This window comes from Labeo rohita, chromosome 19 (assembly GCF_022985175.1).
Source record: "Labeo rohita strain BAU-BD-2019 chromosome 19, IGBB_LRoh.1.0, whole genome shotgun sequence".
Lineage (NCBI taxonomy): Eukaryota > Metazoa > Chordata > Actinopteri > Cypriniformes > Cyprinidae > Labeo > Labeo rohita.
The window spans coordinates 6,108,697-6,355,902 of record NC_066887.1 but is presented as its reverse complement, the minus strand read 5'-3'; the positions used below and the strand labels follow the sequence as shown (position 1 = coordinate 6,355,902).

General features: G+C 36.8%; 7 protein-coding genes, 1 long non-coding RNA gene and 2 other non-coding genes across 12 annotated transcripts; 6 read left to right on the top strand and 4 right to left on the bottom strand.

The window, feature by feature from the left end:
- Positions 1–17,621: 17,621 nt before the first annotated feature.
- Positions 17,622–52,720, bottom strand: LOC127181627 (NACHT, LRR and PYD domains-containing protein 3). Of its 2 annotated transcripts, XM_051136442.1 has the most exons (12): positions 52,467–52,720; positions 46,973–47,048; positions 44,142–44,249; positions 43,698–43,805; positions 33,872–33,979; positions 33,326–33,395; positions 30,993–31,194; positions 28,604–30,365; positions 26,286–26,314; positions 18,511–18,655; positions 18,100–18,273; positions 17,622–17,799 (listed from the first exon to the last, which is right to left on the bottom strand). In XM_051136442.1, exons 1-12 carry the CDS (start codon positions 52,585–52,587, stop codon positions 17,622–17,624), a joined length of 3,081 nt encoding a protein of 1,026 aa, XP_050992399.1. In that variant the 5' UTR covers positions 52,588–52,720. The 2 variants fall into 2 exon arrangements, with proteins under 2 accessions (XP_050992399.1, XP_050992400.1); XM_051136443.1 differs by lacking the exons at positions 17,622–17,799; positions 18,100–18,273; positions 18,511–18,655 and adding an exon at positions 26,955–27,128 and having other exon boundaries at positions 26,186–26,314; positions 52,467–52,719.
- A 1,803-nt stretch (positions 52,721–54,523) lies between these two features.
- LOC127181640 (uncharacterized) lies at positions 54,524–56,017 on the top strand. Its single transcript, XR_007829790.1, has 3 exons — positions 54,524–54,669; positions 55,333–55,453; positions 55,797–56,017. It is a non-coding gene; the product is annotated as an uncharacterized LOC127181640 (long non-coding RNA).
- LOC127182444 (small nucleolar RNA SNORA9) lies at positions 55,110–55,242 on the top strand. The gene has a single exon (XR_007829912.1). It is a non-coding gene; the product is annotated as a small nucleolar RNA SNORA9 (small nucleolar RNA).
- LOC127182445 (small nucleolar RNA SNORA9) lies at positions 55,545–55,677 on the top strand. Its single transcript, XR_007829913.1, has one exon. It is a non-coding gene; the product is annotated as a small nucleolar RNA SNORA9 (small nucleolar RNA).
- A 20,472-nt stretch (positions 56,018–76,489) lies between the features above and the next one.
- si:dkey-154b15.1 (uncharacterized) lies at positions 76,490–186,843 on the top strand. Its single transcript, XM_051136448.1, has 5 exons — positions 76,490–76,563; positions 77,329–77,519; positions 77,628–77,713; positions 78,443–82,252; positions 186,819–186,843. Exons 2-4 carry the CDS (start codon positions 77,336–77,338, stop codon positions 79,847–79,849), a joined length of 1,677 nt encoding a protein of 558 aa, XP_050992405.1. The 5' UTR covers positions 76,490–76,563; positions 77,329–77,335; the 3' UTR covers positions 79,850–82,252; positions 186,819–186,843.
- On the top strand, positions 83,343–149,069 carry myo1g (myosin IG). Of its 2 annotated transcripts, XM_051136444.1 has the most exons (22): positions 83,343–83,535; positions 85,043–85,251; positions 86,475–86,568; positions 86,898–87,063; positions 87,770–87,823; positions 87,942–88,040; positions 88,259–88,375; positions 91,219–91,425; positions 92,183–92,328; positions 92,452–92,566; positions 92,657–92,827; positions 93,114–93,184; positions 101,700–101,774; positions 106,324–106,456; positions 109,136–109,302; positions 109,799–110,006; positions 113,137–113,360; positions 113,448–113,592; positions 119,133–119,237; positions 121,124–121,237; positions 129,694–129,851; positions 148,035–149,069. In XM_051136444.1, the coding sequence occupies exons 1-22, from the start codon at positions 83,441–83,443 to the stop codon at positions 148,195–148,197; spliced, it is 3,036 nt and encodes a 1,011-aa protein (XP_050992401.1). In that variant the 5' UTR covers positions 83,343–83,440; the 3' UTR covers positions 148,198–149,069. The 2 variants fall into 2 exon arrangements, with proteins under 2 accessions (XP_050992401.1, XP_050992402.1); XM_051136445.1 differs by lacking the exon at positions 119,133–119,237.
- Positions 166,440–177,499, bottom strand: si:dkeyp-92c9.2 (uncharacterized protein LOC571482 homolog). The gene is made up of 2 exons (XM_051136453.1): positions 177,019–177,499; positions 166,440–174,038 (listed from the first exon to the last, which is right to left on the bottom strand). Exon 2 carries the CDS (start codon positions 173,910–173,912, stop codon positions 172,953–172,955), a length of 960 nt encoding a protein of 319 aa, XP_050992410.1. The 5' UTR covers positions 173,913–174,038; positions 177,019–177,499; the 3' UTR covers positions 166,440–172,952.
- On the bottom strand, positions 182,836–200,527 carry thbs3b (thrombospondin 3b). Its single transcript, XM_051136446.1, has 23 exons — positions 200,050–200,527; positions 197,652–197,858; positions 197,307–197,560; positions 195,695–195,797; positions 194,491–194,520; positions 194,306–194,388; positions 194,133–194,184; positions 193,868–194,016; positions 191,243–191,380; positions 191,082–191,156; positions 190,802–190,954; positions 190,604–190,714; positions 190,154–190,261; positions 189,840–189,999; positions 189,637–189,755; positions 188,158–188,210; positions 187,758–187,951; positions 187,232–187,410; positions 186,129–186,177; positions 185,847–186,043; positions 183,658–183,830; positions 183,395–183,534; positions 182,836–183,295 (listed from the first exon to the last, which is right to left on the bottom strand). Exons 1-23 carry the CDS (start codon positions 200,129–200,131, stop codon positions 183,240–183,242), a joined length of 2,865 nt encoding a protein of 954 aa, XP_050992403.1. The 5' UTR covers positions 200,132–200,527; the 3' UTR covers positions 182,836–183,239.
- Positions 200,528–204,488: 3,961 nt separating this feature from the next.
- mtx1b (metaxin 1b) lies at positions 204,489–228,165 on the bottom strand. Its single transcript, XM_051136454.1, has 8 exons — positions 228,034–228,165; positions 220,804–220,873; positions 220,402–220,481; positions 215,109–215,201; positions 210,931–211,113; positions 207,973–208,049; positions 207,727–207,884; positions 204,489–205,732 (listed from the first exon to the last, which is right to left on the bottom strand). Exons 1-8 carry the CDS (start codon positions 228,112–228,114, stop codon positions 205,521–205,523), a joined length of 954 nt encoding a protein of 317 aa, XP_050992411.1. The 5' UTR covers positions 228,115–228,165; the 3' UTR covers positions 204,489–205,520.
- A 3,764-nt stretch (positions 228,166–231,929) lies between these two features.
- txnipa (thioredoxin interacting protein a) lies at positions 231,930–235,340 on the top strand. The gene is made up of 6 exons (XM_051136452.1): positions 231,930–232,428; positions 232,730–232,805; positions 232,892–233,039; positions 233,168–233,527; positions 233,614–233,928; positions 234,020–235,340. Exons 1-6 carry the CDS (start codon positions 232,173–232,175, stop codon positions 234,065–234,067), a joined length of 1,203 nt encoding a protein of 400 aa, XP_050992409.1. The 5' UTR covers positions 231,930–232,172; the 3' UTR covers positions 234,068–235,340.
- Positions 235,341–247,206: the final 11,866 nt, after the last annotated feature.

The window sequence follows — 247,206 nt, the reverse complement described above, 5'->3', positions numbered from 1 at the left end:
CTTGTGCTGTATAACAAAGACTATAGGGACTTTGCTGTATAATGACGACCTTCTCAGCTGCTCAAGCAACGGACCCAACCTGAAAAAAACCATCGGCATGGATCAACTATCGGTGCCGATTAATCTTTAAAAACGATACATCAGTCGACCTCTACTGCATCATTGAGTTAAACTGACTCATTCAAAATGCAGATTAATTCAGTAAAACAGTAAAAACAGTTCTGTGTGTGGTTTCACAGGGAAATCTTCGTTAGCAAATAAAGCAAAAACAGACAATAATTGTGACTAAAATATCACAGTGTTGGTTTATTGTTTACTGACATCATTAAAACAATAATTACAATATTATGGTGCACGATACAAATCACACACCTCTATACCAGATCGCATAATCTCAGTAAATCCTTTCACATACTATTCCTCACCCATATCTGGTAAAGCACGTAACTTTACGTAAACAAGACGTAACAACATCAAATTGAACACACTGATGCATGACCATCCTTCCGTTCTTCATATGTGGATTATATTCAGTAATTCACATTGAGTGCAACAATACAAGACAGTGGGGCAAAAAACATAGTGGCATTTCAACACCGACCAGTGTAGTAAATGCGTGATATTGCACATGAATTGACCACATAACCCTGATGAAAATTAACCATGGTGTTTTGGCGTATTGATTGCCATTTGTATAACCACGGCTGTATTACACATACCATGGTTAAACAATGGTTAGTGTAGCACAACCATGGTTAATTTTTGTAAGGGAATAATAAACACTGTACATGTAAACATTTGTTGTGTAGCAGTAATAAATGGTGCAAAACTAATTTTTGCTATTTCGAACATTTCGATCATTTTCAATGAATGTGTGTGATGTGAGTTCAATGAGTGAACGTGATGCGGATGGGTGGCGGGAGATGCTTTCCTCAGGTTTCTCAGGAAGCAGACATCTGCTGGACATTCTTTGTAATGGAGCTGGTGCTGAGAGACCAGGTAAGGTTCTCCGCTTGGCGAACACCAAGAAACTTGGTTTTCTTCTTCTCCAAAAGGAAACGCTATGCATTAAGAGCCAGGGAGCGAAAGCTTTTAAACACGATGAAGATGTCCATTTAGTACTATATTCTATTTAGTACTGCCCTTTGGAAGCAACAGAAGATACTTGTTTCTCAGAAGCCAAATTAAGTACAATTTACCTTGATCTTCAAATTCAAAAATTTTCACCCCACAGCTCTTAATGCATCATGTTTCCTTCTGGGGCATCAGTGAATGTTTGAACCCTTTTTAATAGTCACTTTTTTATTATTATTATTTTAATTGACTCCCTCAATTGTCCCCAGTGTGACAAGATGGATCTCAAATCCAAACAGTCACTGCTGGAAAGTGTTCAAATATGCAAAAGATGTTGGAAAACGGAAGAATCTGCAGGACCTGGAGGATTTTTCTGAAGAACAGTGCTCAGTTTAACAGCCCAGGTGAAAAAAAAAAAGTGCACTAAAATATATTTTAAGTACACTTAGTGCACTTCCCTAATGTACTTATTGTGCTCTATTTTCACGCACTAATTTTGTACTTAATATACTAAAAGTTGTTCTTTATTACTTCTTAAGATAAACTTAAGATAATTTAAGTGTACTCAACTATGCTATTTTGAGACACCATGAAGATGAACTAAAATGTGCTATTAGCATACTATCTCAGCAATATTTTAAAAAATGTATTTAGTTATAAAATACACGTATTAATCATATAAAATATACAAATAAAATATAATAAATATATACAAAGCGTATTTATAATGTATTGTCCACATATTTTTATAGATTAAATAATTCATTTCAAACATATTACAACTACGCTAATATTACCTTTATAAGACACTTAATTATGTTAACTGTGTCTTATGTTAATAGTAGTCAAGTACACTATTACTGTAATTAGTAGCACTTTCTTCCCCAATCAAGTACTTTATGCTAAAAGTATACTTACTGTTAAAATTGGTACAACACATTATAAAATTACACCTCACTTCATAAGGCTGTTGCTTTCCATCATTAATAAATGAACTACATAAAAGTGAAATTGAAAATTGAAAGTTAGACATAATAAATGTATGTCCTGAAAAACAAAGTGCAGAAGTGCTTAGCTGTGTGTGCAAAGAATGAAGATGATAAAGTTCAAGAAAAAAAAGAATAGGGAGGAGTGGAGGGGGTTTTGAAGGTGGACAAGGAGATGGCGTAGGGCTGGTGAGAGGCAAAAATGGGGGGATGATGGCAGGATGTGGCAAAGGCATGGTGATGGGAGGATGACGATGATGCCCTGGTGGCCTAGTTGGTGTTTGGCACATGGCACAGACCCAGAGCATCCCAGTGCTGATAAAATACAGCGAAATCGAGGAGCCAAGATGTAGACGGTGTGGCTGCCGACATCTGGGGGCCGCCCAATGGAGACAGAGCTGGCGGATCCGAAGGTGCAGACGAAGGGCTGATGGAGCAGAGCGTCGTCACAGGTTCCAGAGACCTGGGCACAGCCACAGCCACGACCATCGTTGGTGGAGCCCGAGTACCCAAGGACTGGGCGAAGTCGGTGAGACCGAGGACCGCAGTGTATCCGATGGGGAAACAGGAACCCACTGCACCCAAAGAGGTGGAGGGCTGGAGTGCAGCAGAAAGCCTGCAAGTCTGTGGCAGAAGTAGAGTGACGACTGACCAAGGGGAGCTGGTGGGACGTGGTCACTTCTTTGATGCAGCTAAGTCAAAGTAAGTAATATAAGTTTACTTTCTATAAATTGAGCTAAAGTCACATGGTGGTCCAAAACATCACTGTTAACCTTTCCTGCTCAGCTTCCAGATCATTGTCTCAGTGGAGTATAGGCTGTAATGTCTGATTGAAATACAAAGTATTAAATTATTATCATTATTTTGTGTTTTAGGTCGTGTGGAAAGACTGGAGATCTACAGCAGATAAGCATGGCAATTCAGGTGTGGAACTTTGGTTATTATTGATATTATTATTATTATTATTATTATTATTATTATTATTATTATTGTTAAATCTGTAATCAGCATAGACAAGTTTTTTCATGCCATATGATAATACAACAAATTCTGTATTTTCTTTTCATGCAGCTGTTTGTTTGTTTCTTTTTAAAATGGTTCTTTGTGTGTAATTTTCAGTTTCTATGTGGTAAGGGGTGAATAAATTAACCATCAGTGTAATTAAAATCTGTGTAAAACGGCTGTATGAAAAGATGTCTGTGAATTTTATTGTTTGACAATCATTGTCATTTTATGCAGAAGCAAAAGTTTATAGTTAAACCGTAGTGCTTTGTTTCATTACTTGGATCCGTATGGGTTACCTTTATGCTTTCTACATTACATTTTTCAATAATCAGAATGTTGGTATATCCACTTAGATGCATTTTATGCCTCAACAGATCTTGGACTCCAAAAGTGATTTGCAGAAGACATCTTGGAATGCATGGGGGTGAGTAAAATAAGATCATTTTCAACTTTGGGTAGGGCTGGGTATTGTTTTTTGATACTTTTTAGGCACTCACCAAATTGCCTCAAAACTATTGAGTATCAAAAAATGTCTTGTTGTTTGAAGTATTAAAGGTCAGAATGCTTTATGTGTCCAAATCAAGTGCTGGTCATTGGCTGTGGCGAGGCATCAAGGGCTTTAAAATTCAGGAACCAGTATTGAAATCAAGGTATTGTTATTGATATTGAACATTTTTGAATGTTTACATTAATTTTTGGATTAACTAGGACCATTAAAACATGTCATTTGGGCCTAGAGTTAAAAATAATTGGGTTTGTCATTCAGAAACATGGCTTTTCATATTACTGCTATTGTAGTGACACACATCTCTCCCTTTCATTCCAGCTGGATTTTCTGACGGTTACTGCTCGCATCTCTGCCTCCTGAACAGAAATGCCTTGCTGAATGTTAAATGACCATCAACTCAACCTTGTCAAGACAGAACTGCTCATGTTTTCAGCCATCCCAACCTTGGTGTTACAGTGGACACATATGAACTTCACTGACCACATTGCAGTGGCCCGATCCTGCAGATTTGCCCTTATGGGGCATGCAACAGAACTCCTTGTCCAAGCTCTTATTCTCTCTAAACGGGACTACTGTACTGCTCTCTTAGCAGACCTTCCAGCATGTCCTACCAAGCCTCTGCAACTAATCCAGCAACTGAGTGGAGTCTTTAATGAGTTGAAGAGAGTGCATGTCACACAAATCGTCACTTTGCACTGGTTGCCAGTAGCCATTCACATCACATCCCAAAGGGGTACAAATTCACTTTCACAGACGTTTACTTTGACTGTTTGTTGCTGTTGTTATAAACTGCCTAACTCTGTTTTATACACAGAAACTATCCCTTTAATACTAACACTTTCTGTTTATTAAAAAACTGCTATGTCTACTGTGTTAGACTAACTGGGACTTTGTATGTTGCTTTGGATAAAATGTCATTTTAAATGTATACAGGTATACAGCAGTTGTCTCTTATATGTAGGTATTTTTTCATGTTCTAATTTATGTAGTAAACGTGTTTCCTATAATTTTATTATTCATTTAACTTGACATACAATGCTTCTGTACAGTGATTAATACTGTGACTGTAGAATAAGTTGTTAATTTTACAGAAATTGGCTGAAAATGTTGCTGTTGTTTTTATGTATTTCTAAGTACTGTGCTGTTTTCTCTACTGTCCAAACATTTTAAACAGTAATATTTCTGGAAAATGAATGATTAAAATGTATATCTACAGACATTGTCTTTGTATTACGAATTTACAACATTTTTATGCAACATTTTTTGATTAGTGTAGTTGTTAATATCTGTATTTTAACAAAATGATTCCAGGTAGACATAAAATAACTTCTAAATACCTTTTAATTTTTCTGTAAAAGAAGGATTAATCCTTTAAAAATATGTGCTTACTGTGTTTTTATATATTTATTTCTTAGTTATTGTACATGGAAAAACTGTAGTTAAAAAAGTAAATTACTGTAGATGGACAGATCAGTTCTAAAATAACTAATTAAAACCTTAAATTTATGGCAATTAACCTGAAAATTGGTTGTTTTCTATGTAATTTAACATATTTTTGTATATCATCAACGATAATATACTGTAATTTAATGAGTTTTGACCATAAAGTCTATTCTGTATTTTTACAGTTTTTGCTTGTAATTTTGAGAAATGGTGATTTTCTGTAATGTGTAGTATTTTGCAGAAATGTGTCTGTTGTGGTAATGCTAACATGCACTTGTCACAGACTCACACACACATACACAATGCAGGATGAGACGAGAGATGAGTAACAGTTCAATCCAGTCGTTTATTAAAACGATCTTCACAGAATAACACAATGGTATGAAAAACATGAAGCCTTAACTGTCGTGTGTGAGTCAGATCAAAGTCCATACGAGAGCCACGCCACAGCGAAGAGTAAGCACATGAGCACATGTAGCAAACACAGGATCCAGGAGAGAACACACAGCGTGTGAACGGTAGACCAGACAAAGTGTGTGTGCGCAAGGTCCTTAAATAGGGCGTGGCTCAATGAGGGTGCAGATGAAGACAATCAGTGCTCCGGTGAAGGTGAACGTGTGGGTGGTGCTTGAGGAGGTGTGTCAGATGGAGGTGGCTGTGGTGAATGCCTGACACCACCCCCCCCTCCACGGGCGGCTCCCGACACCCGAACACGACGCCGAGGGCGACCTCGACCGCGAGGGGCAGGACGATCCGGGTGTTCTCGATGGAAGTCCGTCAATAGCGATGGATCTAAGATGTCATCCCGAGCTACCCAAGATCGTTCTTCGGGTCCATACCCCTCCCAGTCGACCAGATATTCCAGGTGTCCCCCTCGACACTGTGAACTGTGTAGATGGAAGGAGTGTCCAGGACTTCAGGAGGAGGGGGTTCCACTTCAGCTCCCGGGTGTTCTGTGGCAGAGGGATGAAAAGGTTTCAATAAAGAGACATGGAAAGTGGGGTGAATGCGGTACCTTGGAGGGAGCTGAAGCTGGACGGTGACATCGTTGATCCACCTCAGGATCGTGAACGGACCAGTGTAGCGGGGACTCAGCTTGCGGCATGGGAGACGGAGTCGGAGATCTCGTGTCGACAACCAGACCTGCTCCCCGGGTTGGTAATTGGGCGCAGGTCTTCTCCGGATGTCCGCGAAGTGCTTGTGTTGTCGCACGGCCCGCTGTAGATGGTGATGAGCGATGGTGATAAACTCTCTCGCTCTCCCGAAACCAGTAGTCCACAGCTGGAACATTGGATGGTTCCTCCGTCCAGGGGAACAGCTGTGGCTGGTAACCGAGTACGCACTGGAAAGGTGTCATGCCGGTGGTATCTTGGCGGAGGGAGTTTTGTGCGTACTCGGCCCACAGGAGGAACCTGTCCCAGCTGTGCTGAACTTCGTGGCAGTATGACCGGAGGTAACGTCCGAGCTCCTGGATCTTTCTCTCTGTCTGGCCATTGGTCTGTGGATGGTAACCGGAAGACAGATTAACGGACACACCAAGAAGTTTGAAGAAGGCCTTCCATACATGTGAGATGAATTGAGGTCCCCGGTCTGACACGATCTCCTCAGGCAGGCCGAAGTGCCGGAACAGATGTTGGAATAGGAGTTCAGCCGTCTCCATCGCCGTAGGCAAACCCTTTAAGGGAACAAATTTGCACATCTTAGAGAAGCGATCCACAGCAACAAGAATGCAGGTGTTACCTTCGGCCGCCGGGAGATCGGTCACAAAATCCACCCCTAGATGGGACCAGGGCCTCTGTGGGATTGGTAGGGGTACCAGTTTGCCTGTGGGTAACTGTCGGGGTGAGGTAGACATAGCCCAGACAGAGCAGCTCTGAACGTACCTGATGGTATCCCGGCGCATACTGGGCCACCAGTAACAGGATTGAAGGAGCGAGAGGGTCCGTTGACTGCCGGGGTGTCCAGAGCCCAGAGATTTGTGAGCTGTACCCAGAAGGCTGAACCATAGGTGTTGAGAAACGTAGATCTTGCCTTCTGGGCAGTCCGGCGGAGCGGGCTCCTGGAGGGTGGCGTTCTGGATGTCGAGGTCCAGTTCCCATTGGATGGGACTGACAATCAGGTCAGAGGGGAGAATGGTTTCTGGTTCCGTGGGTAAATCCGGAGAGTATTGTCTGGATTGTGCGTCAGCGACAGTGTTCTTGGACCCTGGTCAGTAGGTGATGGTGAAGTTGAAGCGGGTGAAGAACAGAGCCCACCTGGCCTGTCGAGGATTGAGCCTCCTGGCTTCACGAAGGTATTGCAGGTTTTTATGGTCGGTGATGATAGTGAATGGATGGGTAGACCCCTCTAACCAATGATGCCACTCCTCCAGTGCCAACTTGATGGCCAGGAGTTCTCGATTACAGACGTCATAGTTTTGCTCCGCCGGAGACAGCTTACGGGAGTAATAGGCACAGGGATGGAGGAGAGAAGACTCACCGACTGCTTGAGACAGCACCGCACCCACTCCAGTCGTGGATGCATCCACCTCCACGGCGAATGGTCGCTGGGGATCTGGATGGTGTAGCAAGGGTGCGGTGCTGAAAATCTTCTTGAGTTGTTGGAAGGCTTCGTGGGCAGCGGGGTTCCAGGTGATGGTTTTAGGTTTACCCCTGAGGAGGGAGGTCAGAGGTGCAGTGATGGAACTGTAGTTCTGAATGAAACGACGGTAGAAGTTCGAGAATCCTAGGAAGCGTTGCAGTTCCTTGATGGTGGTGGGTTGTGGCCAGTTTTGTATAGCTGACACCTTCCCCCTGTCCATCTGCATGCCCTCGGCCGAGATGACATATCCGAGGAATTGGACTGATGGGAGGTGAAACTCACATTTCTCCAACTTGAGGTAGAGACGCTGTTGACAGAGCTTCTGGAGGACCTGCTGGACGTGCTGGCGATGTTCGGCCAGGTTCCGGGAGTTTATCAGGATGTCAGGAGAAACTCCCGGAACACCTCGTTCATGAACGTTTGAAAGATGGAGGGACTGATGGATAATCCGTAGGGCATGACCCGGTATTCATAATGGCCGTTGAGTGTCACGAAGGCTGTCTTCCACTCATCTCCCTCACGAACACGAACGAGGTTGTATGCACTCCGCAGGTCCAGCTTCATGAAGACTTGTGCTCCACGAAGCTCTTCGAGGGCGGCAGGAACCAGAGGGAGCGGGTATGGTTGTTGGATGATTTGTGAGTTCAGTTGCCAGTAGTCAATACAGGGGCGGAGACCTCCATCCTTCTTACCCACGAACAAGAAGCTAGAAGCAGCCAGTGAGGTTGAGGGTTGGATGAATCCTTGTTGTAAAGCCTCCTTGATGTATTCCTCCATCGCCTGGCGCTCTGGGATGGACAGAGGGTAAACTCGCCCCTTGGGGAGCTGGGCCCCCGGCAGCAGATCGATGGTGCAATCCCATGGCCGATGAGGTGGTAGTTGGGTGGCTGCTTGCTTGCTGAATACATCCTGGAACGACATGTACTCAGCTGGGATTTCCGGGGTGGAAGCAGGCTCGGGGCTCTCAATCCGGGTAGATGAGAGGAATACAGGTGCGATGGTGGAGGTTGGTAGGTTGACCAGGCAGTTGGTATGGCAGTGTTTACCCCAGCGGATGATGTCACACGGATCCCAGCTGAGTTCAGGGTGATGTAACTGGAGCCAAGGTCATCCCAGGATGACGCTGACAGTGGAGCCCTCCAGTACCAGAAACCTTAACTCTTCTGTGTGAAATAATCCAACTTGTAGTGTGATGACTGGTGATGAAAACTTGATCCTCCCACGCCCCAGTGGTTTTCCCTGAATTGTCTTGATAGCGAGAGTATGTTTATGTAGACATCGTTGTAACTGAAGTTTCTCTAGACAGGCTTGTGAGATGAAGTTTCCAGATGATCCCGAATCTACCAAAGCAGAAACACAAAGTGACGTTTTAGAAGTATGCAAAGTTACAGGTATTAGGGACAGTGAAGCAGTCTCAACTTCGGTTGAAAGGGTACTCACCACAGGGCGAAGGGGGTCGAATGGGACAGGTGCGCAGTAAGTGTCCAGAATTCCCACAGTATAGACAGAGTCCATTCATCATACAGCGATTCCTCTCGGAACGAGAGAGACGAGACGAATCCACTTGCACGGGTTCTGGTACTGAGGTGCAAGCAACCACTGAGGCTGGCTGAGGAGCGGGAGCGGTTATTGTGGGCTGGCAGGCAGCTAGACGCTGAAACACGCGGGCGGTCCATTGGAGAAAGGTCTCTAACCCAATGCTGTCGTCGTACAACGCCATAGCAGAGCGAATTTGTGGGTTGAGGCCTTGTCGGTAAGTGCCGAGCAGCGCGGTCTCGTTCCATTCGCTAGCCGCAGCCAGCGTGCGGAAATGGAGGGTGTATTAATGGATCGTGGAATTCCCTTGTTGTAATCTGAAGAATTGATCGGCGGTAGACAGGTGATCTGTGGTTGTGGAAAACACTTCGGAGAAATGACTGGTAAATTGTTCATAAGAATGAATGATTGGATTGTCAGAATTCCAGATAGCTTTCGCCCATTGTAGAGCCTTACCCATTAACAGGGAGATGAGAAAAGCGACCTTTGCATTTTCCAGATCAAAGTCCATACGAGAGCCACACCACAGCGAAGAGTAAGCACATGAGCACATGTAGCAAACACAGGATCCAGGAGAGAACACACAGCGTGTGAACGGTAGACCAGACCAAGTGTGTGTGTGCGCAAGGTCCTTAAATAGGGCGTGGCTCAACGAGGTGCAGGTGAAGACAATCAGTACTCCGGTGAAGGTGAACGTGTGGGTGGTGCTTGAGGAGGTGTGTCAGATGGAGGTGGCTGTGGTGAATGCCTGACAGCACTTTCTTTACCTCTGTTGCGAAGGTAATAAATAAATAAATAAAAATTAGAAGTAGTCCTAGTAGTCCTCGCATACAATATTTTGCACAAGTGCCTTGCTGCTTTACAAAAAATAAATAAACAACAGATTTTTACATGAATGACTGAAAGGGAGCACAAATTAGCCACCCGGAATCACATTGCTAACGTTTTTCTTCCAAGACTGAGTGAATCACCCTCCATTAGATTGACTGAAAAAAATCTCTATAACAGAGGTGATGCAACATTAAAATCTACTTACTATTCCTTTGCTCGTCTCTGCACTTAGATTTCAATTTGTCTTCTATAGCTGATCTGAAAAACAACAAATGTTAATATTACACACACACGATTTTTCGAAGATCATTAACCTCATTAAATGAAGCCAAATTGTTCAGGAATTTAGAAATAAATACAGAAGTTAATTTTGCAAATTAAATAATGTTAATGTTGTACATGTTATAATGTCTAGATAATTTTTTTTTCTGCCAATGCATGTGTCAAAAACACGACTGGCACAAATCTTACCTGAAGTCACAGTGAGGTTCCAAAAGCCCGACGCCATACATGCTTGCAGAAGCTGGCAGAAATGAGAGCATACTGCTATATGATTTAATTAATTTCATTCTTTCACCCAAAACAATTTGAATTGTGTATTCACTCACCCTTTCCTGGCGTAAAAACCAGTTTAAGCTGGTCAAGCTGGTTTGAGATGGTCTCCCAGCCTGGTCATAGCTGGTTTATCAAGCTGGTTTTATAGAGGTTTGGACCACTTTTTTTAGCTGGTCAGCCAGGCTGGTCTTAGCTGGTTTAGCTGGTCAGACAGGCTGGTCTTAGCTGGTTTAAGCTGGTCAGGCTGGTCTTGGCTGGTTTTAGCTGGTCAGCCAGGCTGGTCTTAGCTGGTTTTAGCCGGTCAGCCAGGCTGGTCTTAGCTGGTTTAAGCTGGTCTTAGTTGGTCAAAATGTTTCTTTGATCAATCGATTGATTGATTGATTACATAGTGTCTGCCCCAAATTTACTGTCAAGGGGTGTTGCGACAAATAAGTAGTACTTATAATAATCTGCAGGACCACAAGGAACCATTAAGACAATTTTTATCTTAATGGATCTTACAGCCCCTTTAAAAAATTATATTCTAACAAATATTTACAAAATATTTACAAAATAACTGGAATGATTACAATTCTAAAACTATATTAAAGGGGTCATCGGATGCTAAGTTCACTTTTACATACTGTTTGAACATTAATGTGTGTTGGCAGTGTATGTACAAATCTACCCTACAGTGATAAAAATCCATGCAGTGGTTTTTAATTAATCTGTAAAAATAATATCCCCTTTTTTATTTTTCATGTCTTACCTCAGATCAGTTGTAACAGTCCAAACTCCATGTTTTGATGCCAGAGCAGGGATGTAAGTTAGACAAGAATTGAGCGATTGAGGTGTTGTGTTGCTGGATGTAATGAGGAATGTAGTGGTGGTCGTCATTTACACCCGACATCTGAGCCGCTGAAGATGCAGTATATTACATTTGTTTGTGAAGGGAATTCGCCTCCCGATCTACATATATCCGTCTATGTTCGCGCAAATCATTCATGATCCAGCTTCACTTACAGCAGAAGTGAGTATAAGGGGTTTTTATGAATCTTTGCGATCGTCTTTCCTAATAATGTGCTAGTTAGCAAGTTTAGTGGCTAAATGCAGCTATATGCGGCTAAAGTAAACATGCTCGTCAATCCACAGAGAGAAGAGAGGGGCAGGGTGAGCAGAGCTCATTTGCATTTAATGCAGCCTCGACCAGAATGGGATGATTTTTGCAGAGCTGATTCTGGCAAGGTAAAAAGGGTGATGTTTTACACAACCATTGAGAATTTTTAACCAAAGTATACTATAGACTTTTCATTAAGGCCCTAAAGAATCATATCGACTTGTGGAAAATGGGCATCCGATGACCCCTTTAACAATTAATGGTGAAGATGAACAATAACAGAATTGGGATAATAAACTGAAACTCTTCCTCATGTTTCAGATTCAAAACACTGGAGCATTTTGCTGCTGTCATTAACACGCACTGTTGAAGGGTACGTTTGCATAACCATTTGTAAAACGAGTGGACAAACAGTGACAGTCGGTGTGTACAGAGACAGACGGCACAGATTTCTCCTGGCCACCTCCTCTGTTGGCAATACTGGGGCTGACCAGATTGAATATTAGCCCAGTGGTTTTGGTTTCATGTCTTTACTCACTCCCTTGTGCTAACTGGGATGTTACTTGGACATATCAGCCAACTCTGTGAGACAGAGATATATATAGTGTATTAATATTACATTTGGGCTCTTCGGTAAAGAAATAAACTCCAAGTCCCTCCCAGACGGACTACTAAGAGTTTAGTTAGACTATATTATATTATATATATATATCTTTTATGGGTTTAAAAAAATGTAAATGCTAAACTACAAATAACTACCATGCAGTGAAGTCGTCAGCATGATTAACAGTATGATGCTGCTCTTTAGTGGAAGAAAGCATTACATCACCTATGGTTTAGCTCCACACATGCATAGAGGTGTCCTCTTCAATAGGGAATAATTTTAAGGACACACAGCTCTCTGATATGAAAATGTGCAACATTTGTTTTTAGGTGTAAGATATACTTCACCACCTCCCTTTAATATTAAATAGCTTTTTGTCCTTTTTGACCTTTAGTTCCATAGAAGAACAATTTTTAATTCCACAAAGAACCTTTCAGTAAACAGTTTCAAAAAGACCTTTTTTTTTTTTAAACTGAAAAACATTTTAATAATCAAAAGAACCTTTTATGGAATGGAAAGGCTCCATAGATGTTAAAAGTTCTTCAAGTAACCATTAATGCTAATACAAAATCTTTATTTTTAAGAGTGTATATATAATGTATATATTCCAGCGATTAATACAAATATTATTAGAATGCACATTTCAGATTGATAGATAGATAGATAGATAGATAGATAGATTGACTGTAACAATGTGGCTGCAGGTAACTTTGGAGAACACTACTACAGTAAGATCAGTTCAAAACTCCTTTTGGGAATTAGGAATGATTTTGCAATTAATTGTCTATTACAGTATACACCAGTGCAGATACAATGAAATTCAACAACAATAAAAACTTAAAGAGCAGGTTTATGTTTATAACACTACTATAAAAACATCTTGTAGTAAATTAAAAGAAAAACAAAAACATTAAAAAAAAGTTCAAGCACCAAAGTATTGAATATGAATAAAATAGAAAAAAAAAAAAAACCATTTCTTAATTTTATGACAAAAGATTTTCAATACCTCCCCTAAAAACACAGTACATAACTTGGCTACAAATCAATTTGACAAATATGAGTTTGAGGGTGGGTGTAGAATATGTGTTACAATATTAAGTGTACACAGAACATTGAAAGAAATCTCAAAGTAGTGCTACTGCCTACTGTAATTATATTATGTGTAATCATTATAAAAACCCCTGAAGTTGACCCTGTAGGCCAGCATCCCACAAGAACATGGTCAAAATAAATTGCTGTATATTTCATCAGGAACAAATATCCTTTTAAAAACTGTAATTGTATGCCTAACATGTTAAAAATTGCTCCATTAATTTTGTCTCTTCATATTTAATAACAAAATATATTACATGAAATAATTCACATAAATGATATATTTCAATTCAAAATGGCAAAATTTTGACAAATTTCCATCACTAGATATTACTGTCTTCATTTAACATTTCCACTGTAAAACATTTTTTCAAATGTGAAATGTTAGCTACACGTCTAATGGAGTGCTATGCTAATTTTTTTGAAAAACTTACTTTTTCAAAATTAACCTTTTTTTTGTTTGTTTGTCTGATTTTCATAAAAGTTGGCCAGGAGCGTTTTCAGACCATGCTTACAAAAAGTTATTAAAACTTTTTGATAAACTAAACTTCTCATAAAATGCATCAATGAATTTGACAGCAAACATGGCGAAGTGTATCTCATCAATGCTTTGGCATATTGAGAGTTGGCATATCCTGAGAGTATAAAAGCAGTTTCAGCACAGCGCCAAGTGGTACCAAATACTGGAAAATTTCTATTTTTAATTTTCCCGGGAGAAAAAAAGGGGAAAAAGGGGAAAAAGAGGAAAATGGCCAACAAATATAACAAAAATGGATACATGTGAACATGAATAAGCTTAATACATTTTAGGGAAAAAAATGCTACAGTAAGCAATTTTAGGTTATAATTAATATTTAAGCAACTATATGTGATAACCCAAGAATTCAGAAAATTTTCTTTTAAGTTCAGTCTGGCATACTGATATGAAACACCATGTGTCATTATAATGCTGACAACGTTGTTTCAATTTCATTACAGGAATGATATGTTCAATCTGCATTTTTCAGGTTAGTGTGCTTGGCCCCAATAATTTTTGGTACATTTTATTTTCCATTCATTTTTTTTTATATATTTTTTATTGTACAGATAGTACAGACAGTTTTGTATTGTAATTTAGTTGTAGAAACTGTATGCATAGTGCAATCACACACCTTTTAGTGCCTGTACAATAACAACTGATGTAGCCACTGTTTATGAAATTGATGTTTTCAAGACAGGTTCTTCGTTCTTCTCCTGTACCACAATTTTACCAAACCATGAGCCCAAAACCAAGGTATGTCCTGAACAGTTCAAGTTGTGCATGTTACTCTGGAAATGTAATTAAATTACTTATTACTGATTACTCCTTAAAAAAGTAATCAAGTTACTGTTCTGATTACTTTACTTCAAAGTAATTAGTTACATTACTAGTTATATAACTTTTTGTACATCCATGAAATTTACATGAAATAGTAAGAACATCTCAGTTCATCACATTCTAGCAAAGCTCTGCCTATGCTTGTGCCTGTTAATCATTTTTATTTTATATTAGTTGTTCTTGTTGCTTTTGTGCAATAGATGAATAAATAATTTATATGTTTTTAGATATTTTATGTTTAGACTTTGCTATTTTGTTGGAGTCCTGCAAATCATTTTGTTCTCCCGTCCTGCACACACACAAGTCTCTACCTGCCCACACTTACCCATCAACTCTTGTCACGTGCCTTTCGGTAATAATATATCACAGTGGTAATGTATAGACTTTGGCTTGGAACTATACTCTAATTACTATTTCGGAAATTGTAATGTGTTAACCCTTTGAGCGGTACGGTCCCACATATGGGATTCTATTTTCTGTGCCCCTGGGAGTACGGTCCCACATATGGGATTTAGAACGTTCGGTGACGTCACGCAACTGCCAAATTCAAACTGCGTTTTCGCGCGTTGGCTGGCGCTGAGCCAGAGAGAGACAATTGCTGCGCTTGTCATATAATCACAATTGAGCTGTGTTTTCAACGACTTAACGTTTATTTTAGGTTTCAGGAATTTAAATACACATAATTACTAGTAAAACAATACATTTACAGTTTGTAAAGTACACACGGATGTCTATGGAAGCAGCAATAACAATCCATTCTAGTATAATTTGCCGACGTGTTTGATTTATATCAGATACACATAATGTAAGTAATGAAATAATTTACTCCATTCCTTTCCCACTTCACCAGCTACTTACTTGCATGTATTTCGGGAGAAACTGGTGAATTTACGTGCTGTAAAGCCGGCTGACAGGAGTCTCTGAACTGCAGCGTGAACAAACATGGCGGCGCCCATCTCACGTTATAGATCACGATCCAGATCATTTATAAAGGTTTTAAAACGGCAAAATACACTCACTTACACGTATTCGTGAATCGGAATATCAGATAGTTGAAGACATGGTAAGCAAGTGTGTGAATATTTTTAATAAAAAAGGAAAAACGAAATAAAAGCGATATGTCTGTCATACAGCACTATAGTGGCTGCGGTGTCAATCATGACGCGTCGCCATGGAAACAATAAAGTGAACGTTCTAAAATAACGGTCGCCTAAAAAAAACTCACTCTGGGGGGTCAGATAGAATATTTTAAACTCACCAGTGAAAGGGTTAAATTACTCTGTACTAAGTAATGCGTTACTGCCTAACACTGGTCCTGAACCATGATTTTGTTTACCATTGTAGATCTAATTAAAATCATAACATAACAAAGACAGGCTCTGTGCAATTTAGAGAGTTCAAGAGTTCAAAGCACTTCTTCCATGGTGAGCCTGCTTTAGCTCTCTGTCTTAAGCGTAAAGTACATTTTGATTTTTATGCTTGGGCAGGCTTACAATATGATGCAAATTTTATCATGAGCACAATAGTCTGATTTTCAGTCTGCACATACAATGTTTACAACGTCACTGTAATTTATTATAATATTATTAGAATTTAATTTTTCAGTACATCTTAATGGATGCGCAGCGTACCTGTATTTAAGGAACCATAAACTCTAGTGTGAAGACACACGACTTTTGCTTTGTCTCACACACGCAAAGAAAGATATAGAGCAAGAGTCTTATATACCAGGCAGAATATTCTTTGTTGTATTTTCCTGTCAAAATAACAAAATTCCTTTGGAATTCTTCAGCTTTTAAGAACTGCCAGTTTCTCCATAGGTGGAACTAATGCATAAACGGCAAACTCATTGGCTGGCACTCACCTATTATCGTCCCTGTTTTGATTTCAGCAAATTGGATAAAGCGAACGCAGACAATGTGATTAATATTCATGAACCCAGCAGCTCATTAATCCTCATTAATCAATGTTTTATATTGTTATTAGTAGTAGAATTTGTAGCTGTTTTATTATCTTATCAGAATTATTTGTAGTTTTTCCCCACTTTTTATATAGAAACACTAAATTACAAACAATATCTTAAGCACCACCACAAGTTCAAGTTCAATCAACATGACAAATATGCTTTCATACATGGTTATTCTAATTACTGAAAGTTCTAATTACTAAAGTTTCATGTTATATTATTGTAATGTCATATTATAATGCTAGACTGTCTGATGCTAAATTTACTTTCAGATATTTAAAAAAAGCTGTGCCATTAAGCTGTGAGAAGTAACTAGAAACTGTAATTATACTTATAATTGGATGTGAGTTAAGGTGTTTCTGCTTGTGTGCGGTTCAAAATGCATAATTCGGCTCTTCTGGGTCGGTGCTGGTGTTTGATTTTTGGAGAATTTAGAGGTCCCAGTTGATTATCAACACTGTAAAATACAAGAGCAGAAGTCATAAAGAAGTCATAAAGATTTCTGATACCTCTACCTCTGATACCTCTAAGTTCTAACTTTACCATTAAAATGCTATTATGAAGCTACTTTAATTAATAGATGTACATTTTTCAGAATTAAATCCATAACTCACTTTAGTATATTTAATTTACAGTGCGGATCCTCCAGTACATCATAGAGCAGCTGCACTCCTGATTTTCCTAGTTTATTACAGCCCAGATTCAGTTCCCTCAGGTGTAATGGGTTTAATCTCAGAGCAGAAAAAAGAGCAGCACAACCTTCCTCTCCAATGCTGCAGTTATTCATCCTGAAGAGAGAATGAAAAAACTCTTACACAGAAATATCAGCAATTATTGTTGTTGTTCATGAATCTGGTTCTGGGTCAGTGTCAGAAATGTATTTTTCTTTTCAGTTTTTGTTTAGTCTTTACCTTTGGTCAAGGTAAGCTTTTTAGGGAGAAGAATGGGATTGGAATAATTTTGATATCACATAATTAAAAAAAAATACTCACTGTAGTTTCTCCAGTTTACAGTGTTGATCCTGCAGTTGATCAGAGAGCAGTTTCACTCCTGAGTCTCCTAGTTTATTATAGTTCAGATCCAGTTCTCTCAGGTTTGAGGGATTTGATCTCAGACCTGAAGCCAGAGCGGCACAGCCTTTCTCTCCAATGCTGCAGTTACACAGCCTGGAGAAATATGAAAAACAAACCTCACACTTACAGCTAAACAGGTTTATTATTGAGAGAACAAAACAGAATACTGTGGCCACAAAGAGATGCAAATGGTTAGCAACAATACTCAGGTAGCCTGAGGCATTTATTGTTACTGTATGTAACAAAATATATTAGTATTAGTATATCTGCTATTCTGAAAGGTGTTTTGCCCATAGAATTGCTTGCTGAGTTTTTTTTTTTTGTTGTTGTTGTTGTTGTTGTTGACTCATAAACTCTGAAGACTGTTGTGAATGAAAATCTATAATTTCTTACTGTAATATTTTTAGTTTACAGTGCTGATCTTTCAGTCCTATACAGAGCAGCTCCACTCCTGAATCCTGTAGACTGCTGTAACTCAGGTTCAGCTTTATCAGACTTGAGGAGGTTGAGCTGAGAACTGAGGCCAGAGATGGACAGCTTCTCTCTGTGAGATTACAGCGACTCACACTGGAAATGATAATATAAAAAATGCAAATACGTTTTAATAAGAACTAACCTCAATATATATATGAACATACTGTAATACTATTTTAAAAAGGAATCACTTTTCTTGCAGTTAAAATGTAAAGTTACTGGAATATTCCTAACACTTACAAATTTTTATGTTTCGGATAGATTACAGTTGACATGACAAGAGTAAATGGAGAATTTTATACTTATGATTCAAAACATAATAACACTCACTGTAGTGCTTCCAGTTTACAGTTTGGATCCTGCAGTAGATCAGAGAGCAGCTTCACTCCTGTGTCTCCTAGTTCATTATAATTCAGATTCAGCTCTCTCAGGTGGGAAGGATTGGATTTCAAAGCTGAAACCAGAGTAGCACAAGCTTTCTTGCCAATACTGCAGTGGAGAAACAAATGTCACACATACAGATCAAAATGTTTCAAGTAAAATGAATATATATGCTGAAATAATAATAATGATAACAATAATAATAATAATAATAAAGGCATTCCATATTAAATAAATAAATAACAATAATAATTATTATATGGGTTATCTATAAAATTGGTTCAGTCAGAGTTGGAAAAATCTTTAAAAATGTCTTTATAAACAAAAATGTATGCAAATTATAGTATCCAATGTACACATTTTTAGTAATTGTGCAGATGATTCTCACATTGCATTCTCAGAAAGTTTTGGAATATTTTTCCTCACCCCAAATTTGTTACTACTAAAACACAGTAATATATAATTTAATAAGAAGGGTTAAATTGATCTATTAAGATTTTGTTTACATCTAGCTTGTCAGCTTTACATCTAGGGTGACATATAATTCTTGTTTTTGCTATTTTATTAAAATGCTTTTAGATGTAAATCAACAACAATTATAATTTTGACAGTATTTCAGATGTGATTTATGACATTTGTTCTATTTTGAATCGATTCTTTCTTTGTAAAAGTTTATCATACTAATTTAAAAGTTAAGGATTAATTAGTTTAAATATCAGAACTGTGGTTACCTAACACAGTTCTGAATAGTTGTACACATATAAAAACTATTTTTTATGGAATAACACCCAAAAAGGTGTGCTTAATTGTAGAAAAAAAGTTGTTTGTTGAAAAGTGACGTCCCTTAAAATTACACACACATTTTCAGATTTTTGAACACATTTATGTTAAATGATGGGGCCAAACTACTTACACATTGTAGCTGGGTCAATATCACTGTAAGGTGCCTTTTGGTGTCCTGTGCATAAATAACTCATTTGCCATGATAGCGTGAAAAAAGACTATGGAAGGGTGTGTTATGTTAGCCTAAGTTTTTATATTCATAACAAAAGCATTACTTGGCTCTTTAGATACATTTTCTAGATTTTTTTATACGTTTAGTGTAGGAGGTTGCATGTTATTTTGCTCTGTCCCATGCACTGCTCATTAAATTTGAATGAGTAGAATAAAGGCCAAATCATAAAATAAAAAAAGTTGGCCTCCTACTAATATTTTGTTAAACAGGAGATTACTTAATTTGAGTGTTTTTTTGTTTGTTTGTTTTTTTTTTGATTGTTTTGAATGTTTCATTGTCATATTTTGTCATGCTTTGTGTTCTGCTTTATGACCACTCTGTCATGTGCTGGTCCATCCTGTCATTTTGATATTTTAAAATATATATTTTATTATTAATAATTCAATCATATCTATATAATCCAGTGTGTTTGACAGCTAGGTGTGGGGGCAATAACATGCAAACAAAAAACTGCATCCGAATATCACAGTTTTCTCCAAATAAGAAAAAAAAATACATGTGTGAATTGTACAAGGTTCTTTAGAAACACATGGTTTGAATAAAATCTTTTATGTATTTATAATTTGAAAGCAAACAAATAACTGTCATAATCACCAAACGGGATTCAGTAGGCGAGTGCAAATAACAGTTTATTGAAGAAACCAATAAACAGAACAAGACGTGAGACGGGAGGATGATCAGGACATCGGGTAGCACAGGGACACGAATGGGCAGCCACACTTCCGAGAAATATCCAGGAGAAAATGAAGTCAACCCAAACAGCTTCCAGGCAGAGAATCCGGGAGCAGAGAAACTGGAAACATACACCTTGACGCCCAAACGGAAACAACGATCTGACAACACAGGACGGAAACACAGGTGTTAAATAGCTGAGCCAAACGAGCTACAGCTGGCGCAATCACACTAACAATCAAGCGCCACACCCACACTACCAGCACACACACACAGAGCGAGAATGAGTCAGTGAACCCATGAACCGTGACAGTACCCCTCCTCCTAGGAGCGTCTCCTGGCGCTCCCAGGCGAGCCTACCCGTTGATTGTAATCATCAATAAGGGAGTGATCCAGAATGTCCCTGGTCGGAACCCAACTTCTCTCCTCCGGACCGTAACCTTCCCAGTCCACCAAGTACTGGAATCCACGTCCCCTCCGCCTAGAGTCCAGAATACAATTTACCGAATAGGTGGGTTCCCCGTCTACGAGACGCGGCGGTGGGGGAACCGGAGCCGGCGGATTAATGGGTGAGTGAAAAACAGGCTTCAATTTGGAAACATGGAAAACGGGATGAATTCTCCTGTACGCTGGAGGAAGTTTGAGGCGGACTGCCACTGGGCTAAGGATCTTAGTGACAGTAAACGGGCCAATGAATTTGGGTGCTAACTTGTTGGAAACGGAGCGGAGAGGAATATCCTTGGAAGAAAGCCACACTTTTTGACCCACGACGTAGACAGGAGGCTTAGACCGGTGGCGATCAGCCTGAGCCTTAGTGCGCGCTCCCACCCGGAGGAGAGTCTCTTGAGCTCTTCTCCAGGTGTGACGGCACCTCTGGACGAAGGCGTGAGCGGAGGGGACCGTGACTTCGGATTCCAGACTAGGAAAAATAGGTGGCTGGTAACCTAAACTACATTCAAAAGGGGAAAGGCCCGTAGCCGATGCTGGTAACGAGTTGTGTGCGTACTCCACCCATGGGAGTTGCTGGCTCCAAGAGGACGGATTCTGAATAACCAAACATCGCAACACCCTCTCGAGGTCTTGATTGGCCCGCTCGGTTTGTCCGTTGCTCTGTGGATGGAACCCAGAGGATAGACTAACGCTCGCCCCCAGTAATCTACAAAACTCTCTCCAAAATTTGGAAATGAATTGGGGCCCCCTGTCGGAAACTACGTCATTCGGGAGGCCATGAATACGAAAGACGTGATCAACTACAGTAACCGCTGTTTCCTTGGCAGATGGTAATTTGGGCAAGGGAATGAAATGAGCCGCCTTCGAGAACTGGTCCACTACGGTTAAAACAACCATATTGCCCTGAGAGGGTGGGAGGGCCGTAACGAAATCGAGCGCGATGTGGGACCAGGGTCTCGAAGGGACTGACAGCGGTTGAAGTAGCCCCTCTGGGGGTCGATTGGAAGTCTTACCACTCGCACAAGCCGAACAAGCCAAAACAAAATCCCTGATGTCACGAGCCATAGAACGCCACCAGAACCGTTGCTTAACCAGAAAACTAGTACGACTGACTCCTGGATGGCAAGCTACATTGGAACAGTGACCCCACCGGATAACGTCGGACCGTAATCCCTCCGGCACGAATAGTCGGCCTGGTGGGCACCCAGGACAGGGGCATTACCCCTTCTAAGGCCGTGCGGACCCTTGACTCGATCTCCCAAGACAGTATAGAGTCTCCCAGGTATAATGCTCAGAATGATCAAAAATACGGGATAACGCATCAGGCTTGATGTTCTTAGAACCTGGACGGTAGGAAATGGAAAAATCAAAGCGACTGAAAAAAAGTGCCCACCGAGCCTGCCTGGAGTTGAGTCGTTTGGCGGATCTTATGTACTCTAAGTTCTTGTGATCGGTCCAAACGATAAAGGGTACCCCCGAACCCTCTAGCCAGTGACGCCACTCCTCCAACGCCAACTTGACTGCCAGCAACTCCCTGTTACCAATATCGTAATTACGTTCAGCGGGTGATAAGCGACGAGAGAGAAAAGCGCAGGGGTGCATCTTGTCGTCCAAGGCAGAGCGCTGGGAAAGAACCGCACCTACCCCCACCTCCGACGCGTCGACCTCCACCACAAACTGACGTGTGGGATCAGGGGCTACGAGGATGGGAGCCGAAACAAAGCGGCTCTTGAGGTTGGTAAAGGCAGAATCGGCTGTGCTAGACCACCTGAATGTCGTTTTGGCGGAGATCAAGGCGGTCAGAGGTGAGGCTAGTTGGCTGAAGTTGCGAATAAAACGCCGGTAGAAATTGGCGAACCCCAGAAACCTCTGCAGGGCCTTGCGAGAATCTGGAGTTGGCCAATCCACCACAGCCTTAACCTTGTCGGGATCCATGCGCACCCCCTCGGACGAGATGATGTACCCCAGAAACAGAACCAACTGTGCATGGAAGACGCACTTCTCCGCCTTGACAAAAAGCCCATTCTCTAGCAGCCTCTGGAGCACCTGCCTGACGTGCTGAACATGTTCATGGAGAGAAGAAGAAAATATCAATGTGTCGTCCAGACATATATGAATTGATCGACCATATCTCTCAGCACATCATTAACGAGTGCCTGAAAAACCGCGGGGGGAGTTGGACAGCCCGAAGGGCATGACCTGATATTCAAAGTGCCCCCTGGGGGTATTAAACGCAGTTTTCCATTCATCCCCCTTCCTAATGCGGACCAAATGGTAAGCATTGCGTAAATTCAATTTGGTGAAAATGGAGGCTCCTTGCAACCGCTCGAAGGCTGAAGACATCAACGGCAAAGGATGAGTATTCTTTACCGTGATGTTGTTCAGCCCTCGGTAGTCAATACATAGTCGCAGGGACCCATCCTTCTTACCCACGAAAAAAACCCTGGGATTGTGGTGGACCAGCCAAGGATGTCCAAGGACAACCGGGGCCAGTGGGGATGAAATGAGCAAAAGGGTAATCCTATCTGAGTGGTTACCTGATGTGCTGAGGGTAATCTGGCCGGTGGTGTGAGTAATGTCGGGAAGTGTCTCTACGTTAAGTGCATTGACCGAAATCTTGTGCGTGAGGGGAACAATGGGGATGTGAAGGTGAAGAGGCAGATCAAAGTCCATGAAGTTACCCTCAGCTCCTGAATCCACCAAGCCCAGGCAGTTGTGCGAAGTGGCTGCCCACTGCAGTCTCACGGGGAGGAGAGTTGTAGATGAGGATCTTTCTAGTGATAATCCGCCCGACAGTAACCCCAACCCTACTGCCGGGCTGGTCCTTTTACCGGACAGTCCACCAGAAAGTGACCGGCAGCACCACAATAAAGGCAAAGTTCCTTCGCTCTCCGACGCTCTCTTTCCTCCTGGGAAAGCCAAGCTCGACCCACCTGCATGGGTTCTTGGTCGAATGCGGGGCTGACCGCATTCGTGGAAGCCGTGACTGATTGTGCAGGAAACTCAGACACCAGAGTGTGGGAACAAAGTTGATCACGCCGCTGTAATTACGCATCCACACAAAGCGCCAAATCAATGAGTCCATCCAGGTAATTCCAAGGTGAAAATCTCCTTCTGAATGCGATCAGCCAACCCATGCAGGAAGACGTCCCACTGCGCCTCCTTGTTCCATTTGCACTCTGCAGCCAACGTGCGAAACTCAATGGAGTAATCCGACACGGTCTTGCTTCCTTGACGAAGATCGGCCAGCATTCGCGCCGCCTCACGGCCCACAACCGCGCGATCGAAGACCCGCTTCATTTCTTCTGAGAGTGCTTGGAACGAGGAACAGCAAGGATGTTGATTCTCCCACACTGACGTCCCCCAAAGCGCCACGCGTCCGGACAACAAAGTCAACACCAACGCCACCTTAGACGACTCAGTAGCAAAAGTTCTGGGTTGCAACGAGAAAAACATTGAGCATTTAGTTAAAAACGCTCTACAAAGTTTAGGCTCACCAGCATAAGATTCAGGCGTGGGTAGACGTGGCTCCGGCAGATATTCAGCGTTCGTGGGCTGGGGAGAGACTGCCGGCGGGGTGGCGCAGCGGGCGATCTTAGTTGTTGCAGCTGAGAGGTGAGCTCGGACACCTGTGCTACCAGCGCCTGCACGGCACGCCCCATATTCAACAGATGCTCCTCTTGTTGATCCATGCGTGTGTTGTTGAGAGAGATAAACTCCTGCAGACCAGGTGCACTCGCAGAATCCATAGTGTGGTCAGATCGTTCTGTCATAATCACCAAACGGGATTCAGTAGGCGAGTGCAAATAACAGTTTATTGAACAAACCAATAAACAGAACAAGACGTGAGATGGGAGGATGATTAGGACGCCGGGTAGCACAGGGACGCGAATGGGCAGCCACACTTCCGAGAAATATCCAGGAGAAAACGAAGTCAACCCGAACAGCTTCCAGGCAGAGAATCCGGGAGCAGAGAAACTGGAAACATACACCTTGACGCCCAAACGGAAACAACGATCTGACAACACAGGACGGAAACACAGGTGTTAAATAGCTGAGCCAAACGAGCTACAGCTGGCGCAATCACACTAACAATCAAGCGCCACACCCACACTCCCAGCACACACACACAGAGCGAGAATGAGTCAGTGAACCCATGAACCATGACAATAACCCTGTTTAGGAAAGAGACATTATACCTTTTAGAAAATGTAATTTGCATCTTAATATTGCAATGAACATTTATTTAACAGTAAAATATATGTCCATGACAGAGTGGACATATCTTATGGTTTATGCTTTGAATAATGGCCCATAATTATCTAAAAAAAGGTGTGGAAGCTCAGCTAATATGTTTATATAGTACTTGAGTGTTTACTATTTATGACATGACATAAAGTGAATGGGATATTAAAACCAGAATTTTTGATGATTGTGAGAGTTGAAAGGCACTCCATGGTGATATTGATACAGCTATGAGACACAGTGACACAATATTTCCTGATCATAAATGTAGGGGTGTAGTTAAAATCAGTTCAAAATCATTGTTTTTTGTTTTGTTTTAAATACATTTTCATGATATACCAACAAAATATAAAATAAATATGTTTTGTTTTACTTATTTTTTTTTAAATAATAGTTAAAAGAAATGCACATTTCTTTTCAATATTGTTTTCAGAAGTTGAAATTTACCCAATAAATGATTTTACATATATTAAGCTTACTGATATTTTAAATATTATTGTGGGTTTTAATAGAGAAGAGAAGGATCAAATTACATGGTTGTCTATGTGTCACTTCTATTTGATAAACATTTTATTCAGCAGTGTGCATAAGATCCTAAAATTATTATGTCCCTATTCTTACTATTATATGTCATATCATGTTAATTGCCATAATACACACAGTAGTTTCTCCAGCTAACAGTGTGGATCCTGCAGCAGATCAGAGAGCCTCTTCATTCCTAATGCTCCTGGTTCATTACAGCCCAGATTAAGCTCTCTCAGGTGTGAGGGGTTTGATTTCAGAGCTAATGCCAGAACAGAACAACCTTCCTCTCCAAAACTGCAATTAGGTAGTCTGCAGAGAGAAGGAAAATGTCACACACAGAGATCAAAACATTACAGGTAAAATAGAGTTTTGTGTAATAATAATAATAATAATAATAATAATAATAATAATAATAATAACAACAACAACAACAATATAGTAAAATACAATTTCTTCAATATTACATACATTATTATTATTATTATTATTATTATTATATCATTTTGACAAAAATGATCTTTAACAATGTTTGAGAAATTATATGGTTGCCAATGTGTCACTTCTGTATGATAAGCATTTTTCTCAGTTGCACATATTTGTAAGATACTGAAGTTATTAAGTTCCTATTTTTACTATTACATGTCAAATCATGTTATTTCATTAACATAATACACACAGTAGTGTCTCCAGTTGACAGCATGGATCCTGCAGTAGATCAGCAGCTTCACTCCTGAGTCTCCTAGTTTATTACAGCCCAGATTAAGTTCTCTCAGGTGTGAGGGGTTTAATCTCAGAGCTGATGCCAAAGCAGAACAACCTTTCTCTCCAATACTGCAGTTATACAACCTACAGAGGGAAACAGCGGTATAAAATAATTGAACAATTGTACTTCATTACTATAAATTGTTATTATTTGTATTATTATTATTCACTTTACTCAATAATTAAAATAAATATTTGCAAAAAGAAAAAACAAAACAAAACAGGTAATGTACTTTAAACAGGAAGGGAAGGTAACTGGGAGGTTACATAGCTTTTGTAAAGCATCTTATGTCTGCTGTAATGTTGTCTTTTTAGGGAGGAGCTACAGTAGGTCATCAGCCAAAAACATGAAAAACAGAAAAGGTTTTTGAGGGGTAGTCCAATTGTATAAATTCTGCCAGGGTTTTATCAACTTAGGTGAATGGCTGAGTTTGCAAACTCAGCTATAGTCTGGACAAAACTGTGATCACACAAGTTGATTTATAAAGTGTGAGTAACAAAGTTATTTAATGAGTCTGCTCATTATATCAGTGTTTTTTGAAAGTTAAAGAAATATAAGGTATTGTTTTCTTTTTAAATACTTGCTCCTTATTTTTTCTGAATTCCAGGAGAAATGTAACATGGGCATGTTTTTACCATCAATCACCCTACACCCCACCCGCCCCAACTCCCCTCCCATAAAATCCTGTGTCATTTAGTCAACAAGTTCCAAAGAGTTTCTTACTGTAATGTCTTAAGATTACAGTCAGGATCCTTCAGTCCAGTAGATAGTTACTTTACTCCTGAATCCTGCAGTTTATTGTCACTCATGTTCAGATCTGTCAGACTTGAGGAGTTTGAACTGAGAACTGAAGCCAGAGCTGAACAGCTTTCTGCTGTGAGATTACAGCCATTCACACTGGGAATGATAGCATAAACATGTATTAGTCTCAAATAAAGGTAAACAAAATAGGTAACTGGATTTTCCATTTCTATATCATATGTGATCCTGGACAACAAAACCAGTCCTTAGTAGCATGGGTATATTTGTAGCAATAGCCAGAAATACATTGTAAAAATTATCAATTTTTCTTTTATGCCAAAAAAGCTTTAGGATATTAAGTAAAGATCATGTTGCATGAAGATATTTTGTACATTTCCTACTGTAAATATTTCAAAACCTAATGTTTGATTAGTAATATGGCTTGCTAAGAACTTCATTTGGACAAGTTCACAGGCAATTTTCTCAGTATTTTGATTTTTTTGCACCCTCAGATTCTTGTTTTTCAATAAGTTGTATCTCAACCAAATATTGGCCTATTATAACAAATACATCCATGGAAAGCTTATTTATTCAGCTTTCATATGATGTATAAATCTCAATTTAAAAATGACCCTTACGACTGGTTTTGTGATCCAGGGTGACATATAATTCTATAAATTAAACTGAAATTTGAACCTGTATGTACACAATCTATCTATCTATCTATCTATCTATCTATCTATCTTTCTGTTGCATTACTTTTTGCCATCACCTGCTTGCACAAGGTTGGTGGTAAGGCTAACTAAGATCCTCCATTTCTTGAAAGTGCAATATTAAATATCCAGTTGAATCTAAATTACTGAATTTTATGATTTAAAAAAAGCAAAAAGAAATGAAAGTAGACCACTGTTAATGCAATAGGTTCTGTGTGTGTGTATAAAGTATAGTAAAGTATAGTATGCACTCACATGAAATACATTTTTTATACATGCTGCAGGACACTTCGACTAGTAAGAAGCACCCATGATGTCTCTCAATAACAATTCAACTGTTTTTCTATTTTATTGTCTTGTCTAATAATAAAAAGGCAAATGTTTAATAGTAACACTTTCTACCTAATTCTTATATTTTTAGATTATTGGTATTTTTAGATTTCTGTCTGTGCAGTGTTAACCATCTCATGATTTACTCACCCTCAAGTCATCCTAGGTATATATGACTCTCCTTTCAGCCAAATACAATTGCAGTTAAATTAAAAAAATGTCCTAGCTTTTCCAAGCATTAAAATGCAAGTAAATAGTGGTCAAGATTTTGAAGTAAAATAAAGTGCATAAATCCATCATAAAAAGTAATCCACATGGTTCCAGGGGGTTAATGAAGACCTTCTGAGCACTGGAAGAGCCTGGAAGAGCCAGGACAACTCTAATTGTATATGTCTGAAAGAAGAAAGTCATATACACCTAGGAAGGCTTGATGGTGAGTAAATCATGTTCCTTTTTGTGTGAATTATCTCTTTATGATAGTGACATCAGCCAATAAAGAAAACAAAGAAAAAAAAAAACACTGCTCTGTTGTCCACCTTTAACAATGCAATACAACATTTCACAATTCACACTGTAAAAAATACTCACTCTGCTTTTGTAGATGCTTTTATCACTGGGAGCAACCTCAGAAGACATTCCTCTGATTTCTGATATTTACTTAGTTTAAACTCATCCAGCTTCTCTTCTGAGTTCAGCAGCACAAACACCAGAGCTGACCACTGAGAAGGAGAGAGTTTGACTGTTGAAAGACAACTGGTACCTGTGCTGCTCAGGTATGTTTGGACTTCCTGCACTAGAGAGTCATCATTCAGTTCATTCAAACAGTGGAACATATTAATGGATTTCTCTGAAGAGGAGTTCTCCCTGATCTTCATCTTAATGTACTCAACTATTTCTTGTTTGTTATGAGGTCTGTTTCTTGTCTTTTTCAGAAGACTTCGTAGGAGAGTGTGATTGGACTCCAGGGAGAGACCCAGCAGGAATCTGAGGAAAAGATCACGGTGACCATTCTCACTCTTCAAGGCCTTGTCCACTTCACTCTTTAGTAAATCAGTCAATGTTGATCTGAACATGTTAGCAGGTCCTGTTTGTCTGAAAAAGCAAAGAAACACATATAAAGCCGCAATAAACTCCTGAATGGTCAGATGAACAAAGCTGTACACCTTCTCCAGGTACAGCCCAAACTCCTCTCTGAAGATTTGGGTACAAACTCCTGAATACACTGATGCATCTCTGACATCAATGCCACACTCTCTCAGGTCCTCCTCGTAAAAGATCAGGTTCCCTTTTTCCAGCTGTTGATAAGCCAGATTTCCCAGTGACATGATACTATTTCTAGCCTGTTTACGATCTACATCACATTTTCCATCATATTTCATGGATTTTAGTTTGGTCTGAAAGATCAGGAAGTGTATGAACATTTGAGTGAGGGTCTTGGGGATCTCTGCACTCTCTGCTTCACCCATCATTTCCTCTAGAACAGTGGCTGAAATCCAGCAGAAGACCGGGATGTGACACATGATATACAGGCTTCTTGATGATCTGATGTGTGCAATGATTCTACTGGCCAAACTTAGATCATTTACCTTCTTCCAAAAATATTCATCCTTTTGAGGATCATTGAACCCTCGTACATCTGTAACCAGGTCAACACACTCAGAAGGAATCTGACTGACTGCTGCTGGTCGAGAGGTGATCCAGAGGAGAGCAGAAGGAAGCAGATTCCCCTTGATGAGGTTTGTCAGCAGCACATCCATGGAGGCTGAATGTGTTACATCAGACAAGCTTGGATTGTTTAGAAAATCAAGAGGAAGTCGACACTCATCCAGGCCATCAAAGATAAACAGGACTTTAAAGTCATTAACATCTGTTGATGTCAGTTCATTTGTATGTGTGAAAAAATGACGAAGAATCTCCATCAAAGTGAGGTTTCTGTGCTTTATCAAATTCAGTTCTCTGAAAGGAAGGGGAAATATGAAGTGGAGATCCTGATTTGCTTTTCCTTCAGCCCAATCCAAAATGAACTTTTGCACCGAAACTGTTTTTCCAATTCCAGCAACTCCTTTAGTCAGCACAGTTCTAATAGGTTTGCTTTGTCCAGGTGAAGGTCTGAATATGTCATTGCATTTGATTGATGTCCCCTGTCTTTCTGGTCTTCTGCATGCTGTCTCAATCGGTCTCAGCTCATGTTCATTATTGACCTCTCCACTCCCTCCTTCTGTGATGTATAACTCTGTGTAGATCTCGTGCAGAGATATAGAGCTTCCTTGATTTGATATTCCTTCATTCATTTTCTGAAATTTCTCATTTAGGCTGCGTTTGTGTTGTTTCAAATACAAAGGGGCAAGTCCTATGGAGCAGAAAGGTAGAAATGGGAATGAAAAATCTAGTTCTGTTATAAAACTCTAGATGATGCAGGCTGATAGGTCTTTAATACCAATCACTAGCTATCAAATCATTGACTACATGGCACAAGTTGATTGGTCTCTGTTGCATTTGCAGCCAATGTGTTTGGTTTATTGTTTGGTGTAAGTCTTGCAATGTTCCTTTTAGTTCCTCTGAAATTCAAACTCTTAACTCTGAATGATCTTTTTATTATTCCAAATCACTAAAAAATGCTGCACAGTCTGGATTCATCAATTGTAAAAGAAGCAAACACATTTTTAAAATCATGTTTGATGAACAAATAGCACATGATGCAAGGAATGAAACAATTAAGCTTATAAGCGAGTTAGCAACAGAATATGCATTCTGCATTCAATAACATCTGCAGCAAGAGACTGTTGTTACTTGTGAAGAAACTGCTATCAGTGAGCTACTGGGGTCTGAAGTCTGATGACAAAAACTTTAAAAATGATTTCAAAACTATTAGACAAGACTTTGTCAAGCCACCATCCTTTTGTGTATAATGTTTATATATCTAGTTATTATTTAAAGTGAGTGTGTTTTCACAAAGCAAGTGACTTGTAGCTCTTACTCGTCTGTAGTGTGTTAGCAAGGTCTGTCTGCTTCATCTCCTTCAGGACAGTCAGTGTGATCTTCAGAAGCCCTTCTCTGACTTTTCTCTGACCTTCATCTTCCTCTTCTCTCTCAGACCATGATGGGTAATCTAGGCTCAGAACTCTTTTAAACATCTGCAGCTCTTTCTTCATCAGAGGGATGATTTGGTGATTGAGATTCTAAAATTAGTAAATATTCAAACAATGACCATCCATTGAGCAAATGATGGATCAGTTTACAACTGGCAGGACTATATTCATGCATTCATTCATTCATATATTTATTCATTTAAGCCTCAAACAGTGAACACATAAAAATGTTATTACTGCAGGTTTCTACACACCAATGTTATTACTGCAGGTTTCTGATATGTGAGGAAAAAAGTAAATAAATAAAAAAATTGAATCCAAGTATTTTCCCACCTTTAATGTAATATTGAAACAAAATTCACACAACAAACATTTCAGTGAACAATACTGTGTTTGCAATTAACCAATCACAATCACATCAACACAACTCTTAATGAAATGTAACTATAAGCCTCTGATCATCATTTAAGTAATGTTAATCAACCATGAATAGATATATAGCAAATATATCCAGTAATTATAAATTAAACTCAAAATATCAAAGATAACAAAATATCCTATAACAATATCATGTATTCTTCATATTTCTGGGCTACAGGGTAAGGCAGCCCGGCAGAAGACATTATTTAAAAAAAAAATCAGGATAAAATCCAAAAAATAATACCTTAACCTACAAGCAGTGACAGAAATAACTTTTCCATTAAGGGATGATATTTGATTTCCTTAAGATGGGCAACTCCTCTAACTTTTCTGAATGTATGCATTTACACAGCAGTTATAATTGCATAAGCATACCATAACCATAACATTAATTTCATAGAGCTCCCTTCCCGGTTCACTCAAACTAATGAACTAAAGCACTAATTATGTGTACCATGGTCAACAACAGTATGACCACTAATTGTCACATGCTATGAGGCTAGCCAATCATAACAGAGATCATTTAGGTATAGACCTCTTAAAAGTACTTAGACAAAAACAGCCTGTTCAGAGAAAGGGTGGAAAACAGGCAGAAGTAAAATTCTGTATGTCACACTTTCTTGAATGTCAAGAAAGTACTGTAATGTATAATTGGAGACACACACACACACACACACACACACACACACACATACACAGAAGGACATTCCTTAGAAGTAATGGTTTTCATACTGTCCAAACTGTATTTTCTGTCTCCTTAGCCTAAACCTTAAAGGGGTCATCTGATGCCCATTTTCCACAAGTTGATATGATTCTTTAGGGTCTTTATGAAAAGTCTCTAATATACTTTGATTAAAAATTCTCAGTGCTTTTTGTAAAACAACACCCTTTTTACATTGCCAAAATCAGCTCTGCAAAAATCATCTCATTCTAAGGGGTTGTTCCTTTAAATGCAAATGAGCTCTGCTCGCCCTGCCCCTCTCTTCTCTCTGTGGATTGACGAGCCTGTTTACTTCAGCTGCATTTAGCCGCGTTTAGCCGCTAAACTTCCTAACTACCACGTTATAAGGAAAGGTGATTGCAAAGATTCATAAAAAAAGCTTATACACACTTCTGCTGTAAGTGAAGCTGGATCATGAATGATTCGCCCGAACATAGTCGGATATATGTAGATCGGGAGGTGCATTCCATTCACAAAAAAATGTAATCTACTGCATCTTCAGCTGCTCAGATGTCGGGAGTAAATGACGACCACTATGTTCATTATTACATCCAGCAACACAACACCTCATTTGCTTAATCAGAGATATTCTTGTCTAACTTACATCCCTGCTTTGGCATCGAAACAAGGAAAGTTACTGGACTGTGACAGCTGGTCTGAGGTAAGAGCTCATGTCAATCAACTATCGTGGGAGCGGCCTCTGTCGGTGTGCTGCACACCGACAGGCATCTGAGAACGGCTCGATTTGAAAAAGGGGATATTATTTTTACAAATTAATTAAAAAACACTACATGGATTTTTATCATCATAGGGTAGATTTGTACATACACTGCCAACACACATTCATGTTCAAACAACATGAAAAAGTGAACTTAGCATCCGATGACCCCTTTAACCTACCTATCACACGTGCATTTTTCAATTTTTTTTATTTTTTTATTTTTTTATTTTTTATTTTGTACTTAATTCTGTATGATTTATAAGATATTTTCTTCATGGAGACCAAATGGTAATACTTTACTTGTGGTCCTTTTGGTCTCCATAATGCAGGGAATACCAGGTAGACACACACACACTTACCTTAAAGATGGAGTCCAACTGCTTCTTTTCAGTAGAGTTTGATTCTGACTTTGATTTATCTGTTTTGTTTCTGTAATTTGTAAGAGCATTTCTAGTTTAGACCAATTTAATAAATGTAATCCATGTACAGTATGTACACTTCTCATTATTTTTGGTGAAAAAAGGTTTTCGTGCATTAAAACGTTTATGCTAATGAACAAATAATTTTAAGTATTTTCACTGTATCGGAACAGCACAAAAAGTGGGTGGAAACTTAGTTACTGTTCACTCCTCAGTACCATAGACTCTTCCAACTCAGAGAATACTAATGAACTTATTTAATCTTATAAACCAGGGGCCACCAACTAAATCTCCTGGAGGGCCGGACAGAGTTTAGCTGCAACCCTAATTAAACACACCAGAAGCCAGTTAATCAAGGTCTTACTAGCTATACTTGAAACTTTCAGGCAGGTGTGTTGAGGTAAGTTGGAACTACACTGTGCAGGACACCAGCCCACCTGGACCAAGTTCAGTGACCCCTGCTGTAAACCATGATACTGTCCTTACCTTACATTAGCAGGAGAGTCTGTCTCAATACAGAGCGGTGGACGATTCATTGACTGCTCACTTTTCATAGACACACAGCTGGGTTCAGGAGATTTTCTCTGAATCAGACTAACACAACAACAATAATTTAACACAACATTTCTCATGTGTCACATTCTGGGGAGCATTCTGCCTAAGATTTTTAAATTGCCTAAACCAGGTGTTGGCTGTTTGCGCTGTGCAGATCGACTGTTGTATGACATGTAATTACCATGAGAGCTATAAAGAGCAGAGCAGACGGCCCCTTATGCTTTTGAATCACTCTCACGTTTCTTTGATGTCATACAACGATCAATCTGTGCAGCGCAAACAGCCAATACCATGTTTTTTTTAAGGCAATTTCAAAATCCTGGGCAGAACATGTCCCCGGTAAGTGGCATGTCTGGTCACCTTATCATACGCGTCCCCACCGGAGACAATGAGGACCTCGGCACAGACTGGGCTCCGGAGGAGCCAGCTCATTGCCAACTTGGCGAATGGTTTCTGCAGCTGGGCACCACCACAGAGCACCCTGTTAGAGACTTGCCCTGTTCTTCCCTGGGAGTTCACAACAAACGTACTAGGTTATGGCATGCTCCTTCTCGGCCTGCGTCTTGGCTGCCCTTACTTCTATAACAGCATCGAGCAGATGGGGTATGAGAAGTTCCTTCCCTCAAAGAGAAAGTTACCATGCATCTTTGTATCCCATGGCCCTGAGATGGACTGCCAAGGCTATCCTCCCTTCTGAGCCCTGCAGAGCTACATTGGCCATAGTGGCCTGAGCCTATTCTACTGCTGGTGAAGCTGGTTCAAGCTCTCTATATGGTAGCAGCTATCCAGGTTTTCTAGGCCAAAGTTCTCTACACCATCAACTATCAGCTCTGCATGCTACCTAGCAGTGTTGCGCAGTAACGCATTACTTTGTAACACGTTACTGTAATTTGATTATTTTTTTAATAACGGAGTAATTTAACGCATTATAATTTCTGTTACGTTTGCTGGTGCTGGATGGAAGACAGGATACAACGTACGGAACAAATCTTATTTTAATTACTTTCAAGAGGAACAGGTAGGAACACAGAGCGATATCCACACACACAGAAACTCAATTCAACAATAAAGACCGACAGGGAACTCATGACAAAGACAGATTTATAAAGGCTAACTAATAATGACAGACAGGTGAACCAGTTAACGCTAACAGGGACTAAACCAAAGTAGACAGATCGACGGGGGGAGACAATGGGAGAAACTAAGAATACAAACAGACAGAACTGTGACATTACGCCCCCCTCCAAATAGGCACGTCCTCGCGCCGTAGAAAACAAAAAACAAAACAGACAAGAGGGGCGAAAAACAGCAGAAAAACAGAGTCCATGTGGGAGGAGGCTTCGGCGGAGGACGGAACCCCGGGAGGGGGACAAAAAACAGAGTGATAAGGACAAAAAACAAAGTCCAAGGCGGTGACGATGGTGGGAGGAGCCAGGAAGGAAACAGGAGGGACCCGGAGAAGGAGGAACCTAGCAGGACGCAGAACACAGCCATGATGACCCACGGTGGAGCCGATGGAGGGAAGAGCCATGGTGGAAGAAGGGCTGACGACTCCATGGGGCCGACCGACAGAGGCAGAGCAGCTGGTGAAGGAGCCCGAGGCGGAGATGAAGAGCCGAAGATCCAGGGCGACACCGAGGATCCGGAGGGCCAAGGCGGAGCCCTAGGCTCTGGCGACCAAGGCGTAGGCGGAGATCCGGAGGTCCGCGGCGGAGCCGGAGCGACAGAGGATGGAGGCTGTGCCGGAGGGAGGGAGGAGTCCTTAGGAGCCGGTGGGACGGAGTGACGAGGCGCAGACACCAGGAACAGAGTCCTGAGGTGACGGAGGGACGACGACCGACCAGGGCGGAGCCGAAGAGACGAGGGAGCCCGGTGGAGCTGGTGGACCGATGGGCGACGATGGAGACGAGGGCGCTGAGAGCCGTGGTGGAGCCGCAGGGTCGGAGGGCCGAGGCGGAGTTCTGGACTCTGAGGCTGGAGGCAGAGATGAGGGATCCTCCAGCCCTGACGCCGATGGAAGCTGGCAGACCCGCGGCGAGCCCACTGCACAGGTGGAAGACTGAGGGTGAGCAGAGGGGCTGTCAGGGGACAGCGGTGAGCAGACAGACGTTGACGTAGGCAGAAGAGGGAGGGTGGATGGGGATTCCATACAGGCCGGCATAACGTGACAGGTAGATATTTCTGTAAAGAAGTCTATTAAATCCCCAGAGTTAATTTTTAGAACTTCCGTAGAAAAATCAATTAAGTCCCCAGAGTTATCTTCCAGCTCACCCCCAGCAGTGGTGCAGTGGGCAGGGCTCTCCATAGCCCTCACTTGCTCCATGTTGCACTCCCCTGTCACGGTAGCTGTAGCCGGCTCTCGCACCTGATCGGACGTGTAAGGCTCAGGCTCTGTGGCGATCTTTAGCTCTGTCGCTCGTGGCTCTGGCTCGTCATCCGCTGTGGGCTCGGGCTCAAACTCCGCATGTCGGGGTGCTGGTTGGCTGGGCTCTGGGTCTAGAGTGGGGATGACGTCCTCCTCGATGATGTCGATGGTCCACGACGATCCACAGGACGCCAGCACCCACTCGATGTACTCCGGCAGGCTCTCTTGAGGACCCTCCCCAGATAGCAGCGCCTTGGTGGTGGTGTTAAGTCCAGCGTAGTAGAACTTGGAACTGGAAAGTGGGAGTGTTCTGCCAGGAAGATGTAATCACGGGTGTGGTCCTCGAGAGAGCGTTCCCCCTGCTTCAGGAGAATGAGGAGAATGGTAGGATCCATAATAATAATCAAAAAACAAAAACACTGAGGGAAAAAACGGAAAAATAGACGCAGGGGAAGATGCCGGAAAAAACTGTTTTGGTCGGTCTTTCTGTTACGTTTGCTGGTGCTGGATGGAAGACAGGATACAACGTACGAAACAAATCTTATTTTAATTACTTTGAAGAGGAACAGGTAGGAACACAGAGCGATATCCACACACACAGAAACTCAATTCAACAATAAAGACAGACAGGGAACTCATGACAAAGACAGATTTATAAAGGCTAACTAATAATGACAGACAGGTGAACCAGATAACGCTAACAGGGACTAAACCAAAGTAGACAGATCGATGGGGGGAGACAATGGGAGAAACTAAGAATACAAACAGACAGAATTGTGACAATTTCCAAATTGATGCAACAGAGAATGCTTTGAGAATGATTTGCGGGACTCCCACAAAATAGAAATATCTAAACATAAAATATCTCAAACAAATGAATTGCTATTCGTGTATTGCACAAAAGCAACAAGAACAACTAATATAAGTTTCTATTTATAAGTGTCTATTTTCTATGTTTCTATAAGTTTCTATTTATAACACGTGTTTGCAACGTTGAACAATGTTGATTTCTAGAATCTACAATGTTGTATTCAGAGAATACACTCACCATTCGAAATGCTGTGCATTCTGCAACCACGCATGCAGCAGCCTACAGCTTTTAGTGAAGATAACAGTGGTTTGTGAATGTTGATGCTTTAATAACACATTTTTTTGGGAGCGTTTATGCTGGGATGTTAGGCAACACACAAACTTACTGTTTCACGTAAATTTTGTGGATATACAGAAAAAAAGTACTGTAACTAGTAATGTAACTAATTACTTTTGAAATAAGGTAATCAGAACAGTAATTTGATTACTTTTAAAAGGAGTAATCAGTAATTTTTAATTATATTTTCAGAGTAACTTGCCCAACACTGCTACCTAGTCATTGACCCAAGCGATAGGTCCACTCTAGTGGCTCTTGAGCTACTTTCTTCCCGAGCAGCAGGGTCCCTATCCAGGATAATGCTGAACCCTGAATCACAGCCGAAGCACTCCTTATGCATAAGGGTTGAGGTTGAAGAAAGGAAGGTTGAGTCCCAATCCAGATCAGATGTTGGAGTGTTGTGTTACTGTCAGTGCTGAAGTTGCTCCATTACATTTGCACACCCACAAAACCCATTGCTGTTATAGAAGAGAGTAATTCTCCTTGTTGCTGCAGCACAAGTGTCAGGCCCCTCTCTGTCAGGCCTCAGGCTTGGGAAGCCATATTAGGTCAATAGACGTGAGAAGGTGGGTGGTGCCGGGGTCTTCCACGAGGGCGAGGGGCCGGCCTATCCGGAATAGGCCAAGTAAAATTCAGTGGTCAGAGTGGGGTCCAGAATGTCCTTGGCATTGACCCAAGACCTCTCCTCTGGACCGTACCCCTCCCAGTCCACGAGATATTAAAAGACTCCACCCCGATAGAGTCAAGAACCTCTTGAACCCAATAAGCCTCCTCACCATCTGTGATCAGCGGAGGGGGACTCTGAATCCGGGCCTCATCTAGGTCATCCACCCCTCTCAGAGCACCAGCGGCCTTAAGCAGAGAAACATGAAAAGTGGGTGAGATACGATATTGAGGGGGTAGAGCCAAATAATAGGAAACAGGAGTTATTTGTTTCACGACTTTGAATGGACCCACGTACCTGGGACTGAGTTTGCGGCAGGGGAGTCTGAGTCAAACTTCTCTGGCGGAGAGCCAAACCCATGATCCAGGGACAAACTCAGAGTTGGGACGGTGATGGCAATCACCCAGTTCCTTTTGCCTCCTGATTGCGTGTTGTAGATGAGTATGGGCTGTATTTCAAGTGGCTTCACTTCTTAACCAGTCATTGACAGCAGGCAGATCAGATGGCTCCCCAGACCAAGGGACATTTGAAGAAGGTGGTCCAAACATGGGAGGTGAACTGAGATCCTCGGTCAGATACAACATCATCAGGGAGTCCATAAAAGCAGAATACAAATTCACAAAGAGCCTCAGCTGTCTCCAGGGCAGTGGGTAATCAATGACTGTCAAGATGGTGGTATAGCCAATGGAGAGGGGTAAACCAGTGACGAAGTCTATGGCTATGTGTGACCAGGGTCTTTGAGGAATGGGCAGAGGCTGGAGCAGCCCGGCAGGTAGTTGTTTGGAGAATTTGGAGATATTTCAGGTCTCACAGTTCTTTACAAAGGCAATGGTGTCAAAACGGAGTGAAGGCCACCAGAACCTGTTGGTGAGGAGATGAATAGTGGCTGAGATCCCAGAGTGTCCAGAGCTCGGAATGTCATGAACCAGTTGAATAACATGATTTCTCAGGGGAGGAGGAACAAATGTCCTGTTGGGAGGGCATTCAGGAGGTGATGGATCTGTGCCTTGCGTCTCAGCAATCTCTGTCATGACATCCCACTGAACGGGCGCTACAGTAAGAGTTGATGGTAGGATGGGATTAGGTGGGAGAGGTTGGTAGGTAGATTCAAACTGACGTGAGAGAGCATCTGCTTTAGTGTGTTTTGACCCAGGGTGGTAAGTTAAGGTGAATTGGAAACGAGTAAAGAATAAGGCCCACCTGGCCTGCCTGTGGTTGAGTCTTTTTTCTGATCGTAGATATTCCAGATTACGATGATCATTGAGGACTGTGAAGGGAAGTTTGGCTCATTCAAGCCAGTGTCGCCACTCCTCAAAGGCTGCTTTCATGGGGAGTACCTCACGGTTGCCTACGTCGTAGTTCTGTTCAGCCTGATTTAGCTTGCGGGAATAGTAGGCACATGGGAAGAGTTTAGGTGGGCTGCCATGACGTTGTGAAAGGACTGGCCCTACACAGTACTGGAGGCATCAATCTGGACAATAAACTCAGGCTCAGGGTGGTGTAGAATGGGGGCTGTGGAAAAACATTCTTTGAGGAGGTTGAAGGCGCAGTCAGCTGCCAACGACCAAGACAAGTGATTTCTCCCCCCCCCTTGGTCATAGAAGTTAAAGGAGCTGCTATGGAGCTGAAACGTCTGTAAAAATGAACAAATCCAAGGAACCTCTGCAATTCTTTGATGGTTGTTGGCCGGGGCCAATTCAAGACTGCTTGAACCTTGCGATCATCCATAGCCACTCCCTCAGGACTTACCACATAATCCTGGAATGTGGTTGAGGTCTGGTGAAACTCGCATTTCTCAGCTTTGGCGTACAGTCGGTGGGAGATCAGATGTGGCAGCACAGCTCTGACATGCGTGATGTGAGTTTCTAAGGAATCTGAGTAAACGAGAATGTCGTCCATGTAAACAATAACACATCTGCCAAGCATGTCCCAAAAAACGTTGTTAATGAAGGCTTGAAACACAGAAGGACTGTTGACTAGCCCGAAGGGCATGACCCAGTACTCATAGTGGCCAGAAGTGGTGGAAAAGGCTGTCTTCCACTCGTCACCCTCTCTGATGCAAATCAAATTATACGCATTGCGTAGATCGAGCTTGGTAAGGTATTTAGCTGAGTGGAGTTGTTCTAAAGCTGGTGGAACTAGGGGCAAAGGATATCGGTACTTGACAGTTATTTCATTTCTTTTAAGCCTCTGTAGTCGATGCAAGGCCGGAGACTGCCATCTTTCTTCTTAACAAAGAAGAATCAAGCTGATGCAGGAGAGGTGGAAGGAACAATAAAGCCTTTGGCCAGTTCTTCTTCTATGTAAGCTTTCATGGACTCAGTTTTGGGCTGAAAAAAGGGAAAAAATTCTGCCCCTGGGTGGAGTGGTTCCTGGGAGCAACTCAATGGCACAGTCGCTGGGTCGAAGTGGAGGTAGTTGGGTAGCCTTGCTCTTGCTAAAAGCCTCAGCTAGGTCGTAATATTCAGGAAGAACTTTAGCTGTGTTTGAGGAGTCCAACTTGACTGTGGCTGCTTCCAGTAACATTGGTTTGGGAGTCTGAAGACTTTGTGTTAAACATTTGTCTGATCATTGAGCTATTTGACCCTCAGTCCAAAAATCTGAGGATCATGAGGCTGACACCAGGGGAGCCAGAGTATGACAGGATTTTATTGGGTGCTTGGATTATGAAGAAATGGATGATTTCAGTATGTAGAGTGCCGGTGGTCAGACGGATGTCGCAAGTGGTGTTTTGAACTCGGCCGGAGGTCTCCCATCTAGTGCTGCCACTGCCAAAGGAGATTTACAGGGCATGAGAGGTAGACCATGACTTTCAGCGAAGTCAACATCAATAAAGTTTCCTGCTCCTCCAGAATCTACTAGAGCCGTAGTGTTAATCTGTTCATCAGAAAAAAATAAATAAATACTGACAGGGACCTTAACAGATTTAGACGTGTGAGGAGACTGACTCACCGCAGTGGAAGTGTGCTGTTTGGGTCAGGAAGGACATGAGGCTTTCATGTGGCCAGATTCACCACAATATAGGCAGAGATTCAGTTGGTAACGAAGATTTCTCTCCTCAGGAGTAAGTCGTGTGTGTCCCACTTGCATAGCTTCTTGTTCGGGAACTAACGGAGGGCTCAGCAAATAGAACGTCGAGCTCCTGTTCGGTCTCCTTGAGTGATCAGTTCATCCAAAGTTTTTCCCTCGTCCCGACAAGTGAGCTCAGCTTGTAGTTCATGACTCAAGCCCTTCCGAAAGTGCAGTTTTAATGGATCATCCGGCCAGCCAGTTTGTGCAGAGAGCATACAGAAGGCCAGAGCAAATTCCACTGCGATATTTTTCCCTTGGTGCAATGTGAGAATCTGTTCCCCCACGCTGTCTCCTCCCTCGGGGGAAATCAAACACTTCTTTAAAGCGTTTAAAGTTTCAAACGAGGGAAAGGCAGGTCAATTCAAATTTCAAACAACGGTGACTGTAAGCGACTGTAAAGTCTTTACCAATTCTTTCGTGAGAGTCGTGAGGCGTGTGAGCTGTTGCTGATGAGCTGCAAGAATGCTGGCTTGGGCTAAGATTTCCGTTGATAATCTGTAAACCGCTGCTGGATCGATGTTTGGCAAAGTCTTCTGTAATGATGGGTCAGCAGAGTTAGGATCCATTTGCAGCATTTATTGCAAAAATCACAGTGATACAGGCGGGGTCAATACACAGAAAAACAGGCTTATCAGAGATGAGACAGAGGCAGAGTCGTTTAGACGGGTTTGTGGTCAGGGCAGGCAGAGCAAACAATAGTCCATAAACAATGCAGAGGGTCAATAGGCAGGTAGAATAGCATCAAACAACAAGAAATACAGTCCAGGGTCAAAAACACAGTAATCCAATAGAGTAATCAACAACGCTCAGAAATGTCAGCCGGGGCAAAAGAAGACTTCGCAATGTGTGTGCGAAACCCGGAAGTGTATATAGGGAAGGAAAAGGAAATGGTTGTCTGTGGGTTATGGAGTGTCTGTGGCAGAATCAACATACGGGAGATAGCAACCTCTGGTGAGGATTGAGGGGGGGGGAACCACAGAGGTCGGATTCTTTACAATATATACATTTCATAAATAAAATTTCTTAATATATACATCATTTTATTTAAAAAGGACAAGGAAAATCAAGTCAGTTGAATCCAAAAATCTCTAAACAAATTTATAAATTGTTATGTGACAAACAAGTTAGCATTACTTAACTGAAAGCATGCTCCTGTAGACCATTTAAAAATGTTAAATACACAAATAAAATATTAAAGTCACAGCTGGCCAATTGCAAAAGGCTGGAGACAAATTTGCTTTCTTCACTTTTTTCAGTCAAAAAAAACTACAGCACAAAAGTCAATAACAGCACAAAACGTGTATGTAAACGTAGCTATCATGATTATAGTGATCAAATGATCACGGTTATCAGTATTATCATGGTACTGATAAAATGTACTGGAAATGTTCAAAAAGTACGAACACAAAAGTTTTACATTTAAAATTAACAAACAACAAATAGAATGATTTTTATTCATTCATTTAAATGACAACATGACTGACAACAGTTTAACTAATGGCATGCTAAAAATATCTAATATAAATTTTCAAATAAAGCTGTGGAAAAAGTTTCATGAAAAAAGAAAAACCTCACATTTCAGCCTTTAAATAAAGAAAAGGGTTAAGTCAAAATGATAATTTTTAATAAATTATTGTATGCATCTTATCTGTTCCATAAATAATCTAGATAACTAGTCTGAATTAAGCTTGTTTTTCATCAACCGGTCAAAATTTTAGCTACAGCAGGGCATGCAAATTCTGTCTGTTTTTTGGCCAGACAAAAACTGCACACAAGCTGCAAATACATTAGTTACCAAATAATACACACATTCTTTCTATGAGGGTTGCGCTTCACTAAATAAAATTATTGAATAAATACCTGTTTATAATAAGCACTTATTCGTGCGTATACATGACAATGTTTGAGGGCGCATAATATACATACGTAATATCTGATCATATGGGAGAGGAAGCCAGCTGCAAGCCAAAAGGATTCGTGCTGGCACCCTGTCATACACTAATGACATTTAAATGGCTTTAAATAAACTATGAAAACAAGAATAAAGTCGTAAAACCTGCAATGCATTTCTTATTGCTTAAAATGAACGGAGACTATCTTGTGTTTTTCTGTGGGTGCTCGATTATTTCCGTGGGGATTGGCACCTATGCCCTGCAGTCTTTTAAAACATCCCAGCTTTTCTGTCGTCTTTTCACACAAAACGAAACTACTAACACTAACAAACAACAACAATTTAACACAACAATTCTCACAGCTGTCCTTATTTCCTCATTGTCACTCATGCATCTCTTTATCTTTCTGTTGGAGTCTCTGATTCTCTTTTTCTTCAGTTTAAATGTTGATCAATAATAAAAATCCATGTATATACACTTTTCAGTACTATAAACTATAGAGTACAGTTAAATATCTGCACATTACTGTTCTCTCCAAAGAATCACACACTCTTCCAGTTCAGAGAATACAGTCAAATGAGCTGATTTAATCCTGTAAACCATTATACTGTCCTTACCTCACATTAGCAGGAGAGTCTGTCTCACTGAACCAAGGTAGATCCTTCATTGACCAGTCACTCTTTATAGACACACAGCTGGGTTTAGGAGATTCTGTCTGAAACACACTAACACAAGAATGACATTAATGCTTTATTCAACATCACAACTCTCATAACAACAACAATTTAACACAACAATTCTCACAGCTGTCCTCATTTCCTCATTGTCACTCATGCATCTCTTTATCTTTCTGTTGGAGTCTCTGATTCTCTTTTTCTTCAGTTTAAATGTTGATCAATAATAAAAATCCATGTATATACACTTTTCATTACTATAAACTATAGAGTACAGTTAAATATCTGCACATTACTGTTCTCTCCAAAGAATCACACACTCTTCCAGTTCAGAGAATACAGTCAAATGAGCTGATTTAATCCTGTAAACCATTATACTGTCCTTACCTCACATTAGCAGGAGAGTCTGTCTCACTGAACCAAGGTAGATCCTTCATTGACCAGTCACTCTTTATAGACACACAGCTGGGTTCAGGAGATTCTGTCTGAAACACACTAACACAACAACAACAAAAATTTGACACAACATTTGTCACAGCACTATTAATTTTCACAAATGTGAAAATTTCTAAATTGCCTAAAATAACCAGGTGTTTCCACAAATGTCACTCACACATCTTCTCTTTCCATTGCAAAGTCTTTTATTCAGTGCAGAGATCAGTCAATATCAAAAGAAAAATAACACTGTCAACAGTAAGATAAAATTCCACATTCTAACCTAATGACTAATAACTGAAGCTGACATTTATTTCAAGCATTAACATGCACACCAAAACTTTAACTCCAAATATCATCTTTTTAAAAATAATATTGTACCGGTTTACATGCAATCCTGCAGCACAACAAAACTCTGTTTATAAGAGTTTATTTAAAAAAAAACAAAAAAAAAAAAAAAACAAAAAAAAACAAACAAACAAACAAACAAAAAGTAATTCTCTGATACCGACGTCAAAACATAATCATTAATTTCTCTGAATTTGAGTATTCAATTTGTTATGAGAGTTGTGATGTTGAATAAAGCATTAATGTCATTAAAAATATTCCAAAATGTCAGTGGGAAACTTGTACGCACTCTTAATTTTCTCTCATGCAGTTATGGAAGCAGAATTTTGAATGCATCACTTTTACTTTGGCTGCATGAGATGAGAACAGAGATTTATCATTTCACCACCTTGGAATTATAAGGTTCTATCTGCATTCTAAGCAAATTTGAGATACTGAGCTTCAAAGTTTTTGCGTTTCATAGACTGTAGATAGAACTGTTTGTGTTTTCAAAAAAAAAAAAAAAAGTCCAAAATGTACACAGCTTATATGTCACAGTCGTGTGGATGGTGCATGAAGACAAAGCTGGAGCCGCTGGGTTGGAGGACCAAGGTGGAGTCCGGGACTCTGAGGCTGGAGACGGAGACGAGGTATCCTCCAGCCATGACGTTGATGGAGACTGGCAGACCCACAGCGAGCCCACCGCACAGATGGTGGGCTAAGGTGAGCAGAGGTGCTGCCAGGAGGCAGCGGTAGCAGAGCTGAGGCAGCAGCGCTGATAGGAGGAGATAGCTGAGGGAGGGAGGGTCGGTGGGAAATTCAAGTAGTTCGACAGATCAAGGCAGGCAGATTGTTCACGGCAGGCAGGGAGTTCCAGGCAGGCAGGTAGTTCAGGGCAGACAGGTAGTTCAGAGGATGGTGGAAGAAGAGGGGGCATGTCTTCATATACACCCCCTGCTGTCACATCCCTCAGTGAAATCAATCAAATTTTGTTCCACTGTGAACACAGATCCGCTTGTCCACAGTGCGAAGTTGATGTAGCTATGCAGGGTCCAGCAGGGATCTCTGTGGGGCATGATGAAGCAGCGATCATTGTCCAGTCCACACAAAAATCTCTCTATCAGGCAGACGTCATTGCAGCTCGTACGGTGGCAGGTGCTGACAAACTCCTCCACATATTCTTCCAGACATTGGCCGTTCTGAAAGATGAATATTATGGCTCCATCCAGGATTGTGCTGCCCCTCCTTGGGGCAACGTTGATGGACGCAATGTCCATAAAAGTAAAAGAAAAACTGATAAAAAACAAAAAACAAAACGCAGGGAAACATGCCGCTTAACTGTTTTTGGTCTGATCTTCTGTCACAGTCGTGTGGAAGGAGGCGCACAAAGACGAAATATAATAACAAGTCTTTTAATAACATCCACAATCAGTAAATCCATATATGAAGGGCAGGAAAACACACACGTACATAACCTTAAGAACAGACAAAACCACACTGAACTGAAAACAACTTATATAGGCAGGTGATACAATGAACTAACTAGACACAGGTGATACAGGGCAACTAATAATGACTAAACAAGGACAGGAAACAGGAACAACCAAATATGGGCAAGAGAGGGAGAAACCAACACAAACAGTCCAAGAGGTGTGACATTATAAAAGAAACATCACATAATGTAAATACGTTGTTACAGAATAAGAATATGTGAATAACTTAATTTTGACAAAAATGTCAGATAGAACCTTATAATTCCATGCTGATGATTTATTTTTTGCAGTATTTATTTATTTTTATTATTATTATTTTTTTTTACAGGAAAACATGCACACTTTAAAGAGCTGAAAAAATCTGGCTGTTTACATGTGAGGCAAAATGGAAGAAATGGAAAAAATCTAGGTGGGTCAATTGGTTTAGGCTTAAGTTGTGACTATACTCTGCTAAAGAAAAATGTGTTTACAATAGGCTACCACAGTGTTTCCAGTCCGCATGCTCCACCGCACCACCGTCCTCCTCCCCCCCATGCATATTTTGCACGTGTCTCTTACTTAACCCAACTGATGAGCTACGTGCATGAACTGGGTCATGGTTGATATGATCCCTACACAGTGTTCATTGCTTGTTACTCCCTGAGCAGGGGAAATCCGTTTAAGTTTACTTCACTTTGGAACATTCATTCATGGATTTGCGCTGCACCGCTGCATATACACTTGTTTCAAACTGGAATCATGGCGGAATATCCTGTGTCGTTCACTTCACAGGGCACTCAGAGTCTAACAGAACAAACGTTGTACCTGATAAGAGATACATACGAAATATGCAGAGTGGGGGTACAAGGACTGGAGTTGGGAAACGCTGGGCTACTACATGCATTGTCGGCTTATTAATCGCAAAAGAGACTCAGCACACTGGTGTTCATTTACTGCTTTGACAATATATAAAATTGATCTCACCTCTTTGGTGTCTTTGTTTCATTTACCCCAGACAGATTATTTTCAGAGGCCATGGCGCCAAATGTTGATTTTGTACCTGCAAAAACATGATCTGCGTCAGATTCCATGGGTGGTGTAGGGGTGTTTTCTGGGCACTTCTCCAGGCACACAAAACCAAAGTCTTTTAGGTTTTTAAAATAACTTCAGATTAATTTCTCATTAAATAATTGTATTGTGTTTTATAGTATTTATTCAATGTTTATCTGGTATAACTATATTTTAAAATATTACTTTATTACATATTACTTTTATTACATTTTCTCTACTAAATAATTAATTATTATTATTTTATTTAATCTCTTACTTTGTGTGTGGCCAGCTGGGAGTCCAGGGCATAGGTGAGAGAGGAGCTAAAACAGAGAGATGTATATACATTGAAAGTTTGTGAACCCTTTAGATTTTACTATATTTCTGTAAAGTCCTGAAAGTAGACAAAGAGAACCCAATTAAACAAATGAAACAAAAATATTTTCTTTGTCATTTATGAAAAAAAGAAAAATGATCCAGTGTTACATAGAATCAGCAATTAATGTGTAGGTGAAATTAGGTTCCATCTGTTCAGAGGTGTTTTTATATAGTTTTATATGTTTTAAATAACTATCAGGTGTCAGTGCATGGCCTGTTTTTTAGAGAATAGATCTAACAAAGATCTAGAGAATGAAGGGCCTTTTAATGCCTGATCATGTTTGTGGAAGTGTATCATGACACAAACAAAGGAGATCTCTGAGGACCTCAAAAAGAGTTGTTGTTGCTCATCAGGAAAGGAAAAGGATAAAAAAAAAAACCATCTCAAAAGAGTTTGGACTCCACAAATCCACAGTCAGACAGACTGTGTACAAATGGTATAAATTCCAGACCACTGTTACCCTCCCCACTAGTGGTCCACCAACAAAGATCACTCCAAACGCAAGACTTGTAATTGTCCATGAGGTCGCAAAGGACCCCAGGGTAACGATGAAGAACCATCCACTCTGTGTGCCCTGTCTCAAAGCACTAAAAAGGGCCTTCCAGAAGACATGAGCATAAAATGTCCCAGCTACCTGGCAGGGAGTGAAAATAACCCTCTTCACCCCAAAGGGGAAAGAGTGGATAGTTAAACAGAGAGAACCCGCGCTTGAAGGGCGGGGACATCCAAGTTATAGAATCTAGCAAAGGTAGACAGCGACGACCAGCCGGCGGCCACACAAATCTCATCAATAGAAATCCCGCTAGACCACACCCAGGAGGAGGCCATCCCTCTTGTGGAGTGGGCCTATAGAGCATTGCAAGCCTACTGTGGCAAAAGCCAAGGCTATAGTATCAACTATCCATAATGTCGTTGCTTTGAGACCGGCAACCCTTTTTGGCGGCCTCCAAAGCAAACAAGAGCTGCTCTGATTGTCGAAACAGATTAGAGCACTCCAGATATATTCTCAGTTAGGTCCCTGCTCAACTTCCGCAACGGGGAGCGCCAAAGGGGTAATTACCTGAGCTTTGAACAGATTCGAGACACCTTAGGGACATAGCCATGTCTTGGTTTCAGGACGACCTTGCAGGCGTTTGGCCCAAACTCACTTGCTTAACCAATATCAACGCTAAGAGGAGGGTCGTTTTAAGTGAAAAAGGCCAAAGGTTGGCCGAAGTGAGCGGCTCAAAGGGAGGGCCCTTTAGGGCTCTCAGGACTGTTGACAAGTCTCGGGAGGATTTTGTCTGAGGGTGAGGAGGATTGAGCCTCTGAGCCTCTGATCAAGCTCCCGTCGAGGCACCAAACATGAAGGCTCCACAACTCCGGTCGGGGATGCCAAATCATGCCCTTGGCCTGAGAGAGGAGATCCCTCTTCAGTGGAATGGGCCATGGCTCTTCTACTGAGAGCTGCATCAGCTCTGGAAACCAAGTCTGGTTCCTCCAGAGGGGGGCCACTAGAAGGAGTTTGCATCCGGTCTCCTTGATCCTTGATCCCGATGATCTGAGGAATTAGGGCTGTCGGGGGAAAGGCGTAAAGGCAAGCACTGGGCCAATCATGGTCCAGAGCATCTCGCTGCATTGAAAAGTAAGTTGGGCAGTGAGAGTTGTCTTCTGAAACGAAAAAGTCGACTTCTGCCTTCCTGTAGATCTCCCAAGTTTTCTGGACCATATTAGGATGTAGCACCCATTTGCCAGGGGCTACCTTGCCTCTGGACAGCATGGCCGCGCCAAGGTTCAATCTGGCTGGCACATGAAACCATGAAAGGTGTTTCATTCTGTGCCCAAAGAAAGAGACGACAAGCCAACCTGTAAAGGGGGGGGGGGTGACTTGAGACCGCCTTGATGGTTGATGTAGGCTACCACAGACATGCTGTCCAACCAGACCAAGAAGTGGTGTCCCCTCAAGGCTGTGAGGAAGTTCTTGAGGGCTAAGAAAACTGACAACATTTCCAGGCAGTTGATATGCAGGCATTGCTCTGGGACTGACCAGGAGCCAAATGCTGGATTGCCCTACAACAGAGCTTCCCTACCCAGGTTGGAGGTGTCATTATAGCTACCTTCCCTCGAGAGGTCAGACCCAGACACCTGTCTGGAACAGCCGAGAGGTCTTCAAATGGGACACGGCCTTGACACAGCAGTGGTCCACCTTGACAGAAAGTCATCCCAGACGCCAGGCGTGGGACAGGACACTCCTGGTATGGCTGCCCAAGCCTTGAGCCGAGAGGCGAGAGGGTCTATTTTGGTGAATGAAAGCTCACCTCGCATTGTTGGGAGTCTTCGATGCATGGGCCTTCAACCCCAGGGCAGATGGCGGGCACAGATGAGCAGCTACCGCCTCTTCCAGCGGGGGGAGTTTGCTGTATCCCTTCTTGTCAGCGCCGTCAACAGTGCTGAGAGCTGCTGCTATAGAGGGATTAGGGACCGTTCACATATCGCGTCTTTTGTGCACTCAAGTTTGTTATTTCAAATGTAGACGCGCAGCAGCCGCGCTCATAATGGAAGCGACACGGTTGCGACGCACACATGGTGCATCGCGCTCGTTTTTTTCAGGCACGTCTGCGCCGCATTGAGATGAAAACATCTCAACTTTTCAGAATACCGCAAGCACACCGCGGGTCATGTGACAAGAACCAACCAATTAGCTTCATTCTTTTCCGTAACAACACTGAAAGCTGAGCCAAGATGGAGAAACAGCTGATCATAGATGTACAGGGATAGCCATTTTTAAACAAATTTAGTAGCAGAGCTACAGCAAGTGATTTTTAGTGCTGGAAATCCATTTGTCTTTTGATGAAACTTCTGCGTCTTCATTGAGAGTGCAGGTCATGGTTGCTTAGCAATGGCAGACGCCACGGGAGTGCAAGCTACAGAGCGCTTTGGAAAGAAGGAGAAATCGGCGCGCCTAGCGTTTTCCACGCGTTTTTAGGTGCAATATGTGAACGGCCCCTTAGCCCATGCCGAATGGGGGCGTGCCAGGTCTTGGTGAGTTCGTCATGAACTGCAGGCAAGAACGGGGTGGGGCGTTGGTGAGATGATTGCTGACGGCTTGCCAGTAGGTACCCCTCATCCAAAAGGCCGTGGGCAGGCTCTTCCGGAGCCTACCACTCAAGGCCCAGATCGTCCACCGCCTTAGACAGGACACAGATGAGCTCGGTTGAGAAGAGGGAAGGGCTTTGGGCTCTCCGCTGGAACCTCCCCATTCTTCTGCATCAGACTCCTCCAAATACATAGAGTCATTAGCCGTAACGTCCTCAATGATAACGTCATCCTCCGAATGAGACCAGGCCGCTCGCAGCAGAAGAGGGGCGCTGGTCATCCTGTGTGAAGCACACCGGCAAAACAGGAGAGCAGGGCACGTGGGCGCTGGGCCGATGTGACACCGCTAGAGCCCACAGAAAGAGACCCGCTACTTTGCTGTTTCTTTTCTCTTATGCTTCTTCTTCAGCTTCTTCGTCAGCGAAGAGATGACCTCGTCACTTCAGTCAAATGATCTTATGAATGGCGCTGCAAGCCGACTTATATAGAGGTCGGCTCCGCCCTTTCTGACGGGCTAAAGCGTCATTGATTTGTGCAGCTACAAAAAACAAATCAGGCTTCACTACAGAGTAAAAACAGGAGTTTTCCCCACATGCGTTCTACACAATGGGAGAGACCGTTTGAAAGGGAACACTGCATTCCAGCATAACTACCCTATCCCATCTGTGAAACATGGTGGTGGTGGTATCATGGTTTACACCCATTTTACCACATCTGGGGCCAGGACAGCTTGCCATCAAAGTAATTTTACCAAAGAGTAGTTAAATAAGAACAGAGTTCATGTTTTGCTTCAGAACCACTGACCACTATCATCGTTATCCACATAAATTTGATTGTGATCTCGATATGATATGGTTTATTACCCGGTGCTAATTCAGGCCATTCAAAGAATGTGCTTGGTGGGTGATTCAGAAACTACGCAGGCTACCAGGTTTTTGCAGGCACCATGCTGGAAACCACAGGTACATGATAATTTGATTCTTGTGTTGTAAAGTAAAAGAGATTTCCAATAAAAGTTCCTAGGACTTATGTGTAATTTGAGGGTTGTGTATATAATGCAACTCAGGTGCTGTGCTAAGCTACTCTGTTAACATGATCTAAACAAGTGCCCCATGCAAAGCCTGCAGCAGAGACATTGATTAATCTTCTTATAATTTACAGTACAGTTCTGAGATTTGTACAGCTAACAACCATCCAACTAACGCTCTCTTTTAACAGCTCTGGAAAAACTTGTTAATGTTTGCTTTCTGACTAGAATATTACAAACTTGATACTTACAAATAACACACAATTTCTCCTTTTTTGTTGTTTTGACTTTTGAGTGAATGCAGCACAAACTGTGGTAATGTATTTCTTACTGACTTTTTAAATCAATCCTGATTAAGATGGATTCTAGTTTCACTTTTACAAGTTAAGGTCTTTACAAATTTTCGCACTTTAAAAAATAAATAAGACCTCGCGTTGTATCAGTCACATTTACACACTGCCTCCGAAATTTTCGGGGGAAAAAATCGGATCAGGTTAAATTTTCTGCGTTTTCACATCCGTAACAAGCAGAAAGGATGACGAATACGGAAAAAAAGAAAAGAAAAAAACGCATACGAAAATTTCGGAGTCAGTATGCAATGACCTTTACTGTCGTGTTTATTCCTAATAAACACAATAAATAGCCTAGTCGGGACACCGCTCAGTGCCGCAGACAGAACTTAAAACGGCTCCGCTTTGAGGTGTGTTTGCAGTTGTACTCATTTTTTCTTCTTCTTTGCCACATGGGCAATAAAATAATCAAAATGCAAGCTTTGTTTTCGAGTGCTCGAAGTAAGGACACTACAACATTCCACATATATACATATATACATATATATATAAAACAACTTAAATGCGTCCAGTGTGTAAATATGATTTACGCATTAAATCCAACAGTAACTCCAGTACAGTCTGAATATTTTAAATTCTCAAAAGGGATTTCATCACCTGAATCAAAACTGTTTGCTGTCGCACGTCGTTTTCCACTCCTTATTTGCAGAAATACAACGTATACCGTGATTTTTCGCTCTCGGTCGCTCTCAACGATTTCTTCTGTCCGCAATCCCATAAATCACCTCTCGAGGGTTAAATTTGTCATCTTGTATAAATGAACTGAAAACGCCCAATCTGCTTCGCAGTAGACCATTACATCAACTTTGGAACAAAAAGTTTTCCGTCTCATTTTAGCTGTGTTGGCAGAAACTCTGCCTCATATTTGATTCAAAAACACTGTCATTAACACACATAGCCTACATTTTCACTTTTGCATTTCTGTTTACAGCCCCTTGCAAATATATACTGAATATGCATACAAGCCGAGTCACTTTTTATTATACACTCTCAGAAAAAAAGGTACAAAAGCTGTCACTGTTGTGGTAGCCTTTGTTGAGGTTTAGCTAACTGTTCTGAAGGAAAAGTATGTTTATTGTTTTGCGATCTGCTTATTTATGTAGTTTTTATTTTTATTTTTTTTATCTTTTATTCATCTATTTATATATATATTTTTTTCTTTTAATTCTTTTTAATTGTAATATTATTGCTATGTATTGTTTGCCCATTTTTGAACCCCTGGCTCTTTTCCTTGGCATCAGTTTTCTGACATTTGTATTTTCTAAGCAAGTGTTTAATAATAAACGACATATTTAGCTAATATGTAGGTACCCTTTATGTTACCAATATGGATTAGTGATGGGTTGTTCTTGAACGATTCGTTCATTTTGAACGAATCTTTAATGTGACTCGGGAAGAACGAGTCGTCTCGGGGAGTGATTCGTTCAGTCGCGCATGCGCAACATCCTATTAGGGTTCTGTACTGGAATTAGGTCACCCTGTGTCGAGTGTTCGGATTTTTCGAGTCGTTCGTTCATCTTATAGGGCTGTCACGAAATGACTTAAACCCGAAAATTTGTCAGATAAGAGGTGAGGTGAGCTAATCATAGACTAAAGATTTAAAGTAACATTTTAATTATATTTTGCTAAAATGAACGAAATGACTCGAAAAAAGATTCGTTCGTTTTGCTGAATGAGATTCAAAGATCCGAGTCGGTAAAATGATCCGAACTTCCCATCACTAATATGGACTTTTACTGCCCTCTAGTGTAAGGTTTGGAAATGGCAGGGTTCTCCATTACACAATTCAATAATAAAATAATAATAATAATAATAATTATTTATATTTGTAATGTTGTCGAACAATCTAGGCTAAGGATTAAAATATTTAATCAGTCAAAATATACTTCATTTGAAACTGAATTAAATGACAATATTATGTAAATATAACGCATAGCTTATAGTCAAACGTTTATCTACTCTTTTTCAAAAGATATTATATAATAGGCTATATGCGATAATGCTACTCAACTGTAATATGGTGCAAAATGGTTTTAAAATCTTATGAAAAACATCAAAAGTTGACCAAAGATTAAACTAAGGTTGGCATGATTAATCCACTTGTCATTATTATTAGCGACCAAATGGAGCCAGGTTATCACTCTGTAAAAATGGCTGTGTAAACAAATATCGTCTGTTAATTATTTGAAAGTCAAATTAATATGAGCAAGTTTCATAAACAAGCTTGAAATGTCTAAGTAATACAAGTGAACGAAAAAATAAATAAATAAAAAACTTCAAGCTAGTTCACTAATCAAATCAGCATAATTTAGAACTAAGGCACCTATATGAAAATGTAAGCACTGAACTTCAGGATTAAGAAAAAAAAAAAAAAAACAAGCGTCCAGAATGATACATGCTATATTATTAAATTATTTAAGCAACGGGTTTGTGTAACAGAATATGTGACTAATATTTTATTTTTCAGTGCTTATCTCTGTCCAGTTGGCAGTAACGCGCCAAAAAAAAAAAACAAAAAAAAAAAAAAAAAAAAAAACACGTATTTCGAGCTGCATTAAAACCTCAGAAGAAAAGAGTATTAACTGTCTCCACACTGGACTGTATGGGAGAATTTAATCTCTAGGTGAAGTTCTTCAAATAGACTGAGGAGGGCAGCAATCCGTCGTTGGCGTAGTCTGCCGAAAATTTTAGAAGAAGAAGAAAAGAAGGAGAATAGTATTAACTAACGTGTTTTCCGGTTCTTTCTTTCGCTTGAGGATCGCTATGAAAGCGGGAGCTTGTTCTTCGTCTCTCTTTTAAGGTGCGGTTTTAATATCATTATGTATATATGACATCAGATTGTTTATTGTTAATTCTAATGTGATGCATAAAACGTTATGCAGTAGGCGTACAATGTTGTAAAGGGAGGTTGTAATAGTAAGGTAACTATTCTTGTCTGTTAGTAACTTTAACAAAAAAAAAAAAAAAAATCTAGATTTGTATTGTAATACGCTTGTACATGTCGTCTTAATTTGGTTGGTAACGTTAGTTTTAATTAAGTTTTAAAAGCACGTGGTCACAAGCGTCCACGTGTGATACCGGCTCAGATACTGGTGTTCGTTAAATGCAACTCTTTGTACTTTTATCTACATTCAGAAATAATTGTGCATTTTTAAATTGTCAGTGTTGGTTTTGGCAATTTTGTTTAGTAATTAAAACTTAAAATGAAGCATGTAGTATGTAGGAATGTAGTGCGACGTCTTGCAGGCCGACCAGCAAGGTTGAGTCTGAAGTGACTCTGTCCTTTCCTGTTGTGTCTGCTAGATGGACATGGGGTGGTTTGAGGCCGTGCTGTTTACTTTGTACAGCATGGTTATAGAAACCTCAGACAAATAAAATATCAAACATGTGTTTGAGGCTCTGAATTTTTGCACAAAGCGATCCTTTGCTTGTGGAGTGTACTCAAGTCATCTTTCTCTTGCAGTGGAATGGAATCTCCTTGAAGCCTTCAGAGAACATTCATCTGGCCACCTTAATGTTATTGATTGGTCATGAGTTTGATGGCGTCTTTGCGATGAGTTTCTATCTCACATCTGCTACGAAAAGTAAGTTTGGTAAACATAATTCATACCCATTTTCAAAGCAACACTTTATTACACGATTATGGTTCAACTTTTTCTAAAACAGAAGTAGTTGTTGCAGGCTTACCAGCAAGGTCGAGTCATTGTGACTCTTGCCTTTCCTGTAGTGTCTGCTAGAGAGATTTTGAGGTGGTTTGAGGCCTGCTGAGGTGTACTTCTCAGCTTGGTTATGTAATCTTCAAACATTTTCAACTAGCTGTTCGTAATCTTATGGGAAGATGTAAATTATTAATTTTTTTTTTTTTTTTTTTTTTTCCCCCTCCTCTTCACATGAAATGTAATTGTTTTTTTTTTCTGTCCTTTACAGGGAGAAAGCCCAACTTTGCTGTGGTGCTGGATCAGCAAGTGTTCATTTTGAGTAAGGCAATATTTTAGGATAGTATTGAATATTACATTGGGTGATACTGATATTTAACGTTTTTAGTGCATTTGTTGTTTGTTCAAAAGTAGTGTTATAACCAAGGGGCTTTTGACTTGGTTTACTGTTTTTGGATGAATTAATGTTCTGCTAAAAATAAAGAGCAAAGAACATCTCTTAAACATGTCTGTCTTTTTTTTTTTTTTTTTTTTTTTGCCTGCATTGTTTCTTACAACCCTGTAGGTGGCATGAAAAGAATTGTCAAACATAGTGCTGTGTATAACAACTAGCTGGCTGCTTGTTATTTGATTCTTTGACTCATTAGTAATTGGACATTGATTTAAGTTAATTTTAACTTGCTTGTAATAAACTCGGAGCTTCTGCTAATTAAAACAGTATTTAACAAATGGCTTGATGAACAAACTAGATCAAACATAAGGACTGGGTAATGTACAGTCATCCCATGTTTTTCACCAAACAAATAATTGTAGTTTTAATTATTTTACATGTTATCTTAAAGCATGCTGCTAAGGGGGAAAAAAAATGTACAAGACAATTGACCCCACACCAAGATGAACACAACAGCAGGGGTTTGTGAATGGCGGTGAAGCAATGCAACTGATGCTGACAGATCACATGACATTGACAATGTTGTGAATGTAGTATGTTCAGATTACATTCATTCTCCATGTTCATATCTAGAACTCTTAAAATGGACAGGAGGGCTGGGTGAGAGTTTAAAGGATTAAAATAGCTTGCTATTTTCTTTGGCAGAAATGTGAAAACCAGGTGGAGTCAGTTTACATTATATAAAATATACACACATTTTATACATACACATACATACATACATACACACACACACACACACACATAAATGTACATATACATGAATAAAAAGTTCACAAGTGTTTTTTTTTTTTTTTTTTAATTTACATTCAAAAAATTGCTTTATATAATTTACACAAACATAGAACGATGTACATGGAGCACGTCAAATATGTGAAACGGCAGCTCAAATGTGCCTGTATGACAAGCCTTTGGTTAAAATGCTGAAATTCAATTTTCATATGTTTTTTTTTTTTTTTTTTTTTTAATACTTTCAGGTGGGTTTATATGGGCTCTACAAAGTCTAATTTTTTTTTTTCACATTTTGGGGCATTTTTTTTCTTTCAAGTGGGTTTATTTCTGCTGGTGTTCTTGTTTGGTTTTTCATTTGTAGGTAGTTGTCACTGGTGATGCTCAATGCAGTACAGAAAAACTGGGGAAAAAGATCCAATATTAAGTTACACATTATGATCAGTATTAAACTTTTTTTTTTTTTTTTTTTTTTTTTTTAATATATGCATCCTTTTCTATTCATATGATAAATTTTAAATGAGTCACTTTAATTTTATTGTTAATGATAATTAAGCAATTTCACCCATACAATCATAGCTTTTCTGATCTTTAGATGGTTGTGGGTGATGCTGTTGTTATACAAAACTTCATTAAACAATGAAAGTAATTCCAAATAAAGTGTGAAGTGAAGAAATCTCAGGACTTAAGTACAACTACTACTATTTTCCTAGATCTAAAAGTTGTAGTGTCTCTGACTGCATGTGTGTTTTCCTCAGGTCTTTTGCTGCTTTTTCCTACTATCCCTTGACAAACTCCTAACCACATATCACTAATTTAATCAACAATGACTACTTTGCTTCCCTGTCAGAAGTGGCGTGAGTGGAAGATGACACATTTAACGGTATAGTGGACCCAAGAATAAAAAAAAAAATATATATATATATATATAATTTTTTTTTTTTTTTTTGTAAACCTATCCCTTCAAAATGCTAAGCAGAAAGGATATCTTGGGATGCTCATACCTCCCACCTCAGTGTACCTACTGTGAGTGCTTTGCTTTGAGCTCATTCCTAGTTATCAGTTTTTCTTTCATTGTTAGTAAACTGAAAACTACTGAAATGGACCAGAACTAACTGTTGCAAACATTATCATATTAAAAGAGTAATAACTTACTGTAGTTTCTCCAGTTTATAGCATGGCTCCCATACTAGCTTAGAGAAAAGTTTCATTTCTGAAACGCTTGGTTTATTACAGTTCAGATTCAGTTCTCTGAGGTATGAGGGGTTTGATCTCAGAGCTGATGTCAGACGGGCACAACCCTTCTCTTTAATGCGGCAGTTATACAGCCTGCAGAGGGAAGAAAAAAAGCTGCTATTTGGGACATAGATATTGTAAAATAACGTGTGTTCAGGACCAAGTAAAATTTGTGTAAAGTATTAAAGGAGAAGTCCACTTCCAGAACAAAGATTTACAGATAATGTACTCAATTTAATTTTTTTTCATCTCAAACACTCGTCTTGCCTTTTTCTCCCTAAACTGTGTATTCTGCCTCAAGACATTTAGGGTATGCCGAAAAACTTTAATCGTATTTTCTCCCTTAACTTCAAAAATCATTTAAAAAGCATCCTACATTGCTGCAGAAGTACAGACCCAGTCTTTACAAAGTGAACATGCAAAGAAGATCAAACACCCTTAACAAAAAGGGTAAAACAGCGATATAGGATGATTTGACATACCAACACAGTCCAGGCAGAGTAAGACAAGATGAGCGTTTGATATTAAAAAGTATATAAATTGTATTATATTTATGAAAATAACCCATTGTTTCACTAGATAAGAAACTCCTTCCTTGGCTGGGATTGTTTACAACTGCATTTGGGATCGTTTGAAGCCACATTTAAACTGCATTTTAGAAGTTCAAAATCGGGGCACCATATCAGTCCATTATATAGAGAAAAATCCTGAAATGTTTTCCTCAAAAAAAAAAAAAAAACCTATTTCTTTAAGACTGAAGAAAGAAAGACATGGATGACAAGGGGGTGAGTACATTATTTATATTTTTTTTTTTGTTCTGGAAGTGGACTTCTCCTTTAAAGATAAAAGAATCCAAGTTTAATTCAAATTCAATCATATATATATATATAATCATTCAAACACAAAGACATTCTATTGGTTGAAAAGTCAAATTGGGTTAAGAAAAAAAAAAAAAGAATAGAAATAATACTCACTCCAATATTTCTAGTTTACATTTTGGATCCTGCAGTAGATGAGAGAGTGGTTTTACTCCTGAGTCTCCTAAATTATTACCCAAATCCAGTTCTCTCAGATGTGAGGGGTTTAATTTCAGAGCTGAAGTCAAAGCTGCACAACCGTCTTTTCCAGTACTGCTATTTTCCAACCTGCAGAGAGGAATACCAAAAACCTTAACACCTAAATTCAGATGCAAATTTGACAGTTAAAACTGACTTGTTCCATGTTTCAGGAGAAAGGTACAAAAAAAGGTCTGACTGGGGCAGTACTTTTTTTAAAGGTACACCTTTGTATCCTAAAGGGTATATATATATATATATATATATATATATATATATATATATACCCTTTAGGATACAAAGGTTGACCTTTATATGAGTCAAAATGATCAGTTCTTTTTATGCCAAAAATCATTTCATGAAGATATTTTGTAAGATCCCTAACGTAAATATATATCAAAACTTAATTTTTGATTAGTAATATGCATTGCTATAAACTTCATTTTCTCAGTATTTTGATTTTTTTGCACCCTCAGATTGAAATGATCATGTCTCAGCCAAAAATTGTCTAAAACTAAACTATCCTAACAAACATACATCGGTGTAAAACTTATCTATTCAGCTTTCAGATTATATAGAAATCTGAATTTCAAAAAATTGACCCCTATAGCTATATTATATTATATTAGGTTATAGCTCTGGTGTCAGCTTTTGTACCTTTTTTGTATATTGTAGCAATTATAAAGGTAAGTGTCAAGTTAGTGCAGATTTGGTCATTTTATCTTTAAATATAAAACACTGATAAATACTAAACTATTGTTTTTACTGTTGTATTTTTGTCCATATGAAACATCAATAACTTAATAACATTTAATAATTATATACCACACTTCTGCCAATTCCACAGTGATTTGTGGACCGGCAAGCTTTGTTTATTACTGGCACATTACTGGTTTCTCCTGTTTCCCATGTTGTTGTGACTGTTAGTGTTGTTTTATGTGGATTTAAATGAGTTTATTATGCATATGTAATCACTATACATATCTGTTTGTAACAGAATTTTGTGGCAGATTTAAACTCCTCTGACTGGACTTTAAAAGGTCATTTAATAATGGTGTTGCATGATCTGTCTGTAATACATAATGTCATTTGGAATAAAAAACTGGTGGTCTGTGGGGTGAATCACAACATTACAAACTTCTATTTAAAGGGGTCATCAGATGCTAAGTTCACTTTTCCGTGTTGTTTGAACATGAATGTGTGTTGGCAGTGTATGTACACATCTAACCTATAATGATAAAAATGCAGTGGTTTTTAATTAATCTGTAAAAATAATATTCCTTTTTTCAAATCGAGCCATTCTCAGATGCCTGTTGTTGTTGTGTCACACACACAGAGGCCGCTCTCACGATAGTTGATCGACATCAGCCTCTTACCTCAGTTCAATTGTAACAGTCCAACCTCCATGTTTTGATGCCGGAGCAGGGATGTAAGTTAGACAAGAACTGAGCGATTGAGGTGTTGTGTTGCTGGATGTAATAATGAACATAGTGGTCGTCATTTACTCCCGAAATCTGAATGCGCCTCCCAATCTACACATATCCATCTATGTTTGCATGAATCATTCGTGATCCAGCTTCACTTACAGCAGAAGTGAGTATAAGGGTTTTTTATGAGTCTTTGCAATTGCTTTTCCTAATAATATGCGAGTTAGCAAGTTCAGCAGCTAAAGTAAGCACTTCTCTCCACAGAGAGAAGAGAGAGGAGGGACGAGCAGAGTGCATTTGCATTTAAAGCAGCCTCGACCAGAACAGGATGATTTTTGCAGAGCTGATTTTGGCAAGGTGAAAAGGGTGTTGTTTTACACTACCATTAAGAATTTTTGCTTTGTGCTGCATGGTTCAAATGGTAGTTATGTTTCATTACACTTTTAGAGAATTTGCCATTTAATGTTTTTGACAAGCCATAAAAATGACAAAAAAAAACAAAAAAAAAAAAAAAACAAAAAAAAAAACTTTGTGTTGAGATAACACTCACAGTAATTTTTTCAGTTTACACTGTGGATCCTGCAGTAGATCAGAGCTTCACTCCTGAATCTCCTAGTTTATTACAGCCCAGATCAAGTTCTTTGATGTGTGAGAGGGTTTGATCTCAGAGCTGAAGCCAGAGAAGAACAACCTTCCTCTCCAATACAGCAGTTATACAGCCTGTAAAGAGAATGTATGTGGATGCCTTGTCTATGTAATAATGATTAACTGAGCACTTCAGCTCACAAAGAAATTACAGTGTTCAAATGACAAATCTATATCTTCCATTCTATCTATCTATCTATCTATATATATATATAAATCCATTTTTATCTGTGTATTTTTGTGTGTCCTTTATAAGCGCTGTTTTTAAAGAGTGAGCATGTGCATAAATGCCGAAGGGAACCCTGGAGGATGACATAAGAGGGAATTCACAACAAATCAAAAATCAAATAAAGCAACATGACATGAAACAAAAAACAGTAAACTAGTCATCAATTGCCATGTTTAACACAGCAGCATCTTAGAGATGTGCAAGCAATTGAATAGCAGAATTATTCCACCACATGCATGTGACGTCATTAACAATGGCCCTTTATTGTTGAACTAATGTGGTTTAAACGACGGAGATGCAAACATGTTCGGGAAACAGGCATGCCTGGCTAGTTCGTTTTTACAATAATGTATCGTACTATGGTGGTTAAAAGAGAACTCCATTCCAGAACAACAATTTACAAATAATTTACTCACCCCCTTGTCATCCACGATATTCATGTCTTTCTTTCTTCAGTCATAAAGAAATTATGTTTTTTAAGAAAAACATTTCAGCATTTTTCCCCATATAATGGACTGCCATGGTGCCCCGATTTTGAACTTCCAAAAGGCAGTTTAAATGCGGCTTCAAACGATCCCAAATGCAGCTGTAAACTATCCCAGCCGAGGAAGAAGGGTCTTATCTAGGGGTTATTTGCATTAAAAAATACAATTTAAATACTTTTTATTCTCAAATTCTCGTCTTGCCTTGCAGTCCTTGAACTCTGTGTATTCTGGCTCAAGACAGTTAGGGTATGTCGAGAAACTCAGACCGTATTTTCTCCCTCAACTTCAAAAATCACTTTAAAATCATCCTACATCATTGCAGAAGTTCCGACCCAGTCTTTGCAAAGTGAACATGCGAAGAAGATCAAACACCCTTAACAAAAAAAGTAAAACAGGGATATAGGACGATTTTGAAGTTGAGGAATAACATGAGATGGGAGTTTTTCGACATACCCTAACTGTCATGAACAGGAACAAAAACAGTCCAGGCAGAGTAAGACAAGACAAGCATTTGGCATTAAAAAGTATATAAATTGTATTATTTTTATTAAAATAACCATTTGTTACAGAAGAGAAGACCTATCTTCCTCGGCTGGGATAGTTTACAACTGCATTTGGTATCGTTTGAAGCCGCATTTAAACTGCTTTTTGGAAGTTCAAAATCGGGGCACCAGAGCAGCCCATTATATGGGGAAAATTGCTGAAATGTTTTCCTCAAAAAACATAATTTCTTTATGACTGAAGAAAGAAAGACATGAATATCGTGGATGACAAGAAGGTGAGTAAATTATTTGTAAATTGTTGTTCTGGAAGAGGAGTTCTCCTTTAATTAGCGAGTACTTCAGTGTATGGGAAACGCACCACTGGATGTCAAACTGCAAGGCCAAAATCAAGCTTTGTTTCCACTATCAAACCAGCACTACTCTAAAACCAGCCCTTAACATGCCTCCCTGAAGCAAACATCACACAACCCCACCATTACACCATTGAGGGGAATATGAATGAAAACGAAATGCAAAAGAAACTTAACAGAAGCAGATGTTTGGTCCTTACATAAAGACATATGAAAGACTAATTTTATTCATTTGTATTAGCAGTGCACATCAGTGACGATGAATCAAACTGATATTTATCATTGTTTCACATAAAAATAGAACACACTTGTTCAGCTGATCAATTTATTTGTGATGACACCACACTCACTGGTGTCTGAAAACGAGTCCATTAAAATCACTTTAAATGTCCTATATGTTGATGTTAGCTGGTAACTTGATATGAAAATGTGGGAAATGAGCAGCAGTACCGACCGTCTCCTAACACGGATCAAGCCCTGGAGGTGACAGTGGAAATGTGACTGGCCCTGGCATATACTAGAATTCTATATTTAATAGACAAAACTAGAATGCGGAGAGAAAGGATACCTAGATTAAAAAATATGCCAAAATAACTCACTGTAACATCTCCAGCTGACAGTGTGGATCCTGCAGTAGATCTGAGAGCAGCTTCATTCCTGAGTCTCCTAATTCATTATAGCTTAGATCCAATTCTCTCAGGTGTGAGGGATTTGTTTTTAGAGCTGAAGTCAGAGCAGCACAACCTTCCTCTCCAATACTACAGTTATACATGCTGACGAAAGAATTAAAAAACTCAGCAGAGGACAAGCACATTAGGGTAGGGTGGCACTTGGTAGGTCTTGAGTGCCAGTTTTGCATATTGTGTGGCAAAAAGAAAGAGAACAGTATGGCCCTTTTTAGTATGGTATTCTTCAAAAACAAGTAGAGTGTAGTTAGGCCTTCTTTAAAATTGTATTAGAAAAAAAAACATGACAATGAAGCTTAAGATGTTAACTTTTATTGTAATCAGTATTACTCACCCTAGTTTCTTTAGCTGACAGTGTGGATCCTGCAGTAGATCAGAAAGCAGCTTCATTCCTGCTTGTCCTGGATAATTATCATTCAATTCTAGCTCTCTCAGGTGTGATGGGTTTGATCTCAGGGCTAAAGCCAGAGTAGAACAACCTTCCTCTCCAATACTGCAGTTAGACAGCCTGTAGTGGGAAAGAGAAAAAAAAAAAACTCATGTATTTGTTATTTTGTTAAAAACAGTAATTGTTGTATGGTGGTATTTGTGTGTGTTTCAATATTAAAAAAAAAATAAATGTATGTATATATGTATTTTATTAAAACATTACTATGTAATTTTAAACCTCCTCTTAGAACTAGACTGAATGGACCAATGCTGCCGCAGGATGAACTTTTATTGGCTAATAAATATAAAAGGAGCCATCACTGAACAGGTGAACAGATATTACATTCACTCATAGGACACAGTTCATATCCAATGTACATGTTTAAATTAATCCTGGGCAAACTAGAATAATTCCAGTAATGATCATTTTGAGTGACACTGTTTTAAATGACGGCGCTATTTAAAACTGATAATAATAATAATAATAATAATAATAATCTATATAATTTACATTGGGTGCTTCTTTGACATTAATGCACAGCTAGATGTGGATTATCTTGCTTATACCATGATCACTTACCAGCATGGACACGTTAAAGCTGTTATGTTTATTTTTTGTTTGTTCTTATTATTTTTATCATTTGTTATTATTATGGTCACTTTGTCCGAGAAACGCTGGGGTTGCGAAAAAAACATTAAACAGTCTTTAATGAAAAAACACAGAAGATAATCCACAACATAGACTTGAGTAGACCCAACAAATGAAGACAGTATAAACAGGAACTTAAATACACAGGATAATTAGGGAACACAGGTGCATGGGATAATCAATTAAACTAAACAAGGACAGGAACAAGACCAAGAAAGAGTAAAATAGGAAATGACAATGGCAACACATGAGAGACAGGTCCAGAGTCCTGACAAGTTTCCCCCTCCCCGTAAGGTGCGTCCCTGTGCTGTAAACAACAACAGAGGGAGGCATGGAAGGAAATTTGGGATGAGGCTCGGGAGGAGGACAACGATTCCTGGGTGGAGACAACGGAGGGAGGAGCCAGGGAGACAACAGGAGAGACCAAAGCAGACCAGATAGAGGGAGGAGGGACTTGGAGCAGGAGGAGCCAGGTGGGACCCAAGCAACAGCCACAATGGTGACCCACGGAGGAGCCAACAGAGGGAGGAGCCATGAAGGAGGAAGGGCTGACGACTCGAGGTGGAGACAGAGAGCTGATGGGTGGGCCAAGGTGGAACATATGGCTCCAGTGACTGATACAGAGGTGTGGATCTGGGAGGCCAGGGTGAAGCCGAAGGGATGGAGGAGGCTGACGAAGCTGGAGGGATGGAGGAATGAGGTGAGGCTGGAGAAATAGAGTCCAAAGGCATAGATGACGACGACAGCCCATGGTGGAGCCGGAGGGCCAAGGGAGCCCATTGGAGCCAGTGAACTGCCGGGCCATGGCTGAGAGGAGGGAGCTAGGAGCCATGGTGGAATCCTGGACTCTGAGCCTGGAGGCGGAGTCAAAGGATCCTCCAGCCATATTGCGAATGGAGATTGGCAGCCCAACGGCGAACCCACCGCACACAGATGGAGGATTGAGGGTGAGCAAAGGGGCGAGGAACAGTGGAGGAGGAGGCATAAGCAGGTGGGAGGGTGGGCATTTGTAAGCCTCCTCACGGCTGAGCTCAGGCAAGGCAGTTTCAGTCAATTCCAAGAAGGTGGGAGGACAGGGGGTAGGTCAGCATAAATGTCCCAGTCTAATACGCCTCAGTCTCAAACCAGCTCACCCTCAGCTAGTTGCAATGGGTGAAGCTCCCTTCCGCAATATCACTTGCCAAAGCTTTCTCTCTCACGGCGGGAGTTGTTTCTAAGGCTTGCATTGTAGGACGAGCAGAGCGCATCGTGTGATTAGCTAAAGGTAGGAACAGTCTGGTGTGGTCACTGAGAGATCAGTCAACAATGGAAACAAAAACACTGTGTGAACATGAGAAACAAAAACGAAGGAGAAACTCGGAGGTAACTGTAGTCAGTCAGGTCTTCTGTCACGTTACGCTGTCTCAGAAACATGCTGGAGATGCGGAGAAACGTTAAACAGTCTTTAATGAACAAACAAAGGGTATAAAAAAAATCCACTTACATTATTCTGCTTTCTTAAGGTGTGTGTATTTTTCCTACAGGTTATCTTAAGGTTTTTTTTCTCATCGTTTTGCTGCAGTTGCTTCAAACAATGGTCTAAAACTATTCAAAACATAATTTGATGTAAATTTTGGTAATTGTAACTAATAATCGCAATTAGAATTTCAAGGGAATAATCAACAATTATTATTTTTGTCATAATTGTGCAGCCCTAGATTAGATGTAGGTCAGATGTCCAGATATCAGAGATTTTTCTGAATTAAAGCCACATTTGTAAGTGGCTTAGAATAGACAATACTAGTGCTGATTTTTTTGTGTTTACAGGTATGCAGCAATATGTGATCTGTGTCAGATTTGAGTAAAAAAAAAAAAATCTGATTTTGTGTGAGTGTAAGCATAGTACTACTTGGATGCCAAAGTGGTTTCACTGGTTGAATACACTTTTAGTGTTTAGTGCCTCTTCAAAAATCCTAAAATTCACTAAAATATTAATACTCACAGCATTTTTTCCAGTTTACAATGTGGATCCTGCAGTAGATCAGTAAGTAGCTTCACTCCTGAGTCTCCTATCTTATTATAGTTCAGATTCAGTTCTTTCAGGTGTGAGGGGATTGATCTTAGAGCTGATGCCAGAGCGGAACAACCTTCTTCTCCAATATTGCAGTATTCCAACCTGCACAAATGAGAGAAAAAACTCTTTATACTAATGTAACCAGGTAGCTTGCATCTTCAAATGGCAAAATGTAATTCTCTGTAATGATTAAGCACACTAATGCACAGACAGACAGTCTTTAGCTTCAACCAGCTCCAACACACTTGCCTGGAAGTTTCTAGTCAGTCTGAGGACCATGATTAATGTCAGATGTTTTTAGTTAGAAATGTAGCTAAATTCTGCAGGTCAGTGGACCTTGGGGAAGAGATCTGCATTTACATTTGGCATTAACATGCAATCACTGTGATCCGTTCAAGCAGATCAAGCTGACTTCTCTGTCTTGATAACCCACCTGATCTAAGTGGTGGGTTTTCTTTTGAAAACCATTTTCAGTCAGACATTCAGACAGACATTTTACAAATTAGAGATATAAGTGTATGAATCTAACTAGTGCTCTACAGCCTGGTGTTCTCCATCTTTCTTCTGACAGTTTGGGAGAGAGGTGGGCAAGGTTTTGTGTCATGTCGACCTGCGAATGCAGACATGATGGCTTGATTGCGTTTACATTTCACTAAGATCTGATCACAATGGGTCCTTGACTGTCTCTGGACCAGGACACACTGATTGGAACATTTAGAAGCGAGATCAGATAACGATCATAAGCGTATTTACACTTTTGTCTTTTTAATGTGGACAACATCTGAATACAGGTCACATGTTAACATGTAAACACGGCCACTGATTTAAATCATTCAGTGAGATTTGACGCTTGCAGATGGTGGAAGAAAGAAATATGGATATGTGAGGTTGAAAACATTCTTTTCATAATAATGCTTGCATTGTTTTTGCATAGTTTTTAACTGATAATCAAATACACAGATGTTTCAGATATTTCATGTAGCAACAGAAACACTGTTCATTTAACAATTTATGTACTGCTTGCTATGTATGACATGTATTAGCCAGCAATAGTACAGGTACATCCAATACAGTGAACACTGATTATATTCTCTTTTAAAATTGTCTTATTATTTCTTACTGTAATGTCTTCAGTTTACACTGAGGAATCATTAGTCCAGATGAGCTTCACTCCTGAATCCGACAAATTATTGTAACTCAGGTTCAGCTCATTCAGATTTGAGCTATTTGACCTGAGAACTGAGGCCAGAGCGGAACAGCTTTTCTCCATGAGATTACAGTGTCTCAGACTGAAAATGATAACATAAGAAGCACCTTTCAAAGACATATAAATGTAGACAATATAAAGTTTTAGTCTTAAAATTTTTAAGTGTATATTTTTCTTATATTTTTCTTTTTCTTATATTTTTCTTATACACTTCCATTTGTGCAAAGATTGCACAAATGGAAATGTATAAGATAAATTGGACAATTGTGAAAGTAATTAGCATGCAAGTAGCACTATAACAATATAAAAAGTTAAAGAAGTAAATTTGAATAACAAAAAAAATAAATAAAAAAAAACTCATGCACAAAGTCTGAACAGCTGTCCATGTTTTCTATTAGGGTTATTGTTACAGCTCACACAATTTAACATTTATGTTTTTGGTAATGTGTCTTGGCCACTGGGTCTTAAAGGAAGGGTCCACTTCCAGAACAAAAATTTACAGATAATGTACTCACCTCCTTGTCATCCAAGATGTTCATGTCTTTCCTTCTTCAGTCGTAAAGAAATTATATTTTTTGAGAAAAACATTTCTGCATTTTTCACCATATAATGGACTGCTATGGTGCCCAGAGTTTGAACTTCCAAAATGCAGTTTAAATGTGGCTTCAAACAATCCCAAATGCAGTTGTAAACAATCCCAGCCGAGGTATAAGGGTCTTATATAGCGAAACAATTGGTTATTTTCATATTAAAAAAACAAAAAAACAATTTAAATACTTTTTAAATCTCAAATGCTCATCTTATCTTGCTCTGCCTGAACTCTAGTGTATTCTAGTTCAAGACAGTTAGGGTATTTTGAAAAACTCCAATCGTATTTTCTCCCTCAACTTCAAAAATAATTTCAAAATCATACATAGCTGCAGAAGTACCAACCCAGTCTATGCAAAGTGAAAATGCAAAGATCAAACACCCTTAACAAAAAAAGGCAAAATAGGGATATAGGGTGATTTTGAAATTGAGGGAGAACATGAGATGGGAGTTTTTCAACATACCCTAATACAACCCCCATACATCTGTAACCAGATCCACACACTCAGGAGGGATCTGACTGGCTGCTGCTGGTCGAGAGGTGATCCAGAGGAGAGAAGAAGGAAGCAGATTCCCCTTGATGAGGTTTGTCAGCAGCACATTCACTGAGGCTGATTCTGTTACATCAGACAAGCTTGGATTGTTTAGGAAATCAAGAGGAAGGCGACACTCATCCAGGCCATCAAAGATGAACAGGACTGTGAAGTCATCAATGTTTGTTGATCTCAATTTATTTGTATATGTGAAAAAATGATGAATCAGGTTCATCAAACTGAGATTCCTCTCCTTTATTAAATTCAGCTCTCTAAAAGGAAGTGGAAATATGAAGTGGAGATCCTGATTTGCTTTTCCTTCAGTCCAGTCTAGAATAAACTTCTGCACTGAAACTGTTTTTCCAATTCCAGCAACCCCTTTAGTCAGCACAGTTCTGATGGGTTTATTTTGTCCAGGTAAAGGCTTAAATATGTCATTGCATTTGATTGACGTTTCCTGTGTCTCTAGTCTCCTAGATTGTGTCTCAATCTGTCTCACCTCATGTTCATTATTGACCTCTCCACTCCCCCCTTCTGTGATATACAGCTCTGTGTAGATCTCATGCAGAGATGTGGAGCTACCCTGATTTGATATTCCTTCATGTATACTCTGACATTTCTCCTTTAGTCTGGATTTGTGTTGTTTCACATAAAAAGGGGCAAGTTCTAAGGGGCAGAGGAAAATGGAAATCAAAAAGAAAGGTTTAATTTTCCTAATTTCAATGTAATATATAAATAGTCCGTGGATTGGTCTAGTCAGCATTAAAAATATGGTCATACTTAAACAATCCTTCTAAGTGTCTAAAAAAGGTATTAAAATGCCTGATTTTATTGTTTTAGACTCTCATCAACTGCTATGTATAAATAGCTGCTAAATCTCATTATTATTCTTTAAATCCTAAAATTTCCTAAATTAATTGTACATTTATGTCATGGAAAAATGACTCTGAGCTCTTACTGGTCTGTAGTATGTTTTGTCTTGTTCATCTTCCTCAGGACATTCAGGGTGATCTGCAGAAGCCCCTGTCTGATTCTGCTTTCACCTTCATCCACCTCCTCCTCCTCCTCTCTCAGAGCATTCTGAGTAATCTGGGCTCAGAACTCCCTTGATCCTCTTCAGCTCCCCCTTTATCAGAGAGATGATTTTGTGTTCAAGCTCCTGAAATTGGTTTTAAATAACACAGACATTAAAACAAGGTACCTAATGAATCATAAAAAACACTTCTGTAAAGCCTCAAACATCAGCATCTACAGTTCTAACATGTTGGAGGCAAAAAGATCTCAATAAGGTGCTTCAAATCCTTTTTTGCATCCTCAAGGCACATATTTGACCACAGGTGTCACACACAAACAGACTAGATGTTGTTAAAGGAGAAGTCCACTTTCAAAACAATCATGTCATCCAAGATGTTCATGTCTTTCTTTTTAAGCCACGTTTAAACTGCATTTTGAAAGTTCAAAATCGGGGCACCATATCAGTCCATCATATGGAGAAAAATCCTGAAATGTTTTCCTCAAAAAACATAATTTCTTTACGACTGAAGAAAGAAAGACATGAACATCTTGGATGACAAGGGAGTGAGTAAATTATTTGTAATTTGTTGTTCTGGAAGTGAACTTCTCCTTTAAACCAATACTCTGTCTAATAGGGAAATCAAGAACCATAAAAACCCAAAAGTTCCATGTAAAGAAAATTACAGAAAGTAGTTTTAGTGAACGCAACAATCCAAAGTGCTTTTGAGACTCAATTCAGTTCGGGGAAGTGAATTAACAGCACTCTCTTTCACCCTCAATACTAGGGATGGGACGATAAATTGATTCGTCGACTGATTCTGAGGTCTTCCGAATGCATTGTGATTCTCATTGGAATCGATTCTGAGCTTAGATTTTAATACTCTAATCTAGTTTTTATCTGCACACTCAAACGCTCATGAGGAAGAGTTTCTAGACTGTTTCTAAAGCAAGCTGTGCCATCTGCTGTTCAAAACTCAATCTCAGAATCGATGCTAAATTATTTCTCAATTCGGGTTTCAACGATTTATTTACATCCCTACTTAATACTACAATTGAGGTGTCCTTGAGCAAGGCACACCCCCGAACCCCCGATTGCTCCACAGGTGCCGCAGATGCCCACTGCTCCGGCTATGTGTTCACTACTGTGTATATGCTCTTCAATGGATTAAACGCAGAGCACAAAACGCATTGCTTTTTTATCTCCAGATTCAGGGGTGTCCAAACTCAGTCATGGAGGGCCACTGTCCTGTGGAGTTTAGTTCCATCACGCCTGCCTGGAAGTTTCAATCCTATGCCTAGTAAGACCTTGTTCAGGTGTGTTTAACTGGGGTTAGAGCTAAACTCTGCAGGACAGTGGCCATCCAGGAGCAGGATTGAACACTCCTGAACAGATTAGTGTTTTAGGTCAGTGGCTCAAACATATTCCTCAAGACCCCCAAAACTACACATTTTGCATGTCTCCTTAATCAAACACACCTGCTTCAAGTCATTGGCTCATTAATCGAGACTCCAAGACCTGAAATGGGTGTGTCAGACAAAGGTGACATGCAAAATGTGCAGTGCTGGTGGGCTATCCACCTTTTTCTTCCCGTAAGAGTGGGCACAGCCATCTGTACATTTTATGGGTCTGGAATACATTCTCATCTGTGTCCAGCTATTTTTTAGCTGTACAAAACAGCTAGTTTTGCTCCTTGATATTGCAAATTGGTGTCTCTTACCATACAACTTTAACGTATTATTTCTTGATTATGAACACACTGGTTTGTAGTGCAAACAGTTTTACTGTTTACTGCACGTTGTTATTCTTCTCCTTATTTTCCTATAGAGGATAATAAACTGGAAGTCTCACTCATAGGCTTATTTACGCATGTGAGAAAAAGGTGGATAGAAACATGGTTAAGAACCACTATAATGTTCAGTTAGATAGACATACAAAAAAAAAAAAAAAAAACACTCCAACCTTAAATATCAAGTCCAAATGCTTCTGTCCAGTGGAGTTTGATTCTGACAGTGATTCATTCTTGTTTCTGTTGGTCGTCGAAACATTGAAATAAATGAAAACATTTCACAACCTGCCTGGATTTTTAGTAATTTAGATAATTAGTTGGTTCAGGTGTATTTAATTACATATACACATTTGGCAGATGCTTTTATCTGTAGTGATTTACTTTGCATTCTACACATTTTATCAGTTCATGTATTCCCTATAGGAATCCCTGGGACTCATGTTAGCTTTGCTAGCACCATGCTTAACTCTTTGAACTACTGAAGTGCTATTAGGGGTGAAACTAAATTCTGCAGAAAGGTGGACCCCTAGGAGCAGGCTTGGACCAACATGCTCTAAAATGTCCTCACCTCTGATTAACAGAAGAGTCTGTCTCATTTATGTCAGGTGGGTCACCCACTGATGCTTCACTCTTCATAGATAAACAGCTGTGTTCAGGAGGTCTTCCTTGAATCAGACTAATACACAAACACAATTTAAAAATGTTTTTTAATCTGTTTAACAGGTAAAGGGGAAAAAAAAGACCATAATGACATTATTTAGATATAATAATCATTGTAACTTACATTAGTACTGAACTATATGCTATGTAAGATCATATTCAATATTAAAATGATATTCAATATTACTTAGCAGTATACTTGCAGTAGATATGTTTGTATGTATGTATATGCTGTATATGTAAAAAAAAAAAAAAATAATAATAATAATTGTCTGGATTTAAATAAGCAAATACCTAACATTTTAAAACTGAATCATTATTGCAGTGATGTACTTTTCTTGCATGTTGTATGTTTGGCAACACTTAATGATGCTGTGTATGTTGCGTTTAGCTTCTCAAACAACCATGTTGGAAAATGTACATATGAACGTATTCAAGGATGGCATTACTAAAATTCATCAAGCTCAATTTGTGAAAGATTAGCCACAACAAAGTCCTGACCTTAAACCCATTGAAAGTCTTTGGGATATGCTGGAGCTGACTTTACACTGCCTGTCATTGCACACTCTAATACTTTTTGACTTAAAGCTTTTTTATATTTTGCATTCATTCTGGCATTGTTTCAACAACATTATGTAACATCACAATAATTATTTCCATCAAGAGCATTAATAAAACAGCATTAATTTCCATGCATTCATTTTTGTATTGTCAATAGGGGGAGTTAAACCACTCCAGCACAGTAAAGCAACTCTAGCACATTCCAAAGACTGAGTTAAGCTCAGGACTCTGTGGTGGCCAGTTCATACATGAAAATATTCCTCATGCTCACTAAACCACTATTTCAAAATTGAGCATGGTGTATCTTGGCATTGTCATCCTATAATATGCATGGCTTTGTCTTCCAACATGGCTGCTTAAAAAATGAAAAGCAAGGCACTGCATCAGTTAGGGTAACACAAAAAAAACAACAGCAACAACAAAAACATAGTTACCAAAGATACAACATACCAAAAACCTGTTAATCAGTGTAATAATGATTCAATCCTAAATTCTTCAGTATTTGCCAGGGAGTGTCTGTCTGTCTGTCTGTCTATATATATCTGTTATATGTATGTATGTGTGTGTGTGTGACCACAAAACCAGTCTTAAGTGTCAATTTTTGATTTATATATCATATGAAAGGTTAATAAATATAATAAATAATCTTTCCACTGATGTTTTGTTAGGATAGGACAATATTTATTCAAGATACAACTATCTGAAAATCTGGAATCTGAGGGTGCAAAAAATCTGTTTTGCAAAACTGTTTTGCAATACAATATGACCACATTAAGTACATTGTACTTATTTTTTGATGTAAGTGCACAGTAGTTAAGAACACTTATTATAAAGTGTGACCATATTGAGAATATCGCCTTTAAAGTTGTCCAAATGAAGTTCTTAGGAATGTATATTACTAATCAAAATTTTTGCAAGTTTTGATATATTTACAGTAGGAAATTTACAAAATATCTTCATGGAACATGATCTTTACTTAATATCCTAATGATTTTTGGCATAAAACAAAAATCTATAATTTTGACCCATTCAGTGTATTTTTAGCTATTGCTACAAATGAAGAGTTCAGATGCAAAACCAGCTAAAAGCCATCTCGGTCAAAAATGAGATAATGATACTGAGTGAATGCTCTTGACACATATCATACGTCCACCAAATACTTTTACTTCAAACTAACTAAATTCCAGCCTCAGTCCAATCAGAAGTACCAGTACTTACATAGAAACCTATACAAAGTAGCCTGAAAGAAATGCTCATTTTAGAGAAATACGTCAGATGGATTTAGAGGCTTTTGCATCAGAACTCTTCAAATATACCTTTGCTACTTATGACTGGTTTTGGGGTCCAGGGTCACACACACACACGTGTTCTCACCTTACATCAACCAGAGAGTCTGTTTCATTTATTTCTGGTGGTTCACCCATTGATGCTTCCCTGTATGTATGTGTACTATATATATATATGTATGTGTGTGTGTGTGTGTGTGTGTGTTGTTACACTCCAGATTAGGTGATAAAATCTGATTAACATATTTAATCCACAGCTGTTCTGAGAGTCTGTTTCATTTATTTCAGGTGGTTCACCCATTGATGCTTCCCTCTTCAAACAGCTAGGTTCAGGAGATTCTCCTTGAGTGAGACTAACACACAAACATGGTTTAAAAAAGTTAATCACTAAATCTTTTTTCTTTCTTTACAAGTTTCCCACAAGCCCCCGTTTTTTCTTCCTAAGAATAAGTATTTTTTCAATTCAGCCAATCACTGTAATTTAACATTACATAATATGACGTTCAGCTGATATTTATATCATATATATTTTCAGGTATATGTGATTATATCTTAATTGATTTTATCCTCCAAACCAGGGGTAGCCAACTTTGGTCTTGGAGTGCAAACTTTGGTCCAGCAGAGTTTTGCTCCACCCTGATTACAGCTCACCTGCCTGTAGCTTTCTAGACATCTTTACACCTTGATTAGCTTGTTCAGGTGTGTTTGATTAGGGTTGGAGCTGAACTCGACACTGGCCACCCTAGCTCTAAACTGTACTCACCTTACATCAGCAAGACAGTCTTTGGTTCTCAACAGAGGTGGGTCAGACATTGTTGCAGTGCTCTTCAGAGACATGCGTCTCAACTCAGGAGATTCACTAAATCACTTCCTTCCACCTAAACCTTCTTCTATGGTAGCCGACAGAGCTCAACGTGCTATAAATGAAAAAAAAAAAAGCAAATACAAAAAACAACAGCAAATGAAGAAAACATAACACTTTCATCAGTTTGACGAAATATATAGTTAAACCACTGGTTATATAAATAGTGTAAAAAAGCGTTGTGACTATTTTCAGCACGCTTCTGTATTGCGAGTATTTGCAGCGTGTTTCTGCAGTTGGTTGTGTTGTGAGCAGTCTTCCTTATGATTCCCTGTGCCTTTTACGTCATTTAAGATCATAAAATCACATGAAGCATCATACTTAGTAGCAGAACTCACATAACCCAACCCCAAATAATACATTAACCAAAGGTTTAAAGAGGGTGTGATCAGAAAAGTTTGAGAACCACTGCTTTATTGTAACACCATCTAGTGTTGGATGAATGTGTGTCTGTCTCACATTTTACAACCAAGTTTTGAGTCTCTGTGATTTATGGTCACACATACACTTGTAAGTCAGAAAAAAGAGAAGAAAATCAAAATAAACACAATAGGGGTCCAGCGCCCCTATTCTGACCCCTATACAATATAAAAGCAGCTGACAACAAGATTAGTGTGGGATTACAAATTTAAGAATCTGTTTAAAATATGCTGATCCTATGCATATTTGTTATAGGTTCCAATATAACAACATGAACTGAAAAAGTTATGTATATTGTGACAGTCTAAGAGCAGGCAGCCCAGGCCCTGAGACAGTAACCTTTTGTCTTTATGCAGTTCCTGAACATCTGGCAGGTTTTCCCAAGTTAAGTGTGAATTCTAAGATCAAGGTACAACTGTGCCTTTTGTTTAAGCACCTATGCATTTGAATGACACTTGTATTCTAAATACATCAAGGCTGGGAAAAATCTTTAACTGAGCTGTTTTCCTGTACCACATTTGCATGCTTTGTTTAGATTGATTCCACTTCTATGTACTCCTCCCCCTTCAAACCTATATACTCTGCTGTGCTGAGATTTTGTCAGACGACTTTTGATGACTGCAGCGCCACGCAGCGAGTATCTGAATAAAGAGAAACTTCTGCTTCAAGACATCCAAAACGTCTCCTGGTTTCTAAGAAAAAAATTTACAACACTAGGAAGGAGTATTTAATACATATAAGACTGACACATACTACATGTGGCTACCCAGTGATAGCCTACACCGAGGACACAATAAAAAACATTATCTACAAATCTGCACATTATCTAATCTTCCCATGTGAATGTCCAATGTCCAGCCACAGATTTTTTATGACACTGTAAAAAATCACCTTAAATAGCTATTCTTTGTTGTACTGATTGATAATGCTTGTTTGTGTTTTTTGAATTGTGGACTTTTCGTGATTTTCCCATGTGTTTTTATTTTATGTAGCTATGTTCTGCATAAATACTTATTATAGATCATTTAAGGGAGATACTCTTAATGTTTCTTCAAGTGCAGGCGGACACGCCCCCTTGTTTCCGCAGAAACATGCGAACACTGCTCAGTTTCACTTTCACTTAAGAACGAAGGACGGACGAGTCTCTGTGCTACAGTACCTCATCCTGGCGAACGCATTTATATAAACAACAGGTACGTGTTTGTAAGTTTTCAAGTGTGAAATACCTCAACAATTGCTGTACTTTTATCGTTGAATTGCACTGCACTTCCTGTTCCTTATGGTATTGGAAAGCACGTTTTCTATGTTTGGTGCTCCACTGAGACAGCTACAAGATATCCAGCAACTCTCTGTTTTAGTTACCACAAACTGTATTTTGCGATTTATGGTTAATTTGCATAACAAAATACCGATTCTTAACCGCTTAAGCAAGTCTGCACTGTCGCTAGTGCAGTACTGCTGTTGGTTCTGACATGTTGGCTTGCATTATAAAAAAAAAAAAAAAAAAAAAAAAAAAAAAAAAAAAAAAAAAGGCACTAAATTTGAATATATTAAATGAATAGTATGGAATAAATCTGTTTTATTTTGTTTATTTTACTTAAATTAATTTACACCTTTTTATTAATTTTTATACAAATGTAATTTACATGTATTTATATTTTAATTTAATTGTCTGTGTACATTTTAGTTTTTTTTTTTTTTCGTTTCCTTGTTTTTCACCTGATATGATAAGAAGGAGGTGTGGCTTTCACATTCAAGCATATGATTCAAGCACCTTTTTCAACATTTTTTCCCCATTAGTCCTCCAGGTGTAGACAGAGCGTCATTCCACCAAACATTTTTTTTTGTGTGTGTGACAGTGTTCGACAGACATACTGGCACTAAAAAGAAACATGTTGCTTCATTTTGTGTTGTACTAACTTATCATTTATATCTTCCCCAACTATTTATTGTTTTAGTGTTAAGATGGACGTGAAGGGAATGGTTATTGAGGTAAATGGACTTCCAGACGTCTACCTCAGTGATAAAATGATTGACAAATTAACCATGCACTTTCTGAAGCCCAGTAACTATGGCGGAGAAGTTTTAATAGTGATTTATCCCACTTCCGAAAAAGGCCAGGCTTATGTTGTTTTTGAATCAGAAGAAGGTATGAGACTATGCCTTAATATTTTGTTCTTTATATCTAACTTTAACATCATGTTCCATTACTAACATTTCTTTCTTTTGTTTTTATTTCTTAAATTCAATATCTTAGTACCAGGAGTCTTGGAACATAATCATGTTTTGGAACTGGATAGTCGGTTTTACCCACTGAATGTTAAAAAGATGCATCAGCCTAAGGTAAAACACTTTTATTGGTGAACCTCACTGATTCACACAGAATTATGTGATTTATAACTTTAGTATGCAACATTCCTTCCATAATCCAGTCACTGCAAATTTTAAGTAAATGCCATTGAATATTTATCTTCTGAGGGCCCCAGAGAAATAAATCTAAATTTTGGTTCCCAGCTAAATAAATGTTCTCTGAAAGTACTGCTCTGGCACCATCTAGCGGTCAGAAAACTATAACACACAGTTGAAATGATTTTATGAAATGCTTGATTTTTTTGATGCACTGATAGTATTAATGCACTGAATGCATTTTGAAATAATGATTTATTATTTGTCAAGACTTAAGACTAATATGACTAAAATAGGAATAACAATTGGATTCTTCTTGTTCTTTTGCTTCACATTCTTGGCACCTTTTCTTTAATTTTTCTGCTCCAGACAGATAGCTTTGTTTGGATGCCATAGCCATATGTCAACATGCATGTAATTTTCTGCCGCATGCACCACAGAAATCAGAAACATTTAAATGCATATAAATTGTTAAGTATTACAAATGTCCACATGATTCCGGTTGAATCTGCATACAGTCATGTTTACACTGTATAGTGATATGCTATTTAAATAATCTTTGAGAGAAAGAGGGCTCCTTGATGCCCCAACGCAACTTGAGTTCTTTGCACTTTGCACATGTTAAAAAGGTTCCTTAACATGCTTATGTTCATATTATTTTCTCAGTTGGACATGCCAGCCGAAGCAGTCCTCGATGTAAGGATGTTCTCTAGTCAGAAAAGAGTCCGAAAGATTCTTCATAACCATGGCTTTCAGGTGACAGAGATCAGCCCAGGACAGCTGCGTTTGGAGGGAACCTTTCTTAACCTAAAACGCATCCGTCCTCAACTCATGAAACTTCTGGTTCTGAGTCTTCAAGAAACCCACCAGCAGAGAACACCTACATATTACACTAATGGCTACTCCTCAGACTCTGTCTTGAGAACTAGTGACTATGAATCTAGATCTCACTCTTCATCGAGGCACAGTCACAACAATGGCCAGTCAAAGTATGCTGTGGGTGGAAGACCACCTTCTGGAATAAACTCAAGATCCCCAGAGTCCTCAAACAGGCAGTCACTCATGCAGGTTGCCTTTCCACTGGATGTTAGTTTAAGTGCAGATAGTTCCTTTAGCAGTCCCAGCAGGAGCTATGAGGATTCCAGCACAAGCACTCGACGGCGGAATCCCTCGTCTCCCAGGAAAACTGAGGATTCTTTCCCTGTGGACCCATATATGTGGGAATATATAATGCACTTCAAGAAAGATTTTGTTGAAAAAATAGAATCTGATCACCACACTCATATTAACCATGCAGATGATTCAGGGGTTGTTATGGTTAAACTTTGGGGAGGATCCTTTAAAGAAGCAGGTAAAGAATTGCGTGAATTCGTGCAGAAGATCTCCTCATCTCTACGCACACAAGAAATAGACCTGAATAAACATGACATCAGTCAAAGAAGACTTATTGCTAAGAATGCTTCCTCATTCCAAAAAATCTATAATGTTTTGATTAGGCAGGAAGATAACATTATTAAAGTGGTGGGGTCATCAAAAGACAGTTACGAAGCGAAGGAAAAGCTTCTTGGACAGGAGGTTGGCAATGCTCTGCCAAGACACTTTACAATGAACATTCTGCGACGCAGCAAGTCTTTGCCAAGACAAAAAACAAGAACAAGAGAAGAGAACCTGGACTTTGTAGGAAACCCTGATGTTTTGCCAAGCCAAAAAACAAAGACCACAGACAAGAACCCAGACTTAGGACAAAGTCCTGATGCCCTGTACGCTACTACTGTTAGTAGCTCCTCTGCCTCACATTCCCGAACAGATTCTCAGTTGCAGCGAGAGGTAGAACAGGAAAGAGGCCGCACGGCCACTAAATCCACTGCACAACGTGGCAGGGCACAGAGCACTTCTCAATTACAGAACAAAAATAAAAACAAAGTTAAACAAGAGCTGCCAACTTATGATCAGCAGGATTTGCCATCCTCTCATGAAGTTCAGACATCTAAACAAAAGCCTAAAATAAAAGCTTCTCTTACACCTGTTAATAATTTTCTTCACAAAATCAAATCTTCACCCTTTTCGAAATGACTGAATCTAGTACATCATTAATTTATCTCATGGCTTAAATAAGTAATTACTTCGCCACCACAAATGAATATGTTCTGTACATGAGTGTGTGTAGTATGAATAGAATACGGACGTACTACATTCACCATGTTGTCATTATCACGTGACTTTCCAGTGTCAGTTGCATCGCAGCAGTGTCCATCATATGCACACTTCAGAATAACACCAGCAGTAGGGCATCCAGGTACTTTTTGCCTACATTTTTATGACTATTGTGGCTTCAGGCGTACTTCACAGAGTATCTGTGCAATCAAGTTAACGATATAGCTGGAAATTAAGTGGTGAATGGCGTTAGTTTGATTGTTCCAAAATGGTGGTCTCATCTAAGTGCTTGGAGCGGTCGAATGGGGCATCTATACATATCTATGCTTGTGATTACCTTTACTTTAAGAAAGGGATGAGACTCTATGCCAGGGGTAGCGAACTCCGGTCTTGGAGAGCCGCAGCCCTGTAGAGTTCAGCTCCAACCCTGATATAACTCACCTGTAGCTTCCTCATAACCCTTCAGACCTTGATTAGCTTGTTCAGATGTGTTTGATTAGGGTTGAAGTTGAACTCTGCAGGACTGCGGCTCTCCAGGAACGACATTTCGCCGCCCCGCTCTATACTGACAGTGCTATTTGGCTAAACCAGGGGTGTCCAGACCTGCTCCTGAAGTGCCAACATTATACACAGTATAGCTCCAACAAGTGAGTCCAAACACCTCGAATATCTGGTTCAGTTGTTTCATTGGGGTTGGAGCTAAACTCTGCAGGACAGTGGCGCTTTAGGAACAGGTTTGGATTCTCCTGGAGAGGGTGCTCGCTGCAGAGCCAGATGGGAGGAGCTGGAGCTCCAGCTCCCCCTCGCTGGAGGTAATGGGTGGAGATAGATACCTAACCACACTCTAACCCTACCCCTTACCCTATCCTAACCCTAACTCCACCCATTAGTTCACACAGAGGTGGAGCTGGACATCCAGAGAGGGGGAGCTGGAGGCCATTCGGCTCTGCAGTGAGCAGCACTTGTTCTCCTGGCCTAATCACATCTATAATATTTAAATTGTACTTACTCTTGAGCACTTTGCAACAATCACTGTGAATGCTCTGTAATTAATGCTTGCTTCAAATATACGTCAAAGAAAATCAGTTTATCTGAATATCTTATATTCAGTGTCGTTTACCTGTGTAGTAATTTTTCAGTATTTGTGCTTCACACTATGTTCAGTCCTTTCCTGCATTGCTGAATTGTCAAGACACTCGTTCATTACCATGGAGACACAAGGAGGAAGTGTCTTTTTCTGCATTCTACAGGAAGTGAGGCAGGCCCTGTGGTTGATTTAGGGGCTGAGCACCTCCCTGTCAAAAAAAAAAAAAAGTACTCAGGCTTTTGTGTTAAACAGGATAGCATGTGAGAAATACACTAATGTGCAGAGTGCTTTTGTTTTTCCTTGATTTTCATGATTTTTGATTGAACATTGTATTAATTGAGAATGTCTCTCTATCAGTATTTCTATCAGATACAGATCTCTGTCATATACTAAAATTCCCGTTATTTTTTTATTTACTTTTGGTTTGCTATTTAAGAATTTCCACAGTGGTCATTATGATTAATTGGCTTTTTTTTTTTAGGTATATGAATGATTCTTTTTAGGCATTTGAATTATTATAGGCATTCATGTGGACACATGTAACTGTGAAGTTTGTATTAGTTGTACATTAAGCACTGTGACTACTGACTCATATCAGTTTATTTTTACTGTATATATTTGTTTAATGTGTAAAAGTGGAATAGTCTTAAAGGAGAAGTCCCACTTCCAGAACAAAGGTTTACAGATAATATACTCACCACCTTGTCGTCCAAGATGTTCATGTCTTTCTTTCTTCAGATGTAAAGAAATTATGGCATTTGAGGAAAACATTTTTCTCCATATAATGGACTGATATGGTGCCCCAAGTTTGAACTTCCAAAATGCAGTTTGAATGCGGCTTCAAACGATCCCAAATGCGGTTGTAAACGATCTCAGCCGAGGAAGAAGGGTCATATCTAGCGAAACGATTGGTTATTTTCATAAAAATAATACAACTGAAATACTCTTTTATCTCAAACGCTCATCTTGTCTTGCTCTGCCTGAACTCTGTGTATTCTGACTCAAGACAGTTAGAGTATGTCGAAAAACGTCAATTGTATTTTCTCCCTCAACTTCAAAAATGATTTCTAAATCATCCTACATTGCTGCAGAAGTACCGACCTAGTCTTTGCAAAGTGAACATGCAAAGAAGATCAAAGACCCTTAACAAAAAAAGGTGTAAAACAGCGATATGGGGCGAACATGAGATGGGAGTTTTTCAACATACCCTAACTGACATGAACCGGAAAAAAAAAGTTCAGGGCGAGCAAGACAAGACAAGCATTTGACATTAAAAAGTATATAAATTGTATTACATTTATGAAAATAACCGATAGTTTTGCTAAATAAGACCCTTCTTTTTCATCTGCGATCATTTACAACTGCTCAAAGACATGAACATCTTGGATGACAAGGGAGTGAGTAAATTACCTGTAAATATTTGTTCTGGAAGTGGACTTCTCCTTTAAGTCAGCACACAAAATGACATAACATTTTGACTTTACAGCAATAAACTAAGTTTTGAACCTGAACTGCACTCAAGTGTCTTTAACTTTAAACTTCAAATTCTGACTGGCAATCATACACTACCATATTAAATGAACAGAATTTGTAGTCTTACATGTAGTAAATAGAACACAATTTGTAAAGCTGTGCTTAACATAAAACAACATGTTAATTTGGATTGCTCCATAGTATTTATCTGATAGTATCACTGCTGTGCGTCCTTTCCTGTCTGTCTGTATCTCGTTTGGTCCTGTTGTTTATGGTTGTGAGTAGGTTTTGCAAGAACGGAACAGATCCTAGATTAGTGCGTGTGGGCAGTGAAACTCAGTCTATGTGAAAGATCTAGTTCTTGACAGCAGTCTATGATCCACACTCCCCCATGATTGCAGGACCAGAGGAAGTGGCTGGGCTTTCGGAAATGCCATTCATAATCACTTATAGTTTATTTGATTGAATACACAATTTCAGTTTAACTAAACCATAATGTACATTTAAAAAGCCAAACTATGTGTTTTGGCTTTAGAATTCATAGAAAGGTTATGAATGGCGAAGGACTGAGTAAAAACAAGGTTAGTTAGCAGGACGGAGGTTTTGTTAAGGCTGTGGCTGCTTACAGGGTCTGTGGTAGCTTAGGAAGGTGTGAAATAGTCTTGTGTGTAAAGATAGTTCCTTCTACCACATGTGTACAGAAATACACGCATACATATGCAGATGTTCTCTAGAACAGGATGACATGCTGGAGCCTGCAGACCGCAGTCATCACTGACTTCACTCAGCTCAGCCTCAGATCATGCAACGACAAAGATGTAGGCCACACCCACTCCACATTCGTCTCCTCTACCGGCTTAGAGAGGACGACAGTCAGTGCTGGGTTCCTGTGCCTTTCTTGTCACCTTCCACTTTTCTCTCCATCCAATCGTCCTTCGGATCCTGCAGGGATGGCGGAGCTGGAGGGCTTGGAGTTTGGAAAGTCAGACTTTGTGCTTCTAGACGAGGTGACCATGGAGCAGTTTATGGAGAACTTGAAGTTAAGGTAAGAGCATTTTACATGAAGTGTATGAAGATTCAATGGACATTATGTACCTGACAAGACGGCAGTGAACGTGGCCTTCAGAAAGATTACTTGGTGTTGATATTGAGTGATATTTAAGGTATTTAAACTTAGTTTGAGAGCTTTGATAAATTATTTTTATCTGCAGAACTGAACTTGTGAATTCTGTTTCACTTTCAAAGTGAGTATTTAAAGTCTCATTTTAAGTTTTTTAGTGCCTACTTGATTTTGACCACTCCCTTCTTGGTAGACAATGCCGTGACGACAAAATGACACATATTTAGAAGAAAAAAGTGGAGGGGAAACAATGTGTCATTTCGCTTTTGACTTTCCCGCTCAATGCTGAAATATTAATTTAAATGGCTGACATCAACCGCTTAAGAGACAAAGAATTACATCTTATCATGTCTTACAACAGCTGATCATGGCCAGCCAGTAGAATCTTAGCAGCTCTGATGATGAAATCACAGGTTTCTAGTTCTTCTTTCCTTTAACATACAGCATTTGCACCCAAGTCCCACATCTGTGATGTCATTGGTTAAACCCGGTTGAATCAGATGACCTTTTCACAAGACACTTTATGAGTGTGATGTCAGAAAGTTTTCAAAGTTCCACTGCACACTTGTTCTGTCTGTTGCTTACCCCTCTGAAACCTCAAGAAAAAATGATTTCATTTCTGGTCCATTCTGCGTGTTTTATCAGCTGACGTATGACCAGGCCTCATGTGATTGTACCACACGTCAAAACACTACTAAGTTCATAATTTGCTGTGGGAAGGCATCCTACAAATTGAATCCTTAAATCTTACTACTGCTATGTCTTATTGTTTGAATTATATGTAGATGTTAATGTGGAAGTGCTTGTTTTGAAAGAGCATAAAAAATGTATCGTCTCCAATGAGTACTGCATTTTAACTTCGGACAGATGTATTTTAGCTGTACGGCAGGAAGAGATAGCGTGTTCGTGGATATGCTTAACCAAGATTACACTATATTTTATGTTGACTAAAATTCAAAAAAGTGAGTCATCTTGAGCCCTATTACACTTCCTGTTCTCACTTCCCAGCGCCGTATCACTTCCTGCTGAATACGGGTGTGTGACATTGAGAAACGTACTGTGGCACTTAATACCTAGATTAATGTCAAGTTATGTCACTTGTTTCCTTTTGTTTAAATTTAAATTATAGTAATCTCTTGCATTATGATATTTGATAGAAGGATGTGGTTTATGATGTTTTATTATTATAACATTACCTCAAATTTAGGATGTGTTTCTAACTGTAACTTCATCTTAAACCTCTGATCAACTGAATCCCACCACACCTTACAGTAATACTGTACTGCATCCATCATTTGTTCTTTGTGTCTGTTTATTCACCAGGAACTAAACCAAACCAGCAGATGAGATGAAAACAATGAGTCTTATTAAGGATGTTTCTGCTGTTCAGCTTGACATGCGTATTGTTCACAGTATTGTTTGTTGTGTTCAGGTTTGAGAAAGGCCGTATCTACACTTTCATTGGAGAAGTAGTGGTGTCAGTCAATCCGTACAAACATTTGGATATTTATGGGAAGGAGGTCATTGAGGACTACAGAGGCAGAGAACTGTATGAGAATCCACCTCACCTGTATGCTGTCGCAGACGCTGCTTATAAAGCCATGAAGAGGCGAGCCAAAGACACATGCATCGTCATTTCAGGTACAGCAGCTATTAAACACAGTCACCGCTGAATAAACAAACAACATTGCACAATGATCAACAATACAAACATCAAACTGGATAACCAGAAGTAAAATGCACAAATGCAAATATCTCATATTTAAGCCTGATATATTTATAATAGTCAGAAAAAAAGAAAGTCAGAAAAGTCTTTAGCATTTAAATGCTTATATTAATAAAGCTCTGTAGTTTTTATTATGAAGGGCAAAATATATAATGCAATGCAATGCAATGCAATGCAAAAAAAAATGTGATTGAGAGATCCTCAAAAGTCTGATGGATTGTATTTGATGCATGATTTAAAGTAGAAGTCTACTTCCAGAACAGCAATTTACAGATAATGTACTCACCCCCTTATCATCTAAGATGTTCATGTCTTTCTGTCTTCAGTCGTAAAGAAATTGTGTTTCTTGAACTTTCAAAATGCAGTTTAAATGCGGCTTCAAACGATCCCAAATGCGGTTGTAAACAATCCCCGCCGAGGAAAAAGGGTCTTATCTAGCGAAAAAAAAAGCAGTTATTTTCATTAAAAAATAGAATTTAAATACTTTTTAATCTCAAATGCTGGTCTTGTCTTGCTTATTTTTACAGATGCATGGATTTTTATCATTATAGGGTAGATTTGTAAATACACTGCCAACACACATTAATGTTCAAACAGCATGTAAAAGTGAACTTCCAGGGCATCCAATGAGCCCTTTAACAAAAAAGGTAAACAGTTATATAGGACGATTTTGAAGTTGAGGGAGAAAATATGGTCTGAGTTTTTCGACATAGTCTACGCAATATAAAAATGCAAATATCAAACACCCTTAACAAAAAAGGTGTAAAACAGCGATATAGGACGATTTTGAAGGGAGAACATGAGATGGGAGTTTTTCGACATACCCTAACTGTCATGAACCAGAACAAAAACAGAGTTCAGGGAGACTAAGACAAGACGAGCCTTTGACCAAAACCTATATATAAAAACGAGTGCCTATATAAAATCTTATTTTTGCTTTCATTTCTTCCATACTTCTACCATACTGATTTAAGTGCATCTGTAAAACTGTTAGGAGCAGCGGTTCCATTAAACTCTGTGATAAACCTTGTACAGTGAGTTTGTCCACTGTGCCTCTGATTAGGAAAGAATAAAATTGCTAAACAAAGACTTTACTGTATGGATTAAACAGTTTCAAACAAATCTCTTTGTGTTTCAGGTGAGAGTGGAGCTGGCAAGACTGAGGCAAGCAAGTACATTATGCAGTATATTGCAGCAATCACCAACCCTAGCCAGAGGGCAGAGGTCGAGAGGTCAGTTTCCTGGAGATACCTACAGCTCTGGACTTTCAGGGCTAATCATTTTTTGTATTTAATTGTGTAAAAGCATTTTCTTTATTTTATTGCTAAACAGAATAGTAAAAACAGATTTGTACAACAGATTATTTGAAAATAAAATGCCAAATGTTCATGTTTAACTGATTATTTTGTAAAGTTTATTTGGGGAAGAAGGCTGAACGTCTGTCATTAGATGGTAGTATGACGCTGAGTTTCTTATGGTGCTCTATTTACTTGTACCCTGAAAAACACGTGTTTGTTTATACATTATTTTTCCTTAATACTATACTTGCATCCTACCACAGTGTGAAAAACGTTCTCCTGAAATCCAACTGTGTGTTAGAGGCCTTTGGAAATGCGAAGACCAACCGCAATGATAACTCCAGCCGCTTCGGGAAATACATGGACATCAACTTCAACTTTAATGGAGACCCCACAGGAGGACACATCAATAACTACCTGCTGGAGAAGGTGAGATTTTCAGTGTCGTATCTGTACAAATTAAAATGCATCATGAACATGACATTTGAATATGAAAGTTGACATTGGTTCGTAAAATAACAATTGTTAGTTTTGGATGTGGCGATCGCAATTTCATAAATATACCCTATATTTTTCAGCTAGGTCTTGTAAATAGTGTTTTACTGAATGAAGAGGGCTTTGTTGTCATGTGTAGGTTATTTATTACCTTTGCCTGGTTTGTTAAAGTTTAAAGTTTGCCCGCGTGAACCAAATATGGCGCCCAAAGAATTATTATTTATTGTTGTTGTTGTTGTTGTTGTTGTTGTTTTTTATTTTATTTTTTAAAGGGGACAGTTTTGTGATATGCTTGTTATTGTTAAGTCTGTCTACTTATTTCAGAATGTGTAAAAAACATTCATATAACAAAGAAATAACATTTTGAACGTTCCTAGCACAGTTTTTTTGCTAGCTGAGATATAAAAACTGAAACAACTGTACAAACATTCCTTAAATAATATTTTAAAATAAAAATGCTTAGTTTTGTGCTGTTTATGTGAATTGTATATGCTTTGTGTAACACAAGTTAGGCCTGCCCTGCTGCCTGTCTGGCTTTGTTTTGTTTTTTTCTATTTTATTAGGGAGGACAGAGATTCATATCAATAGGTCTGCTGTTTAATATCGAAATGATAACTCAAATACTTTGTTGTATTTACAGTCAAGAGTTGTCCAGCAGCATGAGGGAGAGCGAAATTTCCACTCATTTTATCAGGTGAGATCTTCATGGTGAATGAGATTATGATATTAGTTACTTTAGGAGTGCCAAATGCATATTAAAACTTTAATAAGCAATTCACATAAATCAGCATTTATATGTTCTGTTTATGCAGGTGTTAAGGGGAGGATCTGATGACTTGCTGAAGTCCTTGTGTCTGCAAAGAGATCCTGCAGAATATGCCTACACCAGCCAAGGAGCCGCCGTCACACTTGTATGTACTTGTCCTATGAGAATATTAGTTTATGAACACACAGCCTTTCACAGACTAACCATTGGAGACTGAATGGATAGCATTCTGCTCTCCTATACAGTTTGTACAGAACTACTGTACTGTATACCTATGAATAATATTACAATGCGAAATGTACCATACAGTGTTTTTACTTTTCTCAGTCTCTTTCTTTTTCTTTTTCCAAATCATCTTCACAGGCGTCCAATAATGACTCCTTATGTCACAAAGCTGTGATGGCAGCGCTGAAAGTGATTGGCTTTACTGCTGAAGAGATCAGCTCCATCTACAAGATCCTCAGTACCATCCTACACCTGGTCAGTCCCACACTGTGTGCTCTGAACATCGTTTTCTACTGTTTTTCTGTTAGTTTGTCGTCAGTGCTGAGCAAAATAGATGTTTAAAGCAGTGGCTCACTTCTTTTTTTCAAGGCCCTATGTGAATGCCCAATATAGTAAAATAAATCAAATAACTGAATGCTCTTAATGGTTTGCACATTTTTATAGCTGTAGAACATACATTACTTTTTTAATAAAATTTGGTAACACTTTACAATAAGGTTCCATTGGTTAACATGAGTTAAAGTCCCCCTGTAGACAAAATTTTTATCCCTTAAAACTGATCTCTGATCATTAAAATTACATATTTAAATGTTTTTTCTTGTGAAAATAATTTTCTCATGCCTTACAGCTTGAATGTAACTCCCCCCCCCTTGTCTCATTTACTATAAGCGGATCTATGAATATGCAAATTAGCCACTAATTAATACTCCGTGTGCTCTATTAAATGCTCTACTGTTTAATATTTGGTTTTGTGCTAATAATCCTATTGGTATATTTTGCATGCTAATGATAGGAATCTATCCTTTGACGTGATTGGTTACTGAAGTTTGAGACGTAGCAAAAACAGGCTGTTTCAAACCGCATTTCTGGGACAGCCTTTGGGGGTTTTAAGAAGAAAAATACTCAGCAATGGTGTTGATTAATGGGCTGGCACATGGTTTGTCTAAAAGCATATTAAAAACACCACATAGACAAATAAATAACATAAAAATCTTACTTTTCACTGCAGGGGGACTTTAACTACATTAGAACATAAGCTAGCAATGAAAAATACTTCTAAAGTATTATTAATCATAGTTAATGTTGATTCCAGCATTTACTAATACTTATTAAAATGAGAAGTTGATCACGTAATGTTTGTTAATGGACCTGAGCTGACTAACAATGAACAGTTGTATTTTTTATTAACGAACTTTAACAAAGATTAGTAAATACTGTACAAATGTATTGCTTATTGTTAGTTAATACATTAACCCTGGTTTCACAGACAAGGCTTAAGCCTAGTCCTAGACTAAAATGGAAGTCTGAGCTGTTTCAACTGAAAGAAACTTGCACTGACTGATCTTAAAATATATCAGTGCCTTTGTCTCAAGATGCACACCAGTAATGTTTTTTTTCTAAACATGTTTATATTGAATTATGGCCTAATCCTGGTTTAGTCTAAGCCCTGTCTGTGAAACTGGGCCTACATATAGTTAACAAATGAAACTTTATTGTAAAGTGTTACCTAAAATTCACATAGATGTATGCATATATCCTATATCATTTATTTTAAAAATGTATATATATATTAATATGTATATTTCAATTTTGACATTTCAAGGTCTAGAAAGCACACTTTCAAAATTCCATCATACAGCATATCCAGGATCTTACATAAAAAGGCAATTGTTAAAATAATTAAGAAATATAACTCCAGCTTGCATCTTTGTATTCAGCAGTTTTAGCTTAGTTTAAAACTTGCTTTATCTTATATTTAATAATTCTTTTGATCCCCTAGCTGAGAACCACTGCCCTCACGAAAAAGAGTTAATTCAAGTGTGCTATTAGTATACTTCTCTTAAATTAAAAATAGGAAAGTATACTTTCAGTCTACTTGTTATGTACTTCTCAGAAATGTGCTTTATGTACTTATCAGAAATATACTTAAAATAACATTAGAAAAAATCTAAATATATTTGAGCTATACTTGTGCTCTGAGAATCTGTGTTTTCATTGTTATACATGAGAGATGCTATTACACATCTTCTGTACAGAATTTTCAAAACACAAGTGAAGAAGAAACCGAAACAGATGCTTCCACACTGTAAAAAATGCAAATACATATTTTCCAATTTTACAAAACATTTTGAGTCTCAAATACTAAAAAATGCTATTTTCTTTAAACTAGATACAAACCCTTGTCAGACCAACAAAATTACCGCAAATGTTGTCCCAACTACTCAAACACAATTGTCTGAACAAAGAATTTTATATTGTTGAAATTAAGGCTTTGTAAGTTCCCAGCATGCATTGCAGCATGAATAAATTATCCAGTTACTCCTATAGGATTATTGTTTTGCTGTTTGCTGACTTCATTATTGTTAGTTATTTGTTGTACTGTGACGTAAAGATCTCTTCTTTTTAATATTTGCTGATTGCCACTGTTCTTGAGGGTTGTGTATCTATTTTGAGGCCTAGATGCTTTTTAACCACTTATATCCATTCCCTGGATATGTTAATATTGTAAAATGCTTTACAAACAAAGACAATGTTGTTATTCATAGTTATTCATAATGTTTTGTATGTTCAGATATTCATGTAACAAAATATATATAAATTAATACGTAAATAGGGACATAGTAGTATACTAAAAGTATGATTTAAAGTTCACTTAAAAAAAAGGAAAAAAAAATGAGTATACTTGTAGTATAAAACTACTAAACTATTAGTTTACTGAGACTATACTTCAAAGTATACTAAAAATGCATAAAAAAGTATTTAATTAGTAAACTATCAGTATACTTGTAAGTTCACTTTTAGTATACTTGCAGTACAAACTGAAAACATAGATGTAAACTAGTTGTGTACTCAAAGTTTACTACTGTTATACTTAAACTATACTTAAAAGTATACTTTTATATACTAGAAAGTGGGCCAATTTAACACTTTTACACTTACAAGTATACTACTAGTACACTGATATTTGTATACTTACTACATAAAGGATACTTAAAAATATACTTGAACTTTACTTAAGTATACTTAATTAAATAAACTTAAAGAATACTTCTTTTTGGTAAGGGTAATTTAAATGCATTGCAATGATATTGTTTCAGGGTAACCTTCAGTTTACCAGTGATGGTGAACATGTCATACTTGTCGGTGAAGACACAGTAAAGCATATTTCTGAGCTGACATCCACAGAGCCTGAGAATACCAGAAAAGCACTGCTGTACCGTACAGTGGCTACTGGAGGTGGTGAGGTCATTGAAAAGGGACACAACGAGCAGGAAGCTAGCTATGGAAGAGACGCTTTTGCCAAGGTATTGTATACTTTCCTGCAAAAAATTCTTCCTTGTTTTTTTTCCTCATCCATTACCTAGTTATTCTAATTACACAAAGATTTTAAAGGAACACTCCACTTTTTTTTTGGAAAATAGGCTCATTTTCCAGCTCCCTTAGTGTTAAACAGTTAATCATCTCGCTCAAAAATGACCAACTCTGCCGGCTGCAGTTCTGCATCTACACAAACTTTCAGGCGCTGCGTAATATCATTGCTCCTGCTGCACCCATGGCACGCAGCAAAGTTCCTTGATTATTTTGCAAAATAATTTTAGAAAATCACAACTTTTCATTTTCCGTCAGTCTTAGTACACGATGTAACTACAGAAGTGTCAAGTTTTAAATAGGAAAAATATTGTCATTGTATATGGTCATTTTTGAGCGAGATGCTATCGGTCTAATGATTCAATGATCTATGCTAAGCTACCGCCAGACCCGGAGATCGGCTGGATGGATTCGAAAATGGTAAAACTCAACTGTTTAACATTAGGGGAGTTGGACAATGAGCCTATTTTCAAAAAAAGTGGAGTGTTCCTTTAAGAGGTATCATATGAAACATCTAATTCAGTATCATGGGGAGTGTGCAAAAAACTTGGTGCAAAAAACTTTATAAGCAAACTTCAGGGAAGAAATAAAATGATAAATGTTGGAATGACAACTAAATATATGTCTTTAGTGTATTATATGTTCATATAATATGTTCAGTTGTTATCATTCTGGCATGGCTTTCATTTTTAGGCTTTATATGAGAGATTGTTTGGGTGGATAGTGGGTCGTATCAATAGTGTGATTGAGGTGAAGGACTACAATCCTGCTCTGCATGGCAAAAACACTGTTATAGGTGTGCTGGACATCTATGGATTTGAGATCTTTGACAACAACAGGTCAGTGTCATTTATGCATTGTGTAGTTATTAATATTGCTTGCCGTTACACTTCTTCAAATGCATGGGGCTTTTTTGGGAGGTTTCAGTGGTTGTTTTTTTTTTATCCATTTCGTGTCTGCAGCTTTGAGCAGTTTTGCATTAACTACTGCAATGAGAAGCTACAGCAGCTCTTCATTGAGCTTATTCTGCGACAGGAGCAGGACGAGTACCAGAGAGAGGGTATCACATGGCAACATGTGAGTGTATAACACACAAAAATAACCCATACTGAACCTAAAATATAATCCATGCACCTTTTCTCTAAACTGGACTTTTCTTTCTTTTAGATTGAATACTTTAACAATCAGATCATTGTGGATTTAGTGGAGCAGCCTCATAAGGGCATCATCTCCATCCTGGATGAAGCTTGTCTCACTGCAGGGAAAGTCACAGATACTGTCTGTCTGGACAGCATGAACAAAAAGCTGGGCCAGCACCCTCACTACACCTCCCGGAAAGTAAGCGCTCAGAAGAGTTTCCGTTCTTTCTGGTCTCAGCAGTCCTCTGATTACATCACATACGTGTACATTTTTAGGCCTGCCATGAATTATGGAACTAAACTGCAACCTCATTTAACCATACTTGTAGTTGCCCAACTTGAACTGCGCTTCTGCAATTTGGCAGCAGGGTCAGAAGGGGGCAGTATTATTTCACATTACATGCACATAGAAACAGAAACATGCAGTCTGATACCTGTTGATGCCTTGGCCACTGAAACTCAGACAAATTTTTTTTTTCTTTCAGCTTTGTCCCGCTGACAAGACAATGGAGTTCAATCGAGATTTCCGTATCCGACACTACGCGGGAGATGTTACGTGAGTGTTTTAAAGTCCTTCGTTTGCAGGTGATGCAAACATGCTGATGGGGAGAGCTTGAAATGCTTAGTCTTTCATTTTAGCAGCTGTGACAACAGCTTTTCTCATGAAATGGCAACAGACAAGAAAAAAATAAATAATTTCAGAATTCTTTCTGAAACAAGTGTAGCTGAATCTGAAATGTTCGTATGTTATCAAGGACATATGACAAGATATTGACCTCACTGAACCACTCATTGTGCCATTTAGTCCTTATAAACAAAATGACACATATAAAACCACAACAACAAAAATAACTTTCATAATGTGACACATACAGAATATTCAGCTGTAAATAATTAAGTGCTTGATTTTGATTGGGATCATAAAAGATGCGGGATATGATTTTCTTGGTTATTCTCACCCACCCAAAATTACAGACATAAACAGAGAAGAAAAAATATTTTCTTTAGAATAAAATGCATTGATAAATCCTTCACAATAATGCTAGATTCATGTTGTTTTAGGGCCCTATGAAATCCGTTTTGTTTTTTTTCCAAATTCCATTGTTTCCATTTTAATTTTTCTGGATTCTGTTTTTTAATGGTTACAATTAATTTTAGTAATTAAAAAAGCATGTCTCATCATGAAACGTACACATTTAACAGCAATTTATGAAAAGTTTAACAAAAAAATACAGTAGTTTTATTTTTACCAAATTCTGTTTTCTATTAATTTTCCGAATTCCATTTTAATGGTTTCATTAAATTTTAATAATCAGAAACATATCTAAATAATTAATTGTATAAAAAAACAAAAAACTATTTTATATATAATACTTTGTATTTACAGTTTTTTGGTAAATAAATTATTAAATAATTTTTTGGTGAATATTCCTTAAAAATAATGTTTTAATATTCATTTTATTTTTAGTAGTAGTAGTACTATCATTACATGAAGTAAATTTTTCTGTCACAGTTTCTTCAAGTTAAACCAGACTTTTATTTTGACGTGTTGCTGTGAACCTTCAAGTTTCTATTTGTAAATGATATGACCGCAGTTTTGTTTTTTCTCACTTGAAACAGTAAAATGTTCATGAATTGACTCTCAGAGAAGTTTTAGAGATGTTTATATGTTCATGTACTCATATTTTGAGGCAGCAGAGGGTGAAAACACCACAAGCATCATGCGCACTTCAGTATGTGTTTAGTAAACGAAACAGCGCATCTGCACCATTCATTCACACACGCAGAACATGCAGGATTCATATTTAAATATTTTTTTGTGGCTTAATATTCACAGACACTAATCCATATCACAATTTGATAAAGTGTAATAACCTACTTTTGATTTATTCATCCAACATTTGGCAAAATATGTGACATTATACAATAAATTACATTTTTGTGACTGGATTCTGTGATTCCATCCGCGTTCTCCACATCTCAGAAATCAGAGGGTCCTGTGAATAAGTTGAAATTTTATTAAGCTTTTTCACAAATTGCTATTAGCACTAGCTCTCTAAACAGTGGAAATGCTATCACTGAGGACTTATCTGGGAAAATTACTTGGGCTTTATTTATAAAATGTGTGTACGATCGAATTTGATTCTAATACATTTCATGCATTTTACACTTTAAAAAAATTAGAGTTGTATCAACTCAACTTTGGGTCAATTATTGGGTTATTATTACGTTTTTTTAAATAATTTTTTTAACGCAAAGTTGCGTTAGTCTATAGTTAACCCAAATGTGAAATGAAACATTTTTTAGAGTGTGTCTTATGTTAAAAGTAAGGAACAAACTGAAGTTCTTATGCTTATACCAACTGAAGAGAATGTGTACAAAATTATTTGCAATTATATACCAGTAAGTTTTAACCTGTTTTTGCAAATATTAAGATTAATCACAAAATGCATTAATATTATGCACAAAAACATAATTAATGCACAAACAAGCAACTTTAAACTCCTTTGTGATAATTGCATCACTGAATTTAAATTAATGTTAATGATTTCCTAAAAATAATAATATATATATACATACACGCATGTTGTATAGAAACTGCATCATCTCTGCCACACTTGCGTTTTCTAGCATGCTTGGATTTCCTTGCCCAATTATGTCATTGTACTGAACCATAAAGAGATATTTATGGGTCTTCTGAAGGTGAAGCTGATGCACTTGTACAGACTGGGCTTAAATTTAAATTGAAGTGAACTCCCTTTATAAAGAGGGATGCATTTAGAAACATTTTTATGTTATTTATACATGAGGTTCTCATCTGGTCCCCCAGCAGAGATACTTGAAAGTTAACAGGTATTATAGAGAGCAATAAAAAAAATTTCTCATCCCCATAAAAAGTCTGAAACCTAAAATGTATTTCATATATGCTATATGTGCCTAATTAGCCCCTAAAAAAGATGTAGGACTGAGATTCAAACACTCTCCGTTGTAAATTGGCCCTCAAAAACTTTGATTGGTCATTACATTTCAAAGTTCTAAGTCCAAGAAAAAATGTGTAAAATGTCTAAATGCACATATACAGTGCATATGAAATTGTACACACTTAATGTACATATAAAAATGCTGCTTTATATATCAGTTTTTGTTCCAGTTAGCTCCTGGGCTTATATAATGATAATTATCTTTCTGTTAAAGTCTGTATAACCAAAATAAATTGACCATGACACACAGGAAGCTTCAGTGGTTAAACTAAGTGAAGTAAAAATAGAAACTGGTGGCTTTGCAATACCAGTGCATTGGTGTAATCACTCCAGAATAAATAGGACAATTAAAAATAATTAAGCATCCAACTTTACAGTTTTTGGACCACTCGAGATAGACATTAACCACTAAACATGGATACGACATTGGAAACTTTTATTTATTTATTTTAATTATTATTATTTTTATTTTTTGCCATTATGAGCATTTCTTTAAGAACAAATCCAAAGATGTGACCAGTTCAATACAACCTCTTGTTGTCATCTTGTAATTCTGTTAATTTCAATATTAAAAGGCCCGTGACGTAAGACCTTCGACATTAGAGAACTAGGATGAGTTTCATGTTGACATTATGCGTTGATCTGAAGGTGAAGTTCCCTTAAAGGTTGGAGGATGCAATTTTATAAATACGTAAAGTTGCTGCTGGTGCAGATGTCTGCAGTTTGCTGTACCTCAGCAAAGGCTGTGTCCTCATTTAGAAAATAGCAAGACCTTTTCTCATTGAGGAAAGAGGAGCAAGAGAGAAGCTACTGGAGGGCTTAGCTCTGAAAATAGATGACACATTTTTCACTTCGGTTTCCTTTTCGCTCCTTAATGAGCATGTGCTTAAGTATAACTGCGGAAGTAACTGATTAAAGCTAAATTAGTCTTGAAATAAAGTTTCACAGTGCATTTCCGCAATTTCCTTTTATGTTGAAACTCTTCTCAGTTCTGTTCTTCACAAGAGTAAACCGTGAAAGTCGGTAGGAGAAGCCAAGGAGAGAATGGTAAATTTAACATTACTTGGGCGACTGGTCCGAGAAATGGGATGAACTGTGTCGGCAGCCACATGTCACATGCTTGATAATTGGGTCAAGAGTGTAGAGCGCTCAGTCCGTAGCACTGAATGACACTATTATGACAACCCTGCAGTTAAAGCACCGAGCGTGCTCACAATTCTGTGACAATCACTTTGAATCTGTCTGAGAATGCATGGGCCATTCAGATCTGCTAGATGGATGCCTGTCTCACTCTCACCCAGACAGACTCACACACACACACACACTAGGAAGTTCCCTCAGGATGAAGACTGTCAGAACTGGCATGTCAAGCCCTCAGTCACACTTGCAAAATAAAATCTGTGAGATCCCTCAGGCTCAGCTGTGTCAGTGATGGAGGAAGGTCTCGCTAAATATACACCCTGACCAGGCCCTTATCCGACCCCCCCAAACCATGACCTATTTCCCTCACTCTCTGTCGCTTGCTTCCCCTCTCACTTTCTTATTTTATTTATTTCTTTTTTTCCACTTACGTTGTGTATCTCCTTTTATGTAGTCTACTTTTTGGCTATGTTCAGAATAGGATGCCATACTGTACTAGTCTTACTATTTCTGCAGCACAGTGCAGTGTTTTTGTTTTTTTTTCTATGAAGCACAAAAGATAACAAAACAGTGCTTTGGGGCCGTGATTCAACTAAAACTAAGGGAACTAATTAGTGTAACATGGCCACAATTTAACTATTTTAGGGAACTAATTTGTGCAAGGACAACTGAACCAAAATAAGTGAACAAATCAATTCAATGTGTCTATGATTGAACTAAATCGAGGGAAGTAATTTGTGCAACATGGCAACGATTAAACTAAAACTAGGAAACTAATTAGTGCAGCCTTGGACACAATTTCAGTAAATTAGGGAGCAATTAGTGCAACATGGCCACAATGAAACCAAAACTAAGGGAACTAATTAGTGCAACATGTTTACAACTAAACTAAAGTAAGTGAACGAATCAATTCAACGTGTCTACGATTGAACTAAATTGAGCAAAGTAATTTGTGCAGCATGGCCGTGATTCAACTAAAACTGAGGGAACTAATTAGTGCTATGTGGCCATGATTTAAAGGAGAAGTCCGCTTTCAGAACAACAATACACAAATAATTTACTCACCCCCTTGTCATCCAAGATGTTCATGTGTTTCGGTCTTCAGTCGTAAAGAAATTATGTTTTTTGAGGATAGCATTTCAGGATTTTTCTTCATATAATGGACTTCAATTGTGCCCCCGATTTTGAACTTCCAAAATGTAGTTTAAATGCAGCCTCAAAGGGCTCTAAATGATCCCAGCCGAGGAAAAAGGGTCTTATCTAGCGAAACAATCTGTCATTTTTTTCAGAAAATAAATTTTTGTATTCTTTTTAAGCACAAAAGCTTGTGTAGCACAGGTTCTGGCATACTATTGAATTAGGTCGAAAGGTCACGCCAAACGTAGGCGGAACTACAGACCCAGTGTTTACAAAGCGAACTCGCAAAGACTAAGAAAGTGCAAGTAAGTCAAACGCTATTTACAAACAAAAAGGTACAACGATGTCAGATGATTCTGAAGTTGTAGGAGAAAATAAGATGGAGTTTTTCGACATACTCTACCTTTTTTACTCGGAGTACACAGACAATGAACTTAGACGTGATTCATAGTAGTGATGGGAAGTTCAGATCATTTTACCGACTCGGACTTTTGAGTCTCGTTCAGCAAAATGAACAAATCTTTTTTCGAGTCATTTCGTTTATTTTAGCATGATTAGCATTACATGACTGCCCCATAAGATGAACGAACGACTCGAAAAACCTGAAGACTTGAAACAGGTGAACTAATTCCAGTACAGAACCTAATAGACGACTCGTAAAAACTGAGTGAACTAATTAGTGCAATGTGGCCACAACTGAACTAAAACTACGGCAACTAATTAGTGCAATATAGTCACAATTTAACTAAAATGAGGGTACAGATTTGTGCGACTTAGCCACAACTGGACTAAAACTAAGTGACCTAATAAGTGCAAAATAGCTATAATTGCACTAAAACGAGGAAACAAATGTGTGCAATGTGGCCACAAGTTAAGTAAAACTAAGGGAACAAATTAATGCAATATGGCCACAATTGAACTAAAAATAAGGGAACTAATTAATATGTTGAAAATCAGTTTTCAACATAGTATTTCAACATAGAGTGTATAAAGATGCTAGCGCGGTAACTAACATTTGTAAACATTAGTTGCTGAAATGACGATCTGTTGCGTAAGATCATGTGAGGCGCTCCCTCCGTCATGATAATCTTAATAATATCTTGTAGTGTGTGATGTGCCACAATTTTCAAATCTTGTAGTGTGTGCATGTTTAAGATTTAAGGGAAGATAATCTGCAAAGATGTGTGTGCTGCAACCAGATTTCATAATCGGTTAGGATTTTAAAAATCCTGTAGTGTGAGCCCGGCTTAAGGTAACTAATTAGTGCAACATGACCACAATTAAACTTGAGGAAACAAATTTGTGTAACGTGCTCATAATTTAACTAAAACAAGGGAACTAATTAGTGCTACATGGCCACAACTGAACTAAAACTAAGGGAACTAATTAGTGCAACATGGCTACAATTAAACTTAAACAAGGAAACAAATTTGTGCAATGTGGCCATGAGGTAACTAAAACAAAGGAACTAATTAATGCAACATGGCCACAACTGAACTAATATGGCTACAATTTAACTGAAACAAGAGAATGAATTAGTACAACATGGCCAAGACTTAACTAAAATGAGGGAATAAATTAGTGCAACGTGGCCATTTGAAATAAGAAAATATCAAACTAACTGGCATCTGAAAACAAAAGATCTGTGTCTTAATTGACCCTTCACAAACAGCTTGATTGACAGGCAATCTGACCAATCATAACGCCAAATGCACCATTTTGTCAGACAAACAAATAATGCTGCGTTCACGCCATATCATAATTACCGTAATTTCGAGATGACAACATGTGACATTCTACTCAGAGCTGTTCACGTCCTCAGACTCTGAATTATGTTTTTGTATGACAACACAATCAACCCTAAACAGAGCCTACGTTGGTCAGGCGGTAAAGCGGTCATGTGGTACAAGTCATAGCTCTCAGAAGACTCCCAGTTCACAAGTTGTAATTACAAGATCTACGAGGACGTGAACGCTTTTTACAAGTTGGAATCTAGTAATTATGGGAATTCCGATATGGTGTGAATGCACCTTAAGAGCTTGGAAAAACTGTGTATTGATGTTTTTCCATGGCTAAAATAAAATGCGTTCTGATGTTTATTCATGTTTTTTTTTTTTGTGGGCTATAAGTAAATAAGAGAAGACGATCAGTTCACATGTCGATAGATCTTATAAGGCAACACAGTGATCTGTCAGAACACATTAAAGAGCCACAAAAGGGTATTTATTGTTTGAATTTCCTAAAAAATGACAACATTTTAAAGCTGAGACCTTGCGGTGTGTTGTCAGTTTCCTCTTTGCTCCGCAATGTATTTTTCAATGCGTGAGAACATGATTTGTAGTGTGAGAGCAGCACATATGTGCAACATGATGAGCTCATGTAAAAACAATATAGCATACCACATTACTGTCTGAGACATGCAGTGTTGCCAAAAATGGAAGTAGTGACCTTTTTTTCCTTCCACATTGTGCTGTACATCTGAGTGTAACCTAAAAAGCCTAGGATGGGGACTTGGTTCTATGCATTGTTTATTGGTTGCTTTTTGAGATGTGGGCGTTGCACTCAAAAGTGGACTTAGATGAATGCAAAAAAAAAAAGGTAAATTTCCATTTTAACTATAACAGAAATTCAGTTGTATTTAGCATGTACTGTGCTAGAACACACTTCCTTCCTCTCTGATTTATCATATGACCATTTCACACTCCATAATAAGCAACATCATACCTCACCATACAGGCGCTAAAAAAAATGAAGCAGATGCATTTGTAAACCTGTATTTTTAGCTGCCATCAAATTATCTTCCTCTATACAGCTGTGACTTTGAGAATTCTCACTCTGAGGCTTGGCTTGTATGTTATACGCACAGATTTCTCCCACAGAAACCCTCAGGCTTGCTGTTTTTCCCCGACTCTCACCCTGTTTTCAGGAATTCGCCCGGCCTACCGTGTAAAAGCCACGGGGCAGCATCTGTCCTCTCAGAACTGCTTTAACCCGGTGATATTGCTATTCCACAGCCATGTGGCTGTGCACATGTTTGACAGTGAGTGTGAATAAATCTGTGTGTGTTTGGAAATGTGTAAGCAAATAATGTGCACTTGCATGTATTATGCACTGTTGTTTTCTACTTGACTGAATGAACACGTGTCTATGTGCGTGGGTCTGACTGTTGGTGTGGCACATCTGCGTTTGCTAATCCGATCCACAGAACTGTAAGAACTCAAGGCTGCTTTGGTTTTGTACCTGGCCAGCACACGCAATACATTCTCTCAAGCTTTTTACCTTTACGTAATCAACAAATCGCGGTGAATAGCTGTTTATTGTTTCTGTTTTCTTGGCACCGTTTCTTGGTATGGTATTCTTGGTATTTATGGTCTAGTTTGTTGAAGGTAACAGAACTGAAATCTGTATTAAATCCAGGATGCGGTTTGTTCATTTTGTTTTATTTATTGCATTTGAATGCGTTTGGCATAAACGTGGAGTCACATCATGTCCCACTCAACCCTCTCCACCACATTTCCTGTCCTGTGTCTATGAATATGGCAAAAAGGCCAAAGCAGAATGTGTCTAATTATCTTTTAAAGACCTTTCTTTCTGAAGTAGCCATCTGAAGCATTTTGTTCATGTCATGCTGTTCAGATAATGGTGCAGGTGTAGGTTTACCTGCATACTGTGTGAGTCATCTGTACTTATGTGAGTTGAGTCATGTATGAAAGACTGTTCGCTGAGTGCTTTAACCACTGAGTCAGTCAATTAATGTAATTTCCCTTTCTATGTCAAGCCTTCTGCTGATTTCTCCTTTTACTTTCCTCTCAGGTACTCAGTTGAGGGTTTTCTTGATAAGAACAAGGACCCGCTTTTCCAGGATTTCAAGAGGCTGATGTACAACAGGTAGTATTTTGGAGACTTCCACGTTTCAACAAAAAAATAATATTCTATCCTAATTTTCTCATCCTCATGTCTTTTAAAACCTCATGTCTTTTTTTGTGGACAAAAATGCACCATGAAATAGTCTGTATTATGACTTGTGTAGTATATTTCAAGTTAATGATGTCTCTTACTAAACATATAGAGTAGAAAACCCATGAAAGATTTCCGTTATTTAAAAAATCCACATCGTTGTATGCATATTTTGGACTATGGGGGGCGCAGTTATTTTGATGACATGAAATGGTTGCGCTGGATAAGCTACTGGCTGTTTTTATCGCAACACAACTCTAAAAATAATTACTGATACAATGACCACAGCTACTGAAAGAGCCTACAGGTGACAACGGATATAAGTATAGGCTTAAACAAATAGCATATTATCCCCACAAGGAGTCTAAAAGCCCCCATATGTCAGTAGGGGTGTGCGATGTTGACAAAAAATAATATCTCTATATTTTCTGGGATTTTATTGATAACAATAATTGGTGGTATTATTTTACTGGTATCTTAAAGGGGAAGTCCACTTCCAGAACAAAAATGTACAGATAATGTACTCACCCTGTCTTTCTTTCTTCAATCATAAAGAAATTCTATTTTTTGAGGAAAAAAATTCAGGATTTTTCTCCATATAATGGACTTCTATGGTGCCCCGAGTTTGAACTTCCAAAGTGTGGTTTAAATGCGGTTGTAAACAATCTCAGCCGAGGAAGAAGGGTCTGATCTAGCGAAACAATTGGTTATTTTTATTTAAAAAATACAATTTAAATACTTTTTAATCTTAAATACTCGTCTTGTCTCGCTCTTCCTGAACTCTGTGTATTCTGCCTCAAGACAGTTAGGGTATGTCGAAAAACTCAGATCGTATTTTCTCCCTCAGCTTCAAAAATCATTTCAAAATCACAGCAGAAGTACTGACCCAGTTTATGCAAAGTAAACATGCAAAGAAAATCAAACACCCTTAACAAAAAAGGTAAAACAGTGATATAAGACCATTTTGAAGTTGAGGAAGAACATGAGATGGGAGTTTTTCAACATACACTAACTGTCATGAACCGGAACAAAAACAGTTCAGGCAGAACAAGACAAGACGAGCGTTTGAGATAAAAAGAATACAATTTCTATGATTTTTTAATGAAAATAACCAATCGTTTCACTAGATAAGAACCTTCTTCCTTGGCTGAGATTGTTTACAACCGCATTTGGGATCGTTTGAAGCCACATTTAAACTGCATTTTGGAAGTTCAAACTCGGGGCACCATATCAGTCCATTATATGGGGAAAAATGCTGAAATGTTTTCCTCAAAAAAAAAAAAAAAATGTCTTTATGGCTGAAGAAAGAAAGACATGAACATCTTGGATGACAAGGGGTAAGTACATTATTTGTCAATTTTTGTTCTGGAAGTGGACTTCTCCTTTAAATGTGGAATTAAAACCGCCAGTAGGTGGCAGCAAGTCACAGTTAATAATTGAGTCATTGCAAACCGTATCATTTAACGGCTGAATCATTCAGGAACAAAACACTGTCATGTTGCTCAGAGACGCAAAACAGTGCTGTGGCTGTGTTGGGAATGATTTTTGTTGGCATAATAGAGCAAAAACAGGTGTCTGAAGTGTAAGTCTGTTAGTTCTTGTCTATTGAACTGTTGTAAAAAAAAAATCAATATCACATTTGTAATCATGGCAATTTTTGGAGAAGAAAACGGCACTCTTCATGTGATATTTTTAAACTAAATGAAGTGGAATAAATCTATACATTTTCTGTCACCATGTCTTGAATTTGTGATCATTCTAAATGTATTTTAATAGACTGAATCATGCAGTGAAAGAGTGCTCTGTTAATGCATAAGCACACTAGTTTAGACTTTACGTGATGGTGTTTTGAATGTTTTTTGCAAAATACTCGATAATGTCAAATTGAACATTGTTAAAACAACAATTACGATTAGCGCAGACAATATATATCGGACACACCTAGTGTCTTGACAAGTGTCGGCATCTAGAAACGCTGTTTGTAGGTCTTTCAGTAGCTGTGATCTAGTAAAAGCCTCAGAGGCATCAGGGCTGAAGTGGAGAGAACAAAGACGCGGGTCTTTAGGAACTTTTATTCATCCACAGGCATCTTCCCATTCTTTGGTTTTTTTATTACATCGTTGTATGCATATTTTGGACTATGGGGGGCGCAGTTATTTTGATGACATGAAATGGTTGCGCTGGATAAGCTACTGGCTGTTTTTATCGCAACACAACTCTAAAAATAATTACTGATACAATGACCACAGCTACTGAAAGAGCCTACAGGTGACAACGGATATAAGTATAGGCTTAAACAAATAGCATATTATCCCCACAAGGAGTCTAAAAGCCCCCATATGTCAGTAGGGGTGTGCGATGTTGACAAAAAATAATATCTCTATATTTTCTGGGATTTTATTGATAACAATAATTAGTGGTGGTATTATTTTACTGGTATCTTAAAGGGGAAGTCCACTTCCAGAACAAAAATGTACAGATAATGTACTCACCCTGTCTTTCTTTCTTCAATCATAAAGAAATTCTATTTTTTGAGGAAAAAAATTCAGGATTTTTCTCCATATAATGGACTTCTATGGTGCCCCGAGTTTGAACTTCCAAAGTGTGGTTTAAATGCGGTTGTAAACAATCTCAGCCGAGGAAGAAGGGTCTGATCTAGCGAAACAATTGGTTATTTTTATTTTAAAAAATACAATTTAAATACTTTTTAATCTTAAATACTCGTCTTGTCTCGCTCTTCCTGAACTCTGTGTATTCTGCCTCAAGACAGTTAGGGTATGTCGAAAAACTCAGATCGTATTTTCTCCCTCAGCTTCAAAAATCATTTCAAAATCACAGCAGAAGTACTGACCCAGTTTATGCAAAGTAAACATGCAAAGAAAATCAAACACCCTTAACAAAAAAGGTAAAACAGTGATATAAGACCATTTTGAAGTTGAGGAAGAACATGAGATGGGAGTTTTTCAACATACACTAACTGTCATGAACCGGAACAAAAACAGTTCAGGCAGAACAAGACAAGACGAGCGTTTGAGATAAAAAGAATACAATTTCTATGATTTTTTAATGAAAATAACCAATCGTTTCACTAGATAAGAACCTTCTTCCTTGGCTGAGATTGTTTACAACCGCATTTGGGATCGTTTGAAGCCACATTTAAACTGCATTTTGGAAGTTCAAACTCGGGGCACCATATCAGTCCATTATATGGGGAAAAATGCTGAAATGTTTTCCTCAAAAAAAAAAAAAAAAAAAAAATGTCTTTATGGCTGAAGAAAGAAAGACATGAACATCTTGGATGACAAGGGGTAAGTACATTATTTGTCAATTTTTGTTCTGGAAGTGGACTTCTCCTTTAAATGTGGAATTAAAACCGCCAGTAGGTGGCAGCAAGTCACAGTTAATAATTGAGTCATTGCAAACCGTATCATTTAACGGCTGAATCATTCAGGAACAAAACACTGTCATGTTGCTCAGAGACGCAAAACAGTGCTGTGGCTGTGTTGGGAATGATTTTTGTTGGCATAATAGAGCAAAAACAGGTGTCTGAAGTGTAAGTCTGTTAGTTCTTGTCTATTGAACTGTTGTAAAAAAAAAATCAATATCACATTTGTAATCATGGCAATTTTTGGAGAAGAAAACGGCACTCTTCATGTGATATTTTTAAACTAAATGAAGTGGAATAAATCTATACATTTTCTGTCACCATGTCTTGAATTTGTGATCATTCTAAATGTATTTTAATAGACTGAATCATGCAGTGAAAGAGTGCTCTGTTAATGCATAAGCACACTAGTTTAGACTTTACGTGATGGTGTTTTGAATGTTTTTTGCAAAATACTCGATAATGTCAAATTGAACATTGTTAAAACAACAATTACGATTAGCGCAGACAATATATATCGGACACACCTAGTGTCTTGACAAGTGTCGGCATCTAGAAACGCTGTTTGTAGGTCTTTTAGTAGCTGTGATCTAGTAAAAGCCTCAGAGGCATCAGGGCTGAAGTGGAGAGAACAAAGACGCGGGTCTTTAGGAACTTTTATTCATCCACAGGCATCTTCCCATTCTTTGGTTTTTTTATTATTGCTAGGAAAGAAGTGAAGACTTGCATTGCTTTTCTTTTAAAAATAATGGCACCCCCCATAGTCCAAAATATGTATAAAGCGATGTGGATTTTTTAAATAACATAAGCCTTTCGTGGATTTTCTACTACATATTTCAGTAAGGGACATAATTTACGTTATATTAAGTACAAGTCTAAATACCCGGGGTTCCCTTTAAAATAATGCATTAAGACTTTGTACTGTATGTTCAAGGACTTGTTAAAGTAGGGCACTTGTACTTAATATTTCTCTTTATATTCCTGTTCTGCTCTGTTTTGTTCTAATTTCTTCTTCACTAGCATGTTCTTACTTCTTTTTCCACTTTATATTTTTGTCAAGTGTTTATCACTCTATTTTCTAAACTTTTCTTGTAGTTCTGACCCTGTTCTCAAAGAAATGTGGCCTGATGGGAAAATGAGTATTACAGAGGTGACCAAACGGCCTCTAACTGCAGCTACACTCTTCAAAAACTCTATTATTGCTCTAGTGGACAAACTGGCCTGTAAGGTAAGAAATGTTGACATTAAATGTCATACAGTGACCCCAAAAAGCATTCAGACACTTAAGTCACATTTAAATATGTATTAATGTCATTGCATTAAATAAAATGTCAAACCAGATGGCAACTTGTCTCCAGACTAATGTCAGAGTATTTTTAGTGGATGTATGGAGTTCAGAAAGGTGTCTTTCTTTTATACAAATGTTAACTTTTTTTGAGAATCACTGTTATTTAGATTCCACTTAACCCCTTCATTCTTCTTTTTTTATCATAATCCATGTTAATTATTTTTTATGCACATTCTTATTTTATGATTTTGGTAAGTTTATACAAAATTTCAAATTTTTTACAAAATTTAAAAAAACTGGTGTAGATGGAGTCCATTGTGGTACATAATGTCTGCAAGAGCATATGCGTAGAATTAAGCATGAATTTAATCTGTGCTTAATCTACACAACTACCCCTTTAATACTCTTTGCTGAAAAGATGAAATAGGGGGTCTCTCAGAATAGCTCAGGTAATCTCTTATGTAGACGTGCTGAAAAATGTAATCTCCCTAATGGAGGTTGTCTGTATTTGATAAAGCAGTTAACAGCAGAGGAACACCTGCTAAATCCTGCTTTAGTGTGGAGTCATGGGCGGCTCTCCTCTTTTCTCCTCTCGTCTCCTTTCCTCTCCTATTAAAGAATCTGTGACATTTGGTGCTGTTATTTTGGGATGACCCAATGCATCTATGATAGTTTCTGTGTCTGCCGGGCTGCACGTGTGTGTGCGCACACGTGTGTTTGTGTGGTAAAGTGGGGCTGCATTGGGGGCAGCTTCTGCTTTTTTAGGTCACAGTAAAGGACTGGCTGCCCTCCCTCTAGTCCTGTGGGGACACCTGTACCTCATCTGACCGCTCACCCCGTCCATCCTGACTTCACATGCTCTCTACACTGTAAAAAAAGAATATGTGTGGTTGTTACCTCAAAGAGCTTCTACCTGATATGAACCACAAAATGACTTTTGTTCTCATAGCAGACAGATTGATTTAGTAATATAACAAGTTAATTTAGGTGAAACACATTTTAGGTTATCTACGGCAACATATCTTTGAATCACTTGAAAAATGGAGACTGGATGGATGGATGCATTTTGGATAGATCAGTGGATGGATGATGGACATACAGACATATAAACAGATACAACAGATGGATGGATGGATGGATGGACAGTGAAAATATAGACGGATATGGGTGGATTTTGGATGGATGGATGAAAGGATAGATATATTTTGGATAGATGGATGGATGGATGAATAATGAAAATACAGACAGTTACAGATTGATGGATACATTCTGAATAGATGAGTGGATGGATGATGGACAGATAGATATAGTTGATGGATGGATACATTAATAGATGGAGTTTGGATAAATGAATAGATGGATTTTGGATGGATGGAATAATGATAGACAGATACAGTTGGATGAGTGATGGATGAGTGTTGAATAGATGGATTTTAGATAGATAGATAGATAGATATATGGATGGGTGGATGGATGAATTTTGGATAGATAGATGGATGAACGGACGGATGGACAGATAGATGTTGGATGGATGGATGGATGGATGGATGAATTTTGGATAGATAGATAGATGGATGGACAGACGGATAGATGGATGGATGGATGGATGGATGGATGGATAGATAAATGGATGGATGGATGAATTTTGGATAGATGTATGGACGGACAGATGGACAGATAGATAGATGTTGGACGGATGGATGGCTGGATGGATGGATGGATAAATTTTGGATAGCTAGATAGATAGATAGACAGATAGATGGATGAATTTTGGATAGATCAATATCTAGATGATAGATAGATGGACGGATAGACAGACAGATAGATAGATAGATAGATAGATAGATAGATAGATAGATGGATGGATGGATAGATGGATGAATTTTGGATAGATATATGGATGGATGGATGGATGGATAGATAGATAGATAGATAGATAGATAGATAGATAGATAGATAGATAGATAGATAGATAGATAGATAGATGGATTTTGGATAGACAGATGGATGGACGGACGGATGGACAGATAGATAGATGTTGGATGGATGGATGGCTGGATGGATGGATGGATGAATTTTGGATAGATAGATAGATAGATAGATGGATGAATTTTGGATAGATCAATATCTAGATGATAGACAGATGGACGGATAGACAGACAGACAGACAGACAGATAGATAGATAGATAGATAGATAGATAGATAGATAGATAGATAGATGACATGAGGCAGCTGTTATTTGGAAGTTGAGTTAAGTAGAGTAAGGGAACGGTGAGCTCTTAATTCATGTGGAAAACTCATGTGGAGAGTTCTAGGAATTGGCATAATCAGTGTAACACTGTGCAGCCTTGATGAAGTGAGCTTTACGCTTCCAGGAAAGATCAGGGGAACATAATGATAATTCTATTATTGCAGCAGTTGGCTTTCTGTTATTATTAGTACACCTAACAGCTTTGAACCATAACCATATACTTAATTATTGCCTTCATAAAATCTCTATTATTGGCCATTAAGCTAACTTGGTCAGCTGCATTTCACTAGCGTACCTTTTGAGACCTTTGGTAAATGCTTATATTAACGATTTCTACAAATTATATAATATCACATTTTTCATACAGGAGCCATACTATGTGCGTTGTATAAAGCCAAATGAAGTGAAGTCTCCCCTGCTGTTTGATGACGGACGCTGCCAACACCAAGTGGCGTACCTGGGACTGCTGGAGAATGTTCGGGTGCGTCGAGCTGGATTTGCCTACAGACAGCCATATGCACGCTTTCTCCAGAGGTGAGAAATCACATATGATGCTTTTCTACAGACTGAAATTCACCAGTTTATATTAGTGGTTCTTAACCTTTTTGATTTCAAGGGTGTTCAACCTGATAAATTATTTTACATCTTTATGTTACTAGAAAAATGTATGTTCATTCTAGAAATATCCATGATTTCTTAATGTTTTAATTACCTTCCATGACTCCAAGTCAACTATTTTAAAATTCCCTCATCCCTCCAGGTTTTCCAAAAATGTGGGAACCTTTGGTTTAGCTACGTAGCTCATACTGGTTATAGTTGATTTAGTGCTGGTAGCTAGTGATTTCAAAATAAAATGTATTATTGTATTAAATTAGTACTTCTATTAAAGATTCACTAAACAGTGGTGCCACATAGCATGTGCTATTTCAGTAAAAACAAAATGCATTTTATTCACTAAGCACCTGGAATAAAAAGCATCTGACAAATGCATGAATTGTAAGTAAATTCTGACTGCTATCTTCATGCTCAGGTACAAGATGACCTGTGAGTACACCTGGCCTAATCACCTGATGAGCTCTGACCAGGAGGCTGTGGAGGCCATCGTGAACCAGCATGGCTTTGAAGATGATGTCGCGTACGGCCACACCAAGCTATTCGTGCGAACCCCTCGTACGCTCTTCACGCTGGAGCAAGAGAGAGCCGCGCTCATCCCCATACTAGTGCTGTTCTTACAGAAGGTGACAGACACTCTCATTTCACTTTTCCCTCTCTATCCGTCAGTTTCCTGGGGCGTTTTAGGTCTCTGTCTATCAACATTGTTTATTGTCATCCCTGAGACTGTACCACTGCTGCTCCTCCTCTTTCATTTCAATGTTTTCTTGCTCTCTGTAGCTGTCTCACTTAATCATTCTTGACTTCCTCACTTTTTTAATGTGTTCAGAGGTGACATGACAGTGGAGTGGGATCATAACACCTAGACAGCAGCTCCCTCTGCATCCCCACCTCAGTCGGCCTTTATAACCTCATACATTTGATCTTGCAGAGCAGAAATCTATATTTACATCCTTGTCTACATGTTTTATTGTTTAAAGGAACCCATTCCTTTTCAAAGGCAATATAAATATACCTGTATATATGTTTATTTGCACTTATGAACATTGTAAACCAATATTTATTTGAATAGGATGTACATGTTAATTCAAATCTGCTTTGAACGGTTATAGTGGGCTCATATGTGAGGATATTGATGTAAATATAGATCTGCTCATTATTTCTAGGTTTTCCCACTCATTCATCCGGCGTGTAGGCTGTGTGTGACTCTAATAACAGTGATTGTGATAATGATTATGATTGGTGGATTATTCTTGTTGCATTTAATTATTCATCCGCAGTGTGACTTGCCCTGATTTCACTTCTGTCCCACTTAATGCTGCCTGACTTAAACTAAAGGACAACTTAGTCAAAACTCAGCAGGGAAACTCAATCCTGTACGGTAGATGAGACGAACCATCAGGTGCCGTGTTTCTGTCCACCTGATCGCCTCACTCACTCACTCACTCACTCACTCACTCACTAACTCACTCATTTATTCACTGAATCATTCATTCACTCAATCGCTCTTTCACTCTCTTTTTCACTAAATCGTTCAAACATTCACTCATCTAATTTATTAACTGAATCATTCATCACTCCTTCATTCACTCAATCATTCAATCATTCACTCATTTATTAACTGAATCATTTTATCATTTATTTAATCACTCACTCTTTTATTCACTGTATCATTCACTCACTCACTCACTCATTAACTGAACCATTTCATGATTCATTCACTCACTCGCTCTTTCACTCATTCACTGAATTGTTCAAACATTCACTCAACTAATTTATAAACTGAATCATTCATCACTCACTCATTCACTCAATCATTCAGTCATTCACTCACTGAATCATTCACTCACTCATTTATTCACTGAATCATTTCATAATTCACTCACTCTTTCACTCAGTTATTCACTGAATCATTCAAACATTCCCTCAACTAATTTATTAACGGAATAATTTATCACTCACTCATTTACACAATCATTCACTCATTTATTAACTGAATCATTTCATCATTTACTCACTCAATCACTCATTTATTAACTGAATCATTCAGCCATTCAGTCACTCATTTATTAACTTATTTTCATAATTTACTCACTCTCTTATTCACTGAATCATTCACTCACTCATTAACTGAATCATTTCATCATTAACTCTCATTCACTGACTCATTCAATCATTAACTCACTTATTTATTCACTGAATCATTTGACCACTCACTCATTTACTCACTGAATCATTTAATCATGTACTCACTAATTTATGTACTGAATCATTTGATCTCTCACTCATTTACTCACTAATTATTTGATCCTTCACTCATGCACTCACTCAACTATTCAGTAAATAATTTGATAATTCAGTAACTCAGTAATTTATTCATTGAATCATCTGATCATTCATTCACTCATTTATTTATAAAATCAAGTAATTCACTCATTTATTCACTGAATCTTTTAATCATTTACTCACTCGCTTGATTGTTCACTGAATAATTTGATCACTCACTCAGTTCAGTTGTTTATTCACTAAATCATTTGATCATTCACTCATTTATTCGCTGAATCATTCGATCACTCATTTATTTACTGATTCATTCAATCCTTCACTCACTCACTCACATTTATTCACTGAATCATTCACTCATTTGTTCACAGAGTCATTCAATCACTCACATATTTATGCACTGAGTCATTCAATCATTCACTTATTTGTTCACAAAGTCATTTGATAATTCACTCATTCAGTGAATAATTTAATCAGTCACTCTCTCATTTATTAAATTAATCATTTGATCATTCACTCATTTATTCACCAAATCATAATTTATTAACTCATTCATTCGCTCACTCAAAACTACATTCTGTCGTTCACTCATTATACTCATGTATTCATTAAACTGTGAATAAGTCTTTATCTCTCTCACTCTACCATATATCTCATTGCACCTTGCGAATTTAACTCCGTCAGCTGCCATATCTTTAAAAGTTGTTCATTTCAGCTACTGTACATTTCTCACACTTCAATACTCCCAAACCCAATTTGCATTCTTTTTTTCCCTTTATTTTCGTTACGAATGCTAAACAGTTCATTAGATATAATAACACAGTTCGCAACAATATGGAGCTGCCTCTGTGCCCACTGCCTGCATTATACTATCCAAAATGGAATTTGGTGATGCAGATCACACAGTACTTTCAAATTCTGAATAAAACATGTGTATTTTATATTTACATATAAATTACACTTTTAAATTGTATATTTAATATAACATAATGTTTGGGGTCAGTAAAGTTTTTTTTTTTTTTTTTTTCATATTTGTTTAATCCAGCAAAGACACATTAAATTGATCAAAAGTGACAGTAAAGGCTTAACATTTCTTTTTGTCAAAGAATCCTGAAATATGTCACTATTTCCACAAAAATATTAAGCACAACTGTTTTCCACTTTAATAATAAGAAGAAATAATTCTTGAGCAGCAAATCAGCATATTAGAATGATTTCAGAAGGATCATGTGACACTGAAGTAATGATGCTGAAAATCCAGCTTTTCTATCATAGAAATAAATTACATTTTAAAATATATTACATTATAGAACCGTTATTTTAAAATGCATAAATACTTCACACTGTTACTGTTTTTACTATACTTTTGGACAGTTTAGATTTTGCTACAGAACATGTGTCACCAGCCCCATCACATTTGGTGTGTTAAGAGTGTTTCCCTCATTGATTCAACCTGTATTTGTTTTTCTGCAGGTTTGGAGAGGTGCATTAGCACGAATGCGATGTAGGAAAATAAGGGCGATCTATACCATAATGGCACATTATAAATGCTATAAGGTGAAGGCTCACTTCTGGGAAGTGGAGAGACGTTTCACCAACGTTCGAAACATGGCCGACTATGGGAAGAGTGTGGAGTGGCCGACACCACCTGCGGCCCTAGCGCAGTTCCACAGAATCACACAACACCTCTACCGCCGGTATTGCCATGATTTACATCTTCATGACTTTTTATGTCTTTTTTATCATTTGGCCTTCCTCTTATGCCTTCACTGCCTCTCTTTTAGGTGGTGGGCCCGGCAGCTAATTAAAAACATCCCCCCGTCTGACATGGCGGAGGTGAGGGCAAAAGTAGCTGCTCTGTCAGCTCTGAGCGGGGAGAGAGTGGACTGGGGCTACAGCCGTGCCTGGGAGAGAGACTACTTGGCCAATGTGAGTTTTTCATTAGGTTGCTCATTTAGATCTTTCACTTGGCATAGTATGCAGGATTTGTACATTGATTAAGCTTATTAAAGTTTTCAGTTTAATAAAGCCTTAAGCCCAGTGGTATATGGAGGAATATTTTTGGCGGTCTTAAAGGAACAATTCACCCAAAAATAAAAGTAGTTGATATGCCATCATATCAAACCATATTGCGTTTTTTTTTCTTTTGCGGAACACAGAAGATGTTTAGATGAATGTTCTGCTGTTTTCCGTATAACAAAAGTGAGCTGTCAAGCTCTAAAAATGATGTAAAGCATGATAAAAATTGATAAAATTCATGAATTCATGTTTATGTTTATTCAGACATGAACAAAATCTGTTCCATTGTTCCAATCCATTCAACAAAATTTATTCATGTAATTTGTAAATTAGTTGCAAATTATTTAAAGTACATATTATGGCCATGAAAACATTCGTTTCCACGATTTAGTAATTCATGGTCATGTTTTATGAATTAGTTTCCTTGTTTTAATTAAGTCATGGTCATGTTGATTTGGCAATTGTGGCAATGAGACTACAGTTTACCTAAAATAAGGAAACAAATTGAGCCATGAGCAAAACAATCTTAATTTGTGTCCATGATATCTTGTTTTTATTTTTCCCTGCATGTCTCTGCAGTATATACAGTTATCATGGGAATTTCACTAAAAGCCTTCAAGAGCATCTTGACATCAAAACATTAAGCCTATTATCATTAAGTCCCACTTTGTGGTTCAGTCAACATTTTGTCCAAACCAGACTCTTTTTTTTGTTGTGTAAACAAACAGCGTTGACAGTTTAAACTGTTGACACCATGTGCATGACTACTGGTGACTCAAAAACAGGTTAGCAGATCTCATCTAATGCTTGTTTGTGGGATAATCAAATATTAGCCTATACTGACCCTCATGGATCCCACCCATGTGTTTGTTTTCAGCCTCATTCTTTTAAATTGCTGTTACACAAATCAATCTGTTTGATTGATGGAGTCTCATATTTGTCTTTGGCACATGGTCGCCACATGTGAAGGTGTTAAATTTAGCTGATTTTTGGATGAGAGACATCTCATGCTATAACTGAGGAGGTAACAGCCATCCTCGTGCTCTGATTTCACTGCTGAAAACTGCCTTAGATCAGATGCTAGTCCTGGCATATTTATGCTGATAATGGTGGTTTGATGCTGCTCGACTAACTGTCTAGTGAATAATAATCCAGTTAAATAGATAGTTCTCCAAAAAAAAAAAAATACTCATGCTCATGTTGTTCCAAAGCTTTTTTTCTTCTGGAGAGCACATTACTATGGTACTATTATTTTATTTTATTTTATTTTTTTTTGTTTTGTTAAAGAAGCTTAACTTTTCTCAAGATCTTCACTAAATCACTACATCATTTAATCATTCGCTCACTCATTTATTGAATCTTCTAATCATTCACTTAACTTGTTTATTCACTGAATCATCTAATCATCCATTCACTCACTCATGTATTCACTGAATCATTTGATCATTCATCACTAATTTATTCAATGAATCATTTGATCACTCATTTATTAATTGAATCAGTTGATAATTCACTCATTCATTACTCACTCCCTCATTTATTCACTGAATAATTTGATCACTCAGTCACTCATTTATTAATTGAATCAGTTAATTCACTCATTTATTCATTATTCACTCACTCACTGAATCATTGAATCGCTCACTCATTTATTCATTGAATCAATTGATAATTCACTAATTTATTTATTATTAACTCACTCACTGAATCATTTAATCACTTATTCGTTTATTTACTGAATCAGTTGATAATTCAATCATTCATTATTCACTCACTCATTCACTGAATCATTTTAATCACTCACTCATTTATTCGCTGAAACATTTGATCATTCACTCATTCATTGAATTAGTTGTTAATTCACTTATGTATTCATTATTCACTCACTGAATCATTTGATCACTCATTTATTAATTGAATCAGTTGATAATTCAATTATTTGTTATTCACTCACTCATTCACTGAATCATTTAATCACTCACTCATTTATTCAGTGAATTAGTTGATAATTCAATTATTTGTTATTCACTCACTCATTCACTAAATCATTTAATCACTCACTCATTTATTCACTGAATCATTCGATCCTTCACTCACTCATTTATTCATTGAATCAGTTTTTAACTCATTATTCAATCACTAACTCACTGAATCATTAAATCACTCATTTATTTAATGAATCATTTGATCATTTTATCTCTTATTTATTCATTGAATCAGCTGATAATTCACTCATTTATTCCTTATTCACTCACTTATTCACTGAATCATTAAACACTCACTTATTTATTCACTGAATCATTTGATCTTTTACTCTAGGGATTGGCGGTATCTTATCGTTTGCGATATACCGGTAAATTTTTTCCCCACAAGAAAAATTAGTCTTCCCGCGATAATAACGATAAAGTCTAGTCATTGACATACTTCTGTGTGCGACAGTACAGAGTGACATGCTGAAGGCGGACGTGAAACTAGTACATTGCAAAATGAGGAGCTTCAATCTGGAACTGGTTTGGTCAAAACTGCTGTGCGACAAAAATCGGTCTGAGCCTTGAATAACATTAAACGTACTAGTAGCACGTGTGTGATGCAGTTTTGCATGTCTAGGAGCCTGTTTACAAACCCGTTGTCCAACAAAAATATCATTTATTGACATGCTTTTTCTCCAAATTAACTGCATAACATAGTAAAGTTTTTAAAATATCCTTTTGCTATCAGACGTGGCTTCATATCACAGAATAATGCTGAAATCATACTATTTTATAGTATTATAAAGGCTATGTCGATTAGCATTGCATTATACATATACGTTGCCCTTATAAAAATACCTAAGATTGCTTGAAGAACACAGACAAACCATATATTGTAGTCTTATATATATTGTTTATTGTCTTCAAGTTTCCTCAGTTAATATTTCTCTAACTGCATTAGAGATTCCTGGAGTGTCGTCAGTGCTATTATGCTATAAAGCATATGTGGAGTTTCTGCGCAAGGGCGCCCTCCGGCTTCCGAATTCCGAATCAGAATCAGAAAGAGCTTTATTGCCACGTGTGTTTACACACAATGAATTCATCTTGGTGTTAAGAGCTTCTAGTACAAAAATGTAATTCACATTTCAGTGAATTAAACAGTCATTACGTGTGTACTCAATTATGGTCACAACACTATTTTGGGTAAAAATAGGAAAGATAATACTTTTAATTATCACAATAAATACCAGAAATTATCAATTTTTATTAACCCTTTCACGTGTACGATCAACGTCCAGCGTGTCACGTGATCAACTGCTGAATTCAAATCAGCTATCAAATCAACACACAACTATTCCGTGTTTTCAACCATGTAATGCTTATTTTAGGTTCCAGACATTTGAATACACATACGTCCTAGTAAAACGATGCATGTATAGGTAGCAAAATACACTCCGATGTCTATGGAAGCGGCAGTGATCCTTACAAATGTTATCTGACGACATGTTTTATTGATATCATATACACATTGTGTAGGTAACTATAAAGTTTACTCTGCTCTTCTCCAGGCTCACCAGAGACTTACTTTAATGTCCCACAGCTCGGATTCAGCGCAAAGTAACATGGCGGCACCCATCACTCGGCATAGATCAACTAACACGCTCATTATAAAAGTGTTTAAACCTCCAAATACATTTACTTGCACATATTTCAGAATTGGAATATCAGATATTTCATAATACAGTGAGCACGTTTGTGAATATTAATAATAGAAAGGGAAAAACTATATAAAAGTGATACATGTGTCATACAGCGCTATTGTGGCTGTGTTGTGTCACGTGACAAACACGACGTATCGTCATGGAAACAATAAGGCGATACGTTCTAAATAACGTTCGCCTAAAAAAACTCACCCTGGGGGCTCAGCTAGAATATTTTAAACTCACGTGTGAAAGGGTTAATTAATTATTAATTTTTAAGCCCATATCGCCCATATACTTTACTCACTCACTCATTTGTTCATTGAATCAGTTAATTCACTCATTTATTCACTATTCACTTACTGAATCATTTAATCACTCACTCACTCATTCAGTGAATCATTTGATCATTCACTCACTCATTAATTCATTGAATCAGATGATAATTTATTAATTTATTATTCACTCATTCATTCACTGAATCATTAAATCACTCACTCATTTATTCACTGAATCATTTGATCATTTCATAACTCATTGATTCATTGTATCAGTTGATAATTTACTCATTTATTCACCGAATCACTCACTCATTCACTAAATCATTCAATCATTCACTCTCTCATTTATTCACTGAATCATTCGATCCTTCACTCACTCATTTATTGAATCATTTGTTAATTCACTCATTTAATTATTCACCCACTCACTGAATTATTTAATCACACACTCACTCACTCACTCACTCACTCACTCACTTATTCAGTAATTCGTTGTCATTCACTCATTAAACTCAAATAATCAGTCATCTGTGAATAAGCAGATCTTTAGCTCTCTCACTCTACCACATATATCATTGCACCTTGTAAACTTCACTCTGTCACTTCGTCTTATCTTTCACAGTTATTAATTTGAGTTACTGTACATTTGTCACACTTCAATACTTCCAATCCAGTGTGCATTCTTTTTTCCCTTTATTTTCCTTATGAATAGTAAACCAACTAAACTGGTTAAGTGTCTAGTGAATAAAGGGCTTTTTCTGTTTAAATAGTTCACCACTTTCTTCTGGAGAGCACATTATTTTATTTTTTATTTTATTTTATTTTTTACTGTGTGTAAAAGAAACAACTTTTCTGAAGACCTTACATGTCTTGTGTGTTTTTTTTCCACTATGATTTTTTTACAAGCCTTTTTTTTCTTTGACATTTTCAAGGACAAGCAAAAAAAAAAACTCTCTTGAACTAAAGTCAGGAGCCCTGTGGCTCCAACTAATTCTCACTCCAGTGGTGTGAAATGAGGTGCGAATCCATGTGCTCTATACAGTGTTCGAAGAAGAGCTTACGTTTCATTCTAAGAATTCTGTAGAATGTTTCCTCAGCAGCATGAGATTTATTGTGATTTCTGTATTTCACATGTTTTTAGAGCTTACAAGATGCAAGATGAATGCTCAGTTCTGTCGTCACAGTTTATATCGGCTGTAACAGATGAGCTTTCAAAGACCTTTGAAGTTTTCAGATCATCTTAATGAGTCAAAAGCTTATTCATGAAGCGCTGTTGATAATCTGTTGTTGCAGATAAGGTGTCATGTCTGTTTGACGCATTAGTGGAGTGGGTTGGTGACGATGATGACAGTGTTTTTAAATCCGTCATGCATTGATTTGAATTGATATCAAGGAAACCGCGAAAACATAAGTGAGCTTGTTGTTTGCGTTGCTTGTGTGACTAAGCTTCTCAGAATTGAGTGTCATAAATCCAGTAACGTGTCTTCTTTCCACTGCAGGCAAAAGACTCTCCTTTGACGAGCTCCAACTTTGTGCGCATCACTAAAGAGCTGAAGAACAAAGACCAGTACAGCCAGGTCCTCTTTTCATGCTCTGTCAGGATGGTATGCTTTTTACATTTCAATTTCACTGTTATTAAATGACAAAAACTGTGTGTTTGCATTGTCAAAGCATTTGAAAGTTAAATTAAGAAATAATAGTAACAATCTCTGTTGTTGTATTGTATTGGCAAGCCAGAATGTGCATCCATCAACAGAAACATACATTACCCAAACTCTTTATTTACACACAGAAAGTTTTTTGTAGCTTAATTACATTAATATAACATTGAATATTGAACAACTAATGTAACATGGACTAGGGCTGAAACGATTCCTCGAGAAAGTCAAATACAAGAAATCGAGGGAAATTATTTGCCTTGAGGCTTCGTTTAGTCCATTTACTGTTTCCCCATGAACCATTATTACTGACACACAAACTGATAAACGCTGCACATATTTAAGACCGTAAATTAATGGTGGTTAGTTATGATGTCCCTAAGTTAGCTATGTTTTGTGAAAGACTAAGTGCCATTTATGTTGATTGTCTCATTGTCTCTCTGATGCACAAAAAGTTAGTGAATATCAAACGAAGAGTGCCTCAGCATAATTACAAATGTGATACTGATTTTATGCAACAGTTCATCAATAAACAAGAAGTTAATATTAAGAGACTTACGTTTTAGACAGCACATTGCCTGTTTTTGCTCTAATTCGCCAACAAATAATCATTACACACACAGCCACAGCACTGTTTTGCGTCTTTGAGCTACATGAAGGTGTTTCGTTCTTGAATGAATCACTCGTTAAATGATTCCGTTCAATCACAATGACTCACTTACTTAACAGTGACTTGCTGCCACCTACTGGCGGTATTGATTTCACATTTAAAGTACCTTCATTTTAAAAATACATATACATATCAGTATTCAGTGTTTTGTTTAAAATAACAAAATATTATTTATGCATTTGTAACTGCAAGTTAAATGCATTCATGTCCCTTTGAGCAAAAAAATGCATTGAATGGGTTTAGTTTTCATGGTTATAAATGTATGCAATTTCAGCAATAAAAATATTACTTTTTCTAAAAAGGAAGCAAATTAGTTGTTTATTTTAAGAAGCCTATCTTATTTTCTCTTGTATATTTAGTATTGCTTTTTAATTAAGAAAAATGACTTCTTATCCGGTTACTCGATTAATCGATAGAGTAATCAGTAGAATACTCGATTACTAAAATAATCGATAGCTACAGCCCTAACATGGACTATTTTAGTTGTCCTTACTACCTTTCTGGGCGTTGAATGTGGTAGTTGCTTTGCTGCCTATGCAGGGAAAGAAAACTCTCGGATTTCATCAAAAATATCTTAATTTGTGTGCTAAATATGAATATGATATGAAAGGTCTTACAGGTTTGGAATGACATGAGGGTAATGAGTAATTAATGACAGAATTTTAAATAAAAATGCACAATAAAATACGATTACATAATGTAAATCTCTCTCTTTTTCACACACTCACTCTTTCACCAAATTCCAAGTCACAAAGTCTCATTGACTTTATCATCTTCTCACTCATGAGCCCCTTTTTGACCGTAGCCAACGTGGAGATCACAAGCACAGCCGAGTGCTCAGTGTTTGACTGCCTTGAGCAAAGACTGTAAAACACACTCTGTATCATACCACTGCACCACTGCTACCATTGGTCCACTTTATCTTCCCTTCCCAGCGAGACTCAACCACACCACCAACCCAATTTTACAAGCTATTTTTAAAGGCAGGAACATAGGGGAGCAGCACATAAACATACCAACAGTGCTGATGCAAACGTTGCTCATGAATTTCAAAAAGCCCCAAATATCGTTGTTACTTAATATTGTGGTGAAGCTCAGACAAAGGATGACACAGTTTACCTAATTTCTGCATTTTGTCTCTCCTGATCTCTCTTTTCTCCAGCTTAACTGGTTCAACAACACAAAGGACAGAGCTCTACTCATCACAGACAAACATATCTACAGGATGGAGCCCAAAAAACACTTTAAAGTGCAAAAACGAATAGCGCTTGATTCTGTAAGTATTTAATGCACATTATAACCAACAGAACCTTTCACCAATTCTTAAAGGAATGGTTCACTCAAAAATGTATCTTTTCTGAAAATGTACTCACTCTCAGGACATTCAAGATGTAGATGAGTTTGTTTCTTCATCGGAACAGATTTAAAGAAATTTAGCATTACTTGCTCACCAATGCATCCTCTGCAGTGAATGGGTGCCGTCAGAATGAGAGTCCAAACAGCTGATAAAAACATCACAATAAACCACAAGTAATCCACACCGCTCCAGTCCATCAAATAACATTTTGTGAAGTGAAAAGGTGCATGTTTGTTGGAAAACAAATCCATCATTAAGACGTTTTTACCTTCAACCTATTGTTTCTGCTATTGGTAATATTGCTTTATGTAGTAAAACACTTGCTTTTTGAATCAGGAGAGAAATCTGCACAAAATCAAAATCAAATGTTTACAAAGCAAAAACAGTTCTAAACAAATATGTGTGTGGATTTTGATGTGAGAGGACAAAAGAACATGGACTTTTTTACTGGAGGAAGCATTATTTTGGATTATGGACTAGCATTTTGGCTATAAATGGCAGATTTAGGTTTAAACGCCTGGATGGATTTGTTTACAAGTAACTTTTCACTTCACAAGACGTTAATTGACCATATGGACGGAGCGTTCTTTAGAACTTCCGCATAATGATAAGCCAGCTCGTAAACTTCCGGTGTAGCTCATTTTATGTGTGCTACATATAAGTGGAGACTCTTGAGACTCCTTTCCTGAGAAAAATAATTACTGCAACATCGTAAATAATGATAGCGGCATGAACGTTCAGTTTCATGTTATTTAACAACATATAAAGAGTCTGGTAATCCCAGGAGAGTACCTAGACATATAGTTGTATATTTAAATGTTGACAGCTAAACACTACACCTTAATAGTATTCTTGGTAATCAATAACTTTCCTTCACAGTCATAAACACATTTTTAAAATCTTGTAATATTTTAAAGCCTTTATTATTTTTCAACTCTACAGCTGTGCAGTAAAATTCACTTCAAAGATTCACTTTTCATTCATAAGGACGAAATGTCTTTTCATGGAAAATGACTTTTTAAGATGAAAATGATATGAAATTACCTTTATAATCAGAAGATGGCAGTAGAGGATTGCATTGGCTGCAGCTGCCAACTCCCTAGTTTTTTCAGTCCTGCTTTTCGATTTATTATAAAATTACTAGTATAACAAATTTTAGTACTTTTACCACGCTTAGGTATATTGTACAGCAAGTGCAGAAATTCAGTAAAATAAATAAATAAATAAGCTCAAACACAAACAGACTATAAGGGTGAATTATTTAAATACTTATATATAGTTCACTACAAATTAAATGAGTTAAATATTAATGGTATAAGAATTAAATAATGCATTCAATATGACTCAATATACATTTGAAATATTTTATATTTAATTTAATGACTGCATCTTTTAACTTTATCTTAAACTATAAAAGCTATTAAATAGCCTATATTCAACCAACACAAACTTGTTACTACTGTAGTTTTGTTACTCTGAATTTAGTCTGAATCATTTAATGCACAGCTCTATTTTTGATATCGGCTTGTCAGATGTTTCCTTCGGTTATTACTGTCAGTCATAGCAATGATTTGCGCATATTTAGCAGATTTACTCACATAATTTTTTCGCACAGTTTTTTCATTTGTCATTCTTGAAACGGTATACATGGACGTTTGGTCCTCTTGGACAAACAGAACTTTTCTTCGAATTGTGAATGGATTATGTAAAGAAAATGAGCAAAGGACACTCTTATTACAGCACCATACAGTTGACTGGAAATGACTGAGCCTTTTAATACAAGGAAGTAATCCATGCATATGGTCAGTTGATGGACTGGAGTTGTGTGAACTTACTATAATGTTTTTATCAGCTCTCATTCTGACATTCACTGCAGAAGAATCCATTTGCTCAGGTGATGTAATGCTAAATTTCTTCAAATCTTCTCCCATGAAGAAACAAATTTACATTTTGGATAGCCTGGGGGTGAATACATTTTCAGCAGATTTTCATTTTTGTATGAACTGTTCCTTTAAAAGTACAATTTGTTTAATGTGAATAACATTTTAAAGATCTAAAGCAGACATAAACAGGGATCCGCTATAAAGAACCTATTGAACAGGTTTTTTGGATGTTAAAAGTTTTTGATGAAACATCAATGCCGGTTAAAAACTTTTATTCTAAAGAGTGAAATGAGTGAAGAGTGAAGAGTGAAATGAAGCCTCAAAAACAAAGCAGACGCGTCTTGGTATCTGTCATTGTCTGGGTTTGTTTTTGTTTTATGTAACCGTGCAATGTGGGTCAATGCATCTGTCTGCTGCAGTCTCGCTGTCTCCCGGCTCTTTTGGACTTGCCATCCGTAGCTTGTGTCCCTTGTCTTTAGCTTATGGATTTTTGTCTGCAGCTGGTCTCTCTTATTAGATGACAGCACTAATACTCCATATGACCAGCCACGTCAGATGGTTTAACAGGGTCATTCACAAACTTCTGGCTGTGTCGGAGTGAATTCAGTGACCAGAACAGTCTGTGTGTGAGGTGTCTGACCTACATTCTGTCTACGTTCTCAGATGCGATACAGTGAGAGAGGGATTTGGACACACACTGCAGCACTGCAGTCTGAGCTTCCCATCACAATCACATACACACACACGTTAAATCTGCAATTTTATCCATATCTGTATGTTTCACACGTCTTTAGCGGAAACAGGACCAGACGTCTCAGAGAGAGAAATGGAGATAAGCGATTGGGCAGTTCAGCAAGAGCTGCAGAACAAACTGCACTATATAGCACTGCACTATATAGCACTATATATTCATGCCAATTATGCACACATACACTTTAACACATCATTTCCATGCTTCAGCTGCCAGATTTGAATATTCAAAAGATATCAGAATAGCACAAGAAAAAATAGTGAGGCAAAAAAAGTGATTTGTATACCGCTAAGTCAATCTCACGAAAATATAAATCATATTTCACCCCATATTATAAAAAAGATACTGGATAAAAAAAATGCACAATAAAAAGTTCATTATTTTAATGACAATGTGCTTAACATTTGTCCTCCTAATTCTCATTACTGTAATGCATTGGACATTTCACCTTTTTAATATTTTTTTTATTCCCATCATTATTTTATTTTATTTTTATTTTTTTATTTTTTATTTTGTGTTAAAGAAGCTTAATTTTTCTGAAGATCTTTTTTAAAGATTTTATTTCAAAGCCAGAGTAAATAAAGGCAGCACAATAAATACTATTAAAATTATTGCACTATAATTTATAATAAAATGTACTATACATTATGAACTATTAATAGTTTTTAATAATATTTTAAATTGTATTTAAATTGTAATTTTATTGTATATTTTCTGTTTTCATTTTAGTATTTTTGTTGCGTTTTTGTCAGTTTTTGTAAAATATGTCTACATAGTTTTTAAGTTTTTAGTTTTAGTTTATTTATTTTTTCTTATTTTAGTACTCTAGCTGAAACTAAATAAAAATAAATACTATTTAAATTGCTGCACTGTAATTTATAATATGTACTATAATTTATGAACTGTTATAGTTTTTTACAAATATTTTAAATTAGATTATATTTAAATAGTATTTTTTATATTTTCTGTTTTTATTTTAATTTTTTATATTAAATTTAGTATTTTTGTCAGGGTTTTTGTTTAAATATATCTATATAGTTTTTTTAAGTGTTCAGTTTTAGTTTATTTAATTTTTGTTATTTTAGTGCTTGAGCTGAAACTAGACAAAATATGATATTTTAACATTATTTATTAATATATTAGATTTTTCAATTAGTGTTTATTTTATATACAGAAATTACGTTTGGTAACACTTTACAATAAGGTTTCATTAGTTAACATGAGTTAACTATTCTAGTTAACAAACAAAGAATGAACTCTACTTCTACAGCATTTATTAATCTTAGTATTTACTCATTTACTAATGCATTATTAAAATGAAAAGTTGTGTTTGTTATCATTAGTTAATGCACTGTTAACTAACATGAACTAACAATGAACTGTATTTTTATTAAATTTTAACAAAGATTAATAAATACTGTAATGAATGTATTGTTACAAGTATTCATTGTTTGTTCATGTTAGTTAATACATTAACCAATGTTAACAAATGTCACCGTATTGTAAAGTTTTACCGACATTTTTTTATGGTTTTAGTTTTAGTTAAGTATAAAAGCCTTAGTACAAGATGTACAGTATAAATTCTTTACAATTTAAATAATGAGGAGGGGAGTGTGCTTCATTGTCATGAAAATAATGTCACAATGCAAACCACATCTAAAAAGTTTTTTTAAAACAAAATATCTTATTTATTTCAATTTTGGATGGCAATATGATTGGAACATGTCCTGGCAGATATTACGAGATTTTCTCTATAATAATCTCACAGCTTTGCCAGCAGCCCTGCACCTAATGGGTCAGCATCCAAGAGCATATTATGAACTTTCACAAGCCTCTCCAGTCAAGCCAGACCACACTGGATGGGTTCAGGCAGTCCCAGACAAGGATATTGTTTTGTGACAGCCCAGTACATTGTGGTTTTAATCTCATTTCACCACAGACTGACGCATTACAGCTCTGTGTGGCACAGGGTCTGATCGAGTCAGCTGATATTCTAGAGCAGCAGACATAAACAGGGAAATCCTACAGCCCATTCACAATTATTATAATTACTTTAACCATAACTATATTAGCGTTTACTGTACACCCACAAACCACAATGTTCTGTTTATTGTTGTTATTGTGTGCATGCAGCTAAATGCTCTTGTAATTTAATTTAATTTATTTCATTTTATTTTCAGGGGGAGGCACAGCTATTCGTTCCATACCTATTTTATAATTTATCACAGTTATTAAGTGTTACATCCTTGAAATGCACAGCATTTCTTACTGTTTGAAAGTCATTGCACAAATGCTGTTTAGATCTTTGTGTACTCAGGCATGTGTGTGTCTGTTTGAATAAAACACAGTGCCGTGTTTCCCGGCCCACTCTCATTTCTCAAAATCTCAGACAGCAAGGTCAGCCGCATGTACCGCAGGGCGCGGAGCGATTAACCTGCGCCTGTGTGTTTGTGTATGCGCACATGTTTGTGTGTGCTAATGTGTGTCCATCCAAGTGGCAGTAAAGAGGCTTAACGCTGCCTGATCACTCTCTTTCTTTCAGGCACAGCGGTGACGCACCTACTGCTGTTCATAATGTACACTCAAAACAACACACTGGTCTTTAATAAACCTCAAAGACTCTTGAAATTTATTAAGGCAGGACATACTGAAGGCTTGTTTTTTAAATAGCCCAAAAGTTTTAGTTTTGCCACAGCCACACAGTGCACAATATGCATAAATGAGTGCTGTATCCTGCACTCAAATTGATGTTGTGAGTTAACAAGAAATAATATGTTTTATTATTTTTAGAATATTTTCCTGACTAATGCGATTGGGCTGCCAAATATCAAGACATTTTACATATAATATGATAAAAATTAATTTATAGTGGAATAATACCTACTGTTTCACATACTGTTTAAAAAAAAGCAGTATACTGTGCATAAACTAGCATTCATTTGTTACTTGCAGTGATGTTATTGTTAACTAAAATTACAACTATTAAAAATATTTTTGGTAATAAAAAAAAAAAAAAAAAATATCAATGTTTGGTGAAACCTGAACTTACAGTGCCTTGCGAAAGTATTCATACCCCTTCATGTTTTTCTTTTTTTGTTATGATGCTGTTTAATATATAAATTTGTTTAAATTACTTTTTTAGAAAGAAAAAAAGAATTATCAAGCTACACTCCATCGTAATGACAAAGCACAAAACAGGTTTGTAACAACTTTGCAAATTTATTAGAAATAAAAAAAAAAATAAAAAATGATTCCATAAGTATTCATACCCTTTTCTGGGACACTTGAAATTTAGCTCAGGAGCGTTCATATCTCTTGTAGATGTTACTACAGTTCGATTGGAAAGGCACACACCTGTAAATAAAAGTTCTAACAGCTGAAAATGCATATCAGAGCAAAAACCAAACCCTGAGGTCAAAAGAACTGCCTGTAGAGCTCAGAGACAGGATTGCGTCAAGGAACAGATCTGGGGAAGAGTTTAGACAAAAATTCTGCTGCATTGAAGGTTCACAGAAGCATGTAGCCTTCATTGTCCGTAATGGAAGATGTTTTGAACAACTAGAGCTGGCCTCCTGGCCAAACTGAGCAATTAATGGAGAAGAGCCTTGGTTATACTGGTGACCAAGAAGCAGATGGTCACTCTAGTTAAGCTCCATGATCATATATGCAGATGCGAAAAACGTACAGAAGGACAAACATCACTGCAACACTCCACCGATTTGGGCTTTATGGCGGTGTGGCAAGACTCAATCCTTTCCTCAGTGAAGACACATGAAAACATTTGGAATTTGCAACAAAGCATCTAAAGAACTCTCAGATTGTGAGAAATAAGATTCTGTGGTCTAATAAATGTCAATTACAAGCATCATGTATGAAGGAAACCAGGCACTGCTCATCACCTGTAGAATACCATCCCAAAAGTAAAGTGTGCTGGTAGTAGCCTCATGTTGTGGAGCTGTTTTTTCAGCGGCAGGGACTGAGGGACACATTAGAGAAGAAGAAAAGCTCAGAATATTGAGATTTATGAATATCCAATCCAGAGCATTTAGAAGCTCAGACTGGGCAGAAGGTTCACCTTCCAACAGGACAATAACCCTAAACACGCAGCAAGAGGGGCTTATAGAAAACAGCCTGGACTTGAACTAAATCAAATATTTCTGGAGAAACATGAAAATGTGCGTCTGCTCCCATCCAAGCTAACAGAGCTTGAGAGGTGAAGAGAAGAATGGCAGATAATTGCTGAATGCAGATGTGCAAAACTTGTCGCATCATACCCAGAAAGAGGCTGTAAAGGTGCTTCAACGGAGTACTGAGCTAAGGGTATGAATACTTATGCAATGTTTTATTTTGAATAAATTTGCAAAGTTGTTAAAAACCTGTTTTGTGCTTTGTCGTTATGGTGTATGGAGTGTAGATTGATGTGGATAAAAAGATATTTAAAGCAGTTTAACATAAGGCTGCAACAACAAAACGTGAACAATGAAGGGGTATGAATACTTTCGCAAAGCACTGTAAAAAATAAAAATTGGAAAATGAAAATTAGAAATGTTAAAATAAATCTGAAATAAAAAGTTGAAGTTGAATTGCTAAAATATAATAGAAATATAAAATCAAGCTATTTGGAAATATTTAAAATGTTAATAAAATGACAACAACATAAAAAATTACTAAACAAAAAAATAATTTGCAGTATTAATAAATAATATACAGTGGTGAGGAAAAAATATGTGAACCCATTGGAATTGGATGGTTTTCTGCATTAATTGGTCACAAAATGTCATGCTGTCATTTTTGTAAAAGGTTCAGATATGCATAATATGCTGGAAAACCAAAGAATATGCAGGACCTCAATGATGTTTTTTCGGAAGAATAGAGACAAACAAGGGACTCGTGAGCAAATTATGTTTTGGATCATTCATGTAATGACAAATAGGTAAAGTTGACTTACTTTTTCCACAGTACTTTAAATGTTTAATCAGATGTGTTCACTAAAGACAAAATATTTTCAATTGTTTATGTTTGTCTATACATTTTGATTTTGATGACATTTTATGACTAATTAATGCAGAAAACAAGCCAATTCCAATGGTTTCACATACTTTCTCTCCTTTCTGTAAATATTAAAATAACTCGCAAGTTGGCTGCTGCTTATATTAGGTGAATATTAGCTTTTTTAGGGAGCATTTCATTGGACAAAAATATGTGCAGTGCAGGATGAGTCACCAATATTTTTGTCCTAGAAGAGACTGCATACTTAAAATGTTTAGGGCATGATTGCATGTGATTTTAAAGCGTACGTACACAGATACACACATATTAACAAAGAAAAACGCACATGGCCGTGCATGCTCATGCAAGCAGCATCCATTTCTAATCTCAGAGTCATGCGTACCAGCCAGGCACGCACACATTTTACTGACGCACAATGTCGATTGGTCACACTGTTTGAGTAATTGCAACAATCAAGTCATTCATTCACGATTATTTCCAGCATATTACTCATTCTCAAGGTTACTGAGTCAATCATGTGCGGAAGTGCAGGAAGTGATTGTGCTGTGAATGAGCTTTTACTCTAATTGCAAAGGCAGAGATTGACTGAATGCCAGAGGTTGGTGCAAAAATGGATGTGTTGGACTCAGGAAAGATGGATTTATTGGACTCAAATGCTTTGAATTCATTGTTCAGCAACAACACGTTATGCAACATGTTAACGTGTTTGTACGCTCTCTTCACACCCACAGGTGGTTAGTGTGAGCGTAACAAGTGGCAGTGACCAGATGGTGGCGCTACATACTGCCTCTCAGGATGACCTTCTAGTGCACCTACAGAGGGGTCAGCTCAACCCAAATCAGGACCGTGTTGGAGAGTTGGTGGGCAGCATCACAGACCACTTTACACGGTAAGAGTCCACACCAATAACCTCCAGCTTGCACATTTTGCAAGCACTGTGCAAGCATCACTATTACTATTGTTCATTCTCTATGTTGGGGTTTTAAACAGTCCTGTAGCCCTTAGTATTAAAATCAGTTACATAAAGCTGGTCATTTGTCCATATCTGATAACTACATTAAACAAAACTACGTTACAAAATTACAAGAACTACATTAATTTAGCTCAAGTCTGTTCAGTTCCATAACAGTGTGAAGTTCATCACTTTGAAGCGAGGTGAGTTTAGCTGAAAGTTCTACAAAAGGCAGTAATATAGTTATATAGTTCCAGTCAGTTTAGTGTTGATTCAGTTCACTCCAGTACCATAGTGGTAAAAAGTGGTGGTGATGAAAATCTCTCTCAAAATGAATTATCATACAAGTCATCGAGAAGAAACCGTATCGTACATGTGTATTCAAGGTGTAATGAATATATATTATTTGATGGTTACACTTTAAATTCAGTATTTGCTAATAATGCTATAAAAGTTTAAAAACCATATAAAACCAACATAAATACAAAGTGTACTAATTTCTAAGAACTTGGCACATTTTCTGGTTGGTTCGGCTTGTTGTTGCAGTCAAAAGTTTTTGAACTAAGATTTTCACTGTTTTAATGTTTAAAAAAAAGTCAAATATTTTTATTTAAAATAACTGTTTCTGTATGAATATGTTTTAAAATGTAATTTATTTCTGTGATTTCAAAGCTGAATTTTAAACATCATTACTCCAGTCTCCAGTGTCACATGATCCTTTAGAAATCATTCTAATATGCTGATTTGCTGGTCAAAAAAAGTTTTTATTATTATAATTATGTTGAAAACAGCTTAGTAGAATTTTTTCAGGTTTCTTTGATGAATAGAAAGTTCAGAAGAAAAGCATTTGTCTGAAATAGAAATCTTTTGTAACATTATAAATGTCTTTATCATGACTTTTGATCAACTGAAAGCATCCTTGCTAAATGTAAGTATTAATTTCTATAATTTTCCAAAAGAATAAAATAAATAAATTATACCGACTTATACCGAGCTTTTGAATGGTATCGTGTATAATGTTACAAAAGCTTTTCATTTCAGATAAATGCTAATGTTTGGATCTTTCTATTCATCAAAGAGTCTTGAAAAAAATGTACTCAATTGTTTTAAATATTGATAATAATAATAATAAATGTTTCTTGAGCAGCAATAGCGTGTTAGAATGATTTCTTAAGTATCATGTTACACTAAAGACTGGAGTAATGATGCTAAAAATGTAGCTTTGATCACAGGAATAAATTACATTTTAAAATATATTCAAATTTTTGTATATTCAAAGTTTTTTTTAAATGGTAAAAATGTTTTAAAAATGTACCTGTTTTTGCTGTACTTTGGATCAAATAAATGGAGGCTTGGTGAGCAGAAAAGACTTATTTAAAAATATTAAAAATCGTACTGTTCAAAAACTTTTGACTGGTTGTGTATACGTGATCAAATTAATGGATTAGCTTTTTTAAAAAACATTGTATTACAAAAAAAAATATTTCAGTTCAAAAAGATTATAGTTAGAGCCCAGGAAATGTGTTGCTTTATGAAAACAGTCAGGCTGATGAGATACAGTGCCTGCCAAAAATTTGTGGTCTGTTATTTATTTATTTTTATTTATTTATTTATATTTTTTAAATAGATTGTAGGGCTCTATGAAATCCATTTTATTTTTTTCCCAAATTCTGTTAATTTTTTTTCATATTCCATTTATTTCTGTTTAAATTTTTCTGAATTAATTTTTTTCCATTTTAATTTTTCTAGACCATTTTATTGATTAAATTAAAAATATATATATGAATCAAATGGAATATCAAATTCACTGAAATCGAAAAACGTACACAATTTAACATCAATTTATTAAAAGTTTAACAAAAATCACATTTTAATGCCCAGGGAAATATGTTTTTTTCCCCTTCAAATTCAGGTTTATTTTTGATCAAATTATGTGTTTTCCATTAATTTCGTTTCTGGATTTCATTTGAATGGTTTCATTAAATTTTAATAATTAAAAGCATATCTAATTAATTGATTTATAAATAAAATAATAAAAATATATAATATATATTATATAATAAAATAATATATAATGTATAATAAAATATATATTATTTCATTTATTTATTATTTCTTGTGTATTTACATTTTTCTGGTAAATACATTCTGGTAAATAAAACCTCCGTAAATATTCCTTAAAAAATAATGTTTTAATAATAATTTTATTATTAGTAGTGGTACTATCATTACATTAAGTAATATTTTTCTGTCACAGTTTTTTCAAGTTAAACTGAAGTATTATTTTGACGGGATTACTGTGAAGACAATAGTTTTTCTCAAAAGAATCCAAGTAACCGTGCCATTCCACATTATACAGTAAATTCCATTTTTATAACTAGATTCTGCGATTCCATCCACGTTTTCCCCTAAATTAATACTCTTAATTCATCAAGAATCTATTGAATTGATTAAACGTGACAGTAAAGACACGTATAATGTTACAGTTTCTTCAGCATATTAGAATGATTTCATGTCTGCAGAGACATTTAAAAAGTCTTACTGTTCCCAAACTTAGTGTACAAAGTATCTCCGACACACGTCATTTGGACACAAGTATTTACATCATGATTTGATTTTAAAGATACCCACTTATCCCATCATCACATGTTGCAGCCTGGAGGACTGTTCTGTTACACACATTCTCGCATACACACATATGCATCCATGTTGTGAGATGCTCATTCATGCGATGGCATTTCTAGGATCCTCACAGAACCGGCCCCGAGGGAGGTAATATTAGGTCCTGCGGCCCGGTTGTGTATACATTGTTTGTGTGTGTGTGGCAGGTGTGGGGTGTGTGTCAGTCAGTGGGTGTCTGTAATCACTGCTCCTGCACGTCTGCTTTAAAGCCATTGTGCTGCCATCTGCGAGTCAATGCGTGGGGTCATGCCCCCTTTACGACATCATCAAAAGGAGACGTCAGAGCGGCCTGAGGAAGTGTGGAGGAAGGCAAATAGTGTGTGAGCATGTGTGGGGGGGTGGGCGGGAGAACAGATGACAAAGCACACACGTGCAGAGACACAGCACCACATTCATTGATTTAAAAACTATATAGTTTTTCCTTTTTTCATAAAGACCATAATGATAAGGAGAATGTTAAGCACAAAATTTAAGACAACATGGACTGTTTTAAAGCATATGTGAGGTATTTCAGTTAAACAGATGTAAAAATAAGCTCTCGCCAACTCTAAACAGAAGGTGACCGTACTTTGCCAAGTAGGGCATGTTCCTGGATCAGAACGTCTTGTTGGTCCTGAAACAACATTCTTCTGAACTAACAAAGTCTTAACCCAATATCTAACCAGATTTCCCCCCAAATCAAGTTTGCAGGTTCTGTTTGTGAATAATTTTGCAAAAGAATGTTATGCAGATAATTAGTGGTGAATTGTGCATCTTTGTGAAAGAAATAAAGATATAGTTCACCCCAAAATAAAACATTACCCCATGATTTACTCACCCTCAAAGCAGGTGCAAATGTCTTTCTTCTTTCAGATGAATACAATCAGAGTTATATTAAAAAATGTTCTGGTTCTTTCAAGCTTTATAATGGCAGTGAATGGCTGTTGAGATTTTAAAGACTAATAAAGTGCATCCATCCATTATAAAAAATACTCCACGCAGCTCTGAGAATCAATGCATTTGTGTAAGAAAAATATCCATATTTAAAAGGTTACACTTCAAAAAATGCTTTTCTTACTTAGATTTTTTGTCTTGTTTCCAGCCAAAATATCTAAAAATTCTTAAATCAAGAAGAATTTTCTAGACAAGTGAAAATGATTGTCTTGTTTTCAGAAAAAAAACTAGTCAAAATTTTGTGAGTTTTTGCTTAGAACAAGCTAAATAATCTGCCAATGGGGTAAGCTAAATAATCTTATTTTCTGCTTGAAATAAGATTATTTTGCTTACTCTATTGGCAGATTATTTTGCTTGTTCTAAGCAAAAATTCACTTAAATTTGTTGTCTTTTTTCTGAAAATAAGACAATAATTTTGCTTGTCTAGAAAATTCTTCTTGATTTAAGAATTGTTAGATATTTTGGCTGGAAACAAGACAAAAAATTTAAGTAAGAAAAGCATTTTTTTGCAGTGTATAAACTGTAATCTCTGGCTTCTGCTAACTGTCATATGTGACCCTGGACCACAAAACCAGTCACCAGTCAAAATTGAGATTTATATATCAATTTGAACTCTTTCCATTGATGTATGGTTTGTTAGGATAGGACAATATTTGGCCGAGATACAACTATTTGAAAATCTGGAATCTGAGGGTGCAAAAAAAATCAAACATTGAGAAAATCTCGTTTAAAGTTGTCCAACTTAAGTTCTTAATAATGCATATTACTAATCAAAAATTAAGTTTTGATATATTTACAGTAGGAATTTTACAAAATATCTTTATGGAACATGATCTTTACTTACTTTCCTAATGATTTTTGGCATAAAAGAAAAATTTTGACCCATACAATGTATTTTTGGCTATTGGTACAAATATACCCCAGCGACTTAAGACTGATTTTGTGGTCCAGGGTCACATATTGGGATTCACAAGAGAGTGGCGTTTCAGTGGATGAATTAGAAGTACAAAACAAGGATTTCGAAAAATTTTGTAAAGAAGTATGTTGGAGGATTTCGATATAAGCCAAATTAAACTGGTGTTCTATTGCTGTAAACAAAACTTGGTTCTCACGACATTAGTATATTCTCACCGGTATACACAATCGCATCGATTTGCTTCAGAAGGCCTTTTTTAACCCCCTGGAATCATGTGGAGTACTTTTTATGATGGATGGATGCACTTTATTGGACTTCAACATCTCAACACCCATTCACTGGCATTATAAAGGTTGGAAGAGCCAGGACATTTATTAATATGACTCCTATTATGTTTGTATGAAAGAACAAAGTCGTATACACATAGGATGGCTTGAGGGTTAGTAAATCATGGGGTAATTTTCATTTTTGGGTGAACTATCCCTTTCAAATACTTATAGCCACCATACAAGAAATCCAGAACAGAAATCCACATGATGAATATCCATAAACATTCACTAAATAACAGAAAATGTAACACTAAAAACTCTAATGTACATTACTGATAACAAAAATAAGAACAAATCTATTTTAAAATTGCAGAGGCTACTGCAAATGTTTTTCACCATAAATTAAATGATAATTCATAGTTTTTTATTTCCAAAAAAAAAACAAAAAACAAAAAAAAAACATACATTTGACAGTATTTTAGAGTAATATTACATATAATGCACATCACCATTTATAATTTTTCACCATATGGTAAGGAAACTTACCATATGCATTTTCTTTTTCTGTAAAATTAAAAACAAGTGAAATTTTATAATGATTTTATTATTTCACAGCATTTCAGATCAACATGTATACTGTGGCTGTGGTTTTAGGTACTTAATTCTGTTATACATTTGAAACATTTATGAAACTGACAAATAAACAAATAAGCTTTGTACAGTGGTAATGCACACTGAGTAACATAATTTATGTAATAACATAGACATCTCATGACCAGCTAAAGTTCATGTTAGTGTAATCATTACGTGAAATGAGATTCAACTCACGCTCCAGATCTTCCCCCAGACTACTCAAAAAATGATTATACAATACTTAATGTATTATTGAAATGTATAAAAATGGAGGTTTAGTTGGAGTGTTGGAGAAATCCTGGATAATTGGTCACAAGAGTTTCTCGTGATCTTTAATCTTTCACTCAGTTTAAAGAGAACAGACAGATTTGTGATGACCTGAAGGAGTTATATAGATGAATTGGTACATAAAATATGTATGAACTGTAGCAAAGCTTCTAAGCAGCTGGTCTCAGGGTGATTTTTAGTGGATGTATGAAGTCAAGTTCACACAGATGTGTTCTAGCAGAGGAACCACAGATGTAAAGAATCACTTTAACTATCAGCATAATCCACTAAATGTTGACAACCACAAAGTGTTAATGCTGTTTAGCGTTTCTTTAATGTATTATTTAAAATAACAAATTCCTTTTAATTGAATGTTTTGCTTGAAAAGTGTGCTTATATGTTATTCAGACACATTACGTTATTATTCTCATTATTACAATATGATCAAACCACTCTTATGATTGGGGATATAGTTTTGTAAATATTTAATGACTTTACATTCCACATTCTCTTTTGAATGCATGCTGAGAGCTCTTGTTGATCTGAAATGTCTGTATCTCAATTCACAAAGTGATTCATTACTGTTATCATGCCTGTCTTTAAACCCAGTGACCTTTCCCGTGGGTCATTCAGCCTCACCTGACTCATGCAGACATTTTGACTGTGTCATGTGTGTTTGTTTGTGGAACGGCAGTGCCAGTCTGCTTGTGTGTGTGTTGGGTAGTTTAAACCCCTCTTTGGCCATCTGTTGAGACAGCTGGGTGTGTGTGTGTGTGGGTGTGTGTGTGTGTGTGTGTGTTGGGGATGGTTTGCCTAAAGGCAGTGTTGGAGTTGATCTTAGGATCTTTTTGTAGTTCTAGTGTGTTGGACTGTGAGAGCTTCTAGAGCCAAAGGGTTAGCAGAGCTTGTTTGAATTAACAATTCTTTAGAAATGACCAGTTGTGAATTTTCTTTCTAAATCTAAATAGATGAACATTACCAAGCAATGTAGAAGAGTTACAGAAATTGAAGTATTAGTATGATGAGGCATAGTCTCTGCTAGAGGAACATCATAAATATTATTAATGTAAATGTATAATATAAAATATATGGCTTTATTTAATACAAATGTTTAAAAAAGCAGAGTGGCCAATTGCCATTATGTTGCTTATATACATACAGTAATTCAGTTTAATTTAAGAAAAGTAATCACTTCTTCAAAATACACATTCAAATCAACTGCACATTGTCATGAATCATTTTACCATAGTAATAATTGGCTTACATTATAATAATGGCCTTGTTGTTCCTTTACATTTCTGAGTGTGTACTGTAATAAGGTATAACCATTATTATGTATGCATTATAATATCAGTAGTTGGCTTTTGTTGGCCTGTTTACTCTGTCTTTACAGAATTGTTGTTTAAAGGCGATAAAGGCTTAAAAGCTTATCTCAGGTTTAATAAATCCAGTCTAGTGCAAATTATGAATTCTGATTTGCAAGGTAATCATTAATGCAGTTAAACATTATTTCTTATCAGTATTTTGTGTAACACTTTCTATGAAGCCCATATTTATAATACATTATAAGGGTATTCTTAAGGCATTATAATGAATGCATAATGCATTATAAAGACCTTATAATGTGTTATATCATCTTATGAATATTCATAAGAACAGTTTTAATGTATTATAATATTTACTTATTTGTGGTTATAGCTTTTAAGAGTTTGATGATTTATAACACGCAGTGAACACATTGCATCCATTTAAGTTATAATGGATTATATTTGCCATAGTTATGTTTTATATGCTACTTTACTTTAAAGAAATCAAAGACCACTTATAAGTATAGTAATAATAATTTTTTTTTTTTCTTAAACAGCTATAAGATCAGATATTAGATCAGATTTTTTTTTGTAATATCAGTTTGATTATTTTAATGGTACCCTTTAAACAGCTGTTGATTAGTATAGGAATACATTACATATTATGATATCTTAAAAATAACGCCTAAATATCAAATATACCTAAATAACACATCATGTCTAAAAATAACACTTTTGAACTGTTTTATGTATTAAGACATTGTAAAATGTAATTTATTCTTGTGATGCAAAGCAGAATATTCAGCATCATTACTCCAGTCTTCAGTGTCACATGATCGTACAGAAATCATTCTGATATGCTAATTTGCTTCTCATGAAACAATTCTTCTTATTAGAAATGTTGCAAACAGTTGTGCTGCTTTATACTTTTTGTGGAAACCTTGGGATGCAGCATTGATTAAAAAAAGTATGAATCATACTTTTTTTAATCAATGTTGCATCCTTGAAGTACAAATTAAAAAAAAAAAATTAATGGTAGTCTAGATGTTTTGCTAGATGAACTGTCTTCTAAACACAGTTTGTTGTATCTGTTGGTGTGCTTGTGTATGTTAAGCAGCACTGTGTATGTACGTGTGTATATGTGTCACTCTGGGTTAACCGAGTTTGTTTGTGCTTGTGTCATCTGCAGACATTATGACCAGAATAATCAGCTCTATTGTTGCCATGTGTGACATCATCCCTGTTGTGTGTGTGTGTGTGTGTGTGTGTGTGTGTGTGTTGTCCTCCCATAGGAAGGAAGAGCTTCTTGCGTAATCCTACACTGGTGTGATGCTGTCTATCAATAAGGGAACTATCTTCTCAGGCTCAGTTGATGAGCAGCTTATCTCGTACTACCTTCCCAAGTTGTACATGTAGTGTCACTAAGGATTAACCAAGATAAAATTAATCTATGTAACGAACTGTGTGATTATATAACTGTTACACAAGGTGTTACCGTCTTCATCAAGCCCCTCAGCCACTAAAATTTATTGAATCATTAAATTCTATCCTCAAGTTTAGTCAGTAGATTTCAAAATTCAAGTTCCTCATAGTAATAAAGCATTGCACTTAATGCTGATGGGAAAGTCTGCAGGGAAGCAATAGCTTGAATGGAATATAGTGGGCAGTGAAAGTGGTCATTATTAATTCTCCCTTTTGTCGCTCTGTATGACGTCCTTTTGATGAATGTTAGTGCTGCTTTTTCCCGTACAGTGAAGCATACAGTGAAGTTGTTAAACTTTTAAAAAGTACCAAAAGGGAAGTCTATGGAAGCCCATTTCCACCAAAGAACAGAAAAATAATAAAGATAAATTCTGACGTTTTATCTTACAATTCAGACATTTTGTGAGATAAGTCACAATTACCTTTTTTATTCTGTGGTGAAAACAAACAAACAAACAAAAAAAAAAAAAAAAAAAAAAACAACTGTGAGATAGAAAATCAGTATTGCAAGATATAAACTTAGAATTGCAAGATGTAAACTCAGAATAACAGATATAAACTCTGAATTGTGAGAGATAAACTCAGCATTAAGATATTAACTCAGAATTGAGATATTAACTCAGAATTGAGATATTAACTCAGAATTATGAGATATAAACTCAGAATTTAGATATAAACACTGAATTGTGAAATATAAACTCAGAATTGAGGTAAACTCAAAATTATGAGATTCTTCATATTATCAATGAATTGAGAAACTCAGAATTATGAGATAAACTTAGAATTGAGGTAAACTTAGAATTATGAGATTCAAACTCAGAATTTGGATATACAGTAAACTCAAAATTGTGAGATAAGCTCAGAATTATGAGATTCTTCATATTATCAATGAGATAAACTCATAATTATGAGAAATAAACTCAGAATTGAGATATTAACTCAGAATTATGAGATATAAACTCAGAATTAAGATAAAATCAGAATTATGTGATATAAACTCAGAACTGATATAAACTCAGAATTATAAGATTCTTCATTTTATCAATGAACTGACATAAATTCAGAATTGTGAGATATAAACTCAGAATTTAGATAAACTTAGAATTATGAGATATAAACTCAGAATTTAAATTATCTCAGAATGATAATAATATACACAGAATTGTGAAATATAGGCTCACAATTGAGATAAACTCAGAATTGTGAGATATACATTTAGAATTATGAGATATAAACTCAGAATTTGGGTATAAACTCATAATTGTGATATATAATCTCAGAATGATGATATATACACTCAGAATTGTGAGATATACATTTAGAATTGTGAGATGTAAACTCAAAATTGTAAGATATACACTCAAAATGAAGATGAACTTAATTTAGATATACACTCAGAATTGTGAGATATACTCTCAGAATTGAGGTATCAACTCAGAACAGATATAATCTCAAGATTATGAGATATAGAGTCAGAATTATGAGATAAAAAGTTGCAAAACTTTTTTATATTCAGTGGCATAAACAAAAAAAAAACAGAATTGCAAGATATAAATTCAAAATTGAAAGATATGAACATGAAATTGCGAAGAAAAAAAGTCTGAGTTGTAAGATTCTCTGCTGGAACTCAATTTTCATTCTCATTTATGCATATTCAAATTCTCAAGATGTTTTCCACCATGTTTGACGTCAGTGACACCAAATGAATGTCTCATAATGCAACAACTATGAATATGCAAAAGTGCATATGAAATGTGCAAAAGTGCACTGAATTATAATTTATATTAAGTCTGCTACTCGCAAAGTCAAGTGATTTTCACAGTTTTTATTATTTCATGAGCTATTTCTTTAATTCTTTGTTAGTGTTGCTGAAGTTGTCACTTGTCACATCAAATAGAGGATCAGCATGTGGTTTGCCCCACCAGTTTACTCTGATTTCTCCCCCTACTCACACTCAGTGTAACAGCCTGTTCCCCCACACCTCTGTGGGACGCAGATGCTGCTGTTGCCCCGACGATAGTTGCCAAGCAGCTGAGGAAGTGCTAATTAGGATTGCAGGAGAGATGATGGGGAGTAGTGGAGGTGGAGGAGTGTGTGTACATGTGTGTGTGATTGTGTATGTGGCAGAGTGTGTTTTAAATGGGCTTCAATCTGTAGACTCTTAATGGTCCCTCCTGGTGTCTTATGACTGCTGTGGGTTGTTTTTGGGCCCAGAAGGCTTTTAGTCTGTCTATAAAGAGCTGTATTATAGAGAAAAATACAAGCCTGTTTATAGGACTGTTCGGTATTCTCTCCCTATAAGAATTATGTTTACAGAGTAGGTTATTGCGCTCAATTTTTGCATAATAAGTAGAATTGTATGAAGTGGACAAGTAACTATCCAAGTGTTTTCGTATATATACACAATTTTTTAGATTTCAGTTTGTATTTGACTTGGACAGTTAACTAAATTGAATTTCCTGTAATGATCAATTAATATAGTGTATACTACTGTTTAAATTAATACTTCTATTCAACAAAGATGCATTAAACAGACAAAAACTGACAGTAAAGACTACAAAAAATCCCTTAAAAAAATCTGTGTGTCAATGTTTCCACAAAAAAGTGACACTGAAGACTGGAGTAATGATGCTAAAAATTCAGCTTTGCATCACGGAATAAATTACATTTTAAAATATATTAGATTAAAATATACACCGACCAAAATTATTAATGCAACACTTTGGTTTTTGCCCCATTTTTTATGAGCTGAACTTAAAAATGTAAGACTTTTTCTAAGGCCTATTTCTCTCAAATATTGTTCACAAATCTGTCTAAATCTGTGTTAATGAGCACTTCTCCTTTGCTGAGATAATCCAGGGGGGTCCGAAAACCAGTCAGTATCTGGTGTGACCACCATTTGCCACACGCAGTGCAACACATCTTCTTCGCATAGAGTTGATCAGGTTGTTGATTGTGGCCTGTGGAATGTTGGTCCACTCCTCTTCAATGGCTGTGTGAAGTTGCTGGATATTGGCAGGAACTGGAACACGCTGTCGTATACGCCGATCCAGAGCATCCCAAACATGCTCAATGGGTGACATGTCCGGTGAGTATGCTGGCCATGCAATAACTGAGATGTTTTCAGCTTCCAGGAATTGTGTACAGATCCTTGGGGCATGCATTATCATGCTGCAACATGAGGTGATGGTCGTGGATGAACGACACAACAATGGGTCACGGGTATCTCTGTGCATTCAAAATGCCATCAATAAAATGCACCTGTGTTCGTTGTCCATAACATACACCTGCCCATACCATAACCCCACCGCCACCATGGGCCACTCGATCCACAACGTTAACATCAGCAAACCGCTCACCCACACGACGCCATACACGCTGTCTGCCATCTGCCCTGTACAGTGAAAACCGGGATTCATCCATGAAGAGAACACCTCTCCAAAGTGCCAGACGCCATCAAATGTGAGCATTTGCCCACTCAAGTCGGTTACGATGTCGAACTGCAGTCAGGTCGAGACCCCGATGAGGACGACGAGCATGCAGATGAGCTTCCCTGAGATGGTTTCTGACAGTTTGTGCACAAATTCTTTGGTTATGCAAACCGATTGTAACAGCAGCTGTCCGGGTGGTTGGTCTCAGATGATCTTGGAGGTGAAGATGCTGGATGTGGAGGTCCTGGGCTGGTGTGGTTATACATGGTCTGCGGTTGTGAGGCCGGTTGGATGTACTGCCAAATTCTCTGGAACACCTTCGGAGACGGCTTATGGTAGAGAAAATGAACATTCAATTCACGGGCAACAGCTCTGGTGAACATTCCTGCAGTCAGCATGCCTTAAAACTTGCGACATCTGTGGCATTGTGCTATGTGATAAAACTGCACATTTTAGAGTGGCCTTTTATTGTGTCCAGCCTAAGGCACACCTGTGCAATAATCATGCTGTCTAATCAACATCTTGATATGCCACACCTGTGAGGTGGATGGATTATCTCAGCAAAGGAGAAGTGCTCACTAACACAGATTTAGACAGATTTGTGAACAATATTTGAGAGAAATGGGCCTTTTGTGTACATAGAAAAAGCAATGTACATGTAGCTAAAGAATGTGATTTTTAAGACTTTGGCTGAAAGTAATCTTACATTTTCCTTCTTTTCAAAGGGATGTGTCACTGCTATTAAAGAAACATTCATTTTTGCACTTTCTGTCAGCTGTAATTATTTCCTGCCCTTTCATTCTTTCTCTATCAATCTCATATCGTCTCCTGCAGTGTTTTTGTATCCCTGCTTCCACCTTTTGTCTCTCTGAGAGAGTTTGTCACTTCTGTCTGGTTGTTGACAGATGTGCATTCTCAGCTCCTGTCCTGAGAGCCTTTCCCTTCGGGGAAACAGCTGACAGTTTTAGAGAGGGCGAAAGAAGTGATGTTGTGTGAGAGTTATGGATGAATGCCTGAGGTGAGAATGATTTTAAAAGCAGCAGAGATGCAGAAGTCTGTTTAGTTTAGGATGAAACTGAGTGAAAGTGGCAGAGGGAAAGGTGGTAGAGAGTTTCCACTGACCTCAGATGACTATGTTATTAATAATCTGTAAGAGTGATAGTAGTAGTACCTTAAACTGCTGAACAAAAATAAGCTTACAAATTTACAAAGTCAGCTGTAAGCCTAGCAGTAAAACGCTTTAGGTCATTATTTTTATTTTATTTAATTTGATAAAATTTTATAACAGTTAATTTGAAAGTTTTTTTACTCAGACATTGCTAGGAAATTTCACAAATTATTACAAATAAATAACATTGAATTAAGCAAATAGTAAACATTTCAAGTAGAATTTTCTTGTAAAATGTTTTATTTACAACTTTGAAAAAAATATTTTTTTGCAGTGTAAAAGAGACTGAGATGAGCACTTGTATCTCATATATAATGCTGATAGTTTTGCTTAATAATTTCATCATTGTGAGGACACAAAGATTTTTAATAAAGCAATGCAACATTTAACATTGTATCTTCATTGGGACATTGCTAGAAGAAGTGCTCTCGCCTCTTTAGCTGGTGATGTACTCAACAGGCCATTAGGAGGAGACTGCAAACAAACACACGCAGCCCACAGGGGCCTAAACTCAGGGTGTGATGGTAAACAAAAAGTATGCGCAGTGACAGCCAGGACCCCGGGGACACAGACTGCCATGTTTGCGTGTGTTTTCTTCAGTCGTTTTCCATTCTTAGGGATGTGCTTGCAGGAATAGCGGATCTGGAATATGTAACGAAGTGTGTTTTTCAGGCATGGCCCAAAACAGAGTCGTCAGTGATTCATTGTAATGGACATGGAGATGTATAGTGTGATTATAGCAGCCAAATAAAAACACTGAATGAATGAAAGAAGATTCATTCTCTGAGGCACGCAAGAACGGTACGAAGTTGCTGCTGCGTCCCAGTTCTGTCGTATGGTTTCCATGGCAATAAATAATGCAGCCCGACTGCAGCCTGTTCTCATTGGTTGAGGCACCATGTCCCTAGAAAAAAACGGGTCAACTCAACTGCAAACCTGCACCACTGAGGAAGCGCACAACTGCTTAAGTTCTTAGAGGAGTTGTGAAAACCACTGCGCCCAACTGATCTACTGAATCAACAAAATTTAAACTGTGTCATCATTTACGCAACCTCATCTCACACAACTCTGTATGTTTTTTTGTCTGTGGAACACAAAAGTAGAATTTTTGGAAACTCATTGTACAGCATTTTGCATGCAAAGAGTTTGAAAGAATGACAACACCATTTTTATTTTTTTGGGGTCAACTATTTCTTTAACCTTAAATCTTAACCAGGAGCAGTTAAAGTCCTCCAGTGTCAGGTTTCTCTGGCCTTCTTCTGGTGAGTTGGTGAATCAGAAGAAGGTCAGTGGGTTGGTGGCTTTGAGCCCTGATGGGAACAGCTGAGTGGAAAGGGAACAGGAGAACCGAGGAGTTGCGTGACCCGCAGTAGGCTTTTTTCATGGCGGGTTGCCGCCCACCTGTTAGAGGGCTTATGAGGAAAGCGTGAGTGCTTCACTGCTGGTTTGGAGTGGGATGGAAAAAAAAAAAACTAACAGAAGGAAAAAGACCAGCCAGTTTTACTATAGTTGCTGCAACCTAGGAATATGTATCTGGTTTCTCCCAAGGTTATGTTCTCCATTTCTGTCACTGATGGATTTTTGGTTCCATGCCACTTTCGTCTTTGGCTTGCTTAGTTGGGGAGGTTAAATTTCTGTCAGTATTGTTGGCTTGATTGCACAGACACTTATTGGAAGAGAGCTGAACTGGGTGATGACATTACTGAATCAACAATGAACTGACTTTAACTGCAAAATCAACTGTTATTGTCTTCTTGCATTATTGGCAGTCCTGTTTCACACTGTAAAGCGGCTTTGACACAATCTGTATTGTATAAAGAGCTATAAAAGACAATAAAGAAAAAAACAGAAGACTGAACTGACACTGAAGACTGGAGTAATGATGCTGAAAATTCAGCTTTGCATCAAAAGAATGAAGTCATAATGTGCCGCAGATATGTGCATTGTAAATAAGGAGTTATCCAAGCATTAATGGCATGTTCTGATGCCCGTCAACCACTGTCCCAGCTATGGGCACCTAGCCCCACTGCTTTGTGGTAAGTCTATTGAGACAAGGCTAGACACCCTGACAGAAAAGCAATGTGCTGGAGATGCGCAATAGACGGGCCTTAACAAACAAAGGATCCGGCAGTCTCCTGCAGCCAAGATGGGGGACCGGTTGTTGTGGGACTACCCTTGCACCCAATTTGGAACTTTGATACTTTCCTTGCGCAGGCCGGTCAGAAGTGACAATATCTGGACCTTACAAATGGTTGTCAGATGGCAATGGCATTGGGAGCAGGTATGAACAGACTGGGAGCTCCTAGTTAGAACCTTGCACAGCAGCGGCACAGGGTATTTGAGTGGCAGTTTTCTCAGCAGACCCCTCTGCGACTGAGCAGCCCTGTTTAGGGACCGCACTGCTCACCTCAATTGGGGAAGTGCCTAGAAAAGGTGGCCTAAAAATTGCCCATTCAGTTACTCACCTGGATAGGTTACCATGCCTATCGGATTATTCCATTACTGCAGTCGAAATAAGAAAAAATAATAGGAATGGCAAGGAAAGCCCTTTATACTTCAGAGGAACACCTAACCCTTGATTCTGATTGGTTGAGTCACGTTCAAAGCTGCTGTAAATTACTCTACAAATAAATTACTCTCTTTGTTTACATCTGTGTATAGCTCTGCAACCACTTTGTTGCAAGCACAATGGTTTCTGAGGAACTACATTGTTTGGCGGAAGAATAATGTTTGGATTAATATCATTACACTTTATTTGATCTGTTTTATTTCTTCTCCTACCTTATAGATTAATAAAACAACTTGGCAGAAAAATTCAGGAAATTGAACAACATTTCAAAGTAAACCATTACACAAAGGTTTAGAAGTAATTTACTCAAGGAATGGGTGCAAAAAAAACAGGACATTATAAGTGGTCTTGGAAAATAAGTAGAAATTTTAAACTTTTAAATATAGCCCCCTTAAAAATGTACAATGCTAAATCGATGTTCATTCATGTAGAATTCATATTTGTTTCATTCTAAGTGAAAGCGACTGTGTGCCATGGTTGTCCTTTCACTGAGAGTTGGTGATCATGTTAAATACTCGGAGGATGCGAGAGGAACAGGGAAGTGTTTAGGGAACAGGGACAGGATCAGACAGCAGAGGTGTCCCTTCTCATCTGTTCTGTCCTACATAGAACATTATTTTTGACTCCATCAAATGGGACTTTTTGAGCCCCACTTTACCGTCTCTGGACCACTTATATAATAGGCTGAAAAATCCTGAATGTGCTTTAAACAGCATTTTGGGTATAAATGGATACTATACAGACACTTTAGCCTTATTTTTGATCGCATACATAATTTGGTCAGTTTTGTGGAAAAATAATTAGCTCTACAGTGAAAAAACAACCAGCTTGATTTAAAGAGTAAATTTAAAGGAGAAGTCCACTTCCAGAACAACAATACACAAATAATTTACTCACCCCTTTGTCATCCAAAATGTTCATGTCATTTCTGTCTTCAGTCATAAAGAAATTATGTTTTTTGAGGAAAGCATTTCAGGATTTTTCTCCATATAATGGACTTCATTGGTGCCCCGATTTTGACCTTCCAAAATGCAGTTTAAATGCAGCTTCAAAGGACTCTAAACGATCCCAGCTGAAGAAGAAGGGTCTTATCTAGCGAAATGATTGTTTTTTCGGAAAATAAAAATTTGTATACTTTTTAAGCACAAAAGCTTGTGTAGCACAGGCTCTGGGATGCGCGTCCACAACGCTACGTACTATTGAATCACGTCGGAAGGTCACGCGGAACGGAGGCGGATCTACAGACCCAGTGTTTACAAAGCGAACGTGCAAAGACTAAGGAAGTGCAAGTAAGTCAAATGCTGTTTACAAACAAAAAGGTACAATGATGTCGGACAATTCTGAAGTTGGAGGAGAAAATGAGATGGGAGTTTTTTGCCATACTCTACCTTTTTGAGCCGGAGTACATAGACGATGAACTTAGACGTGATTCGTAGCATCGTGGACGTGCATCCCAGAGCCTGTGCTACACAAGCTTTTGTACTTAAAAGTATACAATTTTTTATTTTTCTAAAAAAATGACCAATCGTTTCGCTAGATAAGACCCTTCTTCCTCGGCTGTGATTGTTAAGAGCCCTTCAAAGCTGCATTTGAACTGCATTTTGGAAGTTCAAAATCAAGGCACCAATGAAGTCCATTATATGGAGAAAAATCCTGAAATATTTTCCTTAAAAACCATGATTTCTTTACGACTGAAGACAGAAAGACATGAACATCTTGGATGACAAGGGGGTGAATAAATTATTTGTAAATTGTTGTTCTGGAAGTGGACTTCTCCTTTAAATACAAACTATTATTACGATATATAGCTATAAAGATTTCTGTTTTAAATAAATACTGTTCTTTTGAACATTCTATTCATCAAATAATCCTGAAACTGTTTTCAACAGTGATAATAATAAATGTTTCTTGAGCAGCAAATCAGCATATTAGAATGATTTCTGAAGGATCAGGTGACACTTAAGACTGGAGTAATGATGCCGAAAATTACATTTTGATCACAGAAATACATTACACTTAAAATATATTCTCATAGAAAACAGCTATATGAATGTTAATAATATTTGAAAATATTGCAGTTTTACTGTATTTTTGCAAAAATAAATAAACAAATAAAAGCACCTACTTTTTGAACTGTAGTGTGCATAGTGAAATTTAATACTTTTTAGTCTTAAGAAATACTACAGAAGCCATTTTATAAAGGCGTCTGGAGTGATGAGTTGGTTTTTCATTTGATGTGGCAGAGCTGAGTCACCATCTTAGTGCAGCTGTTTATCAGGACATGTGTCTCCTACATTGGATTTTCATCATGAACCACTAAAAACAGCAAAAACACAGTTGAGTGCACAGCTTTGACTGCTTTTTATAGGCCGCAGAGAGCTGAAAGAGCTGTCACATGCTATTTCTGGGATGTATTCAGCGTTGGCAAGAATCTGGAGTAATTATGTCATGTGTTTATTCCAGAGTGAAGAACACTCCACTGCCGGTCAAAGTGTGCTCTACATCGCTCCAGGTACACATGAGCGGAAAACCTAAGAGTATCACCGTCGAGACCAAACCCGGCCAGACCGTCGCAGACTTCAAGAAGAGTCGAACGGGATTCACCTTACTGCTGCCCCATCAGTAAAGCCAAGACCTCACAGGACATGACATAAAAGAGTATTTAGTTAGAAATGGGACCATATTTTCCAAAGATTTCTCTTTATATTAAACAGGATTGGATATGTCAGTACACAAGATTTTCTCAATCTTAAACAATGCACTTTGTTGTCATTAAATAGAGTGCTGAAGTGATGATGTGTTTTTGTAGGCCAGCCCAGAAGTTAGTATAACCCTGGTTTCCTTGATAAGAAACCCAATAGGATTTTTCCTTTTTTTTTTTTTTTTTTTTTTTGTAGATTATTGCTGAAAATAGGCTCTGTGACAACAACAGTTCATGACCTTGACTTCAGGACGCTGGAAGCAGATGAGCCAAAATGCAACTAATTTGCATGTTTTGGCCTATAAAAATAAATCATCTCTTCAGTACTTTATAGTCCTCTGTTTTAAACAGAAGAAACATTTTTGGTGTTAGCTTCATCATGTGCCTGAAAAGAAGATATGCAGCATTAGGGGGTGGGCGATATGACCAAAATATCACAATATGAGTAATTTTATTTGACAGTAATAATATATATCACAATATAGTTATTTTTTGCTTTAAACAAAGTCTTTATGATACCAAATTGTTTGATACTATATAAATTTCATAATTCTTGTCACTAGTGTCAATTCTGTCATTTATTACTCGCCCTCATATCGTTCCAAAACCGTAAGATCTTGACCGTGGTAGGACCCTTGCTGTCTACAGAGGATCAGGAAGTTCTCTGATTTCATAAAAAATATCTTAATTTTTGTTCCAAAGATGAATGAACATTTTACAGGTTTGGATCGATATGAGGGTGAGTCATTAATGATAGAATTTTGATAGAATGATAGAAGCAACAGAACAAAAAACAACAGTAGATTTAAAAAAAAAAAATAAAATAGTGCTGGGCAACGATTAATTGAAAAAAGAATTCATTTTGGATGCAATTAATCGCAAATATTAAAAAAATAAATAAATACTACATAAATTCTGTAAAGTAATACAATGCATAAAAGCCCTGTATATCAGGGTTACCAGGGGGTCCCCTGGTAAAATGGTTGCATTCCAGGGGGTAAAATTCATGTTTTTTGGTGGGATTACCCTGGTAAAATTACCATTCCAGGTGCTAAATATCACGTTACACGTTATTGAGGTTGCTTCAACCCACTGACATGAAAACCCGCGGCAACAGTGTTAAAGTAGCCCAATTCCACTGGAAAACCGTGGACTTGGCAAAACTGTTGCATATTCGTCACTGTGTAAACTAAATATATATTTTCCTTCTTTTTAAAGTTACAAAAGTAATTTAGGCAAGAGCAGTGAGAGATTTTCTCTCTTTTGTTGTTTAGCATGAATGACAAACAGCAGGAATATTAGACTGCTGTCACTTTAAGAGCTGCCCGGATCCAATATACTGTTACACGTGTATTTTCTTTCTCAGCTGTTTGCTTTCACGTAAGACCTGTGTTTACGAAAATACTTGCAAAACAGGCATTTTGACACATACAGGTGTGTGTATTTAACCATTCAAGACCTATTCACCTTATTCTTCAGCGCGAAAGCAAATAACGAGAAGAATAACGGAGTGCAGTAAATGGTAAAACTATTTGCACTACAAACTAGTGTGTTCATTATTAAAATAATACATTAAAATATTATGGTAAGACACACCAGTTTGCAATATCAAGCAGAAAAAAGAGCTGTTTTGTACAGCTAAAAATAGCTGGATGCGGATGAGACCGGAAGCCAGACCCATAAAATTTACAAACGGCAGCACCCGCTCTTACAGGAAAAATAAGGTGGATAAAGCGGCAAAAATAACTCAATTCTTCCGTGATCTATGAGCACAGTCTTCACGTGCATGCACGTCTCTGACTGTTGAGAAATAGTCTCTCTGACAGCACGAGCATATAGCAAAATGATTGCGAAATGTAGCTGCTGACTGCACTTGTTTTTAAACCACATTTAAAAACGCACACAAACGATACATTTTACTGACCACGTGTAACCACGATAGACAATAGTCCAAAATCTCAACAAATTTTAACCGGTCAGTCATGTCTACTGGTATATCGCCCACCCCTACGCAGCGCAAATGACGCTGTTATTCTGCCACCCCTCCTCTGTTTTTAATTTTGCACATGAAATAGCCAACATTGTGTCATGTCTTTTGAATAGTGGGGGATCATAAAATAATGCTATTTTATTATTTATCTACATTTCAGAGGGAACATTCTATTGATACAGCCTTTGCACTTTTCATTACATATATAGAACCTATTTTTATGTTCTTTATGATTGTTTTTTTTTTTCTCAGGGTATATTTGAACTGTGGAGATATAACCATGTAAAATGTTAATGCTGTCACTGGGGTGCTACCCTTTCAAAAGGTACTATATACTTCTAAAGAGCAAATATGGACCTTTACATATGTACTAATATGCTAATATGTACTTTTAGGGGTAAATAGGGTACAAAGATGTATCTTTTGTACCTGTTGTGCCACCCAAGTGACAACTTTGTACCTTTTTTCTGAGTATTTAACCAAGATTTACAACACATCAGGTTAAACCTAACAATGTTGTTACTGCTTTGTAATAGTAATATATAAACAGAGGAGTGATTTTTAATGCTTATTAATATTTGTCAAATGTTATATTTAAAAACAGCAGCTAAAATGTAATCAAATCATATGGGGGCCTTACGATATTATTTTATTAAATGCTGCATGCGATAGTTGTGATGTTATTGTATATATGGTTTATGAGGACACAATTGTATATAATGACTATGGTATTACAGTGGCATTTGTTAACCAAATGGCATACAAACATACTTTTTGAAACGTCATAAGGTTTCGGTGAGGGTTGTGTTTAAGGTCAGAGGATAGAAAATATGATTAGAGTATAAAAACATTATGCCTTTGAAGAGACCCTGTTAAACCACATATGCGTGTTGTGTGTGTCTGAAGATTCTCAGTAGTGACAGGTTGCCTTACTGTCACTCTGTTTTCTATTTCCTGCTTCTTCCACTCCCCTGCTGTGAGCATCTTTCATCTCTTCTGACACCCCCGTGTTTTCATTTTTTTTTGTCTTTGTGATTTGACTATTTTTTGACTCCTCTTTGCACGCACCTGTCTGTCTGCTGACGTTGAACTGGTTATTGAATGAGAATAAGAATGTTTTTTCCACATCTTTTACTGTAGTTGTCATTTTACTGTTGGGTATTTGACATAAAACGTCATGCAGTGACATTCTGTTCTACATCAAAAATGATTTCAGATGACTGTTCTAGTTCTTGTATAATTAACATGCAGTTGTGACTTCATTTTAATTTAGAGATTGTCTGGGATAATTGTAATTTAAAAGATTACTAAATTAAAAGAGCTTTTTAATTTCGTTGCAAGAACTGCTTTTTAAAGTTGTGAAAAACAGAAATGGTGACAGTTATTACAACACATGTAGAGTATTCACTCTTAAATAAAAATGAAGTTTCTTTAATGACGTTGATGATTCCATGAACAACCTTCAACATCAGTGGAATCTTTCCATTGCACAAAATGTTCTTCTGCAGTGGAAAAGGTTCTTTAGATTTTTCAAATGTTCGTTTTTTGTTTTTGTTTTTTCAGGTCATGACAGTTAGGGCATGTCCAAAAACTCCCGTCTCATTTTCTCTTCCAACTTCAAAAACGTCCTACATCACTGCTTTACCTTTTCTTTTGTAAAGAGTGTTTGATCGTCTTTGCATGTTCACTTTGTAAACTCTGGGTTGGTACTTCTGCAGTGATTTAGGGTGATTTTGAAGTTGGAGGAGAAAATGAGATGGCAGTTTTTACCCTAACTGTCATGACCGTAAAAAACAAAGTTCACACAGAGCTAGACAAGCTGAGTGTTTGAGGTTATAAAGTACATAAATTGTAATAAAAAAATAAATAAATAACAGATCATTTTGCTAGGTAAGACCCTTCTTCCTCAGCTGAGATAGTTTAGAGATCTTTGAAGCTGCATTTAAACTGCATTTTGGAAGTTCAAACTCTGCACACCATACATATCCATTATATGGAGAGAAATTCTGAAATGTTTTCCTCAAAAAAAATTATTTATTTTCGACTAAAGAAAGAAAGACATGAACATCTTGGATGACAAGGGGGTGAGTACATTATCTGTAAATGTTTGTTCTGGAAGTGGACTTCTCCTTTAAAGGGGTCATCGGATGCCCATTTTCCACAAGTTGATATGATTCTTTAGGGTCTTAATGATAAGTCTATAATACACTTTGGTTAAAAATTCTCAGTGGTTGTGTAAAACAACACCCTTTTTACCTTGCCAAAATCAGCTCTGCAAAAATCATCCTGTTCTGGTTGAGGCTACTTTAAATGTTAATGAGCTCTGCTCGCCCCGCCCCCTCTCTTCTCTCTGTGGAGTGACGAGCATGTTTACGTTTAGCCACTAAACTTGCTAACTAGCAAGATATTAGGAAAGGTGATTGCAGAGATTCATAAAAAAAAAACCTTATACTCACTTCTGCTGTAGGTGAAGCTGGATCATGAATAATTTACATGAACATAGACGCATTTATGTAGATTGGAAGCGGGTTCCCTTCACAAACAAACTTAATCCACTGTATCTTCAGTGGCTCAGATGTCGGGAGTAAATGACGACCACTATGTTCATTATTACATCCAGCAACACAACACCTCAATCGCTCAATTCTTGTCTAACTTACATCCCTGCTCCAGCTTCGAAACAATGGATGTTGGACTGTTACAACTGATCTGAGGTAAGATGCTCATGTCAATCAACTAACGTGGGAGCGGCCTCTGTGGGTGTGAAGCTACAACGACAGGCATCTGAGAATGGCTCGATTTGAAAAAGGGGATATTATTTTTACAGATTAATTAAAAACCACTGCATGGATTTTTATCATTATAGGGTAGATTTGTACATACACTGCCAACACACATTAATGTTCAAACATGAAAAAGTGAACTTTGCATCCGATGACCCCTTTAAAGAACCCAGTGATCAATACATTTATATAAAGAACCAATGTAAAGTATACGGTTCTTGGTGCCCCATAAAGCCAAATCAAGAACCACTTACAGCAAAACAAGTCTTTTGCTGAAACTACACTCTAGTTTCAGCAAAAGTAAAGGTGATTAAAAGGTCTTCACAGTGATGCCATAGAAGAGCCATTTTTGGTTCCACAAAGAACCATTTAGTCAAAGGTTCTTAAAAAGAACCATCGTTCTCTTACCGTTTTAGAATTTGAAGATCCTTCTTTCGCCACAGAGAACCTTCTGTGAAACACAGAGGTTCTTCAGATGTTAAAGGTTCTTTAAAGAACCATTTAGACAAAAAAAGATTGTTTTATGACATCGTGAAGCACCTTTATTTTTAGGAGTGTAAGGTGCTCAAAAGAACCACTGAGGAACATTTAAGAGTAGAAAACTTTTTTTTTGTTTTAAAAAGTACCTAAAACCAAATGTCCTTCGGAAAATATTAAAGTGAAGGGTCTTGGAAGCTTTTTAGGTCAGTAAGCTCTGCACCAAAGCCATTCTGTGACCAAGTTTGTTTTCCTCAATCTCATTAGTCATGTTTCTGGAGCAAATTGAGTCACAGGCAAAAATAACTATTCCCCCGGCAACAACACCCGCCCTCCACCCCACCACATGGCAACAAACTGAGTTTCTCTGATAGCTAATGTAATTATGAATCAGGTTTGAAGCTGACTGGGTCACCGGCTTCATATGGCACGTGGGGCTTGTTTTTGAAGTTTGCTATCGTGACCTAGTGCATGTGCCCCATTCACAAATGTCAACGCAAACAACAGAATTTCATGGAAAAATACTTTGTACACAGAGCTTATTGCTTGAACAGTAAGATTTTTAATGTTTTTTAAAAGAAGTCTCTTCTGCTCACCAAGCCTGCATTTATTTGATTCAAAGTACAGCAAAAACAGGTAAATTTTTAAATATTGTTACTATTTAAAATAACTGTTTTCTATTTGAATATATTTTAAAATGTAATTTATTGCTGTGATTTCAAAGCTGAATTTTTAGCATCATTACTCCACTCACATGATCCTTCAGAAATCATTCTAATATTCTGATTTGCTGCTCAGAAAATATTATTATTATTATTATTATTATTATTATTATTATTATTATTATTATTATTATTATTATTATTATTATTATTATTATGTTGAAAACAGCTGGCAAAATTTTTTTATAGGTTTCTTTGATAAATAGCAAGTTCAGAAGAACAGCATTTATCTGAAATAGAAATCTTTTGTAACATTATAAATAAAGCATCCTTGTTAAATAAAAATAAAAAATATAAATTTCTATCATTTCTTTCCCAAAAAAAGTTATACTGACTCCAAAGTTTTGAATGGTATAGTGTGTATAATGTTACAAAATCTTTTTCTATTTTAGATAAAGGTTGATCTTTGGATCTTTTTTCATCAATGTACTCAAATGTTTTAAATATTGATCATAATAATAATAAATGTTTCTTGAACAGCAAATCAGCATATTAGAATGATTTCTGAAGAATCATGTGACACTGAAGACTGGAGTAATGATGGTAAAAAAAATTCCTTTGATCACAGAAATAAATTACATTTTAAAATATATTAAAACAGAAAGCAGTGATTTTAAATAATAAAAATATTTCACAATTTTACTGCTTTTGCTGTATTTTGGATCAAATAAATGTAAGCTTGGTGAGCAGAAGAGACTTCTTTAAAAAACATTAAAAATCTTGCGAACACTTTTGACTGGTAGTGTATGTAAGCCTGTCCATCTTAAAAATAATTCTACAAAATTCTACTAAATTTAACATTTAAATCAATGCGTTACTTGCTGTGTCTTAGTAATTGTTTGTAAAATTTACCTATTTGTTCTCTATTTTGTCTCTTAGGTATGATTTCTAATCTTTTGTTTTATTTCTTTTGCTTGTGTTACTCGGCGGATCGGATTGAGGCTCATCCAATCAGAGTGCAGCTTTGGAGACAAACTCTGATCACTCACTCTTGATCAAAACTTTCAACAATCGCCCTTTTTCCACAGTGACCCCTCCTCCAATCAGCCATTTGTTTCTGTGACAGCTCGTCCAATCATACGGCTCGCTGAATGACAGGGCTCCGTTCTAATCGATAAAAGAGCCCTTGTTCTTCTGGTGGACTGACATGGGCATTTACACCCAGCTGTGAGATTCAACATCGCTTATGGCAAGAAGTCTCCTGTTATGCATGATCCTTGTCCATGTTTTAAAGGGAAAATGCACCAAATGTAATGATTTTGGCTTAGACATCAACATACTGCAATTGTTAAAAGTCACACTTTCTTTAAAAACTGTAAATGTCATTGAAAAATTATTGAAAAAGAACAAATATAAGAAAATACTATAATACAGCTAGAGTCTCTCCTTCAGATCTCTGAATAAGGGCCGTGTGCTGTTGGCTCTCATTGAGGTCACATGTAGCAGATTACTGCGGTGAGAGGGAATCGCATGCATGTTCACTTTAATTGAACAAGTCATTAGGACAAATGTTGACTAATCAGGAGCTGCACGACAACACGGAAACACTTCACCGCACTTTCACATGAAGAGAGCACTTGAGAACATTTATTTTAATGTGACCTCAGCTAATGTGTGCGATTTAATGGTTGCAACAAAGACAGAGAACGGAAGTACACATACAGTTCGTAAGTGTGCCGTCAGTAAGATTTAAAAAAAAAAAAATAAGTAATGTAATTGATAGATGTATTCAGCAAGGATGCATTAAATTGATCAAAAGTGACTGTAAAATTATAAGTTATTAAAAAATTCTATTTCAAATAAATGTTGTCCTTTTCAACATTTTTATTAAAGAATTCTGAAAAATATATAGTTTTGCAAGAAAGAAAGAAAGTGTGAGTTTCTTTAGCAGCGAATCAGCATATTATAATGATTTCTGAGGGATCATGTGACACTGAAGACTGGAGTAATGATGCTGAAAATTCAGCTTTGCATCAGAGGAATAAATTACATTTTAAAATATATTATAATAGAAAACAAATATTTTAAATTGTAATAATATTTCATAATATTACTGTGTTTACTGTATTTTTAAACCAATAAAAGCAGCCTTGGTGACCATTAGAGACTTCAAAAACGTTAAAAATTAGTACTTTAGAACAGTGGTGAATATTGCACTTTTGTCTCAGTCAAGTTTGGACAGACTTGACTCAATGTTTCTCATGAACTTAAAGGAGAAGTCCACTTCCAAAACAAAGATTCACATATAATGTACTCACCCGCTTGTCATCCAAGATGTTCATGTCTTTCTTTCTTCAGTCGTAAAGAAATTATGTTTTTTGAGGAAAACATTTCTGCATTTTTCTTCATATAATGGACTGATATGGTGCCCCGAGTTTGAATTTCCAAAATGCAGTTTAAATGCAGCTTCAAACAATCCCAAATGTGGTTGTAAACGATCCCAGCCGAAGAAGAAGGGTCTTATCTAGCAAAACGATCAGTTATTTTCATTAAAAAAATACAATTTACATACTTTTTAATCTCAAACGCTCGTCTTGCCTTTCTCTCCATGAACTCTGTGTATTCTGACTCAAGACAGTTAGGGTATGTCAAAAAACTCCGATCGTATTTTCTCCCTCAACTTCAAAAATAATTTCAAAATCATCCTACATCGCTGCAGAAGTTCCGACCTAGTCTTTGCAAAGTGAATATGCAAAGAAGATCAAACTTCCTTAACAAAAAAGGTAAAACAGCGATGTAGGATGATTTCGAAGTTGAGGGAAAACATGAGATGGGAGTTTTTCGACATACCCTAACTGTCATGAACCGGAAAAAAAACAGTCCAGGCAGAGTAGGACAAGACGAGTGTTTTTATTATTTTTATTAAAATAACCGGTCGTTATGCTAGATAAGACCCTTTCTTTCTCAGCTGAGATCGTTCACAATCGCGTTTGGGATTGTTTGAAGCCGCATTTAAACTGCTTTTTAGAAGTTCAAAATCGGGGCACCATAGACGTCCATTATATGGACAAAAATGCTGAAATGTTTTCCTCAAAAAAACATAATTTCTTTACGACTGAAGAAAGAAAGACATGAACATCTTGGATGACAAGGGGGTGAGTGACTTATTTGTAAATTGTTGTTCTGTAAGTGGACTTCTCCTTTAAAAACCTTTTGGACTAATTTATAATGTAAAATACTGAACTTAGATTTGATTACAGATAATGTTTTTACTCAAACCAAAACTCTACTATCTTTTTAACTGATGTATTGAAGCAGTGAAGCACAGCAGCCAGAATCAGATCCTTCTCTTCAGTTACCAGATGTTTATGACTATATGTGAGGTAGACAGAGGAACTAAATGTCCAGTTATATGTTGTTTGTTCACTTAAAGATCATTACTGTTCATTTCACCCGAAATCCCTTCGGATATGACCTGCTGCTGAATATACAGCACAGCAATTCGCATTCCATCTGCTCCTAATGGAAAAGCAGCATCCTGTGTTGTTTACGTTACACCTTCATGATCTGCAGAGCAAAGTGAAAAATGAGAGACATATGTCGTTTATTATAACAGTTTAGATTTGTTTATGAGTTATGCACAGATTATCATCCATAATATTATGTAGTTCTGTCTAAAACAGGACATTTTCAGTGTTTTAGTTGTTACTCAATCTTAATTTTCTTTGAAGTTTAACTAATAAATCTAATAGATGCACTGATACATCATTCACAAGATAAGGAATGTCTGTTCACAAAGCTAACAGTATTTTGGTTTCACATTGACATTGAAAATAATGTGGTTTTTAGAAGGTCTTTGTGGTTTAAAAAATACTTCTCTAGCTTCTCACCTTCAACAAAGAGTCATCATTTTTTATCACAATATGAAGCGCCAGAGCAAAACCTAAAACAGAACAAACCATAAAGACATGTTAACAGATGTCTAGCAGGAGAGTAGAAGGCTCAAGGACTGTAAAACTCTGTAAGATTTATCTGTGGGTGGATCAAAGAAAGACCAAGTGTCAGAGCATCTATAGCCCGTCGCACAAAAGATGACACTGACACAGGACGACTTTTGTGTCGGGACAAGATTTGTGTTGGCAGAGGTGAAAGAACAACCATCTAAACCAAATCCTCATTCCCTGTTTCAATTCCACCTCAATCCTGTTCACATCAACGCCTTCTCTTTTGTAGAGTCCGAACCCAGACAGAATTTCAGAGTCATAATCCCATCTCCTGATTTCCCGATCTCCCATGTGATGACCAGAGGAAGTCAGTTAATTTAGAAACATATGATAAATGTCACAAAGCCTAAAACCTAAGTAGCGTTCTCACAAAGCATGTTATAATTACACCGGCAGAGTCATTCGAAAGCGCGTTGCACTCCCAATGGACACGTTTATAATCCAGTTTATAAATAGTAAACCTTCTTAACACTATTTAAAGTAAAGCAAAGTGACTGATACCATCTTTGTCATGGAAAGCAATTGTTGGTTCGCATTGAGTTGGCAGTTTCGCTTTCATTTATCTTCAAGGTTTGAGGTAAAGTATCTTTTACTTTCAGTGTGGCTATAAATGTCACGCAATATGATATTTAAGCTCACATTAGACACTTTTAACACTGAATAAAGCACATAATCAGTACCTTGAGATTTCCATTGTCCTTCTGTTGTTGTTTAGCTGTTTGTAAAATAGAAGCTTCGCGTATCCTGGCTGGTCAGATTAAAAACTCAGATCAACATGGAAAAGATCACCCAAATATTACAATTCTGTCATTAAAGGAGAATTCCACTTCCAAAACAAAGATTCACATATAATGTATGTGAATTGTCATCCAAGATGTTCATGTCTGTCTTCAGTCGTAAAGCAATTGTGTTTTCTGAGGTAAACATTTCAGCAATTTTCTTCATATAATGGACTGATATGGTGCCCCAGTTTTTAACTTCCAAAATGCAGTTTAAATGCAGCTTCAAACGATCCCAAATGCGGTTGTAAACGATCCCAGCTGAGGAAGAAGGGTCTTATCTAGCAAAACGATTGGTTATTTTCATAAAAATAATATAATTTCTATACTTTTTAATGTCAAATGCTCATCTTGTCTTGCTCTTCCCAACCGTTTTTTTTCCTGGTTCATGACAGTTAGGGTATGTCGAAAAACTCCCATCTCTTGTTTTCCCTCAACTTCAAAATCATCCTATATCGCTGTTTTACCTTTTTTGTTAAGGGTGTTTGATCTTATTTGCATGTTCACTTTGCAAAGACTGGGCTGATACTTCTGCAGCGATGTAGGATGATTTTGAAATGATTTTTGAAGTTAAGGGAGAAAATACGATCAGAGTTTTTCGACATACCCTAACTGTCTTACAGTTAATACACAGAGTTCAAGCAGAGCAACATAAGACAAGCATTTGTGATTAAAAGGTATATAAATTGTATTTTTTAAAAATGAAAATAACCGATCATTTCGCTAGATAAGACCCTTCTTGCTCAGCTGGAATCATTTACAACTGCATTGGGATTGTTTGAAGCTGCATTTAAACTGCATTTTGGAAGTTCAAACTCAGGGCACCATAGCAGTCCATTATATGGAGAAAAATCCTGAAATGTTTTCCTCAAAAAAACATAGTTTCTTTACGGCTGAAAAAAGAAAGACATGAACATCTTGGATGACAAGCGGGTGAGTACATTATCTGTAAATTGTTGTTCTGAAAGTGGACTTCTCCTTTAAGGGTTGTCATGTCCGCTTATTATAAACAGGCATGTGCACAGGTAGGGCTTAAACTCAGCCCTTTTTTTCCTTACACTCCAAAGTGCCCTTTTTCCCCGGTGTTTTTCTTCTTCTTCTTCAGTAAATCAATGCCTTTTGGTCACCCTTTACGTTTATCTGCCTCTTTTACAAATATTCAGCCAGTGAGAGGTTTAAAACGAGCTGTTGCGACTAAATCTTGTTGAATCCGCTCAAACTGTCAGTCAAACCTATTAACTCCACCCCCCTCTATCTGGACGGAATGAATGAAGTTCCACAGCAGCTGAGCTGAACGAAGTCTTGCAAGGGTAAATAAAGATCTTGTTGTTTGAATAAGTACAGCCAGGAGCGATTCTAGGATTTCCATTTTAGGGGGGGACCTTGTCCTTTGTTTTTCGCTCTGCACCTCCAGAAAGACGGGGAGGAGCTGATCGAAGTCTGCCGCAATTTTAATATGAAATTTAAAGGGGACAAAGGCAATCACGAATTTGTGTACAGTTTATGGAGCTAATCGCAAAATTTTAGGGGGGCTGAGTAGTCAGTTTAAAAAATGGCCTAGCGACGCCCATGAGTACAGGGTTTTACACAAGAAACTCTGTGTCTATAAACCCTGGTGAAAAAACCAGCATATGCTGGTTAGGTAGGTTTTGATGCTGGGATGCTGGTCCTTAGCTGGTTTATGCTGGTCCTTTGCTGGTTCATGCTGGTCCTTGACCAGCAACATGACCAGCAAAAACCAGCAAACGACCAGCATTCCAGCATCAAAACATACCAACCAGCATATGCTGGTTTTTTCACCAGGGAAGACTCGTATTTTATGTATTTGAGGTCTGAGACGTGTGGGACTGGAGACAGAGGGCTAGCATTTCCATCTAGTCTATAGCCAATACACTCAGTAGCATTTCATCTCAAAATGAGATTTTGGCCAAATGTATTTTACAACAGAAAAACACTGAGCGCCCATATAGCTACAACAAACTTCGTAACCTGTTTGTAAAACATAATGTAATGCCGCCGTTTTAATGACGGACAAATGCGCATTTCCACACATTCGCTGGTCAAAAACCCCGTAACTGCATTTAAGCTTGACACAAAGCGACCGAGTGATCCACAAGATATAGTCACCACTAGTAAGCTACAACTTAATATATATATATATATATATATATATATAAACTTTAATTTGCTGTAAAGTTGCTTTGCAATGATATGTATTGTGAAAGGCGCTATACAAATACATTTGAATTGAATTGAATTGCATTGAATTGAATTGAATTGCATATGCTATAGTGACGGTATGGCTATAGTTTCTTAGAATGTCCTATTGTGACTGTAATTGTGTTGGACATAATTATTTAAATTCTATTTCAAAATAGTGTGGCAAAAATACTTATGCGTTAACTTCCCCTTTTCTCAATGACGCACATAAACATGTTAACCAAATAATACAAATTATCTTATAAAACCAAACAGAATAGCTAAAAAATATTTATCTTCAAACTATATTATTATTATTATTATGGTTATTAATAGTGAATAAATCTAAAGGTTTTGAGACTATTGTTTTGTGTTAATTAATTTGTTATTAAGATGTGACCAAAAAAATGCCCTTTTTCCTTTTTCAGTTTCAGCACATGCCCCTAAAAAAAGGTCTGTGCATGGCCCTGATTACAAACAACATCTTTATAAGTGATCCAGTTTACTGAGCTAATAATATGCAGTTTTAGTTGGATTCTGTTTTTTTCAATACAACTTATTCTCAGAAGTGATGTAATAATTCTTAAAAAACAAGTGCTGTAATGATTTTGCTTTCATTACATTTCTTTTAGTCTCTTGATTAAAATAAAGCAGTTGAATACGTAACCTTGTCTATTTTGTGACCGCCATAGATACAGTTCTGTTTTTAGTGCTGTAACCTCGACTTTGAGATGGGAATGCTTTTATTCTCTTCATCTCTCAAAAAATCTACAAAACAAGCACACAATAATTCATATGTAATACTCATATAAGATATAAATTGCTTCATTACATAGAGTCAAGTTAAAAGCCTAGTATACAGCAGGGAGTGTTACAAAAAACTTGCATAAAAATAAACCTCTGCTGAAACTTTTCTGAAATGCTATTATTTGATTTTTACTTTTTCCTAAGAAAATACTGGCCTGTGAAACCCTCACAATGGCAGAGTGTTGTAAATGGTTGCCATGCTGCTGGTCTAGGGATGTTAAACCCAAACTAGCTAGAAAATGTTGATCGGGTGTTCTTGGTTGTTGCTGGGATGTTCTGAATGTTGCAAGACTTGTGATTTGAGGATTTCTTCATGTGAGTTTCACAGTTTAATACTCAGGATCAGGGGTTTGTTCAAATCCACAACTCTGAATGAGCAGTAATCACTGAGAGTCTGCACTGTTCTGCTGTCCAGTCCCATCGGAGAGCACTTCCAGTCCCATCAGAAGGCAGTGGGCCTCCGCAGCGCCACAGAAGTGAATATGTGAACGAGTAGCTGATTGCTGCGGGACGTGCTTTGATTCAGAGCAGCTCTCTGCACATTTAAGCATCTGCAGCGCTGGGCCGGCTGTGCTCCTGTGAACGGTGGGTGTTTCTTTCTCAGGCGAGATTTACGGCAGCACACGCTCACTGCACAGACGGCTGGGCTGGGCTCTGTATATCATACGTAACAGGAGCACAATGGTGGTGTGTATCTCGCACATTCTGAAGAGAGTGAAGTTAAAGACAGTAAACAAACCCAACAGGTGCACAGAATGTGTTACTGTGTAGAATATATGAGCCTGTTTGTGAACTCCACTAATAAATACGTCTTTATGTACCAACCAAAACCAGAGAAATGTGCATGTTCAAGCAAACATTCTTAAAGGGATAGTTCACCTAAAAATGAAGATTCTGTTATTAATAACTGACCCTCATGTTGTTCCAAACCATAGACAGCAAGGCCCAGAAAGGTAGTAAGGACCTTGTTAAAATAGTCCATGTGACACCAGTGGTTCAGCCTTAATTTTCTTAATTTTAATTTCTTCTCTTCTGAGTAAGTCTTTGGTGCATGTTCACAAGAGTATCACGACACATGGTATTCTGGTGGTAGTTGCATTAGGGTGTTAATGACAGAATTTTCATTTTTTGGTCAACTATCCTTTTAACATCAACATCGTCTTTTACCTCTAAATTAAAAGTAAACAAAAATAGTAAATTACATTTTGCATAAAAAGGTCATATGTTTGTTTGTTTAATTAGTTAGTATTGTGACATTTTCATGATGATTTAGCACATTAAATCCCCAGATATACAGTACCATATTAGTTATTTATTTAGATGTATTTCCATTACTTTAAATGATTCTCATTAATAAAATAATTTTCTTATTCAGTTGGTCATAGTGATAAAATTTTTTCATTTAAATAAGCAAGTATAACTAATAAATATACCATAATGCAAGCTATGAACACTTTATACATAATACATAATACACATATTTTACCATAATGTATAATAATTTATTTACTACCCAGCAAACCCAAAAATTTGTACAACTTTTCACAACGTTGTATTTTGGTTGCAATTAGGTAATGCCGTAGTATAACATTTTAAAAACATTAAAAAAAAAAAAAAAAAAAAAAAACATTAAATAAAAAAAATATGCAATCAAAATAAAACGTTTTAGAAACGTTGTAAAAAATACCAACCTAGTACATTTTTCTTGAAGTTGTCAAAAAAATGTAACTATCACATTTGTCTACTATGAAAATGAAACCAGACCAAACTGCAACTTTCGGGGAGGTTTTATTCAGGTGTTAAAATAACTTAATATGCACAATGGAATAAGACGTTTTAAAAAGTCATGAAAGTACCCAAAATACAACCTTGCAAAAACATCTACGTTCTGTTTGTGTAAAAATATCAGTAAAACAACAGCGATATATTAACATTAACACAATTCAGTGACTGAGTAACATATAGCCTGCAATATCAAAAGGACTTAAAAATAATATGTGAATCATTTCAGTTGTCTTTGCTCATTTAAGTGATATATTCGAATTTAATAATCCATTTATTAGTGTTAAACAATATACCGGTACTTAAAAAGTATCGCGATACCCTGCTTTTAAAAACGGTACGATTATGCATTTTACTACCGGTACTTTAAGAATGTATTTTATTAAGAGCCGAATTTCAAAACTAAATTTAATAGGGACTTAAAAACATTTTTGTTAAGTTTTTGTTAAACTTTTAAGAAATTGCTGTTAAATTCTGCAAGTTTCATGATTTCTATTAATTAGATATGCTTTTAATAAATATTTTTTTTAATGTAACTATTAAAATAGAAAAATTAAGGTAGATTTCAGAAAAAAATAAAACAGATTTCATAGGGCCCTCTTTATTTCATTTCTTTGTTTTATTATAGTTGTCCTTTAGTTTATTACTTGCATCTAGGTTCTTATTATAAATAACAAAGATAAAATAACAAAAAATGACTATGTCATGATATAAATTGTTGTTGTGAAATAAAATTACTATATCATGAAATAAGGTTTAGCTTTTTCCTTTAAGTTAACTTACCAATATAGCAAAGATCTCTATATACCTGTAGGCTCAGTAGTTGTTCACCATAATCCTGTGTAGTGGCACTTGCATGTGATTATTATTATTTTATTTATTTATTTATTTTCATATTATTGTTTTAATAGATAACATAAATATAATCTCCATTTGGATCATCTATTATTCAATTACTTTTCCTGTCCTATGTTTTTTCGTAGTGTCAGTTCAGCAGTAGTATCGTGATACTGTAGTCAGGTATTGTATCGAAGTCAAAATTTTGGTATCGTGACAACACTACCACTTATCGATTATTGTTGTTTCATAGTTATTTAAAGGGTTCATACAGATACTGTAAAATGAAATTCAAGGACTTTTCAAGCTCTACTTTTTAGATGTTTGAGGACTTCAACCAGAGATCTCACTTATCCAACACTGTCTTCCATTTCAAATTAAATAAAGAGAGAAAAGGATAAATAAAAATATACTAACAAAATAGCAAAAATAAAGTGAAGCACATGCAAAGTATTACTACTAAAGTATTACAAAGTATACTACACTCTACTATAGTGAAACCACAGTTAATTTTCCTAAAGGATTTGCATTTGTGTGTGTGTTTTTTTTTTTTTTTTGTTTTTTTTGGTGTATTACATCATTGGTTCGATGTTTTCTACTGTTTAAGAGAAAAAAGAATCAGGAAACAAACAAAAAAAGATTTGCAAATTCTCTCCAAAATCCTGATCTGAAACAAATGATTCACGAACCCACACTGAAGTCCCGATCTGAATCAAATGGTTCACAAACCCACTCCGAGGTTTCAATCTAAATAAATGATTCATGATTCACAATCTGAATTAGATTTAGATCTGCCCTGCATCCCAATGTGCATACTATCCACCCTATCTGCCCTAAATAGTATTGAAAATTACTACTATCACATAGGAACTAGGATGGACAGTATGCACATTGGGACACAGGCCTGAACTTCAAAACACGTACCGTGAATCATTTGATTTCAATAATTTGCTAAATGATTCATAAACCCGTTCCGATCTAAGCCAAATGAGTCACAAGATGCACTCCAAAGTCCTGACCTGAAACAAATGATTTGCGATACACAAAGTTCCAATCTAAATCAAATGATCTGCAATACGCGATCAGATTGAAGCACTTTTCAGTGTTTCAAGAAGCTCTGTCTACGTGCTTTTTAAAATCATTACAAGTGATGTCAAAATTAAAAAATTAATGGCTCTTTTATTTAATCTGGTTGTTGCTAGTGAATCGCTTGAAATAAATCGAAGTCACAAGTTTGAAACAATGGCTCCAGCATAAATGACTCAATTGATTTGGTTCATCTGTTCCTCTTTTCATATCTTCAGCCATACACAAGACTGTCAGTACTACATGGCTTAGCTCCATTGCTTTCTGACATTAACTGAAATAAGCAAAACAGGTTTGATGTTTTTTTGAATTGCGGGAATCTTGCGGGAAAAGATATGTGCTTTGACAAAAATTAAACACTTATTTCATAGATACATTGTCTTTCAATAATTCAAGTACTTTTCAAGTACCTCTTCAGGAATATTACTATTTTCAAGGCTTTTCCAGGCTTTAAATTTCAAAAAGTCAAATTCAAGTACTTCAAGCATTTAAAGCACCTTGTACGAACGCTGTATTTATTATATGCTATTTATTATTTTAATATCATTATTTTCTCCCCATTACGTAGTAATAAGGACTTGGAGATTTTCATTAAAATAATGTCACATTTTAAAAAAAAATAGGTTTTAATGGTCCTAAAATAGGCTTAATTTTTTAATGCAAAATACAATATCTTTGGATTATTTTATGATGAAATATAATCTTTATTTCATCAAAGAATTTGTTGCATGAGATTTCCTCAGTAACAAAGCACAGACATATCATTTGAATACTTTATTAAATAATTATAATCAAACTTAAAAAGGAAATTCCACCATCAAAAGTCACATTTACATTTTTTTTTCAAGTTTTCCAAACGACAACAGCATCACACTGTGAGCTACAATATATGCATGTGTATTATTTACTTCCAGAGGGAAAAGCTCAAATCACTCTGAAACGTGTTGTGCCTAAAAGAGCACAGGAGGTTTCAGAAGCTACACCAAGGCTGATGGTGGTTTAAGGAGAGTTAAAGAGCTACATGACCACAGTCTTGAGAGGTTTTGTGCCCAATTAATGAGCTCAGTCCAAAATAATCCAGATTGGCTTGCTTTCTGAAAGGCCTCCACCAAAGGCCTTTGTGGCACAGCATATTGTTCATCAGTTTAAAGATGTCAAATAAAGCTGATAGATAGTAGAAAAAAACTGATGTCTGGCAAAAACAGAATACATTTTGTGCTGAATGAGAATCTCAATCTATCTGATGAACTGACTTGGTAATTTTTCATTTAAAAAGTCTCCAATTCAAGTTTAATGTGCAAGTTGATGTTTGTTTGAGCTTAGTCAATCAATGACATTAGGTTTGGACTCAGTGCTTTTTCCAGAACCCAATTGGAAAATATATTTTCAATTACATTAATGCAGAAATAACATACAGAAGCTTTAAAGGGTGTATAATGCCTTAGCACTATCAGAACTTGATGTTTATAAACGTCAATATTCAGAGCAAAGGTACCCAGTATATTTGCCAAGGTGCACAAAAGAAGCTGTCACTGAAACCACATCAAAATTCACAATGCAAACAGAAGTCTGAAATTAACATTATAATACTGCTGACATTAGATTTCCCGAACCTGGGATAAGATGATACGATTTTTCAGTACAAATAATAATTAGAATTATCATAAAAACACAAACAAAACATTCTGGAACTTCCTTTTAACCTTAAATTGAAATACAAACTAAAAAAACACAATTAACTTAAAAAAAAGTGTCAAGTTGACATGTACACCGCCACAGTAGCAATTCCTGAATGATATACATGCATTTTTTCAGTAATTTCATATTGATACAAGCAACATATTTACACCACACTGGATATGTGTCGGTATCCAGACTCTACATGGCGTTCCTTTTGTATTCTACATACATTTAGCAGCATTGAAAACATTGATAAATCTTAGTAGCCGTAACTCATAGAGCAACTGCAGTGTACGATAGAATATACTTAACATCCAGTTCCTGAGTGTCCATCTACAACTTGTAGTGTCTTTTATTCAGTAGTCTAAAACTTGAAATTCACATGCCAGTCTGCTTCGTTGGAAAATCCATAGGGTTTTGAGGTCTCTGTGTGCTTGTTTTGTCACATTAAAAATCTCCACGTACAGCAATCGATGAAGCGTTTGAGTTGTAACATGGACGCTTGTGCAAGCGCATCCTTCAAAAGAGTTTGCACATGGTTTCAGGTCCATTGATTGACTGGCAACAGAAGAAATGATCAAAACAGTAGCATCGATGGCAGTGGAAAATGGCTCATGAGTTATGATTATTCTAGCCTGAGTAAATCAAAGTCTCTATAATCAATCCTTTTTCGAGTCATGGCTTTCCTTGGGTTGCTTTATGTGTCATAATCAAAGCGATATTCAAAATCGCTAACATTTAGGGAGGCGGTTTATATCCAGATCAAGGCACAAATGTTTCACATCTGAAATATTCATCACCATTCATCACAAGTATGGAAACTAGAATACTTGCTGCCTTCAAAACATCTCATATTTATGAGATAATCTCATGAATGCCACTACAATGTCATAATTATAAGTAAAAACCCTTGCTTTCTGAATACAGACTGTGTCAATGAAAGAATCATGTGTGTATTTATAATATATAAGCTGTATACAATTTAGTTTGCATATATTTTGTATAAATTGATGGGGATTAGTGATAAAGCAAATGAGTTACACACCTTACACTTCCTTTATACTGTCAGGAAGTATAAAAACATGAAAATTGCCCAATTAATCAATTTCATTCCAACCGAAATCACTGGAACGTACATCATGTCATAAACACAATTTGTAAACTAAGTTCCCAAGGACCTGAAGGCAGCAAATATTCCAGAGAAATCCCAGAGCTTCAGTACACATGGGTGAAAAACAAAGAAGAAACAGTTCCAGCGGTGGCGAATAATTGGCGAGCCAGACAGGAGGTGTGAGTGCAAACAGTCCTAGATAGAAACGCCGCACAAGCCCATTGCTGAGGCCGCGCACGCTATCTATGCAACAACGGCGCTCTGTCAGCTCTCTCTGTACACAATAAGGGCAAACTAAATCACTTTAACCGAGGCGAGGACAACAAGTGATGTGTTTGTGAAAGGCGAGCGGGATGGGGGAATCATAGCGGATCAGGAGGGATATTTACACCCTATAGTATGCCAATCGCTTGTCTGTAGCCACAAGTTCCTGTAAATAACATCCTCCCTTGAGGCTGAAATGGAAACGACTAGAGGCTGAAATGGAGAGCTGTAGACACCGACTCTCTTTATAGGTACTTCCTTTATGCAACTGCATCTTCCCTGCTGTTTACCACGGGAAAAGTACTGAGTACAAAGCAGCCTGTGCTGGGGTCACAAATTAAGCATGGTAACAAATTGAGGAAAACAACTCTAAGTGTACTTGGGCTTATTTTAAAATGTTCAAAAAAAGTTCACCTGGGGATGGCATTTGGTTTAGATCACAACTTGTTATTGCTAGTCAAAAGTATGTGGTTTAGCAGGGACTTTCTCATTCTAAAGCACATTAGATTGAGGGAAAAATGACGGAGTGAGTCATCAATATTTATTTTTTGCTTTCTTGGAAGAGAAAGACTGTGATTTTTAAATTTGCATATCTGCTAAAAGCTACTTTATCAGTTTTTGAGCTAACAAACATGGACTAAAAGCCAGTGTAATCTGGATTTCATGGAGTCTCTACAATGTAAAAAAACAAACTTAAAAAAAAAGTTGTTTTAACTTAAAAAAGTAAGTGTTCGTGCTGCCTTAAAAATGTAAGTTTAGTCAACATGAAAAATAGTTAAAAATAGTACTACATGAAAACGTGGATATCTAAGTTGAGTAAACCTAAAATTAAGGCAGCACGAACACTCACTTTTTTAAGTTGAGACAACTTTTTTTTTAAGTTGTTTTTTTACAGTGTACCCTTGTGAAAAATAAGTAAACTTCGTAATACTAAATTAAACTGTATTATAGTTTAATAATATAAAAATTATATTCAGAAACATGAGTTTCATAAATGCTTGTCAGCACATTTTGCAGTACATTATACAGACAACATTATAACAGACTACAGTTAAATATACACTGTAAACAAGTTATTTCAACTTAATATAATTTGTTACCCCACTGCCTTAATTTTTTTAGTTTCGTCAACTTGAAATTTTAAGTTACTTAATGTTAATTTAAGTGAAACTGGAATATTTTAGTTGTCTAAACTAAAAAATTTAAGGCAGTGGGGTAACAAATTATATGAAGTTGAAACTACTTTTTTACAGTGTATAATCAAGTACTTTCCATGTGCTTTAGTATGTTAGTTAAACATTAAAATAAGTGTACTTTTTAAAGCATGACAAAATTTTATTAAAACATGATTTTTTAATTTAACACTTAAATGTGTTTAAAAACAGTCATGAAAGTGTCTATATAAGTATACTTAAGTGGCATTTTATATTAAGTATGTTCAAAAAACATACTTTTAACATTTGAAATACACTACAAGTGCACATGCAATACAATTAAGCACACTTCTTTTTCACAAGGGTAAATGCTATAAGTGAAACCTTGGTTTTTCCTTCAATCCCTCACAATTATTTTCTAAAAAACTATTTAAGCAAGTACTTGTTTAAAGCTCACAGTTCTGTTTTGCTGTGTTTGTTACGTAAGATCTGTGTAGTGCGCAGTCAAAACACAAGATGTGCTTTTTCTGCTAGTTTCAGCAAGAGAAATCTCTGATCTGAGTGGCATTTTGTTGTTGTGGCATTTTCAGCTCACTCTACCCAATTGCTGGCAAGGATCAAAAGCGGATTATCGCTTCAGCGTGTGGGAGAAGGTGCATGCATATGCACGTGCATATCAGTGCATTCACGATTACTAGCCTGAAAATGTATGTGTAGTACTTACAGGTCGTTTGAGCGAGCATGTGTGCTCACATACAAGAGCATGTGTGGGCTGAAGTATGCGTTTAAAGTCGGCTTTTGCGGGGGAGCCGGAGTATGGCGCCCATGGCCCTGCCTTAAAACGCCACAATGAGATTAACGAGTGCTTGCCGTGCCACATGCTGCCGTCCTTGCTCGTCTATCTGAGTGCTGACACCTGAAACCCTGACCCAGAGAGGAGGGCATCTGTTGAATCTGCATGTGCATGCGTGACTGTCAGTTTGCGTGTTTTATCTATTATTCACTTTGTCATTTTTGCAAGAGGTTACAGAGCAGGTTTTGATGGACGTTTATGTTTTTTTGGACTTGATTAATCACACAAAACAGCACTTTTAGTGTGTGTTAGGAAAAGTCAATAAATTGTCAATTTTGAGCACATAAATCTGATGTCTTAAAGAAACTAACATTTACATCAGCGTTAGCCACACTAGATGTAGACACAAGTCAGCAGCAGTAATGTGACCGCACTAGAGAATCTAGGCCTCTTTGTTCGTTTCCTTCACACTCTAAAGGGAAAGGATGCATTCTTATAAACTTGACACAAATTTTCAATGACATTCTGTTGCTACACAGATGTCAAGACATGGACAGGACATATACTAGTGTATATGGCCTACATGGATTAGCCATTCAACCTACAGAGCTTGATAGAAAGCAGAAGCATTGAGAACTGTGCATGTGTGTGTGTGACACTAATCTGTTAATCTTGTTAATGCCATTGCAGCTGGTGCCCTAGCGTCCAGCACATGAAATAAAGGAAGGACAACATGATAACCAACAGCTGTTGACGCTCACTGTTTGCTGTCCATCACTCAGATGCACTCCTACTAAAATGCTCTTTGTTGGATGGTTTCTGTTGCAGTTTCTCTCAGACCAGATGTCGAAAAGGTAGAGGAACTGAAATGTTTGGTAAAGGAATCATAAGTACTTTTGAAACAGGCTGGTTTGACAACAGTGTAAATAACAAGACGGACAATTTGTTCCTTCTTTTCGACATTCATCCCTAAATTATGGCTATATGTGACTCTAGACCACAAAACCAGTTGTAAGGGTCCATTTTTTTAAATTAAGATTTACACTTAATCTGAAAGCTGAATAAATGAAGTTCCACTGATGTATGGTTTGTTAGGATACGACAATAGTTGGCCGAGATACAACTGTTTGAAAATCAAAAACATCAACATGTTGAAAAAATCACCTTTAAAGTTGTCCAAATGAAGTTTTTAGCAATGCATATTACTAATCAGAAACTAAGTTTTGATATATTTACGGTAGGACATTTACAAAATATCTTCATAGAACATGATCTTTACTTAATATCCTAATGAATTTTGGCATAAAAGAAAAATTGATAATTCTGACCCATACAATGTATTTTTGGCTACTTAAGACTGGTTTTGTGGTCCAGGGTCACAAATTTAATTTTTAAGACTGGGAATGCTCTTTATGTACAATTTAAAAAAATAAAGTATCCAAAAGAGACCTCCAAAGGAAGTTTTTGTAGTGACATGACAGAAGAAGCATTTTGGGTTTAACAAAGAATCTTTCCTTAGTATGAAGAACTTTTTTTATAATCTGAAGAACCTTTATCCACTACACACTCTTAAAAAAGGTTCCTAAAGGGTGTTTTTACAACAATGCTAGGGTGTCCAAACTTGTTTCTGGAGGGCTTAGTTTAGTTTAGGCCTAGTTTAGCTCCAACCCTAAATAAACACACCTGAAACAGCTAATCAAGTCAAGTGTGCCGGAGCTGGATGGAGCTAATCTTGGCCCTCCAGGAGCAGGAATGGACACCCTTATCATAGAAGAACCATGTTTGGTTCCTCAAAGAACCTTTCAGCAAACAGTTCCTTAAAGGAACATTAATCCTTAGAATGAAGAACATTTTACAAATCAAAAGAACCTTATTTTACAATAAAGAACCTTTTGTGGAAGTGGATGTTAAAGGCTCTTCATAGAACCAATAATTCCAATAAAGAAGATTTTTAGGAGCGTATATTTACTTTTATGCTGTTTCTGCATCCAGAAGCTTACTATACTTTCTTCTCCTGCTGAAAAGACCATCACAGATGGTCATCAGCATGATTCTTAACTAGTATAACCACCAAAAAGACTGTGTAGTTCAACAGTTAGACCAGCACCGAACCAGCATACACCAGCCTGGACATTCCCACAGGTGTAAGCTGATCTTTTCAGAAGGAATATGTTGACTCATGACAAGGCATGTGGGGGGCCAGAATGATGGAATGGAGGTGTGAGAGGTTGACAGTGTCACTTTTGCAGAGAAAATCTGCTTCGTCCTCTTTTCACCGATCCAGAACTCTAGCGTAGTCCTGCAAAGCGCAACCTCCTTCGCTCTTCAGATCGGCGAAGACCTGCGTGAAGAAATGCGGGTCTGCGTTGATGCGCAGCATCTTGGCACTGGTGATGTCGATAATGGCCAGACAGCGGTCCCAGAATGCTTCTTTGGCCGCCTCCACCAGGAAGGGCTTGAGCGGGTACGAGATCTCGTTCCCCATGTAGGAGTACGAGAGGTACAGGCAAGTTAGGAGAATTGCTTGGAGCTCATGCTCTGAAGACACCACGTCGCCATCCACCACATCTCGGCACAGCATGTACACAAACACCACGTTGGCTGGCGTCACGAAGGCCTGGTCCTGCCAGCCCTGGAGCAACAATGAGCGGTCCACGGCGCGCAGCCACAGGACCGGATCGGCGGGAGAAAGGTGCTTGAGCCGATAGCAGCGGCCGCACAGAAATTCTCCCAGGCAGCGGAGCAGCTCGCTAGTTGAGGCCTGGACGATCACGCGCTTGGGCGAGGAGGTGCATGTCGGCGGGATCTTCTTAACAGAGGAAATCTGCTGCGGTTTGCCGTATCCCACACCCATCCCTACGCCCAGGCCCAGACCGGCTGGACCATCGTAGCTAGTGAGGTTGGCGCAAGAGAGAGACTTCTTCACATTTTCACGGTTGAGGTGCAAGACCGGATCCTTCTGGTAGATGTTGTTGTTGTTGAGAGGAGCCCCGACGGCCCCTTGACCTCCAGGATAAGCTTTTTTGGACTCTCCCCGCTTCTTGGTGGAGGCCACTAGGCGTTTCCAGGTGAGTGCGGGGAGAAAGATGGAGTGGCCACGTTTGAGGCTACGGTCCTTTTGAGTGTTCAGTGAGCGGCTGCTCAGGCTTGGGTAATGGCTTAGAGAACCAGGCCGGTCGTCATAATAACCAGGTTTTCGAGGACCCGGCGAGAGGGACAGTACGGTACCCATGAGTCCACTAAGATGCTGAAGCAAGCAGCTGTGTGGTTTGATGTGGCTCAGAAATAAAGTGCTCTTGCCTCACTGTTTGAAATCTGGAAGGTCAAGACTGGGCTGTTGAGGGGTACAGATGAGTTCCTGAGAAGATTATATGTACAGCATTATAATAAATAAATGACATTAAATGATAGTTAATAAATGTAAATTCATATGAATAAAGCATTTTTTGGTTAAACACAAATAAACCAACAATAAAAATTACTTTGCAACATTCATATCGGTAATGTCCATTTATAATTTTACAGTGCTCATTCTCAAACTGGTCTTTTTGGTTTCTTTTAGAACTATTTTTGGTCGCACATTAGTTTTGGGACCAGTTCTCACTATTAACTAACTATTAACCATGACTTTTGCATTAATGAACTCTTAATTTGCTGCTTATTGGGATAAGGTCAAGGAATCTAAATAAATAAATAAAATATGGTCTTGCAGAATAAGGCATTAATATGCACTTTATAAGTACGAATAAACAGCCAATATGCTAGTAAAAGCATGCTAATAAGCAACTAGTTAATAGTGTGAATTGGTCCCTAAATTAAAGTGTTCCCTATTTTGCTGACAAAGAACAACTTTTGAGACCCTGGACCACAAAACTAGTCATAAGTAGCACAGGTATATTTGCAGCAATTGCCAACAATATGGGTCAAAATGATCGATTTTTTTATTGCCCTTTTTTTTTTTATGCCAAAAATCTTTAGGATATTAAATAAAGATCATGTTCCATAAAGACATTTTGTAAATCTCCGACCGTAAATATATCAAAACTTAATTTTTGATTAGTAATATGGATTGGAATATGGAATTTGGACAACTTTAAAGGTGAATTTCTCAATATTTTGATTTTTGTTTTTGCAGCCTCAGATTCAAGATTTTCAAATAGCTGTATCCCGACCAAATATTGTCGTATCCTAACAAACTATTCATGAATGGTTTCAAAAAATTGATGCTTATGACTTTTAAAAACGTTTTGTTGTCCAGGGTCACATATATGATCCTACTGGCCTTTTTTGGCAAAAGCATAAGTTACTTAAAAGTAATTATTCACCAACACAAATATTTAAGATGATCATTTTTTTCTTTTTTTCCAAGTAAGTCAGTTTGTCACATTGACCATGTTAACTGAACTAGTTCACCCAAAAAAATATATATATCTGGGTAACGCTTTATAATAAAGCTCCATTATTTAAAGTTGGTTAATGCACTTACTAACATTAACTAGCAACGAGCAATATCTTTCTTTAACATCAGTTAATAAAAATCTCAGGTTTAATAAATATGACCCTGGACCACAAAACCAATCTTAAGTAGCGCGGGTATATTTTCAGCAATAACCAAAAATACATGTCGATTTTTCTTTTATGACAAAAATCATAATCAAATATTAAGATCAGATAATGTTCCATGAAGATATGTTGTAAATTTCCTACCACAGATATTTTGAAACGCAATTTTTGATTAGTAATATGCATTGCTACGAACTTCATTTGGACAACTTTAAAGATGATTTTCTTAATATTTAGATTTTTTTGCACCCTCAGATTCCAGATTTTTAAAATAGTTGTATCTCAACCAAATATAGCTGATGATATTGACATGATGCATAAATCTCAATTTAAAAAAATTTACCCTTATGACTGGTTTTGTGGTCCAGGGTCACTAATACTATTAAAGAATTGTAAAGTGTTACCAAATTCCTTCATCATTTATTCTGCCTCATGTTGTTTCAAATCCTTCTTTTTATGCGTAAACAATGTAAAAAAAAAATAAAAAAAAAAATAACGTACTGGTTCACATTCAATTTAAAAAAAACTAAACCAAAAATTCCCCAAAACACAAATGCAGCACAAAAGCATTGTAAAGGTGACTCATACAAAAAGTAATGCAGTCATTCTGTGCAACAAAAGAATTTAAATTTAGGTAAAAATTTTAACATTTGGAATCTTAAAGAAATTTAAATCTTGGTAATTGCATGTCCTTGCTTTCCTCTGGTATTTACAATAGTTTATGGTGAAGTAATATTTAAGTTGTGAAGTGATCTCTTGTGACTGTTCTTTTCAATGAATCAATTAATTCAATGACCAGTCCACAAAACTGGTCTGAATGATTTGTTCATGAATCCAACTGATCCGTTCCATTCGCTGATGACTCACTCACCCAGTCGTAGCAGTTACAGCTCATTGGAAGTGAATATTAATATTATATAATTACTTAAATTTCAATCTGTTCAAACAGATGTTTTTTTTTAAGAAGTTTTCTATGAACTAGATTTATTAATGTTTACTACTAGATCATTTTATGGTATTTTGAGTCCACATTCATTATTACTACATAGGAAAAAGAGTGAACTGAACATTAATAAAAATTTCTCCATAGAACAAAGTCACATGGTTTGAAACAACATTAGCGTGATAAACCAAATAGGGTACTAGGAAATGTTCATCTTCTCTCTCAAACTACAGTTTGTCATGAAAATTGCATTAAATTATAAAAAACAAGCATTTTGGCCAGTGGTCTCAGACTTTTTTGCACAGATTAGATTTTCTTATCGTTAATCTTATTGTTTTTTTTTTTACTGATAATACCAGCTAACGAGCCTCTTGAGAGAACAGGGCAAAATCTGACCTATTTAACTTGGACTAGAGAGGGTCATTAGAACCACTGGTTAAACATGTATAATCAAAACCCTACAACTTTTTTTTTTTTTTTTTTTTTTTTTTTTTTTTTTTTTTTTTTATTTGCTCTGCACATACATTTATTTTTACTTCATTTTGCTTTGTTCATATATTACACATTACGGCCCAATAGTAATGAATATAGAGCTGATTGTATTTGCATATCCTATTTTATTACAGTGAAACAATTAAGCATAGATTTTTTTCTCTTTTTTAAAAAAATTCTTTTTTTGATGACAGTGGTGTCTAATTTCAAATAACTAGTTTTATAGCGGTGACAACTTTACTAACTACAAAAATCTGTTATAATTATTATTTTTCAAGAACTGTGATTGTACTCTTTAGGTTACCATGGTCGTTTCCCATGAGGCGAGTGTTTTGCTCACCTGTTCGGCGGCGGACATCGGTGGCGCGCATCAGTTCACCCCTGCGGCTCACTGCATCCCGCACATCTCACACACGAGCTATTAATGCAATAATGTTTGCATTAAATCCTTCCTTTACGAAAAACTTGACAGCAGAGTTAACCTACGCGCATCCAGGAGCAGCTCTTCTCTGTGTCTGCTCGAGCTACAAACAAAGTCCTTGATGTCGTTCCTGTTTAAATATGTCCATTATCCAGAAATGCTGCTCGTAAAGTGTCCTCATTTGAACGGGAGGATTTACACCATATCAAACTTTCGTGGCAATGCAGTTGCATCCCTCATAGTCCGTTTCATGCACTTTGAACAACCTGCTGATGAAGTCTGAGCATGTTTGGGCTAGTTAAAGAAAAGCTGTCAAAAATGTATATAGGCTATGCAAAGACGCGGTAAAACAAATAGGCATTTGTCGGAGTGTCTCCAGCCGGTCCGCTGACAGCAGGAGGAGTTTGTGCTCTGGTCCTCTGTGCAGCACATCACACTGTGTTCAGCAGAAGCTCCTCCTCACGACATGTGACGCACCGCTAATATCATCCTATTCACTGCACACAACAAAAATCTGGACAGTTAAATGACACGTAAAATGTTTTACTTCTACTTTATACAATCTAAAATAGCATCCACAAACAAACCGTTTAAAAGTTGGGGCCAGTAGCCTAAGTATTTGTTTGTTTGTTCATTCATTTATGACTTTGTTAGTGAACAAATCTTGAAATAAAAGTATCGCAGCATTCATAAAATGCACAACTATTTAATAATAATAATAATAATAATAATAATAATAAATGTTTTTTTAGCCTCAAATCAGCATATTCAAATGATTTCTGAAGGATTCACATGACACTTAAAGGATTACACAGTGTCTGCACTTTTCAGAACTGCACTTTTTGTTCACTTACAGAACAAAAAATGTACAGAAAATTTACTCACCCCTATGTCATCCAAGATGTTCGTGTCTTTCTTTCTTCAGTCGATAAGAAATTATGTTTCTTGAGGAAAAAAAATCATATAGTGGACTTTTATGGTGCCCCCAAGTTTGAACTTCCAAAATCCAGTTTAAATGCAGCTTTAAATGACTCTAAAGGATCCCAGCCGAGAAAGAAGGGTCTTACCTAGCAAAACGATCGGTCATTTTTGAAATAAATTGACAATTTATGTCATTTTTAACCTCAAACGCTCGTCTTGTCTAAGTCTGCGTGTTTTTTCCGGTTCAATACGGTTAATACCGTTAGGTTATGTCGAAAAATTCCTCTCTCGTTTTCTTCCCCAACTACAAAATCGTCCTATATCGCTGCAGAAGTATCGACCCAGTGTTTACACAGTGAACATGCAAAGTACATCAAACGTCCTTTAGAAAAATAGGTAAAACAGCGATGTAGGACGATTTTGATGTTGAAATAGAAAACGAGACGGGAGTTTTTCGACCTACCCTAACACTATTGACCCGGATTACACAGACTACTCATGCGCGTCGCAGAGACGAGACAAGATGAACGTTTGACGTTAAAAAGTATATAATTTGTAAATTTGTTTCGAAAATGACTAATTGTTTCGCTAGATAAGACCCTTCTTCCTGGCTGGGATCATTTAGAGCCTTTTGAAGCTGCATTTAAACCTCGTTTTGGAAGTTCAAATTTTGGGGGGGCACCATTTAAGTCCACTATATGGAGATAATTCCTGAAATGTTTTTCTCAAAAAACATAATTTATTTACGACTGAAGCAAGAAAGACATGAACATCTTGGATGAGAAGGGTGTGAGTACATTATCTATAAAGTTTTTATCTAGAAGTGAACTTCTCCTTGGAAGTGGGGCGCAATGATGCTGAAAATTCAGCTTTGATCATAGGAATAAATTACATTTTAAAATATGTTCAAACTGAAAATTATTTTCAGTGTTATATTTTTGATCCAATAAATGCAGCCTTGGTGAGCACTTGTACTAACAGCGTGATATGACCATATTAGCACAAAAACTGTTATAACACTTGATTACAAAATGGCTCAGGAGTGATTTGGAGGCTTGGCAACTCAAGCAAACAGGTGCCTATGTGAGTGATGTTTTTGTCAAGAGTGGACATTTTCATCATTTAGCAAACCAGTGTTGGCAGCACATGCTTCCCTTCGGCGTAATACGGATTTATTACCTGGGCATCAGCCCACAGAAATTAATATTTGCGCGGTGCACTGAAAAGACATGAAATGTGTAATTTGCAATGATAAAGGGATTGTGAATAAAATCTCTGTCTTTTTCAAGCCATTTCACCCCCTGGTGGTGATAGATCAGCAGGATGGGAGGGAGAAATAAGTATAGTGAAGCTTGCATCCTATCTCTATATTTTAAACAATACAACTTTCGAGAAAAATAAGTGCTTAATTTTTAATAAATATGCACTTAATGTCACTTCAGATCTGTGCTAATAATATAATATTAATTAAACAAAAGGCCACTCAAAGCAGGTCACTTTCATTGCTGTTTCTTTTATTGTATTATAAAGTGCAATTTTAAAAAGTGTGTAACATCAGTACACTTTTTAAAATTGCACTTTATAATACAAAGCCAAATTGAAAGTTGTACACTTATTGATGTACTGACTTACTAAAGCACATGTAAAATCCAAGGGTAGAAGACACGTACTGAACCCCAGTCTGCATGACGGTGGATATAAATAGTGACACACTTGAATGTGCAATCTCAAAAACACGCTGAAATCAAAGGAGTAGCATACTAACCCTGAAAGAAATTTGTTGTTTTCTGCAGTGTTGTATTTTAGATTCAGTTGTATGCTGCCCTCTAGTGGTCACATGCAAGAAAGTCTAAACATCTATAGACTATGACTTGGATTTTAACTCTGCTGCAGTCCCTTCTTTCTCTGCTCTACAGAATGAGAGAAATTACAGCTGACATCATTTAAGATGACCTTCTCTCATTATTTGAACTGTATTCGAAAACACTGTACTTGATTGTTACTTAAAATCAGGTGAAGTTTCTGGTCATATTACATGTTCCCCTATATTTGATTTCCATTTTTTTTTGCCCTGTTGTTTTTGGCACTTGAAACTTGCAAGACACGTCCAGACAATTGGATAATTTCCTTCTCTTGGCCATTAGTAAATGAGTGAGAGAGGAGAAAAAGGACATTAAAATGACATCACGAAGGACTGTAGTATGATAACTATGCTATTGCAATGCCTTTAGGAATAGTATAATAGGAAATGCATAAGTAATATAAAACTTCATTTTTATGAATAATGTATGAAAGAACCTAGATGCATGTTCATTTGAAACATTGATGACAGTCTCAAAATAGCCAAAACTTGCTCTTCTGCTCTTTGCTGAACTTGTATTTTATTACAGCCATACATACATACATGATCAAAAATAGAAAACATTATGTCCCTAACAATGACCTTATTATTTTTTCTCTGGCTTCCTGTCTCAGTGACATCAGACCTGTGCAATCATGTGACCTCAGTCAAAGATAGACCGTTAGAATACAGTAATACTGTATGTTTATGCAGACTAGATGGAGCAAAAATGTTCCTCATGACACAATATCCCAGATTATCAGATCATTCAGCCTAATTATTTTATTTAAGTTTCTCTACGGTGGATTTTATGCTTTTCACTGCAAAGTGCTGCTGATGCAGTCAAGTCATGTTGTACTAGCATTCACTGAAGATACCAGAGTTTTTGTTACTCTAATGTTTCTGTCTCAAACATTGATATATTTCCTTCTTTATGCTGTATGCTAAAGGATCTTAGAAATCGAATGCAGTTCTATATGTCACAGTTTGTGTTAACTTTGTGCTTTCAAGAATACAAATGTACTGTAATTCATTTGCATGTGTGTAAACTCCTGCTAGTATTACAGGAAACACTTGTATGAATATGTAAATATTCAAACACTGAAGAAAACAAATTGGTTGATTGCAAATCTGAATCTGAATACTGATCTGGGAAAAAAAAAAAAAAAAAACATTTTGTGAATGACTAATGATACTTTATTCAAGAGGAAGCAAAAGCCAGGCAGCGTTATTTATCTCCTAACTATTATATCAAATAACAAGTTTGTATTTCTTTATGAGCATTAACTCTTTCCCCGACCCGTTATTCATGAGACAACGCTTTATACACTTGGGGCGCTATTATGCAGCACAAGAATGAGTGCAGAACATCCCGAACAAACACACAAGCGAGGAAGACGCAGAAACCATCTTATATGTAAGAAGATGCAAATGAAAAAGTGATTATCAGCAATAAACAGCATGTGAATGGAAACGGCCTAATGTTATGGAGTGAAATGTCAATCCAGGAAGTTTTAAAAGTTCTCACTTTAAAAAATGCTGCCTTAAATAAAACCCAGTGGTTGGGTTTATTTATATCAACTATTGTTTAAAAATTACTATATTTTTTGCTTAAAATGAACTTAAAATGACACATAATTACTAGAGGCATCACCAATAATCAAAAGGTGAACATTTATTAATAAGCAATTTAAAAAGGTTTATTTATCAACTTATTAATAAATGTTCATTTATTGAACTTAATAAATGTTAATTTCCAACCTATTTTAAGCAACAACTATAATTATTTAAGCAACAGTTTAGCAAGTGTAGGGATGAGGTGGGGGATTAGCCAAACTTTAGCAATGCAGCGCCGAGAGCCGCTACAAACACAAGCACTGACTAGAGTGGCCACTTCAGAGCAACGCACTGCAGACGTGTGCAGTACAGGGGGTCCACACACATGCGAAGCCGCGATCTACTCCGGTTGCCGCGTTGGAGCCGTAACGCGCCGTGTGCAGTGTGTGGTAAGAGATTTATTCATCCTACAGTGTAGATAGCTTTACTTACAACACGAGCGTTTTTTAATATGCATAAACTTGCACTAGAATAGGCTAGGCTAATCAGTGATGATGTTCTTTGATAATGTTAGGCTGCTTTTAACCTTATACTGGAGCTGGTTAATTTGTGGTTACGATGGATTAACTATAGTAATCATGGTTTTTGGTTTTAATTGTCGTAAAGGTTGTGTTGTTATCTGCCCTAGCTCCCTCTAAACGTATTATAAAATGATGTCTTACAACATTTGTTTGCTAAATTACTACTGTAACTTTAAAGTAGATACTAATTTTGTCCTTTAGCATACAGTATTTTAAATGATGATGGGCCTGGTTTGAAAATGTAAGAAGTAGAAAGTACAGATATTTGTGTAAAAATGTAAGGAGTAAAAGTAAAAAGTAGTCAGAAAAATAAATAGTGAAGTAAAGTACTGATACCAGAAAAATATATATTTGTACTTAGTTACTTCCCATCTCTGAAATTAACCCTGTGCCAGCCAAACCCCATCAATCACATTACGTAAACACACTGGATAGCCATAGAGTGCATACATCATAAATACAGCTCAGTTTGATTTAGACATTTAATTCTATAAATATTTAAGTCTTGTTGCTGGCATACTCTCATCTTGCTTATACTGCTGTGGCTACTAATCACCATTTCTAATCACCAAATAGTTTATGTCTTGGCTAAATCACTAATACACCTGTTATACATTTTTCTAAATGCCCTTATTTATTTTCATCAGTAAATTCTTGCAGCACACTGATTGCAAATATGTAGTAGAGCCTTGTCCATGGTACTGAAACGAACAAAATAACTTCACAATCAGTCTCTTTGGATGAAAGAGGCTTTGTGAAGAACAAGATGGAAAAAGTGCTGAATCACTGAACCAAGGCAACACATTATGGGGGTTTACAATGAAACACGACTGTGCATATTTTTAATGGACGAATGTCATAAACACATTTTTATTAACAATGTTTGCAAGCCACCAAATTCACAGTCAACGCATTTAGTCATTTTAATTGCCTGTATTATTTTACAACCTTACTAACTGCTTAATAGCTTTTAAATCTTTATAACATTCATTCCATTAGCTTTATATTTCATGTTTGTTAATTCTCACCCAGAGAGCACAGTAAAACATTTTTCCTATACCACACTATAATACTCATGATGGTGCACAATGCAAACTTGTGCAGTATAGTGTGTAATTTTGATACTTTTCAAGATTTCAAAAGATAAAAAACTAATTTCAATCATTATCTCTTCCTACCTCTCTGAACACACATATACATAAACACCCATGCAGAAACAGCTTCTTGAGATGAGGGGATGCCTATGTCCTCACATTCATCTGCCTCTGGTATAGCATAAAGTCATCTGGGATGGAATCTGTTCAGTATGCAAAAAGAGAGTCAGTCTGAGGCATGTGCTATGTGCTCAAATGTTCAATCAAAAACATCTGTCAGATAGTCAAATCATGCTGCTTACCATTGCATCTATAGCCAAGATTAGACCATATGACGTTTTCCTGAGAGAAGCAAAAGACGCCCAGCCGCCCTCCTCTCATAGTGGTGTCTATCAAGACCCCTGAATCTGCCACCAGGGCTGTGCCTTCATACAATCTTAATCTACACCATAGATATAAAGAATAAAGTCAGACTTTACAACACTTTTTCCAAGTTTTAGTAGTAACAGACATTCAGTACTTGTTTTGTGTATCTCTTAGAGTTTAAACTCAGATTAGTTCTCACCGTATGTAGCCCACCTGTGGGCGGTGAGTGAGGTGCCAGCGATAGGACGTTCTGTCCTTCCAACCCACGTTTCTTGGGTCCTTCCAGAGCAAAGTAACTTCCCCTGGTGTGTCTCCTGTGTGCCACAGGGCATTTCGTAGATACTCACCAGGACCTGTACGAGACTTCACTGCCTGAAAGAGTGAAGAAAACAGAAATTATATATAACACATATACAATACCATTCAAAAGTCTGGGGTCAGTATGATTTATTTAATACTTTTATTCAACAAGGATGCATTAAATTGATTAAAAACAACAGTGAAAATATTTATGTTATTACACAAAGTTTAAATTAAAGGAGAACTCCACTTCCAGAACAACAATTTACAAATAATTTACTCACCCCCTTGTCATCCAAGATGTTCATGTCTTTCTGTCTTCAGTCGTAAGGAAATTATGTTTTTTGAGGAAAGCATTTCAGGATTTTTCTCCATATAATGGATGTGATTGGTGCCCTGATTTTGAACTCCAAAAATGTAGTTTAAATGCAGCTTCAGAGGGCTCTAAATGATCCCAGTCAAGGAAGAGGGGTCTTATCTAGTGAAACGATGTCATTTTTTTCGAAAAATAAAAATTTTTATACTTTGTAAGCACAAAGCTTGTGTAGCACAGGCTCTGGGATGAGCATCCACGATGCTACGAATTAGTAATGGGTCGTTCTTGAACGATTCTTTAATGTGACTCGTAAAGAACGAGTCGTCTCGGGGAGTGATTTGTTCAGTCGCGCATGCGCAACATCCTATTAGGTTCTGTACTGGAATTAGTTCACCTGTTTCGAGTCTTGAGGTTTTTCGAGTCATTCGTTCATCTTATGGGGCTGTCACGTGATGAACGAATGACTCAAACCCGAAAACTTGTCAGATAAGAGGTGAGGTGAGCTAATAGACTAAAGACCCAGGTAAACAATGAATTAATCTTTTCTGTTTCTTATAGCATTATAGTTTTGTCTTGTTTGAAGTGTGATCAACATTTGCGTAAGCAGTAGATGTGTTAGGGAAGTAACACGTAACATTTGAATTACATTTTGCTAAAATGAACTAAATGACTTGGAAAAAGATTTGTTCATTTTGCTGAACGAGACTCAAAGGTCAGAGTCTGTAAAATGATTTGAACTTCCCATCACTACCATGAATCACGTGTAAGTTCATCGCCTGTGTACTGAGTATGGTGAAAAACTCCATCTTTTTTTCTCCTACAACTTGAGAGGAGGACATTGTTGTACCTTTTAGTTTGTAAACAGCGTTTACTTGCACCTTCCTAGTCTTTGTGCGTTCGCCTTGTAAACACTGGGTCTGTAGTTTAATAGTATGTAGCGTCATGAACGCACATCCCAGGGCCTGTGCTACACAAGCTTTTGTGCTTAAAAAGTATACAAATTTTATTTTCTGAAAAAAATGACAGATCGTTTCGCTAGATAAGACCCTTCTTCCTCGGCTGGGATCATTTAGAGCCTTTTGAAACTGCATTTAAACTACATTTTGGTATGCTAAATGCTAAAATGCTTTCCTCAAAAAACATAATTTCTTCACGGCTGAAGACATAAAGACATGAACATCTTGGATGACAAGGGGGTGAGTAAATTATTTGTGAATTGTTTTTCTGGAAGTGGAGTTCTCCTTTAATGCTGGCCTTAAAATGTATCATGTTTTTCAACAAAAATATGAAGCAGCACAATTGTTTTCAACATTGACAATAATAATAGTTTCTTGCACACCAAATTAGCATATTAGAATGATTTCTGAAGGATCATGTGACGCTGAAGTAATGATGCTGAAAATTCAGCCATGAAATAACAGGAATAAATTACATTTGAAATTGTATTCAAACAGAAAATAGTTCTTACACAATACTTCACAATATTACTGTTTTACTGTATTTTAATCAAATAAATGCAGCCTTGCTGAACATAAAAGACTTTATAAAGAATAAAAAATTGTACTGACCCCAAATTTTTTGAACGCTATTTGAATCAGGCCTAATTTATGTCCCAATTCGCATTCTTAAAAATGTAACACTCACATTGCTTTGCTTTTTTTTCATTGCTTTATTCATCTGCCTCAATTATGAAATTAATCTGCATATCATGTGCAATTCAATTACATATTTTGAACTGACAGCCTTAATTTTAATGTTGAGTTTCCGCTCACCTTAAGCTGTAGTCCAGGCTGAGCTGATGCTTTGAAAGGTAAATTTTGCCAATATGTCTGTTCTGTCTGTTTCCACATCACCACATAGAAGCTGGAAGAGTCCTGATAGCCGAAGATGAAGCCCACGTAATCATCATCAGTGGCCGTGTTCACATGGATTGTGCCCTCAAAGTCCACACCATTAAATGCGGTGTAACCTAAACAAAGAATAAAGAGGTTAATACAGCTGTTGAGACACAGAGATGCCTATATGGCACTATGAAAATGTGTTTATGTACGTACCCACAGCCAGACCAGGGTCACTGTTCATGGTCTGCACAATCTCCATTCCCTAAATAAAACACCAAAGCTGTTTTATATTACTTCATAGACTTTATCTACAGTGTGCACAATAATATATTAAAGGAGAAGTCCACTTCCAGAACAGAAATTGACAGATAATGTACTCACCCCTTGTCATCCAAGATGTTCATGTCTTACTTTCTTCAGCCATAAAGAAATTGTTTTTTGAGGGAAACATTTTAGGATTTTTTCTCCATATAATGGACTGCTATGGTGCCCCGATTTTGAACTTCCAAAATGCAGTTTAAATGCGGCTTCAAACGATCCCAGCCGAGGAAGAAGGGTTTTATCTGGCGAAACTGTTGGTTATTTTCATAAAAATAATACAATTTATATACTTTTTAATGTCAAACGCTCGTCTTGTCTTACTCTGTTTTTTTCCGGTTCATGACAGTTAGGGTATGTTGAAAAACTCCCATCTCTTGTTTTCCCTCAACTTCGTCCTATATCGCTGTTTTACTCTTTTTGTTGAGGGTGATTGATCTTCTTTGCATGTTCACTTTGTAAAGACTGGATCGGTACTTCTGCAGCGATGTAGGATGATTTTGAAATGATTTTTGAAGTTGAGGGAGAAAATACGATTGGAGTTTTTCGACATACCCTAACTGTCTTGAGTCAGAATACAAAGAGTTCAGGGAGAGCAAGACAAGACGAGAATTTGAGATTAAAAAGTATTTAAATTGTATTTTTTAAAATGAAAATAACTGATTGTTTTGCTAGATAAGACCCTTCTTCCTAGGCTGGGATCGTTTACAACCGCATTTGTGATCTTTTGAAGTCGCATTTAAACTGCATTTTGAAAGGTCAAACTCGGGACACCATATCAGTCCATTATATGGAGAAAAATCCTGAAATGTTTAACTCAAAAACATACATTTCTTTACAACTAAAGAAAGAAAGACATGAACTCTTGGATGACAAGGGGGTGAGTACATTATCTGTACATTTTTGTTCTGGAAGTGGACTTCTACTTTAAGAGCTCAGAGACTAGCTGATAAAACAAAAGCCTAAAATTATAATGTAAATGATAATTTAATGATCACCTTATTTAGTACTACCCAGTTGGGGTCAATCTGAGCATCTCCTTCTGGATCGAGAATGACTGTCTGAAATGCCCTGAAATCTGTCATAGTGACTTCTGCACTTTCAGGGCATGCATCCAACAAGTCAGTCACCTTATCGTTGTCAAAGTCTGTCTCACACATGTCACCAACCCCATTGGCTAATGGGAGAGAAGGTACGAAACAAACATGTTTATTTTTAGATCGAATCAGTAAGACAATAAGCGTATATGTCACAGATGTAAGGTGTCTTTGGAAAAGAATACTAGTATACTGGCTACTGCATATTATTATAAAATAAAAACTTCTGCAAAACAGCACACATTGTGTTTGGTCCAGATATAATCTCAGAAATAAAAAGTTGCTATTTTGCAGTTTTAATCAAATTTTGTGTAAAATTGTCTAACACCAGTCAAACTTCATGAACTCCAGAAGTCAGAGGTGTAGTTGATATTACTTTTAGCAGTATGCTATATGCTTTTCCAAAATACAGAATTAAGAATCAGACCATCAGTATCTTTTTGACTGGGGTTGGGAACAAGTCTGCAGTTATCTGGGCCGGGAGGAAGGATATCTGGAATCCCATCGTTATCATCATCATCATCACACTCGTCCCCGATGCCATCGTTATCTGAGTCCACCTGAGAACTGTTGGGCACTTCAGGGCAGTTATCCCGTGTGTCCTGATATCCATCACCATCCCTACACGCAGAGAAACACTTTCACTAGAGCTTCAAAGAATGAATGACAAGCAGATTTTGTTGAGTAATGAATCTCACCACAGAAAGAACATTGAAACTGACAAACACCAAAAGAGAACTAACTTAAATCAAGTATAACACTTTAAGTGAAAAATAAAAATAATTATACATGTTCTTGGGTGAAATAAGCATTTATCATGTACTTACATGTCCTTGTTTGTATCACATACATCTCCCACTAAATCGTTGTCCATATCTGACTGCAAAAACAGCAAAATATGGAAATCATTGCATTCATATTTGAAAAGCAGGGTGGCTCCAGTACCTGTCTCTTTGCCTTCAATGACTCAAGTGCCAGTATTTGTTCACAAAATCCAATCAACCTTAATGTATTTATTATATATGCTTTTTAATAACAATTATGGAAGAAATACTGTACTTTGTACATTTAACTGATGTCATTCAAGGATAAGTCCACTTCCGGAATGAAAGTTTCCTGGTATTTTACTCACCCCCATATCATCCAAGATGTTTATGTCTTTCTGTCTTCAGTCACAAAGAAATTAAGGTTTTTGAGGAAAACATTCCAGGATTTTTCTCCATATAGTGGATTTCAGTGGTTCCCAGTGGGTTGAAGGTCCAAAGTGCAGTTTCAATGCAGCTTCAAAGGATTCTACATGATTCCAGCAGAGGAATAAGGGTCTTATGTAGCGAAACGATTGGTCATTTTCTTTAAAAAAATGAAAATTTGAATACTTTTTAAATGTAATGCTCATATTTCACCAGCCCGACCTCAGGCATTACGTAATAAAGTTGGTAAGGTCACACATGTCAGGCGGAAGTACCGACCCAGTGTTTACAAAGCAAACATGCAAAAGAATATCAAACGCCCTTTAAAAAAAAGGTAAAACAACGATGTTGGACAATTCTGAAGTCGAGGAGAAACCACATGTAGGTCCGACATGATTGTGTAATGCGTGAAGATGCGTATGCTCATTGCAGAGCTAGTGCAAGATGAGCATTTGTGGTTAAAAAGTATATCAATTTTTTCTTTTTTAGAAAATGACAGACCATTTCGCTATTAAGACGCTTATTACTCGACTGGGATTTTGTAGAGCCCGTTGAAGCTGCATTGAAACTGCAATTTGGACCTTCAACCTGTTGGTCCCCATTGAAGTCCACTATATGGTGAATAATCTTGGAATGTTTTCCTCAAAACCCCTCAATTTCTTTGCGACTGATAACTTCTTGGATGACATCGGGTGAGTATATTATCAGGAAATTTTTATTCTGGAAGTGAACTAATCCTTTAACCCTAACATGAGTTACTGCGTCTGTAGTTATCAAATTACAAACTAGTGATGGACAAGTGAATTATGAATGATTCATTTTTAGTCTTCATATTTTGAGAAATATGATCAAAGTTTGCTTAAGTAGACGTGTTGTGGATCTTGTAGTTCATGTGATAACATCTAGGATATTGGGGTGCCGCAAGGTTCAGTGCTTGGACCTCTGCTTTTCTTGAATATACACAACCTCACTGGGCACTAACATCGTCGGATGACCTGATGATCTTTCCCTGCCTTTTTTGAGACATCTCAACCTGGATGAAAGACCTTCAGCTTTATCCTAAGAGTGACCCAATCTTTTCTTCCCTTTAGCATTAAACAGCTTTCTTCTTCTAACCTGCATTGGATCGTTGACCTCAGGACAGCTGTCACATGCATCACCCACACCATCTCCGTCTCGGTCTGTCTGCATGGGGTTGGGTATCTTAGGACAGTTATCTAATACATTAGGGATGCCTGTGAAGAAATACAGTGTTAAGAATAGACAAAGCAGTACACTGATGTAAAATCACAGAACAGTTTAAAGTGAATGGGACTGACCATCTCCATCAATGTCATTGTCACAAATGTCTCCCTTGCTATTGCCATCAGTATCAAGCTGATCTCCATTGGGAACGTTGGGGCAGTTGTCACAAGCATCGCCATAGGAGTCTGTGTCAGAGTTCTGCTGGTCCTTATTGGGCACCAGACGACAGTTGTCCTGCAAAATTAAAATAGCTACTGCTTAAGAATGTGTCACATGAAGAACTTGTTTCTAAATAATAAAAAAGAAATTGTCAAGGAAATCAGTCCATGTGAAAACAGATTTATATCCAATGGTTGTTCAAATATTTTTACAATTCTTGGTCAGTAACCTCAACATTTTTAATTCCATCTCCATCTGCATCCTCATCACACTGATCACCGATCCCATCTCCATCTGTGTCCTCTTGCCCAGAGTTTGGGGTATTTGCACAATTGTCCTGCACAGGAATATTCTAATTATTATTCAGTGCATTACTGTTATTCAAGGGATATTCAATTTTATATGCATTTTATACTAAAATGATTAAGAACTCACAGCATAAATTAAAGTATACGTGTTTTGCTAAATTTTGCTGTGATTTAACTGTCATGAGTTAAGCAGTTAATTATTCAAAGTGTACAATGAAGTAGATAAAATGGAGGAAATACAGTGCCACTTTTCAAACACATAAAACCTATTTGCAATCCAATTTAACAGGCTATTTGGACTGCAACATGCAATTCATTTTTAGTGAATTCGCTCCTAAAAAGTCTAGCAAAACTATGGAATGAATATGTACCGCTCTGCAGTGTTTGTCATTGTCAATGCATGGAAGAGGCCCATCAGGGTAACCGTCAATGTCCGAGTCTGGACCACAAATGTTCCCATTACCTGCCCAGCCAATGTTACACTGCAAGACACAAAACAGAGAGAAATGATCCCTGGTAGGAAATGATCTGGATTTACTGTGAAGTTTTTAGAATTTCTAGATTCTCACCATGCAGGAAATGTCACTGTTGCGGCCCATCACACAGTGAGCATTCACATCACATGGGTTATATCCCAGAGTTTCACACGTCCTCCTTGCAAAACAGCCTGCGGTCTGATTACCCACAAACCCAGATTTACACTGGCCACACTTGAACGATCCCTATGAAAAGAAAGCAGTCAGTTTGGTAGTAGCACATTCACGTTTCTTTGCTTATTGCTGCTCTGCTTGACTTGCTGATTCTAGTGGGGTTTTTTTTAATTTATATGCAAATTTTGAGTTTACTCACCACTGTATTTATACAGACTGAGTTGGGCACACAAGCACCAGAGTGCTCAGCACACTCATCAATATCAACACATTCCTGAAAAAATAAACAACATTCACACAGTAAAAGCCTATTCACTCCAAAGTAAAATTCTGTTGTAATTGGATTTTGATACTTTTTACCTGCTTGTGGCTCTTGGCAAAGTCAAAACCAACGCCACTGAGTGTTGGACCAGTGAATCCAATTGGACAGGACTCACAGCTGAAGCCTGTAGCTGTGTTCACACACAACTCGGGAGAGAAACAGGGCTGAGCAGTACACTGTGATAAAAAAGAAATGTAAAGCAAAAAATTGTATTGAATTGTATTAAAGGGTTAGTTCACCCAAAAATGAAAATTAGCCCGTTATTTACTCACCCTCTAGGCATCCTAGGTGTATATGTCTTCATTCTTTCAAATGCAATCAGAGTTATATTAAAAATTATCCAGCCATTACCAAGCTCTATGATGGCAATGGGTGAATGTTTCTCTTCATCAGTCCAATACAAGTCCTATAAAGTGCATTCATCCATAATAAAAAGTACCTCACACTAAAGGTCTCCTGTAGCGAATTGATGTGTTTTTGTAAGAAAATATCCATATCTTAAATGTAATAATCACTTTAATCTATCTTGTGCTAACAGTCATACACGGAAGAAGCTCCGGGCGGATGACGTAGGACGTTTGTGGTGCGCATGCGCCAGTGAGTCTTGTGAAAACCAACATTTGTTTACAGAAGCAAAGGAAGCAAAGTTTCATTACTTTATCAAACCAGTATCCTCTTGGTTTATATCGAAATCCTCTGACATTTTTCTTTACAAATCCTCGTTTCATACTTCTAATTTATGATTTGTTTTGGTTTCTCCACGGCACGTTCGTGTTTGTTACGTCTGAGCGGCGCATGCACAATGCCGACATATTACGTCATCCGCCCAGAGCTGCTTCAGTGAATGACTGTTAGCGCAAGATAGATTAAAGTGGTTGTGACGTCTTAAATATGGACATTTTTCTTTCAAAAACACATCAAATTCGCGGTTTTATTATGAATGGATGTGCTTTATTGGACTTGTTTTGGACTGATGAAGAGAAACACCCGCCTATGCCTTTCTAAAGCAGCCAGGATAATCAAACTATGATTGCGTTCATTTGAGAGAAGGAAGTCATATACACCAACGGCTTGAGGTTGAGTAAATAATGGGCTAATTTTAATTTTTGGGTGAACTAACCCTTTAAATTTACACTTGTAGTGTACTTCAGATCTTGAAAGTATATTTAAGAAATGACCAAGATGATATAATATTCATGAAATAAAAGGCTCCTTACAGTGAACTTACAGAGAGTACACTTTTATGTTTTTAACACATCTAAAAAATGCAGTTTGTAGTAATGCCTTTAAAGTACAAAATACATAAATAATTACTTTAAAGTACAAAATACACCTGTTTTGATGTGTTCACTAACATACTAAAGCACATGTAAAGTACTTTAATTTTAACAGTAATATTCAATATTACATTTTAAATGTACTAATTTGCAACTTCATTCTTACAAATGTGTAATTACAAACATGTAAATATATGAAATCAGTGTTGGGCAAGTTACTCTGAAAAAGTAATTAAATTACTGATTACTGATTACTTTATTTCAAAAGTAATTAGTTACATTACTAGTTACATTACTTTTTTTCTGTACATCCACGAAATTTACGTGAAATAGTAAGTTTGTGTGTTGCCTAACATCCCAGCATAAACACTTCCGATAAAATATTTGTTATTAAAGCATCAACATTCACAAACCACTGTTATTTTTACTAAAAGCAATAGGCTGATGCATGCGTGGTTGCAAAATGCACGGCATTTCTAGCGGTGAGTGGATTCTCTGATTGTCCACTGCATTCCAGAAATCAACATTGTTTAAAATACGTGTTATAAATAGAAACTCTGCTTATGCTTACGCGTGTTAATCATTTTTGTTTTACAGTAGTTGTTCTTGTTGCTTTTGTGCAATACATGAATAGCAATTCATTTGTTTTAGATATTTTATGTTTAGATATTTCTATTTTGCGCGAGTCCCGCAAATCATTTTATTCTATCGCATCCCACACAACTCATCTCTGCCCGCCCGCAGCCCCGCACTCGCACTCGCCCATGAAGTCCCAGCACCGCTCTCTGTTGCGTCGACCCGCGGCGCGGGACAAGACGAGTGCGGCTGTGGGCGTGTGCGCGGGCAGGCAGAGACTCATGTGAAGACAATGGAAGTTGATGCGTTGCTCTCCGCACCCGGTACATTCTCAAGAAGTTTTAATGTGCCCTTTCAGGTGTTTTAAAATGGATACAGAGTTTTTCACGGTTGAAAATGTTTTCTTCCCCTCTGACAACGCACAATAATGTTCTTTCCTTTAACAGAAATAAACTCAAAATAATGATTGTATTTCCAGCTACAGAACGTGTACTTTCCTCTCCCCATGCTGACTTTGTTTTCATTGGTAGAATCCGCCTCACAGGCGCTTACCAGTCAAAGTAGGTCTCAGGTAGAGGACGTCACATGTGCTAGTCAACACCCTTTTTACAATCCAGATGATAAAACAGATTCTGTCGGCAATGATGTAAAGCAGCGGTAACGCATGCTTGTAACTATACTCTAATTACTCATTTGGAAATTATAACATGTTAAATTACTCCGTTACTAAAAAAATAATCAAATTACAGTAACACGTTACAAAGTAATGCGTTACTGCCCAACACTGTATGAAATACAATTAAATACAACCTCATCAATGTCCTGGCAGTGTGTTCCGTTTCCAGTCATGCCCTCTGGACAGGGGCCACACTGATATCCTGGGTACATCATGCTCTCCATGCAGCTCACGCCATTATAGCAGGGGTTAGGATGACACCGTGACTGAGGCTCATGGAATCCTGCAAAACAAAGAGACACACATACATATTACCTCTATACTATAAAAAAATCTTCAGACATGTTTATCAAATCTTGGTCTGTCATCTCCTGTTCAGTCTCCTTCTTCATCACTTACCACATACTTGACATTCAAGAATGGTGTTTCTGATGAGAGACATCTCTTTTGTCTGAAAACAAATCAAAGCATAAATAATTCAGTTTTATAAAATGCAATGTTTAAACTAAAAACAGAAGTCTGTAATAAACATATCCTCCAGTTCAAGCTTAATAACATGCAATGTTAAAAACCTGTTCTCTGATATCTTCTCTCAGCTCTCCCATGATCTGGTTAAAGATGATCAATTGCCCGATAAGAGCTTTGGTGTGATCACCTGGCCATGTGAGAAGCTATTTTTATTATCACAGAAAAGGTATGAATATAATTCAGTTGTGATAGTATATTCACATATGATTGAATCTTTGTTGATATTTACCAAGGATGGCGTTAATAGCGTCACTGCCTACTGTAAAGAAACAACAGTCACATTTTATCAAATGTTTCTAGTTTGAAGACAAATGTATATATTTATACTACTGATCAAAAGTTGGAGTTGGTAGGAATTTTAATGTTTTTGAAAGTCTCTCATGCTTATTTGTAACCCAGGACCACAACACCAGTCATAAGGGTAATTTTTTTTCTAAATTGAGATTTATACATCAACTTAAAGTTGAATAAATAAGCTTTTCAACTGATGTATGGTTAGACAATATTTGTCCAGGATACAAATATTAATACATAAATATTGAGAAAAACACCTTTAAAGTTGTCTAAATAAATTTCTTAGCAATGCATATTACTAATCAAAAATTAAATTTTGATATATTTACGGTAGGAAATTTACAAAATATCTTCATGGAACATGATCTTTACTTAATATCCTAATGCTTTATAGCATAAAGAAAAATCAATAATTTGGACCCATACAATGTATTGTTGGCTATTGCCATGGCATATTGCCAAATATACCCGTGCTACTTAAGACTGGTTTTGTGGTCCAGGGTCACATTTGATCAAAAATACAATCAAACAGTAACATTGTGAAATATTATTACAATTTAAAATAACTGTTTTATATTTGAATATATTGAAAAACATAATTTATTCATGTGATCAAACTGAAATTTCAGCACCATTACTCCAGCCTTCAGTGTCACATGATCCTTCAGAAATCATTGTAATATGCTGATTTGCTGCTCAAGAAACATTTTTGATTATTATCAATGTTGAAAACAGCTGTGCTGCTTCATATTTTTTGTGGAAACTGTGGCACCTTTTTTCAGAATTCTTTGATCAATAGAAAGTTCAAAAGAATAGTGTTTATTTGACATTTTGTAACATTATAAATGTCTTTATGCCAATTTTGATCAATTTAAAGCATCCTTAATAAATGTATTAAAAAATCTTACTCACCCCAAATGTTTGAATGGTACTGTGTATCACATTCTCTACATTTCAAGATATTTAGCATTTTTAAATTTCATGAATTATTAGGAGGAATAATATCTGTGATGTTTCTGCGTTGTCACAAGAGGGCAGTATGATTACATGACAGTGTTTGGAATGGAATACTATACTGTGCAGGATGTATTTTTAAATATAGTAGGTGAAAAACAATACAAGTTCCTCTTATGCCGTACCTGCATTGTTGATAGCTGAATCTCCTTGGAATGGACAGTCAATGAGGAGACCAGCTGTAGCCAGAGAGCCTCCCAGAGCCAGTTTAACAGACTCTATTGAGCCCTAAAGCATATATGAAACAAACATTTACATATTTTGTTATCCCTCTTCTTCCACACGTCACTGTTTAACACAATGATCTTCACTCATGTGTAAATGTACACCTATGGCTCAAACAGAGAGTGTGCTTTCCGTTAGGTCTCAATGCAAAATCAGGATTGTTACAACAATACTAAACACATTGACTACAATGTCTGCACAACTTTGCATATGTATATTAAACACGATGACAATTAGATATATACATCGGTCTTATAAAAAAAATCATAGCACTATGCCCAGGTTATGGCTGATGGATGAGTCTCTATGACATTTTGGTCTATTTGGCTTGAGTTTCTCCTTAATATAAGTTAATGAGACTTTTCTATCCAGCTTTGTTGTCTGCCAGGTCAAAGAATTAAACCAAAGCCATATTTAAGTCAGGTAAATAGCACAAACCACACAATTTGAAATATAATTTATGAAGTGTGCAGCTACTTTAAAGTGTTAGTTTACCCAAAGATTCTGTCATTTACTCGCCCTCACATTGATTCCAAACCCACTTTTTAATCCATATTTAAAACACAAATAAAACTATTTTTAATATCCTCTATTCTTCCTTATATCCTTTTATGTCCATCGAATTCCACATAACAAAAATTGTCACACAGTAAAGTACAAAAAATATATTGTTGCATAAATGAATTCATATGACTTATAATCCATATGTAATAGTATTCCACATGAGGGGTTTAAACCAAGGCTGCTTAAGATGTATTTATATCTGTTCATCATATAAAGTCATCTCTTTAGACTTAGATTAAACTGCTCAATTCATGTGGATTATGTTTACAATATCTTTCAATATCAGTGAACATTTTTAGTTGTCTTTTAAAGGAGAAGTCTACTTCCAGCATAAAAATTTACTGATAATTTACTCACCCCCTTTTCATCCAAGATGTTCATGTCTTTCTTTCTTCAGTCGTAAAGAAATTATGTTTTTTGAGGAAAACATTTCAGCATTTTTCTCCATATAGTGGACGTCTATGGTGCCCCAAGTTTGAACTTCCCAAATGCGGTTGTAAACGATCCCAACCGAGGAAGAAGGGTCTTGTCTAGCGAAACGATTGGTTATTTTCATAAATCGTTTGAAGCTGCATTTTGCAAGTTCAAACTCAGGCGGACCATAGCAGTCCATTATATGGAGAAAAAATCTTGAAATGTTTTCCTCAAAAACACAATTTCTTTACAACTGAAGAAAGAAAGACATGAACATCTTGGATGACAAGGGGGTGAGTATATTATCTTTAAATTGTTGTTCTGGAAGTGGACTTCTCCTTTAATAGAGGGACAGACATCTGTCAAGTTTCACTTTTGAGTTTGTCTTATGAGTTTGGAACAACATGAGGGTGAGTAAATGCCAGATTTTAATTTCTGGCTGAACTATCCCTTTAAATTTGCTGTATAGTTACTCTGATTCACACTGACTGCATGGCAAACAATGTTCATTAATTGTTGACCTAAATAAATCACCTGTATCCTGGCATAAGACTTCTGTCCGGTGCGAACATCCACAGATTCTGCCTTTGATGGAAGCCCGACAAATGAAGGGAGGCCCTGAGCAGAGTCCACCAAACGGCAGTTTACATAAAGCTCTAGGTTTATGTGACTGCGTCTAAGCCCACTCATTCTGAGTATAAGTGATTGGGCGCGTCCCTCAGCGAGGACTGGATTTTGTAAATTGACAGCATGAGCTTTTCCATCAGAGCGCAAGTATCGCACCAGTACTGAGGAGAGAAAGGAGGTCATCTTTCCAAAGACACAAACTGCATCTGGGGAAATGTTTGCAAATGTACAATATGAGCAAAAAGAGCTTACATTTGTTGATCTTGCCTACAGCAGCAATCTCCAGGTACTTCTTGTTGTCCTCTTTATCATAGAGACCGAACAAAACGCCACCGAGTTTGGGTGGCAGCATGAAGGTGGAGGTGATGTACAGATCTCCAATCGTCTGCAGAGCTCCAGACAGATTCTCTATAGCTGCAACTGTCTGATGTGCATCACTGAGCTCCAATATATTAATCACTGAAAGAGAAAGTCACATGCACAGGTAACACAGGTGCAGTACGATGACTGTTTTATGTTTTATAAATGGGAAACTTTTGGAAAAAGTAACTAGTAAAGTATGCATTACTTTTTTAATTTACAAGAGGCGTTGTGCGTGCTGTGTGAACATTAATCTTACTGTAGTTCTGACTAAATGTGTACATGCATTAACTCATCTCACTTGTGAATAAAATGAATAAAACAGTTGAAAATGATTCAAACCTACAATAATTAAATATGTTAAATAACACAAATTATCTGTATGCATTTAATCCCATTTTATTAACTAGTGTCTTTGCTACTGACCTTCTGTGATTCAGTTCAGCTATATTAATAAGCAAAAATGACTTTAGATACACATATTTGTGTTTCTTTTTTTTCTTTCTTTTTTTTTTTTTTAATGCTGAAGAGTGTTGAACTTTCTTCTCCTGTGTCCTATTTTTCATGCAATCCAGAATGGCAGCACAACTGAAAGGTTTGTTTGAGCTGCGCCCTCTAATGTACAGACGTGAATTTACATGAATTTACGTGAATTTACAAGCTTATTCATTACAGGTTTGGTGTGAAAGGGCTTTTACATTTGACAAAAATAAAATGCTTTTTATATTAAAAACAAACTAGACCAGACAGATTTAAAAAGCAGCCTAATGCAAAAGTAACGTAACACATTACTTTCCACAAAAAGTAACTAATGTAATTAGTTACTTTTTAAAGGAGCAGTGGAATATTGTAATGCATTAAAACTCATACTCATACAGCCGCATGATAAATTGTATTTTAATTGTGATCATGATTTCTGCTTCCCTTTATTTATTAAGCATAATCGTCCACAATATTTGCAATTTGGCTATAAACCCTAAAGATATTTAATTTTCAATTGGCGTTTGCAATTGGGCAATAATCAATATGGTACTGATATGTCATGCATACATTTTTTTTTTTTTTTTTATCTATAACCAAATTTTAAAAGAAGCGTAAACGCAAAGATTTTTTTAAGATGGTGAATTTAAAGCTTTGAGTTAATAAGTAAGGAATAATTGATGATGGGCTATTGAGTTAACAGAAAATAATGCACACACACAAATAATGAGGTGGTGATGAGGCATGTTTGTTCAGAATACATTACCTAATGTAAATTTGTACTTTTTTTTTATAAAATGTTAAAAAATTAGGATATTTAAAATGTAATATATATATATATATATATATATATATATATATGCTATATTCATGCTGCATTTCATGCTGGGAATTTACAAACATTGTTAATTTTTTTAATTCTTTGTTCATAAACTATTTGGGACAACATTCGGGGCATTCTGTTAGACTAGCATGTGGTTTTATGAAATTTCATGTATTCACATTTCTTAGTATTATGACCTAAAAGGTCCCGTAAACTGGAAAATACGTAATTACTTTTACAGTGCAAACCACAAACTAAACTGAAGCTGGCTCTTTTTCTCCAGATAAAGGACGTTTTACCTTTATATCTCTTCTCTATTCTTCTGGTATATGCAAAATGTGAATGAAAGGAGGCACTTTCTCATTTTAACTTAATTCTTTTATGAATATTTCTCTACATAAACATCACTCAGCCATTTATTTGTTGTGCAAACTAGTTTTTATAATTACATTTTACATTTGTTTGCTGCACACAACACTGTTAGCAAACATTTTCATCCAAGAAAGAATATCCAATAATAGTAATATAGTTATTTATATATTTAATTATATAGTTTTTTAAACGTGCAATAATAATAACGAATGACTATTATAACAAATCTAAGCAGCAAATATTGACCCTAAATAAAAAGTTGATTTCTGACAATCAGTGTTTGTATGGATAACAGCTACCATTTGCATGTTATTATCTCATTGTTTGGGCGCATTGTCTCTGAGCACTGACTGGGTCGCTGGGGGAAGCATGAAATGAGACAATAAAGGACAATTTGGGTTAGGAATTAACGGTTTAACAGCACAGCCAACAAGCTGACCACTTTCTGTCACCATAAATGTGAGAGCACTGAATTTACACAATCACTTGTAATTGTCACAATAAACTTAAGAAAAGCAGCGTTACAGTCCAATGGAAAACAACAACAACAACAACAACAACAACAAAAACAAACAAATCAGAGTTTATACTACGTTTATAAAAAAAAAAACTAACCTTTAAATTCCGACGATTCGGAAAAGTGTCCGAACGCAACATACAGTACAAGCAGATTTGGTACAATTTTCCTGAACTCCATCCTGGAGCCGATATTTAATAAACCGATTAGAATATAATCCAGTTAAACTCTCGTTTCCCAAAGACACGAAGAGCTCAAAGCGTCCAAGAGCTTCATAACATCACATAAACCCGCTGACCGTTTTCTCTGAGTCGTTGTGACCTGACCGGCCCGGGGTTCAAAGTGTCTGAGCGGGTGAGTCTGCGGGTCCTCCGAGACTCTGCAGCTCGACACTTTCTATCCCAAATGAGAAACAGAAGTTGAGCTGCAGGCGACGGCAGGGGGAGAGATAACGAGCCTTGTCAATCAACTTACAAGTATTTATTGCGGCTCTCTCCCGCTGCGTCCTCATACCGCACTGAGCTCCTCTCAGATTGAATTTCACCGCGCAAATAAAATATCTTTGAACGTTTTGTTTAGAAAAACTAAAAATAAATCTAGTGAGTTTGGGTTCTGTGAATGAAGACGACGCCCAGAGTTACATAATTAAGCTATGCGAAAGCTTGGATAACTTTGAGGGCGAAATCCGTTGAGACTCAATTCGTTTGTTTGTCTTTCTTGTGTATGTGTGTATTGTTAGTTTGTTTGTTTATAAATGACAAGATTATTTTAATGTTTTGTCAATGTTTTGTAGGGATAACCGCTCTTGTTAGCTCATTGTTGCTATGGTTACCTCCTCAGTTCACTAGCGTTTGGCGCCAAAACACGCTTTGCCTAACTTGTAAATGGACCATGTGAATGAATGCAGGAATGAATGAATACACAACAACTGTTTACTGCCTACAAATGGTTAGCCTACATGTCACTTAAAACGTTCTAGTATTTTAACAGGGATGTCGCTAGCTAGGAGGCCCAATGCAATAAACTTCCTGGTGAAAAAACAGCATATGCTGGTTTTGTTGCTGGTTTAAGCTGGTCCTTAGCTGGTCATGTGTTGCTCATCAAGGACCGGCATAAACCAGCAAAGGACCAGCTTAAACCAGCATCAAAACATACCTACTAGCATATGCTGGTTTTTGCACCAGGGCTGTACAAGGGCCCCGGAAAACCTAACATTTTATGACGTTTTATTTTAGGGATGGGGCAGATATAATTGTGTGTGTATCTTGACTTGACATGACTACATGTAATTACATTACAAACCTTATTAATTGAATCTGCATATGCTGTATGGACATATGAATACAGCCTGGATAGAACACATACAACTCCAAGGTCTGTTAAAGATCACTTGATCTGAAAAGCATCTGCTGTGTACAAACATCTGACAGACAGATGTCAGTTTTTCATACATCCTTAATCATAAACATCTTAAAGACATTTAGTAGATATTTAACTTATTTAGTTCAGATGTCAGTTTTACATACATTCTAGATCATAAATCACTTAAAGACATCTAATATACGTCAATTTGACATCTGATAGGAAATGTCCAATAGATGTATTGCAGATGAGCAAACCCAGATAGCACATATACGTCTGCAAGATGTCTGTTAAAGATCACTTGATCTGAAAAGCATTTGCTATGTACAAACATCTGACAGACGTCTGGAAGATGTCAGTTTTACATACATCCTAAAACACCTTAAAGACAATTAATAGACGTGTATTTGACACCTAATAGGAGACGTCCTATAAACGTATTGCAGATGAGCAAACACTTTAAAAAAATATGTCTTCCAGATGTAAATACAGACATCAAATAGACGTCTCCGTGATGTATGTGTACCATCAGGGAGGTGTCCTATTATACACCACTAGTCAAACATCCTGATAGGTACATCACGGAACTGTCTATCTGACGTCTGCATTTACATCTGCGAGACATTTTTTTTTTTGGAGAGTTTACTCATCTGCAATACATCTATAGGACATTTCATATCAGATGTCAAATAAACATTTATTAGATGCCTTTAAGATGTTTAGGATTTAGAATGTACCCAGATAGCACACCTATGTCTGCAAGATGTCTGTTAAAGATCTCTTCATCTGGAAAACATCTCCTGTGTACAAACGTCTGACAGAAGTCTTTCCGATGTCAGTTTTATATACATTCTAAATCACGAATCTCTTAAAGACATCTAATATACGTCCATTTGACATCTGATAGGAAATGTCCAATAGATGTACTGCAGATGAGCAAACCCAGATAGCACACATGCATCTGCAAGATGTCTGTTAAAGATCACTTGATCTGAAAAAGCATCTGCTATGTACAAACATCTGCCAGACGTCTGGAAGATGTCAGTTTTACGTACATCCTAAATCATAAACATCTTAAAGACATTTAAAAGACGTGTATTTGACATCTAATAGGAAATGTCCTATAGGTGTATTGCAGATGAGCAAATGCTTTAAAAAATACATCTTCCAGATGTAAATGAAGACATCAGTAGACGTCTCCGTGATGTATGTGTACTATCAGGGAGGTGTCCTATTATTTACCATTAGTTAAACACCCTGATAGGTACATCACAGAGACGTCTATCTGACATCTGCATTTACATCTGTGAGACTTGCATCTGATTTTTTAGAGTGTTTACTCATCTGCAATACGTCTATAGGACATTTTATATCAGATGTCAAATAGACGTTTATTAGATGTCTTTAAGATGTTTAGGATTTAGAATGTACCCAGACAGCACACCTATGTCTGCAAGATGTCTGTTAAAGATCTCTTCATCTGGAAAGCATCTCCTGTGTACAAACGTCTGACAGAAGTCTTTCAGATGTCAGTTTTAAATACATTCTAAATCAGGGGTGCCCAACCCTCTTCCTGGAGATCTACCTTCCTGCGAAGTTTAGTCCCAACCCTGATCAAACACACCTGTCTGTAATTATCAAGTGCTCCTTCAGATCCTAATTATTTGGTTCAGGTGTGTTTGATCAGGGTTGGAGCTGAACTCTGCAGGAAGGTAGATCTCCAGGAACAGGGCTGAACACCTCTGTTCTAAATCATAAATCTCTTAAAAACATCTAATATACATCTATTTGACATCTGACAGGCAATGTCCAATAGATGTATTGCAGATGATGACCTATTATTTACTACTAGTTAAACACCCTGTTAGCACAAGCACATCATGGAGACATCTATTTGACATTGCATTTATATCTGCAAGGTGTATTTTTTAGTGTTTGCTCATCTGCAATACATTTAAAGGACATTTCATATCAGATGTCAAATAGACGTTTATTATATGACTTTAAGATGTAAATGCAGATATCAAATAGACGTCTCCGTGATGTGTGTGCGCTATCAGGGAAGTGTCCTATTAGTCATCACCTGTTAAACACCCTGATTGCACAGGTACATCAAAGAGACATCTATTTGACGTCTACATTTACATCTGCAAGTCATATTTTTTTTTTAGAGTGTTTGCAAATCCGCAATAAGTCTATAGGATGTTTCCTATGAGATGTCAAATAGACATCTATTAGATGTCATTAAGATTTTCAGGATTTAGAATGTAGTACACGTACATCTGCAAGATGTCTTTTAAAGATCTCTTGATATGGAAAGCATCTGCTGTGTACAAACATCTGACAAACATCTGTAAGATGTCAGTTTTACATACATTCTAAACCATAAACACCTTAAAGACATCCAATAGACGTCTACTTGACATCTGACAGGAAACGTCCTATAGATGTATTGCAGATGAGCAAACACTCTAAAAAACATCATCCCGATGTAAATGCAGACATCAGATAGACATCTCCATGTCCTGTGCTATCAGGGTATGTAATACTGACATTGTAAAGACTTGTCAGATATTTGCATACAGCAGATGCTTTCCAGATCAAGCGATTTTTAACAGACATCTTGCAGACATACGTGTGCTTATTAACTAACATGTTCCATCTGCCTACTTTTTCTACTTTATCTCTTTTTAGAATTTGAAACGTAACCAACTTTAAAACACAAGCCACTTAGTTTAAGATTCAACACAACTTTACACTCATGACAAAAATAATTTAGTAGCAGCAAACCTATGGAACTTTTTGCCATTGATTGGTTCACCCAAACTGTGAGTGACCCCGGTTGACTCACCACAGTGGTTGCAATGTTTGGTCTTCCATTTCACATCTGAAACACTCTCACATTACATACATAACACAGACATCACAAAACCCAGGGAATGTGGGCTGCAGCAATTTTCAGCTAAATGTCGAACTTGACACTAAACAGCAGCGTAATTGGAACAAGTCTACCAGAAAGAATTTTGATCAAGATACATCCCAAAGATTATAGAACAACAATAAAGTTAAACATGTGCAAGCTGGGTAAACAACCCTCTTCATCCTATGATATTGGACACACTGACGCCTTGATGCATGTTCTTAATGCTAAAAGAATCCAGACAAAAAGACTTCAAACGGTGTACCCTACTTTGTTGTTGAAGCTGTTAAATACTGCTTCAAAGTACATGCATGCTGATTCCTTTTTATTTTTTATAGACTAACAAAATTCAGAAGATATACAGCAGCATTTGTACCAAACAAAACACTTTGCAATAAATGAGAACTCCTGTCAAGATTTTACAGTTGCACCAGTAAGGACAGTAAAGTTGTTTTGAGAAGGCTCAAGCTAGTGAAAAAAAAAAAGGACGACCCCAGTGTGGTTTGGGTTTCTGGTGAGAGATTGAGACAAAGAAACACAGCTGTATAATGGCCACAGACTCTGACTTAACTGCAATATTTGGCATGAAATAACAAAGTTGTCCTCAGCAGTTCTCAGGAGAGCTTTCAAATCTGGCTGATTTATAAAGCTTTTGGTCTTGAGTGGTCAAAGAGCTCCTAGATGGTTGGTTTAAGATAAGAAGTCAGACAAGTTTGCTCTGCACTGCATTGCGGTGGAAACGTTAATATCGCTTGACAGCATGTTTATTCTGCAGGACAGCATATCAGGTCACTGCACTAAATTAATATAATATTTAAAGTTTGTCTAAAAATGTTAAAACATAATGGATGTATACAAGCATGGATTGCAACGTAAAAAGTAGTACCATTAAAATAGAGCACAGACCAATTTTCTCATATTGGAGTTTATCTTTTTAACATTTAAGATGAATGTGACCCAGTGTTTTTTGATGTTGCATTTTTTACCTGAATGCAGACTAGGAGATAAAACATAAAACTGTGTCACATCGTTTAATGACCTGTAAATCAAGTCAAAATGCCTGTGTGAGACCTGACAAAATTACAGATCACAGCTATTATAGTAACAATTATATTAACAATAATTAAAAGCACCAATATGGGCTCACTTGAGGCTACATCAAGCGAGCGCACATGCATGATGGGAGATACTGAGGTAATAGTATATGCAGCTTCACTCTGAATGGCAGGTGAGCATTAATGTGCGCTTGTGTCCCTTGTGGCTCCCATCTCATGTTTCCTTCTTTATTTAGTCCTCGTCGTCTTCATCTCCATCATCGTGGATGGAGTTCTTCAGCTGGGGCCGTTCACGCTTGATCGTAACGATCCCGGTGAGGATGGCGTAACCCAGCATGGCTCCCACAGCGAACAGAACAGACAGAATCTGGTTACGCCGCTTGTGGGGCTCGTTGTCGAAATCGCTGCTTTCAGGCTGAACGTGAATCTTGCGACTTGTTGCCTCTGAAAAAAGTACATTTTAATTTGGTTAGTTTCAATGAAAAGGTTTAGGGTTAGTTTAGGGTGACCACCTGGCAATAGATCTGTTACGGAACAGTAGATGTGATTTTGCAGGACACGTGTGAGACAGATACATTTACTACTATTATGCTATGTAAAAACTGATTTACATCTCGTCATATGCGCCAATTTATGTTACACATGTAAGCGACAGAAAGAGCATCTTTTGTATGAGAGTGAAGAGAATTGGGTGGTCACCCTAGGTTTGTTTAGTCCACTTTAAATGAACCATGCTCAGACCCCTTTAAGTGGACCAAAAAGTCAACAGAATGAAAGAAACCCTGTTGTCTTTGCGTTCCCATTATACCAGGTCCAAAAAAAAAAAAAAAATGGCTCAAATATTATTTGTTAATTTAGTTTACTTTCCATTTTAACAACAATTTTTTTAGAACTATATTAAAAAACATCAGTATTGTAAATAACAATAATAACAACAATAATAATAATAAAAAAAATTTTTAAACAAGTTTTTGCATTGAATTTTGTATTATTTATATTATATTCATTTACTACAACTACTACTACTACTACTACTACTACTACTACTACTACTAATTATGATCTAATTCATTAAGGCTAGTTTAAAATAACTATAGTAATAATAATAATAATAATAATAATTCTAAATTAAATTATATTATTACTAGTGCTACTTCTCCTGCTACTACTACTTTATTATCATTGTTAATTTCATTTAATAAAACTTATTAAGCATTATTATTATTATTATTATTATTATTATTATTATTTATAAAAAAAAATGGGAATTATGTAGTATTTAATTTTTATTTATATTATATTCATACTACTACTACTACTACTAAATAAGTAGTATTATTAATATTATTATTAGTTTTAGTATTAGTATAATTAAAATTAAAATAAACCATTAAAAAATTAAATTGTTACTGTAATTTTTTGGTATTACTTTTTGTATTTTTATATTTATATTTATATTACTATTACTAATAAAACATAGATATACATAAAATGTTATTATTTTGGATTTATATTTATACTACTGTATATTTATACTATTCATACCACTACTACAACTACTACTACCACCTCTAATAATGATATAATAAGGATTATTATTTTTATCATTATTATTACTAAAATATTATATTAAAGGTAGTTATTCTGAATTTTCTTTATATTATATTCATACTATTCATACTACTACTACTACTACTACTACTACTACTACTAATTATATTATTATTATTATTATTATTATTATTATTATTATTATAAAATTAACTATAATAAATTAAATTGTTGTTGCTGTAATTTTGTATTATTATTTGTATTATATTTATAATACTACTACTACTACTACTACGACTACTAATTATAATTTATCTTATTATTATTATTATAATTAACCATAATAAATTAAATTGTTATTGCTGTAAATTTTGTATTACTATTTGTATTATTATTAATATTAATATTAATATTGATATTAGGAAGAGGAATAAGAAATTAAACATATTAGCGTATGTTTACTGGAAGTTCAATTAGGGTAATATTACTTATTTTCTACTAGTGTTATTGCCACTCCTACTACTATATTATCATTGTTAATTTAATTTAAAAAAAAACTGTATTAAACCAAGCATTATTATTATTATTATTATTATTATTATTATAATAATAATAATAATAATAATAATAATAATAATAATAATAAAACACTAAAACTACTATTTTGTATTTTTATTTAAATTATATTCATACATTATTATTATTATTATTATTATTATTATTATTACCAAAACTAACCATAATAAATTACATTGTTGTTGTTTTGGGCAAAAAAGCCCAAAAATATAACTAAAAAATAAAATATTTATACGACTACTTCTATGACTACTACTAGAAATACTAGAGCAAAATGCTTTTTTAGCGCAGTATAAAGTGATAGCGAGCACCTCGTGCGTCAGAAGGGAAGTAGAGTGCTAGGATGTTGGTGCAGTACTGCTGCAGGTTGTTCAGAGAGTTGAGGTGCTGCTGGAGTTTTCCATTTGGCAGTTTGATCTTCAGCAGAGGAGCCAGGTGTGCAAACACATACGCGTCCAGCGATGAGGGACTGCAAGCACATGAAACATCACGGTCACAGATGCACATCATCTCACACACAAAAACAAAAACATACACATTACACAGGTGTTGCTTACGAGTCTCCGAAGAAGAATTTCTGTGACCCCAGTCTCTGCGATAGGAGAGTCATACATTCAAACGCATCACGATAAAGCTACAAAGCAAAACACAAACAAAAATGTTTAATTTCCAAAAACTACTGGCAGTATTTTTGCTCAAATCTGTCTCCTCCATAGCCTTCCTCTAAACCCACCAAAGCAGTGATAACACAAAGACATGTTGCTATGGCAATCAGTCATCTGACCCAATTCTTTCTGTTGTGTAAACATATGATGGAGATCCAGCAGAACAATCCAGAAGTGTCTTTGAAACAAATGTAGACCACCAAAACAAAGTTTACATATAGAAATGTGTTCTCTAATGGAATGGTCTGTAATGTGTTCTCATGGTTTGAATGTAACAGCTTATGTTGACATAATAAGATAAAATAATCTTTCGATGACATAATTTTGGATTACTTGGATTGCTTTTGTTTTAGCATACAGTAAACATTTATTATACTGCCTTGATAACTAGTGAAATCATTTTAGAAAAGTTACAGTAAACTAAAACAGCTTAAATTGCTAACCCAAATTTGGTTATGTGTTTAGATTGCAGCAATGGATTACAGATAATAATGTTGTAAATAATGTTCAGTTTCTTGCAGAGACCGATCGGTTCACTTCATAAGACCTCAACAGATTATCAGGAGGCACAGGTATTAATTTTAACTTGTCTGTATTTGCTTTTTTTTGTGATTTAAAATGATGGCAGCCATTGACTTGCATTTTAGGACTTAGCAAGAACCACAATTTCAGCTAAAAATCTTCTTTTCTGCTCTACTGGTCCGCTACAGTAGGGGTGTGTGAGATATTTATCATCTACAGTAATATCCTAAATAACCCATGTGTGAGCTGATATTATCAAGTATCTATGAGTATACACATCTTAAGAGTCCAAAAGCATTCACTGCATGATGAAGCAAAACATATCACTGTATGGGTTTTTATTTATCATATTTATATGTGATATGATAAAGAAGTAGTCCACTTCCAGAACAACAATTTACAGATAATTTACTCACCCCCTTGTCATCCAAGATGTTCATGTCTTTCTTTCTTCAGTCGTAAAGAAATGATGTTTTTTGAGGAAAACATTTCAGCATTTTTCTCCATATAATGGACTGATATGGTGCCCCGATTTTGAACTTCCAAAATGCAGTTTAAATGCAGCTTCAAACGATCCCAGCTAAGAAAGAAGGGTCTTATCTAGCATAACGATCTGTTATTTTAATAAACAATTTATTTACTTTTTAATGCCAAACACTCGTCTTGTCTCACTCTTCCTGGACTGTTTTTTCTGGTTCATGACAGTTAGGGTATGTTGAAAAACTCCCATCTCATGTTCTCCCTCAGCTTCAAAATCATCTTATATCGCTGTTTTAGCTTTTTTGTTAAAGGTATTTGATCTTCTTTGCATGTTCACTTTGCAAAGACTGGGTTGGAACTTCTGCAGCGATATAGGGTGATTTTGGAAAGATTTTTGAAGTTGAGGGAGAAAATACGATTGAAGTTTTTCGACATACCCTAACTGTCTTGAACCAGAATACACAGAGTTCAGGGAGAGTGAGACAAGACAAGCATTTATGATTAAAAAGTATTTAAATTGCATTATTTTAATGAAAATAACAGATCGTTACGCTAGATAAGACCCTTTACAACTGCATTTGGGATCGTTTGAAGCCGCATTTAAACTGCATTTTGGAAAATCGTTCAAAATCGGGGCACCATATCAGTCCATTATATGGAGAAAAATGCTGAAATGTTTTCTTCAAAAGACGTAATTTCTTTATGACTGAAGAAAGAAAGACATAAACATCTTGGATGACAAGGGGGTGAATACACAATATGTGAATCTTTGTTTTGGAAGTGGACTTCTCCTTTAAGCAATATCACCGTTTTCCCAAATAATAGCATGTGAATGTGATTGCATTTGTTGTATTAATTTTATACAAGAGTTCAATAATCAAGAAGTTAATACTGAGTGAGTTACACTACCAGTCAGAAGTTTTTGAACGGTAAGATTTTTAAATGTTTTTGTTTTAAAGAAGTCTCTTCTGCTCACCAAGCCTGCATTTACTTGATCCAAAGTACAGCAAAAAAAAAAAAAAAAAAGGAAAACAGTTTTCTATTTGAATATATTTTAGTAGAATGTAATTTATTCTTGTGATTTCAAATTTTTTTTTAGCATCATTACTGCAGTCACATGATCCTTCAGAAATCATTCTAATGTTCTGATTTGCTTTCAGGTTTCTTTGATGAATATAAAGTTCATAAGAACAGCATTTACCTGATATAGAAAACTTTTGTAACATTATAAATGTCTTTATCTTCACTTTTGATAAATTTTAAGCTTCCTTGCTAAATAATAATAAAAAAAACTTCTATAATACTTATATAACTTCTATAAGGAAGCAGTTATTTTAATCGTTAAAACATTTTAAAATTTTACTATTGTAGGCTTGGTGAGCAGAAGAGACTTCTTTAAAAAACATTAAGAATCATACTGTTCAAAAAACAGTGCAGTGTTTTGTTCCTGCATTTTGAATGAATAATTTGAATGAATGATTCAATGATCCATTTATAAAGACAGTTGCTTGTTTAGTATCTAAATGAATCAGCTGTTTGAACAAATCATTTGAATGAATGATTCAATGAATCACTCATTAAGGCAGGGTTACTGGCAGTTTTGGTGTTTTATTTATTTACCCATGACAGGCCTAAACCAGCCAAGGTACCATCACAAAAACACACAAAATTGTTTAATTATTGTTATCTATCAATATATCAATATATCATTCCTTTGTCAGTATCGCATACCCCTAACCTACAGTATTTCTTGGATGGCCTGAGGGTGAGTAAATTAACAGCAAACTTTCACTTTTGGGTGAAGCAGTTTAAACTAAAATCTTCATTTCTTCTTCTTCCCATACTCACCTCTTTCTCCAGCTGTTCACCAGGCTCCAGGACTGGGTCTTCCCTCACGAGCCTCAACTTCTCCAGCTGCTGGCTGTGCATGCGGTTGGGTAGCAGGAAGTTGAGAGGGAAGGAGATGTTTTCTGCATACCAGCACCGTGTAACATCCACATAGTTTTTAGAGTCTATCCACAGTGTGTAGATCTACACAGAAAGAAGGGTTCAGAAACAAATGGGGCTTCTCAGAACTCCACTGAAGTTCCACTAAGACTGTTAATGTCTCCATTTTACAGTTTTAAAGAGGAAAACAGGCTGTACTGCACATCAGTAAACATGACAGATGTCCTCAGGGGGACAGTGAAGATCAAACAATCAGTATTTGAATGGTGTCATCATGCAGAGTTCAACACAAGAAGAAAAAGCTTTGCAATGAGCCATATGAACTTTAACATTTAAAAGTTTGCATACAGTATTGTGGCTATGAAAATGTATTATTCAGTTACACTATATGGACAAACGTATTGAGACCCTTGACTATTACACTAATAGTGACTACAATGACATTAATTTGTAAATACATATGCATTAAAGGGGTCATATGATGCAGTTTCTTGTTTTTCTTTGTCTTTTGAGTGTTACAAGCTGTTTGTGCATATACAAGATCTGTAAAGTTTCAAAGCTGTAAAGTCCCAAACCCAAAGAGATATTTATTTTAAAAGTTAAGACTCAGCCACACCTTCCTAAAATGGCTCGTTCAAACATGGCCCCACATGTCTACGTCACAGTGTGGGTGGATTTGCATAACACTGCCCATATGTATGTGCAAAGAAAGAAAGTGTAACTTTTTATACTGGACATAGTATTGTTGCAGCCGCCATGTTGTGGAGACATGGCAGTTGTGTTTCATTGCGAAAGCCCTTTGTTTAGCCTTCCAAATGAGGACACAATTAGAAATCAGTGGTTAAGTTATATTTACAACACTGTTCTGGAACAGTACAACGCAAATATTCAAGTGGGTGCTGTGTATTTTACGGAGGACTGTTTCCTGAACCTGGGAGAGTAGCCTACAATGCCAGCTGTACACAAAGGGTTAAGGCTATAAAGTGGGGCAATTCCAACTGTGCAAGGACAGTCTGGCGCTTCTGACTCACAGCCTGTAAGTACATTTTTATATTTAAAGCTGGATGCATTTTCCACAAGTTGATCTGATTCTTTAGGGTCTTAATGAAAAGTCTATAATATACTTTGGTTAAAAATCCTCAGTGGTTGTGTAAAACAACACCCTTTTTACCTTGCCAAAATCAGCTCTGCAAAAATCATCTCATTCTGGTCGAGGCTGCTTTAAATGCAAATGAGCTCTGCTTGCCCCGCCCCTCTCTTCTCTCTGTGATGTGACGAGTCTGTTTACTTTAGCCGCATTAGCTGCGTTTAGCCGCTAAACTTGCTAACTAGCACATTATTAGGAAAGACGATCGCAAAGATTCATAAAAAAACCCTTATACTCATTTCTGCTGTAAGTGAAGCTGGATCACAAATGATTTGCGTGAACATAGACGGATATATGTAGATCAGGGAGGTGCATTTCCTTCACAAACAAATGTAATCTACAGCATCTTCAGCAGCTCAGATGTCAGGAGTAAATGACGACCACTATGTTCATTATTACATCCAGCAACAAAACACCTCAATCGCTCAATTGCAGATATTCTGGTCTAATTTACATCACTGCTCCGGCATTGAAACAAAGAGGGCGGACTGTTACAGCTGATCTAAGGTAAGAAGCTCATGTCAATCAACTATCGTGGGAGCGGCCTCTGTTGGTGTGATGCCACAATGACAGGCATCTGAGAATGTCTTGATTTGAAAAAGGGGATATTATTTTTACAGATTAATTAAAAACCACTGCATGGATTTTTATCATTTTAGGGTAGATTTGTACATACACTGCCAACACACATTAATGTTCAAACAGCATGTAAAAGTGAACTTAGCATCCGATGACCCCTTTAAAGAATTTGCTACTGACTATTCAAACACAAGTTTTGGGCAGTGCAGAGTAGTGCTTGTTGTTTGTTTTTCTACGATGACAAATGCAGACATGGTGTTATGTTTACGCGACGCAAGACAACACATAAAAAGACAGTATGAGTCATTATAATTAGTAGTTATGTCTACACTGGATGCAACAAATGCCTCATTTATAATGGGTTTTATTGTTTTTATCTTGTCACGCTGGAAAACAGCATCACAACATAGTAGGGGGCGTAACTTTCCAATCACACGCTTGAGGTATTCGGCCAATCACAACACACCGGATAGCTGACCAATCAGAGAACACCGCGCTTTTTAGAACGATGAGCTTTGTAAAAATCGAAGTGTTTCAGAAAGGCAGGGCAGAGATGAGCAACAATAATGTACAGTATGTGGAAAATAATGTGTTTTTTTTTTTATCTTAAACCGCATAAACACAACCGCATTACACCAAATACACAAAATAATATTTTTTTAACAACATCATATGTCCCCTTTAATATGGATTTGGTTCACCCATTGCAACCATAACAGCTTCCACTCTTCTGGGAAGGCTTTCCACTAGATTTTGGAGTGTTTCTGTCATCATTTTTGCCTGATCATCCAGTGGAGAATTTGTAAGGTCAGGCACTGATGCTGGATGAGACGGCCTGACTCACAGTCTCCGTTCCAGCTCATATCAAAAGTATTTGATGGGCTTGAGGTCAGGGTTTTGTGTGGGCCAGTGAAGTTCTTCCACATCAAACTCATCCAACCATGTGTTTATGGACCTGGATTTGTACACTGGGGCACAGACATGCGGGAATAGTAATGGACCTTCCCTGAACTATTTCCACAATGTTGGAAGTAAGGGGCCTAGTGCAACCCCTGAAAAACATCCCCATACCATTATTTCCCTTCATTAAACTCTACAGTTGGCACAAATCAGTCAGTCCGACACCAGATTCTCATGGTGTCTGCCAAACCCAGATTCACATCAGACAGCTAAACATAGAAGAGTGATTCATCACTCCACAGAACAGGTTTCCACTGCTCCAGAGTCCAGTATCTGCATGTTTTACTTCACTCCACCCAGTGTTTGAGATTGTACTTTGTGACGTGAGGCTTGTTCTTTGAGGAAAACATTTCAGCATTTTCTCCATATAATGGCCTGATATGGTTCCCCTGATTTTGAACTTCCAAAATGCAGTTTAAATGCGGCTTCAAACAATCCCGAATGTGGTTGTAAACATTCCAATTGAGGAAGAAGGGTCTTATCTAGCGAAATGATTGGTTATTTTAATTAAAATAATACAATTTCTATACTTTTTAATGTCAAACGCTCATCTTGTCTTACTCTGCCCGGACTGTTTCTTTTTTCCGGTTCATGACAGTTAGGGTATGTCGAAAAACTCCCATCTCATGTTCTCCCTCAACCTCAAAATCGCTATAACCTATATCGCCGTTTTACCTTTTTTGTTAAGGCTGTTTGATCTTCTTTGCATGTTCACTTTGCAAAGACTGGGTCGGTACTTCTGCAGTGATGTAGGATGATTTTGAAATTATTTTTAAAGTTGAGGGAGAAAATACGATTGGAGTTTTTCAACATACCCTAACTGTCTTGAGCCAGAAAACACAGAGTTCAGGCAGAGCAAGACAAGATGAGTGTTTGAGATTAAAAAGTATTTAAACTGTATTTTTTTATGAAAACAACCGATCGTTTCGCTAGATAAGACCCTTCTTCCTTGACTGGGATCAAACGCATTTGGGATCGTTTCAAGCTGCATTTAAACTGAATTTTGGAAGTTCAAAATTGGGGCACCACAGCAGTCCATTATATGGAGAAAAATCCTGAAGTGTTTTCCTCAAAAAACAATTTCTTTACAACTGAAGAAAGACAGACATCAACATCTTAGATGACAAGGGGGTGAGTACATTATATCTGAATCTTTGTTTTGGAAGTGGACTTCTCCTTTAATAAACGAGTCACATTGTTGTATGGGAAATACATCCCAGAATGACCAATTTTTTTCACAAATGTTTGTAAATGTTCACAGCACGGTTAGGCGTTTGATTTTATATGCCTGTGGCAGTCTAAAACACCTGACTTCAATAATTAAGAGATGTGTTCCAATAGTTTTGTTCATATAGTGTATTATTGTCTTTTGCTGCTCACTCCAAGTCCTCACCAGTGCAGGTAGCAGTTTCTCCTCCAGTAGAGAGACAAAGGCAAGTGTATCTGCGCCCTCCTTTGCTGATAGGTCATAGTCTGCATTGTACTTCTGAAATACAACAGACAGTATTTAACAACAGTTGTCAAAAGCACTCATCACATTTGCCCTGAATTGTACTGTGCTGCTCATCTACTGAGAAAGTAGTGACTAACAATCAAAGCAGCAGCTGCAGTATGACAGCAGCTGTTAATGTAACTGTTAGCAGTGAATGTAACTGACCATGATGTGTTTGGACATCTCTGGATGTCTAATACAAAGCCAAAACCCCTCTCAAGGACTAAATGGATACAACAAGGGAAGGTTTTAAGTAATAAAATGAGTCAATTTCCATGTGTTTTTCATGGGAGTCACTCAGACATGCTGTGCACGCTCTTAGTTCACCACTAACAAGCTATAAAAGGTCATGCTGTACCCACCGCCTTTAAAATACAAACCAAAAGCTCTTGTTGAGAAACCACTCTCCTGACAGCTACAACTAACATCAACAATGTCACCAACAAAGAATAATCAGAATTTTTTCCTTTATAAAATAATTAAGTGACATAACCTGACTTAACTTTTACTTCATGTTTCAACATTTTTAAAAAATGTGACAGAATTTTCAATCGGGATTTTACAATCATTTTACTGAGATCTGTGCATTTCCATCTTTTGAATTATACATGTTAGCATACAAAGGTGTGCAATTATGCTAGCATTTTCTCTACACTAACGCTCAGAATGAGCAACAATTAGTGCCAATTAAATACACTAACATTCTTGATTTCATGTTTTTGAAAGAAGTCTCTTATTCTTTAATAAGATGCATATATTTGATCAAAGATACAGTAGTACTGTGAAATTTAATACTATTCATGTCTTTACTGTCATTTTTGATCAATCAATTGCATCATTGATGAATAAAAGTATTAATGTCTTAAATAAATTTTACTCACCCCAAATATTGGAAACAGTGTATGTGTTAGTCTATTGGCCAAGACTGAAGTAAACCAATACATTTATGATCAGGAAATATTCCTGTGTCCCCCTCTCTCATAGCTTCAAGGTGTGAATAGATGGGTCTCATCATTCTGAGGTAAACGTGTTTAAAAGTCTGAAAAATCTGTATGTAACTTTAAGGAAGGTCACTAACGAACACCCTTTTTCTGCAATTAAGCACACTTTTTGGAGAGTTATTCCATAACATTAGGTTTCAGTATGTATACCACTAATCAGAACTGTGCTAGCTAACCATGTAATGATTAGCATCTTTGACGTTCAAAAGTATCTAAAACACCCAAAAAACAAAGATGTCACTACCGAAACTCCACCAAATGTTCAGAAGAGTCACTACCAAAACATGTCACCATTGTTTGGGTAGTGACAAAAAGGAACACAAAATCCTCATATCTGGGGGAAAAAAAACACAATTTAAGTACAATTATGCAAATTTTTAGAATTTTAGTATGTTTTAGAAGTGTTTTAGCATGCAAAAATAAAACTCTGTAATGTGAAGTGGTCGCTACCAGAGCATTACACTCACTACTGAAAATGTGCTGTTGCGACAATAAATATCATTAAAAAAGAACTGGTCCTTGGCTGGTCTTAAAATTTCTCAAATAAAACCTCAGATGAACAACAACACATGACAAATTGCACCGTGTCATTAGTTACTGAACAAAAATAAAGCCAAAATGGAAAAGCCATGTGTGACAAAGTTAGGACACCCTTACTGTTAACACTGGAATTAAGAGGGTAAATAAGTCAAGCATTGCTAATCAAATACCTTTGATTAACTGATCATCAGCAAGTCTGAGCGCCTCTATAAAAGCATAAGCTTTGGCAGTTTGCTGGTCTGGAGCCTTCAGGTGTGTGTTAACACAATGCCTAGGAGGTAAGACATCAGCAATCATCTTAGAGAAGCAATTGTTGCTGCCATCGATCTGAGAAGAGTAATACGGCCATTTCCAAACAATTTGAAGTTTATTCACAAGTGGAAAACATTTAAAACAGACACCTCTCCTTCCAGGAGTGGACGTCCCAGAAAATTCACCCCAAGATCAGACCGTGAGAAATGGCAGACAACCCAAGAACTACACCTCAGACTCTACAGGCCTCAGTTAACATGTTAAATGAAAGTTCATGACAATACCATTAGAAAAACATGGGACAAAAATGGCATGTTTGGAAGGCTTGGCAGAAGAAAGCCTCTTCTATCTAAAGAAAGAAAGAAAGAAAAAAAAAACCAGTGCAGCACAGTTTAGGTCTGCAAAGTTACATCTGAACAAAACAGAGTAATAATGAGAATAATGAAGAATAATGTCCTTTGAACAGACGAGACCGAAGTGGAGATGTTTGGCCATAATGCACAGTGCCAAGTTTGGTGAAAACCTACAGAGCATATCAGCACAAACACCTCATACCATTGGGCTTGTTTTGAGGTGGACCTGGGCACCTCACAGTGATTGAGTTGGCCATGAACTCCTCTGTATATTAATTGTATTAAATGTATGGGCATCTGTGCGACATCTAAAGTTGGGCCAAAATCGGGTCATGCAACAGGACAATGATCCCAAGCACACCAGCAAATCTACAACAGAATGGCTGAAAAGAAGAGAATCAAGGTGTAGCAATAGCCCAGTCAAAGTCCAGAGCTCATCTTGACTCAAATGCTGTGGTGAGAGCTGTGCATAAGCAAAGGCCCACAAACCTCAATAAACTGAAGCAACGCTGAAAAGAAGAGTGGTCCAAATTCCTCCAGCACGATGTGAGAAACTGATAAAGTCACACAGAAAATGAATGTTTCAAGTTATTGCTGCTAAAAGTGGATCTACAGGCAATTGACTCATAGGGTGTCCTAACCATGTCACACGTGGCTTTTCCATCTTGGCTTTATTTTTGTTAAATAAATAATGACACAGTGTGATATGTCATGTGATGATGTTTATCTGACGATTTATTTTCCAAATTTTAAGACCTGCCAAGGACCAGATATATATTTTTTTTATTATGTCCTGATACAGAAAACCATCAAATTCAATAGGGTGTCTGAACTTTTTCACATGACTGTATATTCAAACTAATGAATCCTTAACTCTGAAATCAGTATGATCAACTTTTTGCCTTTTACAAAGAAAAACTGGGTTCAAAATACAACAAAACTTATAAATTACATTTGAAATATTAAAAATGTAATTTTTATTGATTTACCCCTGAAAAATTAGTAATAAAATAGCAAAAAAAAAAAAAAAAAATCTAGATGTAAGCAAAATGTTAATAGGTCAATATAACCCAAATCAGTATGATCAATTTTTTGCCTTTTACAAAGAAAAACTGGATTCAAAATACAACAAAACTCATAAATTACATTTGAAATATTATTAAAAATGTAATTTTTATTGATTTACCCCTGAAAAATTTGTAATAAAAACAAAGAAAAAGGAAAAATTAGAATCTAGATGCAAGCAAAATGTTAATAGGTCAATATAACCCTTCCAATTAAAAGAAATACTGTGGTTAGGTAGTGACAAACTTGGGGAGAGGACAAATATTCCAAAACTTGGAATATAATGGACTGATATGGTGCCCCGATTTTAAACTTCCAAAATGCAGTTTAAATGCGGCTTCAAACGATCACAAATGTTGTAACGATCCCAACCGAGGAAGAAGGGTCTTATCTAGCGAAACAATCGGTTATTTACATAAAAAAGTACAATTTAAATACTTTTTATTCTTAAACGCTCGTCTTACCTTGCAGTCCTTGAACTCTGTGTATTCTGACTCAAGACAGTTAGGGTATGTCAAAAAACTCTAACCGTATTTTCTCCCTCAATTTCAAAAATCATTTCAAAATCATCCTACATCACTGCAGAAGTACCAAGACAGTCTTTGCAAAGTGAACATGCAAAAAAAGATCAAACACCCTTAACAAAAAAGGTAAAACAGCGATATAGGGCGATTTTGAAGTTGAGGGAGAACATGAGATGGGAGTTTTGCGACATACACTAACTGTCATGAACCAGAATAAAAACAGTCCAAGCAGAGTAAGACAGGACGAGCGTTTGACATTAAAAAGTATAGAATTTGTATTACTTTTTTATTAAAATAAGCAATTGTTTTGCTAGATAAGACCCTTCTTCTTCGGCTGGGATCATTTACAACCGCATTTGGGATCGTTTGAAGCCGCATTTAAACTGCATTTTGGAAGTTCAAAATCGGGGCACCATATCAGTCCATTATATGGAGAAAAATCCTGAAATGTTTTCCTCAAAACATAATTTCTTTACGACTGAAGAAAGAAAGACATGAACATCTTGGATGACAAGGGGGTGAGTACATTATATGTTAATTTTTGTTCTGGAAGTGGACTTCTCCTTTAAGGTCATTGCACACTGAATTTTTTCTTATTTGTCATTCTAAAAATTTGTCACCCACAGAAACCTTGCACACTGAGTCCGATACGTATTAATTCATCCGTTGCGGAAAAATTCGCAAAACAATACACAATGGAATCTTCAAGCAGTGAGGATGATTTTGTTGTCCACCTTCTTAAAAGGGAAAAAGAAAGGACATATTGGGTCCATCCAATTATAAGATATAGAGAGGAAGGTGAATACTTTTTGTGCGCACCTCCTTAGGGAGCTTCGGGATTATCCCGGGCAATTCAAAGTTTACTTTTGAATGTCAGTAAACTTTGATGCTTTGCTAACATTACTGGAGCCACATATTATAACGAAGACCACTAATTTCTGTTCGCTTGTACGGTGGCTCTGATTTGTCAAAACGCCTCTCAAAATGCTTGCTACGGATGCGAAAAATGCAGAAAATCGAACCCGATCTGAATTTTTTTTATGATGGACGAAAGTTTCGGGGCAGTGTGTAAACGTTATTGACATAACATGAGGTCGTATTTATTTTTTAACGTGTGAAAATTTTGGACTCAGTGTGAAATGACCTTTACTTTGGACCAATTCTGTAGAATAGTCCGTATATGTATTCTAGGTACAGGTTTCCAGGTCCAACTACAGATGTCATTAACTATTTCCTTTACAAGAAGCTTCAGAACAGCTGTCATTACATCACTCAACATCCTCTAACAACCTGTTTAGCATCGGCTCATAAACTGGTTCAAGGAAAATCCTTCACCTGTTTTCTAAGGATGTAGATCTTGATTTAGAGCTGAGGAGCTTTAGGATCTAATCCTCACCTGTTGAGTGTGTGTATGTGTGGCAGTGGCCTCTTTCTAAAGGTTTTGAATGGGGTCGTTCACCTGTTTCCTGAGATGAATGATGATCTTACTGGGTTGGGAGATGCTTCCTTCTTCCCTGGTCTTCAGAGCAGGCAGAGTACCTGTTAGAGAAAAACAACTCGCATTTCAACCCTACTGGAGAAAATCTGAGAACAATTCAACACCCTGCCCTAAGTACAAGTGTATTCAAACCTAACGCTCTCCTCAAGGGGTTCCAGAGTCAGTGGATCCCTGACCTATTGACCTGTTGAACTCTGACCCAAACTGAAAGAGGGTGTAATGACCACTCTAATGTTCCCCCATGCAAGCTGTCTTTCAGTCTATGGCAGTAACTCACTTTAACGACTTCATGTATCAGATGACCAGTGAAGCCTGATGTGATTCTAGCAGAACTTTGGTTCAGCGCTCCAGTGCTAAACTTACCTGTAGGGCTTCTCCATGGGTTGGTGATTTTGTGAACTTTGAGAGGAGCACCAGCAAACTTGGCATAGGCCTTAGAAAACAAAAAGACAGAACAGAATTAACTTACAGTCTACAAATTAAAAAGTCTTAAGCAACAGTTTAACAGTTGATTTCTGAAAGTAAAATCCCAATTTTATCCTAATCATGTAGAAAGAAATTAAAAATATTTTCAAAAAAATCATATTTTTTCAGTGTATGGGAACCATTTGTTAACCATCAGAACCCAGACCCTGTGAACACAGTCTTTTCAGATTTTTTGGCCTGAATACATTTTACACTTCTGTTGTAAGAACTAACCACTATATAATGAAATTCAATGCAAAAATGCACAGCAAGTCTGTCATTACTTTCTCAAATACGGATTCCATACAGTTGAGTAATAGTAGGACTGAACCATCTGAGCATTACTACATACTATTGAGACATTTCTGTGGGGCTCGACGGGTAAGTGACTAATTGTGCCATCCAAAAATGTGCTGACTTGAGTTAGTGTTTGGGAGGGTCTCATGTTTGCCAGCGGAGGAAATTAAATCCCAGACTCACTCCAAGCTCTGTTAATAAACAAAATTTTGCGGTCAGCTGCTTTAAATTGAGCGTGGAGACGTCAATCATCTTTCACACTCAGAGGAATGTGTAAGAGTCACATCTCTGAGCAAAGAAACAAAGCTGGAGGAGAAAAGATCAGATCAGACCTGAGATAGCATCTTATTTCCAGCCAGTTACGGTTGTGCCATTAAAGAAGATCAAACGGCAGCACTACCGCTCTGTAAATTCCAGTGTGGTTTGCGGCTCCCGACTGCCGTGCTGAGAAGGCATTTAGCAGGAAAAAAATTCATAGTGTTATCTTTTCTTTGTTTATGGAAAACTACAGGAGTACAAGAGTAATAGCATGTCTGGAACAGAAATAAATCACGTACCCCAAAATTTAAGATGACATGGGAAAATAAAGAATTGAAACCAGTAATAAAATAGGCATAAACACAACATGATTAAGATTATGAGCTGCATAGCTTGATTTGGTAACCTGAGAAGGGCCTGAGAGAGAGTCTGGCTGCAGTTAAAGTAATGCTCACCTCGCTCAATCTCACACAAGCCCACTGCCCCACTTATTCATGTGCTAATGCTGAAGCATGCAGACGATGTTGGAAAAACATGAATGAAGGTTTTATGTTGCGGTCTGAGTGAACCCTTCGGCACTAAACCCACAGCTTTATTATCTTGTAAAGACTTCCATTTTCTACCCGAACTGCTAGTTTTGACTGAACAACTGTCACAACTTTGTATACATCTTGGCTACAGAATCACCATATGTATAGTCTAGAGGTCATAAGTTTACATACACCTTACAGAATCTGCAAAATGTTAATTAGTTTACCAAAATAAGAGGGATCATATAAAATGCATGTTATTTTTTATTTAGTACTGACCTGAATAAGATATTTCACATAAATGACGTTTACATCCACAAGAGAAAATTCTACAGAAAAATTCAGGTCCCACAGATTCTTTCTGTGTATTTTTAGGATTTTTCTGTTTTTAAACCCTTTCCAACAATGGCTGTATGTTTTTGAGATTCATTTTTTCACACTGAGGACAACTGAGGGACTCTATTACAGAAAGGTTCAAACACTAACTGATACTCCAGAAGGAAAAACGATGCATTAAGAGCTGGGGGTGAAAACTTTTGACCTCTTTATTTTGCCTAAATATCTTTTTTTTTTTCATTTAGTACTGCCCTTTGGAAGCTACAGAAGTTACTTACATGATTCCCAGAAGACAAAATAAGTGAAATTTACCCTGATCTTAAAATTCAAAAAGTTTTCACCCCCCGGCTCCTTCTGGAGCATCAGTGAGTGTTTGAACCTTCTGTAATAGTCACATATGAGTCCCTCAGTTGTCCTCAGTGTGAAAAGATAGGTCTCAAAATCATAGTCATTGTTAGAAAGCGTGAAATATCTAGCTCCAACCCTAATCAAACACACCTGAACCAGCTAATCAAGGTCTCACTAGGTATATTTGAAACTTCCAGACAGGTGTGTTGAGGAAAGTTGGAGGTAAACTCTGCAGGACACCGGCCCTCCAGGAACAAGTTTGGTATACCCCTGGTATAATCCCTCTTATTTTAATAAAATAATCAACATTTTGCAGATTCTGCAAGGTGTATGTAAACTTTTGACCTCAACTGTTGATAGACAGATGGATGACTGGAATATTATAAATCAAATGAGATTCTATTTACAAAATTTAACCACTGAAAACAAAATTAAACTTGAAATCGTGAAACAGTCATTATTTAGTTGTCATTATTCTTAATGTTTTTAAAAATGTTTCTTATGCTCATCAATGCTGCATTTATTGGATTAAAAAAAAAAGTAATATTGTGAAATATTATTACGTAAAAAATTATTTATTATCAGTGTTGGAAACAGTTGTGCTACCTAATGAATTTTTATTTTATTTTATTTTTTTGGAACCTATGATACTTTTTTCAGGATTATTAAGTTTAAAAGAACAGCATTTGTTTAAAATAGAAATGTTTTCTAACAATATACACTGTTCAAAAGTTTGTGGTCATTACATTTTTATTCTTTCTTTTTTTTTTTTTTTTTTTTTTTGCAAGAGATTAATACTTTGGATACAAGAATGTGTTAAATTGCTAAAAAGTGATAGCAAAGGCTTATATTGTTTGAAAATATTTATATTGTGAATAAATGTTATTCTTTTCAACTTTTTATTCATAAAAGAATCCTGAAAAAAAAAAAAAAAAAACTGGTGCCAACGTAGATAATTCTAATAACAAATCAGCATATTAGAACATTTATATAGAATTAATAATGGCTGATGAAAATTCAGCTTTCCATCACAGGAATAAATTATAAGTTAAAGTATATTAAAATAGAAACCATTATTTTATATTTTAATAACTTTTTTCACTATCAGAGTTTTTTTCTGTATTTTTGATCAAATAAATGCAGTCTTGATAAGTATAAGAAGCTTCTTTAAAAAATAAATAAATAAAAAATAAATGCATATGCAAGTGATTTACAAAACACTTTCATGAAGGCACAAGGCTGAATCTGACTGGCTCACTTTTACAGGTTTTCCAATACCGCAGCAACAAAAGGATTAACAGAAGCAACTAAATGATGGATTTTAGATTCAAAGCACAGAAAGTTTAAAAGACATTCAAACATTTTGTTTGAGGCACTTACCGTAGGTTAATTTAAAAGAGAGTCCTCTCACATCAAAATCCCAAGAAAAATGGGCAAGGTATGTACCTTTCAATAAAAGCATCTGCCAAATGCATTAATGAAAATGAAAATGAAATGCTCAACTTCAGAAAATAAGAAAAAGCAGTAAAAAAAAATATTGAATGCATCACTGCTTTGAATCTAGATCCAATTTAATTACATCTTTTACTCTTTCACTTTTTAAACATTGTTTTAAAAATCTAACATATTCCACAAAAGCAATTTTTTGGATGATTCATCCAATTTTTTTTTTTTTTTAACCAAACATAACTCCCTTTCCCAGCATCTGCTTATACAGCTTAACTCTACTCAACATAAATGGTAACTGGAGACTCGAACCTCTGTGATGACTGATCTGTAGACAGAGAAACCATAAACCACCCGTTCTCCATAAGAATGTTTAGCCTAGACGAGAAAGCCATCACCATTGCAAAAACTTCTGCAGCCTCGATCATTTCTACCACTAAGCTGAAAAAAAAAATGTTTTAGAGAAACTATGAAAAAAAATGAAGACATATTAATGAAGATATTAATTGTCAATCAATCATTTACGCCAACTTAAGCGTACCTTTTTTTAGTTCGTGTAAATTTTTTATTGATCATGGCAGAAGTTACTCATTAAATAATCAAATCAAGGAGAAGAGTGTCATACACTCTTAAAAATAAAGGTTCTTTATTGGCATCAATGGTTCTATGAAGAACTGTGAACGTCCATGGAAGCTTTTAAATGCAGAAAAGGTTCTTTATTGTCAAAAAAAAGGTTCTTGAGATTTTTAAAATGTTTCAAAATGGACTGCTCACTGAAAGGTTCTATGGCATTAGTGCAAGAGTGAAAACTAAAGATAAATACATTTAATTATAAGCAATTAATTAGTGAAACCCTGCAACTAAGGTTTAGAAGAATCTAGGTCATTTTAACGTTACGCCATCAAAAAGAAAGCACAGAATGATTAAATAATAGCAGGATGACTGCATGACCATTCATGCTGAAAACAAGTTTGAATTCAGTCATTATCAGTCAAGTTTCGTTTTTCTTCCCGTCAGTGTTGGGAAACATGAGAACCTTTCGGTTACTGTTTGTTTTTGTGTTTGGGGAGTTTGGTTCTCTGCACTACGGGACCTTCACTCCCCAGCATACACAAACCGTAGGCTGTTTAGACAGCTGTGTCAGACAGGCAGATAATCCTGTCTTTCTCTATAAAGATCATCCACACTGAGTGTACACAAACCAAGACAAGTGATAATAGACACACAAGGCCACTGCACACTATTATTACGTCTTCTTTCTTTTCTTTTCTTTTTTTTTTTTTTTTAAAAAGGGAGTTTTATTGTAGACAGGAAGTAGAGGGTCAGAGTAACAATAAGAAATTTGCTTGTACCCTCCTTAAAGGAATAGTTAAAGGAGAACTCCACTTCCAGAACAACAATTCATGTTCATGTCTTTCTGTCTTCAGTCATGAAGAAATTTTTTTTTTTTGGAGGAAAACATTTCAGCATTTTTCTCCATATAATGAACTTCACTGGTGCCCCGATTTTGAAATTCCAAAATGTAGTTTAAATGCAGCTTCAAATGGCTCTAAACGATCCCAGCCGAGGAAGAAGGGTCTTATCTAGCGAAACGATCTGTCATTTTTTTTTTTTCGGAAAATAAAAATGTGTATACTTTTTAAGCACAAAAGCTTGTGTAGCACAGGCTCTGGGATGCGTGTCCATGTACTATTGAATCACGTCGAAAGGTCACACGGAATATAGGCGGAACCACAGACCCAGTGTTTACAAAGCGAATGTACAAACACTAAGAAAGTGCAAGTAAGTCAAACACTGTTTACAAACAAAAGGGTACAACGATGTCGGACGATTCTGAAGTTGTAGGAGAAAATAACATGGAGTTTTTCGACACACTCTACCTTTTTAAGCCGGAGTACATAGATGATGAACTTGATTCGAAGATGTGATTCGTAGTAGTGATAGGAAGTTCGGATCATTTTACCGACTCAGACATTTGAGTCTCGTTCAGCAAAATGAACGAATCCTTTTTCGAGTCATTTCGTTCATTTTAGCAAAATCAGCATCATGTGACAGCCCCATAAGATGAACGAACAACTCGAAAAACCCGAAGACTCGAAACAGGTGAACTAATTCCAGTACAGAACCTAATGGGATGTTGCGCATGTGCGACTGAACGAATCACTCCCCGAGATGACTCGTTCTTCCCGAGTCACATTAAAGATTTGTTCAAAATGAAAGAATCGTTTAAGAACGACCCGTGGACGCGCATCCCAGAGCCTTTTGTGCTTAAAAAGTATACAAATTTTTATTTTTCGAAAACAGCGATCGTTTCGCTAGATAAGACCCTTCTTCCTCGGCTGGGATTGTTTAGAGCCCTTCGAAGCTGCATTTAAACTACATTTTGGAAGTTCAAATTCGGGGCACCAATGAAGTCCATTATACGGAGAAAAATCCTGAAATTTTTTACTTCAAAAATCAATTTCTTTACAACTAAAGACAGAAAGACATGAACATCTTGGATGACAAGGGGGTGAGTAAATTATTTGTAAATTGTTGTTCTGGAAGTGACCAAAATTGACTGAAAATTTACCCTCAGGACATCCCAGATGTAGATGATAGCACTACATCACTACAAAGTAGCATTACATCACTTGCTCACCAAAGGATCCTCTGCAGTGAATGGGTGCTGTCAGAATAAGAGTCCAAACAGCTGTTTTATTTTATTTTTTTTTAAGAAACAAACTCATCATTAAGATGATTTTAACTGTAAACCATCACTTTTAGCCAAAATATCCAGGAGTCATTAATCCATAACACTTCCTCCAGTTGTCCTCTCACATCAAAAACCACCAACATATTTGTTTAGAGCAGTTTTAGACTGTTTTTGCTTGTAAACGGTGATTCAGATGATTTCTCTCCTGATTCAGATGAGATTACTTTTCCACTGCAGAAAGCAATATTATAGATAGAAGGCTTGCATTTTAGACAGACATAAAAATCGTCTTCAAAAAACAAAAACAAACAAACAAACAAAAAAAAAAAAAACCCTCATTAATTGATGGACTGGAGTGGCATTGATTATTAAGATGTTTTTATCAGCTTTTCTAATGCCATCCTTTCACTGCAGGCAATCTTTTGGTGAGCAAGTGGTATAATGCTAAATTTCTCAAAATCTGCATTTGCATATGCAAAATCTACCTTTTTAATGGCCTAATGATTTACGGTGCTCTACAATAACTACACAGTACAGTAATACTACATACATTCTTTGTCTAAAATACCATAAAGTTGTGCTAAAGGATTTACTGTCAAAATTAGGAAATTAAAAAATAATCTTAAGGAGAACTTAATATCAGCCAAAAAAGGTAAACATCACATTATTGTACGTTTGAATGTCACAACTTATTTTAATAATATATTACTTTTAATTATAATTTGTTTTTGGAATGTTTAAAATATATTATAAAATGTAATTTACATTATTTAAATATTTTAAACAATAAAATATCATTACTTTAAATTATTGAGAATTAATTAGTATTATCTAGGTCGCTAATTAAATGCTTTGTGACACTGATCATGAAATATTAACATAAGTGAAATAACGTACACTTACCGCAGTGTATCTGACCTAGTGTAATCTTATTTATGATGCTTAAATTAGTGTCATTGCTGTAACCCATTCACTGAACCAAGAGGATCGCTTTATATATTATCAGATGTACAAATGTTTAATATATGAGAGCGTTTTCAGCATGAGCCCATACAGACTGTGTTATTTTGGCACCATCAATCACGCGTGTTGTAAGTCACCTCCCATCGCTCCTGACAGCCGACACTCAAACACAACACATTCACGGCAAACACCGCAAAACACAGAACGGACGAAACTATTGCGGTTATGCAATCAATCGGGGTGTTTTTCGCTTACCAGCACAGTTAAACAGTCGACATCTACTGAAGGTAATCCATAGTCGCCTTTCCAACAGAACAACTCCAAGGGGGCAGCCATATTTGAGAGACTTTTAAGTGACTTTTCACCTGGAAGTACTGCGCTCTGTAGTTGCTAATGACAACTGTTATTTGTGTTGTAGCACACAACTATCTATTAATATTTTGCATTTTTTTAAAGTCTCTTCAACCACTTATTAAAGCCAAAGGTGCCGAAAACCCCTTATTAAACGGCAATATGATATGATGATGATGATTATTAATAATAATGTGACCGATGACCGCAAAACCAGTCATAAGGGTCTTTTTTTTTTAATTGAGAGTTGTACATCATCTGAAAGCCGAGTAAATAAACCGAGAAAGCCGTATTTTGACCGAGATACGACTATTTAAAAATCTGGATTCTGAGGGTAAAAAAAAAAAATCAAATATTGAGAAAATCGCCTTTAAAGTTGTCCAAATTAAGATCTTAGCAATGCATGTTACTTATCAAAAAATAGGTTTTTACTTTTTAATATATTTATAGTAAAAAAAAAAATTACAAAATATTTTCATGGAACATGATCTTTACTTAATATCCTAATGATTTTTTGGCATTAAAAATCAATATTTTTTACCCATACAATGTATTGTTGGCTATTGCTACAAATAAACCTGTGCTACTTAAGACTGGTTTTGTGGTCCAGGGTCCAAGTTAATGTTTTCATTAATCCACAATTTTTTTTTTTTATTAATCAATTCATTAATCAAGTGGGTTAAATAAATAACAATCCAATCTCTGCTAAAAAATCTAGCTAAAACCAGCCTAGGCTGGTCTTAGCTGGAAGTACCTGGTTTTAGCTGGTTGCTCCAGCTGGTTCCCCAGCCTGACCAACCAAGACCAGCCTGACCAGTTAAAACCCTCTAAAACCAGCCTGCTGACCAGCTAAGGCCAGACTGGATATTTTTATTTAATACATTAAATATTAAAAAAAAACAAAAAAAAAAAACAGCTAAAACCAGCCTAAGGTTGGTTGATCTTAGCTGGTTGTCCAGCCTGGTTTTAGCTGGTCACCAGGCTGATTTTAAAGGGGTTTTGGCCACTTATTTAGCTGGTCAGGCTGGGAGACCAGCTATAAAGCTACTTTCAGCTTAAACCAGCTAAGACCAGCCAACTGGCTTAGCTCCTTTGTTTTTTTTAGCAGGGATATATGGCAGTTTATATCGACATTTTAATGATAAAATTATGTTTTCCTAAACATTTAGCCAATAAACATTTCAATAGTGGCTATAGTAAAAATCCATGAGAGATTTAGACTATGCAAACAGGGCACATTAAATAATGAAAATATCACTAATAGGTGAATGAATATGTAATATACTGTTATAGTAGCAAAATTCAATTTCTTCACAGGTGTGAAAAGGGGCAGCTGACTTTCAAAGTACTTTTTCAATCACTCCCTCTTACTGTTAGACTGAAAGAGGTCCAAAAAAATTCATAATATAAAATGATCATAATATATGTGGTGTGCTAAATTAAGATGAATTGCATGACACAAGAGGTCAGTTACAAAATGATCATTTGCAACTTGTAAGTGCAGAAAAAGTATTTATGTTAAATTAATTTATGTTCACCCAAAAAAAAACATGAATTTAATTATTTTTATTTATACCTATTTTATTCCATTTAAAATGTAAATTTTCAATATGGATATACAAATATATTTTTTTATTATTTTGACTGATGTTTCCAGCAGAGGGAGCCAATGTTACATTCAACCACACAATCTTTTCTTCCAGAGGGAGGCGCTGTTGTTCTCTGTTTTTGTTATTTTTGCCTTAGCTACTTCTAAATTGTCCACCAATTAACATCAAATTCACATCAATCATATTCATGTTAAATGGTCTCTTGGGCCTGAATTTCCCACAGCCTAAAACAGCCATCTTGAGATGCTTGATAACTAAATTATTTATTATTTATTATTATAATTGTTGTATAATTGTAAGTCTCTTATGCTCATCAAAGCTGCATTTGATCAGAAATACAGAAAAAAAAAAAAAAAACTCATATTGGGAAATGTTATTACAATATAAAATATTGTCAATGTTGGCAAGTTGTGCTGCCAATTTTTTTTTTTTTAAACCTGTGATACTTTTTTCAGGATTCTTTGATGAATAAAAGGTTAAAAAGAACAGCATTTATTCAAAATAGAAATCTTTTCTGACAATATAAGTCTTTGCTATCACTTTTTATCAACTTAACACATCCTTGCTGAATAAAAGTTAATTTCTTTCAAAAATAAAAAATAAAAAAAATAAGAAAGAATACAAATTTACTGATCCCAAACTTTTGAACGGCACTGTATATCGTTAGAAAAGATTTATTTTTTAAATAAATGCTTTCTTTTTTAATGTGACACTGAAGACTAGAGTAATGATGCTGAAAATGCAGCTTTGATCACAGGAATAAGTTATTTTACATTATAATAATATTTCACAATATTACATTATTATTGTTTTTGTGATCAAATAAACCTTGATTAGCATAAGAAACTTATTTAAAATACATTAAATATTACAAATATATAACCTATAGTTGAATGTTTGATCACAGGTGTTTCACCAATTCATTCTGCAAGTACAAAAAAAAAAAAAAAAATATACTGTATACATTATCTGAGAAATAAATAATTTAATTCTACAAAATGTAGTTTCCGGCACCAGAGAGGCTATTCATATTCATTCACACATATCCGTTCACACATAAGCATTTGCCTTTTGTAATCTCTAAATCTCAACACATTTTTAATTACTATTTACCACAATTAAAAGGAAAATAAATCAATAAAGAAGAAAGTACAAGAGTGTGCCTGTCACCTTTGTGACATTAAAGGACAGCTGACCAAAAAATAACAATTTTGTCATTTACCCGCCCTCCACAGTAGGCTATTTTCCAGAATACTATGGAAGTCAATGGGCCATAAGCAACTGCTTTAAACATTCTTTAAATATCTTCTTTTATATACAGGTTTGGAAACACATGACGGTGAGTAAATGATGACACAATTTTAATTCTTGCGTGGACTATCCCTTTAAACACCACATGATAATAAAGATGTTTTCATATCATATAAATATCTAAAAACAGAATCCCAAAAATAACAAAACTACTCTCTCCCAAGGGTAAGTTAAGGGTGCAATGGCTCATGTAGGACTTCTGAAAACATGTTGACAAGTGCAAAAGTGCATGAGAATGTTCTCACAGAACAAACAAATCATAAAACAAATCATACAATGACACACACTGTTATATTGCTATGGCTATTTTGGCCATATAAAGATAAACAGCAAGAGTGTGTGTGTAAATATGCATAAACACGTATTAATAGCAAAAAGTTCAGCACTACACAGTCAAGTGCTTTCTTATTAGTAGGCGGATTTTGTTAACCTAGTTTTGTACCAGCAGAGGCGTGAGTTTCCTTTCACACACTCAAGACGGGGGAATACCGCCTCTGTCCTTCCTTAACTGTGTGTTCTAGTACATCCATACGTTGCACGTAGCGCACATTAAATACTGAATTTCTCATTGGTTCTCTAAATTACTGGGCATGCCCTTGCAACATCCCGCTCCTTTGTTCAGACTTCTCATCACCAGACTTACTCCTCCTTAAGCGCCTCCCCCCTTCCTGCAGCTGCTGTGCACTCGTTCAACGCTTTCGTCCACGAGGTGTCCACGCGCCGCTTCTGGCCGCTGATTGGCTGGTGACGACACAAACACTGAATTTCCACCAATGGGAGCGCTGTGCATGCGCTGAGCCATGCTGTGCATACCACTTCCACATGAACAGCTGAAGTGGTAAACAAGCCTAGTGAGTCACTGGAAGAAACGTCTGAGTATAAAACCGTAGCCTAGCCCCGCGTACACAAAGATCCTATACTGACCATGCGAGCGAGGACTGTGTGAATTGTGAATCTGCATAAAGCACCAGTCTGCTGCAGTTCATACCACGTCTAACTTTCATTAGCTTTGGCTGAAGACTAGACGCACTTTTGAAGGACTACTGAATATCTGGTTGAATTACCAACTTTCAGACGCGTGTCTTCATTTCGTTGCGGCTTGGACGTTTATAAGACAACACAATGGTGGCGATGACAAAAAGAGTCAAGGTCTTCGAGATCGTTTTCAACGATCCATCCAAGACCTTCTACTGCAGTGGAGATAAAGTGGCCGGGAAGATCTTGGTCGAGGTGTTGGAGGTGACCAGGGTGATGACCATGAAGATCCTGGGAGTTGGATGCGCTAAAGTGGAGTACGCGAAAGGCAAACAGAGATGCCGTGAAGAAATTGACTATCTGAAGTATGAAGACGTTGTCCACCTTGATGACCAGCCAGCAGGTGAGTTTAAACGGTTTAGCTGTGTGTTTAAAGCTGATTTTGCTTTGGTACATGCGTTTGATGAGATGATGCTGATGTTGGAATGTGGCAGAACATTTTGAAGAGAGAAACACTTGGCATTTAAAAAGGAAACTCAATGCTTTTATTGTAAAAAGTGATCTAATATATAAAAACATCTCAACAAAAGCTTCAATGAAAGTGAAGTTCATAGTGATGGAGATTCCATTGTTTTGTTTCATTTGTTTGATGTGTTGAAGATTTCTTGGAACTCTTCAAAACTTACATGCTTATCTTCTCACAGACACAGATGGATCAGTCATCCTCCGTCCTGGCAACAAATATGAATACTCCTTTGGCTTTGAGCTTCCTCAACAAGGGTAAGCATTCCAGCTGACAAACTCTTGATGTTCATTTTCTTCTAAGTCGTTTCTTGGTTAATTAACAAGTGTTGTTTTCCCAACAGACATCTGGTGTCTTCCTACAAGGGCAAGTTTGGGTTTGTTCAATACTTCGTGAAGGCTCTGATGGAAAGACCTGCTCAGCCCGCCTTGGAGTGCAAGAAGCACTTTGAGGTTGAGGAACCATTGGATGTCAACACTCCAGACTTGCTGGTGAGTTCCTCATGTTGCTAATTCTATGTTTTTACTTCTGTTTTGGCTTTTCCAAATTCTGATCATTGATGGTTCCTTGATCATAACAATTAGTCATATTCTCATCATTTCTGTTTTCCATCCAACAGTCCCCTACTGGAGGCATGAAGGAGAAGAAGGTCACCTGCATGTTCATCCCAGATGGCCAGGTTTCTCTAAATGCCAAAATCGACAGGCGTGGCTTCTGCGAGGGTGAAGAGATCTGCATTGATGCCAAATTTGAGAACACCTGCTCTCGCATTGTGGTACCCAAAGCGGCAATCGTCGCCAAGCACACGTACCAGGCCAACGGCCGCACCAAGGTCTTCAGGCAAAAGCTCTCCTCAGTACGTGGCAACCACATCATCTCCGGCATGTGCGACGCCTGGCAGGGCAAGAGCATCCGTGTACCAAAGATCAAGCCATCGATTTTGGGTTGCAACATCATTCGAGTTGAATATGCGCTCATGGTGAGTGCCTTCACAATTGCTATTAGCATGGTGTTGCATTGACAAAGTACTAGGCACTTACTCAAAATCTATTTTGTTCTTTACAGATTTACATGCATATCCCAGGCAGTGATAAGTTGGTTCTGGAGCTGCCCTTGGTCATTGGGACCGTTCCCTACAATGGTTTTGGTAGCCGCACCAACAGCATGAGCAGCCAAGATGGTTCAGTCAGCAATGCATCGAATAGCTGGGTGTCCCTACGGATGCCGTCATCCGCCCCGCCAAGCTACTGCGATGTTACACGCGACTGCAGCCTGGACCAACCTCTTACGCCACTGTTGGATGACTATGATGGCGGAGACAGTCCTATCTTCATGAACGCCCCCCAATTCCAGTTCCCCCCACTCCCAGCATATTCTGAGGTGAGTGTAAAGTGTATTCACTTAGTGTAAACAAAATGAACTCCAACTGGTATTGGATATCAGTCTAATTATTTGTTCTTCTACCATTCAGGTTGATGAAGAATTCATCGGCAATGCCCGCATGCTTCCCGTCTGCTGAACCAACCTAGCAGAGCCCTAGAACTGAACTGTTGCCCATCATAAAAAGGGTTTCTTTTCCACTCTAAGCACTTCAGGCTTTCACCATGCGGATCAGAGGCGGTTTGAGAAGTGACGTGTGAAAGTGAAGACAAAGCGGAGGATTTTGGGGCCCTAGTGGCCCCTGTGCAGGATGAGCTAGTCGAAGTTCAGAGGAAGATGGCGTGAAGTCTGAGCTCTTATGTGCCTGCATTGCTGACAGCCTTCTTATATCATGCATCAGTCAAGTTAAATGTGTTTCTGTCATATTATTGATGCTGTTTCAGGGCCTGAAAGAGGGCACGCAGGCTGTTTGGCATGCTGTATTTCATTGTTTTTGAGCTGCTCTTTCTTAAAATGAGATTACTGCTGAGGTGCAATGTTATTGTGCCGCATTATAGCCATTTAAGCACACATAGACTTTCCCAGTTCGTGGTCATGTACTTTCCAATAGACCCCAATATAATGTTCATTAGAATTTGGAACATCATTTTCGTTATCATTCCGTAATTTTTTTTTTTTCTGTGGGGATGAAAGATTGCATTTGTAGAAACATTCAACACATTTGATTTTATGTTGGTCGTAAAGTAAAGTTAATGTCCTATCCAGAGATATATTATTCTAAGTTACTGAAATGTAAAGAATAAATGTAGTATATCGAAAGGGAAAATCATGCAGTGTCAGTGTATATAATGTACCAGTGTTTTGTTTTTCATTTGAATGCACTTTTTATGGATGCAGGTTGCTGTATAACTACTCCCAGGGAGATTTCCTATGTTTTTGTTTTGTTTTTCTCTTGTCTTCCAAAATTGTTCATTGAGGGATCAAGCATTGCATGCTCAACTCGAGACACTGTACTGTAATGCGTTCAAAACCTCGTCCTAACAAAGGGCTCCACTGATGTTGCTTCTTCCACTGTGGACTTGAACATTAGGCCAAAAACGAACTTAATACTTCAAGTGCCAAAACTGGGGTCTGTTTGGACTTTGAACCCCCAACCATGTTCATTCGCGAGACCAGAAGCTGCACTGTGTGTAGACGTATCCTGAAGACATTTTGATGAACATTTCACTTGTGGAGATCTTCCTGAACTTTGTGTGTGTGTGTTTTGTTTTGTTTCTTATAGAGTATACGATGACTGTTACTGTTATTATGAACAGTGCAAATTTTGCAATGTGCAGAGTATCATTTTTGTATCTAAGTTAAAGTGTTTTTTGTATAAGAAACTTGTTTTCAATAAAAAAATTAAGATGTTATCTTTTCTGCATCCTTTTGTTCATTTGAAGTATTCATAAATAATAATAACCACAAATGTAAACTGTTGGAGATGTTTTAATAATCAGTACCAAAGATGAAATACTTGTCGTGCCTTTAGCTTCAATACTGTAATGATTAATTTATTTGAGATATTTTCTTAGGAAAGCATCACTGTTAGGATTTTGAGTACACTTTTAGAAATAAAGGTTCTTTAATGGCATTGATGGTTCCATGAAGAACCTAGAACATCCACAAAGCCTTTCAAATTCTTTATAGTTAAAAAAGGTTCTTTAGATTTTTTAAAATGTTCTTCAAAATGGTTATTTTAAGAACTGTTTAATGAAAGGCTCTTTGAGGAACCAAAAATGGTTCTTTTACGACATCACAGCAAAAACACCCTTTTGCAACATTTATTTTTAGGAGTGTTGGTTTCCAACCAGTCAGACTTCCACCATAGCTTATAAACAATCAGATGATGAAGGTATTTCAAAACTTGACTTCAGCCAGTAACTTCCAACCATCCAAATATCCACTTGGCCTTGGCGGCAAGTTTTGCACATGCAAGCACGCTCATATAAAACCTCTTTAAAACATCTTTCTCTAATGTGTTTCGGTTGTTTGGAAAATCCATAGTTTCAGCTTTTTCACAAGTTAACAGTTTGTTTTCAGTGTTTGCCTCAAGATAAGATTTAAATGTGGAAACTTAATACCAAAAGTGACCTGAGAATCAGTGCAAGATAAACAGACATGTATGTTCGTATTTGCTCATGGCAAACACAATGATCTGTTCCCTGGCATTAAACAAGGTTCTGTCAATAAAACCTGGACCGTCGCTAGGGTTCCAGGTTCCTGTTACTGGTAAAACACATCAGAATTACATTGTTTTTGAACAGTAAGATTTTTAATGGTTTTTAAAGAAGTGTCTTTTGCTCACCAAGCCTGCATTTATTTGATCCAAAGTACAGCAAAAACAGTACAATTCTAAAACATTTTTACTCTTTAAAATAACTGTTTTCTATTTGAAAATATTTTTAAATGTCATTTATTTCTGTGATTTCAAAGCTGAATTTTTAGCATCATTACTCCAGTCACATGATCCTTCAGTAATCATTCTAATATTCTGATTTGTTGCTCAACATTTATGGCTGGTAATGTACGTGGTAATGTACATGGTCTGAATTTGAGAAATTTTACATTCAAATTAGACTTCAAGTAGACATCATACTCAATCTGTATCACATGAATCAGACCCACCCTTAATTGCTTTCTTCCGCTTAAGCAGTTTTCCCTACAGTAGTCTTAAAGAGTTGGAGAGGGGTTGAGTGATTTGCGTCATTTTTGTGCTGCTCACTTTCTTGTGCGCATGAAGCATCTTTTGAGACGTGCCCTGCTCTGTCAGAGCAATTGCTGATAAGGGCAAAACTGTTTATCTTGTGCAAAACACTTGTTTCATGAGCCCCTCTCTCTTCACTCTGTCCTGCCCTCGCCATCAAGCTCTTTCTGGCTTCCTGCCTCAGGAAACCCTCCTGTGTTTAAAGCTCCAGCCCATTTTCCTCTTCTCTTTTATATCTGTATAAAATAAAGGTGCATCTCAATAAATTAGAATGTCATGGAAAAGTTCATTTATTTCAGTAATTCAACTCAAATTGTGAAACTTGTGTATTAAATAAATTCAGTGCACACAGACTGAAGTAGTTTAAGTCTTTGGTTCTTTTAATTGTGATGATTTTGGCACACATTTAACAAAAACCCATCAATTCACAATCTCAACAAACTAGAATACTTCATAAGACCAATAAAAAAAAAAACAAAAAAAAAAAAAAAAAAAAAACAACATTTTTAGTGAATTGTTGGCCTTCTGGAAAGTATGTCCATTTACTGTATATGTACTCAATGCTTGGCATGGAGGTGATCAGTCTGCATTTTTTGGTCTCTTGTTTCTCATTTTCCATAGATTCTCTATGGGGTTCAGGTCTGGTGAGTTTGCTGGCCAGTCAAGCACACCAACACCATGGTCATTTAACCAACTTTTGGTGCTTTTGGCAGTGTGGGCAGGTGCCAAATCCTGCTGGAAAATGAAATCAGCATTTTTAAAAAGTTGGTCAGCAGAAGGAAGCATAAAGTGCTCTAAAATTCCTTGGTAAACGGGTGCAGTGACTTTGGCTTTCAAAAAACACAGTGGACCAACATTGCACCCCAAATCAACACATACTGTGGAAACTTAACACTGGACTTCAAGCAACTTGGGCTATGAGCTTCTCCACCCTTCCTCCAGACTCCAGGACCTTGGTTTCCAAATGAAATACAAAACTTGCTCTCATCTGAAAAGAGGACTTTGGACCTGGACAACAGTCCATTTCTTCTTCTCCTTAGCCCAGGTGAGATGCCTCTGACGTTGTCTGTGGTTCAGGAGTGACAACAAGAGGAATACAACAACTGTAGCCAAATTCCTTGACACGTCTGTGTGTGGTGTCTCTTGATGCCTTGACCCCAGCCTCAGTCCATTCCTTGTGAAATCCACCCAAATTCTTGAATCGATTTTGCTTGACAAGCCTCTCAAGGCTGCGATTCTCTCGGTTGGTTGTGAATGATTGTCTTCTAGACAACTGTCAGATCAGCAGTCTTCACCATGATTGTGTAGCCTAGTGAACCAAACTGAGAGACCATTTTAAATGCTCAGGAAACCTTTGCAGGTGTTTTGAGTTGATTAGCTGATTGGCATGTCACCATATTCTAATTTGTTGAGATTGTGAATTGGTGGGTTTTTGTTAAATGTGAGCCAAAATCATCACAAATAAAAGAACCAAAGACTTAAACTACTTCAGTCTGTGTGCATTGAATTTATTTAATACACAAGTTTCACAATTTGAGCTGAATTACTGAAATAAATGAACTTTTCCACGGCATTCTAATTTATTGAGATGCACCTTTATGTGGTTCATAGGAGATGAATTAAGTCTATATTGCACACTGTTTATATTTTAAAAAGTGAAAACTCATCTAGACATGGTTAGACGGACAAACTTTGTGCCAAAATGATTTCTTGTGTTTTGGTACACTCCAGATGCTCACGATGGTGTGTTTTCTCCAGATTGCGTAACTGACAGAACTACATGTGCTAGTTTACTTTAGAGATGTATGATTGTTATTTTCTAAATTGCATAAAATAATCTTGTATGCTGTAGTGTTACATAGTATGGTGAATGTCCCCATTGTCTTTTAGTCCTTTCACATAAGTATTTCACATAAGCTGGTGCTCTCACATAGAAAATGCAATGAGGAACTAAAGCTTAGCTGGTAAAGCTAGTCAATCATAGTTGTTGGTTAACCTACTTAAGCTGCCTTGTGGTGAAACCAGCATAATAGCATTCAAAACACATCAAAAACATATCATATCAACCGATATCTATGACAAGTTTGTTTTTGATATCATAAATCAGAATGAAGAGACAAATAGGTTTAATAGTATACTGATAATTACTCAAGTTCTCAGAACATAGTTATGCAAGTATAGCATATGTCAGTTAACAATTGTCCCGGGCCTTTATGAGCTCTTATGCTGTACAGTTAAGCAGTTTCTGAATTATTTTTAGAAAATAAGGAAGATAGTGTAAGTTGCATTGCTTCACAACTGATGTGCAGAGGAGAACAAGTTGCTATTGTATGTGCTGTCTGAAGTCAACAATAAAATCTCTTGTTTTGCTGATGTTAACAGAGCAATTGTAGTTGTCAGACTAGGCTTTGGGTTCAGGCAGTCTCATCATTGTTGCCGGTGAGTCCTTGAACTGTAGTAAAATCAGCAAACTTGATGTGATTGTCTTTATATTTGCAGGCACAGTCATGAGTCAGCAGGGAATATGGCAGTGGGCTCAGTACAAAGCCCTGCGGTACACCAATACAATGTCACACAATGTTCTGGTGTAGACTTTTTACTCAGGAAGTCTACAAGAAGTTTCAGAGAGATGGTGGACATGGCATCCTGTGTGCAATGGTTATACTAGTAATAGTGTTAGTATTGGTTCAGTGTTTTTAATTGAATGTGCACTTGTAGTGAACTTTAAATCTTAAAAGTATATCTACTGGAAGATAATATGACATTAATTAAATAAAAAGGCACTTAAGTGTACAAAGAGAGCACAATTATGAATTATGTGTCTTAATTACACTCCATTCATTACGCACTGACACAAAGTACAAATGGAAAACAAAACCCTGGAAAACAAAACCATAAGGGTCAGTTTTAAAAAAAAAACAACAACAAATATACCCATGCTACTTAAAGGGCTCATCGGATGCTAAGTTCACTTTTACATGCTGTTTGAACATTAATGTGTGTTGCCAGTGTATGAACAAATCTGCCCTATAATGATAAAAATCCATGCAGCAGTTTTTAATTAATCTGTAAAAATAATATTCCCTTTTTCAGATCGAGCCATTCTCAGATGCCTGTTGTTGTAGCGTCACACCCACAGAGGCCGCTCCCACGATAGTTGATTGACATGAGCATCTTACCTCAGATCAGTTGTAACAGTCCAACCTCCATGTTTTTATGCCGGAGCAGGGATGTAAGTTAGACAAGAATTGAGTGATTGAGGTGTTGTGTTGCTGGATGTAATAATGAACGTAGTGGTCGTCATTTACTCCTGACATCTGAGCTGCTGAAGATGCAGTGGATTACGTTTGTTTGTGAAGGGAATGCACCTCCCGATCTACATATATCCGTCTATGTTCATGCAAACCATTCGTGATCCAGCTTCACCAGCAGAAGTAAGTATAAGGGGTTTTTATGAATCTTTGCGATCGCCTTTCCTAATAATGTGCTAGTTAGCAAGTTTAGCAGCTAAACGCGTCTAAATGTGGCTAAAGTAAACAGGCTCGTCACTCCACAGAGAGAAGAGAGGGGCGGGGCGTGCAGAGCTCATTAACATTTAAAGCAGCCTCGATCAGAATGGGATGATTTTTGCAGAGCTGAGGTGAAAAGGGTGTTGTTTTACACAACCCTTGAGAATTTTTAACCAAAGTATATTATAGACTTTTCATTAAGACCCTAAAGAATCATATCAACTTGTGGAAAATGGCCATCCGATAACCCCTTTAACAACTTAAAAACTACATGACATCTCTCACAAGCAAATTAACAACGGCGCTGTTACTAAAGAAAATGAACTTAAAGTTTCACTATTAGTAAAGACGCAGCTGCCGATCACTTTTGAGAGACACACAGACTCAGAGAGGTTGTTCACAAACTTAATCTCTCTCTCTCTATCCCTCTATCTCTCTGTCTGTCAAATAACTTTATTATTAGGGGGAGTGTGGGGCACAACCTAGCACTTTTTGAATTTCCCACTTTTTGTAAATCCCCGTGGGCTTTAGAGTATAATTTTTTATCCACATTAATTTCACACTTCTCTAGTACAAATATGTCACTTTGTTTCATAATTACAGTGTATACGTGTTTCGTTATTTTCCTCAAAAGAAGGAAATGAAATGTGACTACATGCCCCGTAGGTGGGGTGCATTGTAACATGTGAGGGGCACGTTGTAACATAAACATTATGGCAGCTTAAAATGTTATCTGATCAAATTTAAAAAATCTACAGGACAAACTAAAATATTTTGTCAGTAAAATAAAACGAGTAACTTTTTCAGCTTTTTTTTTTTTATTAAAAATAATCTAATTTTGAGTTTCACAATGAACACATTGCAACCATGCATGAGATGGCCCTGATCGTAAAACACAGCTATACAGTATAGTTCAAAAAAATGTGGGCAAATAGATGAAACACATTCAGACATTCAAAAAAAACACTCCCTCCCTCCAAACACAGCTCTCATAGAACACGAGTCACATAAATGAGCCAAAATGCTTTACATTTCTTGAAATAATAATTTCTGAACATTAAACATCGATTGTCAGTCTTTAGTCACCTGTTTCTTGTGGTTTCTTATTAAAATAATAAAAGCAAATAGTGAAAATACCATCGCTAATGTCATAGAATAGCATAGTTTAATAATAGCGGGACAGATTGTAACGCAGTGTTACAACATTCCCCAATCAGCGCGACTGGAATTTAAAACTGGTTGGTGTCTTCTGGTGGTTTGCGAAGCATTAATAAACTATATAAATATCTAAACTGATAAATAACAGATTGGGAATTAAAATAATAGCAGATTTGTCTCATTTTAAATGAATACTAAAAACTGAGATGAAAAGACTTTTACTATGGTAAAATAAATATTTAGCGATATCTTCAAAAGGCTTTTGAATTTTGACGCACTTTTTTCTCTGTATAGTGTTGCTATTGCAACTAGTAAACACTGTAAATTTGGTTATGCTAGCGTGTGGAAATATTTAAACCAGGTGTGTTACAACCCCGCACTCCCCTACCACATTAGTCTGCTTCCAACGGCTCAATCGTCATTACTAAATCTAAAATTACATTTTAGAATTAGCAACAGAGGGGTTGGATGAGCTGCGTAAGAATTAATCCTACTTGCAATAGCATTTTAAGGTCAAAAACCAGATAAAAGCCTAGAAATAATTCAAATAGATCAATGTCTTGAGGTGTGGTAACTGTAGTACAAGTGGAAGAATTGACTTCGGCCCGTTGAATTCTTCGAAAATAATGCACACCTGAGGTGCGGAGTGGAGTGGCCGTTACACCTTGGGTGTGCATTATTTTCGAAAAATTAATCAGCCGGTCGTCAATTATTCCTTCCTTCCCCTAGTTCTCAGAGATACGTAGGTAGCATTTAATTGCAGTTATCTAAAAACATTACATTTGGTTCACACGTATATTTTTTTAAAGTACATTATGTATGTACAGCTAAAAAACAGTATACTTCTTTTTCACAAGGGTAATTTTGATGGTGGCCTTGTTATGTACTATAATCAGCGGCTCAAAGCAATTCACGGAAGCCAGTGCCACGTGTCGTTAGTCATCCAAGCACTGTCACTGGAGACTTCGTTGGCACTGGTTTGATAATGGTTGATTCAATGATAAGTATGTTCTTCCGCACACGTACAGGGATGCCATTCAGGCTTCACGGGGATTTATTTTTAGTGGGATTCTCCACACACAAACAGTTATTGACAACATCTCATCTGGAAGCAGACCAGATTTTGTAGCTTGCACGGTATTGGATCTCTCCAAATGTGCGTCAACACAAGGGTAGGTATAGGAGTCATTGACCACTGCCAAGGCAGCGTGACCAGGTGACCATTAAGCAGATGAGACAAGGCACGTCTAGTGGTCAATGATATGTTGGATGCCTTTCACATGCCTAGTGGGAAATTCTTAGCATTATTTCCTAAAACTACAACTTCAGGAGCACAGAGGTTCATGTGCTACGTGCTCAGTGGCCTGCAGCCTGCAGCCTGCATTAAACACACTGGAGAACTGCCCTTCTGACATTGAAGATTCATTGTTTCTGCATATAGACTTGCATGTAACCTTGTTAGTGGCATTGTCCTCCTTTTTAGATTACAATATTTATTTGTGACTGATAATTCAAGACTTCTTGCTTAATAAGGATAATGTTATATAACTTGTACACTTTAGCATACTTTTAAAAAGTATTCCTTTTTACAGAAATTTTATATTTTAAAACAACAGATTGATGTGGGTTAGTTTTGGACACTCAAATGCATGTTATTTGCAATTAAAATATAATGTATTATAGTTTAAATTTAAATGCAATTAGCTAAACCATAGAGTGGTTAAGTATGTATTTGTAATTATACATTTGTAATGCTGAAGTTGACATGTCGTGAAACATAATACTGAATAACAGCTAGACTACAGTTACAATTTGAGTCATGTACTTTTTATGTGCTTTATGTTAGTCAACACCTCAGATAGGTGGCCTAATGATTAGGGAGTCGTGCTTGTAATTGAAAGGTTGCGGGTTTGAGTCCTAGGTCTGGCAGGGATTGAAGGTGGAGGAAGTGAATGTCCAGTGCTCTCTCCACCCTCAATACCACGACTGAGGTGAGTCCCTTGAGCAAGGCACCGATCCCCCAACTGCTCCCCGGGCGCCGCAGCGATAGCAATATGGCTGCCCACTGCTCCGGGTGTGTGTGTGTGCGTGTTTTTGCTCACTACTCACTACTGTGTGTGTGCACTTGGATGGGTTAAATGCAGAGCACAAATTCTGAGTATGGGTCACCATACTTGGCCTCACATCACATCCTTTCCTTAAAAAAAAAAAGTGTACTTTTTAAAGCAATATATTATTAACGCATGACAATTTAAAATGCAAAACCCAAAAAAATTTATTATTTTACTTGACTGCAGAATGCACTTTTTACAAGTGTACTGAAAAAATAACAAAAAAGCTACTAGTGCACATTCAGTACTATTAAGTACCCTTTTCTTTTTTCACAGGGCGTTTTGTTGATGTGGATTAAGCTCACCTACAGTATTGCCAAAAAGCAAAAAGATTAATTGTTATATGACTGTGAAACTAGCTCAGTGGGAATATTTAGACAGACAGGTCAGACATTCTTGACCTTTGACTACAAACAAATATTTTCTTGACTGCTGGAAAAAAAACATGTTCTTTCTTGCCATTTAAAGCTCTTTTAACCCTTTAACGGTCACTCCCATTTTTGAACATAGATGTGAAAATGCACTTAAACTTAAATTTTTATAATTCATGAATGAAACCATTTTGTAATATGATTTAAATGAACATTTTGAATGGTAATGCAATGTCTGATTTTAAAATGGTTTTTAAAGGATGAACTTTTTAAACTGATATATAATTTTAATGATGTGGGGAAAAGGCAACAAAGAAAGTTTTTTTTTGTGACAAAGGTCAGAACTCCTTTCATGATGTAGATTTTTGAATGTGCACTCTTGTCATAAATTAATCTATTACTTTTCCTACATAATTTGTAACACAAAACAGTGATAAAATATCTATTTAGAAGTCCTTTCCAATGATACATAGTTTCTCATGATTAGATTTTATTTATTTGTAATATGGTGAAGTAAACACAGGCATCCAGTATACGGGACGGTGACAGTTAGGGGGGTTAAACTAGTATTTAATTTCATAAAGTTTTTAAATAAAATATGTTTTAGTGTTGCATGGAAATTGTACAGTTAACATTATCTTGTACAATGTGGATCAGCGAATTTCGCTTTTAAACTGAGTTTTACTAAATTGTTATGCCATGAGACAGTTTCAGTACAGGATTACAGGTATACTTACTCTATGGAATAATAGATTACATACAATTTCACACTGCCTGAAGCATACAGTTCAACCAGACATGTTAAAACCATACCTTAACACAAGTATTTAGCCTAAGGTTACAGATACTGTAAGTCTGTCAAAGATTAGACTATCTTGGAAATGTCTATTACACTCACTTTGGTCTTAAGCTGTAGTGATAATACACTAAATTGCTCTTATTTATTTATTTATTTATTTTTGAAGAAAATGCAGTAACACTGTACAATAAGGTTCAATTTGAAAAAAAAAAGTTAATCTTATTTAATGTTTACTAATATATTTGTCTGTTAATATAATTTATTGCACTTTGAAATGACATAAACAAAAAACAACATTAGCAAAGGTTAATAAATGCTGTAAATACATATTGTTCATTGCTACTTCAAACTGGTTAATGCATTAATTAATGTTAACAAACGATAGCTTATGTTATAAAAACAAATGTGCTGCAAGTGCAAAACTTGCTTCCACATTAATAGGGTGTTGTGGCTGGTTGCCAGTGCAAGACATCTCATGCAATAATTGTAAATCTTTTTCGTTAGAATAATAATAGCACACCTCTCCCCAGTAAGCCCTATGATTTAAAGTTTTATTGATGTATTTTACATAAATAGCTGAGCTATGTTTGTTCCAATCCCTAATCCTATGAGTAACAGGAGCTAATAGTGATTCTTGCCTTAGCAAACACCATTAATCATTAAATTATATAAGGCTAAATAAATCATTCTGGTAACACTTTACAATAAGGTTCTATTAGTTAATGTTAGGACAAACATGGAAAAACAATGAACAATACATTTATTACAGTATTTATTAATCTTTGCTAATGTTAGTGAATGAAAATGCAGTTGTTCATTATCCGTTCATGTTAATTCACTGTGCATTAACTAATGTTTACAAGCACAACGTTTGATTTTAATAATGCATTAGTAAATGCTGAAATGAACATGAACTAAGATGAACAAATGCTGCAGAAGTATAGTTCATTCTTAGTTCATGTCAACTGTAGTAGATAACTAATGTTGACTAATGAACCTTATTTTAAAGCGTTACCATCATTCTTATTCTCAGTGTATTCATGATTTATTTATTTAAATGGATTTTATAAATGTAAATGAATTTATTACTATTATGTAATAATATTATTAAATGTTTATGGTTATTATTATTCATTTGATTTAAAATTTATTGCATGCATAAATTGTATCAAATCCTCCTTTGGCCAGCTAGTTTTTATCTTAATTAACTCTCTACTGGTTAGCATTGCTTGGGTAAATATTCTTTAGTCAGGAGGAGTAAACATCATTGACATCCACATGGATGGACCTCTTGTGTCATTGTTAATTCTTAGAAATGCAGCACAGAGTGGCAGGCGGTGGGTTACGATTTGTTATGGCCAAACTGGATAGTTTTCTCTAACATTATGCCTGTCAAATGAGCTGAAGATATAGGGCAGTGTCTTTGTTATGTACACTAATCAGCTTAAATGTTTTGCACACACACATTCTCCCTCCGTTCATTTTCTTTTCTTACTACAAGCACTGGTGCTCCATTCATTTCCCATCATGGAAATGCTATTTGTGGAGTCATTAAGCCAAACTGAGCATGGAAACTTAGTTTGGCTCTTCCTCGAAACTTCAGGGCCAGCACACAAACAACTTACAATACACATAAACAACAGTAACTCATGTCCACGTAGTCTTATCAGTTCTAGCTTGAATTGCAGACTTAAGTATTATCTCAAATCATGCAAATTTGCCCCCTTGTCTCCAAGATGTTAATTTCTTTCCTTCATCAGTCGTAAAGAAATTATGTTTTTTGAGGAAAACATTTCAGCATTTTTCTCCATATAGTGGACGTCTATGGTGCTCCAAGTTTGAACTAGATGCATGTTCTGTATATTTTATGGTTCTATTGTTAGTCACAGCATGTTGGAGAAAATGCCTTTTGTGTCCCATCACGTTAATATTACATGAATGGTTAAATGATTGCAGAAATGTTATTTATTTTAAGGGTTTAAAGTGTAGTCTTGTTTAACATTATGTAGGCCTATTCTTGGAAACGAGTGGGCAGCAGAAATTACACAAAACAAAAAAAAATGTTATAATGTTATATTAAATAAACGATTAACAATTTAATAATGCAGTTGAAAACATAAGGGCACTGGATTACAAATAAAAACAACAATAATGAAATTAATGCGGCGATTTCAATATTCATAAGGATTCGTTTTTAGGTGTCGTCAATACGTCAGTATTGTACGTTTAAATGCTGAAAATACATAAGTATTTGTACGATTAGATGCTGTAAGAACGTCAGTTATTGTACGTTTTAGTGTCTGGAAAAACGTAAGTAAATGTATGTTTTGTAGAACCACATTTTACGTAAAATGCATATCATGAGATCACATTGCCGTATCAGTCCATTATATGGAGAAAAGTGCTGAATGTTTTCCTCAAAAAACATAATTTCTTTACGACTGAAGAAAGAAAGACATGAACATCTTGGATGACAATGGGGTGAGTATATTATATGTGAATCTTTGTTTTGGAAGTGGACCTCTCTTTTAATATTTTCACATGGAGACAAGGGAATGGGCTCAAATGATTGATTAATAATCAC

Coding starts and splice junctions, on each gene's coding strand:
- myo1g (XM_051136444.1), top strand. CDS start 83,441: ATGGCGGAGCTGGAGGGCTTGGAGTTTGGAAAGTCAGACTTTGTGCTT. Junction 86,569..86,897: donor CAGAGGGCAGAGGTCGAGAG/GTCAGTTTCCTG, acceptor ATCCTACCACAG/TGTGAAAAACGTTCTCCTGA. Junction 92,329..92,451: donor GAGATCTTTGACAACAACAG/GTCAGTGTCATT, acceptor TCGTGTCTGCAG/CTTTGAGCAGTTTTGCATTA.
- si:dkeyp-92c9.2 (XM_051136453.1), bottom strand. CDS start 173,912: ATGGGTACCGTACTGTCCCTCTCGCCGGGTCCTCGAAAACCTGGTTAT.
- mtx1b (XM_051136454.1), bottom strand. CDS start 228,114: ATGGCTGCCCCCTTGGAGTTGTTCTGTTGGAAAGGCGACTATGGATTA. Junction 207,885..207,972: donor AAATTCTTCTTCGGAGACTC/GTAAGCAACACC, acceptor ATGTGCTTGCAG/TCCCTCATCGCTGGACGCGT. Junction 205,733..207,726: donor CTTCCCTTCTGACGCACGAG/GTGCTCGCTATC, acceptor TACTTTTTTCAG/AGGCAACAAGTCGCAAGATT.
- txnipa (XM_051136452.1), top strand. CDS start 232,173: ATGGTGGCGATGACAAAAAGAGTCAAGGTCTTCGAGATCGTTTTCAAC. Junction 232,429..232,729: donor CCTTGATGACCAGCCAGCAG/GTGAGTTTAAAC, acceptor ATCTTCTCACAG/ACACAGATGGATCAGTCATC. Junction 233,040..233,167: donor TCAACACTCCAGACTTGCTG/GTGAGTTCCTCA, acceptor TCCATCCAACAG/TCCCCTACTGGAGGCATGAA.
- si:dkey-154b15.1 (XM_051136448.1), top strand. CDS start 77,336: ATGGACGTGAAGGGAATGGTTATTGAGGTAAATGGACTTCCAGACGTC. Junction 77,520..77,627: donor TGTTTTTGAATCAGAAGAAG/GTATGAGACTAT, acceptor TCAATATCTTAG/TACCAGGAGTCTTGGAACAT. Junction 77,714..78,442: donor AAAAGATGCATCAGCCTAAG/GTAAAACACTTT, acceptor TTATTTTCTCAG/TTGGACATGCCAGCCGAAGC.
- thbs3b (XM_051136446.1), bottom strand. CDS start 200,131: ATGGAGTTCAGGAAAATTGTACCAAATCTGCTTGTACTGTATGTTGCG. Junction 195,798..197,306: donor AGTCTTATGCCAGGATACAG/GTGATTTATTTA, acceptor TATATGCTTTAG/GGCTCAATAGAGTCTGTTAA. Junction 190,000..190,153: donor ATGGAATTAAAAATGTTGAG/GTTACTGACCAA, acceptor TTAATTTTGCAG/GACAACTGTCGTCTGGTGCC.
- LOC127181627 (XM_051136442.1), bottom strand. CDS start 52,587: ATGGGATTGCGGACAGAAGAAATCGTTGAGAGCGACCGAGAGCGAAAA. Junction 33,980..43,697: donor GACTCTCCTGCTAATGTGAG/GTAAGGACAGTA, acceptor TTGTTGTGTTAG/TCTGATTCAGAGAAAATCTC. Junction 31,195..33,325: donor AGTTGGACTCCATCTTTAAG/GTAAGTGTGTGT, acceptor TACTAATTTTAG/AATCTCAATCACCAAATCAT.